Genomic DNA, 287,709 nt, shown 5'->3' with positions numbered 1-287,709 from the left:
GGTTGTGCGGTCAGCTGAGCGCACCATCCGCTCCGAGCTCCCTGACCTGCACTCAATCTACAGCAGGCGGTGCTGGACCAAGGCCAGGAAGATCGTGAAGGACCTCAGCCATCCCAACAACAGACTGTTCTCTCTGTTGAGGTCAGGAAAGCGATTCCGCTCCCTGAAGACCAACACAGAGAGACTGAGGAGGAGCTTCTTCCCGCAGGCGATACGGTCTCTCAATCACACCACCACACAGTACTGACCCACACATACAGTTCTTACACACACTGGACATTCTGGACATTGTTTTCACTTCATCACTTAAATCACGCTGCTGTTATTGTGTATATGCTGCTGTTATTGTGTATATATTTATTTATATTTCTTCATACATTCTTATATAGTTCTATATTGTGTATTTTGTTGTACAGTTATTTTATTTTCAACTTTAATTTATATATTTTATCTTATTCTCCCAGTTAAATTTACCCTTCATTCTAATTTGTGTTGTACAGTTATTTCATTTTTAACCTTAATTTATATTTTATTCCTTCCTAGTTAAATTTACCCTTTTTAATTTTTCATATTTATTTCCTATCTTATTCATAGCCTTTTCCTTTTTTGTTTTCTTTAGGTCACGAGCAGTTGTCCAAGCATTTCACTGAATATCGTACTGTGTATGACTGTGTATGTGACAAATAAAATTTGAAAACTTTGAATTTGAATTTGAACACACTCGGGAGGTGCCCCCAACTGATCGATGTATCTCGCATTGGTCTCAGTTGCATCATCCAGGCATATTCTCTTACAAATAGACTTTACGCCACTTTGAGAGACCTGATCTCATTCTGTCTCCTTCAAGTCATCAACCATGTTTCTCGATAACAAATCAGCATCTATCTGTGCTGACGGACGTGGGTTACTGACCTGGTAGCCTGGCTGCCCCTGGGTGGGTCCAGGATGGGCGTGAGGTTCTGGGGGCGCTCCGTCTCTGGGCTGGGGCCCTGGCCGGGCCTCGGGGGCTTGGGTCCTGGTTGGTGTGTTGCCGGGGTTGTGGGCGGGTGGGTGCATGGGGGCCCGGCCCTGGCGCAGGGTGCCGCCGGTGCGTCGAGCCACCTGGGGGGCTCTTCAACTGGTGGGGGAGATTGTCACATCTTGCAGGAGCTTTCCTCTCTTCAGGAACTCTCTCTGCAGGAGGGGGAGATACAGGAGAGGTGGAGGAAGATCTCAGCCTGGGCGTCTATTGTCTTATGTAGTCTGGAAGATGAGTGGATGGTGGGGTGGGTGCAGTTTTCTCTGTGGTGGGGTTGGGTGGACTGTCCCAGGCTCTGTGGGGCCGGGGGGCGCTGCTGCACTGGGCCCCGGACTGGACGGGCCTGGGCCCACTTTCCCTGGCGGGTCGCGGAGTATGGGGGTGCCTACTGGGGTCAGCGGGGGAGCAGGCCCCAGGGAGGGGTCACTTGCCCCTCCCTTCCTTCCCTCCCCATCTCCAGCTGCCTCCCTCTTCCCGCTCCACCACAACCACCCACACATGCAGGGCCTTGGAGTAGGGGTATGTCACCAGGGTGCAGAGGAGGCTACCCCCCCCCCCCCCCCCCCCCCGTCCCCTTCTGGCTGCCTCTGCCTCAATTTTATCCCACAACTTAGACATTCACATTACTCACACTCTCATTACACATACATATAGGATCTTGGGGGTGGGCACGAAAAAAAAAAGAAACACAAAAAAAACAAAAAAAAACAAAAAAAAAACAAAACAAATCAGCATCTATATTAGTCTTGCCAGACCGATACTGAAGATTAAAGTCATAACTAGCTAGAGCCGCGAGCCATCGGTGCCCTGTTGCATTTAGCTTTGCAGTGGTAAGGACATACGTCAGTGGATTGTTATCAGTGCGCACTGTAAACTTTGCGCCATACAAATAGTCATGGAATTTGTCCACGACGGCCCACTTCAAAGCCAGGAACTCTAACTGGTGCACTGGGTACCGCTGTTCAATTTCCGGCTGGCAAAAGCCACGGGTCGCAGCCCCTGGGGGTGCTCTTGGTACAACACGGCCCCAAGACCTTTCAGACTGGCATCCACATGAAGGGTGTATGGCTTGTTTACATCGGCAAAGGCTAGCACAGGGGCAGTGGTCAGACGCTGAATGATGTGGTGAAAAGCATCAACATACGACTGATCCTATCTACTCCCAAAGGGCTCTGATTCCTTCAGGTAGGTCTTTCCTTGTCCTGCCTGTCCTTTCTTACTGCGCTGCGTAGGGGCATAGCCTTTGGTGAGTTCTGTGAGTGGCCTTACAATGGAAGCATAGTTAGCTATGAAGCGGCGATAGTAGCCGCAGAACCCCAGGAAAGATCGCAAGGATTTCAAATCTGTGGGCACCGGCCATTTAGTAACCGCTTCTACTTTACTCGGATCGGGGGCAACACCCTCTGCAGACACAATGTGTCCCACATACTTCACTTTCGGCTGACAGAACTGGCACTTATCCAATGAGAGTTTTAATCCCACTTCTTCCAGTCTGTCTAGCACCTTCAAAAGTCGCTCCTCATGTTCCTCCAATGACCTGCCAAAGACTATTAAGTCATCGAGGTACACTAGTACCTGCAGGAGGTTCATATCCCCTACTGCCTTCTCCATCAATCTCTGGAAAGTGGCGGGTGCCCCTGTGATACCTTGGGGCATTCTCTCAAACTGATAGAAACCCAACGGACAAATGAACGCGGTCTTTTCTTTGTCCTCCTCCGCCATGGGTATCTGGTAATAGCCACTGCGAAGGTCCAGGACAGAGAACCACTTACTCCCTGACAAACAATCAAGTGCATCATCGATGCGGGGAGTGGTGTACTGATCAGGAATGGTTCGGCGGTTTAGTGTTCGATAGTCAATGCACATCCTGATACTGCCATTTTTCTTTCTGGCAATGACAATGGGAGAGGCATAAGGACTGCAAGATTCCTTGATAATGCCAGCTTGTAATAGGTCTTGTATGTGTCTACGCACATCGTCAATGTCAGCTGGTGCAAGACGCCGTGACCGTTCGCGGAATGGTCTGGAGTCTGATATCCGAATGTGATGCTCTACCCCTTTGCCAGACCGACATCCCACTCACTGAGGGAAAACACATTAGCCCTCTTGGACAACTTCTGTCGGAGCCGCTCTTTCCATTCATTTGGCAAAGGTGAGTCACCAAAATTTATGAGAAGGGGATCTAGCTCTCTCTGGTCTTTCCCCTTTTTTGAACAAACTTCAACTGCTGCAGTTACAGTATCAACCGTACACAACTGACCCATAACGGTCCCTTCTGGGTGAACGATATCCCGGGAGGACTGATTCTGCACTGCCACAACAAAATGGTCTACCTCCAACGCAGACCTAGGCAACACCATGGGCTACAGCAGCACGCCAGCTGGCAACGGAATGGTTGGGGACGCTTCCACCATTAATATACCTTTGCTGAGTGGTTCTTCTAGCTCCACCCGGCATATAGCATGACAGCTTTGACCGGTCGGGAGTGACAGGGAGCTGGGCCCAACCCACTTCACCCAGCCTACTCCACCCTCATCCTCTACAGGGATCTCCACAGGAGCTGGTGGGGTTAAAACTCCAGCTGTTTGGCTTACAGTCTGCACGCTACTCACGCCTACGGTGTCCTGGCACAAGGTGGCCAATCTCTGGAAAAGGGAGGCATTGGTGCCTATGATCATGGGGGTCTGGTCCGGACCTCTGGAGTTGGGACAGATCAAAGCTAAGACCGAAATGGTCTCGTGACCTCCTTTGCCTTGCTCAGGAAATTCCACATCCACAACGACATAGCCGAGATAAGGGTAACTAGAATCACTCAAACACCAGATGGCCAGACCTGAAACTGGGTAAATTGGGACACCTGACAAGTGCTCCTTATACCAGTTCTCAAAAATGATGGTTACTCTTGACCCACTGTCTAACAAAGCATTGCACGGTTCACCATTCACTCTGACTTGCTTTACATTAGATGGACCTATCAAACCTTTAGGGATCCCTCTGTCCTCTAGCATGACTACTTCACTCCTCTTAACTGAACACATGGTATCACCTGCATCAGGGGGTTTGGGATATGATTCCCATCGTTTGGGCTTTTTCCGTGACTGAATGAACCTCTGGATAACCTTGGCCTGGTTTGCGGCATTTCCACACTTACTAGCGAAATGCCCATTTTCTCCGCAGCGGTAACAAAAGTTGCTTTCTTTATCACTGGTGCTACCTGTCCGTGCAGAGTTCAGATCAGACCTGGACGGCTCCACTCTCAAAACTGGAGAGGACACAACAGACCTTTGCTCTCTGGCGTCCAGCTTCTGCTGCAACCTTTTAACCAGTTTTCTCAGCGCAACCACTTCGCCATCTGCTGAACTCTCTACACCGTCAGTCTTGCTTGTTGGAACAGGCGCGCAACTTCTCTTGGTGCGGGGCATGACTGGTTTACCACGGATGAAACCATAGACTTCAGCTCTCGAATCTCAGTTTTCAGATTCTGAATTTCAATCTGTCTGTTATCCTGTTCTGGTTGTGCTTGGACTTTGTGTGCTACCAGATGCAATTTAGCCCGGGAGGCTTCATACTCCTCCTCACTTCTGATCTCACTTAAGAGCTCTACAAAACTGGGTGGGGTTTCTTTCCTGTCTCTCAGCTTGAGTTGCACTAACATCATGTCGGAGTACACGGCACCCCTAAGGAGCTGTTCTACTCTGGCCCTATCTACACGGTGGGCTTCAATTCCACCACAACTCACTACCCTGCTCAGCGACTGCTCTAATCGCCTCAGAAAGTTGGATAGTTTTTCCTGCGGTAGTTGTTGTAGTAACCGAAAAGCAAAGTACAAATCCTCACCCATCTCAGCACTGCCAAAAGCTTTTGTAACAGCTTCTAGACATTGTTCTGGGCTAATATCAGGATCAGCTGTCCTCACAGCTTTCACCACCGCTAGTGCTGGACCTTTAAGACTCTCAATGATTCTGCGCCTCTTTTCTTTAGCAGAACTGTCACTCTCCTCCACCATTAGGTGTGCTTGTTCAACCCACTGTTCGAATGTCTCTTCTCCAACCGGTGTTGGTACTGTGCCTGAGAACATTCTGAGTCTACGATAACTACTGCCTTCACTGGAGGGTCTCTCCATCTTTGCCAACAAATCGCCCACAGCACGGATTATCGACTCTACAGAGTTACCATTCTCCTGTGCCTCTGCCCCGCGTTTCGATTTACTCTGGGAAAAATCTTCACGAGGCGAAGCTTCAGCTGTCACTATGATGGACCACGGCTCACCAGCCCCCGTAGGATACACTTCAGGTGGGATTCTTGTGGCATCTACTTTCTCTTTGGTTTCACACAGGACAGTTAGCCTATCAAGCGCTTTGTTGTATCTCCGGCCTCTCACCCGCACTCGACCCAAAGCTTTAACACTCTCCAGAGTGTGTTCTATTTGGTCTATCTCCACTCCTTTGGGAGTAAGCACCATCAGTGTGTGAGCCTCATCTAAGGTCTCTCCACGACTCCATTCCTGAAGCTCCTCAAACAACTCAGAGTGCATAGCTTGAACATCCATGACCAAACAATATCAAAGTTACTGCTTTTATCTCAAAATACACATGCTTGGGAACTTCAGACTGAAACAATAAAATATCCCAGCGGTGCCTCCATTTTATGTAGCGCCCCGGACTGTGTACTCCACTATAGCCGGGTACGCCCTGAGTTCTAGTTATCTTAAACTTACTTAGTTGCCCTCAGTGCAAGTTCCCCTGATTTACACACGTATAACACACAGATACACTTTTACCTTACTTTGAACTATAGATAAGAAACAGTACCAGACACAAAATCTTATGTTTAAACCAAGCAGGTTTACTTAATGAACTGGTAAACACCCAATAAATCAATAAAGTAAGAAGTCTCTTGCAATGACAAAATATAACAATAATAACAGTTACACAGTTCTTTACTGTAATGGGCCCCACACACACACACACTCTCACACCACCCAGTTTCCCAAGTCCCCTCGGTGCAGGCCTGGATCGATGCTAGGGTGCGTAGGAACCAACGGTCCTAAAAGAAAACAAAATGGTGCTCCTACCTGGAAAACTTAGTCTTTTGTCCACAATACACTCACGGCACGCCGAGAGGTCCGTCCCTTAGGTCGCTGAGCTGCACACTTACTCCTTTTAAACAGCAAACCTGATCAGCCCGCCTTGGCAGTCAGTAACCTCCCACTCTGTGCAGGTCAGGTGACGCCCAGCGAAGTCCGCCTTTATGGCTAACTCCGATTAGCCAAGTTAGCACGCCGCTAACTAGGGATATTTCGAGGCAACAGTGCAAACCAGTCCGGGCTGCACCACCTCACAGTGCCGTGGGCGTGGGGTGATTTATCCTCACTGTCCATTGGGAAAAGTCTCTGTAGACGCTAGCCGCATCTCGCGCACGCTTTTCTCTGTCCTCTGCTCTCTCGTGGCTGCCTCCGCTCTCTCGTCTCTCCTCCCGCTCGCTCCCTTTCAAAGTAAAAGCACCTAAACACACTTCCTTATTACTACTACCAACACAGTAAAATGAACAACAGAACTATTCAAATATATCCAACTGGAAATAAAATTTAGCCCCATAAAATATACCCGGGCTACACATGGTTAGCACTACAGGCAGAAACATGGGTGCGCCATGGGTTCCCCAGTTGACCCATTGTGTACAACTTGCACATGGAAGAAGCAGAAAAGAGTCCTCTGTTATCCTACCCTGGAACACCAGCAAGTCTTTGTTTAGGGTATGTGGATGACACCCGGGTTTAAATAAAATCTGATGATTTGATTTTGACAAGCTAGAAATAATCCAAAATATTAGTGAGAGGATATAAAAAACAAACAGATGGGTTTACATTTAGATCCCTAATATTGCGAGACAAAGACAAAATTATGAAGTTTTTCCTCTGTACACTGTCACACTGAATTTTAAGTCAAATAATTAAGATGTGATTGACGTTTTAGTTTCAACTTTAATTCAAGAGTTTGACAAGGTTTCAGAATTACAGACCTATTTATACACAGTCCCCCATTTACAGAGGCTGAATCAGACAAACTAACATACTCAATATGATTATGATGGTGATTATTGTTATTATTATTGCTGTTGTTGGTGATAATGACACGACTCATTTAGCCCATTGAAGAATGTCTCATTTCTTTGAGAAACTCAGGTTATGCATTTGCACTGAGAACCTGATCAGTTTTGCAGAATATGGCAGAATCTGAGCAGAGAGTATAGACCTGTACACTTCAGAATACATCATCACATCATCAATAAATACCAGTGGCCTGGTTCCACCAGCAGCCCTTCATTCCCATTGTGCTATGTTTTGGTTCTTTCTCCCTTTCTCCATACTTTTCTCTTCCGATCATTCTGATCCAAATTAATTTTGCTTTCATCTGTCAAAAAATGCTTTAGACCTGTGCAGGCTCGTTTAGATGTTTTCTGACAAAGTCTAGTCTGACCTTCCTGTTCCTGAGTGTAACCGATGGTTTACACCTTAATGCACTTCCATTCATGACCATGTCTCTTGTTTGTAGACAGCAGTGACTGAAGGTGCTAGATGTATCTGTAGAGTGTTCTTGATTTGCCTCTTGTGAACATGTGTGTCTTAACCAGAGAAATAATTCTGTCATCATCCACTTTGGGTTTCGTCTGTGTCCGTTTGGTGTTTCTGGGCTGGTTAATAGAAAATGTTTGTAAAACCCTTTGAGTGAAAGCTGAAATCTGCATTTCAATCACATCTGGATTGGCTGATTTAAAACCCACTGTGGTAGTGTACAGAAAAAAAATGGTTTCTTTGTCCAGCAAGTGATGGTAACTTTAAGTAAATTTATTGAGTAGATAAATATTGTCTGTTTCCATATTTTCCCTGAGAAATGGATGACGCTGGAGAACTTCCAGACTGTCAGAAATACAGCATGCAGAATGTGAGTAGCTGTAAATAACAGGCTGAGTTGTGTCATGCCCTGCCAGATGTAATAGAGGTGTGAATGTCCCACTGACAGCCAGTAGCCACCTAACCAGGGTTTCTCATGAGGATATTATTTACTTATGGTTTGAGAGAGATATTCAGCATCAGTCAAGCATAGTCATAGCGCTAACATTTACCCTGAGCAAACGGCGAGATATGTCTTATGAATGAAAGTCAATATACCTGTCTGCTAGACAGACAGACTGGCAGACACAAAGTCTGATCAAGTCAGGACTCACTCCATTGCTTCCAACAGCTTCCTGCAATGATGCACAAGATTTGCTGGCAGACACTAAAAGGTCAACTTAAAAAGCAACTAATTTTAGTGAAGAGAAGAGCTTTGACGCTTCAAATAAGGATGTGTGTTTTGAATTATGATGTCTCATGATTTAAGGGACCATAATTTGAAAAGAAAGCACTAGTCTAAAGCCCTTTGATAGGAAGCATCTTCCTTGCTGCTGTATTTCTACATTCACCAACTGTGTGCAGTCAGTGTGCACCAGGCTGAAAGTGTCTGAATGTGTCTGCCTATTTTTCCTCTGCTGTTTCACAGTCACCTTTGAATCTGATTTGTTGAACCATCATTTTAAATCTAGAAGATAGCCAAAATTAAACTATTACTCTTTTCTTAATATATTTTAAATGTAAACCTAAATAGCATCCAAAAACATGTACTTTATACATGTCAGACTTTGTTTTCCTATAGCTTACCAAATTAGCAATAAACCAGATTTTAGATATGAATTGCACTGACACGTGAATATAGGCGGAGTATTCTCTAGTGGTCAGCACAGTGTGCACGACTTAATAGAAAACCTGCAAAACAATTTCCAACCAGGAAATAAATATATGCCTAACATTTAATTGCTAGGCATGTATTTAGTTGTTGTTAGGAAATTTAATTTAGTTCATAAAATATTAAAATTATTACTGTGGGACTTACCAACAAGCCAAACAATTCTCAGATAGAACAAGAAATTCCCACAACTGCTGCATGACAAAGACTAAAGAAAGAAAAAGCAACATCAGGCTTTCTAAATTATGGCAACTGGTCTCCTGCAACTGGTCTGCTATTAGTAAATTGGTGTTAAAAGAAGTTCTGTCTCTGTGAACTTTTCTGAAATGCTCAGCTTTGATCAAATTCAAAACAGGGTTTAAATGATCATTGCTCATGACAACTTTTTTAGAAACATTTCCAACACCATTCAGCGTTGGACCAGTTCATTTTCAAAGAGTACAGGATCATATACTCTGTTCCAGTACAAGGTGTTCTGGGTGCCCACTCCTGAGGTATAAAGACACATTGAACAAAAATCTCAAATTCTGCAAGATAGACACCAACAACTGGCACACACTGGTTTAGATAGACCCAGTTGATGATTGCTGTGCTGAAAAAGGGCCCAGGTATTTGAAGAGAGGATTGCATGCAAGTTAAAGTTGGGCCTAGCATTACACATGACATGACACTGACAAAACACACAGTTGCCACAGGCACCACGTAAACGGTCATCACAAAGCGAGAGCAGGATTCAGAATGCAGTTCAAAATGCATTTATGCGAAATTCATAGAAAATCTTTGGAGGGCAGTAAGTAAATATTCAGTAATAGACACAAACTGTATTCTTTCATGTTGTGATTGTTAGATGCAAAATTTGTTAAATTCCTATTGTGTTATCTGCATCTGTCTAGTCTTTATTTGAAGCCTTTTCCTCTTCAGTGTTAAAAATTACACCAGATTTGGCGATCACAAGAAAACATAACAGTTTTTTTTTTTCAAACAAAGCCTCAGACTCTCAAGGACTCTGCATTTCCCAAAGCTTACATCATATATAGACACATATCACCCAACCCACTGGAGTTTTACCCAAGGACAATTGTTCACATGTTGACATCTGTCAAGGCAGCTGAGAACAGGGCAGGCAGTCAGGTCTCGTGGGCTTTTCCAGCATTTATACTGCTGCAGACAACACCATTTCACACAAGCAAAGGTGTCCGAGAGCAATAATAAGGAGATGGTTTATGACTTTCCCTGTGGATATCGATGACGTTAACTTTTTCTAATAAGCATTTATAGTTCCTTTGATCGTGACCCAGGGTTTCCTGTGCGTTACCTGCCAAGCATGCAAAAATTAATTAAAATGTAGCCTTTTCTCATGGGTTTAAATTACCAGCTACAGCGTGGGATGGTAGGATAATTTTCATGAAGCTGGAAAAATTGCAGCTAACTAACAGCAACAGTATTACATATATGTAGAGAGACACATCTACATACATGTAATACTGCAGCTATTTACATCCAAAATCAATACCAGATCGATGATCATTGAACATGTAAGCTAAGTTATAAATACTGTAATATGTTAAAACAGTTAAATATGTTAAAACCTTCCCCTTAGTAGTTATTTTTTCTCAGTTTATTTGCATGCAGATATTAAAGGGAATACTTTCAAGGCACAGTCAGGGAGTTTTATGTTTGCACCCTTTTCATCACCTAGGCACAAACATTAAAATCTAAGCAATCAATGATCTGTTTACTAAGGACTCGATATAAACCTCCTCTGCAGGAGCCCATTGACATTTGCTTGTTCTCTCCCACAAAACCTGAAAAAAGTCTGAGCTGTATAAACTGTGATCCATATTTCTCAGCTGAAAAAGCAACAACTAGGATAGCTTACCTGGAGTCAAGGACGACCTTGTCCACCCACGGCCTTGATTGGCGTGTCTGGCGTCTGCCTTCAGCACTGATGTCCCTCCAACATGTTGTACTAATGAACACTTCCCTCAGCCTGGCAGGGACCTCAGTGATACAACGGATGTGTAGGATCACTGACGAACATAGAGTTCTTATTTCATTCTTTTCCGTCCTCACTGCCCCAAAGAAATCCGTGAAATGTGAACATAATTGGGCAGTCTTGCTTCCTTCAACAAACCTTAAACATCTTGCTTGTCTTAGCCCTTAGGATCATTGGGTATGTTTTGCTAAGGCTAGCTTTGTTTATTGAAGTGTTTGCTGCAGTGTTTACTGGTAGCCTTGGGTAAATCTTATGAATTCCATCGGTTTTGCAAAAAAAATGTTTTAACTTGGCGCTTAATTAAACACATACAGCACACAGAGAGCTGAATGAAAGGTAAGAGAAGACACTCATGTATTCATTAATATTTCAATCCATGTTAGCGCAGATTAATGCTGAGTGCTTATGTCACTCATCACTTACATGAAATGCTAATAGATTCATTGGTAATTCTTACTGACAGCCATGCATTTCAGACTCTTTTAGACTCTTCAGAATATATTCTGATGTTAGACATCTGCATTGGCAAACTCTATTGTTCTGCTCTTACTTCTGTAGCTCCGTCATCTCTCGTTACAGAATAGCTGATTGTATCAACTAAGTAATAAGCTATTAGCTGATGAGTGTGTTCGCGGCGCTCCTTTTGTTACAGTAAGTGTATTAATTATTGCAAATGTAATTATCAGAACATTATTCCCCTGTAATTAGGCTGTCAGTAATGAAATTTAAGAACTTTGCCCCAATCCGAACCTAATTGATTCCCGTGTCTCTCTATAACCCCCTTAACTGAAAATTTTGCAATTGCCACGGCAACAAACAGTCGCTGTATCCCATCTGTTCAGCGACAACAGCCATTTGGTTATGAGCTCAGCTCTCACATTCAGTGACCCAGAAATCTTGCCAGGCAACAACAGTGTGATAGAGAGCTTTGTTTGAGCTGGCCTTGCAGTTTACCATCCTCACCTAGGAAGTTAATGCAGGATGCTCTTACTCACTCAAAGCACGCATAAACAGCAATGTCAGGAATATCGCTCAATTTTAGATTATGAAGGGTTCCTTTAAGTAATCACCATTGGTTTGCACTAATCTGCTGTGTAATTTCTCTAAAAGATTCTCACTTGGATTCTATGACTTTATAAATGGAGGTGAGCAGTGATGCAGATTTTTACAGTCTGCTACATACTCTCGTTCTTTAACTGGCTGTTTGCATGTTTCCATGAGTAGAGCCTCTCTGGATGAGCATAGTTCTTGTTAATGAGTTTGGCTGTGGCCAGTTAGGGAAATGAAGCAGATGCTTAATTTTCTCTTTCTCCTCTCCTCTGTGAATTGGCTGACTTTGGGATATTACACCCAAATTAGCACTGTGAAGTGACAGTTTTTTTTCCTCTCTCTTTAGCACAGTGTCAAGTGTGAATCAGAACCGCTACAAAATCTCCTCTTACCCAGAAGCACCCTTTTACACAAACACATACACATGACTTTGTGTCTGAGGTGTGATTTATTTATGCACAAACTGCTACCTGTGTGTATAGAGTGAGTGTGAAGCAATAGTGTTCCTAAAGGGCCATGGCTCAGATATCCTTGTCATGTAACACCTAAAGACAGTCAAAGGTCAGGTAGTGAAGGAACAGAAGGGCCACAGATGGAGCTGCACCGTCTGGCCCTGCTCCGCCCCAGCGCTGTCATATCACCCTACACCTAGCCGCAACCATCCCACGATCTCACTCCCCGGGGGCTAGACGAGTGTATTCAGCACACACAAGGACACGCAGGACCATACACAGAAACACACACAATGAGCGGATTAGTAAGTGGGGACATTTATTTGACTCTGATTCCAAGGAGTTTAAGTGCAGGTCTTCTAAGTGTGTCCATAGTGACCCGCTAGGCAGGATAGAGAACAAGGAGAGAGAGCAGGTGGTTAGGAGTCTCGATAGCACGACATCTCTCTCTCTTTCATAATGTCAAGCCTCTGGCTTTATGCCAGTGTTAAATGCATGGTCCATTTCCACACCTGTCTTAGGGACATTTCACTGTGACCAACAGAAGGATTATTTTTAGAATGATTTGACCAACAACTTATGGAGCTGTGCCATCAACTGGTGAAGAGTCCTCAGAATAAATATGTCAGGCATCACAAACAGCAAGAGATGTGTAAGATTAGTCAGTATGTTTCCTGTAGTTTGAATGTTTGAATATTTCCAGACTAATTTGTTAGCTGTCAAAATGGGGGCTACTCCAAGCAGCTCTGAGAACATGCCTCTCATGTGCACAAGGTCCAGGGTGTAAAAGTACGATACATTAGTGATGGCTGACTAACTGAAATGGGGCATGTCCCACACTGTCTTTTTCATGTGTAGTCTGGACTTACATACGTCAAGTGCATTTATCATTAGCAGAGGGCTTAAGCTGTAAACATCATTACCAAGTCTAATTACATCTGGGTCCAAGGTCTCACTGCAGACAGACACAGGCACAAGGGCGCACTAACAAACACATACACAGAGTTATCCAGTGCAAGAAATAGGGAAGGAAAAGATAGTGAGAAGGGCAGCGTGAGCGCTGACTACACAAGAATAATGGCTAAAAAGTAAAGTCTATTTTTTTAAAAATGTTTTAAACGATCTCAAAAGTAACAGTGGGACTGCAAAACAATATCTTTCGCTTGGGGTACTTAATCGTATAGTAAGAAAGTAGAGTTGTAGCAAGTAAGACATTGGAAGGAATTGTAGGAATATGAAGACGGTCAGTGTAACTGCTGAACACCTCAGCATGATGCGCCCAGTGGCAGCGCTGAATCTCTTGGCAGTAGCTGTGATCTACAGTACAAGCAGGTAACTCCAACATGACTGCCGACGGGGCTGACGGGACTGCACTGTATTATACCTCGGACTTCATCAGAGTGGAAGGTCTCAATAATGATCTGATGCACTGCAATCAGCTGCACCGTGCCCTGATTAGCGCTGACAGCTTGATGACAAGGGTGCAGTGACAGAAAAAGATGTGTTGAGAGATGTGTGAAAGGAAGACAGGGGAAAAGTGTGCAGATATACGCTGAGAGTGACGAGAAAGCGAGAAGAAGAGCAGAAAAATCTATGTAACAAGTTAGATGGATTGGTCCTATAACAAAGTCTAACAAGGGAAAATCTTACTTGGAAAAAAAAAGTGTGGGGAAGGGTGATTGGGAGAGAAGTTTAAATAGCCTGGAAACATCCATTAAAGCAGAAAACATAATCAATGTGCCCTTTTAAAGAGCCAGCTAGCAAACATGGAGACATTCCTCAGTGCTTGATAATGCCACCAAAATTATTTCCCCTTTCCATCTCCTTCTTTTTTTTAGCCCCACTCCTCCTTTTCCCATCTTATACGCCCTTGCAATGACAATATGTCATGCAATGGATATAATTGCAATAATGCAATTTGGTTTGGAGGCGGATTGAGAGAATAATTGGACTCAACCCCAACGAAGTGACAGGCTAATGATTTAGCATGGCCACTGGCTATTGTGAGAAGCGAGCGCTTTCAACGCTACTGAGCTAATTTCCTCTGATGATGGTCTTAGCGCGTTGTCTTTGTTTCGGCACTGAGGAGTGCATGGCCATGAGGCGGACAGTTAGATGATGTAACCCACCCACCCAATGCCAAACAAACACATGTCTCTTGTCTCGGAGAAGCCACCCACTGTTCTCAGTTACTTCATGCATAAAAGGGGGCCTTACTTGAACTAAAGATAAAGCAAATAAAAAGAAAATAAAAAGCAAAGGTCCTTATTTTCATACCTTCCCCATGATATATGAACTTCACAGGAAAGCTAAGACCGTTGCCAAGAGGAGGGGAAGCATTAGCATAGCCATAATAGCTAATTGCATAGAGTTTCATGAAGACTTCAAGACCGAGGACTTCAAATTACCGCAGCAATCGCAGCCATTCGAGTATGAAGACAAATGTGAATATGTTAGGACTTTGATGTATGAATTATTCCAACGTTGTAGCGCACAACATTGGAGTGCAATATTCTGATGGATTCTGATAAAAGCAGGCAATATACAGTCAAAGCAGCTGATGGTACAGCTGTGCAACTTCGTTCAAAGACAAATTTGCATTTGAAGAGTGAGTGCCCATCACTTACACAACAATAACAAGGCAGCAGCACATTTACAAGTGACCGGTGTTGTGAAATGCCACATCTTGATACCTATTCTGTTTGATGAGACAAGAATAAGACTTCAAGACATTTTCTCTTGCTGCTGCAAAGTAGAGCTCGAGCGAAACAACCACAGATAAGCTTGTTTCTCAGTCTGCGGACATGCTGTGAATGTGAAGTGTGCAAAGTCAAAAGAGGCTGTGTGTGGCTTGTGTGTGCTTCTCGTCTGCGTTCGTTGCTGCACATTTGCGTTGTGCATGCCTGTGTGTTTGTGCTTGCTGGCAGACTAAGAGCAGGGCTTGAAACCAAGCTGGTGAATTTATTTATATCAGCTCTTTTTATGAGCCCCGCAGCTGGTGAGATGTAGGGGTTACCACAGTATGTGGTGCGTGTATTTTTGATTTGGTGTGTATAAAATCTGATTATTGGGGTTTTCATCTAGGTTAACTCTCCCACATTTATATTAGTAGTGTTTGGGTTTTCTTTTTTCATATTTTATGCATTCCCTCTACCTCTTCACTGGCGCTGTTGGGCCTGGTTGTCCCATTTGTTTCCCTCTCACTTTTGTAAATCGTCCCGCATCCCTCTCATTCTATCATTTCTTTCTATTCTTTCGCTCTCACTCTTGCTCATTGCCGCCATCTGCTCTTTTGTTTGTTTCTGGCTATGCTGTTGTCAGGCACTGGCATGAGGGCCTACCCACTATTTCATACAGAAAAGCTTTACAAAAAGACAGAGGCGGACACGAAAAACTATACCTGGCAAGCGCAGAGGTGGGGTCTAAGGGAAAGAGAGAAGCATTTATACAGGTTGGCACCAGGAAAGCCTTTCACTTTCTCCCCTTCTCACTCCCTCTCAGCCAGAATCAATGCTCCAAAATCCCCCAAAGCCAGATCCTCTTACATGCTATCAATTATTCAACCTGCCTCTTTTGTACAACCACTCCTGTTTACAAGGACTGCCTGGCCAATTGTAAATGTTTGCGTGCCCGCTGAGCCCCCATCACCTCCCAGCCACACACGTTGATTACACAGTGATTTAGCTCTATTCTGCCATCCCCCACCACTTCCACACCACTCACATCTGCGCCGACAGGGCATCTGTCAGGCTGGCACAGAGGCAGCCGGAGCGGCAGAAAGCCCTGAGCTATGAGTGTGAACAGGGTAGAGCGCGATGAGAGACGCCAATCACGGCTTGTGGCGCTTGTCATCTGGGCTGAGGTCTGGCTGAGGGCACAGCATCTGGCTGCCAGTCCCAGCAGATGCGCAGCTACGCTCAGAAGACTCTGAAAATATATGTCTAAAAATCATTCTGCAGAGCACCAGGATAGCTGGTGGACAGAAAGCACCAGCATTGTTTCTCAGTGCAATTTATTATACGAAAAGAAAAAAAGAAAAAAGCGCCACCTCCTCTAGCAAGCCTGCAGCTCCTATATGTCAATGAATTTTCTCAGTTTTTTTTCTGTACACACATAACATGATAAAGTGGTGTCTACTTCTATACCGCAGCGTAAAATTTGAGCACCTATTGTTTTCAGTTATTTCTCACCTGCACACTTAACTTAGAGCTAACTTTATAATACAGGTATGCAAATTCCAAAACAGGCTGCAATTATATTGTTTTTGTTACTGTTTTTTTTTTTTTTTTTAAATCTACTACTCGTGTCTGGGCAAATCAAAAGATTTTTATTTAACATTTCATTATTATTGCGATGGCATCAGCCACACATGGGAAAAAAATCAGTCCATACCTTATATCTCATTAGTTTGGTTTGCACTTATTTCAATAATGTTATTCATTAATGTCTTTACTTAAACCTAACAGTGATATCATAAAAATGTGTTCTGTTATACTAATTATGTTTCTCTATCTTTCCTGGTTTGGGGAGGTGGCTGTTTCCTGTCTGGGTGAAAAGGCGTAGCCAAGAGCTGAGGACTTTGAAAACACAAGCCTGCTCAGCAGGACCAACCAAGTGCATTTCAGAAACTGGGGTGTTTTAGTTTACTTATGTTATTTTGTGCCTCTTGTGTCTTTGTGTTTAGGTCAGTTTGTGAGTTAAGTTGTGTTTAGTTTGTTTGGTTGAGTTTCTGGAAGTTACTTTTTGAGTAGCGTTGCGTTTAGTTGACCTCTTTTATGGCCCTGCTAATTATATTTTGAACTTTCTTTTTTGGGGGGTTAAAATTTTTAAAAAGCCCATTTTTGAAGACATTTTTCCTGTGTTATCTATGCCTTTGCTGCTTGGGCCGTAACAATTTTTCGAGGTGATTTGTTTTATTAAAAGTGCGAGCTTTATTTTGAATGAGGTTTTCTTAATGCTCGGATGCTTCCCATCTTATATCAGATTCTGTCTCCCCACCAGACCTTACAGCTAAGAGTGAAATTCCTTCTTAAATAAGCTGAGTGTAACACCAACCTCATTTTAACGCTCTGTTGGAGCTGTACTTTCTAAAAGCTGACAATGGCTACACAAGAAGCATCGGCAAAGTGCTGCTTTAAGCCTAATCGAAAATATGACATGACAAGAGAAGACATCCATTATAGTTGACAATTTGGACACAAAACCACTGTTACATAATTCAATGATGCATAAAGTTGAATGAAGGAAAAACCCACTGTTTTACACATGGTTGTAGAGCAAAGAGTGGCTAGCTGGGGGATGAGCTTGACTCCACGTTACATGACAAGTACCACAGCATGGTAGAATTTACAAGGTCTCTGCAAGGAATGACTTTAAAGTTGTAAAAATCAGCAGCGAGTCAGTGGAACTAATGGTTTTCTTTGTGTTTGATCCTCCCTTGTTCTGTCTCATCACTCTCTCCATACCCTACCTGCCAGGGAAATTTATGAGGATGCTGTTTCTCCACCCAACATGCCAGACAGGAGACATTTCTCAGGAAAACAAACCATTAATTTGGTAAATAAGGAAGGAGTATCACACTTGGATAATTAATTATGAATAATGCTTGCAAATTTAGCTTTTGTTGTCATTGGTGCAAACACTCTAGCAGTAGTAGCCCATTTCTCTGCTTAACGTAAATGCTGGCTGTTTATCAGAGAGTTCAATGCATATTTATGTGCTGTCTAAATATGGACCCTCTGTTGTTATATGGTCTGGAGCTGGCAGTCATACAGTGTGACAGTAAAGTAAATGCAATATTCACAAAATAGATGTGGGCTTTAAATAGCACTGTTACCATACCATATTCCCCAGCTAAGTGCATGGTCTCTCTATTGTTATATGCTCAGCTGAGAGAGCAAGCAGTGTTTTTACTGTCATGTGCATATCTGAGGAATTTTAAAGTGTCAGTAGGCAGAATTAAATCTGTCACTTCTACTGTATGTATGCACCTCACGCCAGCAAATACAATGGAATATTGTGCATCAGGACGCATATTGTTGAAGTCTGATATCTGCTGTGTACATTATCAGTGTTGCTTTGCATTCAGCTTCTCAATTTTTTGAATGTCATAGCATAAATGCAGAGAAAACCATATTGACTCAGATATGAGACACCTTCCTTATGTAAACAGGACTGCAGCAAACACGTGTATAGTATACATATATACAGAGTGCATATAGTAGGTATTCAGTATAAGTGCCAAAATGGTAATGGACAGTTAATATGTTAATAATAGCTCCTTAATCCTCCTGTGCACACACACACACACACCCACAGACTGCAGGGCCCCTCTTTATCAGTGCTGCTCGCACTGGCAACGACACATGCATTGCCAAGCCTGCCAGGCTACGGCCATGCTAATGTAACCCGTTAGTCTAACAAAGGCTCAGGTCAATGGAGCCTCCAGTGGCTAATTGCTTCAGAGAGATAAGTGAGTTTGACGACGCAGCAAGGGACGGCTCAGCGAAAGGAAGCAGCGAGGGAGAAGATGTTAATGTCTCCCCCCGTTCACTCCACCGTCAATATCGGGCAGTCGCAGGCCTGCCACAAAATGAATATTAAAGACGCTTTTGATTGTTTGTCCTCTTTTTTTTCCTGGTTTCATAGAATTTTAATGGGCTATGTTAGGGTGTTTTGTCACATTTTCTATGCTGGGTAAGAGACTGGAGATAATGCAATTAATCCCCATACCATCACCTGACAGCCAACCAGCTGTGGTGGCCAATAAAAACCACGTGACGGCTATTGCTGTTGCACTATTCTAACATCCTGCCCCATGATTCAAAATGAAGGCAAATTACTACATTGTGCTCTCAAGTGAGCTCAGCGATAATAAAAGGCCTGAATGCAATTAGATGTGGTGTGAATAATATGGTTTTGGGCTAAAATGATTTGCTCTCTTGAAGGAAGCACTTTGGCCCGGGTTGATTTGTTCCATCTGAAGTGACAGTGACGAGACCAGCGAGTGCCATCCAGCAACAATAAAACCAATGAGATCTTCTTCATCTGCTAATCTGCCTCTGACTTATATTAAATCAGTGTCACTTTCAGACAGCGAGGCTTTCCAGCCTCTTCCTCCTGCAACAGCGAACTCTTCTTTTCCTACAACCGAGTCAAGTTCACCTGCCTCTCACCGACTCACTTCATCTGAAGATTACAGCTCTCACGTAAAATGAATCCTGAACCCATATTTGTCAGACGTGGCTGGAGGCTAATGCAAATTGGACTTGACAAAGTATGATGAATAAGACAAAAGCTTTTCATCCATTTTTTTCTCCCTCGTTAGATAATGATTGCACAAATTTTCAACAAGTGTGACGATGGACTTTTTGGTGTTTGGTTTGATGACGTATGCATCCTCTCTGGAGCTGACCAACCAGACTTCACACATGAACAAATAAATACTTAAAAGTCTCCTCAGACTCTCCCCCACTTCTTAAAACACTACAGCTGTACCTCTTTATCTCTTGTAGGTATCTTGTCATTCTTCTGTTTTCCATTTTTACTCCAGCTATCTATCCTCTCATTAGTATGATATTCTGCAGTCTTTTCTTCCATGCTGCTTGTTTGCGTCTAAGGATCCTACCCTCTGGGTCCCACCAGTTGCTAACCCATGGAGATGAAAGCTTCCAGTCTCAACGGGGTGTTTGAGGTTAGACCCCCACTGACACACTAAGACACATCCCCTTCCAGTTAAAAACAAGATTATTTTTCACACTAGATAATGTGATGTAAGCACAGTTTATACATAGAATACATTTCTTTCATCATTTTTTAAAAGCTAGCTAGCAACAAAGGTTTTGGAAGCAGGGTTTAAGCTTTTTTTAAACACAAAGAATGGATAATGTATATAGCCTTGCATAGACATTGATGTCTGCTAAATTTGCATTCAGTGTAGCATCATTAAAGGTGAAAATGGTAATATAAATTCTTCCAAGATACCTCAAGGGTTCTTAGTGGGTTTTTTAGACTTACTTCTTATAAACTAGCACAAGTGGAGTGTTGTGCAGAGCAGTGTGTGGCTTCTCTGCTGCAGAGTTGGCTGTCCAGCACAGCAATAGTAAAAGTACATACGGTGCACTCTGCTGATTTTCTCGTTAAATACTGGTGACCTGGGACGAGGTTTGAATCTGTCCCTGGCAGCTCTTTTTTTGTCTTTCTAAACACAGTTGAAACTGAAGGTGGGGCTGGAGCGTCAAACCCCAGCCACCGGGGAGCGGCACAAATAGTCCTCAAATATTGATTCTGCTGCAGAGAGCCATGTAGGACGAAGGGGAGCAAGGCGCCAGGCTCATCTACAGAACATGAATTCTCTGAGGGAGGGAAAGAGAGAGTGGGAAGGAGGGGCGAATGGGAAACAGATCCACCATATAGTTTGATGTTGCACAGATCTCAAGACCTTTCCATTACCTTCTGGTTGCTGTAATTAAGGCTCGCCACTTTCTCTGCGAATTCCAGCTCTCCCACGCCCATGTGCATATGCATGAAACGGAAAAAAGTTTAAAAAGGATGAGCTCATGTGGACGTAGGTGTTTTTGCTTGAGCGTGAATGCAGTTACAGGATGCCATCATATTTCCCTCTCCAAAGGACCATTGTTGCTGATACGCCGCTCGTGGAAAGAGGGCAGTTTGGTGTGACTGGCCTAACTGCAGTGCTGCATCGTAAGCCTAAAAATATTCCATGTCAGTGTTCCCGAGAGAAGCCCAGTGCTATCCAGGCCTCTCAGTAATGAGAGAGTGGAACTGCCTGCAACCGGTAGCCCTGCTGTCCCCAAGCTCCCTCTGGCTCAGAGCTCGGCATTGGAGCCGGAGAGTTAGCTGCTCAGCTCCCACAAATTTATCATAGCTCACAAGGCAGCATGTCTGAAAGCAGAGGCTCTCATTCACAGAGGAGCAGCCCCCACCAGGCTCACCCTTGGGCACACTAACCCAAGACATTCACAAATCAGAGAGGCAGAATGATGCAGTTTGAAAAACACTTTCTTTTGGTTGTATGTCCACAAGAGGGGTGGGGTGGTGGGGGGGTTATGATTTGGAAAGCATCAGTGCAAAAAGCTGCAAACTACTCCGAACAGCTGAGAAATTAAGATACAGTGCGTGGGGTAGATTGCGTGAAAACTTTCATCTGTGCCATCATTTGTTTCAGAGACATTACAGTGGGAAAAAAGAGAGAAAGAGAGAGCACAAGAGAAGGAGAGAAAGATTCAAAGAAAGGGGGAGTGGAATGGGGGAGAATGGACAAAGATAATGGAGAGATTTATGATGTTTGTACAGGGCGCGATGCTACTGCACTCAAGGCTGTAATGATCGAGCCTTGTACAGAAAAAAAACATGTTTGCAAAATGTTGAACTGCCATTATCTGTGGCAATTATTTCAGTATGTCTCACCCAAGCTTTGATACGGAGGGTAATTCTGGAGAAAATCAATCCGGTCGTTAAGTGATGACGTGACGAATCCTACTTCCGGGCCTAAAGTAGTCTGCGTTTAATATGGCTTTTGTGTTGTTAACATGTTTAATGTTTTGTATTTTCTTCTATTTAGTCTCAAAAAGCTCCTAAAACAGTCAGTGATCACTGTTGACCTCCCTCGGCTTTTATTACCGCTAATCATTTATTTAAGCTCAGTTTTTAAAACCTTAGGATGTAACTACAGCCCAGCCCATGCAGCAGTATATGAATGACTAACCTCGTATTGTGGATGAATAATCTCAGTTGTTCTCCTGGCTGAAGTTTGGTCCTTTTACAGCATCCTGCCATGCGATTACATTTGTTCCTGACCACCGAGAACACTCACGTTAACTTTTATCGAGTGGAAAAAAAAGTTAGCTTGTTTATATTATGCTAACATAGCTGTGTCGCTAGCGGTCACGTAGCACATCATTATATACCAGCTAGCCAAACTTCAGTAACCCTACAAACGTCACTGCTGTTTAGTTTTCTGTCTTCATTTATGTTGGAAGTGATAACAGAGCTGTATGTTTTAATTTGTTTCCAAAACCCCGCAGTCAGGACATGCTATATTGTATTTAGATAGAAGCTAGCGAGCTAACTTCCTGCTAACTTCTAACTCCGTTAAATGTCTGTGGAACAGTTTACCTCTACAACTACGTTTGGTTGACTCTGTGGAATCCTTTAAAAAACAGTTAAAAACTTTACTGTTTAAACAAGCTTTCTGTTGACCAATGCTTTTTTACATTTTTATATTTTTAATTTACATTTAAACTCTATATTGTGTATATCGTGCATTTGCTATTTATCGTATTGTTTATTTTAATCTCTGTGTGCAGCGCTTTGTGACTGTCTATGAAAAGCGCTTAATAAATAAACTTTACTTACTTACTTTACTTATGTCATAAATTTCGTTTTCATGGATGCCTGGATGTTAAACTCAATTGTTACACCTGGTAGAGCAGAACGCTGATCATTTTATTAAAGATGAAAGACTTTAGACAGTTTTTCAACTCTCAGTAATGCCATAGTGATCATTTGATATATGGACCTGCAGCGGAGTTTAGGTCCAGACACGGCTTGTGACGTCAGACTTAACGACCGGATAGGCAACGTGCGCGCAAAAAAACTGACATGTCTAATAAAAAGAAGCTAAAAAGAAACCTCATCGTGCGGTGGGTTTGTATCTGTGGTGCTTTTAAACATTAAGAACCAGAATATTTGGAAAACATTTTCAAAAAAAAAAAGAAGGAAGAAAGAAATAACAACATTAGAACAGGTCACACTTGTTTGAGCATTTATGGTCCTCCTTTCAACAGTCAAAATAAGAGATGTCGCAGTACCGAATAAAACAGATCAAAGATATATAACTCTGAAGGCCGAGCCTGGAAAATTTCTCTGGGCAAAAAAATGAGACGGATGAATCACACTTTAATAGTTCATATTGTACCAAGCTGTACGTAAGTGAAGCTCGACAGTCTGAGCCTTTTTTTTAAACAAATAACTACTCAGAATGAGTGAGGTGTGATATACATATTTATCTACTTCAAGTGTCAGACACTTTACAAAATGCTCACCTTCAGTTTCATGTGACATCCACAGCAAAAAGATGGGAGATATCTAGAAAAACAAAACATTCCCAAACGGCTTCGACTAGTGCAAATATCTTACATGAATTTTTAATATGTTGTTATGATCCTATTGCAATTCCTAATTAGAACTGCAAAATGACTCCCGCAAAACAGTCTTTGTGGTAGTGACTTGACCCACAAGAGCCGTTTAAATCTAATTTGCTATTTGCTAGTTATAAGCTGCTAACTCTCATGTACCCATCCAGACTGCCGCCAGTGTTTCCCGTATATGTTCAACAGGTCTGAACCGTGTCCAGCAACACTCTCAGCGCCGCCTCTAGTTCACATCTTACGCTCGTCCCAGAAAGCTTTGTTGAAATATATACTTTGAAATGCTTAATTGGAGTTTGAAATCAAACGTTTCTGATTAATCCAAACTGTTCATTATTGGAAAAAAAGAGTCGCCTTATTGTCCACTGGTACCCTGATTGTAGTCCATTGGTCTCAACAACCAGCATATTACATATGCTGTACACGTGGCTCCATGTTGCCAAGTGAACATAGTTTGTGATGAGTACGTTTGATCCCATTATTTTGTGATGGATATCTTGACAGCAGTCCTTTCCTTTCCCGCATCTTACAGTAAATACAATATGTGTGAGTCATCCATCCTTTCCACATGGAAAGCTTCATGTTTCCTCATGGCTCGGTGGCTCTCTTGCTATCGGGTGACCTAAAAAGAAAAAAAAGAGAGAGAAGAGAAGAGAATCAGGGTTGCAGAGACATCTAATCACATGAAGTGCTTCACAGTGGCTGAACAAATGTTTCTATTTGAAAGAGACAATCGGATGTCAGGGGTGAATATTTAAAGTCAAACAATTTCCTTTCTATTTCAGCCTCTGTGTCCTTTTCATTGGACCAAAAGAGCTTGTTGGCAGTCTAGCCGGTGGTCTGATTGCAAGAACCAACAGTGTCTCAACTGGTTAAGCTGAATTTCACATGTCTTGGAGCTGCAATGGTTTGTTTACACTTGAACAGAGAGCTGAAGGAGTGTAATTGCAGATGTAAAGAACTTGTTTCCCAGCAAACCCAGTGCGGTGTGTGTTTATGCTGTATAATGACCAGATATGTTCATGCATAAAATATTAATTCTGCTTGTTCCACTCCTGCAAATAAAACTACATTAAGTAAGAATGAAAATACAGATCTCATGGTGTGGTGTTTTTGCTGTTTCTTGTTAAATGATGATGCCTCAGTCAGGCAATCTATGCATCTTTCTACAACACACCTACGCCGTGTGGGAGTGAAAGAAAGATTGACATATACTGATCATCATGGTGAATAATATGCTGAGGTGGTACAAGGAGGTCAGAGGAAGAAAGAGAGACCCAGTGTAAAGAGCAGAGCTGCAGAGAAAGTAAGAGAGCAAGGCCGTGTGAGCAGTTGCCAAGGAATCGATGTCTCATTGCAACTATCTATAGTGACATCTGCCACCAAGTCTCCAAGTAACTGCTCGCCAGTCCCAAAGCACCTTGCAAATTCACAATTAATGTCCACTGATGCAGTTAGCTTAAAGGCCTCATCAGACAAGGTAGGAGGGACAAAAAGGAGAGGAAGGGAGTGAAGAAGAAGAGAGACGGCAACGTGCAACAAAACAGGGATAATTGCACCTATCAGTCCCAGAGTTGGTGTTAGGCCCAGGGTCATTAATTCCACTGCCTGTGACTGAGCTCGGCAGTGCCTCTGTTCCTCAGTCTACCCCACTCACCAATTTAATTACGACTCTTAATTGTGAAGCCTCTGTGGAAGGCCCCAGCCATAATGCATTCTAATGAATGCGACAGATGTTGTTCTGTTATGCCATCTCTTGAGCAATTAGTCTTATGGCGCCTGCGCTGCTTTCCCGTCCAACTGTTTCTCTTTTTATATTTCACCTGTAAATAAACACCTGCTCCATCCCACGGCACGCACTCTGGCGCATGCACGCACACTGCCCGGTCGTCAGACCCACAAATTAACTTTCACACTTCAGCAAATTACAAAGGGCCATGAAGGGCCCTCATTTAAATCAATTTATCTCATATGAATAGCATCAGTTTACTCGACATCACATGGCGGTTGTGTGGGGTAGACTGTACAGAGGTCTCGGGTTTACTGTGACGGTTGTTTTTGTTTTTTGTTCTTTTTGATTCGTCTTACCTGAAGAGATACGGCTACAGGAGCTCCACAAACAATCACCTGGAGGCTTGCCTGTTGATTAGCGCTGTATTTTCTTTGTAATTTATAATGATCTCTGAAATAAGTGATTAAATTAGACTGCGGTCTTCTGTGGGCATTTTGAAGATCCAAACAATCTCTGTTTACAAGATCAACTTTAATTTGCTTGGGAAGCCCTTCTGAGTTCTTTCTTTTCATATACTGGCGTATACAATACGAACACTAGCAAGAGTCATCAAGTTGAAAGTTTGTTTACCCAACACTAATTAAAGCAAGATGTTTCACAGACAAAAGAAATCAATTGAATTGAAGATCAAGGTCATATCTATCTACATCAAATGTTAGTTAGGTTGGTAATACATGCATTTTTTTGTATTTTATTTTATTTTTTTGGACATCACATGATTCTCGTGGGACTTTTTGATGTGAGCACTGATAATTTTACACGCTTTGTTGTAGCACGCTGATGAAAAGATTTCAAAGGCTACGCTATAATTAGAGTTACACACTGCACGTAGGTCACGGTGCAGAAGCGCAAAAAACACAGGTAAGAAATCCATGAAAAGGAGAAGCGTTGATCAGTGATTTCACATCAGAGAGAGAAAGAGAGCAGGCAGGTGTAGACAAACAGACAAATGCATTCTTCTTACTTTGGTGGTTTTGACTTTGTTGCCAGTGCTGCAGGACCAACCGGTCAGGTCAGGAAGGACCTTACACTCCTCCCCATCCATACATGGCTGCATTTGACACCACCACTTCTGGGCTACAATGGACGCTGGAGTTGTGAGCGGATGTTCAGAGAGAAAATTAAAGACGGAGGGTTAGTAAATGGATTATATGACATGAAGAGCAAAAGGCTAGAATAAGGCAAATTTACAACACCAACGTGACCAGCACACCATGCAATAATTAACACTGATCACTGGAAACCACCAGAACCATGGACAGCACACTGTGAATAAAGATTACTGGGTTTTTTGTATTCATAAGTAGAATGAGAAGAGTTGAGAAGTTCCCTCCTGCAACACTGCTGATGTTCACTTGCTTGTGTTTTTTTGGGGGGTTTTTGCTTCTTGTGCAGATGTGTGAATTTGCATGAGGAGCTGACAGTCACTTCCTGTAATTCAAATGAAATTTCTTCTTATCATTTAATTGCCTTTTGTTACATGCAAAATCAGCAAAACACATTAAGTGAATGGAACCAGCATTATTCATATTGCATAAGACCAAGGGAAAAATAGGATTATGAAGAAGAAATTCTATCAATAAAAAAAGGCTCATTTATTTAAGACAACATGCTGATTCTGAAGTGCTGTATGATTTTTGCAGCGCAAAAAGAGCTCTTTGTACTAAAGCAAACAATTAGAAGCTGTGTTTTATTTACCGACTGCAACAACTTTTATTTTGTTCAAACTAAGAAAAACTTGGACGGCAGGATATGCATGCAGGATCACAAAAACAAAACACTTGTAGAGATTTTATATTTGTTCTAATCGTATTAAACGAAATAATTCTAATTATTATAATTACCTAAGTTTTGATTAATGGCAGCATCCAGTCAAGGACATATTTGAACCAAATCTAATAACTCAAATCATCCCAGCATGATGATGTTTCAGAGAGCTGCCGCTTTGACAGAACTGCTGTGGCATTGGGTTCTTTGTTAGCAACTCCTGGATCTGTTAAAAAGCTGTTTTTCTGTGTTTCAGTGAACAAAGCTTGATGCACCCTTCTTCTCTTATTGTAGTCTCGGATGAAAACAGATCACGTTAAGGTAAAACACTTTCCCACCGTCATTCCAGCCATGGTTTGACACTTTTATATGTAGAATAACGGTATGACATCTGACATATTCACTTAGTTCCAGTGCCATGGTTCATATTAATGCAATACTATCTCATGTGGGTGAACAATGAGGTAACATGGTCAATGCCGCACATTCGCTCATATTTGACTGCACATCTATACAGAATCTATGTTTTTGTGAATGTCATGTTATTATAGTTTTTCAAGCATGTCCTCACATGACTGAAAATGTACCTGACTTGGTAAATATGGTCTTGAGCTACTGGATCCTGTTGCACAGGTAGGAAAGTGGATGCAGTCTGGGCTGAGCTATAGTTTATCCGGTATTAAAAGCTAAAGTTTCCTCCATCTTAGCAGCTGGCACTCAAATCTCACAGATCATTTGACCCCACCTTCTAGACAAGAGACAGAATAAGAGAGAATAACTCAGTCCCCGCTCTCCTAACTCATCATCTGTCCATCCTTTAGTCTCAAAGGTGAATGCAGAAAGAAAAAAAGAATCCCATCTCCCCAACTTCATCATCATTAAGCTGCTGGACTGATGGTGTTTAGAAAGAATTTTTTTTCATATCTGCTGTTTCCAACAAATGAATGAGATAAGCTGGTATTGTGAGGAAAATTGACTTTCAACTGCATAATGCAAAAGAACATGGGCCAATTCTCTCAAGCATTCTGGGAGAAGAAAACAGTGCCACTAAGAGAAAGAGGGAGAGGAGGGCGGGAGGGAGGGAGACAAGACTAAATAATAGCTGTTCACCAAGAAAACATCTTTGTAGTGAGGAAATGAGCAGTGAGAGGAACTCGGGGAGGCAGAGTGAAGGGTGCAAAGGAAAGAGGCCGTTTGAGGATGACTATCACTGAGTGTAGTGGTGAAAGGAGCAGATTAAACAAAGAAAACACAGGAAGAGGAGAGTAGCAAATTGAGGCGGAGTGGAAATTGGCGAGAAGCAGAAAGCTAACTTGAAGCTGCCCAGTCAACACAAAAAAACCTCTCGCTGCTATGATGAGGCGTAATGTTGAACACACTGTTATGATACATGAGCTCAGTGGCAGTAAGCGGTTCTAAAAACCAATGGCTGTGTAATGATTGTTAATGTGGCCATTACAGTGTCAACGACAGTGCTTTGTACTGCTAGAGTGTTATATAGAGCTACTAGGCATGGCCTTTGAGTGCTATTATGGAGTTAGTGTTTATTGCACCTTATCTCATGCTATTACTAGGAGGGTGGGGCATGACACATAAGAACCTGCCTGTCAAGTGAGAAAATGGACACGAGTTTGTACGTGGCCTGTGATGTCATGGATAATTCAAGTACTGGACGGCATTCAGACAGAGATCTCAACAGGTCAATGGTAAAAAGATTACAGCAATACTGTGCACCAGTTAGTTCTGAAATTATCTCCACTGGAGCCGTATTTTTCCTCGCTGTACTGATGGAGGAAGTTTAGAGGCCAGTAGGAAGCTTTTCAGGTGCGCAACGGTTTGAATGACTGAAATTCAATATTTACATTTAGAAGATTTAGATAGTCATCTTGAATAGTTCACTAATCCACCTATATTAACACTACTGACCCTCGTGAGCCTCTACAGTAAATATGAAACCACAGACAGCCTCCAGCTAGTTTAACTTAGCACATAGACCAGAAACCGGCTTAAATAGCGACCTGTCCAAAAATAATCAACTTCATTCACTATCACTATCAAAACTCTTAAACTGCATGGCATATACATATGCCTTTTATGTACAAAAACAAACAAAAAAGAGCATATAAGCAATACATGATGGATTTATGGAAGACTGTGTGCTGTCTTAGCGCTCAGTCACACAGGCCTAGAGACCCGTCGGCTAGCATCTGGCAACCACCAGGAAAAATGTGCATTCCCCTGGTTGTCAATAGTAAATGATGGCTGCTGGCAGTCACTTTGAAATCAAATGCTAAAGCCCCACACAGTTGTCAGTGACCCGCCCTGGTAGCTACTGGTCATCAGAAAAAAAGGAAAAATTCAGTTGCTGGAGGTTGTTGGCATTTGCTAACCTGAAATTGGTCACATGAACTGGTGAAAGAGGTGTATATGGTGCTGAACTGAAAAGTTCCTTGGAACTGCTATTGTCACCCAGTAGTTTGCATGGGAGACGCCAACTTGTCTGCAGACACAAACTACTCACCAAGCAGTGGAGAATGTTTTCCTTCGAAGAAAATCTGTGCCTTTTGGGATGTGTTGGTTGCAGCAATAAGGACAACTTTTACTTTGAAGACAAATGGTCTCCGTTTCCAGTTTGCATCACACTGTTTCATTTTAGCTCAGAGAGGAATTGGCAAGTGTTCACAGACAAGTTAGTGTATTCCATGCAAGCTACAGACAACAAAGGTGGGAATCTGCTGCCATCCAAAGCATTTGCAACAGGCCTTTCAGTGCAGCATCATGTACATCTTTGTGATCCATTTCATGCTAGTGACTGGCAGGAAAACCCGAAGAAATGATCCACAACTAGTCAGGAGGTGCACATTTTCCCCCTCATGATCAGCGGCTGCCAGATGGTCGCCAACAGGTCTCTCGGCCTGTGTGACTGAGGCCTGAGACATAGCGAGCACATAAGGGTATCAGGAAGGACATCTGTGGCAAAATTCTGCGCCTGAGCAATAGGCAGATCCAGCCGATGTGGTGGCTCCACAGGAAATAAGGGAGCAACATTAAGTACCTACTGCTTGCTGCTTCATACCACATGACTCGTGACTCATGTAACAGTTGTTCTTTGGTCTCAGTTAAAGTCTCTCGTACAAAACAAAACAAAGTGGAAAAACAATCATCAGCTGAGTTGCTTTTAAAATTATTAAGCTAAAGTGACAATGACGACTTTCCACTGTGTCTCCACAGTCTTGCCTGTAATTTTTTCACAATAATGTTCAACAAGTACCAGTGAAAATGAATCACTGCCAAGTTCGTCAAACAGAAAGACATTTTTTCAGGGAAAAATGCATTTAACACATGAACTCCCCCTTAGCTCTACGTACTCTAATTGCATCAGTCTCATTAAGACTCTACATTTATATTCACAAAAGGTGCCCATGCTAATTAAAAAAAGGTTTGCAGCTCAGGCATACATTTCATCACAGTTACTCGCAGTCGTTATAGAAGCTGCACTCAGAATGCCTTTTAAGTTCTCCTGCAAACTTTCAGCATGGGATCAGCTGAGGGCAAACGTCTAGACAGGGCTTTGTTTAAGGTGCAGGTGATTAGGCAACAGAAGGGACTGGAGCTACAGTATGTTATTCCCCTGCCTCTCATTGAGTCTCCTGGGTTGTCTAAATAAGGTCTGCGGATGTTTTATGCTACGAGGGTGCCTACAGCTTTTGCTCGCCTGCTACTGATCACAACATGTCAATCTAGCACACACCTGGTAAATGTCACTCAGCATTCTGCCAGCTGCAGCTTCACTTTTTTCATTTTTGTGTGTGCAAACAAGCATGTCAGCCGTATGAGCATTCATCCCAGCACCGCCTCTGTTCATGCCTTCTCTGCCACTGCTTGCATTGATATTGTAATGTTTGTGACATCAAGTGGACAAAGTTGAAATTGCAGGTCTCCTTCTCCACTGCATGAAAGCAAAAAGATATTTTGTTCGCATCCCTGTGGCACAACGTTGCTCAGTTATTGTATGCAATGCCTTGATTCTTGCCAATTAGCACTTCAAGAATGCATGCTGTGCTCCAGCTTAGCAGGTGAATTAACAAGCGTTGACTGAAAAAAAACAAAAAAACACCACCTCCATTCACCTCGATGCCAAAAATATAAACCTGATTTCTAACACTGCTTTAATTTCTGATTTTTACCAGGTCAACACAATCGAACTCTCAAAAGACAAAAAAAACTGTTATGCATAATCTAAATCATTTCTCTTTCTTTTCCTCGCCACCTCCTCCAGTTTGGGGGACACCAGGCATTCATATGCTAAATGAGAGACACAACCTCAGCAGCATATCCTGGGTCTACCCTGGGGCCTCCCCACAGTTAGACATGCCCAAAACACCTCACCAAGAGGCACTCAGGCAGCATGCTGGTCAGATGCCCAAATGCCTAAACTGGCTGCTTTGAATGTAGCACCTCTACTCAGGGCCTACCCTCTAAGGGTGAGATATGGTAATGAATATAGTTTAGCTATATTATAGTACATTATTCATTATTCTCATGACCTTTACTTTTATGATGTACCACAGTAAAAAATGTACATTTTCATCCATACAGCTTTTTTTTTGATGGATTGAGCCTTTCCCACCTCGTCCTCAGTTCATCAGTGGGCAAAAAATGTATCTGTCACACTGAATCCAAAAAAGTCACCAAGTTCAAAGGGACTTCCCTGACTCCTAACCTTTTCATCTAAAGTAACCAATTAGCCTCTGATATAACAAAACTAATTTAATGACTACCTATCCAATTGTGTAACTATGCTGTAGCCTGTTTGATGTTAGCCAGGACATCCTATCACACTGTGCGCACAGCATGTGTCTGTGGGAGTGTATCCCCATTAATACTTTACAAAGGCACTGCTTGAACTCACACGATGGAGCAGCTGAATATATACACTACAGCAGAGGAGGGTTTCTTTGTGTCTGTGTCTGGGTGCTTACACATTTATATGTGCGCACATGTCTGTTGAGCACTATAGATGTAATGTGGTTTTCATGTGTCCATCTATACAGTCCCAAATGTGCAGTAAGTGTAAGCTATAATGCACAATCAGAGCATTCCTGTGCCCTTGCTCCGAGGTCATCACTATTTAAAGGGAATATGATGCACCTCCATGTACTCAAACCCATACACACCCATAGGCAGTTTGGAGGTGGACCCAGATATATGAATGCTCCCAGGCTTTGTAACAGTTCCACTCAGTGATCCTGAAGTGCAGAAGCAGTTGGAGAGCGGCATCCATCTCTTTCTACAATGATTTACTAACACACTTTATCTCCATTGCCCCAGCTCGCACATCCATGCCAGCACACCCAGGTATGTGGACAAAAAACAAGAAGAAGAAGCAAAAAAGTGAAAAACACATCGGTATAACTGTCAGACAAAGACTGCACGCGGTTTATGGTTATGCACATACACCAGAACAGATTGGCAAAATTTCAAAAGCATGACATTAAGGAGCAGATATTATTGTAAACAACAGCAGGTTGATGTGTGCTGAAACACTTAACTAAATTTCTTGGCCCAGCAATGAAACACAGTTTGGCTGTCACCATATCACACAGCGAGCAAAATTCACTCAGCCACCGTTTTTATCAGGTCGCCGTGCTCTCGTTCGTTCCCCACCGCCAAACACACTTTAATGACAGTGACTGTGAAAAGATTTAAAGTCATTTTGTCTGGTACCCAAAAAAATCACCGTAAAAAACATGCAGTTCACTTTCTGAGCAACTTTTTGCTTTTGCACTGAAGTGTACTCCAGAGAATGCAGATCAGATGGATGCAGGTGCTACTCTGATGATACAAGTGCAGAGGTTTGTTTATTTATTATGACATATTGTTAAAATTGCTGCTTACATCAATAAATTCACACTGTGTGATAGTGTTCACAATTGGGACCTTTACATCTAGTGAATCTGGTCAATCTTCAGGTTCAAGGTTCCTTTATTGGCACCTCTAGGCATATTTGTTTTGCAGTTAAAAGAGCAGACAACCCTTCTACCAGACATCAAACACAGACCCTGGACAATATTCACAAACACATGGTGAGAAAAATAAAAGAGAGAAAAGAGAGAGGGCTCCAGGCTTCACTAAAACCCCAACTGCAAACCTTCAGACTAATAAATACAATAAAAAAAAGGCCAAGAAGCTAAAAACAATATCATAATAAATCACAAATTAAAAATGAATGGAACCGATATTACTTATTCAGATAAAGAATAGGGACAAAGAATGGGACAAAGCTGTTTCTTTACAGCTTTGTCCTGCATTTAGGGACTGCTAACCTCGTCAAATAAGGGGTGGCCGTCAGCATTTACGATGGAGCTGGTCATCCTCTGCAGCTGTCTGGTATAAAGAGGCTCTGGGCTAAGCTGCTGTTACTGTTCACAATTTGCAACAGTTTGTTCCTGTCCTTCAAAGATAGATTAGCATACCGTTTTCCATAACATAACTCTGCTACTGCACTTGTTTTCTTGACATCGACCTGTGTTTTGTTTGTTTTTTGGATATATAAATATAAAATATATGTGATCCACTCAGAAGTGGACAGGGTGCATTTCTCCTACAGCGTTAGCCCGAAAACTGCTTCACCGCTTGACTTCTATTTTTTTTCCAGTTAACAATTCTACCTCTGCAAACTCTTCACGCGCAGATTTAGACTTTTCCAAATGACCTTACTTTTTGCAGGACAAACCCTTTATTCTCACACGCCACCAGCGCTAATTCCAACAGAGAAGAAAAAGAAAAGAAGCCAATACAGAAGTGGGTTTCAGGGTCTTTGTGATGAATAGAGTTCACTTGAAAAAGCGTATCCCACCATGCAGTGCAGCAGCCCAGTAATGGGACCTCTCACCATTAACTCCTCTTTCAGCCAGCATCAATAATGTAACTCCATTTACACTATGGCTTTTCTACAAAGGCTACCTGCTGAGAGGGGGTTGTCTCTTTCCATCAGTGCTACAGCCAAAAAAAAGGGGAGAGAGAAAAGCACGCGTGGATGTGTGCGCGCACTGAGGTGTGTTTGTGTGCGTAAGAAAACCCTGGATGAGGTGAGATCTTTTGGAACTGTGAACTCAGAGGTCAAGCCTGACTCATGAGATAAGTGCTGCTGAGCACTGGATTTGGAAGTGAGAGGAGGTGAGAGTCCGAGGTGAGATCTGAATAGAAAATTAGAAAGCCTCGTGACCGGTGTGACGGCAGAACCGCACAGTCTGTGCGTGCGTGTGAGTCGAAAAAAGTGATTAAGACCATCAAAAAGAATCCATCACTAACTCTCAATCACACGCAGAGTGCATTAGGTTCTCATTAGTGTCACTCCTCCTTTTAGCAAACGAGACCACGTCTTTGAAGTAAACAAATAAAAGCAAGGAATCAGTGCAGTGCCTGCTCTGAAGGGTTAGCAAAGTTTCACGTGATTCCTTGTTTATCCTGGCTTTCATTACAAAGCCAATCATCTTTGCTATGGTTGCCTGGTTTTATCATTATCAAGCAATAGTTCCCATCTTGGAACTCATCAAAGAGGTTAAAAAACAAATCTACTTTTTTATTGGGTGAAAATGGTGCTGAAATGAACCAGCAGGTATGCTTGTTACTAAAGTTATTTCAATGGGGAAAGCACCGTCTACTGGTCACGCGCAGCAATAGCAACTCAGTGCCTGGAGGTTGGCACAGACTGGCAGTGTGTGCACAGCCCTGACTAGTAAAGGTGGAAAGCGTGCGGGCATTTGCAAAGTCAGATAAAACGAAGACTCAAATGAAAATGGGAAGTTGTATTAAAGCCGATTGTATGTAGCAATAGCACAGCTGTAGGATTGGGAACCAAGTGTCAAAAATAATGTGCATTTTAATGAGAAGTTGCTATTTGCCAAACTAAATGACTGTGAGTAGTTCTTGTTTGTGTGCTGCACTGTCTGTCAATAGACGTCAACAAACAGCGAGCCGGGGTGAATGAGATTTGTTTTGGCTCGTTTTTTACCCTTCTTGATAATTACCATATCATTCATTTACAGCATTAGAGTGATAATGGGGCTAATACGCTATTTTTCATGGAAAATAAACCAAACGCTGTGAAATCTGATCTAGCTCCAAATCTGAAACAGAAAAAAAGAGACATCACTTCAAGTTTGTCCCACAGATCTCACATCAAAGACTCTATTTGTGTAGATTCATTACTTATTTGTTTGCAAGTGTGGAATCAGCTTCCAGTCCCCTTCCCGAGGTGACGTTAACAGTATGAATAACCCTCATGCTTTGGAGAGGTAGTGTCGCCGCTCACGTATTAAACAACTGTGTATTTTCTTCTGGTAGGGGGCTAATACAGTGCGATTGGATGAGGTTGGCTGACACAGTGTGTGTGTGTCTGATCTCAGCGGAGCGTCTGCGGATGATAGGGGTCAGTGACACTGCTTGTTTCTTGCTGGGCAGCAGCTCTCGATGCGGACAAACGGGTGCAACAGAGGTCTATGAAAACGACCCTCAGCTTTCGTCTGTCCATCTTTGCTACTAGCCGCACGCACACACACACCCACACACTCAGCATGTATAAACAGACACATTTGTGTATCTGAGCGAAAGTCTGTGGATGATTAATTAGCTTGAGGATATTTTTGTTGTTGTCGTTTTTAAGAATCCAACATTTTTATTTAACTGTTGACTTGAAAATCATAACCAACATAAGGGTTTGATGTCATGCTTTTATTTGTTTATAAAAACTTTCCTCTCGCTAATCACCCAAATGTTCTGTCTGAACCCATAAAAACATGCAAAGAAAATACTTTCTCTATCACCATCTGTCAAATACTCGCGCGGCCTGACTGGATATGAAACGTTAAGCTGTCCCATATACCAGCATTCCTTTAAAACCGCAGCTTAAGTATCCAATCTGATGTCATATTTTTGATTCTCCTTTCATATGGCATGGGGGAATTAGCAAGGCAAGGAGAAACATTACCGGCATTAGTGGCTTTAACTTTTCATGTTATCTCCTTGGGATGCAATGAACCCCAAACCGCTGGTGAAAGAGGACTGAGATACATCCAGGTTTACTTTAACACATTAAAAATCCTATTACTTAAGACCCACTTAAAGGTGCTTTACATTCATTTTCCAGTAAACATCCTATCTTAATTTAAGTAAAGACAATGGTGTGAATTCACTCTCAATCTCACTCCTTCTATTATAGGGAAATAAACTGAAAATACATTTTCAATCCAGCAGCAGTGTGCCATTAAAAAAAAGTCATTTTCAGACAGAATCCAACCTGGCAGCAAATTTAAACTCATCTATTTACATTTCTAATATCTCCAAAATGAATCTAGTAATGATTTGTTTTAGGTGAGAAGTTTCATGTAGAAACTTTAATGATGCAAGATAATTAAAACCATTTTTAGCCTTCGTGACCCCGCCGGATTCAGCAGCGTGTCAATTATTACAAAAACATGTTGTGCAGCGAAGCACTGTCCAAACCTGCAAAATCTTCATTTGGAATTCCAGTCACGCTCGCAAAGGTTTCCAACAGATACCAAAAAGATCTGGCAGAAATGGAGAGACTCTGCTGCAGTGTTGTGGGGGAGATGTCTGCAATATGATGCACAAAACACAGAAACCGAAAGCACACCCTACTTGTTTATGTGTTTCACAAAGCAACGATGCCCAACAAATTCAGGCCTGTGCGCTGTTAGAAGACGGGGCTGATTTTCAGCCCAAACATCCACTCAGGCTGTTGGTCGGTGATCAGCTCCACTAGAATCACTAATTCTACTTCATTTCAAGAGATTCTCACATCGGGTTTTGTTTTGTATAAATGAGGAACCACTGGAAGAGACGCTTGGCCTGATATACACACTCACACTAACACTCACACGTAGTTTTACCTTCCACACAGGAGGGTCTGGCTCTGGTCGTGCCAGCGACCTGCCCCGGGAAACAGGAACACTTGACGGTTTGAGAGCGCTCCTCAATCTTATTCTTATTACAGCAGCGATGCACCGCCACCACCTCACATGTCCCCTGCTTCACTTGGTATGATGCTGTGAGAGAGAGAGAGAGAGAGAGAGAGAGAGAGAGAGAAAGAGAGAGAGAGAAAGAGAGAGAGAGGAGGAGGGGAAAAAAGGGTGGGGGGATTATTTGCTTGAAATTCATCGACTGTAAGGGAGATTTTGTTGGTGTTTTGGCATTTGTTGTTGAAAATAATCGAGTCGAAATTCAAACACATTTGCGCCGCAAATAACAATCAAATACGCGCCAGCTTTTCTGAGGATTAAACAGATCTGCTGAATAATTTACTTTTGTTTAAACTCCTCGATTTATTCCGGTCTCAGTCTTTGATTCATAAGTAAACACTTTTTAGTGATATTTTGCTTTTATTCTCAGCCCAGCGCCCTCATTAACTCTGTCACAGAGGCGACTCTTGTTCTCGTGATGGTGTGCATGGAGGGAAATTAAAAAAAGCAAACAGCATATGAAAAAATAATCATTTCTTTTTGACTCCTTTCAGACAAAGCACTTGATCGTGTGCACTTTATTTAGTTAGAGGAAATCGCTGTCACGTTTGCATCCACATTTTTGTTTTTATCATTCCATCTCCATGCACGTCTGTCTGTGTGTTTGGTTCCTTGCATTTGTGTGTGCTTCTTAAAGTCATGATATATGTGAGGATAATTGTTTTTACCTGACACCTCCAACAAACCAGCCACCTCTAATGTCTCTTATTAGCTTCTCACTTCCCAGCAGGCATTGGTCTGGTTAATTATAAGACTCTCCGGACAGCAGACGAACCTGAGGGGTTGTAGCGCAAACCCAAAGCTTTCTGCACAGTGGCAAAATGTGGTACTATGTGTGTGAGTGTTTCAGTATTTTTTGTTGAATCCCTTCTGAACATCTTGCCACCTCACACATGATTTCTTTTCAGAGTCTTCAGGGACTAAAAGGTGACTGTATCTTCATTTTAGGAGTAAGCTCACGAGAGCAGCCATTTATACTTTAACTTGATCTGTCACATGTACAAGGCAGCAAGGATGACTTGTAAATTATGTTACATAGTAATGCATAGAAGTGTGTAATGCGCACTGTCTATGTTAATGTTACATTCCCCTCAGCACATGAATAAACCCATGAATCCCTTAGCAGAAAGGTTTTTGTGCCTACCTAAAGGAAAATGCGCCAACCAAAACTGTTGGGTACAATGTTTAGTGAATCTAAGCTTTGCTTATGGCTTCTGAATGGATTCCAGCTGCCTTATCTTCCCTCTCAAAGCTTGTTGTGCACTCTTGAGAGTCTCTGGCACCGTTTCCCGAGCACAGCAAACCCTGCTGGCGACATAACTACCTATAAGCCTCTTTACAGCCCTGGAAAAACCTTGGTTATACTGTACCATAAGCCCAGATTTCATTTATGTACGTGACTATACCCAGACTCCAAAACTTTTCATGGTAAGCTGAATGGGCTTTGCAGGCAGACACAAAAGTGTGCACAAGCACACACACTCATACAGCGCACACACTCAGCAGAGGGTTCCATTTCTGCAGGCCATGGCCCCTCTCATCCTTTCTGATTTAAAGTTTGTTTGTTCTCTTCTCCAGAGAGCCCCATCAATGATCCCTGGCTCTCTGAGGGCGCCCCTCCGCTATCATCCCTCCACTTTCATTTCCCTCACTCCTCTGTCTCGGGCTCTCCTGAGGCTGGAGCAGCTGCCGGATTACACCCGTGCACACGGCACATGCACTCACTGACACACGCAAACATATATATAGGCTCTGTGTAATGATAAAAATCAAGAAAAGATCAAACTCAGCACAAGTCAACTGGACAAGAACTACACATTAAGTCATAGTTACAACAGCAATAATCACAACTGAAGCTCAAAGTAACAGCGTAAAAATAAGAAAATCTAATTCAAGCACAATGAAGCTTGATTTTTTTTTAATCCCTTGTTTTATAGCCTGTACAAAATAAATAAGAAATTATTCTGCTGCTGTTGCAGAACTGGAACTGAGTAAGACTGCTCAATCTGCTGGCCTTATCTCAGGAAAAAGGCAGCTTGTTAGCACGAGAGAGGAAAGAGAGGAAGAGAGTCAAGCAGGAGGAGGGAAAGCAGTGTCACAGGCAGCAGAGAGAACAAAGAGCAGCTCGCCTTCCGCTGGCATAATGAGGTCAGGAGGTACACTGGCCTTCTCTCTTTATTGCCTATATCAGGACTGGGCAGAAGATGTTTACGTTTGAAAACTTTAAAGCTTTGAGGGTATGTTTGAGCAGTGGATGATAAACCCATCCTAGCTTCATTTATGCACATTCTTTTTGTCTGTCCGTGGCACGTACCCTAATTAAAATCTCAACGAAGTGTAAATGGATGCAAATGAGGCAAATTCAGGCTGATGTAAGGTATGAGAACAGCCCACATCCTTCTCTTAATGTGATTTCCATTATTTAAGGAAGACAGGAGACAGAAAGCCTCTGCTGGGTTTTCTTAGAATATACATATGCAGCTTAATGAAGAAGAAGAAGAAAAAGAGACCAAGGTGCTCTTCAAGTAAATGCTTTAAGAGGCTTTCTTTCATAGACAGTTTAAAGGACACTCTAAACAACTTCAGAGTATTTTAGATGTTGCCACTGTCGCGTTCATCGAGGAGCAACACAACACACTGCATACCGAAACATATCTTTGCTTAGACTGCCTGTGGTTTGTTCATGTGAAACTCACAAAATCTATGGTGACATTATGTGGCTAATATTTAAAAATAAAAAATAAAAAAAATAAAATACAGTTTTTATATAATGGTGAAGGGATTTGCTTCAGTAGGAGCAAAAACTGAAAAACTGTCCAGTGTTTATGTGTAAAATAGCCTTTAAATATCCATTGAACTGTAAGTAAAGTAAAAAGAATGCAATGAGCAGAAGAAAAAAAAATCTTTGTTATTTTCCTTGAATCAGTGAGAAACTACCTGCCCTTATATTGTCTTTGTTTAGTGGTTGATGAGCTGCTGGTTTTGTGTTTAATAATTTAATTTTTTTTTTTTGGGGGGGGGGGGGGGATTACTTGACTCTAACTAGGAGGAAAGGGTTAAAATAATAAACTAATTTCTGGAAAATATTATACAAGATGAGCTGATTCACTGATAAGTTTGTAAGCATGTATGGTAGCCGGCAGTTAGATCTGGCTGTGGTTCTACCATTCAGCATAAAAATGCTTCAGTCAGTAAAAGGTTTGGGAGCCATACAGCAGGCAAGTAGTACAATCCACTAATCAGAAAGCAGTTCAATCCCTGGCTCCTGCAGTCTGTATGTGAAGTGCTCTAGGTCACGACACTGAACTTTAGCACCTCTAATGAATCAATAAGTGGGGTCGTAGGAAAAGGTTCTATCAAAAAAATCTTTTTTAAACGGATGCATCCTTTTGGTGCTCTGAGTGGTCAATAGGACTAGAAAAGTGCTATATAAATCCATCAAAACTGTGCTGGAGGAATCAACTCATCGCCCACTCTTGTTGCCCAGAAACAAGAAAGTAAAGCTTTTATTTGGTATCATTGCAAACACTCTCATTTTCACTCTCTCATAGTGTAATGTTAATCATACAGTGTTCCTATATAGTCTTTGTGGTGAGTAATATAACTAAATGAGGACTGAGCATTTCACTTGGAGTGTTTATGTGCATGTGTGTGCACAGTAAGTGTGATGGTGTGGTTTAATGTGTTGATTTGGATTCAGTTTGGTGGGATTTGGGTAAAATAAAACGTTTGCTTTTTATAGACGCGAATGCAATTTTCATGCACAATGGGTCTAATCCAACCAGCGGACTGCAGCAACATGTCAAAAGAAGCCCAGTTCAACCAGAAAACAACAGGCTTGCAACCCTAGTGACAGTGAGTTTATGAGCATATGCACACGCAGTCTCTGGGTCTGAAAGGTGAGGCAGGTGCTGGTGCTTTAATCAGAATCAGAATACTTTATCAATCCCACAAGATATTACGTGATCATAGTTGCTCCAAGACAGTAATAACAGTAACAAAGTAAACAAAATTAAATAATACAACATATTAGAAAGCTGCAAAATAGTCCGTTTGGGCTACTTCACTGCTGGCAAATACTGACTGTGTATAAATGATGTCAACCGCCAAAATTCTAGACTACTGCATTTTGAAGATACGATGTTAATATGGTTAACATGTTAGCTTCAAAATGCAGTGTTAATTTTGTTGACTAATAATTTTCTCCATAGTTTTCATCAATGACCTCTTTTCCTGACGAAAACAAGACGATACCGAAACAAAAAACTAATAACTAAACTACTAGACAATATCCAATCAGAACTAATTAAGTTGTGTAAAAAGGCAGGACAAGTTTGGAAGTGAGCCAGTCAGAATTAATCTCCTTGTGCAATAAGATTAGATGCGCACACTTTGATCTCCACAGTGGGAGTTCCAATGCTCCCCGTTTCTCATAAAAACGTGACAAAATGTCAGCGATTGGGACGAAAGAAGAGTAGACACATGGACAGATTTAACATTTGATGTCAAGGAAAATATGTATAGCATACTTCAGATTTACTCCACTGTATTGCATGATATTTAGGATTTGCCTCAATAATGACTAAAACTATAGATGAAAATTTGCTGTCAAAATCAACACTGATTTTGTGTTAACCATATTTAGATCAGAGGGTGAAGTGAGAAGTTATCAAACTGCACAGATTCATGTATCTGCTAATTAGCATTTTATTTATCTTTAGTTATCTTAATTAGCGTTAAGTAACAAACTAATAAAATACTAGAATTTGATGCACCAAGACTGAAGCACAAGTTTTTTGGATGGTTTGGCAGATACTTCCATTAAAAATGCCCCAGATGGTACGAAACATGATGAAGAGGATCAGAATAGTAAGTGGGATTAGTGAAGCCTAAACAGGCTTGTGTTGGCACACCTGTCAGTCAAAATCTGCATTTGAGTCATCTGAGCACAGTCAATATGCTCAAAACCAGTGTTTAGTTTTCTGCTTCTGAACGCTATCAATTTGAGCCCTTTAATAAACCCCCACGGACTGCCATTTGGCCTTTTTCTACCTTTAAAACCCGGAGAGCAGCCAAATGGCTTTTAGCTAGGCTTTAGCTTCAGCCAAGTGGAAGCTAAATTGGCTAGTCATTCATATGTAAATTAGGTTGTTACCTTGGAATTCTGGAGGGAGGGGAGTGGGGGGGTGTGATTGAGGGCGTGGGGGAGCTGCTAAAAGCTGTGCACTTCCTTTTGTGTTTCATCTTGATGCATTCTCAATCATCCAGGGAAATAAATCTCCAAAAGTCACCAACTTGGAGTGTTTCAGTTTGCCATCTTAGGGAGAAATCAACACACATGGGTGTATGTCCTTTGTTGCTGAGATTTATTGATAAAAACAGTACAAAAAACCAACCATTTGTACACATATTTACAAATAATAATAAAAAGTGAGTGAGTACAATTCAACATTTTCAGCAATCACTCACAATCCTGGCACTGCCATGGTATCTGTAGTCTGCATTTACCACATGTGTATCTTTTGCAGTGAACACATCGCACAGTGGCATGATTGTTCTTGCAGTTGTGTTTGACCTGACACATGGCTCTTTTTCCAGGGCTAGGTGTGGAGGGTTGTGTCCAAAGCAACTGTTCTTTTCTTGCCTTCTTCGCAGCTACATGAGAGTGAGCCAACTCTGTTGCAAGCGCCACCAGGAAGTCCACCCGTCTTTCCTTCGTCCCGGTGCATGCTTGATACAGCACATGTGCATTCAGTGCTGCCATGTCAATCATGTTATAAAACACGGCGACTGGCCAGCGCCGTGTTCCTTTGCGGACAGTGTACTCCCGAACCATCTGGTCCATCACATCCACACCACACTTTGTTTTGTTGTAAAGGGAGACAGTGTTTGGCTTCCTTTTGGTGGTGTTATCAGTCTGAACCACGCTGTGCATGCTGCTAAGCATATAGACTGTCTTCTTCCGTTTGGCCGCATACGCCGTCAGCGTGGCAGCAGAGGTTGAAAACACCTAAGAAATAAGATAAATTGTTATTGTTAATTTCCCTGCGAATCCTGTTGACTGTGCCGAGGATGGTGGTTTTCCGTCTAAGAAGTTTTTGCGCAAGTGAAAGCGATGTGAAAAAATTGTCCGTGGTAACATTTCTGCCCTTGTCTAGGAATGGTTCCATCAGCCTCATTACTACATTTTCAGAAAGTCTCTCCCCAGTGGGACGATTGGGGTCCTTGCCAAGATATGGGAAGACATTGCAAATGTACTTGGATTTTAGGTCGCAAGCCACCCAAAACTTGATCCCAAACTTGTCAGGTTTACTTGCAATATACTGCAGGAAACAGCACCGAGTCTTTGATGGGAAAAGCTGTTCATCAACGGTGATATGTAGACCAGGGTTGTAGCACGTGATGCAGTTGGTGACAAATGATCCCCACACACTGGAGTGGGGACCTGTCTCCCTTTCACCCCAATAGAAGCGTACGCTGCAGATGGAGAGCCAACGGCTAAGGCCAGGAGAAGTATCTCGAGTCGCCTTCAGAGCTTCCTGTGTTTCATCACTCTTGACATGCTTCGTTTTAGTACTTCTGCAGTAGTTTTGTTTTCGCTACGGTGGCTCTGAGAGGCCAAACGGACTGCAACTTAAGAAAACACCAGCAATAAGAAAAATGCTGCAAAAGTGCTCAAAACACAACGGAAATAGGAAACAACTGATTTCCAAAAGTACAAGGGAAGTGTTTCTGGGGAGACTATAACCCGACGGACCAGTTGCAGGAACCAAAATATGCTAAGAATTGCGCTGGGAGACACTTAAAAGAAGTGGAGGATCTATCGGTTTTGTGAGGAAAGAAAAGATGAGAGGTAAGTGTGCTAGCCTAACTATTAGCCTAAAAGTCCGTCATCAGTATTATATGAATCATGAGATTAAAACACACATACCTGGCATATTTTGGTTCCTGCAACTGGTCCGTCGGGTTATTGTCTCCGCAGAAACACTTCTCTTGTGCTTTAGGAAATCTGTTTTTTCCTATTTCTGTTCTCGTTTTTCCTATTTCCGTTGTGTATTGTGTGTTTTTGCAGTGTTTTTCTTATTGCTAGTGTTTTCTTAAGTTGCAGTCCGTTTGGCCTCTCAGGGCCACTGTAGTTTTCTCACTCTGGAGAATGCAGCACAATACCATGAAAAAAATGACCCTACCAGTAATGTGATATACAGTGTTGGTCAAGTTACTTGAAAAAAGTAATCAGTAACTAATTACTGATTACTTCCCCAAAAAAGTAATCCCGTTACTTTACTGATGACTTATTTTCAAAAGTAATTAATTACTTAGTTACTTAGTTACTTTTTAAAAACACGATTTACAACCTGAAGAGGTGATAAAGCGATAGATCTTTCAGCCCAATTCTACTTTTTCTACATAATCCATCATACAAAATGTAATCAAATGGAAAAGTCTCTTTTTTTAACTTGTTTTATCAGTTTTAATCTTTTAACTTTATGCATCAAGCAAAAATTTAATTATATGCAACATTCTCTGACTTGAATAAATTAGTTTAACATTTAAACCTATTTTCTGCACATTCCTGCACATAAAATAAAATATTTTTTGTGTTTATACTCACTCTTTCAAATAGATGCAAGTAAAACACAGCAGAAAATAAATAAAGTCAAAGACTCAGCGGTCCTGTTGCTCTATTTTCACCTGTAAAGCAGGACTGGGGTAGGCGGAGGTTTACCCTGGTGCAGGTGTGCTGCAGCGGTCAGTGGAAGAATCCGCGAGTTTCTCTGTGAGTTTCCCATTACGTCGTTGCGCACTCGGTGCTTGCTTGGAAGTTTAGGGGTTTTTTTCACTGTAAAAAGAAGTTTTCTTCCCACGCACGATGGACGCTAATGTTTTTGTCACTTTTTATGGAATCAAACTCAAAGTAAGGTCAGTACTTCCACGCTTTAAACGCTGCACGCTCATACTCTCTCCCACAATCGATATATGATCCATTGTTGATCTGCACACAGCTGTTGTCACCAACGGCGCACTCGCTTACGTCACTGTCGTGAGACATTCTCGCAAAAAATCACGGTTTTAGTAACGCAGTAACGCAGCGTTCCTACGGGAAAGTAACGGTAATCTAATTACCGTTTTTGCAATAGTAATCCCTTACTTTACTCGTTACTTGAAAAAAGTAATCAGATTACAGTAACGCGTTACAAGTAACGCATTACTGCCCATCTCTGGTGATATATGATACAATTCCCATATACATTTATGTTGTCTACTTATGGTACTATTAAAAGTGAAATAGCTATTAAAGAATTGCATATTTTAGGGTATGGGTGGCAATTTGGCTTCCCATTAGGGGCGAGACCTAATGCCATATTTAAATTTTATTTAAAATGTAGCTCACATTTGGCCATTTCATGTACAGTTTCATCCACATAATGCTTCCACGTGTCACCAAAATCTTATTACAATATTTAATCTGGTTAGAGTTCAACAAAAAGTCTACCATACAGCCTGTTTTCACAAGGCTGAATCTGACCGCCACTCGTAGTGCGAGCTATTCAGTGAAACCAAATATAGTGCATCCTGATGTAAAAAGTAAAGTAAAATAATGAAACTTTAATTGTTTTATTCTTCTTTCATATATAAAAACCTAGTCTGTTTCACAGGACTCAAAGCGACAGCACAACAGTTGTGTAGGAAATCATGTAGTTCACCTGCACCCTACAGTCGAGCCTGCTGCTGTGAAACTAACTGCACAAAAAAAACTTATCGTGCTTTTAGAGCTTCATCACTTCATTTCTGTTCCCTTTGTTCCTCACCTATTGTTCCATATCACCGGTGGCATGTGGATATGTGCACAAATGTGTTTCTCTGCCTTCATTATCATCAAATTCTTTTGGTGCTGTCCTGTGTTGCCCAACTTGTTAGCTTGCATTTGCATGCTTTGAGTTTTACCACTAAAAGGAACATTTTCAGAGGATAATTTGAGAAGAAACAAAATAAAGTTGAACCAAAAAAAGGAGTCTGATCATCAGAACAGTAGCAGTAAGAGTATTAACAACTGAAGCTCAACTGTGAGCCCTCAGAGTTGAGCCCTTGCGCTTCCCATTCAGCCTCTGCTTCTCACCCTTTATCTGCTTAAAATTCATGTGGTGAACAGCCAGCTTCCAGCTATATATATACAATAACAGTGTATCTAATGTCATAGTGCTGCCTTTAAATCATTCTGTTATGGCCATCTTGGTTAAATAGAGCCTGAGATGAAAAGACTTGGCAAGGCTAAACGCTTCTATTCCTGCGAAAGGGAGAGAGCCGGGCGGCCGACAAACGGAGCTCCCTTGAACTGATGGGTTAGCGAGGCGATTGATGTATTCTGACAGACACCGGCAAGCAGCAGCACTGTACAATTTATCAAAAAAAAAACTGTGTCTATCCCTTGTCAATACCTGACAAGCATGCACATTGCTATAAAAGGCCAGGTATCTAGCAAATCTGTCAGAGGCAGCAATGCCAGTTTAGCAAAGACATACTGACTATCTCTGGTAGAGCGCACAGGTCAAGTTTTAAGTTTCAACAGAGCAAGCTCACAAGACCAGGTCTCATAACTTCTCCTTTACAAAATATACTCAAAAATTATATTTTTTAAATTTCCATATCCTCCTATTTTCTGCTTTTTGAGCCCACTCTTTAACCATATTTGCCCCATCTCCTCTCTACTCCAGGCCTGCACCACCCATCAATCCTGACAGGATCAATGTCTCACAAGTCCACACCAAGCCCAACACAGATTTATGTTAAATATCACAACAGGTGCTTCTGTGGAACAAAAGTATCCCCAATAAATCCTACTCCCTTGACCTTGCCTGCTATGTTTTTTGAGGAGTCATCTTAGAAACAGCCTAAAGGGGAGGCAAAAACAGGCAGTATTCTCAAATAGATGGACATGCAGATGTGGCGTAATGTTTGTTTAAGTCTAACAGAGACAGTTTAAAGCTAAAAGGAGGCTCCTGGCATGAACAGGGTGGGCACAGAAGAGCCATCAACATGCTATAAATTGATTTATGATGGGTTGCCAGATTAGTAACTGTTCCACGAGAACAAAATGTGTGATTTGCCAACCACCCTCTAATCTCTGTAAACAGATATCTGCATATCAGGCAATAGCTGATGGGTTCCCAGATTAAGTGTGCTATAACAAGCTGTGATAAGAGTGTATGGAAATATATCAGTTCTGCAAGGCAGTGATTGAATTTAATCTCAAATAATCTAATTTCAAGCATTCAACCGAGAAAAGAAAAGAGAATTTCAGATATTTTTGCGAAGCACTGCTGTATGAGCGCAGACAATGACTTTACCATTGAGAAAGGCTGATGTTTCAACAGTACATGACACTGGTATGTCTTGGATCACATTTGCTGCTCCTGTAATGCAGCTTATGAATTTCTCTATTTGCCTTTTTAAAAAAAGAAAGAAAGAGAGAAAAAGAAAAAATGGTGTGTGTCGAAAGGAATAGCATTAAAAAATGGAGCTGTGTTCAAGTATGTGTTGCTACACAGCTTTGTTCTGCTCATGAGGGGGCAAACTGCGAAATGAGCTGTGAAGGCAAGACTTACGCTAGATGATCTTTCTCATGTGCTGAGTGTGTCTTGCAGGTGTGCAAAGAAGACGGCTGCTAACCGCGCCAAATGAATCATCTGCACGTTGTGCTGTTAACCTGAGCTACAGGAATTATGTTCTTCCTTTCCTCTAAAAAACTCTTAGTCATGTTATGTCTGCTTGATTGGAAAAAATACCGATTGCCCGAGAGCCAACACTGGCTGAATGAGCTTAACATACACAGTATTTTTTGACCTATAGAGCCACCATGTGGAAGCAAATGGTACAACCGCAAGGAACAAGCAAGTGTCTGAATGATCAGGAAAACAAAACAGCAGTAAAACTGCCTCTGGAAAATCTTTACAGCCATCATAACACACAGCCAATTATTCCTCGGCCTCGGCATTATGAGTGTCATGTTGTATTCATCATTGAAAAGTCCTAAACTTCCAGCAATTAGAGGAAACCCTCAAATAAAAAGCACGAGTCAGTTTCAGAGGAAGACATCTTGTTTTACTGCGAGAGAGAAACTAAGAAGGGGGCAGGCACCGATGCTGACCTTCACAACACACAAGGCCTGCAATTAGTAGTGTCCCTGCCATAAGCAGGCAGCCTCCTCTCTGTCTAAAGGAAACTAATGCCATCAGCCAGTGAACAGACTGGATGCTGGTAGCATTTTCTGTGGCATATAAAGGTCACCTTGCAAAACGCGAGCAGCGATAGTGAAGAAACTGAGATAATTAAAGAAATTGTCATAATTAAGAGCGAGGAAGAGGTGACAGGGGAGGTTGCCGCCAACAAGTTGTAGCACAAGATGCTGTGACTCAGCACAACTGTCCCTGTTGTCAGCCTCAATGAAATTTTAATAAGACTGTGTTGGTCATTTTTATTTTTATTTTTTTGCTTAGGGTGGCTTGTCTCCATGACTTATGGAAATTAAAGCTAGAGTAGAGATGTAGCTCGCAGGCCTGAATTAAGTCAGCGCTTGCCATGGTCTCTATCTTCTTCTTCTAGTTAAGCGGGGGCTGCAGAGTTGTGCATATTAATGTGAACATTGACAATTATAAGCCTGAGGATTAGAAGTCATGAGCCGACGGGTCTCTTCAGCGTGAGGCATACACCCTGTTTTATGGCACTGCGAACACTAAACCACTAACAGGCCTCTTGAGAACCACAGCGTTGGCCCCGAATTGCTGCATGTCTGCACTCTGAATAGATCAGATCTCACCCACACTGATCTATTTGTGTTGACAGCCCCTGACAGCTTAAGTGCCATTTGTATCTGTACGGGCTGGATCACTCAAATAGAGACGTATTTGCATCCAAGACTAAAACGAGGTCTTGTCTAGATTACATTCTGTCATGCTGGGAAACGGAGCAAATTGTGCCCGCTCGTCCTCCTCCTCCAGGACGTGGATGGCTCAGTCAGCGACAGGCTCAGGGAACATGTGTTACACCTCTGAAGTGACAGTGTAATTAACCTCTCTTGGTGTTGGAAGGGGAGCTTGGATCGAGACCTGGTGTACCTGTCGGTCCCCGATGGTTACGGTTGCCAGCAGACACTGGGTCAACGTAGAGCATCACCAAGGCAACAAGGAAGGCCACCTGCCAAGGCCAAGCTGACCTCCCCCTCAGTTTCATCCTGAGAGAGAGAGAGGGAATGGAGCAAAAAGAGGCACAAATGGAAGAGAAGAGGAGGAAAAGGTCATCGTGAGAGGTCACAACCTGTACCCAAAACAAGAAGAGAAAAAAAAACAGGAGGCAACAGCAGAGCACACAAAAAATATTGTTTTTTCCAAGAAGCAGAAACAATGTGAGAGGTAACTGTCAAAGGTCAAAGGAAGCAATGAGAAGCTTGAGAACAGACTAGGCCTGCAAAAAATGTCCTTCCTACATACTATAGGAAGACTTAGATATAGGAACTGCAGGACCTGTGCGCTAAAAGCATCCTGTTAGTATAAAGTTTTCAAATTTTCTTCTTGCAGCTGCAAATTACAAAAGGGCTGACTTTACAAGAGTTAGAGCAGAGGAAACATGTCTAACCCAGAAACAGTAATACACGGTAAGAGGCTGAAACTAATCACTATGTTAATGATTGGACTTTTTTTTCTGCTGTTGCGTCTTGATTAGCTGGTTAATACTGTTAAACGTGTCCAAAAAGGCCAAAGGTGAATTGTTTCAATTTCTTGTTTGTTTGTTTTTTTGTGGTAATCAACCCAAATCTAAAAGATAAGCTTTTAACTTGGGCAGGTTTTCACATCTGAGCTGCTACATTGAATGAACTTTGGCATTTTTGCTGGAAAAAATAAAGTTATTCATTTATCTAATCTACTGATTAATTATTTATCAGTTAATTTAAGGGAAAAAAATGAAAGCGTCTCACCATGTTACCTTGAATTGTAGGAACTTGTCAAGTCATATAATTACTCTGTTTTATTGTTAAAACAATGACTTAGTTAACAAAAACCACAGAACAGTAATTAGTTGCAGCACGAGATGTGTTTCACTTGCCAGTACGTGATGCGGGACGCGATCTCACCTGTTGGTCATCTGTCTCCTTTGGTCTCGCTTCCACTGTGTGGCTTCTTTATGAACAGCGGCTACAGGCCATGGCTGCATTCACGCGCACCACCTCAAATCACCTCCTCCTTTTCTTCTTCCTCCTGCTTCCACCTTTTCCTCACCTCAAACAGAAGAAGGCTCTGGAGAAAGGAGGTACAAAGACATGCTCAGTCAGAGAGGCCAGGCTGCCCTGGAGTTCCTCAGTGGCCCCGGATGGCCTTGCATGAAGGTCTACACACACAAACAAGCATACACCCGCACACACAGGGGGTGGAGATGTGAAGGCCCAGATTCTGTCAGATCCATTGTTTACAATAGGTTCACCTACCCCCAGGCTGAATGTGATCCCCACTCTAGACATCACACGTCTCTCCCCTTCTCCCTCACAAACCCTCACACTCTGCCATGTGCGTAAATACACTAATCAAAAAACTCAAAACGTGTGTGTGTAACACACTAAAAATTAAACTGGGTAGAAAATAGGTCTGCCATGCCAAAAAAAAGCAGTCTAAAACATTTTCTTGCAACAAATCAGATGATCAAACAAGCCATGAACACAGGCTTTTTCTCTCTCCCTCTCTCTCTACACACACACACACACACAGAGCACATTTACACAGTATTTGCTAAGTAAATTCAAAGCCTATCTAAGGACAGCAAGAGAGACCCTTCTAATTACAGCTGAGTGACAGCTACTGATGCATGTTGCTGTCTGCACACTCTCATACCCACACACTGAGTAAATTACCATCCCGCCATAAGAGTGTGTCAACACACCTCTCTTTACAAAGGGACAAACTCTGCAATCTAAATGAAAGACAACAGATTCACATTAATAACAAAATGTTCTCTCCCTCCTCGAACCTTCATTATTCATCATAACTCATTGATATGCAGCTCAGTCCGCTAACATGCTGAGAAACTTCCCGAGTAGATAGGAGCTCCCTCCACACCTGCAGCCATCTATGTAGTACCACTGCCCCCTAGTGGGAAAGAAGCAAACAACAAAGGGCACGAATCTCAGGAAAACAGGAGGTTGCTTTGGCAAGAGTGAGAAAGTAGCTGGGCAGTGAAAGCGAGCAAAAGATCATGTGAATGAGTTATTATTATTGAATTATCATTGAAAGCAGCAGCAGCATGGGTTAGAGAGAAGAGGGCAGATACACACAAACAGATATTGTTTGTGTGTTTTAAATTTATATTTGTATCACAGTATCTATATTCCTGTCTATGTATATGTATGTGTGTGTCTTTGGGTTGTTGTTTTTTCTAGTACAGTATCCAAGTTGCATGCGCTGTGTGGAGGGATCAGGCACACTGCATGATTGTACGATTGCATGCAAGACTATTTCACATTCCTTTTTAAAGGCTGGGTTATGGCATGCATTTTTATCAGCTTTGTTCTCTGAAACACTCATTAAGAGAGCACAGTTGTGCATGTGTATATGTATGAATGTGTGTTTATGTGTGTGTGTTTGTGTGTGTGTGTGTGTGTGTGTGTGTGTGTGTGTGTGTGTGTGTGTGTGTGTGTGTGTGTGGTCTCCAGATACAGCCCACTGGGACTCAGTGAAATATGCCATCAGTAACAGCAATACTGTCACCTTTATTGTGTCTCACACAGATCACAGATTGTAGCCTTTTAACTGTGTAATAAATGTACCTTCTATATACTGTACATCTAGATCTATTTGTATCTATTTGTGCATAAGTGTGAATCAGCAAACATACACACTGCAGTAAAAGGCTAAAGTCTCTGGTGACATTATGTTAAAGCAAGATGACGTGTGCGTGGGGCTCAGCTGGTCATCATCACCGTGAAGGCTCGTTGTGTTTGGCAGGAAGGACATGCACACTTTAGCAAACAGTGCAACGACATCCTCAAGTTTATCTAAGAACATCAAGCTTCACTCTTTCTAAAATAATCGCTGCTTCTGTATCATCCCTTCCACATCCTCCCTCACCAGGCGCCTGCAAGGTCTTGAGGCCTGGGTTGTGTCACTCCTTGCAGAAAACACACACAGGACTGACACGCCGGCTTATTGTCATGCAATGAGACGATCCTACCTCTGCCACAAATACATCCTGTGTGCCCTGCATCCGAACAGCATCATCTGCCCGTGCTCTGCACGCACGCGTGCACAATCACGAACATGCACCCGTGAACTTGCAAAATTATACTTGCATGTATTATACCGCATACAGTCTCTGACCTCATCAGGAAAGATGTTTGCTGTGCATCAGAAATAAAAGGCTAAGACACTTCCCGCAGGAAGGGTTTACCGTGACACCGTGCTGTTTGTCACTCACAGATTATATCATTTGTCAGGGCAGCACAGGAAGTCGCGGCTCGGCAGAACTGCAAAAAACAGGCGCCATACCATTATTTGATAGCTTCAGTGTTTCTTGCTTTGTATGTACCAGTGATCATAGGCAGGCTTTGTGAAATTTTCTGTAATATTAAATAATGTCTTTTAAAAATGAATGAGAAACAAGAAGGAGATTTGTATCTGTTGAAGTCTGCTTCAGATTGTTGACGGGATAGTTTAGCCATCCGACTGACTGACAGGCTGATGTTTGCCTCGCCAGCCACCAAAAAGATGATGGCGATCCATTAAACATGGTGGTTTGGACGAAGGAATTCTCAGCAACTAACAACAGCTGAGCGTTCTTGCTGCTGAGCACATTTCACTAACACATAAAGTAACACAATCAAAATAAGCAGGATGAAATTAACATAAAAATTAAATGAGCATAGACTCACATTATGAACTGCACATTAAATTTTTTATGATCCCAAGGCCTTTCCTCTGACACTACCCCAAGACTGAAGATGCTGCTCGTCTGCCCAACACTACACGGCGAGAGGCAATGATAGTTGTTTAGGTTTGACTGTTTGTGTTATGTTGGCTGTATTGGGCCAATTGCGGCTTTATTTTAAATGCTAGATATTTACTGCTGTCAGATCATAAATATTTTGTCCCTGTGCAATCAATATTACAAATAAATATGCATTTTTTAACTGTGTAAGATCTGAATGGGTCTTATGGGTTTAAAATATATTTATAAAATATACATTTATATTACATGTGCATGTTTATTTGATTAGCTACATGAATAACTTGAACATACATCACTACAAGCCAAATAATGTATGGACAGATCCTCGTGATCAGTTACATAAAAACAGTATATTATTTGTCTTGTTTTTGTTTCTTTGTGATTCTTTTCAGAAATAATGCTTGCAAATTACATATTTAGCAGGAGCTTTGTGTACTGTTTCTTCAGCAAATAGATAATACAAGGACCTTGAACAGAATCTAACAAAAAAAAAAAATTCTTTTTTCTTTTTTTTTTTGTGGAATATGTTCAATTTCATGAGACTCTTTTTACTTAGGCAAGATTAGTTTTCAGTATTGGATTTTAGTGGTTTATTTGGAATTTAAAACTATTTAAATAGAATACAAAATTCAAAGAAAACAGAAAAGTAGAGCTACCGGATACATGAACGTGGTCTCTGGGTGAACTCCAATAAATGTGAACACACAAAAAAACAACACAATAAGATTGTAGACCACACAAGCATCACACCAGCATCTCAGTATGCTGATTTTCTCTGCCCAGACAAAGACCAAGCAAACAAAAAGCATATCAGTGTAAAACAAAGTGCATCTCCCTAAGGCGGAAAGATATTGAAAATGAAACGGGCAAAAGCACAAAGCCCAGTGGAATCTTACGTGAAGCGTTTCAGATTTCTGCCGATATGCACAGTATTATCATTCAGTTAGGATGTGTAATGTTCTGCTTCTATATATTTGTCTGCTTTCAGCTCTAAAACCAATACGGCATGGTGCTCCTTGCCATTTCCTCTGGGTCGCTGGGCAGATAGAGCTGGTGTGTGCCCACACACAAATGCACTTTATTACACACAGTGAGGCACAATGTACAAACTTAAATTAAGACTGCGGTATGCACTCATATGGCACAGCCTTTTGCATTTGTCTGTCCTCCTTTGCCCAGCTCACTTTCTTCCTGCTTCTTGTTTGTTCCTCCTCACCCTTGCTCGCCAAAGGATTCTTGCCTCCGTGCATGTGTGTCTATGTGTGTGTGTATGTGTGTGTGTCTATGTGTGTGTGTATGTGTGTGTGTGCGTTCGTGCCTTTTCGTTTCTCTCCTCAGTGTGCAGATAAGCATCTCTGCTTTTTTCAATACCTCCCAACTGCAAATTCTAATGACACCCCAACAATCTCTCTGCGTCAACTCATAATGAAGAAGACATCTTAAAATGTCAGACATTACGCATGTGAGTCAGACACATGAAGGGCACGCATAAAATCCAAGCCACCCTTCAGAAAATCTTCAGAACTGAGGCATGTTTTGTTTTCACATTAACAACAGCGTCTACAGAATTTTTAGTTGATGCCTAAAATCCTAAATTACTTTGTTTTAGTTTGTTTTGTACTGTTAACATATTATGAACAGGCTTTTCAGTATAGTCTTTGGTAGAATCAGTATGACAGTGTGCATAACTGCATAATAAAATCTGCACTGGGTCTCTGTGTGAGGTACACAGCAGCTGAGGATTAATACTACGTCATAGCACATGATTCTTATAAATATTTTATGGTGGGGGGGTCAGAAGGCACCTGAAAGATACAGAGCAACACTGAATCTGTTTACTGTCATCCACCCGCAACATCACACCTCCTCCACTGTATTTCTTCCTCCAATAAATCAGCAAGCAATTAAATGGAAAACCCCACATTTTCTGAAATGGCCAGGTGAGGAGACGGAGAGAGAGGAGAGACAGAGTTGCGAGCAACAGTCTGAGTTTGGGACCATTGCCTGGCACTGGTATCGACTGCAGAGTTCAGAGAATGGCCTTGGCACTGAGGTACCATTATGACTCAATTGATCGGCCTGCACTTAAGTCTAAATCCCACCTTGTTGCACAAGCTATCGTCTCAGAATCCGGCGGCCAAGAAATATACGTGTATTTAGAGCGGTATGTGCAGCAAGCTAGAGAGTGAATCTATTTTTGTGTCTCTATTCTTTGGTGTGTTTTCCAAGGTTGTTCTTTGGCTCCGCTCTCATTCTCTCTCTGCCAACTTCTACATCCCCTTCTTTTCAGCACTTATCTTACTTCCTCTCCCTCACTGTTTTCCACTCCTTCACTTCCATAGATAAAAGCCAGAAATGATCAGAGTCCCACTATACGTTTCATGTGCTGCAGCAGACGACCAGCCACTCCTGGGAGTCTGGATGCCGCTCATAAGCTGGTGTACACATGTCACCCATTCACAAACATGCCGTTTTACTGATACACCCATCTATGCAGATCACACCTGTTGTACAGTTAGATTAACTCAGCAGACGCACTTCTAAGGTTGCTAAATGTACCTGTCATGTTCCCACATTGCTAACAAGTGTCATTAAAGTGTTTTAGCATCCTCTTCCACTGAATTGGGCGGCAGGGAGAGGGAGTACGCTGTTAGTTGTTTTATAAAAGGGGATGAAGCGTAGGCACTAACAGGCTAATAAACATTAGCTCACTAATACAACAAGTCTGTGGCCAAGGCCCACTCCCTGGTTTCCTCAGTTTGTCATTTAAAACCTAGACAGCCAGCTTGAGCCAACATAGATCAGAGAAATCCTCCTCAGAGCTGCTGACAGACAGAGGCACAGTCCAGCAGTAAATCTGCCGCACCCTAATAAAGCAATAAAAGGCCATTAAAAGTCAGTGTCCCTCAGCGGTGGAAGATGGATGGAAAGGAGGAAAGAATAGGAGACACTTTTTGATGATTGTACACACCCACACCCATTTTGGCAGCTTTTCTTCCCCCCTTTCCACTCGAGACAAACTAGGTATCTGCAGTATTGATGCTTCTCTCTTGTTGTTACTCCTCTTTTATTCTTGCCATAGCTTGCTTTTGTGATAAAGAAGAAGAAGAAAACAAGTAGAGACTGTGATTTAGGGGGGTGAAGCACAATCTTTATGTACTGCTCTGCTCGCTCAGTAAGTTCTCCATTTCCGCAACTGATCTGCCTTCGTGCTAGAATGATTGCATAGCAGGCTTTCACATTTTACTCATCGTGTCGTGCACAGAAACAAATAGGAAGTAGCTTTTCACGGTCTCGGTTTTTTCAGTGCCAAATTAGTAATCGTGCACTCAGTGTGTCTGCATGGTTTTAGCATGATGTGGAAAGCAACTTTTTAGTCTTGTGTACATATTTCCTTGTTTGTTTTCTCTTCTCTTTCTTTACGCTTTCATTGTAAGTATATGTTATATACTTCTTGTTTTCCCCAAGACATAGAAGAAGCCTTATATGAAGAAGAAAACTGGTTAACCACAGTGAGGCAGGAAGGACACAGCATGACCTAGTGTAGTAATAAAGTGACAGATCCCTTCACCTTTCTGTGCAAAGAATAAGAAAATGAAAAAGTCAAGAGCAGAGTGTGCATGCTGCAGTGTATTGCTAACTCTGACTGGACCCTTCTTCTGTGGCTGCTGGTATTGAACGGCGGCCTGGAGCCAAACAAAAGGAGACCCGGGCCCTGACAGAGAGTCCCCTGAGAGCAGCAGCCATTCATTTTGTTTTGTGCCCAAATTATGATTAATGGAAAATAAACAGCCTTGATGTGGAGCTGGCTTTGATTTTCTTTGAGCTTTTGGCCTCTAGTTGTGCGTACTGCTTTGACCCAGAAAAAAGCACTGGACAAACACTCTCTGAACACTCTCTGGGCTGCTAGATTCGTTCACACAATTGTTTTAATTAAATGCCCACACAAACACACACACAGGTAAAGGAGCACATTCCCTTTCCCCTTCTTCTCCCTCACACTTGTGCAAACGCACACGTTATTTCTCACTCTCTTGCTGTCTGAGCACATCCCCACTGAAACTCAGATATGCAGACAAGTGACATCTTGATTATTTCAGTCCCCACTCCTGTTAATGACCAGCTTGTGTGTAATTATATTAATTACCATACGTGCCATGGCTGTCAATTGGCCAGTCAAATTAAAAAAGAGAGGTTGGTGCGTGTAGGAAAGAGAAAGGGGTGAAAGCAGGGGGAAGGAAGCAGCTTACAGATAAAAGAGTTGTAGACAGTGGAAATAGCAGAGTGGAAGGAATGAAAGGAGGAAAAGAAGTCAGAGAAAACAGAGAAAGGCCGAGAGTATGAGAGAGGTGTGTGTGGGGGGGGGATCAATTGTTCATTTTACAAAGTCACTGAGACGTGTCAGCAGTGTCAATAAGTGAATTAATTTGTCTGTGAGTCTTCGGGGCATGACACCATATCACTGTGCTCCCCTGAGACAGGCGGGGCCTTTAACCTCCTCACACACTCTTACAAAGCAATTCTATGTGAGGATCATACACAGATATCAGGGACAGATCTACCAACAAAGGAAATTTTTAATGCAATTACACCAGTGCCTGTGATTCCATGTGGAAGCTCGCACCACACATAAAACCCTTTAGGAGGATTTTAGATTGCACAAATGTATTAGTGTCCTTGTGCGTGAGTTAGCTGTTGTCTCTGAGTCCACAAAATGCATTTGAGGAAACACATTTTTAAATGAACCCATGGTGCTATGTTTTTTAGAGGGCCCCCAGATCTGATGGAAAAATAATATATTGTTCAATACAGGGGAATATGGGCAACAGATAGCACGCTTGCACAATTCCACTTCATGCATGATTTACAGCAAATTACGGTTAAGTTGAATTGATTTGGGGTATTTACTCTCTCTCTCCCATTACTCCCTACACACAAACACACATTCCTCTGACCGTCTCGTGACTATCATGCTCCTCCCTGTTGAACTCTTATACACTCATTCAGTTTCAGCATCCCATTCAGCTCCCGCATTAGGCCGTCTCTCTCACTTCCTCTCTTTCAACTCTGTGGGGGTTTTTTTGTTTGTTTTTTTTATCCCTTCCTCTTCTTCACAACTTCTCCCTTTTAAAGCTCCAATCCCGCAGGGGTGAAACCCTCTTTCCCCCTCACGAGCTGTTGTGTTGTTTGAGGGCTGCTGTGATGACCGCCCCAGGCTCTGCCGTCGCCACACGGCTTCTTCGCAGCGGCTTTACAGTGGACCCGGGCAGCACAGCACAGTGGGAGCTTTTCATAATCCCACGAACACACTCACACTGTCGCTCACAGTTAACAGCACATCTGCCAGCTGCCAGAGGGGCCGCGAACAGGGACACGCAGTCTCTCAAAGAGACACACACAGATGGACACAAAAAAATCCAAGCACACACACAAGTGGAAGCAGCATATTGCATCCAAGGTGATAGATAGAGCACTGTGGGTTGCAACTGTGCCTGTTCAATTACAATCATTACTATCACTTAGGGAGATTTGTCATGGTCAAAGTGAGTCGGAGCTACAGAGAATATCACCTTGAGGGCTGTAAGGTGGAGTTATTTTCAGTGTTTGCAAAGGGATGACGACATTCTCAAAACTCTCTTCCAATTGGAAGTGACTCAAATTAAAACATAAATGAATTACTCCAAAATATACTAGCAAAACAGCTGTTTTAAAAAAAATAACCCCTCAGAAGTACATGACAGATTCTTTAAAAGCTCCTGACACAAAGTGGACAATAATCCAATAACTCCTAGTCAAATTACTATTTTCAAGACAAGTGAGAAGTTTGATATACACGGCTATGTCTTTCACCATTTCTCTTGAGCTGGACAGCAGGAGTTTTCATGTGGCGGTGTGAGCTGCCAGTCTATGCAAGACCTGCTAGACTTAGTCAGAGGGCTGGTGTTATGACACCACACAGAAAAGCCAAGGCCTTGTTGTCTTCAACTGATTGACTGTCTGACAAAGGACAGGATGAAAGGTAAAGAACAACTGTGGCCCTCCAACAAGAGATCTTTACTGCCGGGACCAGCTGGAGCCTACTATGAGAAAATGATTGCTGTGTGAAAGAAAAGGTTAAAACATGAGATGCTTTAAAATGCTTTCATAATCTGATAAAATGTTTGTTTGAGGTCATTTTTATTAGAAAGTACAGTGAAGCATGTGATGCATGGCTCCTGGAGGTTTCTTTCTGTTAAAAGGGAGTTTTTCCTTCCCACTGTCACCAAGTGCTAATTCAAAGGGATTTGTTTGATTGCCCGGGTTTTCTCTGTATTGTTGTTGAGTCTTTACCTTACAATATGAAGTGCCTTGAGGTTGTGATTTGGTACTATACATACTGAATTGAATTGAATTGAATTCATGTATCGTTCATTAACCGATAGATACACTCTGGATATCATTCTACTCTAAGCCACCTTTCACAGTTAATGATGTATCAAATGTTATCCCCCTGGCCTGTAAGCACCAGCTGAACTTTACTCTTTTTTCACCACAGGTCATGACTTCTGTCCACTTGTGGTTTTGTGGTTGAAACAAAAGTGAGATGCATACCACACTCTTACTTATTGATCTAATGTCGCTCCTTCCTCCATTAAAGTCATGGATCTCATATTTTGAGAAGACACAATAGTCCTCTTAGAGCTTGTTTTCACTGAGCCTGGTTTCATGACGATGAGTGACGGCATTATTTTCCAGTGCTGTTACATGACGTCTATTCATGCTTTCTGACTCAATATCCCCAGAAGCTACCTGAAATGAAAAGCTGTCCAGGACATTGTCATTTACAAATGAGGGTCCTTTCCCCTATCCCTCTCCCGGTGACATGGACAGTGACATGCCTCTCTAGTCTTCTTCTCTGGTCTTTTTTTTCTACCACTCCTTGTCCTCCTCCTCCTCTTAGTCAGGAAGAATCCATTTATCACAGAAATCTGTTTATGCCAGTGTGTGTGTGTGCGTACATGTGGAGGTGAGCTCCAATCTGTCACGCTGCTGTCACCTCATCAGTCCTACATGTCTAATTCTTGCTTATTCACATATCACCCACAACACCTTTTACACACATGCACAGATTATCATCATCATCATCTCAAATATGCAGTGTTCACCCCTCCGTCACACATAAACAAGTACACAGATTTACAAGATGCCATTGTGCAGAGTTCCTGCTATTACAGACACACGTCATTTCACATATAGGCTTTCTGTTTCTCCCTTTCGCACATACACATCTTTCCCTTGCATCATCATTTCTGTCTCTCCAGCTCATTTCTCTCGCTTCCCCTGCTCTCCCTTTCCTCCTCCTCGCTGTCGTGGCCTCTCTGCTTGGCTGTGTCCTCATGCACAATCACAAATGCACACAATCCATCCCTCCCCACCTCATTCCCATCCAGTCATCCCAATCAGCTCTCTGTGGGGTAAGTAGATAGGAGGTTGTTGAGACATGTAGAGCAGAATAGTCTTCAGAGGATACCTGCTGTCCCATCACTGAGACCTGCTACAAGAGGAAGGGGGAGAAAAAGGGAAGGGTATGGATGATAAAATTGTGTGTGTGTGAAAACTGTGTATGTGCGTGGATCTGGAGGGGGGCTGCGGAGGAAGAGAGGCAGAGGGGGTGAAGGGTGGAAAAGGTTGACAAAGACAGAGGAGAACCCATCCACTGCAGACAGACGCACAGATATCAGAGTGCCACCCTCTTACAGGTGTTTGTCACAGCGTGTGAGTAAGTGAGCCCCTGGAGGACGGGTGGGTGACAGGGAGTCAGGTTGGAGAGAGTAATCTCCACAGGATTAAGAGTGCTGCTCCTGTGTTAATGTGACTGTCAATGAGAATTAAGTCTCCGGACCGATCCCCTCCACCAGGCTCCCCTCTCCCTCGCCTGTCGGCCCTGTCACACTAATGACACCGCTTTCTGTGGAGTGCCACTACCGGCGCACTCAAAACAATGGGGAAATAATTACACAATACAGTACAAATTGCAGAGCCGAGCCACAGGACGGGCAGGGATACAAGCGAAGGGAGGGAGAGGGAGGGAGGGCGGAGGGGATGGGATGGGATGGGAAGGGAAGGGAGAGGGAGGGTGGAGACAAGGATGACTAACAATTACAACACGATAGGGGTTGGGTCTCATTACTGCGCCCATTAACATGCACCGAGTAATTTTCCCCACTCGGGCTGTGTGTGTGTGTGTGTGTGTGTGTGTGTGTGTGTGTGTGTGTGTGTGTGTGTGTGTGTGTGTGTGTGTGCACTAGACAAAGACACACACACACACAGAAAGGGAGAGAAGAGAGAGAGAGAGAGAGAGAGAGAGAGACGCTTCTGTGCGTGTACGCCCAATAGAGTGTGGCCATTAGGTTCTGCAACACACCTCCTTGGCTCCGTGCGCAATCTGCTTGGAGAACCCGGCGGCACTTCATTTCTCTCTTGTACGTCTGAGCTGCGCGCGCCCCGCTATTCCCAGCCGATCTCAATCCATGCAAAGAGATTAGAAGGCGAGCAAAAAGAGTCTGGTCAGCGGATCAGCCTGGCGGAGCACTCAATAGGTGCTAAGCGGAACCGATCGCTTATTTAACCTCACAGTGATGAAACACTGCATCAATCTCACCTCATTTTTCCGCGATCTTTCTAACGGCACGCGCTGCACATTATCACAGGACGGACGGCCGTTTGAACGGGCTCGTCGTGTGTTCCATTCTTTTACGCAAAGCTATGAAAATGAGGAGACATGAGTGATCAGGAGATCGGCGAGGTTTTCTATGAAAATTACGCTGTTAATAACACATCGTTCCCCAGCAAAGCGTGTCCGCTGCGCTCTGAGCCAAACAGCAGCAAAGTTGCTTTCAGTTTGCCAGTCAGTCGCCACCTCTTCTCTCCCTGCTCGACATAGAAAAATGTTCCACATACAAAGTCCTCCTCCGACCCTAGCCTTTACGCTTTAGCCTACAGACCGCGCGTTATGAAGGAGACAAAGAGAACTTAAACGTGAATTATACTAATTTAATCTAAAGAGAAGGGGGTAAAACATCTTACCCAAATCTATAACCGCGATGGCATGATCTTTGGTAGCTGTACAGAGTCCAGGTGAGGCGATAGTAGAGCTTTGCCACTTTCTGTTTCAACTCCAAGGCGTTTTGTTTTCACACCAAACAGGGCAATCCTAGTAAGTCTTCCGTCCGGGTACCCGCGCACAAACACGCTAAAGAATGAGTGAGGAGATATGCTGCCACTCCGCAGAGCCAACCCTCCGAAACCGGGCTAGAAGACAGGGCTCGCGTAATAAGGACGTGCTCCAACTTGCCATGATCTCGTTGAGTCCCATCTCAGAACCAGACTGAGGAGAAAGTCATCAGAAGTGCGTAATTCCCCCAAAGCGACACCGGGTTGATGACACTCCGCACAAGTTCATCTCCTTATGTGAGTCTGTCACACAGAGGCGTTATAGTCGCCGGGGAGATGCTGATGAGAGTGATGGTATAGTGATATAGGAGTGATAGTTGCTCTCCCGTCGCTCCTCCCGAGCAGGGATCGATTGGACCTGAGAAATGCGATGCGAGCCCGTCTTCCCCATTCAGAACACGTGCAACAGCGCCCGCCCAGTTCACCAGCTCCCTAGTACACCCCTTCTTTCTCACTGATGTCATGTAGTTTACAAGTAGCCTGGACCGTACGTATAGGTCCAAGGAGAGATGAGACACACGTCAGTGGGTTGTTTTTTTGGTTTGGTTTGGTTTGTGGGGGTTTTGGATTGCCATTAGTTAATCTTAAGGTGTTCCATCTCACTTTTGATTTCCAGAATTTTTAAACGCTGAGGTTATATTAAGTCCTGAAATTTCTTCAGGACATAAGCTATATGGCACAAGTTGCAAATCATATTTGAATGAGAAATCAGAGATGTCGATCTAAAAGGATTTTAGATAATTTTTTCCCACTTTGGCTTGTTTGTTTAAGCCGATCAGTAGTTTCAGTGTCTGTTAAGGTACGAAGTACACGTACAATGCACATCAATATTTTCTATGGATTTGCCTAGTAGGGATCACAAGCTGAACATTCCAGCGAACATTCACACTTCAGTTATCGCCACTTCATTATTCGTGTACCCTTTTTGTGTGTGTGTGTGTGTGTGTGTGTGTGTGTGTGTGTGTGTGTGTGTGTGTGTGTGTGTGTGTGTGTGTGTGTGTGTGTGAGTAGGATTGTCTGCTTTTGCTCCCGAGTGACTGACAGGTGCGCGACTGTGCAAGAATCGCTGACCTGTGCTCGTCAAATAATAGCCCACCTCGCCCCAACACTTCGCTCATGTTACAAACAGTGTGTGGATATCAATACTTAGGTTCCTTGCTCGGATATGCACGCGGATGATGTAAAACTACCCACTATCACCACCTCCCTTTCACCCACCAAGATGTTAAACAGAATTTAATCACCGCAGCCTCTCCGTTACGCACCAGGAGACAGCCTATCAATTATTCCATCCCCAGAATATTCTTGTGTGTTGATGGCGATTGATTGCTTTGCGCTGCATTTGCAGTCGTTAAGACTTTGGGGATGTCGATGCCTGCTAACGACCCAAAAGTAAGGGCTATCCGACAGACTCAGATGTCTTCCTTGTCTTCTTGCCAGCATTGCTGCGCGACAAGATGGACTCAGTGTCCGCTGAGGATTTTTTCATTGTATTTTTTGAGGTTATGGCTTTTTTTTCCTTTTATTGCTTCTTTAAATTTTATACAAAAATGAACCACGCGCCGTGAACCACATCATGAGGCATAGGTAATCTCAGGCACCTTCATCTGACACTGCCCTAAGCACCTTGGGACCATTTTTGCCCCCTGTGTATAGAGTGAGAAAGTCCAGTGTGTTGCTTTGAACCGATTAATCTTTGCTTGAATCTATTACAAATCGATCTGTCTGGCTTTGAACTGAGAACAGATTAGACATTGATGTAGGTTTGCAAGGAGTGAGGTACACGCAGCACTTTTACTCGCAAGATCCAGATAAAAAACATTAAACTGAAGCAAGTATCCTAGTTTCAGCACCACGGAGAGCGCCAGACGCACTGCATACAAATTCAGCGAGTTGGACAGCTCCAGACTGTTCCGGTGTTCCGTCACCGGGCTTTTCTGTGGATTTACTTTGCTGTCAAGCGGCTAATCCACTTTGCAGATAAAAGTGGTTTAACGGTGTAAATGGTAAGTAAAGGAGGGGGCGGGAAAAAAGTTGATACTATATCCTGTTTGTAGCGGCAAGTGATTGTATCTACAGTCCTGAACCCGTGTGTCCCAGTGGGGATTGGAGGCCTTTTATCTTAAAGTGAGGCAGCTAATGGATGCAACAGCCCACAGCACTTATCTCATCTATCGTTCGTCAGAGGGTCAGATAGTATAAAAGGAAGCTGCATCATGTGGACCTGGCCACTTTTCTGGAGAGCGCCGAATGGTGTGAAATTAAATTTCCTTGCGTTTTACCTCACATTGCATTTAGAGATTTCAAAGTCACCAGATTTATTTTTCCTAAAAAACAACAACAACAACAACAACAAAACAAACCGTTTTGGCGTTCAAGCTAACATGAAATGTTAAAGGTCGCAGAAATGTCCTTCTGTGTTGTGGAAAAAGTAAGAGTATATGCTTGAAGGCCTCCTGGCATGTCATGTAAAGAGAGAGACCAGGGTTATAGGATATCGTTTGGAATTATTCCCCCCAATAACCGTCTCACAGGGGAGAAAAACATTAGGGAAATGTCTGTTCATAACTTGAGGAATATTTCTTACTACTTGATCGATATTCCTGCATTAATCCTGCTGAAATGCACTGTTTTTTCTGGTGTGGGCACGCCTGGAAAAGTGGCCATGGTAAGATGAGCGGGCTGCAATTGATTTGTCTGAGTTCGGCGTGAGAAATGTTTGTCTTTTGAGATATATTAGACTATGCTAATGATCGTGCTGCAAATTACAGCAAGAAATGGCTTTATGAAAGAATGAAGGACTGACGGCTCAGACGTGATCCAATCGCTTTGTTTGGAATTCCATCCAGTAATTAAACCTCAGTCTTTATTTGAAATCGCTCTCATCATCTTGACGCTATTATTAATTCTCACTGAAGAAAAAAAAAATCCACATTTTCATGACGGGGAAAAGCCGTAATGTGCATCCTTAGAAGTCTGAACTGAGGCCTAAGGTAGAAAGGCAAGACCTGACAGGCAAGAGAAGGAACCCTGAGCAAAAGCTGTCGTGTGCGCACGCATAGGGAACGTTTTACGTACTTCTAACTTTCTGCAGTTTATCTCATGCTGCAAATGATTTGGGTGACCGAGTGCGCCTTCTCTTCCAGGCAGACGATCCATTTTGAATGCGCTTTGGTCAGTTTTGCGCTAAAAACCATGACTTACTCATCGATTCGCAGCGGTCATGAAGGTTAATGAAAACAGACATCCTGGTTCCTCTTCTTTTGATCCCCCTCTGCATCAAGATTCTTCATTTCTTTACGAGGTCACTGGCAGTAACCCGAGCAGGGCCATAAATAGTGTCCATCCCAGACAGGCCCGGTGTCTGTCAATACTCTGAAAGTTCAGACACAACATCCGAAAAGAACACGCAGGAGAACGACTGCTGACAGCAAACTTCGGATATCGAAGCAAACGCTTTTGAACAAATATTGTCTCTTTGTGACCCACTGGGTACGTTTGTGAATAAATTATTCTCGGTGTCTACACCGTTGAACCAAGTCTGTCAGGAACGATCACACAGCGCAGGCTGGTGATTTGGCCTCATGTGTGGTGTTGTACTGCCCCCATGTGGCCACGATCCGTCACGCGGGTACTTCGGGTAGTTTTTGAGGTCATCCAGATTTATTACGGTGACAGTAAAAACTGAACAAGTGCCCTTTTGCGAGGAGCCCTTTCCCTCCTTAGACCTGAACTCAGTAAAATAATGAAACCCACAGCAAAGAGCTGTCTGGCATCAGCAAGAACTGGCAAGGCAGAGGCTTCAGTTTTTCCCTCCAAGGTCAGACTTCAAAAGATGATTGATTAAATTAAGATGAATTAAATCTCTGATGCCTAATATGGCCTACATAGACACAAAGATATGCTTCAGCATGTTTTTTTTTAAATTATTTATTTTAAAATTTAACACAGCTCCTGAATATGAAATTGCCCGCAAGTCTAGGAAAGCCCCAACCAAGTGTCTGACTCAGTCCAACACAGTCTCATGGATAAATAAAACATCAGGCTCACAGAGGCCAAGAAATATGAACATTTTCTTGTGATCGCTCAAAATACTCCCGTGGATAGCACCAGACTGCATGCAAAGTGTCATTCCAATTCAGACAAATTTATCGTAAAATACAAAACTAACAGCATTCAGAAGTCTCTGGAAAAGGTAACAGATAATAGCAGCACTCTCATTATTTGACCATAACGACACTTTCCTTTGGTAAAATGCAAAGGAATTTATAATGAAAAAGGCATTGGCATCAAAAGGTATTCAATCAAACCAGCACAACATATTTTTAAATAATAAATGTGACAAATATTAAAGAAAACCAGGTCAAATTTAAATAAAGATCCAGCAGCAAAGAGTAGAGCCGCAAAGCCAGTTAAATATTTTTGCTTTTCATCCTAAAACAGTCTTTATCAGTATGTTTGGAGTGTTAAGGTTTACATACACATACATCCTAACATACAACATACACATACGTGTATGCACCGTTACTGTTCTAAATTCTATTCCTGCATTTAAACACACAAACATTAATACTGATACAACAGAAAATACATCATGGCAGTAGGGAACACACATGCTGTATCTTACCATTTAGACTTCTATGTGTTTGGGATGAGATTGTAACTTAAAACCACGATTTCAAAATGTCAGACTACAACTGGATGTGAGAATCCAGCATGTGAATACTGTTCACCGTATTAGACTGGTTTATGCAGGATGTGCGCAGAAATTCTAGCGTGACTGTCAACAACTCTAGAGGCTCCCGTCAACGTGACACTGATCAAATGGGACAAGATGTCGCATGTGAAGGAATGTCGTAACAGCTGCTCATTTGCTAACTCTGGCGACGTGGAATGAAGCAGACGCAGGGAGGTAATGAAGAAGCATAGGACACATCTTATTGCTTTCCAGATGGTTCCACTACACACGCCTAGTCCTTTAACTGATTTGACACTAATAGAGCTAGTGAAAGCCATTCAAACTCGAGCTGTCCGCCATACTGTTTTCATTCATCCAGACCTGTCAATGCAGCAGATAGTAGGTGACAAAAAACCCGCTGCACCACTGTGATTCACTGGTAAATGTGGCAACCTTTCAAGATACCTTAACGATTACTCTGCCATTGTGAAGTTTTTTTTTCCCATCACAGAAAAAAGCAGGTTAAAGTTTAGAGTTCTTCAGCAGCCAGATGTCTGCGCCCCCCTCGGTCCACTCACAGACGCTCTAGAGTTCATCACGAAGGGCACGGCGCTGCCATTTAGGATGGTGCGTGACATAATCGGCTGCCTCCAGCACAAGGCGCATGAACTCCTCCACATCAAAGGAGTAGTTGGTAAACTTTGGATGGTCCCCAAGGGTGGGATGGTGACCCTGAGAGAAGCATTAGAGAGGATGTGTGAAACACAGAAGCACAGGAGAAAGACAACATAAGAGCATAGGCGTGTGTGTTTACACGCTAACCTCACTGTTACAGGAAGAGGACAAAGATGTTATATAAGTACGAAATGAAGTCTTTACATTTGTTCTGTTGCACCAATAACTGCACATAATTCAGTGTGCACATGTGAGGTTAAGTGTGTGTACACTTATGTTACACAGGTGAGATGAATTACGAAAGCTGCTGCTGGGGTACTGGGAAGCTAATGGCGTATACAGGAGTTTCCCCTACCTTGTCCTGTGGGAGCACTTTGTCCATTTTCTGCCAAGTCACGTATCGAATGCCCCGCAGCCGAGCCAAATCTCGATAGCAGCTCTCATCCTGACAGTTATATCTAGGAGGGACGGATGCAGACACTTTATCTCTTGCTCTCCTCGATCTGCCTCTCTTTCCCTCATTCTAGCTCAATTTCTCTCTCTCTGTCTCTCTTTCTCTATGCACACAGTGCTTCTTCCTTTGTGTCACCCTCCAAAATCTACACCCAACTCTCTCTATGCTTCTACACACACACACACACACACACACACACACACACACACACACACACACACACACACACACACACACACACACACACATATTTCAAGTAGCTCCTTTGCTGAGGATTGCCAGGTGTGATGAGGGGCTGCTTAATTAGACAGTATTTCACAGTCATATACCAAGTGGCTGAGGGGTACTTTGGACAGAGCAGGCTGCAAAACAAATTGCTCTCCCCGTGCCTGTGCTCCACCTGGCTTTTACTCACACATACACACAACTATACACACATGCATGTGTACAGCTGACACACAGATGGACAATGTCACTCACAGCTCAAAGATGACAGACCAGTCAGGGAGGAAGAGGAGGTGGGTGAGACCAGCCCCGTGCATCCCTATAAAGATGTCAGAGTTGTGGGTGATCCTCAGCTGCTCCAGGAAGGGAACATCCCTGAAAGACAGACAATGAGTTACACATCAGTCATTGTGACTGATTCCTTTATTCTTACACACAGCTGTATAACAATGTGTGGTGACCAGTGCTGAGCAGCACTGAAAGCTTCCTAGACTCGTGTAGCCAGCGCTCTATAACTCACTTGTATTTGTAGTCTACCACATTGACCTCCAGTGAAGGCACAGTCTTGAGGGCATTTACCAGCTGTAACAACAACAAAAGAACAGGTTCTGTGATCAATGAGACAGCAAACAAATACAGACAGTGACAATATAAATCACAAGCCTTGTTTTTTACTCATACTTTTTATAACAAATAAGATTTTAAATAGGCACTTAACAGAGGTGGGCAGTAAATCGATAGCTGAAGGAGGAGATGTGAGGGAGTTGTATAAAGTAAAGACAGAAATGTAAAAGAGACAGAAGACAAAGAGAAAGAAAAAGGAGGACAAGCGGTAAGAAAACAGGAGAGCTCTGTGCCGCCTGTCCTGCAGAGTGAAGAACAGGTACAAGGAAGAAAGAGACAAAGAGAAGGGCCAGTGGTGCTGGACTCACCTCCATTTGGTTTAGTATCCTTCTGTATTCTGTGCTGCGTGCAAGCAGGGTGACACGAACACGCCCCTCCTGGAAACAGCAACGCACCCAATAAACAATCAGCCAAGGACAAACAAAAGATAGACAGCTGGGAAAACATGGTGCTCATACAAATTAACGCACTTACTGCGCAGTGGATAATCTCAATAGCCTAAAATCACGTTTAGAGTCCAATTTTTAATGTGACAATGAGATTTTTTTTCCTGAAATAATCTTATTAGTCCAGACAGTCAGTTTAGGGATATTTCTTTTCACGGTCTACTACTGCCATCTTGTGATCAGAAAGAGTATTTAGACTTTTGGAGGGGTCACAATCTGTAACATACTGTTAAACAGTAAGGACCCTTCATTACCTTATCATCAAAATAAATGCAGGAAGTTCAAACCAGTGAAATAATCTAAATACAAAAAAACCAAACTATTATACCTCAGTGGTAATTATATATGCAATCAGTACAGACACAATTTCTCTTTTTCGAATTCAAATATATTTCAAAGAGTATTGGGGAAAAGCCAATTGAGCAAAACAAAAAGACAGCAAATTAAGATGAGGTGAGATAGAAGGAGTGGGATGGCAGTAGCAAATGGATAGGACACAATAAAGGAGAGCAGCGTGAGTTTCTGCCTGATGTCATTAATCTAGGGATGAAAGGAAGAGCTGGGAAGAGGGTCAGGGCTGGGAAGACCTCTCATTCAGTTGCCAGCCTGCTATCGCCCGTAGCCCCGTGTCTCACTGAAAAGCCTCTTAGCATATTTCTAGTGAAGAATATGAATACCCAATGAGCTGCTTCACAGGAAGGAAGAAGTTATCGGGCCTCGCTGGTCATAAAGATACAGTCAATCATTACAAGCATGGCACCATAAAGCACTTATGAGGAGGTCTGGAGAGTTATAGATGAAGAATATGAATAAGGAAGTGAGTGCATGGCACTGTCAGTATACAGTTATGCGTGTACTCTTTCAGAAAGTACTATATCAGGTTGGGTGGTGAGGTGGGTGTAGTGTCATTGATGCACTTAGTATCCAATAACCAATCAACTATTGTAGAAGTCAACATCGTGGTTATGTTACACTTACTGCTGATGGCAAATGATGGCAGACTCAGTGCAAAAGAGGAGGTGCCATCAAGGCAAACATTTTTAAAGGCATCGATCGTGGACTTTTGCAGAGTCTGGGCCAGATGTTTCTGAATGTTACTTACAGAATATGGAAGAGGAAATTATGTTTCTTTTCCTTATTCCTAAAGACTTCCTATTGAAGTTTATAGTGCACATCCATAATGTCGGTGTAATACTCAACTGCCAAGCATTAAAGCGTCCACGTGTGTAATTTGCTTCTACAAATTATGGGTGCAGCCGAATAGTCAGTTTTGCTTAGGAAGGTTCCCTGGAAGTATTTGTGTCCAGATACAAAGAAAATTTAGTTACCTTGTTTCTTAATTACCTCATTTAGCATAAGCTACAGTGGACTATCCTTAATGAAAGGAGAGACGATAATACCGTCCTACTACTTAGAGCAGTGATCAACAAAACACAAGAGATAGAACAGACCATGTAAATGTTAATTAAAACTGTTTTCCACCTCATGCATTAACTTGATAAATTGTTTTCAATGCTGCAGCGAAATCTGCTTCCTGTTCAGGTGTTGCCTTGAGTGAAGATTATAGGTTGTATTACACTGTATTAAAATAAACCACATTTACGGTTTGCCATAGTTCCGTTTCCATTATTGCAAGCATTTTGAATTTGAATTATCAGTAAATTAATTTTTACTTCAGGTCAGCTGGGATAGGACCCAGATGCTTACCCACCCACCCTGTGTTGGATAACTGATTAATGGAGGGAATTGCATTTCAGTCATCGAAAGCCTTTGCAGAAAGGAGGAACTGAATCACTAGGAAAGGAAAGAAAGAATAATGTATTTTCTTTTATAGGCTATATGTTCATTTTCTATAATATAATGTCATATTTTAAGAATATGACATTATATTATGTACTATATGACCCGCATGAAAAAAACATGGTGAGAACACGTTGAGATAAAGTAAAATATGCACTTTGTAGTCCATCTTTTTGAAACTCTAGTTTCAAAATGGCACAGATCTCCCATCACGCGCTTAGGGAGTTGGTAAGTACAGTTGGGATTCTTTAAGCAACATGCTTCTATTTTCCTAAGACCTTGTAAAATCTTCTTCAAACCTTTCCTTGATTTCATTACATTTTCCACCAAAGTGAGGAAAAAGCAGTTAGAAAAAGAGAGCGATATGAGAGAGACCCTCTTGTCTTACAGGGCTATAATCATACAATATGAAAAGCCTTGAGCTATCCGCTGTAGAAAAGAAGCGGAATTAGGAAAAGGAAATTTTTTAGGGTATTCAACTGCGACCTGGAAAAAAACTTGACATTCCCTATCAGAAATTGAATCCAGACTATGGCAGCAAGAGCACCAAATCTTAACCACTAGACCATTAATGAGACTCTGGCTGCAGAAGATTCAAGACACTTCTACCGGTGGGCTATTTGCTTCCACATATTCATGTTAACTGTAAAAAAAACAAGAAAAAAAATAAAATCTACAGGTTCTTAAAGTGCATTGGCCATTTGTAGGCTCTATGACGAACTTTCCAGACCCTTGTCCACAGGTTGTAGCTGTAAGCAAGTAAGTAAATAAAATAAGTAAAGTTTATTTATTAAGTGCTTTTCACAAACAAACAGTCACAAAATACTGTACACAAAAAGAGTAAAAGAAATAAGAACATTATTAAGTGCCATGAAAGCTAAGACAAAGACAAAGTAAGACACAATAAAATAAGCACTGTCACTGGGGGAAAATGTTAAAATGTACGTGCAAAATGTTCTGTTGCTATTTGTGCTTTTGTTAGTCTTTAAGCTTAGCAATTCTAACAGAAGACAAAAGTCCCATCCACCTCTCTAGAGAAGTCAAAGACAAAGACTAAACAAACAGACACCAGCCTGAACCTGTGGCAATAAATCCCTCAAAAGGAGACCATCCTTCACTCATAATGTTTTACCTGCTCTTACTGTTAAACTCATAGCCTGAAGAGGCATTACCCATTGCATCAGACCTGCTGTTTCTGAAAATGGCTTTACAGAAAAATAAACATTTTAATATAGACATTGTAAGATGAGATAAACGTGCATTAGCTAAGAAAAAAATGTAAAATACATCCAACTTATGCTTAGTCTTTATTTAGTGAATGTATTAGTCAATGTCCCACTGATTAGAATTTAGCCTTTTCCATGAATCAAACCCATGATATCAATGAGCAAACCAAATTTTACCTGAGACCACCAAAGCAGCTCAGTAAGTACTTTTACCTTACATAGTCCCACAATTTTATTGTGAATACATAGGGTAAGAGGCACTACTGCTCTCCCTAAAGTCTGCTCAAGAAACAATATCTTAATTGTTATGCAAACAGTGAGTCCACAGAAGTGGTCGCAAACGAGCTTTTAACTGAAAATTTTTTAACCAAAATAATTGTTCAAAGGCTTGATTCAGTAGCAGTATGATCTATGCACAAGAAAGAAACTTCTGAATGCTTTCACAGGTTCTCTATAGTGGTGAAGTGCAGCCATAATGTTATTTATGAGAAATTATTTGGTGTTATGTATATTATATGGTATAACTCGGACACAGGAAAAGTAATTGCTGTGTTTCCCTAGAGATATTGTTCCTACCTTTGGCTTGCCTTGTGTGATGTTGAGTCGATGCAGGATGTGCTGGGAAAATGCCCGAAACATCCCTTCACTATAGCAGTCTGAGATCTGTCATTAACACAGTACATAAAGAGTCAATTTCAATAACATTTATAATTTATATATTATATACATTTATATAACTATTTTTAACTGTTTAATATCAAATATTGTACTAGAATATGTATGCAGTCATACATAAATACTACTCTGAAATTTGAAATGAAGTAAAAACTAATTGAATCTAGCAATACCATCACATTACTGCACTGGACGGTGATAAAAAGAAATAATAAAAGAAATATATACTGTATATTACACACATAGGGAAACTGACAGCTGTATAGATATTTGCTTATCTCCCTGGAGTGAGTATCATATGAGATGAGGCATTTCTCAGGTTTTAGAATATCACATACACACCATTGTACTGCAGCTGTAAATGTGAGCACATGAATATAAACATGATGTGCAGCAGGGGCAATCAAAAGCAGCTTGAGGCTGACCTATCAATATTTCACACCTCAAGGCTGGAACCACAGGACGACACATATTTACGTGGGATCCTCTTTGTAGTAATCTCCTTGGAATTATCATTTAAATAACATAAGCACTTGCTGGGCCTTTGAATATATTACAAAAATATTTGACCTAAACTGCATGTTTACGACTACACCAGATATCTTGAATTTAGGAAAGACCTTTAAATATATGCAATGTGAGATAAAAATAGATAGAGACGCAAACAAAGCAGGTTTGAAGATGTAAGACACTGCAGTTTTCATATAGCAAATACATATATGAATCTCAGTAGTTACACTAATTTTCACACACACGCACACACACATGCGGGGGGTAACTTACAAGAGGAGTGTTGTAAAAAAGACCATATCTCATTCTTGGGAGAAGGGAGAAGAAGGCATCTTTGAAGCAAACCTATACACAAATGGGAGGAGATCAAACTTTAACTATCTGATATGACGCAGAAATGATTGTCAAGTTGTAATAATGACATCTACATGCATGCATGTATTGGGAGTCTATAACAACACTTGTACTACCATATCAGAAAAGCCAAACAATCCCCTGATGGTTTCAACTCTTTCAAAAACCGCACATTGTTTGTGACACTGGAATGATATTAGATCCTGACCAGTAAAGGATTTTTAGGATTGATACCCTTACCAATATTTGGGGATTTAAAAATAAGATATTACAATATCGAGGATGTTTTCTTTACCTTTCACACATGTTAAACATAAACAGGTTTTCCTAACATGTGTTATTCCTAGTTTTTTATTTACCTTACCCCTCATCAAACCACTGGTTGTCATGTTTGTAGCATTTCAAATATGTGTGTTGCCAACAAAGATCTTACAGAGTGCCCTCTTGTGGAAAACTATGCCATATAAACACTCAGAACATAGTTGAAGAGTATTTCCGCCATTTCTTCTTTACTTTTTACATTTTTCATTTTCAGCCATTATAAATGCAAATAGTAGTATCGTCCTAAACATGTGGAAGCTGACTTTAAAACAATGATCAACTCTAATTTTTTTCTACTCTCTAGGAAGCACTTCCTTGTGCCATTCTTAAGCAACTTGGCTTGATTTCATTAGTTTAATAAATTAATTCTTTATGAGAATTGTGAGATCAGACTTTGATCTCTGACTAATCGTTCAAAACATTCATGAGAGCATCCTTCGCACTACCAAAAGAAAAAAAGAAGAAAAAAAACACCAAACAAAAAGAGCACACACATTCAGAGCAAGTCAGGAGTCAAACCCAAGAACTTCTGAGCTCATTGTGCCACTGACCCCCTCTGAAACTGAGCAAATGTAAGGTGAGGTGACAATTTGTTATTTGAACAAATTTCAGGGCTGAATTTGCTCATAATTTTCTGATTCTGGTCTCTGCCCAGTCAATTAGTGTATCTCCGTGTTAAGCAATTAGTAAGACTATGTAAATATAGTGCAGTTCAAACACCAAAGAAAAGGTAGAACATTTATATTTTGGCCTCAGCAACAGAGAATAATGTCAAAATTATTTTCCAGGACAGCTGTGTAGGTACAGGGCATCTTCTCCTGAACCTCTAAAAATACCTGGTTTGCCAGAGTTGTGATTATACCTACTCTTTTTGAGTCAAAAGTCTTCAGATGGATGATGTCATACTCTGAGAAGGCCCTCCACGTTTCACTGAACAGATCTCCATAACCATAAAAACTCTGGGAGAAACATATAAAATGGGGAACAAATGTTGATTCAATCTCTGTCACAGCAGAAATAAAAAAAAAAACAAAGCAATAAAATCCAAATTAACTACATTATGCCTCAAGCACCACCAGAGGCAGTCATCTGTTTTTTCTTCTGAAGTTTTGCTTTTGTACAAAAATCTATTACCACACTATTATGCGGCAGCTTGCAGCACTGTGCAATTTGTGATGAAAGGTCACTGCTTTCCCTCTTCCTGCAAGTTTTCTCTAACTCTGAAAGAGGCGTTTATAAATTCATGGGGAAATAGACAACGGGAAACTCCAGCCCTGTGTCTTCTTCTGACAGACAAGTGTGGCATAAACATTTTAGGCATTAAGTGCAGCAAAACAAAGATTTGGAAGGTTATTAATTAATTTATTAGTTATTGTATTTACTTCATTATCCATTATTATTTCCCTTAAATGGAAATAATTAATTAACAAACCCATTGTAGATTAAAACCACCACTGAAACAGCAGTGGCAAGCATCAGGTACCCACCGTGTCCCACATGACAATGTTGATATCTGAGCTGAAGGAGTTATTGATGTGCTGGGAGATGTATAGGTTGATGAAGTCACAGAAATGGTGGTACATGTTCACCCCTGTTACACAAACAAATAAAATACATATATATATAAATAATAATTATTATTATATTATACTGTTACACTTTCAGACAGTTTTTTAATTCTCAGATCTCTATAATGTCATAGAAATGGGATATCACTAATATTGTCATCTCAACTGTGGCCCTGTACAACACCAAAGCTTGTGTTTCGAAGGCACATTCAGAAAGTTGGCCTAAAGAGAGCAAAAATCATGATCAAAGTAAATAACCGGTCGGTTAGTATAAGACAAATAAAGATTATTCTGAGTTGTGACTCATGCAAAGCTGCTCTAATAGAATTAAAGAATCAAATATGGATATGAGAATAGCTCACAGAGCTTTTACATTTTCACCTTCCTTTTAATCTTTTCATCTTGGCGATGGCCTATACCTGTTGCTTCTCTACGATGTCTTTGCTATGTAACAACTCCTATTCCATGTTTTCACTACCCTGAACCCCTCATACAATAGTGTTATTTTTGGTAAAGTTCCATCTCACCTTGAATTGGTTTCCTATTCAAGCTGGTAGACACAAACACAGTGTGCTTGACTGCTCAATGCAAGGTCACATTTAAGGCAGACTGCGAACTATCTATTTTGATTTCTTTAATTTTAATTTTAATTTTAATTTTTCTCTGATTTTAAACAAAAAATATCACTAGTATTCATTTGTGTGGATAAAAGCAGAAAAAATGCTGTCAATACATTGCTGCAACATTTAAATGAGGTTTTAAATGCGTCAGTTTCAAGTATAGTAAGAGTAAAAGATTCAAGCTTTCTGTTAAGGTTTCAGGGCTTTAATTTGAGTCCAGTAAATCTTTATTACTCACCAGCATCGAGTTTCATGAAAACTGTAGGTTTTTCAACTATTAGGTCACAGTAACCATCCTCTATGGGATGAAAATCCAGATTTGTGTATGTCTGCAGCTCAGCATACCTACAAAAACATCAAACAACTATTGTAAATAAAACAGAAAAATTATAAAATTATAAAAATTATATATGTAACTGGAAAGGCAGGACATGATGAAAAAAACATATGAACACACCAATAAAAAAAAACACAAAAATTAAGACATCAAAACAAATTATTCTTTTAGAAGATTTAGTGATGCAGAATAATCTTTATCAGAAAACAAAAACATAATTTTCTGAGCTGTTGTCACAAGTGTTTACTGTTAACTGCAACGACAAAATCATGTTATGCAATAAGCTTAGCTCACTTGAAGAAGCTTCACATAACACTTCATGGGCATTTATGAAGATTAATAATCAAGTGAAATGAAAAATTCATTGAGAATTATAACTATAAAACTGTAAATTTTCGCTAATTGGAGACATACATTAACTATCTATTTCTTTCAAGGATTATGTAACTGTAAATATGTAATAGCAGTTGACACATGTAGTTAGGACTTCTACGGACCTGGAACAATATTTGGTTATTATTTATATAATTATCCTACCATTGGCGCGATGAGTAAACAAACTAATCTTAAAGGGCAAGAAAAGCAAAAGGTCAGGTGAGGTCAAAGTTTGTTCTCTGACCAAATTTGTACAATATTTAAGAGCGTATCCATTCCAACACGAAAAAAAAGCACGCGCTGCGAGCCAGCCAGGAGTCGAACCTAGAATCTTCTGATCCGTAGTCAGACGCGTTATCCATTGCGCCACTGGCCCCCCTACAATGATCCCTGAAAGGTCAGGTGAGGTCAGGTCACACTTCGATCGCCTGCAGAATTCAAAGATAATCCTTCAAAATATTCCAGAAAGCAAAATCTCTTGATGCAGGCTCAAAACATCCAGCTAAGAAAAATCCCACAATGTTGATTCTGTTTATAGTGTTTCCAGGTGAGCACAATCAACTTTGTCGGATTTCCTTACGCGGTTGGTTGAACATCCATCCAGACATTTTGCCTCCCTTTGGCAAGGACTGCCTGAAGCTGCTACGTGAGTATAAGCAGGTGGCATGTAAGATGGCAGACTACAGGAACCGCTTGAGATTTAGCCTCAGACCTAAACAGGCTGGGATTACTCCTAAAAGTCTGCAAATGACATCATCTGTTTAAGGCCTCCAAGCTACTAAAATCTTCCCAAAGCCACAGAATCAGATGCTAAACAAACTGGTGAGAAACATTGATTTACCTACCATGTTTTAAAACCAAAAGAGGAGCTGGGCCCAAAAAGACTTGCAACTCTTCTAGATGACAAAAAGCTTCAAAGGTGATTGAATTCACTGAGAAGTGAATTCAGTCATACTTTTCATGCTGTCTAACACTGCATAAATAGCCTAAGACCAGGGAGTAGAGGCAGGCTCATCTACTTACTGTGCACAAGACACATTGGCATGCGACAGAGCGGGTCCTCCAAGGCCAGTTAAAGAGACAAACACCAAGGATGTGGACAAGTGAGCAAAGATTTTGTCTGGAAGCTACAGCAAGTCTCTGTTGTTTGCCTAAGTTGTATAAACAGGAGGTAATTTAAAGACCCATTGTCTGCACGATCAACTGTGCTACATACAATATCGAAAGGCTTTTGGCTTCGGTCCTCAAGCCGTCGGTAGGCAGCTGGAAACGCCATGCTCAGAACGCTATGGATTTCATGAAGAAGGTCAGCCATATCGTTATGTAGGCAGAGGACACTACGGTCACTTACAATGGTAGAACTCTCTTCAGTTGTCTTACAGCTACCGAAGAAGTGGTGCTAGTTCACAAGAGCTTACAGGATGACCCCACCCTCACCAACAGGACCACCCTCAACACCAACAAAGTGTGAGTGTGTGTGTGCTCTTGGAATTCTGGCATCGATCCATATAACTCACATAGAGGAGCCATTACCACGAGCAGAAATGTGGGTGCACCATGAATTCCCCAGTTTAACCCATTGTGGCTAACTCTTATAAGCAGGAAGTGGGAAACAAAGACTGCTAAGTCATCCTGTCCTCGAACACCACTGGTTCAGATATGTGGATGACGCCTGGGTGAAAGTCAAATTTCGGGATGTAAAACCAATCACAGATGACATTAAGGTGGTGCAAAAACACATCAGGTTCACCAGGAAGGATATGAAAAATGACACGCTAGCTTTCTTAGACTGGGAAATTGCCATCAGTAATAGGGGACATTTGAAAGTCATTGCGTAGTGTAAGCCAACGCATACAGTACTTACAGTACTTAAGGTTTGACTCTCATCATCCACAACCTAGCACGACCTAGATGTCATCAGGACGCTATAAGACAGAGGGAACACCATGAGATTGGCTGCTGTGAGTAAATGTGATCATTCTAGCTGGATATTTGTTAAACCTTGGAAGGTGCCCAAAGAACGCTACGGGGGAACTGAGCGAGACGAAGGACAAGCTCTGGCTGAAGGAAAACCTTTGGTGATCCCTTATGGTTTTAGGAGTATCAGAGGAGCTCAGATGCACTGTCTGAAAACGCTGTGCCTCGGTGGTTTTCACCCTCCGAAACTGACAGCATTGCTCCCAATTTGCACAAAAGCAAGCAGACACTTCGAGCCAGCCAGGAGTCGAACCTAGAATCTTCTGATCCGTAGTCAGACGCGTTATCCATTGCGCCACTGGCCCCGCGCCAAGAAAAGCAAAAGGTCAGGTGAGGTCAAAGTTTGTTCTCTGACCAAATTTGTACAATATTTAAGAGCGTATCCATTCCAACACGAAAAAAAAGCACGCGCTGCGAGCCAGCCAGGAGTCGAACCTAGAATCTTCTGATCCGTAGTCAGACGCGTTATCCATTGCGCCACTGGCCCCCCTACAATGATCCCTGAAAGGTCAGGTGAGGTCAGGTCACACTTCGATCGCCTGCAGAATTCAAAGATAATCCTTCAAAATATTCCAGAAAGCAAAATCTCTTGATGCAGGCTCAAAACATCCAGCTAAGAAAAATCCCACAATGTTGATTCTGTTTATAGTGTTTCCAGGTGAGCACAATCAACTTTGTCGGATTTCCTTACGCGGTTGGTTGAACATCCATCCAGACATTTTGCCTCCCTTTGGCAAGGACTGCCTGAAGCTGCTACGTGAGTATAAGCAGGTGGCATGTAAGATGGCAGACTACAGGAACCGCTTGAGATTTAGCCTCAGACCTAAACAGGCTGGGATTACTCCTAAAAGTCTGCAAATGACATCATCTGTTTAAGGCCTCCAAGCTACTAAAATCTTCCCAAAGCCACAGAATCAGATGCTAAACAAACTGGTGAGAAACATTGATTTACCTACCATGTTTTAAAACCAAAAGAGGAGCTGGGCCCAAAAAGACTTGCAACTCTTCTAGATGACAAAAAGCTTCAAAGGTGATTGAATTCACTGAGAAGTGAATTCAGTCATACTTTTCATGCTGTCTAACACTGCATAAATAGCCTAAGACCAGGGAGTAGAGGCAGGCTCATCTACTTACTGTGCACAAGACACATTGGCATGCGACAGAGCGGGTCCTCCAAGGCCAGTTAAAGAGACAAACACCAAGGATGTGGACAAGTGAGCAAAGATTTTGTCTGGAAGCTACAGCAAGTCTCTGTTGTTTGCCTAAGTTGTATAAACAGGAGGTAATTTAAAGACCCATTGTCTGCACGATCAACTGTGCTACATACAATATCGAAAGGCTTTTGGCTTCGGTCCTCAAGCCGTCGGTAGGCAGCTGGAAACGCCATGCTCAGAACGCTATGGATTTCATGAAGAAGGTCAGCCATATCGTTATGTAGGCAGAGGACACTACGGTCACTTACAATGGTAGAACTCTCTTCAGTTGTCTTACAGCTACCGAAGAAGTGGTGCTAGTTCACAAGAGCTTACAGGATGACCCCACCCTCACCAACAGGACCACCCTCAACACCAACAAAGTGTGAGTGTGTGTGTGCTCTTGGAATTCTGGCATCGATCCATATAACTCACATAGAGGAGCCATTACCACGAGCAGAAATGTGGGTGCACCATGAATTCCCCAGTTTAACCCATTGTGGCTAACTCTTATAAGCAGGAAGTGGGAAACAAAGACTGCTAAGTCATCCTGTCCTCGAACACCACTGGTTCAGATATGTGGATGACGCCTGGGTGAAAGTCAAATTTCGGGATGTAAAACCAATCACAGATGACATTAAGGTGGTGCAAAAACACATCAGGTTCACCAGGAAGGATATGAAAAATGACACGCTAGCTTTCTTAGACTGGGAAATTGCCATCAGTAATAGGGGACATTTGAAAGTCATTGCGTAGTGTAAGCCAACGCATACAGTACTTACAGTACTTAAGGTTTGACTCTCATCATCCACAACCTAGCACGACCTAGATGTCATCAGGACGCTATAAGACAGAGGGAACACCATGAGATTGGCTGCTGTGAGTAAATGTGATCATTCTAGCTGGATATTTGTTAAACCTTGGAAGGTGCCCAAAGAACGCTACGGGGGAACTGAGCGAGACGAAGGACAAGCTCTGGCTGAAGGAAAACCTTTGGTGATCCCTTATGGTTTTAGGAGTATCAGAGGAGCTCAGATGCACTGTCTGAAAACGCTGTGCCTCGGTGGTTTTCACCCTCCGAAACTGACAGCATTGCTCCCAATTTGCACAAAAGCAAGCAGACACTTCGAGCCAGCCAGGAGTCGAACCTAGAATCTTCTGATCCGTAGTCAGACGCGTTATCCATTGCGCCACTGGCCCCGCGCCAAGAAAAGCAAAAGGTCAGGTGAGGTCAAAGTTTGTTCTCTGACCAAATTTGTACAATATTTAAGAGCGTATCCATTCCAACACGAAAAAAAAGCACGCGCTGCGAGCCAGCCAGGAGTCGAACCTAGAATCTTCTGATCCGTAGTCAGACGCGTTATCCATTGCGCCACTGGCCCCCCTACAATGATCCCTGAAAGGTCAGGTGAGGTCAGGTCACACTTCGATCGCCTGCAGAATTCAAAGATAATCCTTCAAAATATTCCAGAAAGCAAAATCTCTTGATGCAGGCTCAAAACATCCAGCTAAGAAAAATCCCACAATGTTGATTCTGTTTATAGTGTTTCCAGGTGAGCACAATCAACTTTGTCGGATTTCCTTACGCGGTTGGTTGAACATCCATCCAGACATTTTGCCTCCCTTTGGCAAGGACTGCCTGAAGCTGCTACGTGAGTATAAGCAGGTGGCATGTAAGATGGCAGACTACAGGAACCGCTTGAGATTTAGCCTCAGACCTAAACAGGCTGGGATTACTCCTAAAAGTCTGCAAATGACATCATCTGTTTAAGGCCTCCAAGCTACTAAAATCTTCCCAAAGCCACAGAATCAGATGCTAAACAAACTGGTGAGAAACATTGATTTACCTACCATGTTTTAAAACCAAAAGAGGAGCTGGGCCCAAAAAGACTTGCAACTCTTCTAGATGACAAAAAGCTTCAAAGGTGATTGAATTCACTGAGAAGTGAATTCAGTCATACTTTTCATGCTGTCTAACACTGCATAAATAGCCTAAGACCAGGGAGTAGAGGCAGGCTCATCTACTTACTGTGCACAAGACACATTGGCATGCGACAGAGCGGGTCCTCCAAGGCCAGTTAAAGAGACAAACACCAAGGATGTGGACAAGTGAGCAAAGATTTTGTCTGGAAGCTACAGCAAGTCTCTGTTGTTTGCCTAAGTTGTATAAACAGGAGGTAATTTAAAGACCCATTGTCTGCACGATCAACTGTGCTACATACAATATCGAAAGGCTTTTGGCTTCGGTCCTCAAGCCGTCGGTAGGCAGCTGGAAACGCCATGCTCAGAACGCTATGGATTTCATGAAGAAGGTCAGCCATATCGTTATGTAGGCAGAGGACACTACGGTCACTTACAATGGTAGAACTCTCTTCAGTTGTCTTACAGCTACCGAAGAAGTGGTGCTAGTTCACAAGAGCTTACAGGATGACCCCACCCTCACCAACAGGACCACCCTCAACACCAACAAAGTGTGAGTGTGTGTGTGCTCTTGGAATTCTGGCATCGATCCATATAACTCACATAGAGGAGCCATTACCACGAGCAGAAATGTGGGTGCACCATGAATTCCCCAGTTTAACCCATTGTGGCTAACTCTTATAAGCAGGAAGTGGGAAACAAAGACTGCTAAGTCATCCTGTCCTCGAACACCACTGGTTCAGATATGTGGATGACGCCTGGGTGAAAGTCAAATTTCGGGATGTAAAACCAATCACAGATGACATTAAGGTGGTGCAAAAACACATCAGGTTCACCAGGAAGGATATGAAAAATGACACGCTAGCTTTCTTAGACTGGGAAATTGCCATCAGTAATAGGGGACATTTGAAAGTCATTGCATAGTGTAAGCCAACACATACAGTACTTAAGGTTTGACTCTCATCATCCACAACCTAGCACGACCTAGATGTGATCAGCACACTACTCAACTTCACTTTTCTTATTTTCCTTTCCCTTCCTCACTACACAAGAAAGAGCCACGAGGGGAACCTAGGCTATGTCCATACTAGCCCAGATAGAATTGAAAACAGCATTTTTGTCTGAAAACTCTCCGCTCTCACTTCTATTTAAATATGCTTTACATTGCCTCTTGAGCATGGCTTTGAGAAGCAGCTATGTGTTGTATAGCTGCTATGACAGGAAAAATGTACATTTTGTCACAAGTAGAGACACCTCCTCAAACTGTTTGAACAAGATTAAATTGCAATTTATTCATGGAATAATGAGCACTTGGTTTGTGTATGGTAGCTGCCTACAGAGCTGATTTCGTATTTACCTACCTTTGCTGACCTTTGTGTCAGACCAACCTTTGCTGGTCTTCCACAAAGTAATTAGCCATTATTAAAATGACTTGCACATATAGTAAAAGGCAGAGAGGCATAGAGATGTATATTACAATGATACCCATTCAGCAAAATTCTGGCATCAACTGTGAAGTGTGAAAAAATAATTAAACACTCTTGTTATAGTCTGTATAAAAACAAAAGTCTAAAACTATCACACAGTGCACTCTCACCAGTGATGTGGGAGTACAGTTTGCAACTGAAAGTTTTTTTCTCTCTCTGAAAGGTAAATTAAAAATCATTTGTGGATGTGTTTCAGTACTTGACATTGTGTTTTATATTTGTAAATCAAGGAAATCAGTGGGACAAACATCCAGCTTTCTTTTGTTAACAGTGGCTCCGGAAGATTATTAACACAAGCTCAAGATTTCAACAGAAGCCATTCATTGTAGTTTGATTGCTAAGTGTAGGATTCATGTGAATGTATCTGTCCTGCCTCACCAAGACTGCAAGGGGCTTTTGTGGTCGCCCTCTCCAACAAGTGCTTCCTTGTTGAGTTTGCAGTGTCCACCAATCTCTCCTGCCTGAATGAAGTCCTCTTTGTACCTGCAGCATAAACACAGTTGACTTTCAAAGCATACTCATTGATGTTTAAAAAAATAAAAATAAAAACTGTATTTTCAAATTGCACTGACCTCTCATGACTTCTGCGTGGCTTTCGTAAGTCCAGGTAAAGATTTGTAGCCTTGCAGAATCTAATGTGACTACAACACTTTAATGAGGAGTCCCCCTTGAAATGCAAATTCATAAATATTTAGTATTCAGGTGACCAGCAAAATGTGGAACTTAAAGGCCATGAGAGTGGTCTCTTTACTAGGTTCTCTCTATACCACTGCTTTTGAACTTGAAATTATTTTAGGCTCATTGTCTGTGGACTCCTGTTGAATACTGCGTCTATTTCTACCTGTTGTTTCTTCCTGTTGACTCACAGGCGTGTGGGAACTAAGGAAATGAGCAGACTTACTGGCCGGGTAGCCTTGCAGAGTGTTTTGAGCTCAGAGAGGCGCTCTTTGACGTAGCCGAAATCAGCCTGCTTCCAGAAAAGTTCCTGGGCGGCATCCAGTGAACGGGCCCTGACAGATTCAGACAAATCAGCAAAAGCACAACCATTACACCATCGATGACGCACACTTTGCATGAAACCACTTATACTGTGGAAAATTACATACACTGCAACTCAGTAAATCCAAAATTTCTTAATTTAAAAATCACGACAATAACTTTGGTAATTTCACTGAATATGATGTGAGGGACAGTACCATCCAGAGTCAGCTTTGGTGCACATAGGATAGCTGAAGCGTTTCTCTGGATCACAGTTTTTCTCATAACCCCAACAAAAAGACAGATCCTGGAGTTCATCCTGTTGTCAAAATACAAATTAATATAAGCAGTGTTGTGTGTGTATGTAGGAGAGAGAGGGTGTGAGAGAGAAAGAAATAAAGAAAAGTTACATTAAATCTTATCTTTCTTTTAGAAAATCCATTAGAAACAGAATGTAATATGCAATGTGAAAGACACAGCAGTGGTGATGGATTATCTGCTAATCCATTTACCTAACTAACCTAACTAAGCTGATGCAAAGTCTGTCTAGAAGCAATGGCCCCAGGCACTTAGTTGTGTAGTTATTTTGAATTAACAGAATTAACTTTATTCACTTAAGTCTTGCAAAAACCACGTGGAAAGTTTGCAGTTTCACCAAAATAAGATTTTAACAAGCTTTTAATTCAGCTGCTTCTATTTAGAGGAGTCTCTCTCTTGTAAAGAAGCACAGACAAAGCAAAATAAACTGTTAAGTTTCTTCTTTCTGAGTTCAGGAAAACAATATCCATTAAACCAATGCACAGAAATCCAGTATTTCAAAATTACTACTGTGTGGATCACAAGGAAATAGCTCGCATGATGCCTATACTCACAGGCAAAATAATTAATTAACTATTTTCATGTGAGTCATAAGTTAACAAGGTTACCTGTTATATTTTTTTTATTCTGAAAGTAAAGTAAAGAACAAACATTAACTCCAACCAAGTTCATATCTTACTTTAAAAGGGCAGAGCGGGTCCAGGCGGCATCGCTTGGCGACCCTCTTGTTGTTGTTCAGGAAATAGGGTACGTGCTCTGGTGGCAGGGAGATCCTGCTGTAGTTGAGAGTTGGTGTTGGTGGTTTGTGGTGTGGGTTTTCAGGCGTCTCAGTGATTACCACAAAGGGTGAAAAAACTATGCTCAGTGCTACCAGGAGCAGCATAGTCAGAATTACACAGACATGCGAAATAGATGCTTCCCTTCACCGCACACTGTGAAAAGGCAAGAGGCAGAGAAACAGACTCAGACTTGCAATGGGTAAAACTTAACACTGGAGTATACAAGCATGTGGGTACAAGCAAGTGCATGGGAGTGTAGCTCTGGGCAGATCTAAGCTTCACAAAAGGAAACGTTTTTTGTTTTTTTGTTTTTCGTTAGTGTTACTGACCTTTTTCCGTTAGTAAGCACAACTGAGGCTGCAGGGCCAAATGAGAAATATTCACTGGTAATAACGTGACCTAATATGCAGGTAGCCAGTGCAGTACCTGGTATTTACACAACAGCCAAATTTGCATGATCAATGCTATTTTGTCAAAAGTATGCATGTTCTTGCACAGCCTGGAGCCTTCGTCCCAATACCATTGACTGATGATTGAATATTACAGTGTGACCTTTCTTAAAGCAGATACCACATTGTGCTGTATAACAAATGGCTCCCACACAGTTTCACATTCAAAGGAAGGGAAGGAAACGAGGAAACTGCCTTATGCTGCACATCTGGTAACAATAGGTGGTGAAGGTTAACGTTATCGGTCATTAATTGCATATTCTCCTGGTGGTAACGTTGACACAGTTAGGTAAAGCTTAAATGTGTGTGACGTTAAGGCGGTGGTACTGATGTAACTGGAGACACGAAATTAAGAGCGCTACATCAAAGCACCGGCTAAGCATATATTGATCAAACTCAGTAATACCTGTGGAACACAAGTAAGCCTAAAACACGTCACCGACGAATTGTATCTATTTTTTACGATTACGATTATGGTTAGGTATATTTTAAATCTTTAAAAGGAGTATTTTTTTAAAAAGCCCTTGAGAAATCTGGCTTCATTTCCTCGAGTTTCTGACGTGCAGGAGCTCTCCGAGCGCATTAAAACTTCGTTTTTAGAGCGTTTAATTAATTCTTAAGTTTTAGCTAGCTTCCGGTCAATTAGCAAGTTAACTAAACTTTACCTCTACGTCGCGACCGTCAATAGTGACCTAACAGGCACGTGAGATGAGATTGAGGAGCTGTTGTGATTATAACGCATTACTTAAACGTTTCTTCGTCTGCGGATAAAAAAAAGGAAAATACGAACTGAGGCTAACCGGTAACTGAAGTATACTATGCAGAGGCTAACATCTAGCCTATAAGTTCTTGACAAAGACAAGGAGCCCCCTTAACGTTAATTTTAAGATAGACTAAAGAGGCAGTACAAGAAAAGGAGCAAGAAAAAATGTTTTTACATTTCCGAGAAACAAAACCTTTAAAAGAAACGAGACCCTTATCAGTGGTTGCCTATAAAAGATTGCTATAAGTTTATATGAGAGACAGTTTACCTGAATGCAGTCTGCTTTCCCCAGATTGAAGCGATGCAGTGACCGGCGGTCGCCATAACACCGGAAACCTTACACCGGCATGTAATACGAACATTCGGCCGTAGGGTGGCGCTGTCCACCGCAGTTTTCTGATAGTAAACGGCACTATAACGCTCTCCACACTCCACATTATTACAAAATACATCATTCAGTTTAATAATAAAAACACAAATATTTAGTGCAAACTTGTTAATGTGCTTTGGCTCTTACAGAATATTATTCAAATGTAACTAAGACCACTCAGTTTCAGAATATCATCTCACATTCTAGGTGTTGCAATATGGCATTAGTAATTTGTATCAGTCATTTTTTTAAGTTTTAGTCTTGCCAAAAAGTGAAAGAGACACATAGAATTGTTCAGAACAGATTTATTGTTGTGTTGCACTGAGATGTAGTGTTTTATTTGAATGCAATGAAAATTCAATCTTCTGTGTGATTTAACAATAAAGAACCAACTTACTTTTTACTAACCTAATAAATGTATATTAATTTACATATGTATAAAGTTTGAAATCCAATCTTCAGGATTTCACTCAAAGACTACTCAGGCCTACACCACACTTTGTGATCTGTAAGGTGTTAAGAACAATACATAAGTTTCTCTGTACAATACATTTTATATATATCTTAAACCTTTCTGATTATGAAGAAATGTTGGATGAATTCATATAGTGAAAAAACCTTCACCAGCTCATACAATTTAAACTATACAATACTATGTTAAAGGTTCAATCACAAGAAATTTTGAAAGCAAACTCCCAAAGATTCCAGATGGACGAGTCAAGTCAACGTCGACAATTCTTCACATACTGATTCTGTATTCATTGTATGCTTTGCACAATTCCAATATTGACACTTAAATAAAGCATACGATAATCAATTAAAACAAAATAACATAAATATGAATGAATTTCCTTCTTACACAGTGATTCAACTTAAAAGTTCTGCCTCATTGTTTCTTGTGAATGCATTTATTGTTGATATTGTCAGTTGATTCGTGCCCCAAAATAACACGTACAGGAAACTGGTTTATTTCTGGTTCTTCAGCAATTCGTCGATTTGGGTTTTGTACATATTCTTTACATCTTCAAGGTCCAGTCTCAGTTCCTCTGCTTCTTCAGCCTTTTCTCCATACATCTGCAGAATGGTGTTATGCCTCTGCTCCAGATCCTGAAATGCAAAGCCACAATAATCAGAAGACACTCTGCAAATAAGCCCTCTCAAGAGGAAATATGATTCAATTCAAGTTTTGACATCTGGCAGCATGGAAAATGTATAACATTAATTCCCTGCACTGTACAGCCTTGTACCTTCAGCTGAACTTTCAACTTGGGGATCTCTTTCACCTTCTCCTCCATCTCATCGTTTTGATTTGTGAGTCGAACCAGCTCCTGTGCCATCACAGATCGTCTCCTCTCCAGATTAGCGATCTCAAGCTAAAAAGGGGAGAAAAAGAAAAGGGAAAAAAAGGTGAGGTGCAGTACAAATAACTGCGTGCATTTGCTGATAGCAGAAGTAACAGCCTAATCACTAAAATTTTAATTCGACATTACCTGCAGCTGTGCCATCTCTCCTTCTCTCAGTTTGAGTTGAGACTGGAGGTTTTCTATGATGCTGGAGCCTCCAGACAGTCTGGCCGCCTCATACAGGTTGGTCCCACTCATCGACATGGACATAGTCATAGTGCCCAGCGAATGGTCTAAAGAGTCATCCTGCAGATGGATTAAGAAGAAGGAGAAAAATAATGTACAAAAGGACATCACAGCATTTAAAAACTCATCTTCAGTTTACAGATCTTAACCTTTTTTATCATATTCCTAACTACCTCTATGAGAAAAGTAGAATGCACCTGTGAAAGAACAGAAGTGTGCAGCCCATTGTCTGCCCCACTCATCGAGCTGGAGCGAGACAAGGAGGGTGTAGATGATGCTAGGGCCTCTCCAACTGATTGTGTGGTGGCCTTTCGCTCCTGATAGGACACAATTGAAATAATGAAGTCATGACTGAATGAAGAAAAGTCAAAACAGAAAAGAAAAGAAAAAGAACAACGTATAAGAGATTCTCTCAAACCTTTTCCTTGAGTGCTTCCTGTGCCAAATAGCATTTCTTCTTTTCTTGCTCTACCTTCATCTTCTCCATCTCTAACTGATTAGTCAGCAGTAACTGGTAGAAGGAGCAAAAAAAGATGCCCATGAGAAATCATTTTCATACAGGACAACATCATAAGTAGAAAATAGCTTTTTTGGTACCTTTTCTTTCTTTGTTTCCTCTAACGTTCGATTGTGTTCTCCTTGCAGGTTTTCCAATTCAACACGATCCCTACATTGATAAAACGAGCATGAAGTCACCAAAAAAATTAAACAGCAATAAAAACAGTGCAATACATCTGTGAAATGCTACAAATGAAAGCCTAACTGTGTGATATAAAGGATTACTTTTCTACTCAAGGAGAAGATACATGGTTCCTCAGGGAGAAAAAAAAAGGTTTATATCTAATGTATTTATATTTCCAACAACTTGTTTTTTGTTAAAAGACCAAAAACAGTGACGAGCCAGCCAGGAGTCGAACCTAGAATCTTCTGATCCGTAGTCAGACGCGTTATCCATTGCGCCACTGGCCCCACCACACCCTCTGCTTTCCTCATCAAAGAAAACAGTCTGCCACTGAAACCACGTGCTGACACATGAGTGGGTGTTGAGGGGCCTCAGCTTCACAGTCACAAATGGCTTTGTTGAAAAACAAAAGCACTCCAGGAAGGATTAGCATTACAAGCAAGACTACTGTGACTCAGTTTTCCTGTCTCACTGAGAAAAACCCGAGCTACTCATTTCTTTTCACATACATATGAAAGAACAAAACCAAACTGCAATCTACAAACAAAGCCTAGCAGAGACTGTAAGATGTTTTTCACCATTAATCTTGACACAGAATATTTTTCTATCGGCACAACATAAAACCACAACCAAAGAGATTTCATTTCATTCAGAGCAACTAATGCAATAAATGCAGCATTTCATTGTGCTGCTCAAACTCTTTGTGTTGTTAACTGATGTTTCAAAGCAGGTTTTTGGAACCAATAAGAAAAACCACAGCGAAAAAAGACAAATGAAATTCAAAGTCAGGCTCTAAGTTCTACACAAAGCCTCTCTGACAACGTGGAGAACAATCCCATTTTTGACAGTCACACTAACACTTTTTTTTGTGCAAAGCAAAGAAAAGCCACCAACAACCAAACGGCAAAAATTGATAATTATCAAACAAACTAACCACACATATGTTTACTTTAACTCCACATATAAGCCACATACAGTAAACGCGGTATACATGATGATGGGGATGATCTACATGAGCACTTAACCCTGTAGACTCCAGTTTGTTTGGTTGGTTTTTTTAAATTTATTACCTGCTGCTCTCATCTTCCAATTTCTCCCTCTTGTTTTTCTCAGCATCCAGCTGTGCCAGAAGCCTGGCTTTCTCCTGCCGAAGCAAGGAATTCTGGGATTCCAGAGAGGCTAACTGGGACTTAATGGACAACAGTTCTTCTGTTGCTGATCGCTCTTTCTCCACAGCAATGGCTAGCTGCGCCTGGGCATCCGCTGTTTAGAGGGGGTGCAAAAACAAATCAAGCTTTTATTCCCCGCTTTCTACGATACTGTAATTTGCTGTTTGTTTTACACAGACATGGTGTACAAGCTTAAATCCCCAAGTCTCACCAAGCCTGTCAGAGATATTCTTCTCAAGTTTTTCCCACGAGGCCGTTTGACCACCCAGTGAGGCCTGTAGGTTCTCAATTTGTCGCAGTAAAGGTCGCGTGGCAGAGGTAACGCTCTGGCTGAGCTCCTGGTTCCTAGTTTCTGCATCCTGAAGTCTCTGACAGAAGACAAGAAATGATGGCATGCATTAAAAAAAGAATTCTGTTGCTATATTTAAAAAAAGATGAGCCCTTTACGGTCATTGTACATGTACCACGAAATTGTTGTAAAATTATTTTCTTCTATCAAAATGTATTTTTCGTCTATTGAGATAATTTAGTTGGAAATAGTATGTTACCTGTTGAAGTTCACTGATCTCCTCTCTCAAATAATCTTCTTTCCTGGCCTGCTGTTGCTCTGCTCTCTGCAGTGCCAGCCTCAGGTCAGCCACCTGTACACAGCATTAGACAACAATATAATGCTGAGTTAACTATTTTTTAAATTGCACCAGTATCTTATATTTGATGTTTATCACAGGTGTTTTATATATTTAGTGTGTGGCCCAGTGTTACCTGGTTTGCTAGGGCTTCCTGTTGTATCTTGGCCTCCTCCTGAGCCTTCTCCAGAGCCAGACTCAGCTGTTCTCTGGCCTGCGTCTCCCTGCTCAGAGCCACCTCTTCAGCCTCACTGGCTCTGCTGGCATTTACCTTGTGTAGTTCTGCTAGCTCCCTAACAGAGATATTGAAGAAGACCATCATCACTGTGACTTTCCATAAATATTACAATCAGCACATGTATCTATGTATACTTATTTAGAGTGGTCCCGGCTCTAAGGTAATATAATAATGAGATGCCTTCGGCTACGTTCACACTGCAGGCGAAAGCGCATCAAATCCGATTTTTTTGACCCTATGTGACCCATATCCGATCATGGTATGACAGTGTGAACGGCACAAATCTGATATTTTCAAATCCGATCTGGGTCACTTTCGTATGTGGTGCTGAATCCGATACATATCCGATGTTTCAGAAAGCAACTGCTGTGTGAATGGTCAACTCGCATTAAATCCGTCTTTTGCGTCACTGACACAAGACAGACGCCAATTATCAGCTCCGGAGAAGACATTGCAAACGCTTCCCGGCCATCCAGTGTAGATGTCAGTGAAACTGTTGGGAAGACAACGTTGGAGAAACGTGAGCATGTTATTTGTACTGTATAATCTGCAGATTCTAACAGAAATCTGCAACTTTCCTTTGAAGCACCGCTCCTCTCTAAAACAACAATATTGATCATTATTAGGTTATTTACATTATTATGTAAATAAAATAACTTAAAGCAAAAATTGGGAAACGTAAAGTCTGAAGTCTTTATATTAAGGGCCATCAGTCAAACAATACTGTTTGCTCTGGGTCTAAACAGAGCGCGTTGTGTGTGACGTCTTCTTTTGCGCATGCGGGCCACTTTGAGCGTTCACACTAGAGAGCGTTTGCTGTCGCATTTTATTTGTAGTGTGAACAAGCAGACAAAAAATCGGATTTGATCAAAAAATCGGAATTGAGCATTAAGACCTGCAGTGTGAACGTAGCCTTAGTGTACATGGAACGAGCATGGCCATGAATTGTCACTTTAAATGAAAGGCATGTGGAAAAACAACCACATGGCTTGTTCTGTTTTAAAATACATATCAAAGTTCAACTCGTGGTTGTAAAAGATTTAATCAGCCTGACTCACACAAATTAGTTTTTGGCTTTTGGCCAAAATTTGTGTCTTCACAGTATAAATATGGCAATGAGGAAATAGTATCAAGGGAAACATAGGGAGAGAAAAAACTTTGCAAAAAGAAAACAACATGGATGAGTGCACTCTAATAGCTCTGGTTAACATATGAATATCTATACAGTGACCGTTTAGGATCTGCAAAGAATTTGTCATGTTGCAAGCTTATGAGGTTAGTTTGCTTACTTATAAGAGTTGTCCAGAGCAGCCTCGAGGCTCCTGTTTTTCTCCTGCAGCTCCTCAGTGTCTGACTGCAGCCTGCTCAGTTCCTTCTCCTGGCGCTCCACCACACCATTCAGCTTCTTGATGTTCTCTCTGTGCTGTTTCTCCACCTCCTCCTTTCCATCTAGAACCTGCACATAACAGGAAACCATGATCATTTTATAGTTGAAGTGAATATCAATAATTGTCTACACTGGATGGGCAAATGAGATACAAATGTGTTTGAGAAAAAAAAACAACTGAGAAAAAGTGACTTTATCATGTTACATTTACCAGTAATAAATGACTAGTAAATGCCATGATTTACAACATTGTTTTCTTGCAGGAGATCTAAAGAAAACAAAGTATAAGACTTTGGCTTGACATACCCTACGTTACACGTGACCATGTTGAAGCCATAATCTACACTACCATAACAAACTGAGAAAACTAGTATGAGCAGCATTGTTCAACAGTGTAAGCAAATGTAACAGTGTTCTTAAGGTGTGCATTTACTCATCATTTTGGAAAGTGACATTTTTATTTTCCACAGTCTCAAGAGTATGATTCAAGGGGCTTTTTCATTTAAAACAGGGCGGAGGAGGTGACAGCTGTTGAGAGCTTGAAAGCATTTTGGAATTACTTTCATTTTTAAAACAAGCCCGTCTAGTACCATTACTGAAAGGACATGCCAAAACATGCAATAAAAGTAAACCCCTCTTGTAATAAAACCAAATGAATTCCCATAAAATGACAGCTGAAGAATAAAAACGCTCCCAATCAGCACAATTACGAGCAAGTTCAGCTTAATTATAAACTAATTAACAGGTACCTTTTGATTTTTCCAACATAAGATTTAACCACTAAACACTGAAAACAAAGAATTAATAATATTAATATTATGTTTTTAATTAAAAATTATGATAACATTTTCTTAAAAATTATTGTAAATTAAATTAAATTGCATATATAAACCCCCAAATCACAACAGTAACCTCAAGGCACTTTACATTGTAAGGTAAATACTAGAGATGGCACGATACCACTTTTTTATGTCCGATACCGATATCATAAATTTGGATATCTGCTGATACCGATATGAATCTGATGTAGTGTGTTTTTTAATCAATAAAACTGTTTTTTTAATATCTTGCTGCATTTTGTATAAGTTCATACTCAACTTTAAATAAACAACAACACTAAAGCTATTCTGTTATACGTATGTAAAAAATACACTGCACCCAAAATATTTCATAGTTCAGCAAAACTGATCAATCTAATAACCTTAAACCTACTCCATCCTTCCTATTCTGGTATTTTAAAGAGTACTTAGCAGAAATATTAAGCAACCTAACTAATAGGGTTGCAAACTCCCAGCAAAAAAAAAAAATAGGGAACCACCCCCCACCCTCCACCCCGTGATGCTTAATCGACATAATCAACTTTAATTTGATGCAGTGTGAAGAAAAAAAATGCACAGAAATAAAAACATTTTCTACAATAATTAAATAGATTCAACATCTTTCTTCAACAGAATTGCAGACTGCACAGATGGTACCTTCCCAAAGGAAAAAGTACTATAGCTTACTAGGGTATATATATTAGACTTAACAGTTACTATATACAGTAATGGACTTCTATATATTCTACATCAGATTAAAACTTTGGGTGTAAGATTCGGATAAGTATTTATTAAAAGCTAGACATTTTAAATGAGAATAAGAAAGAAAAGTATGTCTTTGTGCCCCCCTTTTAATGCCCTATCGGCCCCCCTGGCTAAACTTTGCTAGATCCGCCCCTGCACAGTTACCAGCCGTCAGCTACATAGAAAAAGATCCTGGTGTAGAAAGTAATATTAAATAAATTCTAACAACAGATTATCGAGCTGAAATGTGCTGCTGTTGTTCAGCTGCTGGTTTCCTCTTTCTGGTGCAAAGTGGGCCAAAAACAAACAAGAGAGACGGACTCACGACAGAAAAGCCGATCAGCTGATCATTAAGCAGTTTCATGATTGAAGTAGCAGCAGGAGAGGGAGAGAGAGAGAAGAGGCAGTCGCTCCATATATTGGTTGTTAAACTTAACGCGGGAATGCTTTACAAACATTCAGAGATGAACTTACACATTTGCTTTACTTCTCTCTGGGATAACTTCCTCGGAGATGAAATGCCGGTTTGGCTACAAATACACACAGCAGCTCTATCACGTGACGCACACTGCTTCGACGTGCTACGGTTATGAGCAGAGTTACACCGTGTCGCAAGTTTTGTGAGGTGCTTTTTTGATATTTAATGGATCGGATTACATTTTTTATTTCTCTCCAATATCCGATCCAGTAATTTAGGTCAGTATTGGACCGATACCGATACGTAATATCGGATCGGTCCATCTCTAGTAAATACCCTAAAATAATAGTGACTATCAGATGAACCCCATATGAACACGCACTTGGCGACAGTGGAAAGAAAAAACTCCCTCTTAACAGGAAGAACTGGAAGCCGTGATCGGTTAAAGGTGAGGGAAGGAAGAGAGAACAAAATAAGTTGATCCAAGAAAATGAAATTAAACACAAAAACTCAAACTAAACTGCCTTAAAACTAAAATGCTTTAAATAACAGTCGGGTATGAACTTTTATTCAAGTGCAGTGTTGAACACATCCCAAATCCCTACCTGCTGGAGCTGTCTCAGCTCTTCCTCTTGATCCTTGATTTTCTTTTGTTGTTTGGTGATCTTTGTGTCACTCTCCTTCTCCTTCACACGCAGTTTCTTGATGATGTTGCTGTGCTGTAGCTGCTGTTTGGACAGCTTTTCACCTAAAAGTGAGAAAAATAAAAACCTACTCAGACACTTTAACAAAGCCGATATGTGATGCTAAGTAATCAGTAATAACCTAACCTGTAACAAGTAAGAGCTACTGTCTGACCAAGTGTTGATTATGCCATCTGTTGGTTGCGGTGAAAAAAAACATGTTCCGTAAACAAGTCTTACCCTCTTCCAGCAGACCTCTGATCTGCTCCTCCTTCTCCTTGATGATCTCCATTGTATCACTGGCATTTAGTCTTGTGGAAAGCTCCTCTCGCAAACCCTTTATCTCCTACAGCACCAAAAGAATAAAATAAAATCTTTGCCACAAAAATTTTGGAGATGTAAAATTTTAATTGTCCATCTAGAAGTAATTGTGGTAGGAGAAATACATGAAAAGGTCAGCACAGCCCTTGGAGAACTTTATTTATTTTGTTAATCATAAGTTAACAAGTCACAGACTAAGAGCTCTTAGCATTACCTTCTTAGCTATGTCTCTCTCTTTGCAGGCCAGCTGAGCCTTCCTTTCTGCCTCTGCTATACGCTGGGTGAACTCTTCCTTCAGGGACTGAACAGTGGAGCTCTCCTCCTTCAGACCTATCACTTCACTGGAGGACGAAAGACCTCATTAGTTTAAAAGCTCATTTTGAAAGACAACCTCAAGACCAAGCCAGCGTTTAAAAATCCATACTAGTAGATTAGTAATGACAATTCAGAGTCACTTAATTTTTAAGTAAAGGATTTGAAATTCTTAGCAGACTCTTACAGTACTGTCATGACAATTTAGAAATCCATTTCATTAAATCAGATTGACTTATTCTCCCCTTGCTTGCTCAGTGTTTGCACAGTGGCATTATACTGGTGACATTTCATCTCACCTACATATCAGGAAGACCAGCACTCCTGGCAAGACTGTTTACACTTCCTTTGTGAACCAGGTGTCTGCCTCATACTCACTCTTTCAGATTGTCACACTCCTCCTCCAGTGTGGCCTTGTCTTTGCTAACTGCCAGCAGCTGAGACTCTCTCTTCTCAAGGCGCCCTGATAGCTCATCAATAACCTATAACGTGACCACAACATGCTCTGTATTTACAGAAGATTCTAAAAATGTCGCAAAAGAAATCATTTGGTTCTGTTTGAACAAGAAGCAAAATTCTTAAAGTTTATCAATAAAGATTCCAATTTGTCAGGTAAATACATATTTATGGATAAAGAGAAACATTACTTAGATTATAAGCACTGTTACTCAATTCACTGAAAATAAATCCATGACTACTTTTAATACAACCAAGTAAACGATTTAGTCCTTTCTTAAGCAAATATTCAATAAAATTGCTGATTAAAAAGAAGCTTTAAAATAATCTTAAACAGAAAAAACAAAGTACCTAAAGTCACACTAAATGCGCTGAAGATCAAGCGCTGTACAGTTCACAATCTGTCATGATGCTGTGACGTGACAATCTAACAAAGCAATTTCTTCCTTTCTTGCATATGGAGGAGAAAAACTATGCTAAAAATGTTTTTTGTAAATTTATTATTTTTAAATGCGACTCATTTGCGACTTCATCAGTTATACATTACTTTTCAGTTACAGATAAAAACCTACCCTTCTTTGAGCAGTAACCATTTTGCAGGTTGTATTCAATGGATTTTAGAAGCAATGTGGACTTTTTCAACTAGATCTGGCAGTATGTGCATTGCATAAACAATCTTTTCAAATGACAGGACCAGATGCAGATAGGATTTGGTTACCTTTTGAAGCTCCAGTATCTGGACAGTTGAGGCACTTTTCATTTCTGCAGTGATTGGTGGAGTGATCTGTTCTTCAGCTGCAGCGGTGGCATCAGACAGTGAGAGATTAGCCTCCTGCTCTGTCAAGTCTTCGGGCTGCTCGCTATTCACAGGTGTCGCACTTCGTCCGCTTTCCTCCATCTCATCCAGCGACTGCTCCCGCATTGTTTCAGTGAATCCCTCCTCGTCATCTTCTTCCTTCTCATCTACCTTTGCTGCCTCTCCACCTTCCTGCTTCTGACATTCAGCTTGTTGCACTGTTAAAGGGGCAGGACCCGCAGTGACGGATGCTAGAGTCCGACTGCCAGGGATTTCGTCATCCGAGTTGACCTCACTGACGCTCCGGCTATCCAGTGACTGCACGCTAAAGGAATCAATACGCTCAAATGCATCTGAGGAGGAACCACAGCTCTCTGTGAGTTTTGGGTAGTCTTCTAGTCGAGGAAAATCTCCACATGTGGAGGCAGTGAGAAGCTGGAAGGAGCCCTGCATTAGGTGAAGGCCAGTCTTTCCTTCACCGGTTTCTTGTCTAGAGCTGGCTGAGCTCTCGCTCAGCACACTCTCATGGTCAAGCACTTCAATGTCACTGGTGGTTGAGGTTCCTGAGGAGAAAGCACTAACTGGAGGAGAGGGTGTATCATTCTGACGATCCTCTGTCTTTGAGTCTTTATGCTCTAGGAGTACTTCCTTAGTGGATACGGGAGGTGACGGATCAGAAGGGGCAGCACTCTTAGGTTGAGGGGAATCTGTGGTATCCTTCTCTGGTTGGTGTTCTATTGAAGTGTGTGACTGCTCTGCTTTTGAGTCAACAGAAACTACTGAGTCAGCATCTGTTTTCACACTGCTTGCTTTACTGTCAGAGTCACAAGGAAGATCACTGGAAGAGGAAACAGGAGAAACTGGCTGCAGGAGGACAGTGTCTGCTGGTGAGGGCTTGATCTCCACCACGTGGATCTCAGCAGCTTTCTGACTCTCATGGATCTTATCAGCAGGTCCAGATTGAGGACCCTCAACCACGAATGACATTTGACTCTCCACATCTTTTTGGACAACAGCCTCTTTGATTTGCTTTTCTTTCTCTTGAGGCCGCCTTTGAGACTTAGTAGGGGGTACCGACACAACCTGAGTTTTGGTGACAGCCTGTGAATCTCCAGGTGACAAAAAGGCACTGAAAAAATTTTCGGATTCATCCACAACAGTACGAGTGACGGGAGTAGTGATGGCTTCCGATGAAGGGGGTGGTGTGATGGTCTTTTCCTCGGCGGGTGCTTCCCACTGTGTCAGCCCCCAGCCTCCACTTAATGAAAGCTTTCCAGGTAATGTGACATCTGCTGAGAAAGATTATTTATGTCAAGTCTTTCGATAGCTTTAGCTTCTAATGTTACATTTGCATATCATTTACATACATCAACATTAGCTGTTAACACGCTATATTACATTAATTACTTACCGTCGTGGGGCATTACAGTTGTACCATCCCACTGGTCCTCCTCTTTGATGTCCAGAACTCGGTCGATTGACTTCTGAGCTGATGTTAAAGCTTGTTTAGCGAAGCTGGACAGGTGAGATGCGTTGAACCAACTCATTTTGCTTATAAGGCAAGACAGCAAACAAACTCCAAGTTCAGGATTTGTAACACGGATGTTAGAGCGAATTCAGCGTCAGCAGAAGAATACGTTTATTTTTTCCGTTTTTCCATTTTTTTATATAGATATATAATCAACGCCGACTGGTTGGGAATAATCTGCACTGTCAAAAAACGGACTGTCCACTCCAAGCTTTGATGACAGCAAGTTACCAAACAGCTAGTTAGCAATGCATACCTCTGGTGTATATGGACAGTACCAATGCACTATAGTTTCGGATCGAAAACTGACAAGCTGGCCCTCAAAATCGCTTTCACGCCAAAGGTCAGTCATGCAGGAATACAGTTATCCCCAGAACTCTGCAACCATCGCAAATTCAGACCATTCTCACGTTTAATCCCAAATTTCACGGCTACTTTCCTTGGTTGTCATCGTTTGTTTTGGTCGCTCTCAACTTGTAGCAATGCTAGCATTAGCTTGCTCGCTGCTTCCTTTTCCACGTAGCACAGTGACGTCATTATCCGGTCTGAGCCGTAACCCAGCGAGGAAGCGCGTCCGTGCCCCTCCCCCTCCGTAAATATTAGCACTACAGACAGCTATCAGCCAGTAAACGGTATTATTGGTTATTAAACTGTCTCTTAAATCTATTTTTGTGTTTTATTTATTAACACAGGATACGAGTAAAATAAGGAGTAAAAGAGAGTTTGACTTTGAAACCATTTGTCATTCGTTTCATCAGTGTTTATTAACCAAAATGTTTGTTTGATTGATGCAAAGAACTTTCTTAGAAGGAAAACCAAAACCAAAAATTCAGCTTTAGAGAAAGGACATTGCAATATGGTCTGAAAATAAGAACATGAACAAAATATATATATTTTGTTTTTTTGTTGTTGTGATATAACCCTGGCATTCAAAGGCTGTATGTAAATATGTTAATCTTCTGAAGTTTACCCTGGCTCTTGAGCAATCCTTTTGGGAACCAGATCCACATAGGACGTAGTGCCAACTCCTGCTAAGAATAATCTCATTATAACACATTTAATTGGAAATATCTATATTTAAAAATATGTGAATGTGCTTGAATATGTGAGGAAAAATATTTGGTTATTTAAAGGTGGATTTTGATGTAATTTGTTTGCTAAAACAGTATTTTCTGGTTTGTTGCCTCAGGGACACTATGCAGTTAAATCACCTTTCTTAGGGCAATACTGATAAAGTAGTGCCTCTAAACTTTGGTATTTGAGACTGCTTGTTTTAGGTTTTAGGTGCTTAACTGCTCTAAAACACCTGATTCTGATCCATTTATCAAGCACCTGCCATGTTTAATACCCAGCTGATCATCTGAACTGTTGGAGCAGGGATTGGGGTCATGGTTTTGAGTTTGGTTAAGTGGTGCAAACCATACATTAATATTAACTAACTTCTAGGAAATGAGCAACAACAGTGTGCATCTATATAACACATTTTCTAGTTGTTTCCACCTCATCCAAAAAAAGAAAATTACAAAGATGTTTAATATCAAGTGTAAATTGGCTTCGCACCACAAATACAGGTGATCTAATTAGAGATGGAACCATATAACAAAACATTAACAGCTTTTGTGTTAACATTTATATATATATATATATATATATATATATATATATATATATATATATATATATATATATATATATATAAACAACATAAAAATGATTAGATTAAAAAAAATGAATAGAACGCCTGCTGGCCTGCTCCTCTGGTAGATTTTGGATGTGAGGGGGACCTCAGTAAGTAACTGCTGTTGATGGCTTTTTGAGTTGGGTGGAGATGTTGACATTGCAGGAGAGGTTTTCGAAGATTTAGACACCTAGGCTCCACCTGTTTGATAGAAGCAAATCTAGTAGAATTTATACATTTTCTTTGTTTTGTTTCGGTTTATCTGTCATTTTCTTTTTTTTTAATTGAGCAGCTAACACAGCTAACACAGCTAACGCCTAACAGGAAGAAGGTGCATGGTTTTGTTGAGCCTGATCCCTGCAGTTTAGGAAAAGAGATTTACTGTCATGCTACGGGATACATTTGGTTACGTATAGGTTCATAGTCAGACGGAGGACGCGTCAGCATGCCAGAAAAAGAGGACAGGAGAATTTAGATAGTAACAAAACCCCTAACATTAGTGCTTCTCCAATTTTTCCTCTTGGTTTTGAAGTATTTCTTTTTTCATCGTATCACTGGAGATGCTACCACACCAAAACATTGACACCAGTGTTATATTCAGACCTGGACAAGTAAAGACATGGCAAATTGTATAATCAGTCAAATGAACAGGTTATAATCCAAAATCAAGAAAATGAATCAGAAAGGTGACTCAAAATAGTCAGTCCTCAACTGAATATTTGGTTGATTTGGTAGCATCTTATTTATTTTAATGTGCTGTATGTCTGTTGGATTAGACAACTGAAGTTCGGTTACAACCCATATGGAAAAGAAATAGTAAAAACATATATGATTTACTCATGAAAGTGGCCACTTTCATGAGTAAATCATATATAAATCATATAAGGCTTACATGATTTACTCATGAAAGTGGCCACTTTCTCATTACTTTCATATATTTTTTTAGTAAGTATCCAAAACATACAAGTTTCATTATATAATTTTTCAAGGGATCTTATATGTGTTTTCACTCTTGTATGCTTTTCATACAAATTTCATACAAGACAGATACAAACTTTATAAGATTTATATATATCTTTTCCATATGGGAAGTTATGTTCAAATTAACTTAAATTTTATTCAGTTTTTTATATAAACCACATATAGCCAATAATTTCCAACTACAGTTCTCAAGACAAAAACTCCAACAATCAAATGATCCCCTGTGAGCAAGCAATTAGCAAGACCAGGGAAGAAAAACCTCAGTTTAACAGGAAGAAACCTCCTGCACAACCAGGCTCAGGGAGGGGCAGCCTTCTGCTAGGTCCAACTGGGGCTGTTAATGGAACAAGATGTGAAAAAGGAAAACATACAGAGACAGGACAAACCACACCCTATTAGTTATAGAAGAGAAAGGTTAATGACGTATAGTAGTTGTCATGATATGAAGTAATAAGACATGGGGTATCTTCAACACCACTTGCTTTATTGAACCGTAGCAGGAGCATACATGGCTATAGCAATACTCAGTAGCATAGCCTGTCCTAAAGAGTCCTCCCATGGCCGCCCCCTCTGGTAGCCTTACTAGGACAATATAGATGAGATTTGAGTTGCGAGATTTCAAAACAGTAGTGGAATATAAATACAACCTCCATGCTCTGTAAGGGTTAACTGACCAAGAAGGAGAGTGATGGAGTGCTCTGCTAGATGGGCTGGCCTCCACAGTCCCGTGACCTAAACCCAATTGAGATGGTTTGGGATGAGATGGACAGCAGAGTGAAGGCAAAAGGGCTGACAAGTGCTCAGCACCTTGAGACTCCTTCAAGACTGTTGGAAAACCATTTCAGGTGACTGCCTCATGAAGCTCAGTGAGAGAATGCCAAGAGTGTCTGTGAAGGTTCTCAGTCATGCCAAGAGTGTGCAAAGCAGTAATCAAAGCAAAAGGTGGCTGTTCTGAACAATCTAAAATACAAAGAATGTTTTGGGTTATATCACATTTTTTTGTTTATTACATAATTTTGATGCCTTTAAAGAGAATCTACAATGTAAATGCCCCCCTCCCCTCTTTTGGGGTTCTTGCTCCAACAATTAATTTTAGTAGTTAAGAAATACAGAAAAATAACTCTAAATAATACAAAAAAAAGCCTTCACATTCATTTATGACCTTGTACTGGATTTTTGTTGTTGTTGTTTTTTATAGTGTGGTAACAATAGTTCTATCCTATCAGCAGAGTGGTCTTACCTCTAGGGGGTTGAGGTCAACCTCTGAGATCAGTTTTAATCTCTAGCAGATATGCTGCTGTCCCATTATAAAGTTATAGTAGTCACTGAGATCAGAATTACAAAATTCTAAGGGAGCATTGTTTTATTGGGGCGACCGTGGCTCAGGGGGTTGGGAAGCGTATCTGTAACCGGAAGGTCGCGGGTTCGATCCCCGGGCTCTCTGTCCTGGTTGTTGTGTCCTTGGGCAAGACACTTTACCCTACCGCCTACTGGTGTTGGCCAGAGGAGCCGATGGCGCGATATGGCAGCCTCGCTTCTGTCAGTCTGCCCCAGGGCAGCTGTGGCTACAACCGTAGCTTGCCTCCACCAGTGTGTGAACGTGAGAGTGAATGAATAGTGGCATTGTAAAGTGCTTTGGGTGCCTTGAAAAGTGCTATATAAATCCAATCCATTATTATTATTTTATTTTTGAAACAGTCACTCACTGACCCTACAGCAATGTCACAGCAGGGAATTTATGTGTTTTGAGCACTTTTGTTCCCATTTCAGAGGTACTGGTACCTGATAATGTTCTCACTGATCATTTGTGTTCTCTCCAATATGACTACCTCCACACACACACAGTCAAACTGGTGAACCACTGAAAATACCAATGAATTATATTTGTAATTGTGAAAGGCAATCACTACTGTTAAAAATATATGTTAATATGAATAAAAGAACCTTTGGCAGCGACTGACCTTGATCCTAGAACGAAAAGGACACTAAATCAAAAAAGTGGAGGAAAGGTGGTTTTATATGGTTTTACCAATTCAAATTTTGAATCCATTATTTTCCCTTTTTTTTCTCAAGATTTTGAAAATCAGTTTTTCTTTAAAAAAAAAAAAAAGATTTTTATTTAATAGATTAATAGTTCATTTACAAATATTTGTTTATAATTATTCTTTTCATTTTCCTTTTAAGTTATCAAACAAGAGTCAAATTTAATGTCTAAATGAATAGAAGATATTAAAATGAATGTATAAAATGTATTTCCTCAGGAACATAGATGTGTGAATTACTGCATAATTAATTAATAAATCACAAAAAAAAAACCACTTGTCTTTCCTCTTCCTGCCACACATTAAGTGCACACAAACTTAATAAAACAAACAAAAAAAAGATTATTTTATTCCAGTTCACACATCATCATTGTCGATGTGTTTTACCACTTCAGTGGCTAAACATCTAAAAAATGAGTTGAAATAAATAAATATTCATTTGTAAAACAAGTACAAAGTAATCTTAAAACAATAACCCTTGCATCTGTCATTGCACAGAACATGCTATAGGCTCCAGCAAAATATTAATGCAGAAATCTGACATCAATTATTCACCAAAACATAACCAAGTTTGAACTAAGATTTGGCTTTTCAGTGGAAAATGTTAACTTTAGTCAATACTTGTACTGGAACAGTTAAACAGGTTATAATGGTTGACATTTTGACTGAATAAGCAGTAAACTGTTGTAGCTTTTAGATGAGTTGCAGAGGTGTTTGATTCTGTCTCATGAGGTAAAGCAGAGTTTGAACAACACAGTCTGAGGTGTGGTGACATCAGCTACAGCCAGCTCTTGTCCGTCAGCCAGCCCCAGCTCTGGAAAACATGTTCATAACATAAGTGAGTCAGCACATTCACAGTGAACTCATCTGACCAATGTGGAAACATTTTCAGTAAATAAACCAACACACCCTTCAGGGTTTTGGCCAGATTTGGCCGCGTCCTCTGTTCAATGGAAGCAACCGACTGTAAAACAAAATACTTCAGCTACAACCAAAACTTGAACTTCTCCAGAAAACACCTCAAATTGCTCAAAGATTGAACTAGAATACAAAACTGTACTAAATGGGAGGTTAATTACCTGTAAATATAAAGTCTTATTCTTTCCATCCATCGTTGTTGTTATGGCAGGTGATTTCATTTGTCTGAAAAAAATCCATTGTATTTGGTTGTTGGAGGCATTGCAACATAAAGTAAATTGAATATAGCTGGTAGTGTGATACAAACAAGGTGGGAACTAATATTAGGGCATCACAGTAAGTGAGGTAAACGTACAGGGAGGTGCTCTCGGTCAGGTAGTCCAACACCTCCTGGAGTTTGGAAGATGGCGAAAAGTGTAGGTCCGAAGGTACTTGGCTGCAAGCTGAACAGTTTTCCTGTAATAAGAGTAATAACCACAAACATGCACGCATTATCCAAACAGGCAAGTCTGTCATGAACTAACAGATGCGAGTCAGACACAAACCTTCCTTTCGGCTTCAAAGGTGTAGGTGTACAGGCCGTCAACATCATTGAAGACCATGTAATTATTCAGAGGTAAATATGCACTGCATGCAAAAAGGTAATAGCAATGTTGTTAGAAACTGTGAAATATGCATTCAGTTTTTAAACACATTTTGACATGTGGCAAACAACCTGCAAACTCACCTTGATGCTATTTTGAAAACCTCAGTTGCACAAGCAGCTGCATCGAATAAAGCAGAGAAAAAACGAATGCTATTTACAGAGCACTACGAGTGAATGATTAACTTTTATAATCGTTCATAGAGGAATCAGGTCCACAGGTCTTACATTTATTCAGTGTTAGCTACTTACCAGCAATGGCAGCATTTGTGGATGCTACAGCAGGGATTATCCTCTTAACAACCCCTGAAACATTTAAAGCCAATTAGTTTTTTATATCTCTAATCATGAAAGAAAACAAAGAGGAAAATGCAGTTTGGGCAAAAGAAAGAAAAGCTGTACAAATCATCTGATCTGAATGAACTTTAGGGAGTGTTTTAATGTTTTACTGACACAAAATAAGATAAGAGTTTGAAAGCACCATCAACTTGCTGTGTTTTATATTACTTGGCTCATCTTCCACAGGAGTAGCTAGAAAAGTAACAGTCACCTCATGGCCACAGAAATGCTATTTATGCAAGCTCACCCTGTGTTAGTCTATATGTGACTCCTGTTATGCTGAACTCTGCTGCCCTCTCCAGAGATTTCTGGTACACCCACTGGATGTGTTCTGGGTCATCTCCATCCAGAGACACGTCATCTAATCCACATTAAAACAAACAAAAAATAATAATAAAATAAACAAAAATTGAAACATACTTTCTGTTCAAAGGTTTGACTACCTCATAATTGTAATTATTATTGAAAAAAAAAAATACCGGTAATATGGTATGACTTCCTACCTCCAAAGGGCATCTCTTTTGGCCATAGTAATATTCGCACGTACTCAATGCAATGTTCTGGCAGACGAGGCATTGAGGCTATTGTACACATGGGGAAGTTGATCTACAGACACAGATTGGGGTTAGCACTGAAAAACTGACTGGGATCTGGTTCTGAAAGATAATTAACTCATGGCTATGATCATTATTTTAGACAAACATCTGCTACCTTACCTGGGGAGGGTAAAGCTCAAGGGTGCAGTCAATGCAGGCTGTCATGCCAGGGAAAATGACTCTGGCATTGCCTTTAAAGCCTTCAGTCCCACCATCAATCAGAGGGATGATGGATGATGGATCTAAGACACCATCTTCATACACCAGCAAAGATAGCTACAAAAAAAACAGAAACACGGAGTTTACATTTAAAATATGTTCCTTTTAGCTAGCATTATCTTACAGATAGAAATCCAGTCATTTTTCAACTGTGCAGAGCTAAACAGATCATGTTAAAGATCACAATAAAGAGATTTAACTTACCAGCATACCATTCATCCACCTCCTCGCCACAATAGAGTCCAATCCACACACAATTATATGGAATTCTAGGTAAAGATAGAAAGAGGGACAAAGTCAAATCCAATTTTCTATGTTTTCTAATCTAATTGTTTTTTTTAATTCAAATTTTGTGAAGAAAATGTCAAAAAAGTGGAGGTATCAAAAAGTGGTGTATCAAGTTTATGGATTCTATAGAGTTTTGTGAAAAACTAACTACTCTGCACTACCCGACTCACTGGACCATCTACAATTTGCATACCGCCACAACAGGTCCACTGATGATGCCATAGCCCTGATACTACACACTGCCCTCTCACACCTGGAGAAGAGAGACACGTATGTGAGAATGCTGTTTGTAGATTACAGCTCAGCATTCAACACCATCGTTCCCTCGAAGCTGGACAGGAAACTCCAACATCATTGTGAAATTTGCAGACGACACTACAGTGGTGGGTCTTATCACCAAAGGTGATGAGACGGCCTACAGGGAGGAGGTCAGCGCCCTGACCCACTGGTGTCAAGACAACCATCTCACCCTCAACGTCGCAAAGACAAAGGAGTTGATAGTGGACTTCCGGAGGTGCAGAGAAGTACACCACCCCCATCACCAGCGCTGCTGTGGAGAGAGTGAGCAGCTTCCGCTTCCTTGGTGTACATCTGGCTGAGGATCTTACGTGGTCAGTACACATAAACAAAACAGTGAAGAAGGCGCAACAGCAGCCTCTTCTTTCTCAGGAGACTGAAAAGATTCGGCATGAGCCCCCGCATCCTCAGGACCTTCTATCGCTGTGCCACTGAGAGCATCCTCGCTGGATGCATCACCACCTGGTATGGCAACAGCACCGCTTACAACCGCAAAGCTCTCCAGAGAGTAGTGCGGTGTTCTGAACGGATAATTGGAGGTGAGCTTCCCTCCCTCCAGAACATCTACAGGAAGCGGTGCCTGAGGAAAGCGGGGAGGATCATCAAGGACTCCAGTCACCCCAGCCATAAACTGTTCAGACTGCTTCCATCAGGAAGGAGGTTCTGCAGTATCTGGTCCCGTACCAGCAGACTGAGAGACAGCTTTTTCCACCAGGCCATCAGACTGCTGAACACTTAATAGACACCTCACCTCCACTACTGGAACTTCAACATTATGCACTCCATACTGTACAGTAATGCCACTTGTTTTGCACAATATCCAACTACCAACCTCTGTATATTTTATATATTTTATTTTATTGTTTACTCTATTTAATTTTTAAAATATGTATACACACACATATATACACAAGTAGATATACATATTAGTATACACATTCAGTAATATGCATACACTCTTATATTGTAAGCCATTCTTATATTTTGCTTGTTCTTATGTTATTGTATTTTTGCAGACCTCTGTTGCTTGTGAAGCTCGCACAAAAGAATTTCACTCACATGTACTGTACCAGTGTACCTGCACATGTGATGTGACAATAAAAAGTGATTTGATTTGATTACATCCTGTGATTCAGTGGCTTTCAGAACCACCGTTAGCAGCACTAAGATGCTCAGCTCTCTTGACGTCTTGTCACAGCATTTCAACTAGGTTCAGATCTGGACTGGGCCATAGTAACACTCCTTCCTTTTCTTTTTTAACCTTTCTGTTATAGATTCGCTGCTGTGAACTTTAGCTATCAGACAGATGGCCTCACAGAATAGCTTGGTACACTGAGGAGTTCATGGTTGAATCAAAGACAGCAAAGTGCCCAGTGTCCTGTGGCTGCAAAAAGATCCAAAATCATCACCCACTTTTTAGAGCAAAGAGGTTTCCTCCTGGCAACCCTTCAAAACAAACTGTACTTCTTCAGTCTTTTTCTAACTGTGCTGTCATGAACTTTAGCATCTGACCGGTTAACTGAGACTTGTAGAGGATGTAGCCCAATGTTCCCTCTAAGCTGCGCGCGTGCGCAATTGCGCACTGCTGGCACGCTCTCTGCGCACAGAAAATCTGCGTTGCGCACAAAAAAAATCTAACCTGAATTGAAATTAAAATGAATACTTTAACAATTCTGTTTTGCAGTGTTAGTCAGTAAGTGACTGGCTGCTCCCGTATGGGATTAGAACGATGCCACCTAATCCCATAGTCCAGCCAATGATGCGATTCACATTCATATATACGCAGCTAATCAACGTCGTTGACAGGCTATGACAGCGTCCTTATGTTATGTGCCGACACCGGTGTTTTAGCTAGCAAAGCGGCGTGGCTGATGTGGAGTGAAGCCACGTTAATGACAACGTGTACAACCATTGGAGATGTGAGCAGGACAGACGGAACAATTGACGGAAAAAGTGTGGACTTTATAACAGTTTTTAAATTGTGTTGATAGGACACGTAAAACCACAGTTATGATAAAACTATCTGCAATGTTTGGTTTTCTTCCTGAATACTGTCGTTGTTTATATTTACTGCGGGAGAAACGGTAAAAACTGTGTTTTATAAGGAAAACGCTCGAAAGCGCTCTCTGCCTGTGAGAAAAAACAAAACCAAAAAAAACCCACCCTTTCCTATTGGTCGAAAAATGTACCATGTTGACCAATCAAAAATGATATGGCAACATGGCATTTAGATGTTTAGGAAGGGGGGAGTTTTAGGAGTGACGGCGGTGTTTTGAGATGAGAGAGATTTGCGACATTTAGCGCAAATCTTGTGTAGTTAGTGTGTAGTGTAGTCAATAGTTTTGTTGTGTGTGTCAGAACAATGAGGCGACTGCTGAATGTTAAAGGTGTTACAGGAGTGATACATCTCCTGTTGTCAGGCCTGCAGGTATCAGGCTGTTGTTCTCCTTTATCTCATAGTGGACAGAAATTATTTTTTGGAGTGGCACAAATAATTTGTGTGGCATCAAATTTGATGCAGAACAGCTGATTGTTCTGTAAATCAGCGGTCCCCAACCTTTTTCGCGCCACGGACCGGTTCATGCCCCACAATATTTTCACGGACCGGCCTTTAAGGTGTCGCGGATAAATACAACAAAATAAAACTAGTATCGGTACCGAAAAAAAGAAGATTTATTCATAACACACGTGAAAAGACCCAGGAAAACCGAGTTAACGATAAAAACGATAACAAAATAACGCTGAAAACCGATAAAAATCCTGACAACCATACATTTCACACCTGAGCCTCAACTCTCGCGGCCCGGTACCAAACGACTCACGGACTGGTACCGGTCCGAGGCCCGGGGGTTGGGGACCGCTGCTGTAAATAGTTTGAAATGTTTATTTTAAAAAAACACCCTGGCTGCATTTTTAGGTAAACAGCTGTAAAAAACTTTGTTTGCAAAACTCAGTTACTTTTTTGAAGAAGTAACTATATAATTAATTGCCCAACATTGGTGATTATATACTGTATTCTACAGACAGAGTTACAGGACTCTCTCCCAGACCACAGACTCATACTCATAATACATGTCAGAGCTCTATAAAAAAAGAAGAAAGTTTTGTTTTCATAATTGGAGTTCAAGTTATTTTTACTTCCAATAGTGTTAACATACTGCACAGGTCATGAACAAGACTTTTTTTTTTTTTCTTCATTGTATGTGGGCTAAAGCACTTAATTAAAAGTAGTCTAACATAAATGCTGTAATTTGATTATATTAATAAACCATGTAACTCGGATGGATTCGATGCTGGCGTGACCACAGTGCACACGTCTGCTGTCGCTCACAGTGGTCCAAGGGAGTTTGTGTGTTTGCTCAGACACATGAAAAATTAGAGGAAACATTGCTGTAGCCCTTGGGTTTTTAAGAATATCACAAAGGACTTTTATAGGATTTCGTGGGGTCCTGTGAAAACTTTCTTTTTCAAGTAACTATAGTTAACATGTAAATTGCTAATGGCAAGTGAGATCATTAAGAAGCAGGTTTAAATCACAGGAAAGTGGACATGTGAATTATGTTTCTCTATTCTATTAAGGGGTGCAATGGCTTTTCATTTAGAGTAAGTTGCACACACTTAAAAAAATAAATTAAACTGCAGTGAGATATTTAATGTGAAACAAAATTAATCTCAAGTGAGCAAATCCATTCAGACATTACAAAAGCCAGTAATGGATTGCCCTGTTGATACTTACGTCTGTAGAATGTTTCATCTAAGTCTTGAATCTTTTTAAAATAGCTGCACAAAACATTTAGGAAAGGTTTGGGTTTTAACACAATATTCACTTCATATTGTTCGCATCACAGAAAAGTAGTATGTTGTCTTTGCATTCTTAAACTGTAATATCTGAACATTCTTCACATTTTGTCCACAATGACTGTACATTCAAATTTTAGCCATGTGAACGTGATAAAGCATTTGAACTCTCAGAATAGATGCTCAATCAAAAGGATACGGGATTACACAGCATCCAGGCACACGGCTGTTTATAAAGTCAGCAGCAACATCCGCCTTGGGTCGACCTACATCTTTAGCTCTAGTGAAAATTACAGACACATGAAAATCAAAGATAAAACGTAACACAGTAAGGATCAGCCTTTACACAGAACTGACTGATTCTACTCACCTGAAGAGGAACTGTCGATTTAGGTTGGAAACATCAATGGTGTCCATGTCAACAACATGAATGTTGCGAAAGCCTGATAAGGCCTGAGCCACAAGATGAACAAAAAGATGAAAATTAAATACGAACTATTCACTGAAATTATAATTATACCATTTAAATGATGATAATAATAATAATAATAATAATAATAATAATAATACCAGGTTTTTTAGCAGCTCACATCCCAAACCACCAGCACCAATGACCAAGATTTTGCAGGTTTCTAACATAAACTGCAAGGACTAAAATAGGAGAATACATTTCATATCAGAGATATCAAATATGCCACAGGACAGAAAAAAATGACATATATGTATCAGATTCCTCACTGCAAATATTACCTCTGTGCTGGGTTCAAAGTCAGGATGCATGAATGGACCTGATCTTTCCAAAAACTTCTTGATATGGTTCCAACGGTCATCCCAGTCAGAGGTGCTTCCAGTGTCTCCATCCACCAACATCCTAAGGATGACATTCGTGTTTAGGATGCATTATCAACAGTATCTCTGACAAAAATGTTAAATAGTGTATGCATGGCAACATAAGGCCCCATAACATAAAAATGTTTATCGCAACTTAAATTGTACAGCATGGAAAAGAACCAAATCCTATGCTCAATGTTGTGATTAATGTTAACGGGAAGAGTGCTATTTACAGCAGAAAATTAAATAACTTTTAGGAAACTAAGTAGGCATCATTACCTTATGTTTGATGTCTACTCTACTCTACATCAACCTTGGTTCTCTCACATATATGACTCTTTTAAAGCGGCTCTATTATGCAGTTTCATAGTTGTTGCAACAGCGGATGTTCACATTAAACATGGCCAAATCTTTGAGCCAAAAGCTTTCAGTTTCAAAAGCTTGTTTCTACTTATATGGTCATCTCAGGCACACAACTTTGGCCGTGACCACAAAAGCCCCACCGACCTCATGTTAAAACTTTCTAGTTGTGAAGAGCAGCCAATCAGATGAAAGCTCCCTTAAAGGGCGCTAGCTGAAAGTGATCATAGGGCTTTGGACAGAATGCCTGGGCTACACCAAGGTCCAATATAAGATGAAAAAAATATGAACTTCTTGAAAAGAGTCCAAGATTAAAAAGAGTTAGCAAAGAGTTGGAAGTGAGCATAATTTGTCCCCTTTAAAGATCTTAGTAAAACTGCCTGTCTCACGGGTGGGCGTTTCTGACCCACTGAATTTTGGGTAATATCTCTTGCCTGAATAGCTCCCAGCCTGCCGGCAGCTAAGCTAAGTGAATAGCTAACATGTCAACAGTGAGGAGGTACAACAGACCTCAGACTTCGCACAGAGATTAATAATACCACTACTAATTCACTATACAGACGTGTTAGTTATTCACTGTCAACTAGGCAGGATATTTCTGTCAACTAGCTACTCACAAGTTTCATTTACAACCAGCATTAGCTTAGCTCTTCGTCTAGCTAATGTTAACCTTCCTCCTAATGTTAACCTCAAACCTTGCGCCAGTTCTACCAATTGATCACTAACTTCTCAGTCAGCTCCACTACTCTCCTTCTTTTCTTCTCCCTAAAAAGAGAGAATAAAAGAAGGTTGATTCATGCTGTGCTTTCGCAGATTAAGGTGACTTGAAAGCATCTTTCGGGGTTTCTTGCTTGTTTCTTCGGCAGCTACTTACGGCTCGTCCGTCTCCGCCATCTTTGAGTAACTTCAAATGTCCAATTTAGCAGTAGTAAACAAGAAATCTGTCAGCCAACAATAGCGTTACTGTCGGATAAAAGTCTCTGTTGACATTGTTCTGGTTTACAGTTTTAGAATGAATGTGTCCCGCAGCTAGAGGCTGTAGAGCATATAATCTATATAAGCTAAATTAGTTGTAATTTTATTATTTAGGTGGAATTTCAATATTCCCATTATCATGAAGGTTGCATTGTCAACAGTCGGTCATAAAGGCGGAAATTACATCGAAGCTCCAACAGATGGTAGCATTTACCTTACGGCTTTACAAGTCACCAGTTTTCAAGCGCAAACTTGTATTGCTGGGCAATACTGCACATTTTAGTATTGATCCAGTACCAAGTAAATCAAGGGCCAGTGTTTGCAATACCGATGCTTAAGTAGAGCGGGTCGGGGGGCAGTGTGCCATGATTTATGAGATGAATTATTCATTTTCAAATTCTGAACACATTTTAATGACCATCAACCACTGTAATGTTTTTACTGTCCACAATAATTAGTAAATGTAACATCATCTGTTGTTTACATGTGCAATAGGCTATAAATAAAATAGATGTGACAGTCAACACAAAACGATTCAGACGTTTTTAATTGTGCATGTTTATATATTTTCACCCCCCTCCCAAAAAATAATTTGACATCATTCATTCATTCATTCATACATACTGATAAAAACAAAGTATCGATCCTATCACCTAGCATCGATTTGAAACCAATGCCAGTACTGGTATCAATACTGTCCATATTGGTTCAATACAGTACCCTTACACCGTATACCTTACTGAAGTGGTCCTCAGTTCATCCTGATAAGTGTTGAAATTAAAACATCTGTGCTAAACACTATCATACTGTCAACTGGGCATGCAAGGAAACAACAAAAAACTGTTAGCATTAAATGCTTAAGGGTATTCCACAAATATGTCGTGAAATGTGACATTTCACGCAGGTTATTGCCTTTGCTTTGTAATACAGGGATTCTCAATCTTGTGTTGTGTCATTCAGGCTATTTAAAATGAAGAAAAAAAATGTTTGTGCTCTTGTGTTCACCAGAGTGAACAGAGACAAGAAACAAAACAAGAGAAAAGGAAGAAAATAATTGCCATGCATGGTCTTGGTAAAGGCTGCAATTTCTTCTGCTAACATCTGATCTCTGTATGACATTGAAGTTTATGGGACCATATTTAAACTCCTTAGATGTGGCTGTAGCCTATTTGACACAGGAAAAAAATACAACAAAAACTTCAAAACATACACTACTTGACCTCCAAGATCAAAACACCCTGACTGTACTGTGCGCCCCTTTCTGAATACAACAGGAAAAGCCCACTTTTGAAAGGGAGACATTACAAAAACTCTACTTTTCTAAAATCCTTACTGAGCAGCTGCTTTTCAAACAGAAGAAACAAAAAGTAAGTGTCATCATGTTCACAGGAGAGAATTAAGCTTTTAAGGAGCATCACGCCCTGCCCTCTGTGATCTATGAGGCGGCTCAGTTGTCTTATGGGGATGCTTTGCTGTGTGTGCCATAGGGCACCTTGCAGGATAAAATCAGGAGATTATTGAGACACATATGGGGAGAAACATACAGCTAGAGGGCTCTATCGCTTAACAGGATAATGATTTAAAGCTTTTATAACACCGGACCACAGTGAAGTATCCAGTATGAATCTTTTTTCATTCATTCATAAAACAAGTTATTTTTGTTAGTGCCAAATGATTAAAGAAGTATATTTGTGCACACTTACTTTAGACTCTCGTCGCTGTATATCACTGAAATCAATTTTTAGCGATTGTATTTAGCACAGTTGTTCGAATGCTGATACTTTTCATGCAATCTTAGTGTAACTTTTCTAAATCACCGCGGGGCACTGGAGTTTAACAATGGCACTGAGAGTTAAATAAAGTCTATACTAGTAATTACCTGATAATTGCTCTGGTTTATGTGCTTTAGCCCCGCAACTAGCAATCATCTATAAAAACCAGTTAATGAGCATTAAAGAGCGAAATGGCCTGCTCGAATGGAATAAAACTATCTGATGAATTAATCTTATCGTCCGCAGTGGATGCAAAGTAACTGAATGAGAAATAAAGTCCTAAAATATACAGCACCCTTTCTTCTGCATTTCTACTACCCTACATAAAAAGTAATTAATTTGTTGCTTTGCGTTGTTTTCCACTCTGCAGTGATGAGACAGGAAATTTAAATCTTGGTATTATGTTACTTAAGGGCATCTACCTTAAGCATCTGATTTAATGTATCCAAATCGTGTTAATGAATCTCTTATTATCGAATGATTAATAAACCTTGGATTGGCCTCTTTGCATTTTAAGAGTGGTGCCTGTGGGTTTGTGGACATAATTAATCCACCTGTCTACACCGCCTCTAAAATTAAAGCAAATGTGGAAAAGGTGTCTTCTACAGAGGTCACCAGCAGTCTGCTAATGTATGCGCTGATAGCTGATAACCTTATGAGGTCAAATTTATTTTATGCTGGGGTGTGTGCTCATATGTGCGCAGGACACGAGCCTCAGAGTTTCTTTGATTTGAATGTGGTGGTGTTTTTTGGAGGGTTTTTTAACAAACTGATTTTTAATGAGGTGTTCCGAATGACAGCCTCTGAAAACTGATTACTAAAAATAACTGCTGTGGCCATGTCCTTCATAGCTGACTGCCCACCATCTCAACCCTTCTCTCTCTCTCGATTTGTGCTATCCGCCTTGTCCTCTTTCATTTAACCTCGGACATGCTCTCATGTTAAACAGCAGAATGATGTGATAACATTTCATCAAAAAAAGGAAATACAATCCCAGAAGACACTTGAAAACCAGTTTGGTTATGACTGAAACCCATTGCCGTGGGTCTCAATCACACTCTTGCTCCTGGGCACTTTATTAAGGTGTTAGGTATGCTCCAGACTGCAGCAGTGTCAGCTCTGTTGGCTTTCCCTGTATTGTTATTTTAGATGTACACTAGTTGAAAAGTAGGGCAAAGTCAAAATCTTCTGGTGCTGACACATTTTTATAGATTCCATTGAAATGCCATCTGTCACTCCCCCACCTTAAGCTGGGACATTTTGAATGTCACTACTGTGCTTTTGAGGTGACCCTACTCTTGGCGATCCATCACAGCCAACTGCAGTTAAGGTTCATGCAAAGACCGAAGAGATCAGAATTAAGCAGGCCTTCACTAGATCGTGGCGGGCTATCAAAACAATGACACCTTGCTCGGAAGAAGAACCTCAGAGGAGCTGCGTGCACTCCCCGGAAAACAGGGAAAGAGATCTTTTGCTTTCTCCTCTGCATGCAGTGACATGGGAATCAGAGTTTGTCAGCTTTATAGCTCCATATATCTCATATCCATTTGCCATCTGATTGCTTTCTGTCAGGACATCCAAAGTAGAGTTGATTGTGCTAATGATAATGTGTCACAGCGATATGGCCCTAGTTAGGCGCAAAGCAGGGCTGCCAGCCAAGAAGACAAGGAGAGGCTTCAGGCTGATGTTGTGTTGTGCTGTTGTAGGTGATTGATGACTCTCTCTGTTCTAGTGCTTTGATTAAGACTCCAGTGATTTATCGCCACTGCTCACAATATAATTAGACTCTATATACACTCAACAAAACAGTGTTGTCCTGCTATACTGTGGGATGCCAGCAAGTGTGGGTGTGTTTTTGTGCCTGTGGGTGCTATGAGTTATCTTCATAGCCATACATCTAGTACAGTATATTTTGCTGATGTGCATCTAAATGGTTGCCAAGTGTGAATACATTCACATTAAAGAAAATTCACCCTGCACACTTTTCTGTTTTAAAGTAGGAAATGTAGCCAGGAAATGTGCTGCACGTGATACAAGATTTATTCAGCGTATGATGGATTACCTTTGACTGAAGCTGTCTGGAGTGTTTTCACTTGGCTATTACCAGGATGCTCTGCGAGTAGATATTTGCTGTGAAAATGAACCCTTGCTGTTTTTATGGTTGGGTCAATGGATTTTTGGTCTGTCGAGATGTCCTTAGTGTGGCAGGAGAAGTGGAAAGATACAGAGCTCATCTAAAATTTGCCTTATAATGACAATTTAGAAGATTAAAAGCCCACTAAATGTATACTTTAAAAGTAATTACAGGATCCTACTCCTTTTTTGAACAGTATGGAAACAGCTCTTAATTTTAGGCTAGCATTGTTGCCACCATTGTGAAGTGAAATAGAAAGTTCAGGGTGGCTGTACCGTCTCCAAGGTGTTCAAATAAAATAATCCATCATCCTATGATGTGAGGAGTGTGGCGTCATTGCTGGTTTGCACTTTGTTCTTCCTGTTGCTGATGGGCAGCGCCCACAGACAATTTGTGCTTGACACTTCCTGCCTACGTGGGAGGGGGACTCGCTCTGACCTTGCAGCACATGGTGTTTTGTTGTTGTTGTGATTTTGCTTTCTTTTTTTTCTTCTTTCTTTTCGTTTAACCTCCCATTTTTATCCAATAGAGTTATTTCTGCACTGGAGGGAGAGCTAAACATTGAAAGCAACAACTATAAGGTGACTTTAAAGCAAAAGGCATACAGCTGTGCTCAGTGAAATGTAACTCAACTCATTAAACACAGCCACTCCACTGGTTTGGGAGTATTTAGCACTATGTTATTATTTATTTACTGTTGTTTTGTTAGATTTTAAAGGGACTGTTACTTTTCATTATATATAGTATACCACACTCCTCCTTACACTAAATTTAAAGCTTCAGTCAGTAGATGATTAGTTTCATTATCTTGTCTTTACAGAAAACTGGAAGTACACAGGAAATGAATCACATGAAATATATTATGCTAGTGAGTTTTTGATGTCACTGCTTCTCCAGTTTATCTTAAGCTAAGAAACTAACAATGTACAAACATGGGAGAGGTGTCTCTCTTTCTCTGTAATTCTTTTACTTTCATTTCGACTCTTGCTTGCTTGAGTTGAGACATCTATACCTTAGTAGACTTTACCTTGTGGATAGGTTTGGAACAAGTAGCTTATTGCTATTTGTTCTAGCATCTGGAAAATCTGTCATCTTTCTTGGTGTGCATCTGTGTAGTGTTGATAGCAACGCTGATATATTCCTTTTAACGGATATTTGGGAGAGGCTAATTCTAGGTTTCTTTCAAGGACTCCAGAGGAATTACGGGAATCCTTAAGACCATGAGACAGAATTTCCCTCTGACTACTTCAACTGCTTTTATTCCTGCTTGTACTTCCTATTTCCTGGCCTCCTCGGTATGCTTCCTGCTCTGCCATTTCTACTGTTCCTCCATCCCCGTTGTCCTTTGCATGCCTGAAGGAGACACTGTACATAGTAATGACAACATCCAGTCCTTTAGCAGTTACTGTTTCCTCTCAGAAGTGAATTAAGTGACAAACAACTCTTGCAAAACATAAAACTAAACATAAAATAGAAGAAAATGCAGAACAGAGAACATACATTTTTTTCCTTAAATCTATTGACCAGCAGTCCATAAACGACAAGAAAGAGGTGCGCTTCACCACTTTGTCACGTGTTACTCTTATGTCACTGTAGGGCAGAAAATATATCACAACCCCAAAGAAGTCTCATTGATTTCCCATTCAAATGCCTTCAACAGATGTTTGTGATACAGGAAATGTAGTTTTCTTTCTGCTTTAACATCCTTAATGCTCCTAGTATTCTAGTTTTTGACAGAACAAGTTAAGGCCCAGAGTTACTACAGAAGTCATTTAGTCAACAAATGAAAACTGCATCAGTGATTTCCTGACCTCTTTATTTGTGGCAAGTTTTGTTTGAATGAGGACTTGGACCCCTCTGAGGTCCAAGTCATCATCTGTGATGACCCCAACCCTAAAAGTAACCTTCAATTCAATCCAGATATGTATTGTTTAATTGTTCTCCCAAGTCTTGGCAACAAGAAGACAAGAAAATAATCATTCTAAATGACATTTCAAAAACTATTTTTTCCCCCCAAAAAAGTACATTTTGTCTTCTCCAAAATAGAGGGTTAGGGTCATGCTAGTTCCCACCCTAAGGTTTCACTAGGAGTTCTTTGGCCCTTCATTTTATTTTCTCCCTCTTCCTCTACAGAGCATGGGCCAGGGTGGAGCTTTAGGAAGTGGGGTATATCCTTCCTCTCCAATGAGAACATGACTGAGGGGAGAGGCCGCAGGTTTGGATGGCTGTGTCTCTGCAACACTGGCAAGAATTCAGAAACCACAAGCAACTTAAAGCATATCTCCTCCATCACTGCACTGAGATGTATTCCGGTAATATTCACACAAAGCAGTCACAGAAGATTGCAATACTGAAATACTCAGCAGCCTAGCTGGCAGCATAACTGCACTAAAGTGATAACGCTCACGAGATTTGCATTGTAAAAGTAAAACAGGCTCTTCTATTGTACCAGCTTCACTGCATCTCTAATAAAATCTATTTAGCTTTTTAATATTTCCCTTCTATCTGGTCATATCAGTGATATTTACTGAAGCAATAATTGATTTTTAAATGCATTCATAACAACTGTCTATGTCACCTAATGAAAAGAGTAGTAACATTTTATTCCATTTTATTAGAGTACTTCAAGGGATGTAAAATATTAAATTGATGGCCAAGACAATTTAATCCATAAACACATTTTACTAATAAGGTTACAGTCTCCTTACCTAACATTTGCTTTGTAATCACACTGAAAAGAGAACTCCCCTAATTTATAGGCATATTACTGTGTAACTACACAGTAAGCAGAGAGAAAATAAAAGAATGAAAACGGAGTTTCATTTTACAGCCCACATAACCTTTAAATGATGTCTACCTTTAAATGATGTCTAACTATGCAAGGAATATAACCCATAATTACAATAAATGAGAGGTGAACTTTGCAGCATGTGAAGCACTTAAAAAAATCACTTGTGGGGGGAAAAAAGTGTAAAAGAAGATGAAATTAACTAACAGGGTAAACAGAAAGCTTCCTACCCCATCCTCTCACCTGTAGAAACTATTATACCTGTACGTTCACTTCACTCATTCAGCTGTAATGGCATATTTGTGTTTCTCCTTGTGCAGATGCAAGCAGAGTGCCAGCTAGTGTCTAGCTCACATTCTCCCCTCCCACCATAACAAATGCACAAATAAAAGGAGAATGTTTATTAAAGCAATTTGGATGCTAACTTATTTATTAGGATGATGGGCAAACAGTGTCATCTGCTCCTGTGGGCCTCTCAGTGAAGTAATAGCTGTCTCTTTATCCATTAGTGAATGTATCTTACATTACACAGAAACAAAGGGACACCCACACATTTATATTTAACAGCTACAAGTGTACATTGCACACATCCCGTTTCTCAACCCAGGGCAGCTGTGGTTCAACATAACAAACAAAGGCTCTCTCTCTCTCTCTCTCTCTCTCTCTCTCTGTGTCTCTCTCTCTCTCTCTCTCTGTCTCTCTCTCTCTCTCTCTCTCTCTCTGTATCTCTCTCTCTCTCTCTCTCTCTCTGTATCTCTCAGTATGTCACTGTCTCCCAGCATCACCCTGAGTGATTGCCAGTCATGACACCCGCCTGCTTGTACCACAAACCCACCCAAATGCCCAGGAAATTAAATGCTCTACCGAGGTAATAAAGAGAGTAAATCCTGCTTGTATTTTCTGCCCATGGCCAGGGCATTGTGGGGGCAGGTATTACCATATTAAGCCCAGACAGAGGGGATCAGCTCAGCATTCCCTCATTACACCTCATCTAGTGGGGATTTACAGCTTTTCCAAAAACAGCATGCCCACAGCTGTAGTCTTCGCCTGTGGGTGAGAGGGGTGTGCCAGGCAGTTTGATCTCAAATTATCCATTATAAGTATGTTTTCATGCACACGGTAACTTTTTGAATTTAGTGGAAGAGCTAGAATGCTAGATTAACCCTCAACACACATGTTTGTCTTTGTGCATATGGACACTAAGACTTCGCAGCTGCTTATTTACACAATTAAAGCTCATCTGAATCAGCATATTGCTATTCTTTTCCTAGGATCTCATGTCTTTCACTGCAAGATCAAAAAGTATAAGTTAAGGTTTCTTCTTGTTTCATAACACTAATATATTTTTCACAGACGATATCATACCTTTTTTTGTTCATTATTAGCTAGTGAGACGCGACGAACACCCTGCACCGTGACTGCAACAAGCATGATATAGCCATTCATTTTGAACAGATTTCCCCTCCTGATAACAGCTGCAGAGGAACAGATTAATAATGTTGTGGAAAATGAGATTATGCTGACTCATTAAGTTTATATCTCTCTGTAGAAGTAGATAATGGTTCTGCCAGTGATCACAACAGTCGGCACAAAGTCACCAGAATGCTTGATTATAAATGAAGCCCTTGAAATCTTCTGCCACTGGGGGAGTTGGATAACTTTTTTTTATTGAAAACCTGGTTTATGAGTTGCCAACAGTTGTTTGTCTCTTGTAAAGAGAAAGTAATAAACAACGGGCATAAAATGTAAGGATAGAAAAAGGTAAGTAAGTGCTACCCTGAAGAGAAGACAATAAGACGTATACAAAATTTATGGTTTAAAAACATCATCCCACATTTGTTTTTGTTCCTAAAATGTCCTGGTGGGTGCATTTCTGGAGCAACTACTATTGCAAAACCAGCATTACTTAAAAGTGTACATGCAAGCTCACTGAATCAGATACTAGGAAAAGACTCCTGCTGGGAAATCATTTACACAACAAACAGCTTGTGCACACAGGTATGTAGAAAAAAAATGGCAATTGACTCAAGTGCACAGATTTCACTGCAAACAATTTATGAGCAGCCTAGAGCAGGCCCTTTAGTTTTTAATGTATCTGTTTGCTTTTTGTGTTTCTTATTTTGCCTCCCTACAGTTAATTTACTTGTTTTCAAAGTGAAGTAATCTATTAACACAGCAGGGGACAGACGGTTGTCGTTAGTACTATGCAATATTTTGGAGACCGTAACATGCACATTATTAGCTTGTTTGATAAGCACTAGCAATCTAAAATGAAAGCTTCTCACTGAAATACCAATCTGGAAAAACATATCAACACTAATTAATGGTTCAGGACACTACAGTATTCAACTGAACATGACTGTAGTACCTGGTTTGGCTTCCAGTTTGAGTCCATCAGTAAAAAAAATCAGTCTTCTTCACAAGGCCAAGACTTCACAATATCAGACATGCAATGGCAGTCAGACTGAGACAACAATATCACATTTGCACTAAGATGGAGGCCACACAACCTCCTCTCAGGCCCTAAGACCTGGACTACAAATGCAGAAGTGCTGTAGTCAATTTGTACTTCTAACGTAGAACTGTCACACACAACCCACAGGCAAATATCTGTAAAGTGTTCAATCAGAGCTGTCAAGATGAGGATTTAGCATGTGGGATGTTGACGGAGGATCGATAGGACTCCATCAGGACTAAGCCATTCCCTCAGTTCTAATAAATGCAAACCATCACCCACTTGAAGACCACTTGAGCAAACCAAAACCACAACACACTGATCATCCTGCGGGATTAGTAAATTTTGTTCTCTTCTGATGTGGTCGCACACATCACATATTGTGTGTGTGTGGGGGGGGGGGTATCTTCAGATAATACAGTGGTGATAGGCCTTCGCTGAAATACAGATACTGTTGTTTGATAAGAGCCATATGTGTCTTGGTTGCACATCCCCCATGGCAGTATTGAGGTTGAAGTATTACACCATGTGCTATGAGGAAAGTGACAGAAACATAAATGAAGCTAAAGGAAAAAGATTACTGTTTAGTGTGGTTTTAGAGTTTTCAATAACTTGGAACCAGCAAGATAAACAGAAACATCCCTCAAGTTATTTAGGGTACTTTATATGAAACATATATATATATAAAATCCTCTTAGATGCCAATCTTGCCCTTAGGTGCAGCTTCAGGTAGAAAAGCACAAGATAGGCTTTATCACTAAATTCAAAGCCTGCAGCCACATACTACAACAGCTTTATTGTAACCTTACAAATAGCTCTTTCTTCTATTATTTCCTACCCAAAAGCCTAAAGAGAAAGTGGTGACAGACTAAAATACTGTGGCAATTAAAAAGAAAGGGGGTGAAAAGAGAAAGTTGCTAATGGGTGGAGAACATAAATCAAAGCCATGTATTTTTTTATTTTTTTTTTTAAAGAAAAAGGGGGGGGGGGGGATTGGGAGAGAAAGGGGGTGTGAAAAAGAGACAGCACCATCTGTCTCTGTGGACAAAGTACTGAACACTTGCATTGAAGCATATGTTCGACTGATCACACAGATCACCAAGCGTATGTGCTGAGGTGGGATGTTCCCGTGAAAGAAAAAAAAGGTGGCATTTTACACCCAATGCAGGTAACTGCTGCTCTAGTGAGCAGTGGAAGACCCAATCAGAAGGATGGCATGCCAGGAAAGTGTTGCTTTAATAAGCTTTATACTTGACTCAGATAAGCCTAGTTTTAGGATAAAAGCTCCTTGTGTACAAGACATTTTTATAATGCTATATTAATAACATCAGCATTCGTGTCCTCCTTTAAATGGAATGTATTTTCTTTGCTCATTCTCTAACCTTTAATACCATCATCAAGATTTCTTTGGTTTCTCACTGAGCATCCATCATCTTCCACTTAAACCTGTCACCCCTTTTGAGATACTCCTGGGGGACCACAAGGCTTTTCTAGGCAAGATGCGATCTATAATCTCCAAACCTTCAAAGGAAGGTGGGCAGCAGGCATCCTGACCATATTCCCAAACCACCTCAACTGTCTCCTTTGAGCAATGTGTAACACCTGTACAGGGAGCTTTGTCTGGATGTCCAAGTGCCTCACTCTATTTCTAATGCTGACTCTAAAGTTGACTCTGCCACAGAGTCAACTGTAGAGTCTAATGCAAAGTCTAATGCTGACTCTGCCACATCTCTGTAACCCTACATTTTCAATCATTACTCGAATCTTATGGTTGTAGGTGAGGGCTGAAATTTAGATTGGTAAATTGAAAGCTTCACCTTTTGACTCAGCTCTTGTTCAGAAGACGAGTACATGCCTGCATTACTGCTGACACTGGTCCATTTCACTTCACTTGATCCCAAGGTCATTACCAAAGAGACATTGACATTGCCTTGGCTGTATTTTGTGTTCAGCAAATTGTCATTTAAGCAAGTGTGTGGCAACCAAGAATGTAGGACTCAGCTAAACAGAACAAAACTCAAAATCACAGTTTCATTGCTGGTAAAAATGGTAAAAAAAATTTAAAAAAAATTTAAAAAAAAATGCAAAAGTAAACAGTAACAGGACATGATGTACTGACTGGAAGGAAAACAGATGAACATCACCTACAACCAGGGAGAACACGACTAAGAGCCAAGGGAGAGGCAGACAATAAATACACAAGAGGAGATTGGGGCAGAGTGGACACACCTGGAGAACACAGCTGAACAAAATCAGACTGATGAGACTGGAGAAAGAAAACTGAACATCACACACATAAGACAGGAGACGCAGAATGAGACTTAGACTAAGGACTGGACATAGAAAGAAACTAAAATCATAAGGAACCAAGGACTAGAAGCAAAGATCAACCTAGAAGCACAAACGAAGAAGACAAATTTTTATTTTTATCCATCCTTAGCCTCCTCTTCTGTCACACCAACCCTCTGCATGTCCTCCGTCACTACATCCAATCTTTTCCATGGTCTTCCACTTTTCCTCCTGCCTGGTAGCTCCATCTTCAACTTTCTTTGTCCATATATCCACAATCTCTCAACTCAGCATGTCTAAACCTTCTCATCTTTGCCTCTCTTACTAATCTATTTCTAATAATTTCCATCCCTTCTGGTCATTCTAAACTAAGATAAACAACATGTGGACAGATTACCTTTGCTGCCATGTTAGCATTTAGCTAAAAGCTTAGCTGTGCATGTGCAACTTCACAGTGCTGCTAGCATGACTGAAAGTCAAGCGTTAGTTCTCAGAACTGAAAAATTAAACCACTGCTTAAGTGGCAAAGCTGCAGGTCCTTGGTCACATGGAACTGGCTCTAAAAATAAGTCAGTCCCCAGAAATTCCGATGTTAAAATATCCAAGCTAACAGCATTAATAGCAAGTTTACCAAGTGATATAAAAAGGTCTGAACCTCAGTGAATAGTTTCCTCTTTAATAATTAATAACTCCTGAGGAGATGCTTAAAGAACTCATCCATTTGAATTTTTGCTAAGGCCTAAAGTTGGGCTTTGATTGACCGGTGTGCTGACAAAGGTATCTGTAGCCAACAGTTGCACGCTAGGCCTCACTTCTGGACAAAGAGGTGTAGTGCAGGAATTAGTGGGTGATTTCATGGTGGCTTCATTCATCTTTCATATACACTATATAGGTAGCTCTCACAGAGCTGTTAGCATAGCTGAGGACTCAAGTTTATTTAGCCTCTATTTCTTCGCTGTCAAAACTTCTCGCTGCCCTCCTGCTTTACACGGTTAAAAGCATCATTTTCAGCAGTTTTCCACATCACATTAGAGGAAAACTGCAGTTTGTCATCACAGCAGGAACACCTTCGGTCAGTTAAATCCGAAATGCAACCAACCATTTTACATGCAAGAGACCTGAGAAACTGTGATACTGGCTAATTACATTTGCTTACAAAGTGTAAGGTAAATGTTGACATGATGTATCATAGCCTGCCAAATTCCTCCACCTCCAACCACCTGCATCACAGTGATTGAATAGCTTTAGAGGTATCAACAATATTCACCAATCACTTGTCTGCCAAGAGTGAAAGTCAATGACATTATGTCTACTTATGTGTTTTGATTAATTGTTAGGAATTGGCTTTTTCAGTGCCATCTCCCTTGCGCTTGGGGGAGTAGCTGTTGGCAGTCATTACCATAATCATGTTAGTGTTTGACTCTGCCCTTGTGGTGACTCTGTCCCATTATAATTCCACACAGTAATGGATGCACATCTGAGATGAGATTGGGACATCCTTGTCCTCCGCAGGTTAGGACGGTGGTCACAGCTGCGTAAAAGAAAATGTGTTTTAGAAGTTTGCTTTAATATCATCAAATTTGATATCTCAAATGTTCAAAGCACGTCTCTGATGAAAATTTCTGTTCGCCTGTCTGGTCATCACGTTGCCTACAAGTGTAAATGTGTCCGTCTTGTGATTTATGTTTCGCTCCGCTGACGGTCTCTGCAGGGATCAGCGGCTCTGCTGTTTGCTGTTATCTATCTGACTGAGACATCTCTTGCTCCATCTCAGCTGTCACCTAAAGCTTCATTTCCCTGCCTGTCACCATCTGCTCGGCTCAGTGTCTGCCACAAAGCCACTTTTATATATATATATAAAAACTACTCTGCCACATATTACATCTCATTTCACTGACAATACTTGTGCACCCACGCTGTAAGACCTGACCCTTTGACCTCACCTTATGAGAGTAATGAAAAGTGCCGCTGTAGATTAAATGTGGGCCGCTTCCCCGCATGTACACACACAAATACACATATCCCAAAGGCATGAAGGGGAAAAGCGCTGAAAGGTGTTAAAGAGAGCAAGGTTTGGTTTAGCACAATAAGCATGTGTCCATCCTGAGAAAACAGGAATCCAATAGCGAGGGTTGCCCCAAGGATGATATCGTGCATTTTATGGCCTCTTTATGTCGGTGTTAGCACAAACTTTTTAATGGAGCTCATAAAATGTGCATACTGCTTGAAGACACAGATTTTCTCACAGTGGGGACCTATGGCTGCTACAATGGAAAGAGCACTGATGCTTGTACTTTTCTAAATGTTACTTTTTTTTATCACTTTCATTTTAATGTAAAAACAATTGATAAGTAATTTAATTTTTTTGATAGTGATACTCTTGAAGCTACATTTTGAAATGATACATATGATAGGAGTATTCAAATATTATGACTTACAACACTGACGTCTTACACAACTCACTCCAAGGTTGAATCGTTTTAATGTAGGATACAAGCTATACACAAATAGCTTTTTCACTCAGTCTCTGATGATGATAACGACAGCTTTGTGCCCCGAAAAAGAGCTATATCTAATGTGATCGCCCACATTTCATTCAGTCGTTTTAGTTTGGTCTGGGTGTCACTTCCATTATAAAATGTATTTCAGTTAGATACAGTGCTGTGCAAAAGTCTTGAGCCACTCGTGACTTCTTTTTGCAAGGATAATGGGAAATAGGTGATGGATGATTGAAAAATGTGCAAATACACATAGAAACAATTGTAACAGCCTTCAGGTTTTTGGATATTGCCTTCCATTTGTTCTATTGTCTGCCAAGAAGATCCCGCACTGCTTGAGTAAAGTTAAGGTCTGAGGTCAGGGGAGGCCAATCCTTGACTAATTGTGTGCTCCGTGGTGTCTTTTTCTCTCCAGATATGCTTTTACTGCACTGGCAGTGTGTTTGGGATCATTGTAATGCCAAACATATGCTTTCCAGATGGTATTACATGGCGGTTTAAAGTCTGATGGCACTTTTCTGTGTTCATAATTCCTCAGTTTTGACAAGATCCTCAACACCACTGACTGAAATACAGTCCCAAAACATGACAGAGCCTCCACTGTGTTTTACAGTTGGCTGTAGACACTCACTATTGAACCTCCCATGGACATACTGGCAACAGCTGATGACTTTGAACCCAAAATTTTACCCCATAAGATGTGTTTCCACTGATTTTCAGTCCAGTTCTTGTGTAATTTGGCATACCTCAGCCTTTTATCCCCATTTCCCTTACTTAACAATGGCTCTGCTGCAGACCATGCCAAGACATGCCAAGAGTTTGGCTAATGGCTGTTTGTTAATCGTTTGCCTGTCGAACTGTGTTATCTTTGGCATTTTTCATAGATTCAAAAAATTGGGAACAAATGATGTGTTTTTGCAACAGGCCACCCAAATATACAATTTGAAAATTGGTTATTTGCTAAGTTGTCTGTTATGTGTAGAGTGGTTCATCCCTTGAGTTAGGTTTCTTTTTTAATATTTGAATGGTTCATAGGTCAGTGTTAAACAATGAAAAAAAAAACATTCCTCTAAAAACGGTCTGGTATAGGCACTGGACTGAAAATTACAAAGCACCCAATGTTAAAAGAAGAACTTTGGAAGACCTTCATGAAGCCTTGAGGCCTTTTGATGGAGCCCACTTCAAAAAAATTCAAGAATGTATGGCTCCTTGGAACCAAAATTTTAAAGGAATAAGGGTTTGCACATTTAGTACTTTGGGTTGAATTTGGCTTCTTAAGGACGCAAGCTCGACTGAATTAAAAAAGTGACATATACGAATGCTCCGAATTATTTTGTCTGGCTGTCTGGCTATGACCTCAGCTGTGCTCTGCATCAAGGTGCCGCTTAACCTCATTAGAGGACAATGAAACAATAGATAAAATATCTGTTTGCCTACGCACACACACAGACACATGAATTATAAACAGATATTTCAGCCTTTACGTTCTTGACACGGAGACACTTTTTTTTCACAGCGATACATCTTTATTACCTACTTAAGCCTAAAGTGGCTCCATCACCTGACATCTAAATCTTTGTTATTGCTCTGGCGCCACAATGTTGGATTCATAAGGCGATACAACACAGCAGAGCTTAGACCACGCTCAAGTGTGTGGGCATTGCAGACAATGGCCACTGGGTCAATGAGGGGTGAGGAGAGAAGTGAGTCCCAGGAGAGCGTGCAAGAAGGATTTTCATTGCTCCAAATAATGACAGCACAATATCACCAAGCCAATGCGATGTGACGACAGTAACGATCGAATGTGGTTCTTTGTATCAAAGTTCACCCTTTTGACCTCCATGTTGCTATGGAAATACTATATAGTAGCAATACCTGCTGACTGACACCTGTCACCTGGGGCAGATATCACTTTCAGATAATGTTCTTTTAAGTGCACTCTCCTTCCTCTGTTTGTCACCAACAGTCGCCCTATAGCCAAAATTTACAGTCTTTTAAGCTGTACTTCCAATTATGCTTAGATGGCAACATAGTCAGTGACTGGATTGTGGTCTGTGGTTTGATTTTGGCACACAAATGTTTGTTTGTTTTATAGATAAAGGCTAATGCATATGGAAAGAATCACAACTTGTTTAAGATTAATGCAAATCAACAGTGTGTCCGGTTGCTGTGGATGTTTTCAGAATTAAGCCAAGCCACAATCTTTATGATTCATAAAACACTGCAGAGTGCTGTGGTCTCACCAGTTATTTATAGTTTCAAAAGTTTGTCATTGAGCGTTATATCTGTATTTTCAGTACTGATATTTTTGCAACTTGTGAAATGCATAAATTAACAACATTTTCTGTTCCAGCTAAAAAAATTATCAAATTATACTAACGTTGTAATTAAAAGGATTTTTGCTGCTGCAAATTAGTTTTAGACACAATTTGCAAAAGATTCTTTTTTCATAATCATTAGTTTAACCAAACTGCTGAGCCGATGTTGTGACCTATGCGCTGCTATTATGATTTTAACATGATCACATATATATGCTCCTGCATATTCTACACTTTACTGGTTTTGTGGTGTTCCATAATTGAAAATTGAGCGTGCTTTGTTTGTGCTGATGTCGTCGAAAACCCTCCAGTTTGTATATGAAGCATCCTGTGCACCCCCCTCCAACAACACTCGTCCCCCGAGGCTCTCTCTGTGTGTGAGACTACACAGAAAGCCCCAGCTGGAACCACCTCAGCAAAATTTTTGACCAGAGACAGGACAGCTAAACCGCTCTTGCCCCTTGGGTGTTTGTTCATGAGAAAGAGATAAAACGAAGAACAAAGAAAAAGTAAAAAACAGCATAAAAGAGGACGTTATTAGGATTGAAAAACAAAGAAGACTCAAAGTCAAGTTTTTTCTCAATTCAAGTCTACATGGTAACAGGCTCTGGTGTAGTCACCTTGTGTTTCCAGATAAATGCCAGTGCTCCAGGGAAGTAATGCCCTGCCAATGGGAGCGTCACGGTGATATGAAGGGAAGTTGTGCATAAGTTTGCAGTGAAAAAAGGGCAAAATAACCCTCACGAAATTCCTTTAGAGAGCAAAAGTTGCCTGATGCAAACTATGATGAGTAGATTTGGAGTAATTGCATAAATAAATCTGATCAACTATAATATCTCCATCAACTAATGTTTGGTAAAAGATGGTAAATGAGAAAACTGTTGCTCAGTTTTCATGTTGAAGTGAGCAAAATCCTGGACCCTGAATTGTCACAGATGCATCCATGGCAGTGTGAGTGTGTGTGAGAGAAAGTGCTTAAAGTGATTTATGAATCTATGGATAAATGTAGCTTATAGTGTTAATAGTGTTAATTAGAATAAAGTGATATTTAAGTGCCAGTTCTTTTTAAAAACTACAAATTATAAGAGGAAAAGTGCAATGCAACTTTTATAAAACAATCTTATATCAGTTTCAGGCTCTTAAGCTTACTGCAGTGCACTGCAGTGATGAGAACAGTGTGTCTAATGCCAGTGAAAAATGTATGTATATATGACCAGATAGTTTAAATGTATCTTACATCATTACCTGAACCTAATCTTATTTTAATGTACTCTAGATCTCTCATATCCTGTCAGTTAGGGACCCATCGTGATTAGAAAGGACTTAATTATTCCAAAACAAAAGCCTACTGGAGACACAAAAGGAAGGTTGTGGCGCTGGCTGTTGATATTGTTCTATCAGACAGCTCGAAGGGAGGAAGTCCTCTGTCTGAGCTGCCAGGCCTCGCTGTTTTTGGGGGGGCTCGGGGGAAGAGGGGGAGGGGTCGTGGGGATAAGAGACCACCCTGTTATCTTTGTGTAAAAGGTCACACAAGAAGCAAAAGCAACAGCCATCTGTGTTTTCCACACACTCTGATGCAGCTATCTGGATAATGGAGGGCTGAGCGCACACACGCATGCACGCAGACATCGGTCACTCGTATCTGCACCCGAGGACAATATCTTGAAAGGTGCATTGTCAGAAGAAAGTGGAAAGCCCCGCTGATATGTTATATGTTGTTGCTGCAACGTGCGTGTGTGGCTACCATTGTTGTTGAAACAAAAAGTTTATATGCAGGCGTTTGCTTGGAATGAATAGTGCTCATTTATATTTATCAGAGATTTGACGTATGTTTTAGTGCTGCCATTGAACAGGATGTGTCTCCTTATTTATGCGACAGCTTCAAGCAGCCTAAAGCATGATATTTTCATTTGCAGCTTTGACGTATTGTCAAAAATAAACTGGAGTGGTGGCACTCTAGCTAATGACGGCCGTTCTAATACATCTGACTCCTGTCCATGGGGATAAATGAAATCCTTTCTTGTGTTCCACGTTGTTGCATAACTCAATGCACAATGTGCTTGCACCTTCATCCAGACTTGCGTGAGACTATATAAAAGCTCTGCCAAAGACGTGTGTTTCACTAGCAGGAGTATCTGCATCCTCCCAGTCTCCTTTGGCTGAGAAATGTGAAAACACTCACAGGAAGAGTAAATTCTGGCTCGGGACTTTTTTTCACGATCCTATTGTTTTCTCTCCAGTTCCTTTAGTGGCATACACAAGCAGACTGGTCACAGTGGATAGCACACAACACATGTGTGCTCGTGTGGAGACATGTACGCCACATAATTGCATGAACACGCACAGCACATGCACACACGCGCCTTAAATGCTCAGAGCGGATCCCGTCCAGGGAATTCATGTTATTATTGCCACATGGGACCTCAGTGTTGAGCGCTATTAAAGCGATAAACAAAAGCACGCTGCACAGATTACGGAAATATATAATTCGGTAAGAACCTGCAGAGATAAAGACAATAACTCATCAGTCTGTCACAATGAAAGGCCTCTGAGGACACAGATGCTCCTTTTTATAGAACTCCTTGAGTGGTGCACTGTTTTTGCCTCCACTGCAATATAGAGAAAAGAATAACAAATTCATCCATTATCAGGGTCTGGCCTAGTCTCTGGGCTTCAGGCTAATTAACGACAATATGACAGCTATTGTTCCAGAGCCATGGCCTTTTACTACAGAGCAATAATACTTTGTTTTTTTTGGGAATGCAACAGTGCTTTCACTTTATCTTTGAGTAGCCTAGACTTAACACAAACAGACCTTCTGAAAGATAGCATGACCTAATTCGCCACTGACGCACCACTCAATCATGATTTGGAAAACTTATGTGGCATTTTTACAAAGTGCTTACGAGAGCATGAAATTTACAGTGTGGCAGGGACAGATCCGAAACAGTAACTGAGCTTGAATATTCCTAAATTTGATATAATGTATTTTATTGTTCAGATGTCAGCGGTGATACGAGGTAGTCTGATTGATGTGCTGTAGACTCCTAAAGGCCCTTTGGGGAATGAAACCTGTATTTGCTGCTTATTTGTGCTGATGCCCAGGGTCTGTCTGCTTATTGTAAAGCTCAGCTGCATTTATACATGCAGTATAGCCATATATATATATATATATATGTATCTGTGTGTGCAAGCAAAATTAGTGGAGGGAGTTTGGAGATGGGGTCTGCCTTGTTGGAAGAGTTGGAGGAAACACTGCTGACAGCAGGGTTTTCTTTCAGATTGCAAAAAATGTTTTTTGTGTGTATTTTAGGCATAAGAATTTCGAGATGGCTTCAAGAGACATTGATGTGCTCATTTTTAATAATGAATCATGATTTTTTTTCTTTGTCTTGCCACAGTTGTTGGAAAAAGAAAAATAATCCTGAAGTAATCTCCCCTCGCATTTTGTAATGAAGTCTGTTGTCCTGTCATATTCACCTCGCCTGCTGTGAAGTCTCAAAATCAGAGTCTATTCAAAAGTCTCTGAAGAGCACTGTTGTCCTTACTGGTTCACAGTTGGGGATCAATAAAACACGTCGATGATTGTTCGATCCGCTGCAGGAGTCAAACGCTTTGCCTTCCAATTATAAAGGTGTTAGAGGTCGCTTTAAAGGGTGAAAGACCTCTGCCTGATTGTTCTCAAGCATTACATTAATCAATAATGCACTGCAGTTTGACTGCATGGCTGCTTAATTCACTGCTCTGCTTTCTTGGAAAATTATTCAGTGCAAAAGTTTCTCTTTCGTTGACACACATATCTGTGTCACACATGTGCTTTCTAGCAACCAGCTGCATTAAACTGTGATATCTCGCAGCTCTCTCAGAGGAATAAATACATTCAAACCATCCACTGAGTCTAGTGATTTGCTTGTAAAGCAGGTGTTATGGATTGTGTCAGCTCTGGGAACAAGTTGCTGACCCCTTTGCCCAATCCCTTTCCTGTTTGGTGTTGGGTGTGCTGGCGAGTGCGGGGTGAGATCAAGTCAGTTTGTTTTTCTGCTACTACAGCGTGTTTTTCTCAATAATATCACCGTTGCCCCCTTCTCTCTTCCAGTCAAGCCATGTTCCAGGTGGGGTGACAGAGCGCAGTGCACAGCCACAGGCTGTCCAGGAAATTTGTGTCCTCTATCCAAAAACATGTTTTGACCGTCTGTGCCACATCTGGTGGAGATATTTACTACTGAAGCCATTCTTTTCTGCAAGAGCATGACACAATACTCTTGACAGGTTCTATTTGCACACCCAGCAAAAGCAAAACACATTTTGCACAAATGAAAGCACAAAAAAAAAAAAGGTCATGCGCACCAATTGTGAATAAAATACTCTTGAGAGTGGCACATTGGCACTGCCAAAAGACCAGACTGGAGCTATCTTTAGTCATCCAATTGAAAAACAAAAGGTTGCTTTATGGCAGCTATAAATGTGCTACTACTGACAAAAAAAAACCCACTTGGCTTCAGCATACCACAATAGTTTTATTTATGTTTTTTTTACAGCATCACAATCTAACAATTGGATGCGGAACAACTGAGTCACAGTGATCAAATTGTTTTGCTGTACCGTATTGAAAAATACATTAGTCAGCATCATACACAAATAAAGAGTTTAATTACTGCAGCAAATGCTGCGGTCACATTTCCAAGTGAAATAATCTCATATTTAACATCCTCTATGGTGATACAGTTAATAATTCAGGAATTGTATAATAGCAAACAGTAATTTTATTTTATATTTCTTAATTAGACGACACACAGAAGAGCAAAGATAACATGGAGTCATTATGACATGAACACTCTCTTTGCACCTGCAGCAAAGTCTGGTCCCTTCTGCACCAAACCATCTGGAATGGGAATTTTCCAGTGTGTATAATGTATGGGTCTGTACGCCAGCGCAGCAGTGAAGACCAGAGCCCTGTGGTGATACACTAGATGATTCTTTCATTGTGCTTCTCTGCTCTATCACTATCCACTTCAACTGCGCTGTAGAAATCCCTGAGGTATGCCGCTTTGTTTGACCTTCAAGTGGGTAGAAAAGCAGGAAGAAAGAGGTGAGCTACTCCTATTCTAAGTGTGGGCATTTAACCAGCATTGGGAGCTGTCAAATCAGAGACCCCTAAGTGGGCTACGGTCCCAGTCCCCCCATGTTGCACAAGGTGTCCTTGGAATCCCACCATGAGCCCCACTTTTAAGCTGTTTGAAGTTTTTCTATTCCTCGAACCATCGTGCTCTGCAGAGCACCAGTCAATCATCTTTGTTGGAGGTTACCTAAGGGGTTAACATTACCAACCTTTCCCATCTGTTGCTAAGGAAGTGGTGCCTGTTGTGCAGGAAACTGGGAGAGCAGTTTCCTGTTATGAAGAGAGGTTTTTAAAGGGTTGCATTCATTCAATCATGCCACAGATGCCGGGCCAGGAAGCCCAGCCAATAGCAAAAGCTTTGGTGTCCTAGAGAAACTGTTTTTGGAAACTGCTTTTAGGAGCCTTTCTATGCACTGTTCTAGTTCAGGAAATGCTCCATGAGCAAAACACACTGGAGAAAAACTGCTTCATTTCTGATTAGATAATCCAGTGATGCTCCAAGCACGACAAGTATGCAGCGACACAGCTGAACAGCTTATCTAACTTTGTGGATCTTCCAACTGTCATCAGTTACATGTCAATGAAAAGACACCTCACACGCACACACACAAAGAACAGATGTTGTTTTCCATGCAAAAAACAATAAAAATGTAGCTGCAGATTTAAAGATGTCCATCGGGACGATACGGTGCTGAAGATGAATTGTGGCTTATAGTTTCATATTTACTGAACAAATCTCTCTCAACTCCATCTGACCCTGCTGGTCTGTATGGCAACATTTACACGCATATGTGGAGCAAAGGACGGCCACTCGTGTGGTGAAGTACACGGATTCGTCAGTGCCAAAACTTCCACAGTAGCTGAGAGAAATTGGTGTGCAGTGCATTTTGAGTGGGGCTGAATTGCGCCTCGAGTCCGCGCTGCGCTCTGTAATCCTGCCTCAGGAAGCGCCAGGAAGCACCTCCCGTTTCCACACAGCAGCGTCCGCTGTAGCATCAGCACTCGAGCTCAAAGCTCAGCTGCTCATTCTGCGAGAAGAGGCACCTTGCACAAGTCGACCACCACTGGAGAAGATAAAGATGACATGTTCTGCTCCTCTTCCTCCACAACTTGATTCTCCGGCGATGCGTTTGGATTAAGTTTCCGCGTCATTTGGAGAGGCACGATCGGCGTGTGGGCAAAAATGAGGATAACTTTCGCTTACCGTGTATGATGATGTCCAAGAATGAACGCAGGTTGGTTGTGAAATATATAAGCTTTGCGTGAACACACCAGAAAGGCAACTTTTGGTTTTACACGATGAAAAGTGTGTTAATGCAAGAGTGTTAAACTGTGAATCTGGTTAATGGTGCCTGGAGTTATATTGCACCTACTTGCTTTGCACGTTACAGGATGATTTTCATTGTAGGACTGGAAATGATCTGGTCCGTTACATTTTAGTTAGTTTGATAGTTTGGTCACACGTCTACTGATCTTTTTTCATGTGAATTATCTGTTTATAACACTTTTTGAGTGGTTTAAATCACAGACCCGTTATGGCCAGTTCCCAGTGGAGGGCTCCACTAGGAAAAATGTCCTGTTATAGTATTAGATTTGGAATTAGGATTATAATCCATCTTTATGAAAGTGCACAAAGCAATTGTTCTGGATAAAAGGTCACCTGTCCTGAAAGGTTTAGCCTTCAAGAAAGAAAGAAAGAAAAAAAGAAAGTTAGTAACCGGGTGCAGTTTAAGTGAAAAATTTCAAACAGAATCTCAGCAGTAATTATCAGTTTCTGTATGACAGCCTCCTCGCTTTAGATTTTAGGCTGGTTCGGTGTGATTTTTATGGTTGGTATTCATAATAAGGACTCAGTCTGAAATCATATCCTGAGAGTTTGGCACTGTCAAGGTCCCAGTGTCTATCTCTTCCTTTGTTTTTCAAGCATTTGTTCTAATTGAATTCTTGTTGCGTAATCCATATCCTGTTGTTTGCAGTCGGTTGCTTTGTCAGACTGGGATCCTTGTTTTTTTCTCTTCCTCTTTTATTGTTCTTTGACACACTCTTTCAGGAAAAAAAGAAAAGAAAAACTGTGTGTGCTTACATATGCGCTTGTGTTTCTGGGTGTTTGGGAAGAATGGCGAGAAGGAAGTGCATTTGTGTTGTGAAAATATGTACTCCTAAAGAGGTTTATGGAGGAATGATGGGGGGTGTAGTTGATGTCCTTTCCCTAACCTGCGTGGAGTCCTTCATGTTGTCTCGGCTGGCCTGATTAATGAACCTGGAATTCTTTTTTTTTTTTTCATTACTGAAAAAAAGTCAAAGTGTTGGAAGAATATGCTATAAACGAGACGGAGAGTGCACTGGCACACACAGAGAGAGAGGGAACACTAAGAGATAACCAGGGTGCACACAGGGTTTAATAGGATGTGCGTCAGGGCAGGTACTAAATAACAGGAAGAGACCAGGGGTGTATACACACTTTGTTAAGTATGGGTGTGTTTCATTAGAATTATAAATTTCACAAGCATTGCTCTTCACTGACTTAACACAATTTAACACCTACTTCATTTTAATAGTAAAAAAAATAAAGTTATTATAGGTATAACCACCTTAATCATATCTTATGAGATTGTTTAAATACACATATGGCAGTGTGAAGAATTCTTATGAATTTAGTTGAAAAGTTTTCACCGTAATCAGCCCATCATTATCTAATCCTGCTTTAACTGGCCAATCTGCATGTGTCATTTCCTAGATGGGAAATGTTATTGTTCCTTCTCTAAGTACCCTGTGGCTCTGTTATTTTTCCTGCTGATTGTGTCCCCTGCAGCTTTCTGCATGTCACTGACTACTACAGTGTACAAGGTTTCCTCTTAGCAGTGTACACAGCAGCAGAAGCCACATGTTTTATCTTAGCGCAAGCTTGCAAAGTATGGCAAATATTATTTGCGTCACTAATTTCTTTAAATTTTCTCACTTTCTTCAGATTTTCAAAATCCGCTGCAAGTCCCTCGACCAAAGGTCCGCAGTCATCTCACCATCAAAGTGCAGTCCAAGCTAATGTCGAGGCCTTGTCCCACTGTCCAAGGTCCAAAACCTCCTGTTGCCCCCAAGCCCAGACCCCTGTATGAGCCTTACCCACAGGGGGAGCCCTGTGCTCAGCAGAGTCTCAGTAATGGAGATGTGGCTCACTCTGATGGAGAGACTGAAGAGCTCCATGAAATGGAGAATCAGGACCAAGAGGAGAAAAGTGAGGCACAGGAAGGGGATAATGACAAAGGGGACACAATAGAGACAGAAACTAAAAAGGAATCAGAAAATGAAGAAGAAATATTAGATAATAACGGTGATGTAGACAGCATCGGCTCTGATGACACAGTCAAAGCAGATGATATTTCCACTGTTGACACTACTGAGAATGAAAATGATGACACTGACTTGAACTCCCCTGAAGATGGCAGTCGCACTGATGATGATGAGAATACACCAGCACCTTCTCAAACTGAAACAGAAGAAGAAGCAGGAGAGGAGGATGAAGAAGTAGAGGAGAAGAGATTAACTGAAAAGACTGAAATACTTTGTGAGCCTGCAGAACACTCAGATGAAGCTTTAGAGGAATCAGACGCTGATCAAACCCAGTCACTCAACAACAGTGAACCGAAGGAGGAAGTCAGTGAAGAAAGTGACGAGCATCTGCACCATGACTCACTTATAAATGAGAATGAACTGACAGGTGGAGGGTTTGCCTTTGGATTCAGCATGCTTCCAACTGTAACTGAGGAATATCCCTACGATGTGATTGGTCCCACAGACGATGCTAGTGATACATGTGAGTCATGCGACCCAGCTGAAACAGGGGACACCGAGGTCTGGCAACCAGAACGGGCAACCAAGGATCCTTCCGGCTGTTTCCGATTCACATCCAGCACAGAGGATGTGTTTGGGCCTTACTCTGTCATACAAGCTGTCCCGGGAGATGTGACTGACACTGCTGACCCTGAGTGGAATCAGGATGATACTGATGGGAAGCCTTCTACCACAGATGAAGAGCACACAACAGGCTATGCTTCTAACCAGGAACCTTACTATGTGTCATCAGATGATGTGGACAAGTTGGAGGATAAGCAGGCGCTTTCAGAACTGGGGCACATCGATGAGGCCACTGAACAGTCAAACGAGCACACAGAAAAGACAAAGGACAGCGAGTCAGCAGATGAGTATGCAAACATTGATGATTCACTCTGCCCTAAAGACGATGACCTTGAGCAGGTAGAGTGTGTCTCATCAGAGGATTACATCGAGATAGGTGATGACGATGAAGAGGAAGCAGAGGAAAAGAAGCATTTCCGAGTAAAAAGTGCAAAAGAAAGAAACGCCAAAAGAGAGCAGGCTCTGCGCAGCCAAAGAAAAAGCTGCCAGCCTCGGCTCAGGTTGTGTAATATCACAGTGCCAGCTGACCTAGACCTGGGCCGAACCCCAGAGCTAACCAACAGGGTGGTGTTTGCCCACACGACCGAGGCCTTTGAAGAAGACATAGAGGAACTGGACTGCCATATTGTGCCTTATTATGAAGACACAGACTCCGATAGTGAAGAGCATATTTATGAAGAGGCAGGGTTTGACTCAGAAGGGGAGAATTTTGTGACACTTGATCGAAAGACAATAGTCACTCGATCACGATCCTATTCTGGGAAAGTTCCTGGTTATGTCCCAGAAACGGTACCAGAGGAGACAGGGACGGAATACCAGACCCATGACTACTACACGGTGTCCTTGGACAAGAACAGTGAGTCTACCAGCCACCCCCAGCAAGCAGGTATAAACTGTGTGATTCCATCTATGAAGTCTCGCCGCTTCTTGTTATACTCACGGTCTGCAGATGGCCCAGACGTGTCCTTCAGCAGCCCACTTGAGATGGGTCAATCATTGAAAGATGAAATCAGGATGAAGAGAAAGGATGACACCCTTTCCCTTCCATGTATGATAACTTCTTCTGGAAGTTTCTCCCAGCGTAGCCATCAGTCCTCCAGTGGTGTTTCCACACCAACTTCTCTAGTGGACATCCCTCCACCATTTGAGCTGGCTTACATCACTAAAAGACCAGTTACCAAGAGTTCCCCATCCCTCCTCATCCAACACGAACCCAGTGACCTACCGAAGAAGAAGAAGTCCTCCTTTAAGCGCTTTTTAGCTCTGAAGTTCAAGAAAAAGACAGATTCAAAGGGATTCAGTGATGGAAGTGTCCGCTCTTCGCGTTCTTCCTCTGAGTCAAGCCACCACGGTCCAGTGAGAGTCATCGAGCTTGATCGCAGAAGCACTGGGAGCTCTCCTCAGCCCCAGTCCCGCATGGTGAAACCTCAGCAGCGTCCTTCAGACCTCCCATCCACCTTTCTCCTTTATAAAGACCAGCACAGGAGGAAAGGAGACCCCAAAGCTTATGGCAGGAGCGTCTCTAGAGTGGAATCCTTCGAGGAGCGCTCTCGCCGCTCTGCCATGCCGCTGCCTTTGACCAAACCCCGCTCTATCTCGTTCCCCAGTGCAGATACCTCAGACTACGAAAACATCCCAGCCATGAGCTCAGACTATGAGAACATCCAGATCCCAGGCAGACCCACTAGATCCCACACTGTTACTGAGTTTTTTGAGGATCCAAACCGTTCAACAGTCCCCTGCAATGAGAATGATGGCTATGTGGATATGAACAGTTTCCCTGGGATTGACAGCAAACCTCAGCCATCGAAATCGGACAATGAAAGGTAAGATTAGCTGCTCTTCAAATGATTTAGTTTCAAAACCAAGATTTTGAAAAGCTTGTTTCATCTGAGCTCTAAAAAAGATGTTACCTCACACCCTACCATCTATAGTGGCATCTTATTAAATGCATTAAATGCATACAGTCATAAAAAGATGAACACGCAAGTGCTACACAATATAGACCAAAGTTATTAAAGGTTCGGTAACTGAGTGCCTAGTTTATACAGCCAGAAAAATTCAAACATTAAAAATATTTGGTTATTATATGAAACCTATTTGGTCAGGTCTGGTTCCTCTGTTGGTATTTGCTGATTTATAGGTTTTTAACCATTTTAGAGTTGTCATGACCCCAGCTTTATTTGTGTACACTGGAAATGTTTAATCTGATGGCTGAACGAGGCTTAAAGAAATTCAATCAAAAAGCTTCCTTTGTCATTTTCTGCCAATAACGATAAATGAAATGTACCTTAGTGTATGTTACCGAGGACCGCTACCTGCCTGGTGGGTGTATCTTTAGAATCCCAGATATAGACCAATACAAACAACTATCAGTGTTTTTTTTTTATGGCTGTGAGCACCACAAAGGATATCACATCTTTCTGTACTGCACTGGGGCTAAAGCTGCATCCCAACATCTGGGCTAAAGAAAATGTAATCTCCATATGCTATGAATTGGAGTGCACTGGCCTTTATACACTACAAAAAACTACTAACAGCCAACGACAGAGGATTAGTGCTTACTCATTTAGTCAAATTAATTAGCTAATCCATTAGCTGTCCAACAGCTTGACTTGGATTGCAGCCATATCTTGTATGTCTTTATTATAATACCCCTTTAATGGATGTTGTTTATGATCAGCTGTTGATTTCCAGCCAGTCGTTTTATACTTGGACATTTTAAACTCTAGAAACAAAGCTTATTCTGCCTGTTCATTTTGCAGTCTGCAGAACAAGAGAGCGCATCTGTCACTGGAATCAGTTTTAAAGTGAGTAAAGCTTGAGTTGTTAGGGGCAGCGCAATACACGCAAGAGTCCAGGCTTAACCCTAGAACAGCTGACAGACATTGTGTGTGAGAGATGAGCAGCCTGCTATGTCAGGCATCACTGGCTTCGGGAAGAAAGACAATGCTTATGGGAGAGCTTACTCCTGATTTTCCATTTGGTGGATTTAGAGGTCACATCTGGTGGTGGTGCTGCTTCTTCTGCAAGTCTGAGCAGATAGAACAGGTAATGGCAATTGCGTAGCTGGCAGAGTGCAGGTTACACACATTAGAGAAAGTCATTATGGATGCAATTAAAAGTGCAAAAATTGAGAGGAGGTTTTTTTTCACATGTAAGAAGTGGCGAACACTAAAGAAAGTGTGAGAGCGTGAGGGGAGGGGAGGTGTGACTAAAAGGAGCTGATCAGTAAGAAAACAAAGAGAATAGCGATCAAGTGAGGTGGTGGGTGGGGGCAGTAGGAACAGGAAAAAGAGAGCGAGAACAGTTGTGGTATAATTGCTCTCCTGTACCTGACACTGATAGTTAAGTTCAGGAGGGCTTTTATTAAAGTAGCTCTCTCCTGAGTGCTCCTCTTTCATTGGACCCTTGAGGGGCAGCAGGGTTTACTGCAGTGCGTGATAGAGTGAGGAATCACCGAGATCAGACTGGGCCAAATTACCCCAGCCTGTGGCACAGCTTCAGCCACTGCAGGCCTCAGTGTTTCCCCAGTCTTAATAAAAGAGTCGTGTTTGATGACTTCTGTGTGGTCAAAGAGATGGGTCATTACCGAGAGCGCTGTGAAATGTTTAAGATGATCCTGGGACAGAATGCTTCCTCCTTAATTTGCCCTTATTTCTGGCAGTGTCCTTTGTTTTGTTTTTTTATTTAATGATCTAATCTACAGTTTGTTTTATAGGTTTATTAGCAAATTTTGTCCTTCGTAACACTTAGCCACACAAAGCTTCTTCTCCAGGTATGCAGCTGTTCATTTTCACCATACCAACATACATATTTATATACATATTTCAACATCATTTTAAATCATTTGCGTTTCAAGCCCTTTCCCGTGGCTTTTTGTCTCCTGATGATGCTATCAATGTGGCTCATTGTGTGCCAGAGGTCTCACAGCGCTCACAAGGATGCAAAAAGCCTATCTGTCCAGTCACCTTGCCTATTCTTCGTTCCCCCGGAGAGGCATCTATTGCCAGGGTCACTCTTTAGTGTATCCATACATGTCAGAGTGTATATACCGCATGAGTGTACCTGTGTTTTACTGCCCACAGTAATCAAGTCCTGTATAGTTGGTGTAGGTGCTTTTGTCTGCGTGTATGTGTACATCTTGCCCAAAACTCTTTTCAAATCTTGACACTTGCCACTGTCCCAGGCCACCAAGCCGACGGAGGCAGTGATTTATTGAGGAAAGATTCAACAGTCAATGTGGTTGTAGACCCACAGAGGAAAAAGTGTGTTTTTGTGGTGAGGAAAATGGCCAAGTGGCCCCAGAGCAGTGCACACAAAAGGACCATGCCTGCAGTCGCAGACATGCATTTTAAGGAGAACTTACAGGCTTGGCTTGTTTCCACGCATGTGATTAATGTCCAGCAGCATTCAGACACTACTTTAACACAGGCATTCAGGCAAAGCAAAGAGACATGTTCATTAGCAAGCTACCATAGTGTACAATGGATAAGGAAAAGGTGCACTAATGATTTATTCCAAGCCCTATACAAGATGTTTGTTTGTAAGTGGTGTGTATATGCATATGTGCACGCATACTAAGTTACAGCTCTGTGTGCTTTATCAAAGATGAGTCTCATGCTGAGTGTGCAGCCTCAGCAGAATAATGTTTGCCAAGTAGCCCTTGCAGTAACAAATGAGAGCTGGCAAACAAGCATTTTAGCAAGGAAAGTCCAGGATTTAGGACTGTGCTCAAATTACGAAGCATAAAGTGTCCCTTCAGGTACCTCAAAGCACTTCCAGGTAGGTTTACAGCAATAATGCAAATATGTTGCCCACACTATGCACACAGTAAAAGGTTTCCACTGTGCTGAGCTCAGTGACACATGCATCTGTGGTTTATCTTTTGGCATCATTTTCACTTCAAACGGTTCAACGTGAACCTCCTCAGAGTGATGACAAAGCCTTGGCATGGCCTCTGAAACAGCTCCTCCACCCACTGTTATGTTAGTGTTAGTAGTGATGAGGGAGACATCTTAAGTACATTGTTGTACTGGGTGGTGGCTGTGTAGCGAGGTGGTGGACAGGGTGTGTCACTGGTTTGGCCAGGCCTGGTGCCAGTCACTCTGAGGTCATTGCCAGGTCATCCCCGGGGAGGAAGCGTCCAGCCTAGGAGCTTCCCACCAGCCTGTTTACAGGAAATGCAGGACGAGGGCTGGGCTCTGGTGGGAGGCAGCAAGGTGGAGAGAGGGGAGGACAGATAGAACGAAGTGGGAAGAAGGGGGTCACCGAGGTGGGGTGGAGGCTCGCAGACTTTCCCTTGAATAGCAGAATGAGGTGTGGTGCAGTCAGGAATGTCAGGTCCGATGTTATTGTTGTTCCAGTTTATCAAGACCATCCCCAGACTCTCGGCATCTTGGCCCAAAGTATAGCAGCATTAAGGATGAATCAACCAGAAGTGAACAGGAGTTATAATGCTGTTCTATATGCGGATGGAATGAATTGCAAACAATCACGATGTGGAAATATTAATAACCTCAACCTATTGATCACATCACAGGGAAGACAGCAGCAATACAGCAAGTGTTCTTCTCACAGTTTCAGCTACACAACAGCCACAGGCTATATGTAATCGTCCTCTCTAAAAACAGAAAAACAGCTATTTAGCACTGCTCCCACACTCTTAATCCTCCCATTAGTATCCCAGTCTTCAATAGTTAGCAAGCTAATGAAGCTTTTCCTTTGGTCCTGTTTCTTGTAATAGTGCCATTAGGAGAGGGAAAAGGCCTGTCTCATTGGTCCAAATATATACTTTAACACTCAGCGTTTAGCTCAATTGAATTACATATTACAAGCATCGCCAAATTCGCAGCAGATTGGTGGAATATCGGCCGTTTAGCAGAGAGCCATTGTGTCTTCCTCGGAATTTGACACAGTAGATTTAACTTTGTCGCATTAACAGGGGACATTGCAGTCGGCTGGCGTAATAGCATTGCCTTAATGGTCTTGTGAAAGGCCTAATGAATTAGTATATTACAAAACTCATATTTGCTGATTTAAATATGGTAATGGAATTTATGTATTTAGTTGGTTGAAGTTTAAATTTGGCATGCCACCGTTTAGAGTAAAAATAGGGCAAAATGGGCTGTTTTTAAAGTGTCAGTATATTTTAAATCAGCAGTCATTGTGTGTGTGTGTGTGTGTGTGCCTTTCACATTTTCTTGTTTGGGAAACAGCTCTTGAATTTGGCCAGTGTAAAGTATCCATAACGCACACAGAGGGTTTGTTTACAAAGATTGTTCTGCCGTTCAAGGTTGAAGGTGAAAAGGTGAAGGTGAGAGTTTGTCTTGGATGTTTGAAGTAATTGATCTCACTTTGAGCTTAGGAGCTACACATTCCCCCACCATTTCTCTTTCTTCACAGCGTCACCCACGCAATCCAGGCTGACCTGTCTTCTCTAAGGTCACCAGGCTGGAGGTGCTTTCACCAGCCAAACCAGTGAGGTCAATTGGTGTCTGTGTGTGCACGTGTGTGTGTGAGTGACTGCGTATGTGTAAGTGAACGGAGTCCAGGGGGATACCTCTTTTAACCTTAGGTCTACTCTCAGTTTGCGCTGAGGGCTGTTTGAGGCATCAATAAAAACACTGATTAAAGGAATGCATGTGAGAATCTATCTCACATGCTTTCCTCCTTCACTGTGTCACTGAAGGAGGATCGTGCTTGAATTTGGTGGGGTGAAGAAAACAGTAGTGTGAGTGGAGACCTGAGTGAGGCAGGCAGACAAACAGCGAGGTCAAGAACCGGATGCACAGAGACACAAGGTCAGCTAGCGATAACTATTAACACTTGTGAATGTCTACTTGGACTTAACTTTAGTAGCACATAAGTGTGGCAGAGACTGGAGGGAACAGCCTGGCTAGAAATATTGCAGACTAATGAACCTCAGGTCTGTGGGAGGATTGGCAGCAGGCCGTGTAAATGGCATGCCACACCAAGAACAAACAGCAGACCAAACAAAAGCATTACACACAGCAGCAAATGCAAGTAATGAGGAAAAGGTACAAGGAAAGATCAGGTCATTTACATTTTCTCCAACAGGTCCAATTCAAGGTCACACAGGGTCAGACAATGATTCACACTCAATGTCATTTAAGAATCACAGATTAAATATTACTTGATAGTTAGATTAAAGTGTGTGTTTTTCCAGCTCACAGCAGTATTTTGAACTGCGTGTTTCACAGTGTATCTAGTCAGGTCAGGTAAATGTGGCCAATCACACAATGCTAGGGGGAGACATTTGTCTCCAGAGCTTTGTGGCTGATGTGACAGGAGGCAGGTCTGCGATCCCTCCCAGTCAGCTACTGTCTTGAAGCAACATTGGTGCAGTAAGACAGCATTAAAATGGCAATAAGACAGAAAATAGATCGATCTGAAACTTCCTCCACAGATAGTGATGTAGTTGCTTCACAACAACGATTTAACAGCAACTCAGCAATCTTGTTCTTACATGGGAATATAACCAGAATACAAGCAGTTGGCAACCAGTGGAGTCGAGTCCTCCAGTGTAAAGAGGCAAGTTTTCACACCTGTAGTTCATTTACTCTGGTCCCAGTAGTCTTTTCATTTCATGCATAGTTGCTATCCTGTACAGACCTGTGCACACCTATAGTGCCTTGCTGCATCCCAGAATACAAAGTATTCATGGCTATGGGAAGTTTTTTAGCTATGCTTGCAGCGCATACCTGGTAGTTGGTTCGACTGAAGGTCCGATCATGTTCACATCATAAACAAAGCGCTCTGGAGTTCGTTTAGAACCGCACCAAGACCACCTCCACCAAAGGGTCTCAGTGCCATTGTTTTGTTCCGCACCCAAGTGCGACTACCGTGTTCACATCTGCACAAACAGACTGCACCAATGAGGAAACTAAACCAGAGTTTGATTTAAACTGACTGAATACTTACTCAACCAGGCAACCAGTGCATTCGCCTTGTGATTACACCCAGAGGTTCACCATGCCTCAACCTCTGGGTCAGCAGTTGGTCCTTGTAACTGCTTTCATCTATCTCAAACAACAAAATAATTCAATGTGATCACCAGGCAACCACCAATTTTTCCTAGTCACAAGGAGGTTGCCATCCCACTTTTACTCTGAGGTCAAGTGAGGTAATAAAGAGCAAAAAGGTTGTGGTGTGAGAAATGTTCAGACACACCATTTTCAAACTTTTAGGTCTAAGAAATGAAAATATTTGAAGATGTTTACCAGTGCTAAGCTTCTGTCACAAAGTTCTGAAGGTAAACTTTACCCCAGTTATGATTTTTTTTTTCAGCATAATGGTTAAAATAATAAAATGCAACCTAAATGCAAAACAGCTCTTACTTATATTCCACCTTGAGTCATTACCAGTAATTATCAGGAGTAAAAACTGATCATGTTGATCAGTTTTTACTCCTGGGTTAAAATTCTGAACTTTGCTATGCTGTAATTGTTGAGTAATGTAATGTGATTTCCAGTGTCTGCCAAGAACAGCACTGAGGTTTGTTTAGGCCACCATGACTGAGACTCCTGTAGCTATTAGTGAGTGCGAGCGAGTGTTCACATTCAGGGTCATTTTTTTAATGCTAATTAAAGCTGTGTTCTTGTAGTCATGTATGAGGCTCAGTGACTGTGACAAAAATGAGATCTTGGCTCTACTAATAGTGTGAGAGTATATTTTGTGAACTGATGTATTTTCTAGTCACTTAAACTCATGTATATTGAGGTGCTTTTTATTTAATATTAAGTAGAGCTCACTAACATGAGTTAGAATTTAAAGTGTAGTAACGTGTGTTTCATCAGAGCACAGGCAGTGCTCCCAGCACCTATTATACCTGTCCTATACATGTCATACTGCTGCTCTGCCAGTAACTGTTACTCAGGTATCTTACTGACAGTGTGACTGTTAGGATACTGAATGGGTCTTAATGGGCCAGAGGGCATTAATAATTAGCACAGATTGCATTTAAAGGGATTAAATGTGAAGTGACCTACAACGTGCCCCTCTCAGGTGTAGAAGCTCACTAAAGGATTACCGGCGCACATACACAAACGTGCCATCTGTGAAGAGCACAAATCAGGAAAGGGATTACAGTATGCCTCTGGAGGGCTCCATATGAGGACAGAAATGCTTAGAGATGCACACAGGAAAAAGAAAAACCCACAATTACAGGGAGTTTGCAGTAATCCTTAGTGTTTTAAAGGAAGCCCCATTAGAATACGGTGGCTTTTTACAGTAAATGTGCTAAATGCGTCCTCTGTGCTACCTTGAAATCCCAGTTGAATATATTCAGCATCTTCCTGGTTAAGATTTGCTCTTATGATAAAGCCTCTCATCAAACTAGATATTTCATATGTCATATTTCATTACCAGTGCTGTTTTGCTGCTTTCATACTTTTTTCTCCCCCTGGCAGTGCCTACACAGAGCCTTTCCCAATGAACCCCGTCTCTGCTGGGCTGTCAGCGGATGAGGACCACGGGCGTACCTCTGAGGAGGAAGAGGGGGCAGTAGAGCAGGGTTATGAACGGCAGGTGAGTCGTGGTGGGATGTGAAAACGAGTGAAAGCGAGAGAGAAAGTGGTTTATTTAGCCCCATGACCTGCTAATTGGTTTAGTAACTCTAGATGAACAGCTGAAGTCCTGCTTTATTTTGTTGACAGTGCTAGATTTGAATTATCAGACCTTTGACAAAAGTAAAAACGAAAAATGAGGGGTAAACAATTTCTGTATAGTAGAAAACAGACATTTTACAGTAGCTCAAAGATGGACCCCACCCATCCTGCTGCTATCACAATTGCATCAGCCCCCTGCTCTCGTTATGTGACACTCATTTCCTTGTTCTCCCTTTCTTCAAAGAAAAGCCACAATAAATGAGAAGAGAATGCAACGAGGAAAAAAGTGAGGTTTTAGTTGTTGGCCCCAGGAACAGATTCATTTAACTGCATTTTGTTTTGGTTTTATTTCAAGGAAACGAGGATCGTGTGACTTTAATGCAGTATTTGTGAAATGCAGCACATAGGAACAAAAATAAGGCCGACAAGCACAGGAGCTGTACCGGTAAATCCCTAAAAGGCTCCGATGTTATGCTTTGGCTTGGATGTTTTGTAGCCCTTTGATTAGCTTCTAAATCAATGGGCAGCACTGTTGTCACCACACACACGCACACACACACACACACACACACACACACACACACACACAGGCTCTCATACATAATGCATCTCAATTTAAAAGTTACGTATTTTCAGGAAACCTTCACGTCTGCGCTGCAGCGTAATGAAATAATCAGTCTTATTTTGACAGCAGGAATCTACAAAAAAGTGGATTTGAGTTTTTGTCGGGCTCCTCGGCTGCCGCGTGGCTTGGCTGCGCATTAGCGTTCGAGAGCAGTAAGTGTCCACAGAGAGCCTTTAAACATGCACTGTGTTCATTCGTCTCCCGCCGTTCTCCCTCCCTGTCACGCAGATTGATGGCCGATCCCGAGCGTTCTACATCGCCAAAGAGCTCGTCGACTCAGAGAGACTGTGAGTTGCCCGCACTTGTGGATTCCTCCAATTTGAGCCACATCTCTTCCACGTCATCACAAGCATCGTCCTCTATCGACATCTAATTTATTTTTTAATACAATATTGTTATTTTTATGCCCCCGTCCCCCGTTTTGCTCTCCATTTCCATCCAACTGCATCCCCGCCTTCTTCTCCCTCGTTCATCAAGCTGCATGCAGAGTAACTGACAGCCAATTACACAAGTGTCTTTCACCAGTCTCGCTCCCGCCCTGCTGCCCACTTAACCATTCCACTGATGTAGTTTTTCCATCATGCATAATTTAAATAATTAAATGAGTCCCATGGAAAAAAAAGAACTTAGTTGTGTAGAAGGTTGTAAATTCCTCCCCACAGTTTAATTAGATCTAATGCTCCTCTTCTCTTCTTGTTTTCAGACACATCAGCGGCCTGAAGCACCTTCAGGAGGTAAGAGGACATTCACCGGCACACGCCACAAAAGTGTCACACAGGCTTGAAATCTCTCCTGCTTGAAGGCCTATTAAACTGTCTTGATAACATCATATCCTGTGTGTCTGCTCCCCAGTCTCTGTCTCCTTTTTCTCACCCCCTCACCCCCCTCCACCTTTGTATGGGTCTGTTCAGGTTTATCACTGTTGTTGCAGCAAGATCTACTTCCTGGTTCTGACAAAGTTGACATGTAGTACTCTGGCGTGGTCAGCTGTAAGATGACGCAGCGTTCCTAATGATGCCGTTCTCGTGTCCTTACTCATCTGACACTGTGTGCATGCGCACGCCCACCCTCGAATGGCAATCTGCCACCCGAAGGTCACCAAAAAAACCAAAAAAACAAAGCAGGAGGGTCCTTTTTTATATTTTGCGTGCACCTCAAGTTCCTCGTGACCGTGTTGTGTCATCCAGTGGAGAATTTCCCTCTCATTAGAGGAACAAGTAAAGTTATTGTTGGACAGAGGATTTGAAAGTGAGCCGTGATGAGCCAGAGGGCGGCCACGCATCACAGCCAACTGTTGTCACCTCTTCCCATCGTTTCTCACTCACTGCCTGTCATAACAAGAGCACATCCCCGCAGAGGTACAAACAAAGAAGGATATTTGACACCTAAAATGACCTTTAGTGACAACTTTTATTTAATTCACCTTTTTTTTTTAAAAGAACTCGCGCATTAGAAGTGAAAACACGGTGTGGAGAAGTGGCTATTAAGGTGATGGTTGCCAGTACAAATCTGACAGGTAGAGTCATTGAAGCCGGGGAAGCCCATCAGTCAGCCTGTACCTTCTAACCTTGAATAAGGTCATAACCTGAATTTCTTATGTGTGGCCCTTCACCATGATTTATGAACGCCTGCCGTGAGTGCACCGTAGCAGCTCTGCGTAATGGCTAATTTGATGCCATTAAACAGCAACTAATATAAATATTATGCAATGGGCCCAACTCATTATCATATATCTGCAGTCTCATCATGATCTTCAGTCATACTAATTAGCTGATGTGTGGCAAAGTGCAGGCAGAGACATATGCTGGACATCAGTGCATCAGCGATGAGACGTTTCAGCAAGTAATTAATGAACATTTTTCTTCTATGTAAATTATTATTATGTTACCAGAAATTGCCATTTAATAGACACCGAGTAACCTCGCATTCCTCCTCAGTGTCACCACACCACCTTTTCTGACACCTTTCAGAGGTGACATTGAGGCTTTTCAGGTTTTTATTCATGCATTTGCATAATGCATGGGGGTCTTGTTATTCTTCAGACTTCAGAAATGTGGTCTTTTGAGATATCAGTCACTGTTTTTATGCAGGCTGATCTCATAATTAGAATGAAACAGAGATATTCCAGCCGCGGAACGCTCCAGCGGCACAACATGTACAAACACACAGTCTGGGAAAAAAAACAAGGCGCAGCGTAAAGTGAGAGGCACATGAGCTATTGTTCCATTGTTTGATAAGGAATAACAAGAACACAAAGAATTTCCAGGACCGTGCCTCCACATAGGAAGGGAGGCTGTGCTCCTCTTCTATGACTTTCCCCCATAACTGCTTCAGCATATGAAGCCCGGGCTTATTATTATTGTCATTATTTTTATTTATTTTTTTCTCATTTATGACCTGCTGACCTCTGAACAGATTCTCTGTGCCGAATTATCACCGAGCATGACTGGCTGCTCAGCCGAGTGCTTAACGTGGTGCTTGTTGACCTACTTTACGTGAGGAAAATTGGGAGAAGGTTGCAAGTTAATGGGCAAAAAAACAAACAAAAAAAAAAGCTGGGTAAAGCTCATTCATCCATGGATCTGTGTTTGTGTGCGTGTAGAGGAATTTGACCTGAACCGTAAAAGCAGGTGTGAGAAGTGATGAATGTTAACTCGCACCAAGATCGATTGTGTGTGATGGACGGCGTGAAGCGAAGCGCCCGGTGTCACCACGTTATCTCACGGGTCTGTGGGACATCTCTGTTTGTTTTATGGCTGCGCTTTACCCAGAACAGGAATTGATGCACTTCTACCTCACAGACTCACCTCACCTTTATAGACAGTAGTTTCACACAAAGCTTTGCTTATGAAGGAAACTGATATTTTTTAACCAGTGTTGGCAGCTCCAAATGATCCACCTACTTATTCGCTGAGTAGATAAATTACCTCTGATCTTGGTTTTCCCTGCCATAACTCCTCATATTCATCCTTTTAGTCACTGACGCCGCAGCTATAACTACATATTGCACATTATTTATGTGAGCGAATGGATTTAAGGGACCCTAATTCACTGTATATTAGTGTACACTTAGAAATTAAAAGCTATGAGCTATGTACAGAATAAGAGTGTATCATTAAGTAAGGTCATTACGCAACAGCACCTGGATCACAGCTCTTGTGCAAGCAAGGCCACTTTTCCTGAATGCCTGGACAAAGACCAAAGTAATGAGATGATACGAGGGGAGGGCAGCAGGAAGGATGTTAAGGAGGATCTGACCTTCCTTCCATTTTTCTCCTGGTTCCTCATTCCTCTGTACCTTTCATTTCTCCTGCCTACTCACACCCCTTCCCCCCAACCACCTACTTCCTTCTTCAAGCCTCTCGACAAATTCCTCCATTCCTTTTTTCCCCTTTTGCTCCATACATTTGTCTTCTTAAATAAAAGAACAACAACTAAAAAACGCTCTTCTCACTAATCCTGTTTTCCCTCTCTTATGCAGGACTTTAGGTCAGCAGTGACTGAGGCGGTGGATGAGGAAGGAGAGCCAGTGCTGGAGGAGCAGAGGCTGGGGGAAATACTGGGAGTGCTGCCTGAGGTGTACACCCTGCACAGCAGCATCTTTACTGAGCTGGAAGAGCGTATTAGTCAATGGTAAGAAGAGAGAAACTGTAGAAACTTTTACAGTCGTGTTAATTTACTGTCCACTGAGACTCTAATAATCACTCTGAAACATTCAAACACCACTCTAAAAGGCCAGTTATAATCGTTTCATTACAGAGGGGTTCTTCCTCAACCAAAGGTAGCACCTGTTACCTGCTGCTAAGCATAGATCTATGCTCTTCTACAGTCTGCTGCGTCCTGATTTCTGGAAAAAAAAAACTACATTAATTTCTTTAGCCAAGATGGAAAGAGCGATGATGGGCTCATGTTGATACACTAAGTTTAAGTTGCAACTACAACGTATATTAATTGCTCATTAAAGGTTCTCAAACATCCCGATGAGAAATGTGTGGCTTGAGTAACTGAAGTGCTGCTGGAATAAAGTTCATGTCGAGTTTGAGCTCAGCTGACAGACTTTGGATGTTTGTGTGGGACTCTTTCTTTAACAAGAAAATGACTTGGAGTGATTAAAGAGCATGCACTTAATCGCTGATTTTATCCACTGTGAAGGGAGGAGAGTCCAAAAGTTGCAGATGTGATCTTGTCACGTCGGGACAACTTCAGTGCGTTTGACACCTACATCTCCGAGTACGACCGCAGCATGTCTTTGCTCGAGGAGAGCTGCAGGAAAAACCCGGCTTTCGCCAAAATCGTCAAGACGTTTGAGGTAAGACACCGAACAGACTGACTAAAATGCATACACATAGTAAAGACAGCTCTTTGTCGTGCTTCCTGCCAACTTTCTCTTTCTGTTGCAATTTTTCCTTTGTTTTCTTGTTTCTGCAAGCTTGGGTTCAGAAACATGATAAAAATGATCCCATCCATCCATTCGCTTCCACTTATCCTTTTCAGGGTCGCGGGGGGGCTGGAGCCTATCCCAGCTGTCTTAGGGTGAGAAGCAGGGTACACCCTGGACAGGTCTCCAGTCTGTCGCAGGGCTAACACATAGACAACCATTCGCGCTCACATTCACACCTATGGGCAATTTAGCGTTTTTCAATTAACCTATCCCCACTAAGTGCATGTCTATGGACTGTGGGAGGAAGCCGGAGCACCCAGGGAGAACCCACGCAAACACGGGGAGAACATGCAAACTCCACACAGAAAGACCCCGGCCTGATGGTGGAATTGAACTCACTGAACTTCTTGCTGTGAGGCAACAGTGCTAACCACCTTGTCACCGTGCTGCCTTCACTAAAAATGATCCAGTATTTTTTTTTAAAACATAAACAAAAAGTAAAATCTCAGGTTTACTTTAAATATTCATGGAGGGAAAGTAAATCAGGGTGCAGAAATCAAACCTAGTGTTTCCCCTGGTGCTTACTTTACAGCTCTCTGCTTTTATTTTTGTCACCCAGCTTCCACAGGGAGACGCTGGCCTTTCTAAACCCCCTCTATCCCCTCTCTTTTTCATCTAACTGACCTTTCTGCTGCCATGCTCGCATATTCTATACCCACTCCACAGCAAATACTCATTGTTTTGCCAGCGTGTCTCTTCATCCAGGAGGTTGGATTTGGGTGAAGGGATCAGCAAAGGCTCAGTCTAATAGGATCTGTGGTCTAATTTCATCACTGTGTTCAAAAAATTGTACGCATGGTCCGCTTAATAATCCTTACTTTGTGCTCCTGCTGAATATGAACATGTACAGCTTGAGCGGGTAACAACCACGACTGACATATTTTGAGTAAGACGCAGTATATTAAGAAAGCATATAGATAAACCCACATACACAGCATTCAAATGATTGAGTCTTTATATAAGCCTCATCTGCCTCTGGTTTCATCAGAGTACAGATCATTAGAAAGCACTGCCTCGTGTCACCTATTCAGCTCAGCTCCTCTGTAACCAAATCCACGGGTCACCAGCTCCATGCCGTGTGCTGATTCGCCGTGAGTGCCTGACACAATGCTTCCGAGCATTTGTGGTTTGATAAGAAAAATGAATGGACAAGGCACCAACTGTCTTCGCTCATGAATATTCAACAGCAGCTGCCTCTTCCCAGAAAGAAAAACTTTGGCTCTGTCCGATCAAATATAAATAGGGGGGAGCGGAGGTGAGAAATGACTCGCAGCCACGGACAGTAAACACCGACCTTTCGTAATCTTGCGACATGTTTCCACACTTGGACAAGCTCGGCTCTAAATATCCTTGATCAAAGTCAATTACGTGCCTCAACATGAAGGGGCTATAAGCTCCTTTTCTCACATCGTAAACTGCTGCTTACCCGGAATATATGCCGTGAATGGCTTGATTGGTCTGAATGATTTGTGTGGGGTTGGACTTACATCTCCAAAAGTATCACCCGGAGTGGCAGTCGCTATTAAATTCTCCTGGGAGGATCGCTCCAGCTGTCACTGTATATTCAACCTGCATTTACTTTTCCCTTATTACATATAAGCATGTAACCTGGAGTCTGTCCTTCCCACAGTCCCACACCAGGGCATTATGTGTGGGTGATGAATGCTGTGCTGTACCAAAGGACTGCTTTGGGAGTTACATGGTGATTGTGACCCCACTGTAATCAGGAGGAAAGAGGGCTGAGGGAGAGCAAAGACAATCATACAGGCACACTGTACCTGCTCCTGCTCCTGAGAGATGCTGTGTTGTTGTTTAATACTGGTTGTGTGGCACATCTCAAGTCATTATACCTACAAAAAAGCGCAAGCATTGACTTGGGTAATTGTACTCACAGCTTGCTGTTCTTTTTTCTGCATTTAAAAATAGTCAATCTTCATTAGATCTGGCTATTTTCAGTGCTTACCTCCCCTCAACACCTCCGTTTCCTTTTTTCCACTCTCCCGGCCAATTGCTTTTTTAATGCCACAAGCCAAAGTGCTGCAGCATAAGTGCTAGCAATTTCATTGTGGATGTGGTGATGACAGTGATAAAGTAGCCACAGACCCTGATCAGATCACTGCTCGACCCTTACAGGATTACAGTCTCCTCTGGGTGGCCAGTGTTGCTCGTTTACCACGTGAGCCAACACAGCGTGGTGTGCTTGTGTGTTACCCATTACCTCTGTTACCAATTAATTTGTGTCCCTGCATGTGTGTGTCTGATTGTCTTTGCAGGGCGATTGTCATTCACAAATTGCATGGATGTCATTCAACTGCAAACACTTCAGAAATCTCCTTCCACAGCACTTCGGGTTGGATTAGTATTCATGCGGTAGCGTAGATGTGTGTAAACGCTGCGTGTTTCCTCCTGTGCCAGAAGCCTAGGGGGACAGTGGGAGGCTGTGCAGCAGGTGGACAGAGAGCGATAGGGGGAAGAGAGAGCGATGGAGTGAAATCCTTGTAAAGGCAGCTGGGCAATGAGGCAGACAGAAGCTAATTAGAGCCACAGCCTCCTTTACAACTCCCCAATTAGATCAGTTCTGTGTGCAGGCAGCAAATCAGCTGGCCGTGACAGAGTGTGAGAGGTGTGGGGCTTCTTTTTTTTATCTCTGCGTTTCTGTGGAGGTGTTTATTTGCCAGCACAATGCATCGCACATTCGCTCCTCTCTCCCCCTTCGTTTGGTCTCACCCAAACAAACTGCAGGCTAATTACCATCTCTCGAAAGCTACTTCCTCTTTACAAGTGTCAATTGGATGACAATTTACAAGCAACACTTGAGTGGAGCGGATGCTCTGAAAACAGAATGGAGAGCTAGTTATTATTGTTCTCAATGCATCATGCAGTGATCAGTGAGAGAGGAGGAAAGAAGGAAGGCAGAAAAGTAAAGGCTGAAGCTGAGGGGTAAAAAAAAACAACCACACCTTCATACACGGAAACCTTAGGAGTAGGTGAGTGGACGTCACTAGAAGAGGCCTCAGCTTTCTGTTACTTTTTGACTCCTGCAATTCAGATAATGAAGACAAAGCGGTGTGTTTAAGTCATATCGCATCCCTCCCCTTTTAGAGCCCCAATCAGCGTTATCTCATCACCAACCACGGCCTGGGTGTACGTGGGAAGGGATCCATCATTTGCACACTGCACGCACGTGTGAATGCGTCTGAAATTGGATGATAGAGCTGGTGTTTGTGTCTGCGTGGGCTCCTGTGTGTGCACGAGTGTGTATGCGTTTGTGTGGTGTAAATAAGATGAAGATGCTGTTTCCCGCAGGGTGCTATCTGTGCCTCGCTAATGAAGGATGGGACTTCATTGGATTAGAAAAAAAACTCTGTGTGTGTGTGTGTGTGTGTGTGTACACAGACAGTACACAGACCCCCACTGCTTCTCCACCGCTTAGGGCATAAATACCTGTCAGAGACAATTAGATCCTGATTGATTTTCTAAAGCTCTCTCTGATTGTGCCACTTTTTGTCCCCTTTCACCTGCAAATGACTGCACCGAGCAGAAGAATGGGAGTCGCTTCAGGTTTTTATACACTGGTGAAAAAGATGTTTTAAGGTCATCCTGTCCCATAGGTTTCCTTTGGTCACTTGTGCCCTTGACTTGCAACACTGACTAATAGTGGTTAACCTTATTTGGGAGCCAGAGAAGCGGCTCTTTGTGTGTAGCTCAGGGGCACCGTTGCAGTCTTTTGTGGGTGAAATCTTTTGTGGGAGAAGGTATTTAATTTCACAATAATTTTGTTCTGCGGAAATAATATGTCTGCAGTGTACAATTCAACAAATGACCCCTAATAAAAACCTTTCCATGTAGACTAGTCATGGATGATCTTTTACAAGCCTCTAAAATTTCCAATATGTGTGTGTGTGTCTGTGCAGACAAGAAGCCCAGAAGAAGCAGAAGTCCCACTGAAACACCAGCTGCTGCAGGTTATAGTGAGAGTGCTTCAATACCGCATGCTACTCACAGGTAACACATAAACACACATATGCACATATTTAATTGTAAGACAAAGTGTTATTTATGCTTAACATGAGCTGTTGTTTCCACTTGGAGCAATTATGTGGCAGCTTAACCAGCCAGGTTTGCTGACATCAGCTAACAGTAGCCACTCAGCATAGTGTTGTGCATCCCAGGAGTTATACTGGGCTGGGGCTGTCTGGGGTCCACCACTCATTTTCAACAGTGTGTATTTTGTGTGTAAGTTGGACTTAAAGATACAATTTCATTTGTACCACTAGTTATGACCAGACAACTGTAGATGCTTCACACCTGCAAATTCAGATTTAACCTTGTTTTACCTTGTCTTGTTTTCATATCTTCTCTCTGATTTCTCCAGATTACCTGAACAACCTCTCTCCTGATTCCAAAGAATACGAGGACACTCAGGGTAAATCTGCATGCTTTGTGCTGACACACGCGTGCACACTTGCACGCAGCTGTATCGGTGCTTGGCTGTTGTGTCAGAGCCAATGAGACGGTTCCAAGTTCCAACACTCTCTCTTTTTCTTTCTCTGTTTGTGTTGCAGCTGCCTTGGTGATTGTGTCCGAGGTAGCCGACCAGGCCAACGACAATCTGAAACAGGGGGTGAGTCTCTGAGTCAGGATACACCCCGCGAGTTTACATTCAGACTGTGTAGCCCCTGTTGAGTTTGACATATTCACAGCCCACCGTTGCAGTTGCTGCGTCTTTATTCTGCGTGGCTATGAAAGAACAATTTTCAAGCGTGACAAGATTAGACAGCTGAGGTTTTTCTCCCACGTGAATCCTTCTTCCAAACGACTTGCAGGAGTGAAGGGGAGCTCTGTTCCTCTTTTTTTGGCATTTAGCTTGTTGATTTACGCAAGAGGCAAGGAAAGATGATGTCATCAGAAAGTCCCAGGTGTTTATTACAAAGGGAGCAGTGTAAAGGGTGAATATGACCCCCCCCACCCTCACACACACACACACACACACAAATTATCTCTTCATGGAGATAATTATAAGGGAGGGAATGGTTTGTGAATGAACTGGCAACCCCACCTCACTGCTGAGCTCCCATGTGGATCTTTGGCTTACCTCCTCTGTTTATCACACTTTTTTTCTCATTTGTGCACAAGCCCTGACACACACACATACACACAGAGACTGACAGACGGTGGTAGCACATCTCTCTTTGGGCATGAAAGGGAGGGAGTCGGAAAGGGATGTGATACTAAAAATGTGAGGGATGGCAGACACAGAGAAACAGGGATGGTTCAGTTCTTTGTCTTCTCTTCCATCAATCACTAGATAATCTCTCTCTCGCTAACTTCCTGCTTCTCTTCTTCTGCAGGAAAACTTGTTGCGTCTGGTCCACATTGAATACAGTGTGAAAGGGAAGAGGGACCTTCTGAAACCTGGAAGGGTGAGCATCATGTAGTTCTGTCTGACAGTGTTACTGCTGCACTGTCAAAAACAAAGCAACACCAAAATCTGAATGCCAGATCTCTGAGGTCACTTTGAAAGCATAAAAAGACTGGTCATGTGTTTACGTAATGTTGTAAGGATTAGTTAACAACATTACATCAACCTAACATGCAAAGCTTTTATACTGTTTCTTTTGGCAGATGTTTGTCAAAGAGGGCACACTCATGAAGGTCTCCAGGAAAAGTAGGCAACCTCGGCACCTGTTTCTGGTAATGGCATTACATCGGACACTACTGGTGTTAAAGCTTAAAAGTATTTCACTATTTTGTTTCTTCAGTAGTTTGAAATGGTCTAATATTAGCTGTGATTAGCCTAGCTTATCTTTAAAAAAGGCTAATCATAGGAAAGATTAAAGGAAATGTGGTGGACAAACTGTGCAATGTAAACACTCGTAACATGGTGGAAGGTTGTTTCTCCCATCTCTTCTTTTTATGTATTAGCCTTATTAACCTTTGCTGAAAGACTGGTAAATATCTAATATCAGCCAATAGTTTTACCTCACCAATAAATCAGTTGGGTGCCAATCTTTGTTCAAAGTAGCATATTTAATATTTATCCTGAGTGACTTAATCAAACATTTGGCTATAGCTTGACCTTTCTTTCAAGTGCTTTTTGCATTATTTCACACACGTTTACCAAAACAAAGCCTCGTGTATTCAGTATCTTTGGAAAGTGCCATCTCAGTTAGAGTTCAAAAGAAACTCGTGTGGTTTTAAGCAAGGTATGGATGGACAGCACGAGGACAGAAAACACCTGCAGTGTTATTTAGGTAATGTTAAAATGAATGCTGGCATGGTCTGCAGAAAATGTGGAGGAATGTTGGACAGGGTTGTGCCGCAAGTTAGGTGAGGTTTTGGGGAAGGGTGGGGGGCACAAGGCCAAGGCTGTAAGACCTCGACTAAACACCACACCCATCTAGCCAAGGGCCTCCCTCTCCACTCTCCTCCTCTCCCCTCCTCCCCTCCCAGGACTTGTTTTCCAGGGCCCCACTTCCTTACAGGATGTTTGGTGTGGGTCACTGGATGCCGACTTCCTGTGTATTGGGAGGGGACTGACAGCGAAGTGAAGGCCAGACACCCTGTAGAATGCAGGGAGGAGGGGTGGTGGTGCTACACAAACACATAATGTGAAATAGAGAAGTCCCATCTATTGTTTCATGTGCAATCAGTGCTGTCTCATGTTATGAATTTCCATGGGCAGCATATTTGCCATAGGGTTTTCCAGGTAGCATGTAACATTTGAGACCCTCGGGATTCATTTTGTTCTCTTCCATCAGTCTCTTGCTGTTTTTAAACTGATAAGCTCTAGCTTGAAAATGTTAGTGGTTGATACTTGTAGGCTATTAGGACTATAAAGCTATTTGCTCCCTTGAAGCCGACAGCTCCAGAGGTTCAGGCGTTATTAATGGGAAACTGAAATACAAACGGCGCCGATGAAAGCAATCAACCACCTCTGTGACAGAGAGAAGCTGCACCCATGTCACAAGCCAGGGCTCACAAAAGAAAGAAAAGCAGGCTGAGTGAGTGAGAGGAGGGATTAAGAGGGAGGATGGAGATCTAGAGAGATGTCAGAGGGAAACGAGTAAAAGGGGCAGGTAAAGGAGGTGACGCTTTTAGGGAAGGAGATGAAATGCCACTGTCGAAAAAAGTAAATGTCTTGGTTGCTCAAGTGGATATAATTTGCGTCTCGTGGGTCATGTCTGTGAAATCTGTTAACTTGGCGCTTGCTTGGATTTCTGTGGAATGAGTAAATGAGCAGTGCAGGGTGGAGCAGAAGAGCTGCGGCGGCTCGAGCACAGAGGTCGTAGGCAGGGCTCGGGCTTGGCTATCATGCAGTGTTTTGTCTCCAGCCAGTCGTCCAATGAAATGCGTTACTGCTGCTGTTTGTGTTGTTGTTGTGGTGAAGGAGGCCAGTTCCACCCAGCTCTGGTTCTCAGCGTAGCCTAAGAAGGCTGTGAAGGCGAGGGGAGGCCCGGAGTCCAGAGCAGGGTGGAGAATTCCTGGATGCTGCTTATAAGGCCCCAGCGGATGTTTAGAGCACACATAAGGTGTGACCGATGATGTCATTTCTTTTGTCTGTGTTGTGAGAACACAATAGACTCTTGGTGAATTCAGGGGATTCAAATACCTCAGGTTTGACAGGAAAATAAACATTTTCCTTACAGTAATGCCTGATTTTGTCGTGTGCATACATGGGAATTCTGTGCTGACAGGATGCACAGAGGTGAGTGTGCTGTGAAAACACAGCCTAGTACTTAACCAGCTCTACCCTCGGTGCTGTTTTGGGCAGCTGTGGTGCTTAAGTTTATATAACACTACCACCTTGTGTTAGCAGGTGATATTACATCCCGAGTAAATAATTTTCTCATCAGGAGGAGAAACTGTAAAAATCTACAACGAATCAAAAGCTTAGTCAACAAATAAATCAGTTAATAAAAAATTCTATGAATTAATTTATTGTTTCTGTTTTTTTTGGGTTTTTTTTAAATGTTGGCAGTTTCAGTAAATGTTGTGAGAATAAGCCATTATATCTCAAATAGTGAAATCGTTCTATACCTCTTATATTTTCTTTCCCTTTTCTCCTTCAGATGAACGACATAATGCTGTACACCTACCCTCAGCAGGATGGGAAATACAGGCTCAAGAACACACTGTCTCTGTCAGGGATGAAGGTACATGAACTTTTCCAAGTTTCATAAACACGTTTTGCTTTTTTGCTTTTTACTGCACTGTGATCTGGTCTTGTTTGTCACACACAGGTGAGCAAACCCACGCTGGGCAATGTGCTGAACTGTCTTAAGATTGAGGTGTCCGACATCACTATTACACTCTCTGCCAGGTGAGCCGCTGACATTCAGAACTCTGATGTGAACAATGGCTGTCATTTCCAAAGAAATCTACACATTCAGTCAGGCACATCAGGGGCATCAGGTGTGTTGTATTTCTGTATTTCTCTTCAGTTCTGTTGGAGAAAGGGAGGACTGGTTCCACACGCTAAGTCGAGCCATAGCGGACCACGCGGCGGGACTCTGCACATTTGGCGGGCCCTGCAGTGAGGTAGGAAAAATAACTTCAGTGTAACACAATACGATTTGTCATAGAAGAGAACTTTCATCTGAGTCATAGTAAGAAAGGGTGCAGAATTAGCTAAGAGAAGGGTTTGATGATTCACTTTTTAAATAAATTACCATTTATAAGCCCTGTCTACTTATTATTGCTGGCAATAACTTGCAGTTCAACTCCTATGATATGTATTTGTCAGAAGATTCAATAAACTCTCTCAGCTTTGAAAACAAAAAGACTTTTCTGGCAATTATTTTGTGGTTCGGGCTTTACAGGGTTAAGAGTTGAATTCTGAAAAAGCGAGCTTTATTCATGCTGTAACATCTCAACATCGCTGTTCAATCAGGCCCGTGAGAAATTGTGGATGGCGCTGGGCGAGGCTGCACCTGTCCTCGTGCCAGTTTCTCATGTGATGATGTGCATGAACTGCACCTCCGACTTCAGCCTCACTCTCAGACGACACCACTGCAATGCGTGTGGCAAGGTCAGACCCAAAGTTTGCTCTCACTCGAACGTGGTTGGCGTTTAGCTGTAAACTTGTTTGGGGATATTGGGGACATAATCTTACCATACTTTACCGTTACTTTGGAGATTTTCACTGTAGATGTATTACGATGTCACTGATGTGTCCGCACAGGTGGTGTGCCGGGCTTGTTCCAGAAACAGATATCCTCTGAAGTACCTCAAAGACAGACTGGCTAAAGTGTGCGATCACTGTTATGCCGAGCTCAGGAAAAGAGGTGAAGCTTAGCTTTCCTGGTGCCTGTTTCAAAACTCACTGTACAATGTAAACCTTATTATTTCCAGTTGTTTACCTCGATAAGGAAATGAGTTTGCATTTGCCTGCAGGTGGAAGTGTGTCAGCTGCCTGTGATAACTCCAGCCCTCGGACTCACCGGGCCAGTCGTCCCCTCTCTGCTGTCTTCCAGAGTCTGCAGCCCCCTAGTCTGTGGAAGTCCCGGAAGAGCATATCCCCTCTGACCCAGGTGAACTACTCGCTGCCTGTTATCTCTACCCTTTTTTTAAACCCTGATAACTATTTTATAAGCAAGAGAGTATTGCTTATTATTACCAAAGTAATAAACTGTGATATTTAAACTTTTTAAGAACATTAATTTCCCACATACATTGGGGAAAGTAAAGGTTATTCCCTGACCGGGAATCGAACCCGGGCCGCGGCGGTGAGAGCGCCGAATCCTAACCACTAGACTACCAGGGAACTGTGTGAATGGAGGATGTCTGTGTGTACTGGCATGACTGGAATCTAGTCCAGCTGCTTCCTGCAGTGCACACAAATTGCCACTAGGGTTCACACTACTTTGTACCCTTTCATTTGTCTTTACAGCTGCAACAAACAGCTGACTCATCATCCCTGTTATTAGAGTTTCTGAATGTCTAATAAATTACAATCATCTGCAGGTGTCACTTGGTGTGGAGGGCTCCACCATGAGTGGGAGTTTGCAGCGCAGGAAGAAGAGCAAAAGGAAGTGGAAGCGACTGTGGTTCCTCCTCAAAGACAAGGTGCTCTACACCTTCACAGCCAGTGAGGTGAGGGGGCACAGAGTCTCCCACACCAGCCCCAAACACATTCACACATTATCGCCACTCAAGCAAAGAAATATTCTTACTGCCTTTATCCAGCTCTTCTCGAGTGCATGACAGCTATTTAACTACATATCCACTTCTTTAACTTTTTCAGCCTCATGAGCAGAACACTTATTGACTAATAAAGGGAATCTCTGTGCTCTCTCTCTCTCCCTCTCCCTCTCTCTGTTTCTTTTGTCTTTTGTTTTCTTCAAAGCACGAGCAACTTATTAAGTTGTTGTTGCTGCTGACGGCCAGATTGGCATTTTTAACTTGTGCCTGCTTCCTTCAGGATAAAGTGGCTTCAGAGAGTCTGCCTCTGCAGGGCTTCACCGTCAAGCTGACTGAGAGGCCAGAGGGAGAAGAAAGCAGTAACGTATTCCATTTGTACCACAAGAAAACACTCTACTACACCTTCAAAGCAGATGATCAAAACACTGCTCGCAGGTCAGTGCAAATGCTTTTACAAGCACATTCATGGAGTGTCTTTTAAAAGCACATTCTCTGACTAGCAATCATAGCCAGACTACAGCAACAAGAGCTCTAAATCTTAATCACTGGACCACCAGGGAGCTGTAGCAAGGCATGTGTGGTATGTTAGACAGCAGGCAGTGAGCAGCTGATCTCCTGCAGTGCAGCATAATGTACTCTCCATGCATTCTCGCTTTCTCGTGTAAGATTGCTGCACTGACCGTTAACAAGTCTCCTGTCTTCTCTTAATGTTTGCACTCGTTTATCTGCATTTATGTCCTCTATTGCTGATCTGTTTTGGTAGAATGTGTGACTCAGTGAAGGCTGACAGCAAGCTTATTAATGCACTTTTTGTTTTAATAAATACGTGGCAGTTTGCAGCATCCCCATTTTACTGGCAAAGAGTGGAGGTGGCAGGCTGTGTTTGTTAAAGTGGATTCGTTTCTCTTCCAACTGACTTTGAGATTTACAAAAGGCATCAATTATTATAATGGGCCATGACAATTTATTTGAATTCACTTGTTACTTACTGTCAGCCCTGTTTTGTAGGTTGCTGGGTTTTTTTGCTTGTAAAAACAGTTCACAAGAGTGCATATATATTTATTTTTTAAAAAGTATTTGAGCAGGAAGTCTTACAAGATTTAAACTGGATTCCTTTGAGGGGCTCCTGGGATGGGATGACATAAAAAGAAAAATAACTCCAAGGCACTTTCTTTTAAATAGCAAATAAAATGGATTTATTCTCACGGCGCTCCGTGAAATCTGTTCTGACTCCCTGACGAAGATTTGCATCCCTTTTTTTTTCTGCTTAAAGTTAAATATAAGCGTGTCACAACAATAAAAGAGAGCCTTTTTTAACATTTAAAGTTGATATTCTTATTGAACAAAGCGTGAATGTTATTTGGAGCGCCGCTGGATTTATATGGTCATGTAAAATAGTAAGCTTACCCTTATTAAGAGGGTAAGTAGCTATTGGGGACGGTGCTTGTCAAATGTGCTTGATTAACGGATCATCAGCGCACGTGAGCACCTCTGTGAAAGCAGAAGTTTTGTCCTGGGAGTAACAGGCAAACCTTAATTGAGATTGGGTCATGCAATAGGACAATGATCTCAAGCACAGTTACAAATCTACAGCAGAATGACTGAAAAAGGAAAGAATCCGATCCGTGTCTTGCAAGAGCACAGACCTCAACCTGATTGAAATGCTCTGGTGGGACCTTAAGAGAGCTGTGCATATATGAATGCCAGTAAATCTCGATGAACTGAAGAAACTCTGTAAAGAAAAGTGGGCAAAATTCCTCCACAATGATGTGGAGAGGGATAAAGTCATACATGATTACTTCAAGTTTTTGCTGATAAAAATGGCACTAAAAGTACTACTAAACTACTAATCATGTTTTTTTAGTGTTTCACAGTAAAATAGTCTATTGAAATCAAAACAAGCTGATAAAGAGAATGAGCAGAAGGTGTACACGAGTGCAAATCATACAAACCTGTTAAATAAAAAAGACAAAGAAAGCCGCTGAGTTTTATGATCTAGTTTGTAAGATTTAATTTGTTGATTATATTCCACGAAAAACAAAGTGGTTAATATTCATATTAACAATTTAGTATCATAATTATGAGAAAACAGAAAAACACTGGGAAAAACACACCTTGACCTCTGATCTGTGACATAAGCTGACTTTCAAATCCAGTCAAAAAAAAGACAATGAGTTCGAAGGTCTAATGCTCCACTTCTTTGTGTTTCAGATGGGTCAATGCCATGGAGGAGGCCACTATTTTATAGCATCTGCTAAGTTAAATAAATGACGCATCCACTCCGTGACTGCAACAAAGCTACCTGCTGCATGTGAACTCAGTCCATCAGTAAGGATTCATCACATCAGGCCTTTTGTGGGATATTGAGTGACAATTCAAACACCTGGGAGATTTTTCCTCAAAGGAATTCTGCTGTATGGAAAAGAGCAGCAGAATCCTCGAGTCGGATTTCACAAGAGCCTTCAGGAGCAGCTCAGATACCTTAAATACGTCACCTGAGAGAAAAAAATTTATTTCTTCTGTTTTCACCTTTTTTTTCAGATGTCTGCACTTTTTCCATTTTTTTTTTGCTTTTCTGGTGTATTTTACCCAACTTTCCACTGGACTGTTAAACCACTCTTTGTCTTCTGCAGGAGACGTCCTTTCATATCAGTTTCGTTGCAGTTATGCATGACACAGTTTTGAGGTAACTGCAAAGACATGAAAAATAACCTTTGCTTCAGGGTAGTATGCATATCTTGTAAAGGGGGAACGGAGAGATACTTGGTATTCTGAATATATATTGTGAAGTATACGCTGCAGATACTGAAGTGAGTTAGATGATTTATCTGTATAAAAATTGTGATTCACGATGTCCCCAATAAGGGTTCGTTTTAATCATCATAGTATGTGTACATTATTGTTCTTGTGGAGTTTTACACAGTTTTACTCTTGTGTTGAATCTGCAAAGTGAAGAAATGACCCTCGGCATGCCGTCCGCTCTAAAGCATTTGTCAAAGGATGAACAATTTTGAAGATACTTTGTATTTTTTAAAAGTCTTTTAGAAATTTTTCACACAGCTCTGAAGTGCCAGTTGCTTTCTTCCTGTTGAATGCAGTGCATTTTGCAAGTGATGATGAATGTGCCTCACTCTTTATGTTATCACAGTACTGTACGGAGGGACCTTGCTTTTTAATCTATTCTTACATATACTTTAACCTTATAGTATTTTTGAACAGGTCAGTTACTGTGCACTCACATAAGAACATGTTATTGTGCCATTTTTATGAGGGCCTTTTTTAATGCTGTATATATATGCCGCTAGATATAATCATACTTTGGCTGCTTTATTATACAAAAGCTTCTTAAAAATGCTGTCAAACTACCTTCATCCTCACAGTATTAGAGTGATCTCAGCCACTCGTGCCACAGGATTTCACTCAGATGCAGTTTCTCTTAAATAACCCATCCGATGGCATTATCTGTTCCTTTCAGAATGAAGATCCATCATCAGACAAGCAGCATGATATCAAAAGCACATGTTTGAGTACTGTTCAGCTTTTCTACCCGTTTCCTATAGCTCACACCTACAGTGTTACTATCGTTGTACCTCTATAGCATATACTGCATTGTAAATGTTTATGTATATAGATGCATATAAAAAATAAACTACATTAAAAATGCTTACTTAGTGGGCGTTCGCTGTGCCGTGCTGTGCTGCAGGCTTGTTTCTTTTTTGCATTATAATTCAGTATCAACAATAACGAGCGACTGTAAAATGATACCCACTGCAACAGCATAGTAACTTTTTGTATGTGTGTGTGGTTCTGGCTTTGCTGAGGATAGTTACAAGCACAACAGCACTGGATGCTCAGAAATGGCTGTGCACTTCATCCTCTTCTCTCCGACAGAATCGTCTGTTGTATTATTAGGATTTATTCACGTCTTGTTGCTATGCATTGTGTGTTTTTTGTACTGATGTTCACGCTGTGCTTATCTCCTCCTGGTGATAAATACCGGGGTGATGGAGAAATGAGAACACAATGTACCTATCCTTCTCTATTGCCTGTGGTGCTGGAAAAATACAGCTTGGTTAAGTGACCCTTTAATCCAGAAGGGGGCAGCACTACATCGTGTCAAACTGGTCTAATATGAACTTTAGCCAGCCTAAATCCTGTTTGTCTGTGTGAGCATGTGGAAATAACTGGTGTTAAGTTTAAAAGGAGAGAAGTGAAAATAAGATTTAATAATCAATGAAAAAGTGGACTTACATAGTAATGTTAATGAAGTTGTCAGCCCACTGATATGGATGGAAATATTTTGCTTTTAATATAAGGTTTTAAAAGAGAAAGAAAGAAAGTGGATTCATTTTGTTGTTTTATTGTGTGTCAGTATAAGCGTGTGCCAGAAACACACCACTGAATTTATAGTCTTAGCTTATTTGCAAAGGCCCGTGGCCTTTAAAATACATGAAACTCAACCACAAACACAGCAGAGGTAGTACAACACACAGTCTGCACAATACAGCTCACAACTGAACAACAGCAAAGTTGGCAAGTCACAAGAAAACCCATGAATAGAGAGCAGCAGATCATCCATAATTGCATTACTCAGAGTTTCAGGTGTAAATAATCTCAGTCAAAATCCAGACAAAAAGCGGTTTGCCGAAATGGGGATTTACATAGAGCCCTTTATACTCCTCACTGGTTGCTCATCATGTTTCTGAGTACAGTCATCTTAAGGGTGACTAAGCACCTGAGGAGCCTGATCATGTGATAATTTGCATACCCTGCATCCTATTTAAAGCATTAAATTTTGGCTTCTGAGCTTAGCTGTGCAGTATGATTCTCAATGGCATAGATGAAGTTGCTCGAAACATTCCTTAGAGATTTTGCTCCATATTAACATCATAGCAACCACTAATGCAAATCTCCCATTTCACACCATCCCGAGGGTGCTCAGTGGATTGCGATGGTTACTGTGGAGACCACTTGAGTACAATGAGCTCGCTGTCATGTTAAAAAAAAATAGTTGCAAATGATCTCACCTTTATGACATAGTGTAATCCTGGTGGAAGCAGCCATCAGACAGTACACAGTACTTTATGACCACAGTGCACTGTCGTCTGTAACAATACTCAGGCGGGCTGTGGTGCTTAAATGATGCTCAGTTGGTATGAAGAGGCCCAAAGTGTTCCCCAACACCATTACATCACCATCAACAAGCTGAACTGTTGATACGAGTTGTTTACACCAAATTCTGACTCTCTTCTGCTGCTGTAGCCCACCTGCTTCAAGGTTCAGTGTGATGTGCATTTAGAGATGCTCTTCTGCATACCTTGGTTATAACAAGTGGTTATTTGAGCTACTGTTGTATTCCTATGAGGTCAAAGCCGTCCGTAAAAACCTATTCTAAGATTGATATGTGAGGAAAATCCCAGTAGATCAGCAGTTTCTGTAATATTCAGACCAGCTGGTCTGGCAGCAACAACTATTCCATGTTCAGAGTCACTTAAATCACCTTTTTTTTGCCTATTCTGATGCTCAATTTGAACTGCAACATGCCTAAATGCAGCTCTGTGGCTAATGTTAGAGTCCTAATCTATGCTTTTTTTAAACATGACCTTTGAATTTTCTTTATTTCCAGATAAAGAGTGGGGTAATGACAGATTAAAATCAAGATAAAGGCTGATCGATCAGGAAATAAGTGACTAATCATCCAAGATTTAATTTGAAGAAGTTTAACATAAGTTTTAATATAAGAATGAGCGTTATCAAAAAATAAAGGAAAAAGAGGCTATGGTTAGAACTGGAGGATCAATTGCTGGAGTAAAATAAAAAAAAGTATATGAACATATAAGTAAAAGGACATGGGTACAGTGTCCATTTATCCAACATCAAATACATATGTAGTTTCCTTCTCTGCAAGGAAAGTTTACATACCCTGTGGCACTACTTTAAAGTTTGTGGATTCACTCCTGAATGAGAAAAAAACGTTACTCTGTCAAACACTCATTTACAGTTATGTTGTCCATTGAAGCAGCTGTACCAACATATGTTTAAACGAGCAGCTACAGCACAGTTTTGTGTGCAAGTCTTAGCTGTAGATCCTCGTGTTTTCATGTTCACCATGTTGCCTTTCGGTTTTCCAGTGTCTTCAAAGGCATGCGAGTTAACTCAACTATGCATTTCTCTATTACTGTATCAAAGTGACATTTTGTCCAGAGAGGACTTTTATCCCACCCCTCCAGCTGGTCAGCCACTAGTTTGAGAGATCTGAAATTACTCAAGAACAGATACTAGAAAAATTAGTAATGCAGTAATGTTGCATGAGTTTTCTAAACGAAATCACAATAAGAAGGCACACCGCGTTGTAAGCACGTGGATGATTTTATTTACAATATTTTCTTGTGCAGCTGCCTTGTCCCATTACAGCACACTGCTCTCCTGTTAGACCCCAGCATCCTACTGAAGCAGGGAAGGCGTGACCAGATAATGGAGAACAGCTGTGTGGGTCAGCCTGCTCTAACACCACACCCTGAACTCACTGCTCCACCCCTTCCCCTGCAGCTGAGCTACAAACCACACCCCACCACAGTGGGTCCATATAGTAGAATAAACAACCATGACAAATATACCAGTTAAGGTTAATTTACCCATAAGTTCCATTCCAAACAGTTCAACAGGCTCAGTTGCCTATTTGGGGGAAGAGGACAGTGTTGCATTACTATTAATGTATTTGAAAACTGTTCCAAGTGTTTAAGTGTTTGATTTCCTTCTATTGGAATAGATCTTTTCTCCTCAATACAGGCCCACTAATGTTGACACTGAGCTCTCAGCTTATCTCTTGATTGCAAACCTTTCCCTGCTGGCTGTCTGGTCAGAATAGCAGATTTGTTTAAACTCAAGAAGATCCCACAAAGTTTCTGGAGAACCCCTAGCCACTTATCTAAGAGTTAGTGCAACGTGACTGTATCATCAAATGTCTGGAAATCTAATTGTACTTTGCAAAACTTCACTTGTCCTCACTTTTACATTTTAGAGATGCCTTTTTGAGTGAGAGTGGTTGCTGATCAATGGGCATGAGAATTTGCATAATTGTGATGAATAAACTGACCTCTCAGCCCATTGTTCCTTCAGTGGGCTGGTTTCAGTCATTATGCAAATCTCCAAAAGTTGATTCTGTTCATCTGGACGTAGCGTTTTGTGGGAGAAACGTTTCGTCACTCATCCAAGTGACTTCTTCGGTCTCAGCTGACTGCAGGTTTCCCCAATCTTATAAACAGTACATTTGCATAATGACTGAAACCAGCCCACTGAAGGAACAAAGGGCTGGAAGGTCCGTCTTGCGTCCCATTTAAACAAGTGCGTGTTCTCACTGCCCCTGGATGTCCTGGCCTCTGAGGTTAAGGTGTACGGCTCCTGGTTGTCAACTGACCAATTTATCATGGCAAAGCCTGTGGTGGACAAAAGATAAGAGGCTGATTATAAAAATGATCCATGCACGCCTTATGACCTACAGCATGTACAGTTAACACAGCTAAATGGCTGTGAAATTGTAAAATTACTTTTGAAATAAAGCTATTCAAAGTCAATTAACTGTGACTATAATAATAGCAATGTTAGCCAGCAAACAAAACGTTAGCACTAATTAAAATAAGCTGCTAGGTGATGTTACTGTTTCAAGTTCTCTCATTGTTTGACATGTAGGGCAGATATTTTGGTGACACTGAGATTAGCCAGACACTAAACAGCAGTGTAATATCAACGCTAGATTAGATGTTTTCTAATCCGATAAAATGACATTATTCCTGTTTATAGAAGATGTTTGTCGTCTGTTTGTTTGACTGACAGGAACAGGAAATAGTGGTTGGAAATTACTGTTGGTGTTACATGAGGGTAAAGAAGGGCTTTAAGCACCTGGGTAAAAACTGGACCCATGATGAAACACTACAACAAGTACAACATACTCTTCAGTTTTAATATGTGACCATACTGTGCAGACTGCTGATGAGTTACACGGTTACATTTCATTAATCATTGTTAAACTAAAGTGGTAAGCAGTTACTTTATCCTTTCACTTAAAATTTCCAGGAAAAACACTACCTTGGCTACTTTTGTGCTTACATTTGATCTATGCTGGGTCACTACTTTTGCACTATAAAGCTGCTGCTGACACCTTGGTTCACACTGACAATTAGAAAAAAGCTGATAGGAAAAGAAGGATGGAAAATGCCTGGAATTTAGTTACACTTGCAAATACTGCTTCCTCCAAACTGCAAGCATCAATAAAATGTTACAGTATTGTTTTCTATATCTGTGCATATATCCTTATTGGTAGTTTTCTCGAAATAGAAGATCTTCATTTAAAAAAAAAAAACTCTGATAACATTGCTGAAGCTAGCGCCCACCCCTACTGCGCGTACTGCAAATATAAAACTGATATATACTTACATCATGAAGCAGTTGATGTCTGGTTTCTGACAAATACAGTAAAGAGGTGCGTTCTCCCCCTCCATACCAGTGTTCTCAGGCACTGGTACATGGTCAGTGTCAGACACTTCACTGTCCTACAACATACCACATAGGACCACATTAGAAATGACATGTATGTAGACATGCTAATTATACCTGGCTAAATGGATGCAGTAACAAAATGTTACTTAACTACTCTAGTTATTAGTTTCCAGTTGTGTGCAGTTGCTCCAGTCTTACTGACAGTATACTGTTTCAAACACCAGTGCCAACATTTTATTTTTTAAATCTTAGTATGATTCTGCACCAAGACTTCTGGCCTGTTGCTCGGTAACTTATTGTCTGACTACATTAACTACAGTTCATAAACATCATTCATTTTCTCCTACTTATTTTATTCAGGTTGTATTCCAGCTGTCATAGGGCAAAAGTACATCCTGGACAGGTCGCCAGTCTGTTGGAGGGTTATTAGAGAGACTCAGACAACCACTCACACCAACAGCCAACTAACCTAACCCCGCGCATGTCTTTGGAGTTCAACACCAGTCTGGCCGAATCACAGATAAGCAGGGTGTCTGTGCTGCAGAGCACAGCTGTGTCAGAGACTCTCGACATCAATGTAGCGTTAAGGATGCGGAGCGATGGGTGCACTAACACAATGTAAATATTAAAGTTCTCGCCATTGTCAATATGCTGTTGCGCCCTTGTTCGTATTCTTGCAACCATATCTCTAGTCTAGCTTACCCTAAAAGTTTGGAGAGAATTGGTCTGTTAATAAACGCGATCGATTGTTTGGGACTGCTCTAGCAATCACGTCGCATAAACAACTCTACTTCCGGTGGGAAAACTAATTAAGGGTAAAGTCGCACTAATAACACCTACCACTCGCGTTCATAAGCATACACTATGATCACTTCCACGCAGTAACGTTGTAATAAATATAATCCCCGGTAAAGTCAATTAGCGAACACTACTGGCATGTAATGCCAATGGCGACCATTTCACAAACTGTAGAAAATGCTCAAAATGTTGTCGGCACCAAAAGTGAAGGGCTGACAGTTGTGTTTATATACGAACCGTAAGCGCTAATGTTGGTTAGCATCAGCTAAAGCGAGGAAGTTTGACACTTGCAGAGGCAGTGAACGCAGAGAGAGCTTAAAAACGCATTGTGGGGGTTTTTTTTGTTTAGTCTTTGCTTCGTTGCTTTGCTTCGGGATTTTTTTTGCATTAAGACGTTGCACACAAAATTACAGATATAACGGTGACTTAGCTGCTCGTTGGATAAACCCATGGACCTTAGAAAAGATCAACACTACTCGGATGTAAGCACCCGTGTATAACACAATAGGCAAAATTACGCTTGCTAACCTTTCAACATCACAGGCTTCACATTAAATAAACATTTTTTCAAATACTCACCATGATCTGAGACCGTTTAAATATTTTGTTACTCTGAAAATATGGCAGTGTGAAGCTAAACCTTTAGCTTGACGGCTAAAGCAATGCTAAGATTTACACGGAAACGATCAGCGGACATCGTTAAAGTACTATTGGTCTATAGCTTGAATTTTAATTTTATTTGGAGGAATAAGTGCCATTATATATCTAAAGATGATTTGGTTAAACCATACATTGAAGGCGGTGGAAACGCAATTGATTTTGATATAATGAATGGTGTTTTGAAACTTAAATGGTTAAAATCCTTCCAAAATAATCCACACTCCATTTGGTTTTTTATACCAAGTAAGGTCTTTAACACACTGGGGGGTATCGACTTTCTCCTAAAGTGTGACTTTGAAATTACTAAGCTACCTGCTAAACTCTCTGAATTCCATAAACAGGTCCTTCTTTATTGGAAAATGTTATTTAAACATAATTTCACTCCACATAATAGCCCAATTTGGAACAATAGATATATACTGATGAACAGGAAATCTATTTTTATTCAAGATTGGTTATCAAAAGGTGTTTGGGCAATTGCCCATTTTGTAGATGAGGAAGGACATGTTCTAGGACATCAAGATTTTTGCCAAAAGTTTAATATCCAATGTTCTAAAAGTAAATTTAATCGGGTTATAAAATCCATTCCATTGTCACTTAAAAACATAGTTGTAAATGATATAATATATTCTGACATCTCCCCCAAGTTAAGGCAATTATATATAGATGGTATTTGATTTTGTGATGTTAAATGCAACAATAAGTTTCTTAGATCTTCATTAAGGAGTCTTTATTCTCCAAATTTACTTAGACGTAATTACATATTAAAAGATTTCCAAAGGGAAGAAATTGAAAAAATAAGAACTGATTATATCACCTTCCCTATCCCTCCTAAAGGGAAAGAAGTCCAATTTAAAATTTTGAATAAAATTTACCCGACAAATAGACTCCTTAATGATAGATTCAAAATAGAAACGGGTAATTGTGTATTTTGTGAAACAGAAGAGGAGGATTTGGACCATCTATTCTTTTTGTGTAATTTTATACAAATATTTTGGTTGGATTTTCATACCTGGCTTTATTCCAGTGGGATTCAAATTACCCCATTTACCTTAAATATGATAATGTTTGGAGTGTTTTTGAAAGAAAAGAAAGCTAATTATGGTGTTAATGTGTTATTAATCTTGTGCAAGTATTTTATACATAAATGTCGCTTTTTTAAGATTAAACCAACACTGGCTCACTGGAAAAACGACTTAAACCTGTTGGTTAAATCTTTGACTTTAGTTAAAAAGAAAAAGGCTGCTTTTTTTGTTTCCTTTGTGGAAGATTTTGATTTAGTGAGTTAATAATCTGTTAATTTATGTGACCCCATCTTTATATTTTATTTTCACTATGTATGAAAGTTGCTAATATGTAAGAAATGTCTATTCTCTGAATCTGTAATATATGGTGCATTTTGTTTGTATGTTTATATTACTAAAAAAAAAAAAAAAAAAAAAAAGTACTATTGGTCTACATTCTTCTTCTATGGTAGCAGCCTGGGCAGAGTAACAGCCAACTTTAAACTGCGCCATCTGTTGGCAGCAATTACAGTAGAAAACATTATTGCGACAACACGTTTTTTGGGGAAAATAACAGAGATTGAAACTTTATTGATAATTTGTCCAAGTTGAAAAATGCCCTCCTCCAAAAATATCACGTGACAACCTCATTGCCTTACAGAATTATGACGTCACACATGTAGAATCTTACCACCATTCTTTCCTTTGATCCTTTGACCCTTAAAACCTATAAATAGGGGTGAAGAGCAACGACTTTTAGTCCGTTTCTCGCAGCGTTGATGTGTGCAGCATTGAACCGTTCGCCAGAAAAGCCTTTTGAAATATTTGGATCCTTTGCAATTGTAACTGTATCCAGACCCAACATGTCTCAAGCAAATCCAAAGGGACAAGAAGTTGACCCATACGCTCTTCCTTGGGATGAGCCACTAGACTCTTCCATTTCCTCTCTTCCTTGGTGTGACCAAGTGGAACTAGAGGAAAAGCGTTTGGAAGAAATGGAGGATGAAGCGCTCAGAAACACAGAGAAGATTAAGTTCTTGATGGAGGAAAATGAGCAAAAGAGCGCTCAACTAAAAAAGTTGTCATACCAGCTTCAAGAAAAGGAAGCTATTATTGAGGAGAAACAACAAGATCTCCATGACATGGACAAAAAGAACCAGGAGCTCCAAGGAAAGCTTGATGAAGCCCTGCAACAAAATAAAAAACTTGTCCAAGAGAAGAAACAAGACGGCATGAAGGAGAGAGGGCTGCACAGCAATCTCCAAGAAATGGAGCTAATGTACAGTGTATACAAAAAAAGGCTTGATCGCACACTGCAAGAAAATGAAAAGCTTCTCCATGAGAAAAGGCAACAGGAGTTAAAAGAAAAAGAAATGCATTCCAAGCTTCAGAGCATCAAGCAACACAATGAAAGCTTGCACGGAAGGCTTGATCAAGCTCTGCGCCAAAATAAAAAACTCGTCCAAGAAAAGAAAGAAGATGGCATGAAGAAGAGAGGGCTGCACAGCAATCTCCGAGACATGGAGCTAATGTACAATGTTGACAAAAAAAGGCTTGATCGCACAGAGCAAGCAAATGAGAAGCTTCTCCAAGAGAAAAGGGAACAAGAAATCAAACAAAAAGAAATGGATTCCAATCTTCAGAGCATCAAGCAACAAAATGAAAGCTTGCAAGGAAAGCTTGATCAAGCTCTGCGACAAAATAAAGAAATCCTTCAAGAGAAAGAGCAGCTGGATAGAAAGCAGGGAGACATGGAGTGCCAACTCCAGCTCATGGAGGGAAACGACAGGATGCTGCAGGTAAAGTTCGATGAGACACTGCACAAATATCAAGACCTGCTTCAAGAGAGAGAACAGCTGGTCAGTAAGCAGAGAGAAGAAAAACTTCTTCTCCAGGAGTTTGAGAAGAAAAACCAGAATTTGCAAGAACTTTACAACAAAATGAAGTTCAAAGCATCTGAGCTGGAAGGTGAAAATGAAAAACTGCAAAAACAGGAGGCAACATCTAAAGTGCTGAAAGAAAGGTTGGAAGAAAAACAAGCAGAAAAAGAAGAAGTGGTGAATAAGTGCAACAAGCTGCAGAAGCAAAACACAGAAAAAATCGAGGAGCTAAAAATCCTCATCCTCGAGAAAAAGCAGAAAAAGAAAAAACGCTTCTGCTTCTTCTGGAGGAAGAACACTCCTTCTTCCACTACTGCCAATGTCACCTCTTCTTCCCCCACCTCTACTCCAGCTTAATCCCCCCCCCCCGCCTAACCACCAACACCCCTCCCATCTCCCTCCCCTCTTTTCACAGTCACCCCCCAACCAGTCCCGACAGTTGACTGCCCCCTCTAGAGCCTGGTTCTGTCATAGGTTTCTTCCTTTAAAGGGAGTTTTTCCTATCCACTGTCGCCTAGTGCTTGCTCAGAGGGGATTGTTGGGGTTTTCTCTCCTCTCTCCCTTTACTTTACATCCCACCCACCCCCACCTTTTCTTTTTTCTTAATAATTGAACAATAAAAACAATTGGTCACTAATTAAATGTGTCAAATCAATGTCTTTATTCAAGAATACAAGAAATGGGTAATAGCTGCATGTGTGTTTGTGCATAATATGCATACTTTACATGTTGGATCCAAATCCCACAAGGAATTAAATAAAACAAGAAGACAAACAAAAACAAATATTTCTCTCCCTTCCCAGGTCAGGAATCAGGATGAGGAAGAAATGAGGTCAGATCAGTGCAGGTTTTTGCACTACTGACATAAAGTTTCTGCTGATTAAAAAAAGTATGTCGATATTTCTGAAATACATTTGCAAACAAATAACTTTGACAACTTGTGTTTTTTCATAAAAGAAAAAAGAAAAATCAGAGAGCAGAGCTGGTAAAACAGCTTAGCTCCGCAGGTTACAGGAGATCAGATGCCAAATACTTTTCATGACAGTCTTCGTTATTGCATAAATCTCCCCTTTTATCATTGATCAGTAAATCACCGCATATACATTCATCTAACCGTTATAATTTCATGAGTAAAGATTCTCAGATGACTGAATGGCGGTTTTAGTAAAAGTTGAACTTTATTGTGATTTCTATTTTTAGAATCAATAGCACACATTTTGATTTAGTTTTGCAAGCTGCTGATTTCACACAGATCCACTGCCCAAACGTGCCTTTGAGTTTTTCATCATTTAACAAGAATAGGCTCAGGCAATCATTGTGTAATTAGGCTTTGGGAAGGTCTGGGGACAGGTATGATGGTGGTGGTTTTAAAGCACTGTGGCACAACAGCTTGACTCAGGGAGATGTTAAAGATGCCCGCTAGGACATCAGTCAGCTGGTCAGCACGGGCTCCGAGCACGCGTCCAGGTATATTGTCTGGTCCAGCAGCTTTGTGTGGGTTGACTTTAGTGAGAGTCCTTCTCACACTGGCCGTGGACAGGGACAGCACTTGGTTGTCTGGCAAGGGGGTGGCCCTCTATAGTCCGTCTTGCGTCCCATTTAAGCAAGTGCGTGTTCACACTGCCCCTGGATGTCCTGGCCTCTGAGGTTAAGGTGTACGGCTCCTGGTTGTCAACTGACCAATTTATCATGGCAAAGCCTGTGGTGGACAAAAGATAAGAGGCTGATTATAAAAATGATCCATGCACGCCTTATGACCTACAGCATGTACAGTTAACACAGCTAAATGGCTGTGAAATTGTAAAATTACTTTTGAAATAAAGCTATTCAAAGTCAATTAACTGTGACTATAATAATAGCAATGTTAGCCAGCAAACAAAACGTTAGCACTAATTAAAATAAGCTGCTAGGTGATGTTACTGTTTCAAGTTCTCTCATTGTTTGACATGTAGGGCAGATATTTTGGTGACACTGAGATTAGCCAGACACTAAACAGCAGTGTAATATCAACGCTAGATTAGATGTTTTCTAATCCGATAAAATGACATTATTCCTGTTTATAGAAGATGTTTGTCGTCTGTTTGTTTGACTGACAGGAACAGGAAATAGTGGTTGGAAATTACTGTTGGTGTTACATGAGGGTAAAGAAGGGCTTTAAGCACCTGGGTAAAAACTGGACCCATGATGAAACACTACAACAAGTACAACATATTCTTCAGTTTTAATATGTGACCATACTGTGCAGACTGCTGACGAGTTACACGGTTACATTTCATTAATCGTTGTTAAACTAAAGTGGTAAGCAGTTACTTTATCCTTTCACTTAAAATTTCCAGGAAAAACACTACCTTGGCTACTTTTGTGCTTACATTTGATCTATGCTGGGTCACTACTTTTGCACTATAATGCTGCTGCTGACACCTTGGTTCACACTGACAATTAGAAAAAAGCTGATAGGAAAAGAAGGATAGAAAATGCCTGGAATTTAGTTACACTTGCAAATACTGCTTCCTCCAAACTGCAAGCATCAATAAAATGTTACAGTATTGTTTTCTAGATCTGTGCATATATCCTTATTGGTAGTTTTCTCGAAATAGAAGATCTTCATTTTAAAAAAAAAACTCTGATAACATTGCTGAAGCTAGCGCCCACCCCTACTGCGCGTACTGCAAATATAAAACTGATATATACTTACATCATGAAGCAGTTGATGTCTGGTTTCTGACAAATACAGTAAAGAGGTGCGTTCTCCCCCTCCATACCAGTGTTCTCAGGCACTGGTACATGGTCAGTGTCAGACACTTCACTGTCCTACAACATACCACATAGGACCACATTAGAAATGACATGTATGTAGACATGCTAATTATACCTGGCTAAATGGATGCAGTAACAAAATGTTACTTAACTACTCTAGTTATTAGTTTCCAGTTGTGTGCAGTTGCTCCAGTCTTACTGACAGTATACTGTTTCAAACACCAGTGCCAACATTTTATTTTTTAAATCTTAGTATGATTCTGCACCAAGACTTGTGGCCTGTTGCTCGGTAACTTATTGTCTGACTACATTAACTACAGTTCATAAACATCATTCATTTTCTCCTACTTATTTTATTCAGGTTGTATTCCAGCTGTCATAGGGCAAAAGTACACCCTGGACAGGTCGCCAGTCTGTTGGAGGGTTATTAGAGAGACTCAGACAACCACTCACACCAACAGCCAACTAACCTAACCCCGCGCATGTCTTTGGAGTTCAACACCAGTCTGGCCGAATCACAGATAAGCAGGGTGTCTGTGCTGCAGAGCACAGCTGTGTCAGAGACTCTCGACATCAATGTAGCGTTAAGGATGCGGAGCGATGGGTGCACTAACGTAATGAAATTATGAGAGTGATCGTCATTGTCTCTATGCTGTTGCGCTCTTATTCGTATTACTGAAACCATATATGTATTCTAGCTCACCCTAAAACTGTGGAGAAAATTGATCTGTTATTAAACGTGGTCAATTATTTGGGAATGTTCTGGCAAGAACGTCGCATTCTTCCAGTGGGGAAACTAATCATTATACATAATAATTATAATAATAATAATAAATATAATCCCCGGTAAAGTCAGTTAGCGAACACTACTGGCATGTAATGCCAATGACGACCATTTCACAAACTGTCGAAAATGCTCAAAATGTTGTCGGCACCAAAAGTGAAGGGCTGACAGTTGTGTTTATATGAAAAACTGCAAAAACAGGAGGCAACATCTAAAGCGCTGAAAGAAAGGTTGGAAGAAAAACAAGCCGAAATAGAAGAAGTGGAGAAAAAAATGCAACAAGCTGCAGAAGCAAAACACAGAAACAATCGAGGAGTTGAAAATCCTCATCCTCGAGAAAAGGGTGCTCGTGGAAAAGCAGCTGGAGAAAAAGAAAAAACGCTTCTGCTTCTTCTGGAGGAAGAACACTCCTTCTTTCACTACTGCCGATGTGTCAGATCAATGGCTTTATTCAAGAATACAAGTAATGGGTAATAGCTGCATGTGTGTTTGTGTGTGTGCATAATATGCATACTTTACTTGTTGGATCCATATCCTACAAGGAATTAAATAAAACAAGAAGACAAACAAAAACAAAACAAAAATATTTTTCTCTCCCTTCCAAGGTCAGGAATCAGGATGAGGAAGAAATTAGGTCAGATCAGTGCAGGTTTTCGCACTGCTGACATTGAAAAATGTATGGCGAGATTTCCAAAATACATTTGCAATCAAGTAACTTTGACAACATAAAGTTTTTTAAATCAAAGAGTGGAGCTGGAAAGACAGCTTAGCTCAACAGGTTACAGGAGATCCAAAGCCACCTACTTTTCATGACAATCTTCTTTGTGGCATAAATCTCCCCTTTGATCATTGATCAGTAAATCACTGCATATAAATTCATCTAACTGTTATAATTTAATGAGTAAAGATTCTCAGATGATTGAATTGCTGTTTTAGTAAATGTTGAACCTTGTTGCGATTTCTGTTTTTAGAATCAATAGCCCACATTTTCATCCACTGCTGAAACGTGCCTTTGAGTTTTTCATCATTTAACAAGAATAGGTTCAGGGAACCATTGTGTAATTAGGCTTTGTGTATGTTGGAGATGGCATTTGGCCAAATAGAGAACATGCTACTACCAGCATCAACCCCCTTTTTTCTCAAGCTTTTCACTGGTATCCATTACAGTTCATTTGTTATACCAAGGACTTCCACAAACCCAACACAACTGACTTCAGCGTCCAACGAAATAGAAAAACTATGACTGCTTAAGAAAACAGCGCAAAACATTTCAGCCTGTTTCAATTTCAGCATCTGCAGTATTAATGAGCATGAGTTAAAACAGATCAGCTTTCTGAACTAAAAGGTTTTAATAAATTTGCACAAAAGGTAAGGAAACGTGTGTTTGGTTGATAATTTCTTTTTGTCAGTTAACCTTATACCATTCCCCCCCCTTAAATGGTGTCACATTTGTAAGGAAAATTCATTTTTGGTCACACCCATGAGAAACTTGCCAAATGTTCTCTGGAAATCGGTGTTTTCTGCTACTGACTCTTATTTTGAGCCTCTTGTATTCCACATGCTGACAGTCAGGTGCCTGAATGGAGCTTGATCGTCAGCAATTGTTAGCTTAGACTGTTCCACAACAGTCAGTTGCTGTTTACTCCAAACATACCACATTTCTCTGTAGGGCTGCTCGATTATGGCAAAAATGATAATCACGATTATTTTCACTGAAATTGAGATCTCGATTATTTGACGATATTTATTTAACCCTTTAAGACCTACCATAGAACCAAGTCCGCCAGAGCTTATATTATATTTTTACATGCTGTAGTGCCATTTTTGGGAGCATTTCGAGTTGCTATACAACTGTTATAGCCCATATTTTAATAATATGTATGCATTAAGTCCATAGTAACTACATTAATTGCAAAAAAGTGCAATAAACTACAAAAATTTTTTAAATCGTTTTTGTTTGTTTTTTTTTTACATATATTTCTACTTGGAGAAATTTAAGAGGCTTATCCCTCAAAACTTTAAATACAAAAAAAGTTGCAAAAAATAGTTTGCACCAACAGGAAATTTATTTTGAGTGTCTTCATAGTTTTATTTTGGAGATACAGCAATTTTTATATACTGCAGGAAAAACAAAACACAATCCTATGATGCAAATTTGCAAATAAAACAGCATGTTCATCAAAATAAACTATTTCCAGCAGTGCAATTCGAGTTCCAAGCATCCCAGAAACTATTCAGAAAAGTCAAACATGACTTATAAAAACACCAGTATAGGCTTTTAAGGCCTACGAGTAAAAAACTACATCTTCCGCAAAAATGATGTCACTTCCGGTTTCGGACAGGAAATGGCGGACATGAGATAGTTCGTGTTGACGTCTTTTTCAATGTGGGAAGTGTTATGAACAGCTGATCGGATCGGCAAAGCGTGTTTCTGGAATATTATGTTTTTGTTCCTGCAAGTGCTTTTTATGCAATTTTTGCAAAGCTTTATGTGGAAGGAAACCGTGACCGAGGACAAGCTGATGGCATAAGATGTAAGTACAACTCCTCCGGTTTCATATGCAAAGCAAATTATTGGGCTAGCTTACACGGTTCAGGTTCTACAGGGATTTAAAGGGTTAACAATAACAATGTATTGAATAATGACTTTAAAAAAATACTATAAAATAGTGTGCAAATGTTTGCAATATAAGAAATAAATGAAAAATGTAAACATCTATGTTTAGTGAACTTTGCAGTGTTGCTCTGTGGTGCAGCTATGACACTGTAGCAAAGTTTACACACTGTGTCTACTTGATCCACGTCTGACTGTGTTTCCACACCACTGAAGTTTTTTTTTTTTACCTCTCTTTTCAACCAATGGCAGTCACTGTCCTCTCCAAATAACTTCTGCTTAGCTTTCCGAGCTTTCCTCAGGTCCTCTCAATTGTTGTGACACATGTTCGAAATGCAGAGAGGTGCGCTCGATTTGCCACACGGAGCAGCGCGAGAGTAAAGCACGAGGGAGGTAATCAGTTCAGTCATTTTTAATGATCGTTGAAAGCCCAGATCGTAATCGTGATTAAAATTCGATTAATTGAGCAGCCCTATTTCTCTGATCTGGATAGTGCCCATCCCATAAGGTATCTATAAGATGGTAGTCTACAAAACCAAGTTACAGCATTGGAGTGCACAGTAGTACCATCTCCAAATTTCCATATAATGGGAGATCTCAGAGACACACCATGAATTGGGAGTTCCAAAAAGATGACTGTTTCCTCACCCTGTCAGCACATAGGAAGGATAGGCAGTCCTCCACAGATTTGCAGTCAGAGTTTGCAGGACTTGTCCCTTGTCCTAGGCCTGCCCTTTACCATTGTGCTGGGGTCAGCAAAGTGTGCACTGGAACCTGAAAATGTTGAGGAATGTTATGTTCAGTGATGAGTCAGATTCTGTCTGTGACAGTCTAATTGTGGACAAGATGTGGAGAACACTAAGCTGATTGCTGCACTTACAGGGTAACAACTTTTGGTGAAGGGAATGTGGTGGTGTGGGATGGCATCTTGCTCACTGGAAAAACAAGGTCGACATTAAAGGAAATCTCAATTCAGAGTAAATTGAGATGAGATCTGCAATCAGTGGCAATCCTGTATCTCCACAGTCTGAGACTGAACTCTATCCTCCAAGATGACATCCCAGAGACTGGAGTTTATCGGGGAATACCTCCAGAATTTGGGAGTGAAGATGGAATGACCTGCCCTCAGTCCTGGACTCAAACCCACTGAACACTTGTGGGATCAGCTTAGGCATGCCGGAGTAACCAACACAACCACACTGGGGCTACTGTTGTGCCTGTGTATGGTGCTGCCACATGCAACTGAGGCTTTCTGATAAATGAATAAATTCTTAAATGTATTGTCTTGTATTTCTTGATTCTTTAGACTTCAACCATCCAATCCAATGAACACAACAAACAAGAGTCAAGCAGAGAATAAGCTGTTTGGCAGAGAAGATTTAGTACGTTTTTTTATTGGCACACTCCACAACTCTGCTGCTCAACCTACACGTGCATTTTCCTTACAGATGTGACACCATTTAAGGGGAAATACACAAGCTTTCAACAGTATAAGGTTTAATGCCGAGAAACATTGTTACAACAAAGAAATAATCAATTTCCTTACTTTTTGGTCTAATTTCATATCAGCTGGAAATGGATCATTTAATGACTCAAAGCAGTCATTTGATTTGCTGTTTAATAATTTTATAAGGTTGTCAATATTGATAATAAGGAAGTAAGAGAACAGAGGACAGTGTTTGCTGAGGACTGGATATAGAGATCAAGAGTGAAAGGTTAATTTCAATCAAATGACTAAAGCTGAAGAGTCAGGAAATAGGCAGAACAGAAAGTAGGAAGATTGGGGTTGCTCTAGATACACGATCCCAGGAGCCTCAATGACCCAATACTTAACTTGAAGTAACAAAAGAAAGAGAGAAGTGAGAGCAGCAATGAAAGCGATGACAGTTGTTCATTCCCCTTAAACATCTGATAGTAAAAGTCACCTTGTTCCCACCTCTCGGACCCAAACTCACATCCTGCAGCTTCTGTCGCACAGAAACTCATTCAGCAGACCTTTCCTCAAGTAACTGCTGGTGCATTTTAATCAATATGTTTCAATTTCTGGAGTCTCTCCAAAATTTTAAGAAAAAAAGCTCTAAAAATAGTAAAAGAACACAAAAATCAGATCAATGCAGTGCTGCTATTAGAGCTGTATGTAGAATGTCAATAGGAAGAGTTGTTTGTCTCGGAAGAGTACACTGACATCATTGGAAGCATTGTAGGCAGATTAGCAACTTTCCATGCCGGCATCTGAAATTCCTGTCTTGGTGCAATACTGTAGGCACAGTGGAAAAAAACACTGAGGTTTTTTTTTTCGAAGGGCAGGTGCTCTGTCTACATTTTTTCCTTGTCTATTAGTCACGTTAGAGCATAGAATCTGTTACACAACAGAGGATGGGCATAAATGACAGGGGCAGCCGAGTACACTAATGGATGCAACACACCAAAACCTCACTGATCTTCAAGCAATCTTTCACAACTGGCACATTTTAACCACAGACAAGATAAAACACTTGTAGATGTGCTTCTGTTTTTTTGGTTTTTTTTCACACAGTGATGATAAAAAAAAACTTCATTGCAACAGTGGCACTGCTAGATAACCCAAACCCTAACGTGATGTTTTTGACGACTTCATGTTGCCATGTCTGGCCCCGTTTACATCAAGGTCAATTAAATTAAGCAACAGTTGACAGCTCTTTGTGTTAACAAGCACACACTTTTCAGTCTTGAAATCTGAAAAAAGGCAAAAGAGCATGCAGAGAACAGAGAGAGAAAAAATAAGGAGAGAAAAAGGTGATGGAAATGAGGACAGTTAGAAAAAGGCAGATTTAGTCTGTGGCATGTCTCTTGATGAAAGGACCATTTCTCTCCTTTTTTAGGGATTGTTTTTTCGTCCCTCCCTTCACTCCCACCGCCCCTCTTGTCTGTTCCTCTCATTACTCACTGGAGTGTTTGCACTGGCTCAGCTGGGATTGCAGAAATGGCCACCACAACAGGAACCGTCTGGGTCCCCAGCCTGCTTATATGGCTAATTCACACATAAAATCTGAAGCCTTCGTAGGCAAACATTTGCTGTGTCATAACATGCTTCTACTGTTTCTTTTTTTGTTTTTCTGTGAACTTGCATAACCCACACAGACTGTAGCCGAAGTGGAATTCCCACAGTCAATAATGCTGTTTCTGATTTCAACTTTAAATCACTTGTTGATTTTTTTTTTCACCTTTTCCAGTGTACTGGGCAGACCTTCACAAACATCACTTGACTTGTAATATATCAGAAAACCGTGCAGCACTCTGACCTACATTGCCTCTCTCTGAGGGTGGTGATGGTGACATTGTTTTTTAATTATTGCTTGTTCATGTCGAGAAGAAAATCTTGCTTCCCCATTTTGATGTAGTTCCTGTTAAACCTGAATTCTGTCTGTTACAAAACAGAGGGAGGTGTGACTTAAGTACATATTCACTATTATGACTAAGAGGCAGGTTAACGTAATTGGAAGGGCAGGTAGGAATGACTGATCAAAAGTCCATAATAGTTTTGTTGGGAGATTTTTTTTCTTTCTTTCTTTTTATTACAGCACTGGTGCAGCATGAGGTCATTGGTGAATATAAACAGTTTTCCAGGAAGTAAGAGTAGTGGAAAGAAGTCGTCTTTTCCTGTCACAATCTGAAGAAGTTCTTTTTCTTTTATAAGAGATTTGAGTGTCTGTTTTGACTGATGACCAGCGTGATAAAACTTTCTTTGATATTAAAATCCTATCACACAGTTGAATTTAAATCACTCTAAGCTACATAACATATCCTATAAGTTTATAATAGAGTGATTTAAATCCAACCATATTATAATGTGGTGTCCTGCCCACCCCCTCGCCCCTTAAAAAAATCATAATATCCCTCATCTCTTTTTTAACTGACATGTTTTTCATAAGGATTGAGTGCTGAATAGCTGTTTGGTCTTCTCAGTAATCTGTCATTCAACAGTAGGTATACCAGCACGGCACTGCTATACCTATTGTCGTGGCTATAAATAGCCCTTTTGGAGACTTACTGAATTTACCAACCCATTCTCTCTTATAGCAATGTAGTTTTGGTAGGTGGGGCTAATGACTCAACACCACGTGGATCAACAGGCTTTGTGTAGGCCGAGAGAGAAATGGGATCGTGGAGATGCTGTGGGAAGACCTGATGTGGAAACGCATGGCTGTTTGACTTGACCTGAATACTGAGAGCCCACAGTGCCCTAATATCCGGTTCCCTTGATCTACCAAATTCATATTTTTCACATAAAGAGGTTTAATCAGTACCTGTTCAAAAGCTCCCTTGCTTCCGTGTTTTGCCTTTCCGCTTTTATCGATACCGTGCGTCAGGTTCAGGTCAAGGTGTTGTTAAATACAAAGTGAATTATGGGAAGACGCAGGCGCTGAGAAAAGCTGGTTTCCCCGTGAGGGAGGTCAGATTTTAAATGTTGCCGGTCCAGTCTTGCAAAGCAACCGCGCTCGGTTTGTAAATGAATATGTGAACACGCCTAAATGGGTTTGTGGCAATCACAGAGTCGCTCGTGCTCGTGTCTCCGGGAATGCACCTGTTTGACGTCACGCAGTCGCCGCGCGCACCGCTAGGAGCCGCGACACACAAAAGCTGGCAGACAAACAGAGAGGGAGAGCCTCGAGTAACAGCAGCGGACTTGAACACTTCCTTAAAACCACTCAAGCGTTTAAAGTCGAAGCTCCGGGAAAAGAAAAAAACTTAAAAAAGAAACTTAGAGTCAGGCTAACGAGGTAAGTCGCATTTTTTTTTTTATAAAGCAACAAAAACTTAATTGCGTTAAAAAGAAGAAGAAGAAGAAGTTTGAGCTCGGTATTTGACAACACCGAGACAACAGTCCTTCCTCGCTTGCAGTGTAGTGGGAGTCAGGAGTCCCCAGCGTTTGCCTTGGCACGACTCTGGCTGGTGTTTAGTCTCACTTGGTGACTACAAACCTCGATTGTTTAGCCGTAAACTGATGGTTAGGGCTGTGTGGTTTCTAGAAAGAGGAATGCTGCTGTCGCAGAAAGCCTTTCTGTGTGTTTTATCGTGTTTTTGTCACTTAGACCGGGAAACTTTAAGCCATGTATCGTTGCTGCAGGTTCGCGTACTGTGGCAAGAGCTTGTATCAGTGAGCTAGGTAATAACCCGGGAAACAAGCTTATAGGTCCTGCGAGTAACTACTACAAGTTGGCACAAAAGTTAACCCGTATAATAGTGAAAATCAGGGACAGGGCGTTTTCTCGTTATATCAAATCCACCTGCCGCAGAAGCTAAAGGGACGGTTTAAATGGGGTACACGCGTGATCTTTAGTATAGGCCTAATTCATGTGTGTAAAAGTGTCATAAACGCCATATTTCCATAGCTATTATTACCACTGTTTATATGCAAGTGCTGTTAATTATTATTTTAAACGTCATAAAACTGAGTTCTGCAGCTATCATAGTGACATAAGCGGTACAGTACTGGGTGAGTGTTTAGTAGATTTCCATTAAATCGCAGGTTTTTGGTGTGGCTGGACAGAGTGCTGACAGTCTCACCGTCATTACAAACAGCAGCCGTCTGCCGAAGCGGTTTAACTTGTACCGAAGCCGGATTGTATTATTCAGCTGAGGCTAAAGTCCACCAGCTCGAAATATCAAAGGTCCTCCCTCACGTTAGGCGGCTGTCATTGCTGTTAGTCATCCTGCGGTAATGTAACTTCTTTCTTGTTGCCAGAATCACATGTGGCTTTGACATGACAGCACAACCCAGAGTACATATGATGGCTCACTTTGGTTTGTGGGGATGTGTCTGTGTGAGGATTACCCTTCGTTCCTGCGGCTGTAAAAACTCTGCCTTCTCAGTAGGAAATGGTTAACACAACTTCTTATCTGACCGGCAACACTAAACCCATTATCCCATGTTGAAATATTCCATCCATTGCTTGCAAAAGTCTTGTGTCACTCACTGCAAAACAAGCCTCTTGTGTTGCGGAGGCTGCAGGTAACATTATCTGACTGCATCTGCCTGCAGTTACTGGTTTGTCAATATTGGCTTGTGGCATCATGAGCTGCTTGGAGGACGCGGTTGGGACATCTGCTCAGTGAGGAACAGCACTGATCCCGCCAATTGCACGAAACTCACAAACATTACAGATTCACGTAAGCCTTACAATGTGCAGGGCGTATTCATTGTGTATGAATAACTAAAACATTGTTTAAAGACAGTACCTAAGAGCTGGTTACATTTAAACAGCTTAAACCTTTTAATTACCAACCCAGCTATGTTTGAGAATTAACTAGAGAAATACTAAAGACAAATCATTATTCTTTATTTCTCCAATTTAAATAATATGGCACACTTGGAAAGTGTGTTCTGATTAGTGTGTCCCATCACACTCACATATGATGTGGACCTTTGTAATAGGACACATGCAGTCCCCCCCCCCCCACACACACACACACACACACACACAAGTAAACAATGAAAGAGCAAGAATCGCGGGCATTCGGCTCAAATTTTGCTAATTCATCTGCGGGTGATGATAGTTTGGCTCATTACTTGCCCTTGGCCTTGTCCCTCTTGTCTCTCACACACACATCACAATCCTGCTTGGCTCCCCTTGCTCTGATGCTATTTTGCTCGACTTAACTAAGGTTTTGTAAACTGTGAGAGGGGCAGAAATGGACACCGCTTTTAATGCATGTGGAGAGAGGACTCTCGCACACGTATGCAGACAGGGGCAGGATTCTGTCCTCGCTGTGGTAGCAGGTTTGAAACTGTGCCAAAGAGCTCAGTGTTCCTCTTAAATAACAAAAAGCCCCCCTCCCATTTAACAGTTGCACTAAAATTTCAAGTTCAAGTGTACTGTTCCTCAAGCATTTAATACCAGCTTGTACTGGTTTGATTGACGCAGTTCCCAGATCCAGAATGATCAGAGGCATGGGTGCTTCACTGTAGCGATTTGTGTCTCTGACCTTGCAGCGGTAGCATCAGTTCATCTCTCCAAATCTTTCTCACTTTTCTCCCCTGTCCTAATTTAACCATATTGGTGGTGCATGTGTGTCTCGTGAGTTTGTGATAGAGGGGAAAGTCGGGCAGAATTTAACATCACAGTATAACTTCTCTGTTAGTATTACCTGTGTGTGTGTGAGAGAGAGAGACAGTGTTTGGGAAAGGGGTGTTAGCTATTAACCCAGGTTAGTAAAGAAAGGAAGGCTTTGATTTTTCTTCAAGCCACACTCTGCTGAAATTCATTAAAGGCCCCTTTGTTCAAGGTTATTAGTATGTGCTTATGCGAGCACACTTGTGTGCTTTCCAGAAGGTAATGCGGTAATAATGCACACCACCGTGCCTCAATGAAAGACTTGCGGATTTAAGTGAGGTATGTGGAATTGATGAAGTTTTCTGTCAAAACTGAGGTTGAGAAAGGAAATCAAGCGATTGATTAGGTTCAGAGGTTTACCTATGTCATGTTATTACCTCCACCAAGGAAGGTCTTGGTTTTGGTTCTGCCTGTCCCTTTATATTTGTATCAACCACTCACCTTTCCTCAGCTGCAGATTTTGAAACTTTGCGCTACTAGTCCTGCCTAGTTTTTTGGCATACCGTTGTTTTGATGTACCGTGGCATTCATTTGTAACTAGTTGCTAAATTTGTACGTGGACAGTAAGCTGTCAATACTGCCATCATAATGAATGACCAAAAGTCAGCAATCCCTGTCTGACTCTCCTGAAAGTTTACTCAGTTTATCCACAGAAAATGCTGCATGGTTTTCTTTGTGCATGCAGGATGCAGAGCTGGATCTACAATTTGACTTTAAACATCTGACGGGTTGTAATTTAAACAGAAAATAGGAATTAGTTTTTGCTGAGCAGTTCAAAGTTTCCTGCTCTTAAATCAAATGTGGTGTAGGAGCTAGGAACAGCACTTTTCCATGATCACAGTTTGACTTCCAGTGTGGAGAGGGTTTTTTCTCTCTCTCTTTCAGCCAGCATTAAGTGCCATTTTGTGATTAATAATGGATGTTTACATACACAGCCACACACATATGCACACACCAGGTTATTTGCTCTAGGACTGACTCTGACTATGAAGTTAGCGGCTCATAATAATTTGTGTTTGTTCAGCTCTCACTGGCTCGACCAACTCCATTAGCAAGACTGTTCTGGGTCTGTCCGTAGTCTTATTCATACATGATCTCTGGAAAATGTTAGGAATCGGGTCACGCATTGAGTGTAAATGATAATGTGAATAAACACAACAGGAGATCGTTCACATCAGCCACATTCTCGCTACTGGACATATGCCATTTGGTTTAGGATATTTAATGTCTCGCTTGGCTGCTTAGGACATTAGTGTTCAACCATACAGCTTTGCTGGGTAATGCCTAGAGAAGTTCAGGTCTGCAGTGCATGTGTGCAGACTGCATTCCCATTCAGTCTTGCATCCCCCTCTCTTTCTCTTTCAGTGCATGTTGTGCATTGAAGTAATAAGGACACAAGAACCAAAGTTTCTCACAGGGCAGATTTTCTTCCATTTCATTTTTTTTTTTTTTTTTTTAACGCTGTGGTCAATTTCCCAATAATTCTAACTGAATATGTTGCATGCAGTATGGGAACGTGCCAAATCTACTTCATGTAAGCATCATCTGCCCTGAAATAGAACCAGCAACTAAACCTGACGTCCTCTCACTGTGGTTTTAGTGATATTATCTGTCAGCTGTTTGAGTTACCTTCATTAATGTTGGGATTCTTTTGAAATGCACTGGCTGACTGATCATTTCCATTTCTGTTGCCTGCATCCACATTCTTCACTGGTTTGTATATAGAATCCTGTTAGACTAGTTTTCATTGCTCTGAGTCATCTTTTGGCACAAAGGCAGACAAAGTGTCTGCGAGAAACAGCCACGTTTTAGTCTTGTTTTTAATTTTAAGTAAGCAAACGTATGAAACTCAAAGGCATACTGAATATACTGCAGATGCATTTTCAGCATTTCTTACACATCAATCTTGTAGCTCAGCTGTCAGTGGTTGTTAATGATGACTCAACTCTAAATTAGTCTAAGTAAACAGTGACAGTGAGCAGGCCTGCACAGTGCAGAACCATGAAACCAAAGCAGCACGAAGGAAACTGAAGAATGAAATAATTTTTGGTCAAAGGTCAAGGTCACGGGTTATCTCCCATCCTTCCCAGTCTCGTTAACATGATGTAAATCTGGAATGTATTGAGGAAGTTTCTTAACATATGCCGAAAATCTCGTTGTTTTCCGTGATGAACTGATTAGAACCTGGAGGTCAGAGGTCATTGTCATCGTGATCTCACAGGAGATGTGGTCTTCTTCTTTTTTCTTTTTCTTTTCTGAGCTCAAACTCAAGAAATCATGATCAAAATATTGCGCTGTACATAGGATACTGTGCTGCTGGGTTAAAATGTTATTCTTCAGTTCACTTCTTCTCCTTTAACTGTTGTCTACTCCCACGTCTAAGATATGTCCTCACAGATTTGTTTTCTTGGCTGAGCATTAAAGCACTTAAAACAAATTGTTCCAGATCCCTGTTTTCTGTATAAGTCTGTGCAGATGTAGATGTCAGCTGCAAATTGACTTGTTGGCAGCGTCGTACAACCAAGAGCCAGTAATTCTAGTTCTCCACCTGTGCTTTTCCACCTGTGACATGTTCAAACATCTTCTGTGGAAATAAAAAAAAGCCCTCAGTATGTAAGCAGAGAATGCTGGTGTATTTAAATCTGCGCAGATCTTTTGTTTTGTGGACATTGTGATGTGTCAGTGGCGATAAGGTGATGTAATGTCAGCATTAACAATGGTTACATTCCATTTAAGTGATGTAGTTCAGGGTCTTTACCGTAGCCATGCCGGCTTACAGGGGTTATTTTTGGATCGCTTCAGCTGAGTCATGTTTATTTATGTTAGTTACACCTGCCCATTTTTCACCCATTTGAAATTCAAAAGTACCGTAAGTGTGGAAAGTCTTCTAAAGTAAAACATAAAAACTTACACAGCTGTTTTGGGATCATCCCATTCCCATACTTTATATATGTATGTATAAAATATGGGCATAAAGTGCACTCAAAGTATCTCGAGAGTTCCAATTTTCTAGCATTTGCACAGAGACTTTAAAATTAAACTTTGTCTGTGGCAACAATTAAAATGGTCTCTAAATTAACATCTCAAGAGAATTTTTATTGACTACCAAATGAAGTGCCTTTGGCTTCTTGCAGTCAGTGATTGTCTGAAGTCTACAACCTTTAGATATCAACAGACCCTTATTGATGCTAGAGGCTCTAATTGCCTTTTATTCGTCCAGCATGCTCATGCTTTGTCGGAGGGGATGGAGCCAACTGGGCTAAGATCAGGTCACTAACTTTACTAAATTAAACTCTCTTCCCATTTAAAAAATGAGTTGGCTGGCTTTTCGAGCCTGCTAAAATATTCTAATATTGAGAGACAGTTTATATTAGTCTACAAGTTCTAAACTGCTAACCTTATGTGGACAACATCACATGCTGTTTGTTTTTTTTGTTTGTTTGTTTTTTTAAACAAACAAATCTTCCTTGTAATTATGAAGCAAGAGGGAAGCAGGACAAGGATTTAAAGCAATGCCAGTAATATCTTAGACCATATTTCTGATTCTTGTATGTTGTTCAACTTTTGTTTATTTCTCAAATTACCCGTCTTTGTTCCGACCTGCCAATTAAAGGTTACTCCCCAGCCTGCTAGACCGGCTTGATCATTTCTTCCCCATCTCCACAAATTCACTTCATACCAAGCCTTTGACTTGTCCGTGGTGCATCGCTGAGCATGAACTCAATGATGGCCTAGCTTTTGTAGGCAGTCACGCACGTCCCTCTCCAGGACTATGTCACGTTAACTCAGTGCACAAAATTAGAATATTTGTTTTACGTCATTTCAAGTAAGGGCTATTGTGCCACTGGTTTTCTTGTACTGTTTAATACCGAAATGTGTGTTTTTTGCTGTTGTGCGTATTACAGGGTTTGCGGTTTCTGTATTTGTTCCTATTAAACACTGACTTTGACATGAATCACCTTGTGTGATTATTGGAAGAGAAATCCTTCCCAATTCCCAAGCCAAGTGGCAGCTAAAGCCCTAGTTACCAGCATCTTTTTGTTCTCTTGTTTTCCTCATACTGGTGATCCTTCTAATTAGTTCTGAAGAGCATTTTGAAGTTAAGAGAGACAGTACAGGTATGCAGCCCAGCCTTACATGTTCTGGCTCTCCAAAAGTACTAAAGACTTATTTAAGAGTAACTTCGTATCTCTTCAAAGACGCACACTGACAGATGTATGTACAGTATCTGTTTCACTGGAGTTTGATTCTATTGTATGAGTCAGTCTAGTGAGGGCGACTCTGGTTTCCCCCTCATGTCCAGTGGCATGTCTGTCAGTGTGTTGTCTGTTTTGTTTTCTTTCTTCCTCTTTCTCTCTCTTGCTCTTTTCCCCTACCCACCCCTTCCCCAATTGCATATGCTCACTTTTTCCACTTTCTCTGGGGAAACAAGGCCTTCTTTTGCACATAATGTCTGTGCATGTGTACATTGGAAAAAGTGTGTGTGTAAAGTCCTGATAAAACTGGAAAAGTATATATTCCCAGTAAGTGTTTATGTGTTTTTCTTCCTATTCCTGTATGCCTGCCTGTGTGAGTACATGTATAGGAACTTTCAAGAGCTCTCCTCTTGTTTAAGAGCAGTCTTGACCGCAGTCAGAAACAGTCATTTGTTTAGCAATCTTCAGTTCAGCGTCTGCCCGATGGTATTATTTCATAACTATATAAACATTTAAGGTGCCCGAGGCTGTGAAAGGGGCATATATGTGCTGGTTACTGAATAATTTCTGTCTGTTGAAGAAGTTGGCAATGAAAGAGCACATTGGAGACGATTTCTGAGACATCACAGTTAGTTATTCATTTCCTCACCCAGACTGTTTGTTTTGGATTTCAAGCCTTGACCTCCAAATCACAAGGCCTGTCTGTGTAGGACATCACTGCCTCCCAAACACTACACATCCCTTTATTATAGTTAAAAAAAAAAAAAAAAAACTCTCCTGCTTTCTCTCTCTGAAATTCTGAGTGTCACCCCAGCGAGCACAAGATGTGATCTTACTTCCAGCCTGAGCTCAAAATAGCATCTAGTCTACCTTTTAGCAGGCTGAGCAGCATGCTTATGCATACATTAAAAACACATACCAGGTTCTTCAGTTGGCACCTCAGAGCATGTTTCATTCAGCAAAGTGAAAGGAACGTGAACACGAACAAACCTTGTCTTCTTATGAGTGACCGATAATGTAGACGCACAAAGGCGGCATGTCATTTCTGTGAATCTCATGTACAGAAAATGAAGTGAGGAATTACTCTTCCACTATGACACAACATCCGAAGAATGGTTTAGCACAAGAAATGGAGTTTTAATAAGTAGATGACTTGTCTTGTTACAACAACAGTTTTAGGAACTTAGGAAATGTAAAATTTAGATGGAAGCATTCATTTTATTAGACTACACTAGATAGAAGTATTAGACAGAAGAGATGAGATTACTGAAAAAGGAGACATGCATTTGTTTGAACATTTTGCTATGCCACTCACCTACAGGCCCCAGAACTTCAGCCAGTAGCGCTAACATGCTGGATAAACACAAGCCCCCCCCAATAAAACATTAAAAGCGCTCCAGATTTGTCCGCTCACAAATAGCAGGGCTGTTGTTGGTGTTGACAGTTATGGAGCCTTTTAAAGAATGGTCAGAGCAACAGATGGTAACACCTGCTGAAAAGAATTCACAACAGGGTTGAAATTATATATTTGTGTTTTGAAAAATGTTCTCTCGCTGTCTGTCTCTCTAGAGTACAGTTTAGGATTGACATTCTGTTCCTTCTTCCCTCGTTACTGGCAGGTAGTTTCCAAACTTATGTATGAAGTAGAAAACCACTACTTCCTCTGCAGGATGCTGCTAGCCGCTGTTACCCTCTTCCTTCTTGTTTTACGCACAGAACTTGAGCAATGTGTGAGTGTGTGTGAGAGCAAGAGACAAAGATCTCTCTCTAGAAAGTCTAGACAGAGTGGCTTAAATCACAGTCTTCTTTTCCCCCCCCCAGGAGCCTTTGGTGAGTGGTCACCATGCCACCCTTCCTGCGTATCACCCTCAGTAATTACGATGTGGGCGCGCTGTCTCCTCTTTCTGATGCTCCCATCTGTGCCATCAGGATAAAAGAGTCTATCGACACAGGTATGTACAGTTGCACGTGTTTGTGCAAGAAGTGCAACAGTTGACAAAGAGACCTTACAACATCAGTTTGACTGTCACTATCTACTGCCCTCAAAAGTCCACAAGGAAACTGATTCTTAACAAACATCTTTGAACTATAACCACTCCTTAATGCAGCGATGATGATGATGATGTCATTGTTCTTTTACAGAGAGAGGGAAGACCCTGGTTCAGAGGAAGCCCACCATGTACCCCCCCTGGAAGTCCAATTTTGATGCTCATATCAAGGAGGGGCGTGTCCTAGAAGTTGTTCTTATGCAGAGTAATGAGGAGCCATTGGCCAAGGCCACAATGGGCGTGTCTGTGCTGGCAGAGCGCTGCAAATCCAAGTCTAGAGGCAGCGGACATGCTGAGTTCTGGGTGGACCTGCAGCCTTCTGGGAAGATTCAGATTGCTGTGCAGTTTTTTTTGGAGGATGGTGATGCAGGTAATGTGATTCAAGTTTAGTTTACAATCACTAGTTTTCTATTCTTCTTGGGGGAGAGAAAACATGCAAGGTCTTTTGATCATTATCAGTGGATTTGTGGAAACATAAACACATGACCAAACAGGTGTCACCTTCAGATTCAGATAGTGATATTGGTGCATGGAAACATGTGACATCGCCTTTACGCCAGTTGAGTCCAGCCCATTTCAGGCATGATTATAAAGCACATAGAGTTCTACATGCTGTTGTCTAATGTGAAATAGCTGAAAATGGTTCCAACTTGATCAAAGTGTCTGTTACTTGAAATAGGTTTACATTTAAAATATATATATTACAGGTTGTAGAAAACAGTTTTTAATTCAAAATATTTTTATTGAGTATTTCTGGATATAGTTTACAAAGGAAAAAAAGAAGACGGAAAACACAAACTGTTTAAAATGAATGAATACAAAACAGAACTTCTCATGTTGGAACATTGTTTTCCTCTCCTATTATTTACCAAACAAGCAGAAACCCAGAAGAAAAACAAAAAGAGAGAAAACAAAAACAAGAAACCCCCCCCCCAACAAAATAACAAAAGCCACAAAAGATTATGATATTAACTAACCCTTTCCATAAGAACCACACAGAAGTTAGCTACGACATCACTGAGCTTCACGTTCCCGTTAACACAGACAAACATCAGATCAGCAAATCCGTTACTCAGCTGGAACATCCTTAAGTTGAAGTTTAGAGAAGTTTTCCAGAAAGACACCCCAAATTTTATCATATGTGCCCTTTTGGTTCTGGATGGAGCAGTGGATCTTTTCCAGACTGAGACACGACATGAGATCAGCAAGCCACTGAACATGGGAGGGCGGGGCAGCAGCCTTCCACCTCATCAAAATGGCACGCCTAGCCAGGAGGGAACCAAAAGACAGCACCCTACGCTTTGCTCTGGGAATATACTTATCATCCTCTCCCGCTGTACCAAAGCGAGCAAGTAGGGGGTTAAGAGCTAGTTTCAGGCCAGTAGCCTTGTTCAAAGTGCAGGAAACCTCCTCCCAAAAATGTTGCTAGGCCAGGGCAGGTCCAAAACATGTGGAATTGTAACAGGGAACGACGGGTGCAGAGTGATGTAGAGTTTACCAGAGAAAGGACTGAGTCCCAGACGTCATGTGACATAGATATGTTTAACTGCTTCTCCCATGTGGACTTGAGGCCCACAACGGGAGCTGGTGTTACACTGCACAGTTTATTATAGAGACATTACAGCTTTGCCTGATAGTTGCAAATTAAGGAGCTTGTCCAGTAAGTTAGCAGCTGAAGCTTCTGGAAAATTGAATAGGTGGGATTGCAAAAAATGTCTCAGTTGTAAGTATCTAAAAAAGTGAGTTTTGGGAAGACTGTATTTTTTTTTTTTTTTTTTTTTGACAGCTGGTCAAATGATGCTAGTTTATTGTGTATAAAGAGATCTTTAAAGCAAATAATACCTGCTCTAAACCAAACCTGGAACAAGTTGTCCAACGTTGGGGGGAGGAATAGGTGGTTTGAAAGGATTGGGCTTTGAAGTGAAAAATTATTATTATTATTATTATTATTGCCGAATTATCGGATTAGATCCAAAGTTGTCAATGAATAAAGGAAGATAAGAAACCAGGAAGGAGGCAAGACAAATACCCTGAGTTGAGTCTGATTCCAGTGCCAGCCAGCTGGTGGGGCCCACACCCTCCCCAGACTGTAACCAGTAGGTCAGAGATCGAATATTGGCAGCCCAATAGTAAAAGCGGAAGTTGGGGAGTGCCACCTTCAATATTAGGTTTCTGTAAATGCACCTTAGCTACTCGACGTCATTTACCCTTCCAAATATAAGAGGAGATTATAGAATCTAGAGTTGTAAGGAAAGACTTGGGGATGAAGACTGGTGAAGATTGAAATAAGTATAAGAATTTAGGAAGGATATTCATTTTAATTGAATTAATTCGTCCGACCAGAGTTGTGTTCAGGGGTGACCACTGTTGAAGGCTTTGTTTGACATTCTTCAATAGCGTAAAAAAGGTGGCTTTGAGAAGTTGTTTATACTTTCTTGTAATTGTAATACCCAGGTAGGCGAACTGCTCTTTGACCACTTTAAAGGGGAAACCCGACAAATCTATTGGAAACGCGTCTTCATTTAATAGACAAAGTTTGCTCTTGGACAGATTTAATTTATAACCAGAGACTTGACTGAAACACGCGAGTAGTGACAATATATGAAAACAGTTTTCCCTGACTGGGAATCGAACCCGGGCCACGTCGGTGAGAGCGCCGAATCCTAACCACTAGACCACCAGGGAGAGCTGCGCTCAGTGAAAGTTGAGATCTTTTCCGGCAACAGTCACCCACGTCCCTCACCACCATTTTCCCATCTGTCTACTCTGTTTGCTATACATCACCCTCTACTGGTAGAAATGCTTCATTTTTCCTTATTTTTCTACAACCAGCCACAGTTTACATGTGTTTATGAGGTTTGTGGAGCAGCCACGCTTCTAAAGTGCCTTGAAATAATCTGTCTGCCTCAGGCTGTTGATGATTAATCTGCATGCTGGTTTCACACCTCACACTGGTCTGGTCAGCTGACTAGGTGTGCCATGAAACCATTGCGGAATAAAACTAATCCTCTGGTGTCATTACAAATTTAGCCTGTGGCTTGGGCTGCAGTTCAATTATTTCTGACAAGGACTGTGAATGTTTGTTTTTCTTAATACACCGCACTAGTGAGTTTACTAAGAACTGGGGTAAACAAACACCTACACTGTATTAATTGTTTTTGTTGATGTCTGTGGCCTAAATTAAAATGAAAAAACACTGCAGCATTGTCAGTCTGTGAAGCCCATTTAAGTACATTGAATAACATTCTTAATAATAATAATATTATTAATAATAGCAGAGCATTAGCTGGCTTCATGCTGCATTTAGGGTACCAAGTTGGTCCAGATGGCAAGGCCAGCCCGCATAGTCACTGTTAACACAACAAACATTTCGTTGTATTTCCAAACTGCGTTCTGTGTAATGAGAGTTTCAGTGTGGGAGTGGCACAGTCTGGGTTTGCTGTTACTGGGTCATGAAAACTCCATACTCTGCATCTTGTCTCCTTCCAACACCCTCCGTAAGTTTCCTGAAAAGCAGCCCGGAGTATTTTTAGGCACGTGTGAACAGTCCTCAGCAGTATCTGCCCCCTCTGTCATTCTCTTTTCCTCTCACTCGCTCCCACTTTCTTGGCTCAACTTACCAAAGTGCTGTCCAAACAAACATCTGTCAGTAGACTGGCAGATAAGAAAAAAGTTTGTCCCTCACCTCATCACTCTTCCCACTTTCCCCCGTCTTTAAGGCGGCTTCTTTTTTTTGAATTGTCCCAAAATGCCACCTCCCATCCACCCACATACCCCCCCTTGTCTCTTCCATAGTTTCTGTTATGTCTTTGTTTACCACTCTCACGCCTCTTTCACTGTCTTCTCTGATTGACTTTTGACCCCCACCCATTTGATTTGCATCAGTTAGAGCAGCTAATCCAGGGAGGCATTTTGCAGTGTTTAGCCTCCATTCAGCAGTGGCAGTAGCTCATGTCTCCCCTTTCCTTAGCTCATAAGGTATTCTTAACAAATAGTTTTTTGTTACAGTTGACAGTTACTGATCTGTGATAAAATACACAGCGGCAACATTCAAGGTTTATCAGCCAAACTGTTTGTGAATTTAGGTAACGTTTGATAGAAATTATGTTTCTAAAATTTAATGGACATGCAATTATTTGATTGGTAACTCTATCTCTCCCCACAGTGGCTGCTAGGCCGACCCTGAAGGCTCCTACTGAAGACGGGTTGATGACCCTGAACAGGAGGAGGGGCGCAGTCAAGCAGCCCAAGATTCTTGTCATCAAGAACCATGAGTTCACCTCCACCTTCTTCCACCAGCCCACCTTCTGCTCTGTCTGTAGAGACTTTCTCTGGTGAGATGCAAAAGTCCCTCTTTGTTAGATGGCAGCTGCCACTATTATTATTAAATCTTAGTTTTTCACTGGTGTATTTTTTTTTTTTTTTTTAAATCTCAGTAGAGTTTCAGAGTGAGGCTATGAATGTTTTTCCTTCCACTTTGTTTGAACGTGACTAATCCAGAGGCAGCTAGTTTGCCTGTCTGTTTGCTTGCTTTTCTGCTTTGCTTTGTGTGTGTGTGTGTGTGCATGCGTGTTTTATTTCACTGGTACAAGTAGTCCATACTTTCAAATGTCTTTCTTAAAAGATTGGTTATTTTGTTTTGCTTAATGGAGCAGTTTAAGGGAATTAAAGGGGGGAAAAACCTGTAAGAGTGCTATTGTGAGAATGAGCCACCTCCTAGGGAAATCCCACAAGGCTGTTAAATCAGTGTCAGCAGCACTCATCTGTGAACCAAACTCCTCCTTGTACTCAAACTTCAGTATTATCTATATCTTGTAAAACAGGGAGGAGGAAGTCTGAAGTTTATTGAGTCTGTTGTATGACGCTGGTATTTTTACTAGAGATGGCACGATACCACTTTTTTATGTCCGATACCGATACCGATATCATAAATTTGGATATCTGCCGATACCGATATGAATCCGATATAGTGTTTTTTAATCAACAAAACTGTTTTTTAAATATCTTGCTGCATTTTGTATAAGTTCATACTCAAGTTTAAAACAACAACTACACTAAAGCTATTCTGTTATACCTGTATGCAAAAAAAAAAAAATTTCATAGTTCAGCAATACTGATCAATCTGATAAACTTAAACCTACACCATCCTCCCTATTCTGGTATTTTAAAGAGTACTTAGCATAAATATTAAGCAACCTAACTAATAGGGTTCCAACTCCCAGCAACAACAAAAATAAATAAATAAAAAATAGGGAACCACCCCTCACGCTCCACCTCATGATGCTTAATCGACGTAATCAACCTTAATTTGATGCAGTGTGAAAAAAAATGCACAGAAATCAATTCTTTTTCAAGAAATATTAAATAGATTCAACATCTTTCTTCAACAAAATTGCAGACTGCACAGATGGTACCTTCCCAAAGGAAAAAGTACTATAGCTTACTAGGGTATATTAGACTTAACAGTTACTATATGCAGTAATGGACTTCTATACATTTTACATCAGATTAAAACTTTGGGTGTAAGATTCAGATAAATATTAAATAATTAAAAGCGAGACATTTTAAATGAGAATAAGAAAGAAAAGTATGTCTTTGTGCCCCCTTTTCCCTGTTAATGCCCTATCGGCCCCCCTGGCTAAACTTTGCTAGATCCGCCCCTGCACAGTTACCAGCGTCAGCTACGTAGAAAAAGATCCTCGAGTAGAAAGTAATATTAAATAAATTCTAACAACAGCTTATCAAGCTTAAACGTGCTGCTGTTGTTCAGCCGCTGGTTTCCTCTTTCTGGTGCAAAGTGGGCCAAAAGCAAACAAGAGAGACGGAGTCGCGACAGAAAAGCCGATCAGCTGATCGTTAAGCAGTTTCATGATTGAAGTAGCAGCCGGAGAACGAGAGGCAGTCGCTCGTTAAGCTTAACGCAGGAATGCTTTACAAACATTCAGAGATGGACTTACACACTTGCTTTACTTCTCTCGGGGATAACTTTGTCGGAGATGAAATGCCGGGTTGCTAGCAAAGCTCCAAATGCTATCCAGACCACCGACAGGTCCCGCATGCCACAGCCGCTCTATCACGTGATGCATACTGCTCCGACGTGCTAACGTGAGTTACGGTGTGTTGCAAGTTTTGTGAGGTGCTTTCGTGATATTTAATGGATCGGATTACATTTTTTTATTTTTCTCCGATATCCGATCCAGTAATTTAGGTCAGTATCGGACCGATACCGATACGTAATATCGGATCGGTCCATCTCTAATTTTTACACCCATAGTTTCAATCTTATGACCTAAGATGGGAGGAGAATCTAGTTATCTCCACACGATCTAAAGTATATCACTATCATCAGCAGTCCTACAATTAAAATCATCCCGTGTACATTACTCTTTTACAGTATTAGCAGAGAATATTAGAATATATTCTCTAAATTGGATATAGCTCAGACATTTACCTTCTCCCTTTTTTCCCCATGCAGGGGGCTCAACAAGCAAGGATACAAATGCAAACGTGAGTGTTTCTTTGACTGTTACCAATTCATGTGGTGTCAGACTTACACATAAACACCTTTCACCTCCAGGAAAAGGGGAACCATCAAAGTTGCAATTGAATGGACTGCTAATATTTCAGTCTCACAGTTACCACAATATTTATCGATTTATTTATTTCACACAGAATGCAATGCAGCAATCCACAGGAAGTGCAGCGACAAAATCATTGGCAAGTGCACTAGAACAGCGACCAACAGTCGTGAGACTATGGTGAGCGGAGTTGTGTATGGACGAGTACAGTCACTCTGCTGGTTTCTTTTTATCATGAAATTGAGGATGATTTTGTATTTTATCTTGTAGTAATATATCAGTGATACACTATTATGTCAACTAAACAGTCATTTTAACACTATACTTTTTTTTGTTTGTCTTTACACGACCACATATCTTTGATTCAAATGAATACTGATCCAAACACATCCACCCAAACCTACAAACATCATCAGTATTGGATTCAGTGTTCAAATCAGTTGAAACGTGTGATTGCTTATTGTCTGTAGAAGTTCTGTGTGACTTTAGCTTAGACAGGCGAAACATATAATCTTGCGTGTTTTAATCGTCAGGTACCAGCATTCTCTGGGTTTAATGCTCTTCTATGTGTCTGTAGTTCCAGAAAGAACGTTTCAATATTGACATGCCACATCGCTTTAAAACTTACAACTACAAGAGCCCCACCTTCTGTGACCACTGTGGAAGTCTACTGTGGGGTCTGTACAAGCAGGGCCTTAAATGTGAAGGTAAGTCTGGTGTGTTGAGTTTCTTTGTTTGTTTTGTTGTTTTTTTTATTTTTGTTTTTATTAATATATTTTCTCTCTGAATCTTTTCCTTTGCTTGGGCCGTTCCATTGTTGACTCCACTGACCAGACTGTGGCATGAATGTACATAGTGGCTGCACAAGCAAAGTGGGCAATCTTTGTGGAATCAACCAGAAACTACTAGCAGAGGCTTTGTCTCAAGTCTCCCAGGTTTGCACAGTCATTGGGTGAACATTGTATTAAAAAGCTAAGAAAAACTAATTAAAAATATGAAAGAATCTGTTGCCAAACTTATTTTTTTCTCCATAGAAATCTGTGAAGAAATCTGATGACTCCCCTGCACCAGATATTGGAATCTACCAAGATGTCAGAAATGCAACAGTGGACCCTAGTGGTGAGAAGCTTTCATTGTAGCACTGACTGTAATACAAAGTTTTTCTAAAATGGTGTATCAGCTTTAGGGGACCTATTACTAGACCTGAGTGACTCTTTGTCTGCGGCATGCAGTTTTACCTCCTCTGCTTTTAAGGCCAGATGCTGTTTAAGCAAACTTTTGCAAACAGAAGGTTTGAACAGCAGGTGGGAGAAGCTGCTGTGCCTGAGATGGCCATATTAACAATACACCCTCTAAATAACATAATTAAGAAATAAGAGTAAGAAAACACGGTGTAAAGCAAATCTGAAACTGTAGGTTTTGGATCAAAGCAATTGCTTGCAAATATAATAATGTCATTATCTGAATGCTGGGCATATTTAAAAATGCAGTGTTGAAACAGTCATTCCCAACATCATTCTTTCCTTATTAATTATGTCTTTATTATCAACCTTAAAATGACCTTTTTGCTGTTTCAGTTTGCGTGCATGTTTGTTTACAGGTTTGCATACTCATTTACTTAAAGTTTGCAAATTTTACAGCAGGTGGCAATGGGAAGGGCCCTAGCCCTAGCCCTGCCCCAGCCCCAACTACAGTTTCCCAGGCACGCCTCTCCCTCAACCAGCTAATATTCCACAAGGTTCTGGGAAAAGGCAGCTTTGGCAAGGTATGCTCCATGTTGCTGTCTTTAAATCTTTAAGTCTTTATCATGAACTGTAAGGCACCATAATGTTACTCAGACTTGCATGTGAAAAGAATGTTTGCTTAAGAAAATAAACTCAAAATAGTCCTTCAATTGTCCACATGGGAATTTTTGCTGATGCTAACCATGAACTATTATGTTGGTAATGGGAGTAAAATATTTTGAAAAAACTGTATACAAAGTAAACTAACATGTTTTAGAAGACAAAACCATTAAAAGTAACATTACTAAGGAAAAGTGAAGATGTTTAAATTCAGATGAAGGGAATCTCTGAAAGGAAGAAACATCTGAAGGGAAAAAAATCTCATGTGCTAATTTTTTTTTTTTTTTTTTTGTTAATTTAAGTCTATAACTAAAGCACATTTTGATTTACATGGCAGATGTAGTTTACCCCACTTTTGATCTTTAGTCTAGCTTATAAGATCTGTACAACCCCCCGCTGCTTCTGAAATGACTTCCTTCACTATGCAATGGGAGCATTTGACTGCTTTCAAGCGCAATAACAAGTTGTTCATCTGTCACCACAGATGCCAGACATCATTTAACACACAGAATGATTTACAAGAAAAGGAGAAGGCAAATTTATTTATATCCAGTCCCAGTGTGGGCATTGTGGGCTCTGCATTGAAGTGAAACATCTACACAGAAATGCAAAAACATAGCTCAGTTTGTTTTGTTATACTCTAGTTATGAAGCAGGTTTGATTAACCTGATGATGTTACTGACAGTAATGTGGTTCTGACACCCCAGGTGTTGCTTGCAGAGCTGAAGGGACAGAGCCTGTACTTTGCTGTGAAAGTCCTGAAGAAGGACGTTGTTCTCATGGATGACGATGTGGAGTGCACCATGGTGGAGAAAAGAGTCCTTTCCCTCGCCTGGAACAACCATTTTCTCACTCATCTCTATGCCACATTCCAGTCAAAAGTAAGTGCACACATGCTAAACACCTCTGCTAGTAAAGTTCATAGAACATGTTCTCTGATGGGGAGTCTTCCAGGCTGCAGCAATAAGAGTCACAGTTCCAAGCTGTCATTAAAGGCTGCATCCTCAACAATTCAATTCTATCAGTTTGTTTTAAAATAAACACTGTTTTAACAGCGTTTCAGTTCAAAGGAACACACAGCAGTGGTAAAATATTGAATTTATCTGGACAACAGCTACGGGCATAGAAAACAACACCTGTAATGCCTGTAATTCATTATCTATATTAAATTTAGTGCCATGCAATAGTAAGTAAGTAAGTAAGTAAGTAATAACTGATGAGAGCCAGTCAGGCAGCGAGCCTTGGCATCTATATAGTTATTTTAAAAAGTTACTTTTTCTGCCTTTCAAGACTTAATGACCCTGTGTTAATATAAAACTCTTTTAAGGTTTTTGGAACTTCTTAACTGTCAGATTAGTGTGGACTCGCTGCATACCGAGAAAATGGATTAGTGTGAGCAACTTAACCCGCTCTCCATATCTCCTTTACGTCTGCTGGTTAACTTACAATAATGTATTATTTGCACAGGAGCACCTCTTCTTTGTAATGGAGTACTTGAATGGAGGTGACTTGATGTTTCACATCCAAGACAAGGGACGATTTGATCTCAACAGAGCTACGTGAGTACATGGGGATAGAGTGTTTTAAAAAAGGAAGAAAAGAAAAAAAGCTACAAGTGTTGTATGAGTTATCATTTTCAGCGTCATTGGGTCTTAAATCGTACTAAAACTGTTATTTCCTCAACTTTTAGATTCTATGCTGCTGAGATTATAGTGGGACTGCAATTCCTCCACTCAAAGGGAATTATCTACAGGTAAAATCCCACAGGCTCTCTGTACTACTTCCTGCATTCTCTGCATTCAGTCTGCTACTGCAGCTGAGTAAACTGAAATTTTGTTTTAGATTACATGGCTTCAAACTGAATTTACTGTGACAGTCCTACATTGTTTAAATATCATCCTATATCTGTTTACAGAGACCTGAAGCTGGACAATGTGATGCTGGACAAGGACGGACACATAAAGATAGCAGACTTTGGCATGTGCAAAGAGAATGTCTTTGGAGATATCAAAGCGAGCACATTCTGTGGGACACCAGATTATATCGCACCGGAGGTTAGTTTGCCCGGCTAAGGGTTCAATACCTTACTTTTCCATCAAAATCTTTCACCTTTTTATAAAAGCCACAATCTGTATGTCATTCAGGTGGCAACCTGAATTGTTTGTTTGCAGTCTCTTTGTAATACTATGTAACAAGAACAGAACACTCCAGACATCACATTTCTTCATTCTTCTTCCATGCTTCTGATCAATTTGTCTCTTATCTCAGATCCTGTGTGGACAGAAGTACACATTCTCAGTGGACTGGTGGTCTTTTGGTGTCCTGGTGTATGAGATGCTAATTGGTCAGTCGCCTTTCCAAGGCGACGATGAGGATGAGCTCTTTGAATCCATCAGGTCGGACATTCCTCACTACCCTCGGTGGATCTCCAAGGAGTCCAAGAGCCTGCTTGACCTGGTAAAAATATAAATGAATAAATTATTAGGCAAACATGTGTATTGTGGAATTATAGTTACATAATGAGATCTATTGTGTTCTGTTATTATTTCAGTTGTTTGAGCGAGATCCCACTCGCAGATTGGGTGTTGTGGGGGACATCCGAGGACACCCATTCTTCAAAAACATTAACTGGACAGCACTGGAGAGGAGACAAGTGGAGCCTCCTTTCAAGCCTAAAGTGGTATGGGCCTAAAATTTTGGTTTTAATTAACATTTGTTCACAGCTATTAATTAGAGCTGTCATTAAATATAATTGCTTGCCTCTAGGATATCAGATACCTCATCTTATTTTTTTCTTTTTTACTTTAACCTGACTAAATGCCTAACCTCCCACCAACAGAAATCCCCCAGTGACCACAGCAACTTTGATCGTGAGTTCCTGAATGAGAAGCCGCGTCTCTCCCATGCTGATAAAAACCTCATTGATTCTATGGACCAGACAGCTTTCGCTGGCTTTTCCTTCATCAACCCCAAACTGGAACCCATAATAACCAAATAAGAAAGTAAAAACGGCATCCTCAGATGGCTCATCACTTCCAGCAAGCTTCTTACCCAATTCCCTTTGTCTTCGTGTGGTGGAGGGCCTGAGCTTGACAATGAAGTTTTCTTTTGTTTTGTTTTTTCAGTTCCCCAAAAGAGGAAAAGATCAAATAAAACCAAGATGTTGTTGGAAGCTAAGTGTAATAATATCTCAGCTATCAAACTTGTACAGGTGTATAAAATAGTGTCTGGAAATTAAGGGAGTTTCATCAGAAACCAGTGTTACCATTATCAGTCTGGGGACAGGTGTGTATAGTAGAATATATTCAATCTTTGGGCACTTTTCTTTCCCTTTTCCACGTGATCACACTTTGAATCTGTATGTATCATTTAGTGTACTGTATCATAAATTTTTATTCACAGACAGAAATGCAGCACCTTTGTTTAGTCATAGAAATTAATACACCTAGCATTGCTTAGTCAAGCCGTGTTTGTGTTTGTGTGAAAGACAGAGTGTGTGTGGTGCATGCATAAGAGCCTGTGGGTGCGTGCAGGTATTTTTGTATGTAAATGGTGCCTCTGTAGCCAGTAACATTAACTGTTGGTGTACGAATTCTCAGCTGGTTCAGGTAAAGGTGCCGTGAATTTAAGTCTAGCTGAAATAAAGTTGTTTTTTGTTTTGTTTTGTTTTGTTTTTAAATGCTAGAATTGACATTTTCCCTCACTGACTGCACTCTTGTTTAGAAACTAGACATGCATTACCCACAGTGTCACATTCACTTTAAAAAAAATGCCCATGATACCCACTTTTCTTGTGTTATTTATCCAACACTGGTGGTAAAACTCATTCTTTACCTCAGACTCAAGCACAGTGCAAACACTTGTTCCACACATAGCATTATGTTTTTCTTTGGGTTTGCAAAAGATTTCATGAAAGACTTGCAGCAGCCGTTCGGCACCATGCCTGTATGTGCTGAAGGATGTGCTTTTATGGGGGGGTCACTGTAAGGACAGATCTTTAATATGTCTTATATTACTTGAATGCAGGAATTTTAACATGGAAATAATATTGCTGTATATGGAAGATTAAAATGTATGAGCTTTCTGTAAGTTATGGGTGGATTTATTTTTTACTCTCCTCATCTTTTACATTTGATTCTGAATAAATATACTGTAAACTCCTGAGAAGTCATGCCCTTTCTTCTGCTTTAAATCCATTTTGCATCCCAGTTATTTTTGGTACAGGTTAAGAAAACGTTTACTTGGTTCACGTGCACCTCTGTACTACTGGCATTATGTTAGGAAAAGACCTGTGGTAATTTACCGACACCTAGCGATCAGGTGTTTTTATTGCAGCTTAACGTGCCTTAGAGGGTGGAAAAAAAAAAAAAAAAAAAAAAGGCGAGGAAACGTTCATGCAGCGCGCTCGCCTTTTTATGACCTGTCCTCGTCCTCTGTCCCCCACCCCGCCCCGACGCATTTCGGTGTTTTAAGTCTTAGTGCAGACTGTGGACAAATAGCAAACAAGAGACAGGAAACTGAAAGCTGCACTGGGAGGCAAACGTGTTCAACTTGTTCGGAGATTTACCTCTCTATGCAAACAGCCTTAAGCCTAATGCAGCGTTAAAGTTGCAGGCCATTTTAAAAAGAAAAAACGACCCAACCCAGATGACAAATTAAAAATAACACGATCAAAAAGATAAATTGAAAAATGCGGCACGGTTAACAAATACTTTCTCATTCAGCAGCAGATTTATTTGGGGAAACCCAAATTCCTTCTCGTCTAGTCGAAAGCTTTTAGTGCAAGGCAGCTCCACACTGGAATAAAAATCACCAGATAAATTTTGAAAATAAATGCGTGCCCCCCTCCCCCAGTCCCTGTCACTTAAATTTATTCACGGCTCTGCGATTGTTTCGACTGTTTGTGCAAGATCCGATCGCCTCTCTGTGGCCAACATTTACTGTATTGTTTCCACCTGAAAAAGAAAAAAATAAACGCTTTTAAAAATATTTGTAGGCATCCGTAAGGCTGGGGTATTGTGGGGGATTATATGAGGCAGTTGCCTTTATATGTTCCAAGTGAGCGGCAAAATGTGTTTTAGATACCGGGTGAGGCTTGAAGAGCTGAAGACGGGTTTATCGAAACGAGGTGTACACTTGTTTCATAAGGAAAGCGCCTTTCTTGCACAAAATAGGTAGACTTTGTGCGCCGCACTCAGTGTCAGCGCATATTTCCAGCAGTTTCTCCCGCCCTCTCCCCCACAACAAAAAAAGAACCCCAAAAAAACCCCACAAAAAAATAAACAGCTTGGCATCCTTGCGCAGCTTGAGTACCCTGATAGCAAAGACGCGTAGAATTGTATCCTTCAGTGTGATTGTGCATTTTAAAAGTACGGGACGTATGTCAGGCATTGTCTGTGAGCTTATTTTATTTACTTAACAGATATTACAGTGAATGGAAATAAACCAACTCGAGGTCATCTTCAATAACACAGCCGATAGCCTACTTCAATACAGAATGAATTGCTTTTCTTTTGTAGCAGAAAAAGAAGCCTATTCCACTTATCGAAATTGTGTCGATTATACGTGCAATTAATTCCGGCTCAGCCATTAACTAAGTGTTGATTCCGCTGGGTATAAAAGAAGCCCTTTAACGGCTGGTGAGGCTGACCCTCCCCTTCTGCACGAACACGGCAAACATTTAGCTTTTTTTCTTTTATTTTTGTGTTATAGATTTGAGTCTTCACTCCTGTTGTGTGTCATTTTTATTGTGTGTGTGAAGATGGAAGTCAGTGTGATGTAGCCAGGCTCAGAGGCATATAGGCGGCAGAACATGCGCAGTGGCCGCTCGTGCCATATTGGAATGAGGTCGTGAACGAGAACTGCGTTAAGCTAACGGCACGCTGCCGAAACAAAGCCGGAAGTCTCTGCGGATTAATCCTCGTCACAGCAAAAGCCCCGCTCGTTGCTCGGGCAACGGCTGTAAAGCGGTGGCTCGTGAAGGCGGTTTTATTGTGAAACGTCCCACCGGGGCCTCGGCTTTTTATTCGCGCTACGCTAACGCTGCTGAGAGCAAGCAGGCAGAGAGGAACGGCATCTAAAAAGCGACTTGGAAAAACTACTTAGCGGTAAGGGGCCGATTTTGCGACTAAATATTCACTTGGTACGTGTTGTTGCGCACAAATTCCTAGCGATGTTTTGTGCTGGGGTGGCGCATTCGCCTTTTTTCCCGTCTCTCAAAAAGATGAGTCGGGTTCGGTCGAGTGTAAGCGCCCTTATTGCTCGTCAGCCTGCTCTTATTGCTCAAGCCGTGACGTTCAGTAACTTGACTCGGACACAGGCGGTTTTAAACCATGTGTCCGAGGAGTCCCGCACGGCTGTTACACGCTTACCCTCGTGTTTTTTAATTTATTACACGGAAATTGAGCACATTTCTCCGGCTGTCTGTGTCATGTTCCGCTCAGTGTGAAAGTTAGACCGTTGGCGCTGTAGTCTCTCTCTCTCTCTCTCTCTCTCTGCAAAACCATTGCGTTGATGGCCCATCTCTCTCTCCCTCTCTGAATGCTGCGGTTAGTCGGAAAAAGCGGCGCAATCTTAAGCTAGTTACAGTTCAAGGACCGTGTGGAAGTGTCCATGGATGTGCCCTCGTGTAACTCCGTATATTTGTACCGTGTTTAAGTCTTGCATAATGAAGGTTGCACGACCTCATCCGATTTGTGTTGCTACCACCAAGCAGGCTGCATAAACTAACTGCCCCCCCCCCCCCAAATCCCTCTTTCTCTCTCTCTCTTTTTTTTAAATTCCTCCAGCTTTTTAACGCGGATAAACGAGATGATGCTCGAAATGTCCGCGTTTTCCCGTCAGATTCACCGTTCACTTAATGCACCCTATTATTCATCAGCCCCCTTAACTTCCCTATTGTGCAACTTGAGTGATCCGCTGGCTGGCAGCGCTTGCTCGGCTTGACGTGCCGCTGTGCAACGAGCAGCCTTTACTGAAACTAAACGGAGCACCTGAAGGAAATAGGTGTTATTTAAGCGTGCTGTATTGAGGAAATTGGTCTTTTCCATTTTTAGCCTCCTCCCCCTTCTTCTTTTTCTTCTTCTTTATTTTTCTGCTTCTTTGGATGAGAAGTTGTCGCAGGTTTCGCTGGGATGTCGCAGTGATTTACAGGAGCAGGCCAACTCTTATTTGTTGGGCTTTTGTTTACAACCATTACCTCCACATTGAATATGTCAGGGTGTCTGAAGTTATTTAAATCGCCTCGGAGGGTGAGAGGTGTGTGTTTGGTGATGGGGGGTGGTGTCTGAGGAACAACCAAAAAGGCTGCTGTTGTGAATTTAATGGTATCGTTTTAAGATGCGTTATCAAGAATGACATAGAGTTTCAACCTTATGTGCTAGCCCTTTAAAGGGGGTTTCGCCTAAAACCAAAACTATTCTCGCTTTCCTATTGTGCTATTATTATTGACCTATAAACCGTGTGGCTTTCGTGTCATGAACCAAGAGGTATCAGTCAGACAGTTCTGCTTCTGTAGACTCAATAGAGGATCATTCTGTTTGTGATGTGAAATTATTCTACTGCAACACCTCCTGGCATTTAACATAACCTCATATTTCATTGTACACAGTTTATTTTTTTACCACATAAAATGCTCCTATTAACACATTGGGTTATTTAGAGCATGGTGGGCTGTCACAGTTTCCAGATGGCTTTGTTGCTGGTGATTTTTTTTATTATTATTATTTTATTTGTCACATTTCATTGCTTTGAACACCACCAACAGAACTCTGTTTGGTTTGCAAGAAACCATGAAAGATTTGATAGCATTACAGGTGTAAATTTATACCAAATGCAACAGATACGTTTTAGGTTTTGTGAAGGTCAGAGTGTGGGCTGCTAACTGTAGAAATACATTTTCAGTCACTGGTGGATGACATTTAATAGTGCTTGGGGAAGTGACTAATTTAATTGTATCGAAAGCAGATTGTGTTCTAGAAAAGCCACACAATGTGTAAAGACTTATTTAGTTGGTTTGCATTTCCCTCCCCTAGACGTCAGAGGCCCTGAAAGGCATTATTGAGAACGCTCAGTGGCATGCTAAGTGCTGATGAGAGTATGATTCGGTGAGTGCTTGTAAAGGGATGTAGTGTGGATGTCAGTTGTGGGTGTGTGTGCATTTGGCTCTTTCTCTTTCAGGTTCAGTCAGAGTCTTGGCTGTAGAAAGATTCAGGCAGAGCTGTGGTCCACACAGACCACTTTACTTTATATGAAACAGGGGAAGTTGCTTTTCTTCCTGTCTGCTGTGGCAGTTACACAGCAAAAGTGCTGCACCTCATGGACTCAACAATTCCCTGTGAAATAACCAACTGCATGGGAAATGTATCCATGTTCCACTCATAGTGATTCTCAAATGCTGACGTCCTCCTATTTGTTCAAGAAAACATGATTCAGTTTTATGTTGTTTGATTTTTGTCAAATGTATTTATTTAATCTGAAAATCCCATTGAGACCAAATCTGGCCAAGGTAGCAGCCATACAAACTCCAAAATATCAAAAAAAAAATGCAACAAGTACCATAAAATACAAGATCTACATAATTATATACAGTATAATTTAAAACTAGTGGTCTCAAGAAAAACATCCATACGTCTCCTTCACTGCATTCCCTATGATGCTTTTAAAATCAGCACTAGACATAACTGTATTTAGGTTTGGGTCTTTCATGTAGGCACAAAAGAGAATGGGAATGACATGAATTTGGATGTCTCTGCCTTGCTTGTGGGTGTAGTTTTACACAGCTCAAGTAAGATTCCATGTAGATGCTTCTATTTCTAGCAAACAAGATGGAAAGATAGGAAAGGCAATATAGAAACCTCACAAATCTCAGCAGCGTTAGGGGCTAAAGGAAACAAGTTGTGCCAAGAAGGTAATAGGGAAGTTGTTCAGACTACAGTACAGAGTAGCGGTTCTTAGAAAAACCATAGCCCTTAGTTTGCAAAATATTTTAGCAACTGATGTGACAAGACTTTAAAATATATCGTGTCTTTGGGTGCTAGCGAATAAAGCCATGAAAACAGCCAAGGTGAGCTTTAATCCTGTCAGGCTGACTTTTAACTGCAGTTTGAGCAAAATGGCTATAATGTGAAAAAAAATGTAAGTGGTAAAACATGGTTACATTGAAAATTTAAATTTGCAAGTCATTACATTGAACAGTTTTAAAACAAAATAGTTCCTGTGGCTTTTAGGGTATAATTAGTGGTACGTACTTGCATAATCAGGGTTAGGATTCTGAGCGAGTGCTTTAAAAATTTATCCTCTAAGGGGTCCCAGTGACCAGGAAGCATGAGGAACTTTTGATGCAAACTAACGTCGTCAGAACGTAAATGTTACCTGAAAATCCTCCATGTGTGAACAAAATTATCAAGGTATTGTGCTCGCGTGCTTGGAGGGAAAAATGAAGCAATCGAAGAGAGAATTTCAATTAGAAAACACAGACTTCTTCATATATGAACAATAAAATAAGACAGATCTGAGAAGAGCGCTGCACTCGCTGTTTGACTGAAGGGTGTAAAAGTCATCAAGAAAACAGTTTTCAAACTATGACAGGGTGTTCAGAACCAGAAAGGGAAAATACCTCACGTGTTTAAGCAAAATGAGGAAAAGAAGCACCAGCAGACTCCTCACAGGAGGACTCATTGTTGAGCACACATCATTAATCACTGAACTTGAAGAAACTGAGAAAAACGTAATTTCTTTATTGCAGAAATGCTAGAAATGCTGCAGCCACAATAATGTCAATCATTCCCTTAGCTTTGGGAGTATCAGAATCCAAAAATTCTGATATTTAAAAAAATAACAATAATCAAATAATTAAAGGAAAAATAAAGCGGTCTAAAAGATATTTGGATATGAAGTGTCTAATGAGTCACAGGTCTGACAGTGTTTCTGTGTAATAAGTGAAAGCGTAGTTGTTAGAACAGCCTGGGATCTGTGTAAAATTGTGCTTATTTCTGGTTACAAAGAAATACAAAGAAATCTGAGGCTCCAGTCCCTAAGCACTGGATGGACATAGAAATCTTTGTGATGGAAAGGGTGCACTAGAGATGCAGGTTTCTCAAGAAAAGGAGAAAAACAGACTGTTTACATAAAGTGGGTGCTACATTTGTGTGATGTCATTATGGGTGGTGATGGACATAATGCATTATCATTGTTTGAGTTTGTGAGACCCTTTTTAGGGTTCTGTTTTTCTTTATCTGTTGTATCAAACTGTTAATTTTAATTAAGTACAGAATAAAAAAAGAGATATCAGTTTAGAATGAGGCCCCTAGGACCCCTTGGAATATAGCTTTTTTACTAAAGGCCTGTAGCTCTGCTCCTATTTCTACTGCTCTTTTTCCACTCTGGTGTAAGGAGTGTGCAACCCCCTGGCCCCCCCAGGACAATGAGGTCCTCTGCTGCGTGTTTGTGTATGTGGTGGAGGGAGGGGGGGAAAAGGCAGATCGAGTAAGGGACAGGGTCGCGGGTGAAAGGCGGCACTGGTCCCGGCGGAGCACGGGGGTCGCAGTGGTAGTCCCGCGGTCGGGAGGGGGTGGCTTCTGATGGCGGCCTTGGTTTTAATAGAGACATCAGATGTGACAAAGACGGGCTGACAGGGCGCCTGAATGGAGCTGCAGTGACAGACAAGCTCTACTCAGCATCCCATACAGCGTGCTCTCCACCATCGTCACGCCCAGCGCTCCGCTCTTTCTCATTCATGCCACTTCTCTTGTTGTATTAACTTATTTCATCTGGCTCTCACAATGCCCTGGGTTGGGTTTCATGTGTCCGAGATTGACATGCGAGTCCGCATTCATGCATTTGTGTTTTCACATTGGGCAGGAAAAGGCATATGACCGTGGTTTTAAAAAGAAGAACCCAAATGAGTTTCACAAGTAGAGAGGTGAGGTTGGCTGAGATTAGCATAGCTACATATATTTTCCAGCTATTGTACCATCTGGTGCGTTACTTAGGTGGTAAGTCCGGGACCAGATAGAAGCACTTTGAATATTAATGTTAGATCTTCTCTAAAGACACTGGCAGCCTTATTATCAAGAGGCAGCAGTCCTTGATTTTCAAATGGCTCAGGGATTCAAACTAATGCAAATTCATTTTTTTTTGTTTTGAAGCACAGTTTGCAAATTAATGCTGTTGAATTTTCTTTGTCTTCTGTCTGCTGTTTGACCCAGTAATGCAGGTTACTCTGCCTGCCATTGTGATGCTTTCTATTCTCTATGGCGAGTGGCTTACATGCTGTTAACTGATACCGATGTTTATATATTATAATGATATAGATGGTGTTAAAATAAAGGTATAGGCATAATAGTGGTGTGCCACAGATGACTATTAGGAGCCTGGATGAGTGCACTGTTTTCATTTCTGTGTTTCATTCTCTCTTCTGCCAGAGTTTTGGAGTCCTAGTTGGCCGCGAGGGCACCAGCATGAGCCAGGAGACACTGGTGTCTGGTAAGAACAATTCTGTGAACAAATGTGTGAAAGGCAAAAAGTTTAGGGAGGTTTTGATTATGAAATTCAAAACCATCATTGACATTTAAAATAACAGTTTGGCTACACAAAAGTCTGGAGTGACCCCTCATTGCTTTATATTGAGCTAGATAAGTGTTAATAGATGCAGCGATTCATTTAAACATGGACAAAAATTAATGTAAATATAGTATATGAGGAAATATTAGAGGTGGAAAAGGGGCACATTTTAATTAACTAAAAAAATAGACATTTGTAGAACAGAAAACTAACCGAACCAATTGTGTGAATTTGGAAAACAAACTAAATTCAAATTCAAATATAGAAATATCCTTAGTTTTAGTCTTTGTCAGTAGGCAATATTTGTCATGGAAATGTTTATTGAGACTTGTCTGCGAGTCAATTGCTTTTAAAAAGTTCTGTATTAGTTTTTGATTTTACTTATGCCTGACATGTGCCTTCCATACATAATACGTCAAAACACTGAAACTAATGAAAATGAAACAGCAAACCGATAATTTTCCAACAATAAAAACTAAGTGACACAAATAAGCCCACTCTGGAAACGTACTTGAACTGAATTGAAAACAGAAAGTCAAAACGAAATAGAAACAGAAACTAGTTAGAAAATACAAAAGCTTTAATAACTGTGCTTCTTGAAGGGGATTCAAAGCTCTTTGGATGTTGGCTGACTTTTAATCTTTCGTGATGATCCCACGCTCAGGTCCGGGCCAATCCATGACTGATATGGTTTTTCTGCCCAGGTGCTATCCAGTTTACTGCACTGGCAGTGTGTTTGGGATCTTTGTCATTGCTGAAAAATGAAGCTTTTGCCAGTAATTCAATTCAATTCAATTTTATTTATATAGCGCCAAATCACAACAAAAGTCGCCTCAAGGCGAGTAAGAGGTTTTTCAGCAATTTTGATAGTTGCCCAACACCAGTGGTTAAAATGCAGTCCCACACTATGACAGAACCTCCATCATGTTTTACAGATGGATGCAGACATTCACTGTTGGACCTCCTTTCCTGTATGCATTTTTGCAACAGGCTACTAGTAACAAAGGCCCCATTTAAATTGGTTCCTTGCTAGTACGTAGACACAGCACTACTTTATCCCTTGAGTTCCAGTTGTTATCTTTAATGCTTGCTGTTAAGTGACTCAACAAACAACAAAAAAAACATTCCTACAAGAAATGGTTAGCTACAAGGACTGTGCTCAAAATAAATATGAAAAAACCAAAAAAAAAACCAAAAATGTATATAAAACTGCAAGTGACCCGTGGATATTTGTGCATTCCTGTGTAGGACAAAATGCTGGAAAGCAGGTTCATGAAGAAAAATGCGTTTGCATTCCAGATGGAGACTCTGCTCAGGATGCTCCTGACTTTAACTGGGATGATTACCTGGAGGAGACTGAAGCCGTGGCTGTGCCCCATCACAGCTTCAAACATGTGGGTGTCGACAACCTTGACAGCTTACACACATTTCTGGATAAACTTGTGCTAGCTATTTATGATGAATTACATAGCTTCTGTGTAAAGTCTTCAGAGAGACTGGTGGGGTCAAACTTCATATTAAAATTTAAATTGAAGTTTTTAAACTTATTAGCATGCCCATATGGTGTTTCATTAATGTGCTAGAAGGCATAGAATGAGGAAAACAAGCAGTCAGCACCATGTCTGAATGTTCTTTTTGTAGTAACAACGGAGTCACCACTGTCACCATTTTTTTTCTTTCCCGACTAGTGTAAAGTTGGCTCTAGCTGTTACATTGTTACAAGTTACTTCCTGTATAGGCGCAACTTAAGTTATTCTGTTGTCAGATAACCAAAGCAAGTAAATGTGAGTGAAAATTAAACCCTTTTTCATAGTAATTCTTGTTAATTCTATTAACTAATTACAAACATGTGCCTCACATACGGGCAGTCAATACTGCGGCGCCTTTTTTCTGAGGTCGTTTTGATTTGACCAGCTGTAATATGCAAAATGCATTGAAAAGGTTTGGAGATGTTGAGGAAAACTGTGGGTCAGGTTTTGAAGTAATCCAAAGAAATCTGACCACATGTTCTTTGCAATCCAGTGGATTATATGACTAAATATTTCCATGTGCTTTGTGCTCATTTTAAAGAAACTTAATCCAACCCTGTGTTCTCTGGATACGTTACTTGTAGCAAACAATTGGAGAGTCCTTGTGTTCTCTCATAAAACTAGTGTTTTAACCCATGTTACTTAAGCTGAAAGCTGGTAGGTAGATTTATTTAGGATGAAAACCAATAGAATAAAAGTTTTTTCTCTTATGTTGATTTGATCTCCTGTTTTCCGTTCTCCCCTCAGGTGGACCAGGGCCTGCAGACAGGGCTGACTCCAGGCATGAAGCTGGAGGTATGTGTGCGCTCTGAGGCTGACAGCCCTTATTGGGTGGCAAACATCATCACCACATGTGGACAGCTGCTGCTTTTACGTTACGAGGGATACCAGGATGACCGCCGTGCAGACTTCTGGTGTGACATCATGACGGCAGACCTCCACCCTTTGGGTTGGAGCCGGCAGCACGACAAGACAATGAGGCCCCCTGAAGGTGAGGCGCTGCTGGGGTTGGCATCGTGATTTTTGAATTGTGGGACGCATAGTTAGAGCTGACTGATCTCATAAATCGCAGTCAAGTAACCTTTCTGTCTTTTAAATGGAGAGAGCTCTGCAGAGACAATGCAAGATTTTGGGGGGTTTTCTTTCATGCCAAAATGTAATTTAATGTTGGAACTCAACTAGGCAATTGGACTTGTGTTCATCAGTTAGATTTAAGTAATGAATATTTCTGTTCCCCTGATGTGCTTCTGGCACAGTTGCCCACAGGTGAAACACTGGGGTTTCCCTTCTGACGTTCTCGCTTCATGAAAAATAGATTTCCCACAAAATGGGTAGGCGAAACACTGAAGGAAATTAACTTTTTTCTTGTGCATTTTTTTTACATTAATGGAGATTTAAAAAAACAAACAAAACCTTGATACTTGTGTGTATAAACAGAAAACATAACAAAACAAAACAAAATACTTGATTTACCATTATGGGATGTGGTAGATGACACAGATGAAAGTTTGATTAAGATAACATCTCACCTTCAGTATATGATCCCTCTAGTATTTTTTTTTTCTGTTTTATAATTGATGTGATGCTTCAAAGCAGCTGTGTGAGGGGAAAAATTAGAATTGGGATGTGTGTAATGCTAAAGACCACCAGCTTTTTTGGTTAATAAACTAAATGGTGTGTGTGAATCATCCACCTCAGGTGTGCGTGAGAAGCATCAGGACTGGGAGGCTTTGCTGGAAAAGGCCTTGGCTGAGGAGTGCAGCGCGCCTGCCAGCCTGCTGGAATTGGTAAGGCAGGGGAAGGAAGCAGCTGTCCTTCCAAAAGGCTACTCACACCCAGGGTGGGGCGTTAGCTTTTGGCATTTCGGTACCCACCCGTGCCAACAACAGTCTCCTCTATCAGGGCAAATTTACGGCACACACTGTGCACTCCCATGTGTCATATCACTTAAATGTCAGATAATTACAAGTTGCATCCTCTCACAATAGACGGGCAGTTGAGGAATTGTGGATATATTAGGGAAGGGATGTTGAAGATAGAGCTGCCAGGGATGTGGAGAGACGGAGGCAGGTGATCAGCTGTGACAACCGATAAAGGGAGCAGCCGAGAGGAGATCCTCTCTCAATATTTGACTTACCTTTGAAAGTAATGGGGTAATATTAGAGCTTATTCCAAATTACAAAGTAACAAATTAGATTTGCTATATTAAAATTCAGGCCCAGCAGAAGGAATTTAAAGCAGCAGAAGTCAGTGTCTTTCTTCCTTTTTCTCTTTTTTTTCCCCACTTCTTAGCTTTTCTGTCTTCATTTCTGATGCCAGACTCCCTCAACATGGACAATTCCAGTTTTTGTGGAGAAATGCCATCCTTCAGAGACTTTTTTTTTTTTAGCTGTGCTTTGCTAGCAGAGTTTCTCTGCTACCTTTGTGACATCCACATTTTCCTCTTCTGTCAACTCTTTCTGTGATTATTTTATTTGTTACATTTTGGCCAGTTTGCCTTTGATTGTTGTCAAGCTAGAAAATGTCTCTCCTGCAAATATTATGTAAAACCTATCAACCAGTGTTGCAGTGTATCCACAGGCATTCATCTATAAATGTCATCCCAAACAGACTTTGCCTCACGCAGCCCCATATCACACTCTCACCTCCCTTGCTTCAAACTTTGGTTTCACTGTGGTACTCTTGGCCAGGATCATGCCAGCCATGCTGGAAACCATCTGAACAAATTTATCTTGTGTCTCATCTGATCAAAGAATGCGCTTCTATTATTAATAAGGCTTTTTTCGTGCACTTTAGCACAGTTTAATCTTTTAATTTTGTGCCAAAGAGCAAACAGGGGAATTTTTTTTTTCTTGGCTGGTATCCATAAAAGCTGACATCAGCACAGCATCCTTCACACTGTCTGAGCTGTTGCAGAGCATCTCATTTCTACTCAAAAACTCTGTGCCAAGTCTTCTTTTAAAGTTCTTTTTGTACAAGTGGTTCTTGGCTTATTCTGTAACTTCTGATTACTGTGGAAATGTGTTCCACTAATTTTCCCCCTGATCTTCCTCTATCCTTTTGCGTCTTTGTGAACTCTCAGTATCAGATTGCTGCATTGATTTTCTACTTTGGGGCCTGTATTCACAATATAGTATCTCTGAATATTTTGAGTGTTTATGATAGGAAACGGACACAGAAATAAGGCAGTTGTTAGAGATGAATTGCTTTAAATTTTAATGATATTGCCCTCATCACTGTTGCTACTTAGTTATTTGTATTTTCCTATCTGTATTTTAAGTTTAGATTTATATCTCTAAGAGCTATAATAAAAAAATCAACATTAGAATACATCTCAGCTTGAACTAAATAAGATTTTATCTGCTGAAGTCTGAAGTATACAAAACACAAGGCTCTGAGCTTTTGTTTACACCATGAATGATGTGCTGCTGGAAGCAAATACACTGTAGGAGCAGCCTGTGAAATTCTTCACATCCATTAGTTAGCTTTCAGTCACCATGCTTCAGTTCTGCCACTTAGCCATGCAGTGCATTCTCTCCACTGCAAATTCCTCTCCTTGTCTAGGCGTGTGTTCATGTGTGTTTGTGTTAGTGTGCTATGGGCTTTCCATTTACCACTCCTGGCCCCTTTCCAGCCCCAGCGTGGCAGAGACCCAGTGGAGCTCCTGTGTGCGGGCTGCTACGTGGAGCTCCAGGATAGCGTTGACCCGGGGCTGGCCTGGGCTGCTGAGGTGGAGGAAAATGTCGGAGGAAGGTTGAAACTGCGGCTTATAGGCACAGAGGGTCTCCCAGACACACCCGCAACTCTCTGGCTCTTTTATCTCCACCCACGCCTACACCCACCCGGCTGGGCCAAAGAGCACGGCTGCACCCTCAGGCCTCCTTCAGGTCAGTGGCATCGACATGGGACAGGTTTTATTTCCAGAAGTAAAGGAAGTTCCTTTCTTCTTCATCTATAGGTTTCTGAGCAAAGTGCCATTGCATGCATTAGTGACAGTTTAGAAGAAAGGACACGTGGACGAACTATATGAATGCATTTTAATTATCAAGTGTAATTCTATTATTTTTCTATACACTGGCCCAGCAACAAAACTTCTCAGTACTTCCTGCTAGAGCTTGAAATTAATTTTCCATGCAGGATTTGATAGATCACTGCTAATACTTTTGAAGTGGATACAGTTTGTTGGCACTGGAGGCTGTAGCTCTATCCTTACTGATCTGTCTTCTAGTACCACCAAAAGTCTTCATTTATTTTAATACCACCCTTTTTATAGCTCAGATACAGAACAATGTTAGTAAAAGGAGTTAATTAGATCTTTTTAGATTACTTTTTCTTCTTCGTAAGATGTTTTTATTGTATTTTTTTTTTTCAAAAGCAGTAATTTGATTTCAGCCATTTAATTTCTGTCTGGAGTCCAATATCCTGTGATAAGAAGTTTCTGTTTTGTGGTTGCAACATTGTGGAGAGTGACATTGATTTTTTTTTTTTTCTTCCCTTGTTTAATTAACTGGGAGCAACTTTTTAAAGGTCCAGCTACAGACCAAGCTGACATACAGGCTGTGTTTTACCAAGTACTGCTTTATACTTTGTGTTTATTTAGTCAAATTCAAAAGCATGCCCTTGATAATCAAACATTACCACAGTTATCTTTAACAGTTATTTGGTCTTTGTTTCAGATCTGTTAGGTCTGCGGACGGAGGAGGAGTGGGAGGACGTGAGACAGAGGATCAGTGACCTGCCTCAGGATGAAGCTCTGACTGCAGAGTTAACTAAAGTACGGTCAACTGCGCTCTTTATTTGTTCTTCCCGACCAGAACATTCCTCTGTTTATTCACGAGTTAACATTTGATATTTATGCTTAACTGAAAGCGACATTCTCCAAATCGGGTGCTGAAAGATTTTTAAGACCAAGGCTTTTGGAAATGGCTCTTCATACAAGCGTTTGTTTGTCTCAGGATCAACCTGCCATCTCTGCTCATTGTTTCAAAGAAGGGATGAAACTAGAAGCTGTTGACCCTGCTGCTCCCATTTCCATCAGGCCTGCAACTGTCACCAGGGTAACGGAATTTCCCATTAAATCTGTGTCTTCTGTGCTCAGTTTTGCTTCTGTTTACTGAGAATTTATTTGCTATCATACTGCAGTGAAACTCAACTTACAGCGAGTTATTGGCTTGCCATCCACTTTCTATTTCAGAGCACGAAATAGAAAACGCTTTAAACTATGTACTATTCTTAATCATTATTTTCTTTATATGTTACAACAATATATGTAACACAATCAGTAATCAATCATTTTTTCATCAGCTCAGCGCTACTTTTATCTTTTTATTGTTATATGTGCAGTGTGAAAACAATTCAATACACTGTTATTATTATTATTATTGCACTATTCTCAGTCTTTCCTCTTCAGACACCGGGGATGCAGCCAAATGTAACAACAGTTTCATATGCCAGAATGAAAGCTTCCTTGTAGTTAGCTTGAGTTGGGCAGCGATGCCATTTTACTTTAATATTTGTATGTGAAATAATCTCAAATTTTAACAGCACAAAATGCTGTCATTTAAAAAATGCTAAATATTTCTCTACAGTAGATTCCTAAGAAAACGGTCTGCTTTGATGATGGGCTTTCCCTGCTTTTCTGCTAAGCACAGCTAATGGCCCCTCGTTTACTCACGTCTGCAAACCTGCGTACAGGGAAGAAACTTAAATTTTATCAGATCGAGTTCCAGTGTTTAAATTATATGTGAAAGTGACTCATCACTGCAACGTGTTCTGCAGCATCTTGGGCAGCAGGTTCTAACTTGTGAAAAGGTTGATCTTTTTACACAGAAGTGTGGCTGCTCTGCTCTATCAGCCAATCATAGCAGCTGTAACATCACTCGCAAGCCAACAAACTGCGCATAATTTCTTTGCACTTTATAAATGCAGGATGTTGCATACAGCAGTCCCGGTGCAGAGCTGCAATTTAACAAGCCACACAGCTCCCCTTTGTAGGAAACTGATGTCTGACGAAGTCTGGTCAGACAAACAGCAGCAACATTTCTAGGGTTTGTTTTTTTTTTGTGTGTGAGTCTTCTGACACTTGGAATCCAGTTGATTTACCCATTTATTTAGTTAACAGTAGTGCAGTTTATGAAAAGTTGAAATACAACAGGATCCGGTTCATCCCCCCAAGCAATCATGCTGTTGACTGTTTCAAGGCGACGAGCTAAAAATCTGAGTGTTTCTGTTTGTTTTTTTTGTTTTTTTTAAAATAAGCCCACTGGAATAAAATAATATAAGCAGAGGGAAGGACATGTAAACCAGAGGACTTTGGGGGAGCCTCACAAAGCACCCAGAGTGTCCATGCTGTCTTTATTCAGTTAAAAATGTCTTTATTCCGTTAAAAAATGTTTATCCAACATGCTTACATATGCCTGAAACAATAGATCATATTAGAAATGCTAAATTGCTAAAAACTCAACCAGCTCAGTGTGACTACAAGATAAAACATCTGACAGTCTCTGGGTCCGGTGTTGTATATTCCAGGTGTATAATGAGCAGTACTTCCTGGTGACAATGGACAACCTTTGTGATATTGAGGAGTCAGAGAGTGCTGGGCGATCCTTCCTGTGTCACAGAGACAGTCCGGGGATCTTCCCTGCTCAGTGGAGCCTCAAAAACGGGCTCCCACTCAGCCCCCCACCAGGTTTGTTCTGTCACTTATCACTTTTTGACAACTTGAAATCAGACAGTTCATGATAACAGTGGTGAGATTGCTTGTGCTGTCTTGCTTTCTCTCTAAATTGCCTTATTTCCTTCTCTTGTTGGTGTTTATTGTATCATGCACAGGATACCAGGGTCCAGACTTTGACTGGGCAGACTACCTGAAACAGTGTGAAGCTGAAGCTGCTCCTCAACATTGCTTCCCAACTGTAAGTAAACCTTTTTTTCTTTTTTTCTTTTTTTTTTTTTTAGCCATCTGTCTTGCAGATTACTGACCAGAAAAATAATGATTAAAAGAAAAAAGAAAAACTTGGGTCTCACTATTTATTCATGCTTCTGAATTGAGGGTTATTTGTTTGTTTGTTAGTTATTTTTTTATATGAATTGAGTTTAAATAAAATAATGTTGTTTATTTACATGATGGTGCATCTAAAAACTAGGCTAAGTTAAAAATTTGAGGAAAGGGGAGAAAATAGTTCAATAAAACATTTTTCTGATATAGTTTTGAGAGAGACTGCAGGAAGCGAAGATAACAAATAGTGGAAATATTGGTTTTCCTTGATTGTGTCATTGCTTATTCTGTTTTTTCCCCTTTTGCCTGTCATAAATGACCAAATATGAGAAATTACACTTTTCAGTTTAGCCATGTGACTGACGGCATAATCGGATACCAGTGATGAAATGTATCCCAACTAGGGATGGGTATCGTTTAGGTTTTATCCGATACCAGTACCAAACCGGTACTTTTGAAACGGTGCCGGTGCTTAAACGGTGCTCGAACCGGTGCTTAAAGAATGGAGAACACAAAATTGGTCCAAAAACCTCTCATGTTCAGCTGTTTTTTGTAAAAAGATAACAATGTTAGCCTTTTCTGCAGCTATGGGGCATATATGGTATCACTCTTGGCTGGAAGCAGTGCTTAAACAATGGAAAAAAACACAAACTTTGTCCAAAAACCTCTCATGTTTAGCTGTTTTCCACTTTTTCTTTGGTCATTTTAGCCTTTTTGGCCAGGGTGAAGGGAGTATCTGCCATCAAACAAGAAGACAGCCGCATGTAGCGATGATGATGTTTGCTAGTTCACCTTACATGCATTAATGTAATAACGTGGTTAGCCTACTCAACGTAAATTACACCATCAACATTAAGCTACTCACGCAGAGAAGAACGGCTGCTGCTGCCGTCATCATCATCATCATTTCTGCTACACTGGCAGGGCTAGGGGCCAGGACTCTCCTCTTCGGGTTTTTGGGTATGTTGCTAACTCCGGGTCCGATAACAGGCACCACACCCGCAGTAGATGTGCTCGGTGTGAGGTCTCGCAGCAAGCTTCAAATACAGCGCATTTCTTGGTTTTTGAAAAAAAAAAAAAAAAAAAAACGCTATGCGTCGCCAGGTGTTTCATCTGATTTGAGGTGTTACCTCCTTTGACAGTATCACAGTATCAGGTTAAAGCACTTGTTGCAGGGTGCTGAGTTTGCATCTTTTGCTGTGAAGTACAGCCAGACTTTTAACCGCTTCGCCTTGGGCATTTTTAATCTGTAGCTCTGCATAAAAGAACGTACGTACCTGGCCCCGCCTACTATCCTCGGAAACGTAAAATGATTGGCTAGAAGTGTCACAGCTCAGGAAAAAAAAGCACCGAAATAAAGCACCGAAATGTGCGCTGCTTTTCGGTCTGGTTACTACCGTTTATGTCAGAACCGGTGCCATCATGGCACCGGACACCGGTACCCATCCCTAATCCCAACTGTGTAATGGGGTTGTAGAGCAGGTGACCCACTGTGACTTCTCTTGCTTTTTACGGGAGACTCAGCATGTTGTTTTCCTAATGGACAAATTTCACAAAAACGAACCATCAGCCATCCTCCCTCGCCGTGAAACAGCTCTCTCTGTTTACCTCCCAGGAGCAGTGTGAGCACAGCTTCAAAGAGGCCATGAAACTAGAGGCTGTCAACCCACTGTCACCTGAGAACATTCACGTGGCCACAGTCACCCGGGTCAAAGGGCAATACATTTGGCTGAGCCTTGAAGGTGAGATGACTACTGAAACTTTAGTAGATGGATTCAAATGAACAATTACAATATGCACAGTTTTTTTTCTGCTGTTTTAAGAAGAAAATGCTGACATAGTATTTGAATGGCAGCAAAAAACAAATTTGCAGCTAATTGCGCAAAAGGCAAAGTTCATTTGTGCCTTCCTCCTGTTTTGTATGTACTCCTCTTGTCTATTATTTATTTTTGTTGTCCTACTATTTATATTTTTATTCCATGTACAGTTGGTGTGGAGCACCCACACTTTAGTTGTACATGTGCAATGACAACAAAAGCCTATTCTATTCTATTCTTCTATTTTGAAAATAATCTTTCATTTTAAAAGAAGCAGTTTCATGTCTGATTTTTATTTTTTTGACATTGGAAGGGATTTCTTTAAAGAGTTTAAAGAGTGTGTGTGTGTGTGTGTCCATGTCTGTATTCTTGCAGGTCTAAAGCAGCCCATGCCAGAGCTGATAGTTCATGTGGACTCACTCGATATATTTCCTGTCAGCTGGTGTGAGACAAATGGCTATCCACTTGTCTACCCTATTAAGCCCTCAGGTATACAACATGACTCATCATTGTAGAGTTTCATGGTAGTGGTGATTACCCAGCAGCTTGAATAAGCCTGTTACTAAGAACACAAATAGAAACAAAATACGATCTTCATTTTATCCTGACGTTGGAATAAATAGCAATGAAAATCAGTGCATCCGGGCACACGTTAATCTCTCCTTGTTTTTCAGTTGAGAAAGAAAAGAAGATTGCTGTGGTGCAGCCAGAGAAACAGTAAGTATGAGAGGAGGGGTGGGGTGTGTGATTGGTGGTAAAGTGGACTAAGCTCAACAGCCTTTCAACATCTCATTTAATTTTCATCCTTTTACAGCAGAACTCCCCCCAAGTCTTCATCACCTGACACTGTCAAGCAGCAGATAACAAACCAGTCGGAGACAGGTCAGTTTGTCTGATCAGTTTTTAAGACCCTATATATTATGTTCGGTCTGCTGCTTATCTACTGTGGTGGTTCCATCATATATATGTTCTTGTGTGAACGTGTGCAGGGCAGGGCAACGGGAAATACTGTTGTCCCAAGATCTACTTCAACCACCGCTGTTTCTCAGGGCCCTACCTTAACAAGGGACGCATCGCTGAGCTGCCTCAGTTCATCGGCCCTGGAAACTGCGTCCTCGTGCTCAAAGAGGTGAGAAGGCTTGGTCAGCTGGTGACATGTCAGATATTTTAGCCGTTTTGATATCCAAAACATTGTTATATGACCAAATATCAACAAAGCGAATGCGTTCCAGAAGTAAAAATCCCATCCATATTTTCCATAGAGATTTTTATTATGAGCCATAAAGTTGTAAACATCCAAAGCAGATTTAGGACAAGCTACAGCATTATGGAATGCCGGAAAGTGTTTCAATGGAAACCACAAGTCTGCATGTATATCCGCCTTGTTTTAACAGAAACATCTTTTATTGTGATACTGTGGAACTACTTAACCCACAATCCTCAATCAAAACAGTGATGACTCTGATTGGTGGAGGTTGCTCTTACCATAGCAATGTTTAAACCCCACCAAATGCCAGAACACCAAACTTCAGAAACTGTGAGAGCGTTGATTACAGTCAGGAATAAATCACTCTACCAATAACCATGCAACTATGCTGTACTTTACTACATATACACAACACAGACTACTAAATGTCCAGCCATATAAAAAATGGACACTTAGCACTCAAGGGTCAGGAAGTAATTTGCTGTGGAATCTGGGATTTTCAGTGGGTTATGGGATTAGTAATTCTTTCACCAGTAAAAGTAATTATCTGCACAGTCTTGTGCCTGGCCTCTTTTCTATTTTTATTTTATTTTTTTAATTTTTATTGTCATGTTTCACCTCGTAGCTGGTTGGATTGGTTCAAGGCTTGAAACTCTTGGTACAAGGATTTTTTCATTTTTTATTTTTTGTTTAATGGAGAAAATGAATAAGGAATTCACTTCCAGAAATAGAGTCCTTCAAAACGTGTGCAGTAGCCATTGTTCTGTGTTACATCTTTCTTTTGTGCAAATTAGTCAGTGTTAGCAATGTCCTAAACTGTCATACTGAACACTGCAAATGTAAATGCCAAATTAAAGGTGGCAGCTTTGTCACTGTGAGTATAATCAAGTTAGGATTTCACCCAAAGCACTGTATAGCACAGCTAGACCCAGGTTCTGAAATTGTTCAGCTCGTTGTGTTTCCTCAGAAACTAGTGAAATTATGGCTATTAGTTAACAACACAATGTTATACTGTACAGCAAAAATCTTGTCTCAGGCTGATTAGGGATTTTTGATGTTAAGAGAAAACACATAGTGCTACTAAAGTATAAAATAACTAATTCTTTTCATCGTTTTCATCTCGTCTCCAGGTATTGACTCTGCTGATAAACTCAGCCTACAAGCCCAGCCGTGTGCTGAGAGAGCTGCAGCTGGACCAGGAGAGCCGCTGGCAGGGCCATGGAGAGACACTCAAAGCAAAGTGAGGAGACGCGTCATTTAATTCTTCACTCAAAATACTCAGTTCTTCAGAAGAACCTGTAGGAATAGAACAAGTGCTTCCAGCTGGCATATTTGACAGAACAAGCTGGTTTAAAAGTGTACTTAAAGCACAAATAGGTACAGACATGGGTGTATTCACACCGGAATCAGGGGCAACCCACTAATACTTCAGTAAAGTGGTGAATAAGATGATAGCATCTAGGTTTCTGTAAGGAGAGATCTTGTTAGATTACATATCGAAGCGGTTTTGGTTTTGAGTAACTGAAATTTTTTTCCAGCCCAGCACTTTGTGGAAAATTAATCACATTTACCATTGCTTTTCTTTAAACATCAGGTACAAGGGAAAGAGCTACCGGGCCACCGTGGAAATAGTCCGTACTGCAGACCGTGTGGCAGACTTCTGCAGGAAAACCTGCATTAAGTTAGAGTGCTGCCCGAACCTGTTTGGACCTCGCATGGTTCTGGAGCACTGCTCAGAGAACTGCTCTGTCCTCACCAAGACCAAATACAGTAGGTGGCAAACAGGTCATTGAGACTTAAAATTATTTCTCATTTCATCTGAAGTGTTTGTTTAAATAGCTAGAGAGGCAATATAAACAACCTCTGATATTCATGTATAATATCTTAGAAATCTTTGTATTTGTTGATCAGCTGTTATAAACTCTTTGAGATGCAATTAGAAAACTCAACAGATTTCTAATTGAATTAGAAAGTATATGTGCAATCTGGACGTTACCCGGCTAATAAAAGACTCAGATCATGCAGTGATACAGTGGAAATCCAGTAGAACGTGTTTCTGTAACTGACAGCATTTGGCATTTGAAAGACTGTGAATACAGTGGCGTTCATCAGGAAAAGGAATTTGATTGCAGACGTGATACGGAATGTCTAACATTTCCAACCAGTATTTGTAATACATGCTCAGCATTGTGGTGGCACGTGTAAACCTTTAAAGCCCCAACCGTGAAATAATTGCTAGAAATTAATGTTTTGAAAATTGTAGAAGTCTCAGAACGCATATATTAAATTTAATAGGATTAATGTTACTTTTCATTATCTGTTTGTTATGTGTGGAGCTCCATAGTTGTCTACTAAAGAGGTTTTGCACTCCAAAATAATATTATTGTGTGTTCTGTGCATGTCTCCTCCTCTTTTGTCTGCCATCTTTTGGGGCAGTTTGTTTTTGCAAATGTGTTTTGTTTGTTTTTTTTAATATAAAAACTTGTATATGGAAATGTAGGTATTTAGAGATTTTAATTAAGTTATATATTTTTATATTTTTGTGAATATATATATATATATATATATGTGTGTGTGTGTGTGTGTGTGTGTGTGTGTGTGTGTGTGTGTGTGTGTGTGTAATTTTTTTTTTTTTTTTTTTTTTTTTTGTAAATTTTGAATTTTTTTTTTTTTTTTTCCTTTTGCAATTTTCTTTTTTTATGGCGCTCTCATGGCTCCATAACTTGTTCTCATTTTGCCCAAAGCTTATTCACCTTCAGTTCATTTGTGTAGCTCGTGAATAGAAACGATCTGTGCGTATGTAAACACTGCCTTGAATGTGAATATTCTGAGATATTTATTTATTTATTTTGCAATAACCTTTTGGCTTAGTGGGTATTCAGTGAGCACACAGAGTTGGTAGAAAATTGGTGTCAGGGTTGGCCTCTTTGATTTTGTGTAAAACTTTTTTCTTTTTCTTTTTTTTGAAGCACAAAGCCACAGATTTGCTGATATGTTTACTGCAGCTGCATCACAGTGTTGTGGTTAACTGATGCAATTCAATAGCAACAGACAAATGATTATGCTTTCTCTTTTTTCATCTCATTCAGACCTACTGAACAGCCTGTTTATCAGTGCTTTTCTTATAGAGAGCGTTTAAGAATACAAGCATTAGAGTCAGATTAATATCCATCTGTTTCAGTGGTGTATTCAAGTCTATAAGACATGCCAGATGCAACATGATAATGACACAACAGGTTTGTTGTTTTACCATCAGCATATTACTATGGAAAGAAGAAGAGTAAACGTGTTGGTCGTCCACCTGGAGGCCAAACTAATCTGGATGCTGGAGTGAAAAGAAGGGGGCGGAGGAGGAAGAGGAGGAAGCAGCTCTTTGTCCATAAAAAGAGACGCTCATCAGCTTCTGTTGACAACACACCTGCCGGCTCTCCACAGGTACCCCAGAACTCATGTTACTTCTGCATTAAGCTTTAGGTTAAACGAACTGTGTGAAGTGACCGCTTGTCATCCTTTTGCTCACAGGGCAGTGGGGAGGAGGAAGATTTAGATGAGGATGACTCCCTGAGTGAAGACTCTGGCTCTGAGATGCAGGACGATCTCCAGGATGATTCAGAGCAGTCAGTCGGGAAATCTCAGCCCACCACACCGTCCCCTTCCCCGCCGGCGACTCCCAGGCCGACACGCAGACGCCGGAAACCCCGCTCCCCCTCGTTCTCTGATGATGAGAACCGCCCCCCTTCACCAAAGGTGATGAAAATTACAGAGAGGAGCTTTGCAATATTTCTAATTATGTTTCCAAGCAGTGTATCTGTAATTAATACTCAGCGGGTTCACAAAGATTTTCCACTTGTTCTGCGATCTGCCCCTCCAGTTGCACTCTAAATAAATGTCTTGTGCTTTCTAACATTTCCATTTTAGTAACATTTTAAAAGGTGTTTCTGCCGCATTACGGTCTGTCCCATTATGCTGCTTGAAAGAAACAAAAATGTCTCCAATGGCTGTTTGACTGTGACCTTTTACTGCTTTTACACAGCTATTATTTCTTTAATGAAATGTTTAGGTCTGCTACCCGTCTCAGCATCAATTGCAAGGGTTAAAATGAGCTGCGAGCCTTTCGTCTTTGGCAGGGAAATCTCAGTCTGTCTGACTCACACTGTCTGTGTGTTTGTAGACGCCAAAAGCTGAGCCTCCTCAGAAACTGTGTTTGGATACCAGCCCCCTGGAGTGGAGCGTTACTGATGTGGTTCGCTTTATCAGGACCACTGACTGTGCGCCTCTTGCGAGGATTTTCTTGGATCAGGTATGAAAAATACTCAGACTTAATGGCCGTGGCCATTAGGGATAAGAGCTCACTCTGCTTCAGTGCAATAAGTGCATTATACACTTGTACTTTATCCATGGTTAGAAATGGAAACATTTTAACATTTCTCGTGTGTTAACCCAAAAACAAGCTATATATAGAATGCATCTCACATGAACTCGTGTGTTGGCAGGAGATTGACGGACAGGCGCTGCTGCTGCTGAACCTCCCGACAGTGCAAGAGTGTATGGACCTGAAGCTGGGACCGGCCATCAAGCTGTGCCACCACATCGAGCGGGTCAAGCTGGCATTTTATCAGCAGTTTGCTACGTAGCTGACGGGGGACCAGATGTGGGATGTGACTGCACCCTGTTCTGTGTGTTAATCCATTCAAAATCAATGGGTTGTTTTTTTTTTTTGGGGGGGGGGGGTTCCCCCCTAACATTGGACCTCACTTAGAATCCTTCCTATTCCACAACCTGTGTGGACATGATAGATGAAGCAACATTTCTTGATCCTTGGGGAGGGGGAAAGACAGCTGAGAAAGTAGAAGACCCAAAGGAAGGAAGTTGTGGCTCTTTGATGGCACAAATAAATGTAAAGCCACATAAGTATAAATTCCTTAAATTCAACATATTTTGACATCAAAATAAACCATCACCAAGGACTTGCTTTAGCTTTAAAAAAGAAAAGAGCTTGGTTTCTGTATCTATTTTAATTAATGCTGTTTGACTAATTTGTATCTTCAGAGTGTTGTGAACCTGTTTTTTGTTTTTTTTTTTCCCCTTTTCTTACCCACTTAAAAAGTGACTTAGCGCCACTTCTAGAACTCTTGTTCTATTTAATCATACTTTGCAGTCCGCTTAGGGCAATACCACAGGATCAAAGCTTTTAAATTGTAATACTATGGGATAAGTAAGTAATAATCTCACTAAGTAATAAGTGAGATTAACTGCCTTCTGATCTGGTGACTTCTGTGGAGAATATTTAAAGTGTCTTCAAAAATGTATTTCGGTGTATTAGTTAAAGGAAAAGAGTAATCGTTTCTTCAGAAATCAAACTAGACGATGCAAAGAGTCTGCTGCCCAATTGTGAAGCGATAGTTTGCGTCATTGCAGGGACTGCATTAGATTTTATTTTAAACATGCAACATGTATATCAAGATCCGTTGCTAGTTTTAAGATGGAATACTTTATGCCAAATTTGTATGCTTAATGTAAAATGGGGTCTTGATCTTAAGAGACTATGGCTCTCTGGTTTAAGTCTCAATATGTGAAATGATTTTGTACTGCAAGCACAAGCAAAACCATGCACTACATGGTGGTATGCAATTATGACACGTGCATGTCTGTATATAGTGTACATATTCAAATATCTTCTAGTGCAACAGGGTGATTTGAAAGGGGGAAAAAAATCGTCTTTGTGCATATGTGTAAATGCCCAAACAACACAATATATTTGCACAGAATAGGTCTAAACTTTGCAATATTGGGTATATGATGCGAGTCAGTTTAGCTACAGTTGATAAAAACATTTTTAACAGCAATGGGTTATTTTAATTGCTAATGCTAAATTAAATTGGCAGTTTTAAAGCAAGATGATACTCTTAACATGCTTTTGTAAGTCGTTTCTCCCCTCGTTTTTTTTCAGTCCGTGTCGTGCGATTTGATGTAACGTTCTTCAGTTTGTGTGATGTTTATGTGTTTACTAATTTTCTCGTAGTTCCCTTGTGCTCAGAACAATAGCACAGGCCTCGTTTGAAGATTATTATCACTGCTATTTAAAGACAACACTGCAATAAAAAGCTGAACAACACTTTTTACGCGACTGGTGTTTGTTCCTCCTTTCCCGGCATGCACTTTGTGGCTACGTGCGCGCCACGTGACCCAGCGTCTGTCAACATGAGTGGGCATTGCTGGGCAGGGGAAGCAGCTGGATAACAGACGGGAGCTGTGACCTGCAGTTCTTCACATTTATTTTTGTTCTTTTTAAACAGACGAGCTGGTATTGTGCGCGACTGTCACGAGACGCCGGTGGATGCGCCGTTTTAAACCTTACAGGAAGTATAACTTTGCCTGAAAGCTTTTTCTTAACTGAACTCAGTAGTTCGCTTCGAGGCTAGCTAGGTAGATAACGATAGCAGCACCTCAGTCGCTAGACGGTGGACGGTTTCCCCATCAATTGAAATTTACTTCAGAGTGGCTGACATGTCCGTATAACGCGTTAAACACTTGCTGTTTAGCCGGGCGTATGTTTGTTGCTGATGTTAGTTCCCAGATTAGAAGATTCCAGGTCGATCTAGGAAGTGTTTGCTCCACTGTGTGTGTGTGTGTGTACCTTTAAACTAGCTTTTTTTTGTGTTGCATTGCCGTTTTAAACTGTGTACACGGCTCAGTTGGGACCACGCTATACGTCGTTGCAACTTCCAGCGCCGACGGCTTCACTTGTCCAGTGACAAAGAAGCTATGGCTGCATGGATGCCTGAAGCAGGAGAATGAGTGCGAGCTTTCAATGGAGAGGATGTCACCATCTTTCACCGAAGACTGTCCTGCTTAGCGTATCGATTAGCTGACCGGCAACTTCGCAACAGAACTGGGTCCGAGCGGCTGCTGCTGCTTTTCTTCACTTTATTAATTAGTCACGTCCAGATCTTCTGTCCCATGGCTGCAGCAAGCGGGGTCAACATGCTGTCCCAGCACGGAGAGGTGGCACTGGCTGGTCCAGGAGGAGCAGGGATGCCCGCGGTGTCTCTTACCAATACATCGGTGTCTTCTACACCGACACCAGATCCCAATAACCGGGGGTGCGAGAACGGCGCCTTGATGGACTCCTTTGGGATCTTCCTGCAAGGTCTTCTCGCTGTGATGGCTTTCAGCACGCTCATGTGTAAGTATGGCTAATGCTCTGCTGTGTCAGATATCTGACACCAGCTGCTGATGTAAGGGGGTATCATCCAATAGCAACACTCCGATAATCAAATGCGATATTGATTTCAGCTGGGAGGGTTGAGGTAAATCTATACAGAGCCAGACAAACGATATTAATACGTGTAAATCTAAATGCAGGGGTTTCACTTCACTGTAACTGCATACCAATTGGAGTCACTTGTTGGGGCTTTTTTGGCTGTGTTGATCATTTAAAAAAAAAAAAAAAGATACTTCCTCTCTGCATTTCCTGGCACATTTGACCTCTCGTGCTGCATGTACTCCATATACTGCTGAACTTTGCAAAAAATAAATGAAAATGACTTTGTTTGGATGTTGCTGTAGTTTTCACATACATTTCTGCTTGGCAGTCAGTTGAGGAAGCAATCGCAGTGGGGAAGAAATATATAAAATGTTGCTTTCTTTTGATTGGGTGATGTGCAGATAGAAAACTGTCCTGAGTAGATTCAGAATATGTTTTTTAAATAAAGTGCTGTATCTCAAGTGATGGTCACTCTATATATCCTGTAGGTGCTTCACAGTAACAGCCACTAATGAGGTTTCTTTGTGTCAACTAGCATATATGGATTTCAGAAGTAGAAATCATCTTATTATTATTATTATTATTATTTTTATTTATTTATTTATTTAAATAAACTATTTAGAGAGACCATCTTAAATAGGATTTGAAAACTGAAGTAACAAAACACTTCTTCTTTCAGTTGTTTAGGGGTTGCCACACTGGATCACCTGCCTCTGTCTCACCCTTTCCCTCGCCTCTGTGCATGTCCCTCTTCTCTACATCTGTAAACATTCTCTGTTCTTCTCACGACCTCAGAATCACAATCAGAATTAGCTTTATTCACATAAGCTCTCAATGTAAACAGAACAGACACACAATTGCAACATGACACAGACAATAATATGTGCAATGGTGCAGAGTCCAACAACATTCCTCTCCCCTCTCCTCCTCATTTGTCTTCAGCAGTAGCATAGTTTCCAACAGCACCTTCCTGGTCAACACAAACCGGTGGCAGTCATCATTAACCCAGACCTGAATCAATCTTGTTTCAAGGTTGCATTTATAATGAGCATTGTATTTAATTTGATGAAGATTTCATGATGAGGGTCTTTCCTAATGGGTGTGACGTTAACAGCGCACCGAAGTATAAATCTCTTTATAACTCTGAGAGCTCTCATACTGGGAGTTAGAAATACTGAAATAATACTTACAGTAATTTAATACTTAAAATGTGGGGCATGGGTGTGAAATGGCAGGACAACCCCATTGATTGCCTTCTTTTAGTGTCCTTTACTGAGCACTCATGGTTCACTTCATCTCTTCAGACTGGACGTTTAGTTTGATCTCAGCTACACACCTGAAAAGTTTTATAAATGCATCTCTCTCACACACACACACACACACACACACACACACACACACACACACACACACACACACACACACACACACCATGTAGTAAACCTTATCAAACATGCTGTCTTATGTAGTCAACATAGATTGTAGTGCAACACTATATCTAGTTTTTCTTTTTTCTTTGGCTGTCCTTGTCTCGTGATGGCTAAATGTCATCTTGGTGACACCTACTGCAGCATGAGACTATTCGCTAGATTGTCTCTAGTTGCTTGTTGTCATTAAGCTCATCTTCTTTTACTTCTCCATGTGGACAGACTGTAAAACTTTTCTTTTTACACCTCAGGCTAAGGTAGCTTTACATTAGAAATTGGCAGGCAAATGTCCATAAACACAGACAAGGAAACGCTGGCACAGAAGATTGGGTTCAGCCAGTGTCTGGCACCAAACTGGCAGCTGCGTGACCTAATGAGAAAAGCCTCAGCAGCCTCACAGCAGTGAGTAGTTTTTTTTTTTTTTTTCTGGGCAGAAGGAGGAAGCAGAGGCCTCTGTCTGCCTTCACATCACACCCAGCTGTAAGTGGGGTGTGTTGGTTATGAAGTCACACTCGTTCGGAGCACAAACTGAGCTCATAGTTTTCCGTAAAAAGCAGCCCTCAGTATATATTTGGACAGAGCAAAAAGAACATTTAGTTTAAGTTTACAAAAGTGAGGTAGTTTGATGTCCACTTTCCATGATGGAGCCATAAAGCAAAGACTCAAGTGAAGCAGATTGCTTCCCAGAATAACAGTCACACCGATGCACACATACAGTGGCTTTAGTGTTTGTTACCCAGCAGGAGTGCTTAGCAAACAGTTCACTAATAGCTTAATTTGTACCACTTTATTTCATGTATCTTTAAATTGGGCAGACTAGATGAACAGTTTTCCTTCTAACACTGATTTATTGATTCTCTCCCTTTGCGTCATTTTGAAAGAAGCATCCATTCCCTTTCACTTAAACTCTCATAGCTGGTAGTTTCATGTCAGCTTGATTAGAAACTCTTTGACTTCTCGCTTGTTCACTTAATTGACTGATATCAGGGCAACGACGGCAAGAGTCTTAGAATAAACCGGTATTCATATACGAAAGCAATAAAATGCTCACTGGAGGTTTGATGGCTCAGAGGAGGGTTGTAACTTTGTTTAATGAAAACAAGAGAGAATGTTTGAATGTGTGCAACTCTGTTTGCAAAATCCCACTATCTGTGTGGCACTCTCTTTCCTCTACAGTGAAGCGCTTCAGGGAGCCCAAACATGAGAGGAGACCCTGGAAGATCTGGTAAGGGAATCAAGCCAGCGCTAAATTAATTTCTATGCAAAGAAACCGCATGAGACCCACTGGAGTGCCTTGGAAGTAACATAAGCGTGTATCTGCAGGTTTCTGGACACCTCAAAACAGGCAATTGGGATGCTCTTCATCCACTTTGCTAATGTCTATTTGTCGGACCTCACAGAGGAGGATCCCTGCTCATTGTGAGTATTTGGATGTCTCTGATAAATCAGAGTAATCTTTTTAAAATGAAGTTAATTTAACTTTGTAGACACTCAGTTCACATTAATTTTCCATTTTCCCTCCAGATACCTCATTAATTTCTTGTTAGATGCTTCTCTGGGCATGTTGCTGATCTATGCAGGGGTAAGAGCCGTCAGTGCTATTGTAGAATGGAGGCAATGGGACTCTCTGCGTTTTGGAGAATACGGTGAGGACAGTGCCTGTGATGTCCAGTGGAGGGCAGTAGCTGCCCTTGCTATTATAGCGCTGCAGTGCCATTTCCTACCCTTTCAATGCTTTACTTTGTTCTGTTGGCAATTATGTAACACCAAAGCAGTGACATCTAATATTTTTGGTGTGTGTGTGTGTGTGTGTGTGTGTGTGTGTGTGTGTGTGTGTGTACAGGGAGCGCAGAATTATTAGGCCAGTTGTATTTCTGAGGAATAATTTTATTATTGAACAACAACCATGTTCTCAATGAACCCAAAAAACTCATTAATATCAAAGCTGAATGTTTTTGGAAGTAGTTTTTAGTTTGTTTTTAGTTTTAGCTATTTTAGGGGGATATCTGTGTGTGCAGGTGACTATTACTGTGCATAATTATTAGGCAACTTAACAAAAAACAAATATATAGCCATTTCAATTATTTATTTTTACCAGTGAAACCAATATAACATCTCCACATTCACAAATATACATTTCTGACATTCAAAAACAAAACAAAAACAAATCAGCGACCAATATAGCCACCTTTCTTTGCAAGGACACTCAAAAGCCTGCCATCCATGGATTCTGTCAGTGTTTTGATCTGTTCACCATCAACATTGCGTGCAGCAGCAACCACAGCCTCCCAGACACTGTTCAGAGAGGTGTACTGTTTTCCCTCCTTGTAAATCTCACATTTGATGATGGACCACAGGTTCTCAATGGGGTTCAGGTGAACAAGGTGGCCATGTCATTAGTTTTTCTTCTTTTATACCCTTTCTTGCCAGCCACGCTGTGGAGTACTTGGACGCGTGTGATGGAGCATTGTCCTGCATGAAAATCATGTTTTTCTTGAAGGATGCAGACTTCTTCCTGTACCACTGCTTGAAGAAGGTGTCTTCCAGAAACTGGCAGTAGGACTGGGAGTTGAGCTTGACTCCATCCTCAACCCGAAAAGGCCCCACAAGCTCATCTTTGATGATACCAGCCCAAACCAGTACTCCACCTCCACCTTGCTGGCGTCTGAGTCGGACTGGAGCTCTCTGACCTTTACCAATCCAGCCACGGGCCCATCCATCTGGCCCATCAAGACTCACTCTCATTTCATCAGTCCATAAAACCTTAGAAAAACCAGTCTTGAGATATTTCTTGGCCCAGTCTTGACGTTTCAGCTTGTGTGTCTTGTTCAGTGGTGGTCGTCTTTCAGCCTTTCTTACCTTGGCCATGTCTCTGAGTATTGCACACCTTGTGCTTTTGGGCACTCCAGTGATGTTGCAGCTCTGAAATATGGCCAAACTGGTGGCAAGTGGCATCTTGGCAGCTGCACGCTTGACTTTTCTCAGTTCATGGGCAGTTATTTTGCGCCTTGGTTTTTCCACACGCTTCTTGCGACCCTGTTGACTATTTTGAATGAAACGCTTGATTGTTCGATGATCACGCTTCAGAAGCTTTGCAATTTTGAGACTGCTGCATCCCTCTGCAAGATATCTCACTATTTTTGACTTTTCTGAGCCTGTCAAGTCCTTCTTTTGACCCATTTTGCCAAAGGAAAGGACGTTGCCTAATAATTATGCACACCTGATATAGGGTGTTGATGTCATTAGACCACACCCCTTCTCATTACAGAGTTGCACATCACCTAATATGCTTAATTGGTAGTAGGCTTTCGAGCCTATACAGCTTGGAGTAAGACAACATGCATGAAGAGGATGATGTGGACAAAATACTCATTTGCCTAATAATTCTGCACTCCGTGTGTGTGTGTGTGTGTGTGTGTGTGTGTGTGTGTGTGTGTGTGTGTGTGTGTGTGTGTGTGTGTGTATATATATGTATGAAATACATAATCATGGTTTTAGACAATCATCTGTCTCCCCAGGAGAGCCAGTGCAGTGCACAGCGTGGCTGGGGCAGTGTATCCTCTACATTCTCATCATGATGTTTGAGAAAGTCCTTATCATGTTGGTCCTCCTCATCCCCCAGTGGAAGCAGGTCAGTAGAAGAGTGTGTTTTTCGTACATGATCATACTATACATGCGAGGTAAATTGACTTTAAACGGGTCAGCCCTGCCTCTCACCCGGCATGCTGCTCTGGTCTTGTTTTCTACACCTGAACGTTTTGGTGGGTGTTGTGCTAGTTTGTTTAGGAGTAATTTGGGAAGTTTAGTACACAAAGATGATGCCCAGATAACTTGTGTAAATACAGTAAAGCATGGTTATAGAGAGTTATTATATTTTTGTAATTTCTACAATTTAGTTTCGGTTCAGCTAGTTTCCAGAGTGAGTTTGCTTGTTTCAGTTTAAGTTTTTTGGAAATGTTTTAGTTTAATTAATGTTAATTTCAGTCTTAGTCTTTATTAATCATTGTTTGGAGGGCATATGTCAGTGGTAAGATCTAGGAAAATCAGTACAGATATTAAAAAAAACAAAAAACTTTTTGAAAGCAGTTGACTCACAGTGTTGTCGACATCAAGTCTCAGTAAATAATATATTAAACCTCATGAAGCAACTTTTAATTTCTTTTTTTTTTTACCAATCTAAGAAATACAAATTTTGTGCTATATTTTAGTTTAGTTTTTTCAAATGTGTAGTTTTTATATTTATTTAAATTAACTAAAATGTTTGGGGGGGGGGGTTTCCGATCTAGTTTCAGGTTTTATTTAGTTATATTTAACAATAATAACCTTGGTCCTACATCACTGTGTATACAATAAGGCACACTTAAACAGCATTTTCTGAGTCATTACTCAAAAGCATTTGTAAGTAATGATTTATATTTTTAAGTACTCCCTGGAGAAGGTATTTTGTTATGCTACTAACAGTTTTACTTTCACATTGAGAAATACACTTACATAATTACCATTTAATAATTAAATTAATCTCACAAATGATGAGGACACAGCATCTTTCTTTGGGTGTTTCAGTATGAGCACAAAGCTGACAGCCAAGCAAGTTGTCCAAAGAGCACTTAACTGTGATTTTAATATTGCAGCATTAGAAAAAGAGTCTGTAATCCATCACTGTGTTTGTTACCTGCTGAAGGTCAGCCTCTGGCAGCTTGACTGGGGTTAGTGTACACTCGGGTTTAACTTCACTCTGGGTTCTTCAGTACTACCTTTGTTGGCTCTGCAGATGTTTTCAGAGTCTGTGTGGTGTGAGCAGCAGTTGTTCCTGGCCCAGGGTGTAGCTTGCATTTAATTGAGAAACTATTGCATTCATTCCCCTGCTGGACTTGATCCAGGGGCACTGAAAGCATTAATTCCTAACCACTGGGCCTCCAGAGACAGTTTTTTCATGCCCAAAACAGTTTGTTGTGCTGTACTTTAGCAATTGTGGCGGGATGAACGCACCTCAGGCCATGCGGTGACTACGTAAGCTACGCAAATTACGTGCGGGATCCGCCTTTCCCTCGTCTCACTATGAGCGTCGGTCGTTGACAACTTCTATACATGGGTAGAAAAGTTCTTCTTGTCGGGAAAGAAAAAAAAAAAGCCTTCAGAGTGAAGTGTCGTTACGGCAGTGAGGTAAAAATGTGGCCTCTCCTCCAGTTTTCACCGAATAACAGCAGCGTTAACGTGCTAGCTAGCAGAGCACATCCAAGGTGGGAGAGCATCTTTTGGCGTCTTCGCCTCTTTTATTTTAAAAAAAATTTAGTAGTTCTGTGGTTTTGTGTCCGGTTAAAGTAACAGTAATTTTCATTTTAGTCTGTGCGTGAAATAATGGTCTAAAACCACGGGATTACAGCTAAAAAAAAATAGAAATAAAAGGTTGTTTATCTGCAACACGTTAATTTAACGGTAATACTGCTGTAATTGTAGTAACCGCGATTTACAGCACAAGGATGATGCCTCATTGATGCCTATCTATGCATACTATACAGTCTGCAGATTTGCCAGCTTTCCTCTTTCTTTCCTTTGTATTTGCAGCAGCTGTTTTCCATTCAGCTTGTTTTCTTAAATGCTGCACATTTGCTTATATTTGCTTCTATTTCGCTTGAATATGACAGACCCGTCCCGACCCCATTTAAGACTATAATATTGTCAGTGTACAATAATATTATGGGCTGCATGTTTAACCATCAAAAGTTAATGCTGTCACTAAGTGCAACATTATATTTGTGCTTGTTGTGTTTGTTTGTGTGGCAGCTGGCACTCCTCAAGCCTATACACAATCCTGCCCTGGAACTGGCCATCGTTATGCTCATCGTTCCGTTCTTCGTAAATGTAAGTCTGCCCTTATCTTATCTTTCTTTTCTTTCTTTTTTTTGTCTGAATTTTACATCTCCTGCAAAACCAATATTACATGTCTAGCAGGGGTGGGAGAAAAATTGTTTAATTTGAGGACCTAGTTTGTAGTTGAAACAATGTGATAAATCACAATGTACAGTGGGGCAAAAAAGTATTTAGTCAGCCACCGATTGTGCAAGTTCCCCCACCTAAAATGATGACAGAGGTCAGTAATTTGCACCAGAGGTACACTTCAACTGTGAGAGACAGAATGTGAAAAAAAAAAATCCATGAATTCACATGGTAGGATTTGTAAAGAATTTATTCGTAACTCAGGGTGGAAAATAAGTATTTGGTCAATAACAAAAATACAACTCAATACTTTGTAACATAACCTTTGTTGGCAATAACAGAGATCAAACGTTTACTATAGGTCTTTACCAGGTTTGCACACACAGTAGCTGGTATTTTGGCCCATTCCTCCATGCAGATCTTCTCAAGAGCAGTGATGTTTTGGGGCTGTCGCTGAGCAACACGGACTTTCAACTCCCGCCACAGATTTTCTATGGGGTTGAGGTCTGGAGACTGGCTCGGCCACTCCAGGACTTTCAAATGCTTCTTACGGAGCCACTCCTTTGTTGCCCGGGCGGTGTGTTTTGGATCATTGTCATGTTGGAAGACCCAGCCTCGTTTCATCTTCAAAGTTCTCACTGATGGAAGGAGGTTTTGGCTCAAAATCTCACGATACATGGCCCCATTCATTCTGTCCTTAACACGGATCAGTCGTCCTGTCCCCTTGGCAGAAAAACAGCCCCATAGCATGATGTTTCCACCCCCATGCTTCACAGTAGGTATGGTGTTCTTGGGATGCAACTCAGTATTCTTCTTCCTCCAAACACGACGAGTTGAGTTTATACCAAAAAGTTCTACTTTGGTTTCATCTGACCACATGACATTCTCCCAATCCTCTGCTGTATCATCCATGTGCTCTCTGGCAAACTTCAGACGGGCCTGGACATGCACTGGCTTCAGCAGCGGAACACGTCTGGCACTGCGGGATTTGATTCCCTGCCGTTGTAGTGTGTTACTGATGGTGACCTTTGTTACTTTGGTCCCAGCTCTCTGCAGGTCATTCACCAGGTCCCCCCGTGTGGTTCTGGGATCTTTGCTCACCGTTCTCATGATCATTTTGACCCCACGGGGTGAGATCTTGCGTGGAGCCCCAGATTGAGGGAGATTATCAGTGGTCTTGTATGTCTTCCATTTTCTGATGATTGCTCCCACAGTTGATTTTTTCACACCAAGCTGCTTGCCTATTGTAGATTCACTCTTCCCAGTCTGGTGCAGGTCTACAATACTTTTCCTGGTGTCCTTCGAAAGCTCTTTGGTCTTGGCCATGGCGGAGTTTGGAGTCTGACTGTTTGAGGCTGTGGACAGATGTCTTTTATACAGATGATGAGTTCAAACAGGTGCCATTCATACAGGTAACGAGTGGGGGACAGAAAAGCGTCTTACAGAAGACGTTACAGGTCTGTGAGAGCCAGAGATTTTCCATGTTTGAGGTGACCAAATACTTATTTTCCACCCTAATTTACGAATAAATTCTTTACAAATCCTACCATGTGAATTCATGGATTTTTTTTTTTTCACATTCTGTCTCTCACAGTTGAAGTGTACCTCTGGTGCAGATTACTGACCTCTGTCATCATTTTAAGTGGGGGAACTTGCACAATCGGTGGCTGACTAAATACTTTTTTGCCCCACTGTATGTTACTCAACAAATCAAAAAATGTTACAAGTCACAATTACATGAATGAAGTGAGTGAAGTACTGCGATAATATTGTGTCACTAACGTGCAGTGAGACATTGTCATTGGTTACCAAAATCATCAGTGCCCATTGTATTGCATGCACACAAAGGTAAAAGCTGTTTCTCTAGTTTTGGTGGATTTTTAAAAACCGCTTGAATCAGTTCTGTAGAAAAATCATCCACCTGTATTTTCTGTGTCACATAGGCCCTAATGTTCTGGGTAGTAGATAATTTCCTAATGAAGAAGCACAGGACAAAAGCAAAGCTTGAAGAGAGGGAAGAGGACTCACGGGGGAACGGCAAGGTGCGATACAGAAGAGCTCTTTCCCATGATGACTCGGAGTCAGAGGTAAGTTTAACTGGAAAGCTAATGCTAAAGGAGACAGATTCAACTGACACATACCATTTTCATTTCTTCAGTCTCTCTCTCTCTCTCTCTCTCACTCACTCACTCACTCACTCACTCACTCACTCACTCAAACCTACATCGCATTTTTTGATTGATTTGATTTTTATTGATTAGCATTCAAATATCTCAGTGAAGACAGAAAAAAGATTACCACAAAGCAAGAAAGCACGAGACAAGGCTAATCAAAAGGTATTGGCTGAAGCATTTGCTTATTACCCCAACCCTTTTAACAAAAGATCTTTTTGCATGCAGCTCCTGTACACAGCCCATACGGAAAAGAAATAGTAAAAACTTATATGTGATTACTCATGAAAGTGGCCACTTTCATGAGTAAATCATATAAGGCTTACATGATTTACTCATGAAAGTGGCCACTTTCGCATTACTTTCATACATTGTTTTAGTAAGTATCCAAAACACAAGTTTCATTATATAATTTTTCAAGGGATCTTATATCTGTTTTCACACTTATATGCTTTTCATACAAGTTTCACACAAGACAGATACAAACTTTATAAGATTTATATATATCTTTTCCATATGGGAGGGCTCGAAGCAAAGAATAAAACAAAGCAAAAACAAAACAAACAAACAAGATAAATAACTACATCAAAGCAAAAGAATCAAGAGTTTGGTTTTTTTTTTGCTCTTTTCATTCTTGATATATATATTTTTCTAATACTCTATTTTTAAACAAGGAAAATGAACTACACCTTTTTAAAATCACTGTCATAACTATTCCACAGGTTAACTCCTCTAACAGAAACACATCTCTGCTTTATATTTGTCCTTATCTTGTTTTTTTTTAAAGAAATCTGTTCCCCTTAAGTCATATTGACTCTCTCTGACTTTGAACAGCTTCTGAGTACTGGGGCAAAGCAAGTTATTTTGTGCTTTATACATTATCTGTGCCATTTTATATTCAACTAAATCATAAAATTTCTGGGTATTCAGATTAATAAACAAAATGTTAGTTGGTTCTATATAGTTTGATTGGTTTATAATTCTTATAGCTCTTTTTTGTAACTTGAAAATAGGAAGAGTGTTCGTTTTATATGTATTACCCCATATCTCTAGACAATAAGTCATATATGGAAGCAACAGAGTACAATAAAGTGTGTGTATAATGATTTTTTTGTTCAGGACATTTACACAGTAAATGTTTCAGTGCTACTGTGGTCCTCTAACTAGTGGTTTACTTTATAGCTGGTAAACTAGTGTTTACATATCTCTTCTCCACACACACAGTATTCATTCACCATTCATTCAATAACATTTTTCAAATGTTAGGACAGATAGGATGGCATCTCCATAAAACCTCTCTTGACATGTCTAGATGACATTAAAGCTTGGTTGGCTCTAAACTTTTTAAATTTTAATGAAAAGAAAACAGAAGTGTTGGTGTTTGGACCCAGTTGTCCCTGTGAGTCCTCCTCTGTTGTTTTAGGATCCCTGGAAGTCTATTTTAAATCTATTGTTACTGACCTTGGTTTTAAGTTGGACAGTGATTTTAAATTGGACAACCAAATCAGAGCAGTGGTGAAGTCCAGTTTTTATCATTTAAGGCGACTGGCAAGAGTAAAATCTTTTCTTTCGAGGCAGCACCTTGAAACAGTGATCCATGCTTTTATTTCTTCCCGCCTGGACTACTGTAACTCACTTTATGTGGGGGTCAGTCAGTCATTGCTCTCACGTCTGCAGCTGGTTCAAAATGCCGCTGCACGACTCCTAAGAGGAACTCGAAAAAGAGAGCATATAACCCCTGTGCTGGCCTCTCTGCACTGGCTGCCTGTGTCTTTTAGAGTTAATTTTAAAATTCTTATGTTTGTTTTTAAATGCCTTCACAGTCTTGCCCCGCCTTACCTCTCTGAGCTTCTTCATCCCCACATACCCACAATACCCTGTCGGTCTCTCAGGTCAGCTGACCAGCTACTCCTGGAGGTACCGAGATCCAGGAGGAAGCTCAGAGGGGACGGGGCCTTCTCTATTGTGGCTCCAAAATTATGGAATAATTTGCCCATGCATGTTAGAGAGGCCCCTTCACTGTCCACTTTTAAATCACGTCTTAAAACCCACTTTTATTCCTTGGCTTTTAACCTCAGTGAGACTTAATTAAATAACTACTTCAATTAAAAGAGAAACTAACGATTTCACTCTTCTTTTATTTGTTTTTTATTTATATCTCTTGTAATTTTATTTTACAGTTCCAATGTACAGCACTTTGTGTCAGCTGTGGTTGTTTTAAAGTGCTTTATAAATAAAGTTGATGAGATAGTCCCTAGATTTTCTGGAATTTTATACTGTTATGCTGATCACACTTAACTATTCTGTTATATATACATCGTGTTTGTGTGCTGCTGTCTTTGGAGCACATGCTGTTACTATACCACAGAATTGTGGGGGATGGGTTAACCGTTTTGGACACACACATATTTGTGTAGGCGGCTCCTTCATTCTGCAGCGGGCCAGTGGCGCAATGGATAACGCGTCTGACTACGGATCAGAAGATTCTAGGTTCGACTCCTGGCTGGCTCGTAGGTTTTTTTTTCTTTTTTTTTTTTTTTTTCTTCTCTTTCTCTTTTCTTTTTGGTGTTAGATTGACAGTAGTACTCAGTGACTGTTGTCCCTTGCTGGAAGTTTTTTTTTTTTTTTTTTTTTTTGAGGGGGGGGCGGCAGTGTTCTTGTTTCCTTAGCAGGTGTTGATTAGGAAAATGAAATGATCCAGACAGGGTGTAGCATTTTAAACAGTTGTTAAATTAAAATTTAAAAAGTAAAGTAAAGGATACATGGGAGAAATAGTCTTTGCAATGTTTGTTCATCAGAGGGCACTCAGCAACTTTGCTGTTAGAAACATGCCACAAAGTCAACAACCAGCTGGTCCAAGTAGAGTAGGGCAGAGTATAAATGCGTATTATTATTTTCATGTTATCTTAGCAAGGACTCAGAAATCAATACACATATTATTATCCTTTGATTGAAATGATTTTTGGCCTGTAAAATTGGTGGTTGTTTATAAGTTCATGTGCAGTGTTACAGATTTGTATATATTTGATGTATGTATGTTCAATCTCAAAGCAATATCAGGCTTACTTTTGAGGCATTTGAACACTGTAGCAGTCATGCAGCGTTGACAAACGCAAGCTTTGTGTTACTTCCTTCTTCTTGTGTGTTGCTGTTGAATACCACATGCAGTCAGCAGAGCAATAGACTGTGGGGGATGGGCTGAGCTGTAGTAAGACGCATGTATTCCTGTAGGGGGGCACTGCATTCCACTGCGGGCCAGTGGCGCAATGGATAACGCGTCTGACTACGGATCAGAAGATTCTAGGTTCGACTCCTGGCTGGCTCGTATATGTTTTATTTTCTGGGTTGCTTTGATTTGGTTGAAATAATAGAAGCAATTATTGTTATTCTTGCATAAGATGAGAACAGTCATACTATGAATACATTTTCTCTGACCTACTTAACGCTATAGTAAAATTACAGCATAACTTCATTAAATAAAGCTACAATAACTAGCTTTTAGGATTCAGGAGTTTGTAACCTTTTCTGTGGAGAGATTTTAGGGCATTTTGTGACCACAATATTGAGCATAAACCGACATGAACAAATGTGGGCAGTTACTACATGGTGTGCAAATGAGCAACAGTGCAGTTCAGTTAACAGTCACAGATGTAATTATTAATAACTATAGTTATATTAATGAGGTTGCACAGACCTCCACAAGTCCAGTATTTAATCACTCTCCAAATTCCTCTTTATGAAAAATACAACAACTCTCCTTAAAGGGGACCTGAAACACTGCACATATAAAGGCTAATTTACACAATAGAGCACTGCTCTCAACCACTGACATGGATGTAACAGAATCAATAACTCAGAGGAAAATAAAGACACTAAAACCAAAAATCAGTTTAAGGGGATCACATTTGTGCTGTCTTTGCTGCAACAATGAGTTTTAATTAATTGGCTGTTAATGTCTAGCGTTTCTTGTCCCCTTTAACGCAGTCATCTTTTCCCTCCTATTTATTTGTGAAGTAGTGTTTACTCCAGCTTCTGTTAGGATGTGTTTACATTGTGAAACAACATCAAATGGATTTTGAAAGCATGAAAGGTCACAGCAGTGCAGTTTAGCTTCCCTTTCTGAGAAAGTGTTGCTGCTACACGTGGACCTTGCACCCAGGGCACAACTGTGGGGGATGGGCCACAGTGGTTGAACCATGGGGCCAGTGGCGCAATGGATAACGCGTCTGACTACGGATCAGAAGATTCTAGGTTCGACTCCTGGCTGGCTCGTAACTTTTCTTTTTTCTTTCTGGGGTTACATTGACAGTAGTACTCAGTAAAGTCTTTCTTTTTTTTTATTTCCTTTTCCACATGTTAAAATACAAAATTAGCAGGGGTTGATTATGAAATGATGCAGACATGTATTGGCTTTTTACACAGTTGTTAAGTGAAACTTTAATTCGACTCCTCGCTGGCTTGTGATCTTTTCATGTATTAAGTTATGCTATTACTTTAGATTTTGTTAGTTTGTAAAATAAAACAGTCATTCCCACTTTTTTTTTTTTTTAGTGAGAATATTAGACAATATAAAATTATGCTATCATGCTTTCATATTATGCTCATTTGGGAGCTCGAGTTTTATGTGGGAGGTCTTCTTTGTTAGGTTTATGTGCTTTACTCTGCCCCCCCCACCCCCACAGACTTTCTTTTCATGTAATTTTTTGAGCAAGGTTAAAAACAAAAAAAGCTACATCAGCAATGAGGTTGTGAGGCTAGATTGGAATGTGATTGTGCTTTTATGGGAACGGGCTCTAAAACATCTGGAGGGCAAATATAAAAATAAATATTTCTGTGTTTATCTCCATTGTGTGATCAAGCACTTTAGAGTAAACAGTGCACCTGGGAGTCAACATGATAATGATGATGGCAGTCATCGTGGATCTTTTTTTTTTCTTGTTTTTGTTTGTTTGTTTGTTTTTTAAATGTAACCGTTAACCTCGTCTAACCTTTGAGGTCTGATATATCTCTGTCTCTCCTTCGTTTTCCTCAGATCCTTTTCTCTGCAGATGACGAAATGGATGAGTCTGATGAAGACGATGTCCGTCGACTCACTGGTGTGAAGATGGTGAAAAAGAAGAAGCTTCGCATGGGGATCCCTGTCTGACCTGCGTGCCTAGCTTTACTGTTAGGATCAAAAAGTCTGCATACATTTCCCCATTCCCCTACAGATTGTGTGATATTGCCTTCAATCAGTGACCTTCAATTACAAAATAATACACTGTATCTGAAGCTCCTTTACCATTGGCTCCTGGAGGACAGCTATATGAACTTTTTTTTTTTTTTAGCAGTCGACCATTTTTCTTTCTTTTGTTTTTTTTTTTTTTTTTTTTTTTTTTATCATTGTTTATTTTAAACATGGCTCTCATGATGTGAGTGTTGTGTTTCAGGACACTGGGAAAAACAATGAGTGAAGTTACTGTTAAATCCTTAATGTAATGGGAAAACTGAACTGGCTCCAGCAGAGCCAAATACGATGTACTAGGTTACATTTGATATCCTTCCGAAGTGCACCCCCCTCCCCCCAAAACAAACAAACTAAAATGAGCAAACAAAAAAAAAGATGTATTCCTTGTGTTCATTCCACGTTAACGTCTGTCCTGTTGTCGTCACATGTAGATGCCCCACCATGGCCCGTGTTATACGTGTGTCTGTGACGGTGTGTACAATTGCACACCCTTTAACTTTAAGAGGAGCGTTACGTCAGGTTTTGAATCACTGTATTGACTCTACCGTATATCTTGTACGTGATGTTACATTAGTTGAATGGAGCACATTAATCCTTGCAGCAATCTTCCATTTCTTTTAACAAAGACATCTGAAGTCTCTTTTGAACTGTTGAACCTGTAAGACTGCAAGCGCTGCACTGCAGCATCCTTCTAATGTCAGCTCAGCCACTGTTTTTTCTGTAAGCAAACGACTGCAACATGTCTGACTCTTTTACTGATGTGCTCTGACTGTATGTTTTAGTCCTTGAATGTACTTTTTTTTTTTTTTTTTTCTTTTTTTTTAAGTTTTGAGTGTTTTACTTTCGGGCCAAAAAAGGTGAGTATGCTCATCCCAAAAGTGTTTTTTCAGTAAATATGGGAACAGGTTCTTGCACAATTTCCCATTTTCCTCAGCTTTTGCCTTTCCCTGTTCTAATGTGTGGGTTTTTTTGTTTTGTTTTTTTCCTTTGTTATTGTTGTGTTTTTGTTTTGTAGTTCCAACAATGTGCCTGAGTTAAATTACCAGCAGTCTTTTTATTTTTGGTTTTGGTTCGGTTTTGTTTTCTTTGACTGTTTTAAGCAGAGCTCGAGATCTCCAGAGGGGTATACTACGAAGACAGTTTTAACACAGCCAGGCTTTCTTTGTGTTAGTATCATCTTATTAGTACATGCACATTCCAGTAAAAATGTGGAACTTCATTCAGTGGTTTATTAAGATACAGCTTAACAACTTGCACAAATGAAATACATTCCCCTAGCATAGAATCTACATTGCGCTTAACACATGCTGTAAGTGAAAATGTGAGACTTCTGCTCATTTTTAAACTGAAACTCAGAACATAACCTGCTCCTGTCCAGTAATGGAGTCACATTAGTGACACAAAACTCTGAGTTTAAGCTCAACATAGTTTTCTAAACCACTAATCTCACTTTGTAGTACACCCCTCAGGCATGAAGCACCATCCAGCAGGCTCTAATCTTAAGAATGTGACGTACATAGACCTCTAAACTGTAAACAGTAAGTGCAGACCAGGCAGCTGAGAGAAAGGGTGTGCTTGTGTGTGTGATTTAACACGCACACACTAGTGTGTATATAAACTGGCATGTGCTGAATATATGTGTGACTGCTGGTCCTGTTTAAAGTAAAAGGCGTGACTTAAACTACAATGATTACGGTGCTGCTGATGATTTCATTCTGATGTTTTTGGCATGTTGGTAAAGAAGGAAAGACTGTGTGCATTTTTAAAAAGGGGAAAGTACGGGACAGTGCAGAAGTCATGGTAACTGTCAGCTGAACTAGGACAAAGAGGGCTTTAGTATTTTGCGGAGCTTAATCTACTTCATGAACAACATCTGATGGAAATAAGTTATCATATAAATGCTTTTCAAATAAACGGTATGATACAGAATGAAAGTAGTGGATTACCTTTCTGTTGTGGCAGAGAAAAGGTGTTCCCTGACCGGGAATCGAACCCGGGCCGCGGCGGTGAGAGCGCCGAATCCTAACCACTAGACCACCAGGGATTGAAAGGGACCACGGTGTGACCTCATAAAATGTGTAAACGCATTTATGTTAAAAAAACAAAGGGGGGGATGATGTTCATCCCAAAACTGTTTTTCATACCTTGACTTTTAAACTTTGTATTTATTTTATAAAAGTGAGATTCAAAGATATTCATTGATATCTGCATTTGTTTTGTTTTGTTTTTTTAATGCCATGTTTATACAACAAAATTACAACACGGTGATGATTTCAGCATCTCTTTAATTGTGGGGATTGCTTGCTGTTTACCACTAGGGGTAACGCTTTCCTTATCAGAGTCGACCGGTAATGATTGTGTTCCCAGAAATAGATCTGCTTTCAGCAAATACACATGCAGTAATTAAGCATCAGGAGCCATTCTTAGGGGCTCTTTAAAGTTCACGACATGTTGGATCAACAGCTTAATTTAAAAGGCACCTTTTGTCTCTTTGTCTAAGACTTTTTGTCTATTTATTACTTTTACTGTAAGTACCATGTTCTGCTCAAAAACATATAATTTGTTGTGTTTGATATTTTAAGTGTTGTGGTTTTAAATGCTGATGATGGAGCTCCAAGCCAGTTGTTTAAGGGTGAAGGATATATTTAACGGGCCAGCATAAACATACATGCGTAATGAGATGCTCTAAACATCGCACTGGGAAAAGTCTTAATAATCCTCATAATCATCATCTGCACAAACGGGTAATCCAAATGATGGCTAAAAGTCCTATAACTGCTTTGACTGCTCTAAATGGGTAACAATCACATACAAACAGTAACGAGTCTTACTGTGTGTCACTGAGTTAAAACAGTGATGAGTCTGTGTTTCCATGATCCCACAGCTCACACCTTGAATTTAAACACTGATGCCAAGTCTAATGAGTAATAGTGCCTGAACTGTTTGCTTACTTGTTCCAGGCTAAAAAGAAAAGTGTAAACGCATTTAAAACAATCCGGATCGAGTGCATAAAGTAACATGATATTAAGTCCTAATGGTCCATACGGACAGATTTGGCAGAGAATGCGTACTGAAAACACAACTGGTCCAGATTGACATTTGGGCGGCTCTTACTGGTCCAGCCCTTATTTTGATGGTTAACTAGCTGAAAATGCTTTTTATGACATCCCAACAAGAAACATCCTCTTGCCTAAATCAAGTTATAGAACTGAGTAAGCAGATTCCCAAGAACTGGCTCTACAAGGCGGTACTGCTGGGTGGTGATCACTAGTTTAATGTGGTGCAAAGTGCAAAGCCCTACAGAGACATTTTCAAAAGAGGATGTGAGTGCAGGGTTAACCGGAGGAGGAGGTGTAGCCTTCTGCCACTCCTGTTGTGTCTTGAAATTGTCAGCTGTTGGCCTGTAAGCTTATCGTTAACGATGGGAGCCCCATTCCAGCTGTACTATCCTTCACGTCACACCTAATAATACACTGTGACAACAGGCAGTGGAACCGATGGCAGGGGGGGCCTGACTGACTCACTGCAGGCTGACACAGGACTATATATAATGTCTGGGGGACAGACACACACACACAACAGAATAACAACCAACAAATCAATTACACTGTCTGCGGGATCAGAGCACCAACTCTAACAGCCATGTCACAGGTACGTTACATCACCTCACATACAGCAAATGAATACACAATGAATCCACGCTTAACCAGAGAGTCACATACGTTTTATTTGCCCTTATTTTCTTTACTGTAGCCAGGCGAGGTAAAAAAGAAGAAGCGCCCACCGATGAAGGAGGAGGACCTCAAAGGAGCCCGCAGTAAACTGGGACTGAAGGGCGAGGTTAAGAGTAAGACCTATGAGGTCATGGTGGAGTGTGGTGAGTAAAGTCTTTGCTGTCTGCAAAGGCATTATGTCTTCCTGGAATAACAAGTATGAACTCATGGGCGCATAGACCGTAAACATGACTGTATATCTCGTAAAAACAGCCTAGCTGACTTTGTGTTGTATTCGTGTCCGATTTATATTTTATATAAAAAAAAAAAAAAAAAAAAAACAAGTTCCCTGACCGGGAATCGAACCCGGGCCGCGGCGGTGAGAGCGCCGAATCCTAACCACTAGACCACCAGGGAGAGCTACAGCTACACAAACATGTATCACTTTTAAAGGACACACTGACGACGAGTTCCCCGTGTTTCGGGTAGTTTTCTTGATAATAAATCACCAATGGTTTCTGTCGGAGTGAGTGGAGGGACATTTTATAGCTTCTTCAAACATTGACATTGGACTCTATGAAGAAGTAAATACAGAAAAAAAAACCAAGTCCTACGACAGCACTATCTCACGAACATTGCACACATTCACATCCATATAAGTGTACTAGATGTCCACACTCCAAACACCTCATAGTCTGATATAGTTTTAATAGCAGCTTACTTGGACATGACGTTGAATGATTAGTATTCCTTTGGGGTTGTTGCCTGGTACTAAGAAGTGCCTGATTAAAATTTTGAATGTCAAATTCTCAACTATGAATCGAGGAAGTGCCACAAATAGAGAGTGTTTTTCTGACGTGTCTTGTGTCTCTGTCTCGTTCTGTGATCAGAACGCGCGGGCAAAGTTGCTCCATCTGTGTTCAGTGGTGTGAGGACAGGAAAGGAGACCGTGCTTGACCAGCCCACATCTGCCAAAGCTCCTGGAGCCAGTGTGTTCAGCAAGTGAAGCACACTGCAACCTAAAACCAAACAAATAGCACAGGATGAACATGCACACTGTTAGCTTTGTGCTTCAGACTCAGAGACTTTTAAGTGTGTGCTTCTTCCTGCTTTAATGAAAAATTTAAGAAGGATTAATTGAAGACAGATGAATGTGGTTCATTGCTATGATTATATATTGTGAAAAAAATGTTTGTTTTTTTTACTTGTGTTCAGCATTTTCCTAAATAAACTCTCACTGTGACAAGCAACCTTAAGACTTTTATTTCAACATATTATAATCTGCTTATTGTAACCCAATTATTGTAAAAGTAAAAAAAAACAAACACTTTTGAACAAATGTTTTTTAATGCAAATGTGCACATCTGCACCAAAATACAAATGTGTGATAAATCCTGATGTTCTATTATTGTACAGGACTGTAAAGCTCTTTCTTTTAAAGTTATGTGTTAACAAATCTCTAGATTTTCAGAGGCCTTCCCTAAGTATCAAAAAAATAAATGTTCATTTCTTGTATTTTAAACGCTGATCCCTAACTAGTGAACAAATAGAAATGTGGGGGTTGGTCAACATAGTGCCACAAAATGAGTTACCAGATCTGGCTAGGTCTGGAGTAGAGAAGAGCCAACATCAATAGTTGTTTGCCAAAATTGCAACACAACAAATAAGCAGACAAAAATCTAGTTTACTGTCTGCGGAGATTATGTCTACTTATGTTTCTGGGCTTAATGACAAACACATCTTTACATAAATGCTGATGATGAGAAATGATAAAAAGCCTCTTGTAGTTTCTGACAGGTCTTCACTTTTTAATTCCAAGAGCATAAAAAGACTGTAAAGTAAAGTCCCACACAAGAACCTCCTTCCTTCAGCCAAAACACTGAAGACGAGATGTGGAAGATCTTGGAGTGACCTAGCCAGTCTCCAGACCTCAGGCCTGTAAAAAATAAAGTTTCGAGTTTCCAGGCAGCAGCCAAGAAAGCTAAAGGATTTAGAGAGATTTAGAGACATCTTTCCCCATCTCACAATGCTGTGATTGCAGCCATTCTCCAGCTTTCTGTGAATGGTACTCTTGCCCGTTAATCTGTAGTCTTTGATCAATGGTCTTTGAAAAGTGTTTGTTGATCAATGGTCATGACAATTTGCATATTAATAATCAAGGAACTGACCTCACAGCCCATTGTTCATTTAGTGGCCTCGTTTCAGTCATTGTGTAAAGGTACTGTTTATATGGTTGGACAAACCTGCAGTCAGCTGTGACTGAAGAAGTCACTTGAATGAGTGATGAAACGTTTCTCCCACTGAAAACGTTACGTCCAGATGAACAGAATCAACTTTTTCGGATTACTTTCTTGAAACCGTTGGTGTCGATTTTATTGTCACTTTGCTAAGTGTTTAAATAAGTGTCGATTGGATTCACTCTCTCAAACTTCCACAAACTAGCAAATATTATCTTTGTGGTTCACAGCCACCTCACAGCCTCCTGGACATTGAGCTCAGGGCAGTTGACCAATATAGGAAAACACACAGATACGTGTCCCTCCCACAGGACACTGAGAGTTTTGCTCTGCACTGAAGTCAGCCAGTGTTCAGTCAGAGTTTGGTCATGTCTGGACTGTTGGGTGTTCGCCTGCTGCTGCTGTGGGGCTGCGCCTGCCTCTGGCTGAGCAGCTCAGCCTCAGGAGCTCTGGTCATCTCCAGGCACGATGAAGCCATACAGGTAACGTCAAACACTTTTGTGATATGAAACTGAAATAACTTTGTGGCATGATTTTGACAGCGCTGACTTCAGAAAGTAGTTCTATGATTTTATTTTTTTTTAACCCAAAACCCTTAAACACAAACCGTGTCTGAGCTTTTTGTAAACTTTTTCTTACAACTTACTTCGTGTAATCTCCGTAATATCCTGTGTGTGTATTTCAGGAAAGAAGAGGAGCTGCCAGATCACTGCAGGTACTTGGAAAACTATTCACACATAGTCTCTTTGTATTAGTGAAAACATCTCATTAGTTTTTAATCACTGCTAAACTTCAGTTTCTGATACTGCGTCATAACAGCTCAACTTCAACATAACACAGATCACACTATTTTTAAAGATATATCTGCTGGTAAACCAATAACTACATAAACATGCAGTGGAAATTAAGAGCTTAGTGCAGCCTTATTATTTTTTAATGTAAATGTATCGCCCTTTTTTCTTACAGAAAAGAAGTACAAATGAAGCAATGGTAAGAAATGTATCCATTCATATTCCTGGTGATGATAATGGTGATGAGAGATAATTGATTTAATTCAGATTAAAAAATCAGATTCATAGAGAGAAACCCATTTTTATCTTCTTACATTTTCTTCTGTCTCTCTGTCTCAGGTGGAGGTGCACAGTGTGACAGTGGACTGCACTGTGACCTCTCGTTTTGCCCACACTGTCATGACCTCCAAGGCGTTCAACAAAGCAAACTCGTCACAGGAAATCTTTTTTGAAGTGGAGCTGCCCAAGACTGCTTTCATCACAAACTTCAGCATGTTAGTCTGTTTCTTCTCTAATCATTCTGACAGTTTTTATAGGCCAGTCCATCATTTCACAACTGTGCTCCAAAGCTGAATTTCTCACTATCTTGGTGTCAATTTATGTGCTTTAACATCCCTCATGTCTATCTCCATCTTTGTGCCTCATCCACAGGGAAATTGAGGGTCAGGTGTATGTTGGAGAGGTGAAGGAGAAAGAGAAAGCTAAGAAACAGTACGAGAAGGCTGTTTCCTCTGGACAGACTGCTGGACTCGTCAAGTGAGTCGTCCAAATGAACCAGAAACACAGATCGTGTAAATTCACTGCAGAAGCTGTCAGATGTCTGTGTGCTGTTTTCTTGTTGTTGTTTTTTCCAGGGCTTCTGGGAGAAAGATGGAGAAGTTTTCAGTCTCTGTCAATATTGCAGCTGAAAGCAACGTGACCTTTGTCCTGACATATGAGGAGCTCCTTCAGAGGAAACTGGGCCGATATGAGTTTTTGACCAGAGTCAAACCCAAAACACTGGTTCAGGACTTTCAGGTGAATCCATGTTTGATTAGATTTTCTACTTTTTTCTACTTAGGGTGTCCCAAAAAACGTATTCTTTGTATCTGGCTGTAGTGCTTTCAGTGGGAGAAACGTTTTGTTATTGTGCAAAGATACATTTTGATGATTGACAAAACATTTCTCCCACTGAAAGCACTACAGCCAGATACTGTTTATAAGGTTGGACAAACATGCAGTCAGCTGAGACTGATGAAGTGACTTGGATGAGTGACAAAATGTTTCTTGCACTGACAACAGTTACATCCACAAGAACAGAATCCACAAATCAACTTTTTGGGATTTCCTTACCTGGATGATTGAGCATGCATTAAGACATTTTAACCCTCATAAGGTGATTTCCTGATTTACATTAGAAATGAACTCCTGTCTCCATGTTTGCCTTTGTGGAAACAGATTGTGACAAACATCTATGAGCCTCAGGGCATTTCTTATGTTGACGCCCATGCAACCTTCCTCTCGAATGAGCTGCTCCCTCTGGTGGAGAAAACTGTCACAGACAGAAAGGTACCTTCATACAATAATAAACCTTCTGATTATTGTGCTGCATTTTATTGCATGGTTGAATCTCAGTTGGGATCACAATTGTGTATGTATTATTCCCTTTTCAGGCGCATATCTCCTTCTCACCAACCATGGAGCAGCAGAGGAAGTGTCCAGGTTGTGATGGAACACTTATTGATGGAGATTTTATTGTCAGCTATGATGTGAAGCGAGAGAAGAACCTTGGGGACATACAGGTCAGTGAAAGCTTCAAGTACTGAATAAGATCAAATTGAAAAAGTGATTTTTTACACCATTGTTTTAAAATTCATTACTTTTTGGAATCTGTCTCTTCTTCAGATTGTAAATGGATACTTTGTGCACTTCTTTGCTCCTGAATTACCTAAACTCCCAAAGAATGTGGTCTTTGTAATTGACATAAGTGGATCAATGAGTGGAAGAAAGATGGAGCAGGTAAGAAGTTGTTCTGACCCCTGATGTGCTTCTAATATGTCAAAGTTCACGTGGACACACGTCATTCTCTGACTCTTTGTAGACAAAAGAAGCTATGCTGGCCATTCTTCAACAAGTCCATGAAGATGACCACTTTGCCATCATCCTGTTTGATTCTGTTATTGAAACCTGGAAGGATTCACTTACCAAAGCAACAAAGGAAAACATAACTGAAGCCATGGATTACATCAGAAGAATGCGTAGCAGAGGAGGTAAGAAATACAAAAACCAAGCAAACAAAACAAAAAAACAAACAACTAACAGCACAAAAACATTAATAGTTTATGCATTTTAAAACATGAATTGTGTTTTTCTTTTAGCAACCAATATTAATGATGCAGTGTTGACCGCTGTAAACATGCTGGTCAAAGACAGACAGATGGAGAGGCTACCAGAGAGAAGTGCAGATATGATTATATTACTGACTGATGGAATGCCAAGTGCGGGTAAGTATGTAGAGTGCAAACATACCGTAGGCTAGATTATGTTTGTTCAGCATTTAACATTTAACATTACATTGCGTTTAGCATTTTTTTTCTTTATGTTTTGCATGCATGCATTTGTAGGAGAGGGCAACACTGGCAAGATCCAGGAGAATATGCGTACAGCTATTGGGGGAAACATGTCTCTGTACTGCCTTGGATTTGGAAATGATGTGGATTACTCCTTCCTGGATGTGATGAGCAGACAAAACAAAGGCCTGGCCCGCAGAATCTTTGAAGCTTCAGATGCTGTTGCTCAGCTCCAGGTGCGAGTTCCTCTTCCACACTAATCTGTGTAGCTCCCTTATTTAGAAACCTTTAGATAATAACTTCTTCCACAGTGTAACCTCGTGTGCTTTATCCAAGCATACTTTCTGCTAAATCACCTGCAAATTATAATTATAATAAATGCAGCCTGTTTGTAGCTTTGGAAACCAGGATCACTGAATTGGAGTCCCAGCTCCAGACCCTTGAAAATCCTGCAGCTAACCAGAGCCCTGTAGTCCATGTGGGTTTAGCCATCGTTAACTGCCTCCCCGGGCGGTTTGTACAGAGTAGCCAATAAATCAGGCCAGCTGGGTAACAGTAAGCAGGAAGTCCATATTGTCCCATTCACCAACCAACCATAGTTTGAATTCTTTTGCCTCATGTGGTGAGGAAAATATTCTCGTTATTGGCAACTGTTTTGAGATGTGTGAAACTAGAGACACCAGCGACCATTGTCTTCCAGTTAGAGTTGGGTGGACTGATCCAAATATTGATAATATCGATAACAACACTAACAGTGTTATCAGAGTGATATTTGAATTTGTTTCTTCATTAAAAGGTTGAGTGTTTTGCATCTGAAAACCAACAAATCTACACAAAAACCTCTCCTCTCCTGCGGCGCACTTTGCCCTACCCCCCTCTCCCCTTAGTTGTCCCATTCAGATAATATATACAGCCCACAACAACCCAGACAGTTTGAATTCATTTGAAAGCCCGACTCTTAGCCAACACAATGCAGAGCCGCTACCTAAACTCTCACAGAGGTTGATTATCTGATAGATTCTCACTGGATATGACTCTGAATACTCTGGCTCCCCTGAAGTGTTGGGCAAGTTACTTTCAAAAAGTAATTAGTTATAGTTACTAGTTACTTCTTCAAAAAAGTAACTGAGTTAGTAACTGAGTTTCAATATTATAGAAGTAACTAATTACTGGGAAAAGTAACTATTGTGTAAATAAAAAAAAAAGTCTAACCCCCTTGGGGCGAGAGTATAATTGCTGTTATTTTACCTCTACAGTTCACCTTTAAAAACTATTTATCTTGCCTTGTTTGGTGTGATTCTTTTCAGCACAAATTATTTGTGCCACTCCAAAAAATAATCATATCCACTATAAGATAAAGGAGCACTTCACAAGCCTGATACATCAATGCATGACAGCAGGAGATGTATCACTCCACCTGGAGACTACACTAAACACTAAACATTAACTACACAACACACTAACTACACACTCCAGACACGCTAAACATCACAAATCTCTCACATCTCAAAGCTCTCTCTCTCTCTTTCGTTCTCTCACCGCCTTCACTCCTAAAACATCCCCCTCTCCCTAAAGAACCAAATGCCATGTGACCATACCAGTTTTTTTATTGGTCGACATGGTACATTTTTCCACCAATAGGTAGGGAATGGGGGGGAGGGTGGATCATAAGCAGAGAGTGCTTGCAAGCGCTGTCCTTAGACAGTAAACGTGACGATAGTATTCTGGAGAAAACACCACATATATTTTATTTTATCATGACTTTTATGATTTTTTTTAATCCCGGCTCTGGTTTTACTTGGCCTATCAACACAATTTATATAGCATTATCCTCAGATCCACTAGCCACTGGCAATGCTCAGTGGCTAGTGGATCTGAGGGCAGACCACAGCGACCTCCCTGAACAGGGTCCAGTAACCATCACAGTGGCAGATATCCAAGAAAGGGTCTCCAGTATGAAGACTTGGACAGCACCAGGGCCCGACATGGTTCACGCCTACTGGCTAAAGAAGCTGACTGCACTCCACGAGCGTCTGGCAGCACAAATGAACCAGCTGCTAGTTAACGAGAGACACCCGGAATGGCTAACCGAAGGTCGGACGGTCCTGATCCCCAAGGACCCCAAGAAGGGACCGGTCCCCTCCAACTACCGACCAATAACCTGCCTCAGTACTACATGGAAGCTCCTGTCAGGCATCATATCGGCTAAGATGAACAGGCACATGGGTCAATACATGAGCGGGACACAGAAAGGAATTGGCAAGAATACCAGAGGCGCAAAACACCAGCTACTGGTAGACAGAACAGTCAGCCGAGACTGCAAGACCAGACTGACCAACCTGTGCACGGCCTGGATTGATTACAAGAAGGCCTATGACTCAATGCCCCACAGCTGGATACTGGAATGCCTAGAATTGTACAAGATCAATGGGACCCTAAGAGCCTTCATCAGGAACTCAATGGGGATGTGGCGTACAACACTAGAGGCCAACTCCAAGCCCATAGCACAAGTCACCATCAAGTGCGGGATCTACCAAGGAGATGCTCTGTCCCCACTGCTGTTCTGCATAGGCCTGAACCCCCTCAGTGAGATCATTAACAAGACTGGCTACGGATACCGACTACGGAACGGAGCAGTTGTCAGCCACCTCCTGTACATGGATGACATCAAGCTGTATGCCAAGAGTGAACGAGACATCGATTCACTGATCCACACTACCAGGCTATACAGCAATGACATTGGAATGTCGTTCGGACTGGAGAAGTGTAGTCGGATGGTAACAAAGAGAGGGAAGGTAGTCAGAACTGAGGGGATTGAACTACCAGAAGGCAACATTGCAGACATAGAGGACAGTTACAAGTACCTGGGGATCCCGCAGGCAAATGGGAACCATGAAGAGGCCGCTAGAAAGGCTGCAACCACCAAGTACCTGCAGAGGGTCAGGCAAGTCCTGAGGAGTCAGCTGAATGGTAAGAACAAGATCCGGGCCATCAACACGTACGCCTTGCCCGTGATCAGGTACCCTGCTGGGGTAATAGGCTGGCCAAAGGAGGAGATAGAAGCCACTGACATAAAGACAAGAAAGCTCCTTACCATGCATGGAGGGTTTCACCCCAAGTCCAGCACCCTGAGGCTGTACGCTAAGCGGAAGGAAGGGGGCCGGGGACTGGTGAGTGTCAGCACCACAGTCCAGGATGAGACAACGAACATCCAAGAATACATTGGGAAGATGGCCCCAACTGACCGAGTGCTCAGTGAATACCTCAGGCAGCAGAAACCCAATAAAGAGGAGGGAGACGAGGAACCATCATGGAGGGACAGGCCCCTGCACGGTATGTACCACCGGCAGATAGAGGAGGTGGCTGATATCCAGAAATCCTACCAGTGGCTGAACAAAGCTGGACTGAAAGACAGCACAGAGGCACTAATCATGGCAGCACAAGAACAAGCTCTGAGTACAAGATCCATAGAGGCTGGGGTCTATCACACCAGGCAAGACCCCAGGTGCAGGCTGTGTAAAGATGCCCCAGAGACAATCCAACACATAACAGCAGGGTGCAAGATGCTAGCAGGCAAGGCATACATGGAACGCCATAACCAGGTGGCTGGCATAGTGTACAGGAACATCTGTGCTGAGTATAACCTGGAAGTCCCGAGGTCAAAATGGGAGATGCCCCCAAGGGTGGTGGAGAATGACCGAGCTAAGATCCTGTGGGACTTCCAGATACAGACGGACAAAATGGTGGTGGCTAACCAACTGGACATAGTGGTGGTAGACAAACAGAAGAAGACGGCCGTAGTGATCGATGTAGCGGTTCCGAATGACAGCAATATCAGGAAGAAGGAACACGAGAAGCTGGAGAAATACCAAGGGCTCAGAGAAGAGCTCGAGAGGATGTGGAGGGTGAAGGTAACGGTGGTCCCCGTGGTAATCGGAGCACTAGGTGCGGTGACTCCCAAGCTAGGCGAGTGGCTCCAGCAGATCCCGGGAATAACATCGGAGATCTCTGTCCAGAAGAGCGCAGTCCTGGGAACAGCTAAGATACTGCGCAGGACCCTCAAGCTCCCAGGCCTCTGGTAGAGGACCCGAGCTTGAAGGATAAACCGCCCGCAGGGGCGTGCTGGGTGTTATATATATATTAGGGGTGCAACGATACACAAAATTCACGGTTCGGTTCGGTTCGATACTTTGGTGTCACGGTTCGATATTTTTTCGATACAAAAAAATTTTCATGCCTTTTTAATTTGTCATTTATTAAAATTATAAATATATATTTTAACTCAAAAGTACAGTTTTTAAATTTAACCCTAACCCTTGTGCGTGTTTTTTATTTTGACAGCGAATGCGCACCTGTGGACCACTTATGTGCAGCCCTGGTTATTTAGCTTGTCATATTGCAGCCACAGAAATGATTTTGTCCATGAAACCATAAAGCTGCACTTTCTTTTTGCCTTATAGTCTGATTTGTCATAACTTTTCCGTTTTGTGGTAAGCTTTTCTTTGGCTGTCACTTCTTCACCCTGACCTGTCTTATTTGGCTCAGCAGAACTGAAATATATATCCTGCTGCTTTTACACACGCACTCACATAACGGTCAGCGATTCTCTGCGCGATCAACCTCTCACATGTTTAAGCTTGCTGTGGGAGATTTCACTTGTCATGTTTGTGTAGTAAGCTAACGATTAATAAGACGATGTCAGAGGAATTGGTGCACAAATTATCATCACTCACCAATCAGTGCTGTCCGAGCGATTGCAAAGTGAAAGCAAAAAAACAAGCGCAAATTCAAACGCGATTTCAATATGTCACATATTGACAGTGGCTCACCGATGCCAATGACATAATTACCCAGCTACATTTCCGAAAGAATGCAAAAGCATTGACATATATTTTTCCTTCCTACAATAGCCCGACGGGCAGGGCAGAGATAGATTTTGGTAGCCCGACTGGAAAAATCGCTAGCGCCGGGAGGTCGGGCTAGCGATATTGCGAGCCCTGTATCTGATTGAGGAATCATGCATCTTTGGAAAAGAGAGTTTATTACAGAGAAATGGCTCTTTCCAAAATAAAAGCTATACTATACGCTTCTTCTGGGCTATATTCTCAGCAGCATATTAAACATATCAGGTCCCCATAAGGAGACTCATGTGCTAACGGCTGTCTAAATGACTCGGCTAAAGTTTGTAGCATGCATGCTTGTTGTTTTTGCACTAGGATGATGTAAATGTGCAGTCATATTCGTTGTGTTCCCACTAGTGCTTTCAGGTTAATCTCGTTGAAATGACGTTAACGTCACAACAAGGCAATTCTCCGTTAACGAGCTACCCCTGATCGCCCCGTGCATGGGGCTAGACGGCCAACACGTTAACGAGCTAACTGCGCTAACACACTAGTTCCCACCCATGTAATTGAGCATTGCGTGGCACATCCAACATACTGTTTTACTTTAGTCCATGACGCGCTTACCTTCAGGGTCATACGTCACATGAAAACCAAAATAATTCCAAACGCCAGATCTGAATGAGGGTGGGGGAGGTCCATGTTGCAAGGAGAGCTTAACTTCTGTCTCGCTAGCTTGCCCTGCGCTCTTCCTTCTGACGATGCTGTCTGTGTTGAGCGCTCAGTGGATCTGCGCTCGACAGTGTAGCCTAGGCGGAGTAGTCGAACGCAGATTCACTGAGCGCTCAACACAGACAGCATCATCAGAAGGAAAGTTGATGAAATAAATTACAAAGTTTGTATTGTTCGATACATATGCGCACCGAACCGAAAGCACTGTATCGAGCGGTTCAATATCGATACGAGTATCGTTGCACCCCTAATATATATATATGTATATATATATATATATATATATATATGTATATATATATTACAGCAGTGAGCTTGAACTCTGGGTCAAAGACTTAAGTTGCAGTTATTTATATTTCCTATCACCTTAAATCTTCACTCAAAGACAAGTATCTCTGACAGTGTATATACAGATGTATCATATATAAGAGACAAATATTGTTCGTTTAATATGTTGGCATTACTAAATTTGGCTTAATGCTTGCATATATGTGTAAAAAGAAAATGTACGAGCTGTGATAACTGTTTCTGATAAAATGAAGAGTAGACTGATATATTAAATATGCCTTTATTGGGTGAGAAAATCATACCATGTCATAACTGCTTTAAGTCATACAGAATAGATATCAGAGCCTTAAACAGGCTGACTTCTGCTAAATTGGTCAAACTGGGCAGAAAGTATACAAACACATAACATCCTTATAGAATATGATGTAACACTATAGATCAACTTACCTCAGAATATATAAAGCATATAAACAATTACAGCATTATAATGCAACAAACACAGCAGTGCTACTAATCCAAAATACTCAAAGCTTCATAGAACTGAAACACACAGTTATTTTTAGATCCATTCTGCTGCTGATACATACTTTAGGTTTCTGAATATTAAACTTGTTGCTGCCTTTCATAGTGTGTAACTTTTTTTTTCTTTTTTTTTTTGCGCCTGTCCCGTTTGGCTCTTTTGCCATCAGAATTGTTGTCTAAAGGCAAAGAAAGATGCCCAACGGATTTACTTTACCAAATTGACCATCCCAGCCTTGCTGTAATGGTCCATTTGATTCACCTTTTATTGTTTATTTTATTTTCACTTACTGAATACGGGACAGACTTGACTGGGGGAAAGAAGGGGAGAAAGAAAGAGGGAAAGAGAAACAGCTGAGAAGAGGGACGGGGGAGAAGGGCAAAAGACAAAAACCAACAGAATGAGCAGAAAAAAAAAATGCATATATCAATCACCTGGATCACCTGCTGAGAAAGAAAAAAGAAAACAAGCAGAAGAGAACAAGAGTAATAGAATAAACAACATCACAATGATATATGGGAATATGACAGTAAATACTAAATATTAAACATTATTGTGCAGCACATAAGATCAACAGAACACAGTGTGCTTTGAGGTAGGAGCCAAAAAGGGTGTAGTTTGTGGGTGTGATCACCCGTGTGTACACCTGTGAGCATGGACGCGCTTGTTTTTTTTTTAAAAAGGTTCCTTCATGTAATGATCTGCTAGAGGGTGTGGGGGGGCCACAGCCCCGTCCTCTAGGGCATGAAGCAGGTATGGAGGAGATCAAAACTCCAGACATCCAGAGGCCCCCAGAACACAAGAGACCAAGGAAGACCAACAGAGGGGCAGCCGCGCCACTGTCCCAGAAAGAGCTGAGGAGAGTCCCAGATGAGGGCTCACTCAGCAGCCGCGGAGCAGAAGCCAGGGGGAGTTGCAGTGACGCGCCCGTGAGCTCCGCCGGCAGCCAGCCGTGCCTGAGTGACCGAGCCCCAGGCCGAGAGGCCGGGGGCACCCCACCTCCGAAGTGGCCCGAGCGAGCCCCAGGCTCCAGGCCCCGATAAGCGGCCGCCAAGGAGTGAGCCGGTGTGTACCTGGACGCCCATCCCCGGACACAAAGAACCACCAACGCACCGATGTCTGAGGGAGTCCGCCACTGGCAGGGGAAGTGGTGGTAGGGGGAGATAGGCCTCCAAACCTTGGAGGCCTAAGATGTCCCCAGAGAGGTGGCGCCTGACACCCAACCTGACATATAGACACAGAAATACAGGCACACACATATACAAACATCCATTCCCACCCTCATGCTCTCATATGCACTTACTCCACACTCAACCAACGTGGAGACAGACATAAAGAGACGCTGTACACACGATCACACTCCCCAAGCGTACTCTACAAACCGGGTCTAGGTACCCTTGCCCCTGGAGGGGCGAACTGCACCCAGACCCAGGTGGTGTTACCCTTTTCCCTGCGGTGGGGGGAGGCAGACCGCCCCGACTCCGCAGCAGCAGAGAGGCCCCACACTCCAGACCGCAGTCGGACGGCCAACTCCTCCTCCTAGCCCCCCCGCTCCAGCAGGTCGCAGAGAATGGGGGTGAGAGAAGACTGCAAACCTCCCTCCACCCGCTCATTGTAGTGTTGATGCATGTGTGTTCTAAGGTGCATTTAAAACCCAGGAGGGCATGGAGCTACCTGCCAGAGAGCAGCAGGTAAGCGCATAGTCCCTCCTGATAGCCCTCGATGTCTACATGTATTTAATATTGAGAGGTGGGCAACGACGCCAGGGGTGGGGTGTACACCCTGATGGTACTTTGGATTCCGTGTATCGTGCCCACCCCCAAGATCCTATATGTATGTGTAATGAGAGTGTGAGTAATGTGAATGTCTAAGTTGTGGGATAAAATTGAGGCAGAGGCAGCCAGAAGGGGAGGGGGGGGGGGGGGTAGCCTCCTCTGCACCCTGGTGACATACCCCTACTCCAAGGTCCTGCATGTGTGGGTGGTTGTGGTGGAGCGGGAAGAGGGAGGCAGCTGGAGATAGGGAGGGAAGGAAGGGAGGGGCAAGTGACCCCTCCCTGGGGCCAGCTCCCCCGCTGACCCCAGTAGGCACCCCCATACTCCGCGACCCGCCAGGGAAAGGGGGCCCAGGCCCATCCAGACCGGGGCCCAGCGCAGCAGCGCCTCCCGGCCCCACAGAGCCCGGGACAGTCCACCCAACCCCACCACAGAGAAAACTGCACCCACCCCACCATCCACTCATCTTCCAGACTACATAAGACAATAAACACCCAGGCTGAGATCTTCCTCCACCTCTCCTGTGTCTCCCCCTCCTGCAGAGAGAGCCCCTGAGGAGAGGAAAGCTCCTGCGAGATGTGACAATCTTCCCCACCTGTTGAAGAAAAGAGTGAAAAAAGTTTGGACACCCCTGCCTTACAGGTTAGGGAGTATTTGTGATCCGCACAGTCTGCATCAATGATTCTTTCTTAGCCTGGGAGCAGAACACGGCTCTTTATTTTCATTTCATTTCAATTTATCTAGCAAAGATCGATAGGGTCTGGCTTAAAGGTGTCAAGGAGGCGCCTCAGTCTGGCTGGTTGAGCCTTGTCGAATTAGCGCGAACAATTTAGCTGAACTTCGTTCATAGCACCGAGTTCGACCAGTGTGTAATGTTAGGCTGAATCAGGCGATGCGTTTTTCCACAAGCCTTGACTTGTAGAGCTCGCTTAGTGGAATACCCCTCTAAACTGTTAAAAGGATTTCGAGATTATCTCACAACCACACATTTGAGACTACGAAAAAATACAAACATGTGTCTAATTACCATCATGATAACACACATGTTGTTTATTATTGTTCGCTTCATGCTAGCACACACACACACAGCTAAACAGCGTAAACTACTGACTGTGTAACACGGACACTTATTGAAATGAGTATACTCACAATACGCACGTGCATTACCGGCGAATACGACAACCAGTAGAAACGGACAATAGAAAGTTCAAGCGCATGGAGCTAGAACTGCCACCGTCAACTTCCCGGGCAAGAATACAATGCATTATGGGAAATGTTGTCCCCCACGGAAAACCGCCAAAACGTTACACCATTCTAATTTGAAATAACATTACGTATTTGTCACATTCGAAAACTTCTAAAATTACAATTACTTGGATTCGAATTCATTTATAACAAACATTCACTGTGCACAAAGTACGAATATATTTCCAGTAAAAAATAAAAAAAGAATGTTTATCGAAATTAAATTTAAACAAAACAAAAACACGTTAGACTTACCAAATTTAGGGCAATTGATGAAAAAAAAATAAGGTGGTGGTCGTGGTGGGTTGAAGTTGGGGACCCTTAATCCACACGGTCTGGCCAAACCTTCCCCGCATCAAGGTAAATTCAAGATGGCTGACTCAGCTTTCCTGAAGGAGCGACAAGACTCCACCCACCAGAACGTCACTAATATATGCTTCTTAAACTTTTTGAGCGTTCCAAAAAAATTAGCTAAAAAATATTGAGCCCTATTCAATTAAAGCTGCATAAAAGCCAACAGAGCTCAATACTTTATAGTTTGCTCAACTACAAAACGACATTTGAGTGTTATGAGCTTATTAGTTATGAGCTAGAACAACTGTTAGGGATTACAGTGCAGCAGTGCTACTAATCCAAAATACTCAAAGCTTCATAGAACTGAAACAAACAGTTATTTTTAGATCCATTCTGCTGCTGATACATACTTTAGGTTTCTGAATATTAAACTTGTTGCTGCCTTTCATAGTGTGTAACTTGACGGCCTTGAGTACTTTCTCCCACACTGAAAACACTGGAATGATAAAATTATTTGAACATTACCTAATAAGACTGATTCAGGACAGACAATTAGTTATAACTTTCCTAGCAGTCCTTCACAAACAGGGAACAGTGTCTATTCTCTCCATCTGTCAGCTGCTGCTGGCTCTTCCTCCTCCTCTTCCTCACACACTGCTGAGTTTGTCCTGGTGGATCATCAGGGGTGCAAAGCCTCACAGATGATGTGCAGTGGTGGGTCCTTCAGTCTGTCCTCACTCTGGACACTTGCAGTTGTCACACATGGAAATCAAATGTGTGATAAGCTGCAGGATTCAAACACAAGTGTAACTTATAAACACATGTTCATACTTTTATTACACAATCAGAGAGAAAGAAAAAGAGAGAGAGTGCAGGACAGACAGGTGACAGTCTCAGGTGTATACACTGCTACAAAACAGCACAAGAGAAGGAGGATTTAGTGTTTGTGTTATTACGAGTGCTAAACAAGAAGAGTTCCCAGATGGTACAGTGGACACATGTGTGACTGCTGTGATTAAAGCATCTTTCTTTCAGCTTAAAGAGTGAACCGTCAGCTCGTTCAAACACACGTTAAAGTCCATTTGGCTCGACACCACCGAACAGAGGCAGCAATATAACATAGCTAACATTAACAGTGCAGTGAATCCTGCTTGTGCCGTGATATTCAGGACTGCAATCCGAGCAGCATCACTGACTTTCAGCCTGTTGTGTTTGTGGATATTTGACTGACTTTAATTATCCACAAAATCGTCAGATTCTCTGTAAGATTATGGTCGACTATCAAACGGCGTATAAAGTAAAGGCTTTAAAACAAAGTAAACGCTGAAAGTACAAACATCGCTAATGTCACGTAACTTTGCCGGCATGTGGCCAACAGTAATGTTTTAATGTTCTTCATTATTAAACATTTGCACATAAATAAGTGACATAATATTCAGAACTTACTTTTGAAAGTTTACTCTTTGTTCTTCCACTTCTTTGAAGTGTCTCCCAGTCCCAGTGCACTTGTTAGCATGTTTTGGTTCGTGCAACTGGTCTGTCGGGTTATTGTCTCCCCAGAAACATTTCCGTTGTGTCTTGTGTGCTTTTGCAGCGTTTTTCTTTTTGCAGCGTTTTTCTTTTTGCAGCATTTTTCTTTTTGCAAGTGTTTTTCTTTTTGCAGGTGTTTTTCTTTTTGCAGCATTTTTCTTTTTGCAAGTGTTTTTCTTTTTGCAGGTGTTTTTCTTTTTGCAGCATTTTTCTTTTTGCAGCGTTTTTCTTTTTGCAAGTGTTTTTCTTTTTGCAAGTGTTTTTCTTTTTGCAGGCATTTTTCTTTTTGCAGCATTTTTCTTTTTGCAAGTGTTTTCTGAAGTTGCAGTCCGTTTGGCCTCTCAGGGCCACCGTAGCTTCAGCCTTCTTCTGTGTGTTGAAAAATAGTAAGGCGTCTGCACTGCATTTTCTTCTTAGTAACAGTAACAACATTGTAATGACAGAAATAGTAATTAGTTAGATTACTAATTGCTGAAAAAAGTAACACCGTTACTTTTAATGGCGTTATTACCATCACTGCTTCCTGGGGCAGTCCTAGCCTGTTTGGTGCTCTGGGCAAACACTCCCTCTGCCACCCCCTGACACACACACACACATAAAACATATTAAGGATTATACATTAACATATCTTATTGTGAAAACTGATGATGGAAACGTACTGAAATTAACAAGATAAATATTTTATATAGTGAGAGAGAGAGAGACTATGCAAATGGCTAACAAGCAGTCATTATAATTCGTCATGCATTGAGAATAGCAGACAAATCAACATTACAGCTCTTCCAATTAATGGCTAATTAATATTGTGCTGAAAACAGTCCAAAAGAGTCAATAAACCACATCAGTGTCTACTGTCTGCCTACTGCTTACTATCATAGCCAAGTGGCTAAGAAAGGTAAACAGAAGTTGTCCCAATCCCTACTAATGAATGCTATCTTGTTTCAGGATACATGTCATACATAATACCTGCTATTACCCAAAGACACATCTGCTTGCCTGTATCTTTTGCTCGTTTCTCTCTTCTTTTCTCTTTTTTTTCTAAGCTGAGGACCTGATGGCTTTGAACTTTTCTTTTCCATCTTCCATCAGTAATTTTGCACTCCAGTATCAACACCCAACCCTACAACATAAACTAACAGACCTACCTATCTGGAGCGCAGAATGGACAAACTTTGGACAAACTACCCGAAATGCGTTGACAGAGACATGCCAGCAATTTTGAGTCATTCTGCGCTCCAGATGGATTAATTGCGTTAAAATTTTTAAATGTGTTAATCGTGATGAGGGCGTTAACGTTGACAGCCCTAATTTGTTTGGTTTTCAATTTAGTTTTATTTTGCAAGCTGGTTTTAGGTGCCGTATTAGCCAGCCAGAGAGTAACCTGCCATTCCACCCCTCTCCTCCCTGTGCAGCAAGGAGCAGGCACCTCATAAATGGAGGGCGCCCTTACTCCTTGCAAATAGACATGTGCCTGTGCAATCTCCAAAATGTGCTGGCATGATGTCAAGGCAGGATGGGTGCAAGCAACTTTTTCTTTGCAGATGCCATGATGCCGTCCTAACCACGATACCGCCCTGGTCAACAGCCCAAGTCGCCCATATCAAAACCTGCCACTGACTGCGTCCCTGAAAATAGCCTCAAATCAGAAGTACCTCACACCCTATTATAACTCACAAATGCATACCTTACTGAAGAGGAGACACTAATTACTTCAGCACAGAAAAAAAAAAACCTAAAGCCATAGCTGTTTTTAACCAAGATATGTCCTTAAATGTGCATAATCAACAAAGGTTGTGCATCTTTTCTTTCTATCGTTAAGCATTTTCAACAAAATACTCATTTCTTGCTCTTGCGCCCACACTCTATTCTTCCTGTCCACTCCTTACAGACCTATATCACCTCGTACCACTTCCCGCCTTAACGGCCCCAGTTGGTAATATAACAATCTGTAGCTCCTTTAATCTCTGCATTTCTTATCTCCATATCCCTCTATTCTGATTTCACTTCCCACTCTAATACAATATCTCATCGCATAATGCTATATCCACGTTGATTTCCCCCTCCAATCACTCTTCTTTTCAATATTGCAGTGATGAGCTATTGACTACTCCCATAGTAATGTCATTACCCCTGTTCATTATTTTTCTCCAACTCTTACTTGGATTTTACTTTATATTGCCCCGCCTTCCCTGCTATCAATCATTCACACTTATTCCCAACACTACTATCTATATATTTTGCCTTACTGGCCTCCTATCATTCTTATGTTGACTATCACTTTACCACCTATTAATCAGCGATCACCTCCTCCTCTTATCTTATACACTACGTATCTTCCTACTCCCTTATTCCCCACACTTTTATTCTAAAGTTATTGTTATTTGTAGCCGTAGTGACTACTGAGCAGCCAGAAGGTGCTGACTCTTGTCTCTCTCTTCCACCTCCTACTTTTTCGTGCTTCCGTCTTTCGCTTTTGTCCTTCTATTTACTGTTTCGTCCCTATCCTCCCCTTTTTTTACACTCACCCGTCCCGCCTAAGACGTTTGTTTGTGACGTCGCCCCACATACTTTCAGTTTTTGCTTCCACCGGCCCTCCCCCTCTTCTGCCCTGGCCGTTTTCAGGGGTGCCATCTTCTGTGAGTTTCAGATTCAGGACCAGACGACCCTTGTCATGATTTCTTAGATTTTCATTTAAAGCACTGCAGTTATGCCATATTCCTATGAATTATATGCCGTCACTATTTCATGCTGAGTTTACGATAGAAAATTGGAACATGCAAATGTGATAAAGTGTGTGTATTTATTTCAGGGTTTCTACGATGAAGTGGCCAGCCCTCTACTTTTAGAGGTGGACATGCACTATCCTGACAATGCAATGGATTCTCTGACCACCAGCCACTTTAGCCAGTTGTTTAATGGAACAGAGATTGTTGTGGCTGGTCATTTAATGGACAACGACCTTGACAACTTCCTGGTGGAAGTGGTTGGACAGGGGGTGAGGAAAAAAAGAAAAACACAAAAAATGGCAGAAACATTGAGACATTGAGTAGACATAGCCTATATTTATTTGTTTTACTCTGGTTTATATGGATTTTATCTTTTGTTTCTCCTGAAGCTCGAAGAAGACTTCAGAGTCCAGGGTCAGGTGAGTGCCGCAGACTGGGATGTTTTTTACCCAGACGAGGAGTACATCTTTGGAGATTTTACCGAGCGGTTGTGGGCCTACCTCACTATCCAGCAGTTACTGGACAAGAGGTCAGTTTAAATCAGTTCAGTTTGGCTGCTAAGGCACATTGTTCTCATAAGAAATATGGTATGATATATAGTCTTTGATGACACTTGTTCTTTTACCAGGACGCTCATTTTAATCATTTGATGTTCTTTTATAGATTTCCCTGTAGTAATACATATATTTTCCTTCTGGCAGCAAGAGCGGTACACCAGATGAGAAAGCCAACACAACAGCCAAGGCCCTGGATATGTCCCTGCAGTACAGCTTTGTCACCCCTCTCACATCCATGGTTGTTACCAAGCCCGAAACCGAAGACTCGACAAGCAGCCCTCTTATTGCTGACAAGCTGACTGAAGGTACCTGGAGAAAACAGAGTTTAAAAATGTAAAACACTGGACTGGCTTTTCTTAAAGAGACAAAAACTATATTGACTGATGAATCGGAGGGGTGTGTGTGTGTGTGTGGTTGTGTGTGTTTGTCAAGTGTCACTTTGAAATGGCTGCAGTCAAGCTTTACCACAAAAGCAAAGCATGGCTGCAGCTCATTCATAAAGAGAACTGATGACTGAGTTTACATTTTCCACATATTATTCCTCTTTAGTGAAGTATACCAGCAGAAGCTGGAGCTCCAGTTTAAAACTGTTATCTGTCTGTTTTTTCTCACAGAGCAAAGACAGCAGGCTGAAAAAATGAGTAAGTGATTTTTTTTTAAACGATAAATCACAAAAAAGATTTATGGGACAAAGTCAATTTGTTGTATTCGTGTTGATTTGGATTTTATTCTCCCTGTTCAAAGCATATAATTATATATATGCGCAGTCGTATCCACGGCATTACCAGCCAGCACCCACATATTTTGGTAAGTACATCATATACAGTTCAGATAGGATAGATTGTGCTCCAGCTATGACATCTGACTTTGCTGATATTTACAGATCTGCATTAAGAGGCACAGTTAACTAGATAAAATGCCATGGCATCTTTCACAAACATAGGAGGACTTGGTGACTGCTTGAGTTTAAATTTGGTGCCACTTTAAATTATTGCTAATTATTATTTCAAGTCCTACTGCACTAACTGGTCCAAAGATGTGTGGAAATGCTCTTCATTGCTCTCAGATAATGACTAATTTTGGCTTCATCTAAATTTTAGCTTTGTTGGCATGTTTTCAACAGTATGCCAGAAAGATGCCATTTCTTTGAATGTAAGGACATGTTTAGACTCTGGTTAAAATGGATAGATGCAGATGAAACATTAAGGAGAGCAATCTTTTTGGCTCTGAGTAAGGAAAGGCTCACTTGTAGTCCTTTCTTAATATGCTGCTTTTGAATTCTTTTTTATTCTAATGGGGACAGTTTACAAAATGAACTCCATGTTTATAAATTAGTCAGGAAATAGATCACTGAAACCGTGTGCCATTTCCCAAAGATATTGATAAATATAATTTTTTTTTTTGAAACCCTGACAAGCCTCCCCCTGCTGGCCATAAGAATGACAGCAGATTTAAGACATCTCCATATTTGCTTCTCTTTTTGGATCCAGAAACTATCTCCATCTTTAATATAGAGCCTGTGATGGACAGATTTTCTTTGAAAACAGTATCAGTGTTTCAAAACACTGACAACAACACTTAAGATTATGTAGCTGGAACTAAAATGAAGTATATGGACGTGGTTCCACCCATGAGTGTGGACTTCTCATGGGTGGAACGTCATGACCGTCATGTTGCTTGTGTGTTTTTCTGCAATATGTATTTATTCCTGTCACACTATTCTGGGGCCCCTGCAGTGGATGGAGATCCTCACTTCATGATAGAGCTACCAGACCGAGGTGATGCTTTGTGTTTCAACATCAACGACAAACCAGGAACCATTTTCAACCTGGTCAGAGACTCAAATTCAGGTCAGCCCCATGTACACAGCTGTCTTAAGACTTAGGAAATGCAGTCTTAGTGTCGTCGTTGTTTTTCTTCATGTATAATTTTATAGATCGAAAACTTGTACTGATATTTTTTCCTCAGTTCCTACATGAGTTATGCAATATGTGCCAGAAAGTCCAAACATCATGTGACTGACTGGATCCCACTGTCTCCAGGTATTTTGGTGAATGGTGAGATTATTGGAGACAAGAAAACTCCCCCTGATGGGAAAATAAACACCTATTTTTGGCGTTTTGGCATTGTCCACCAGACCCTTGGGGTCAGGCTAGAGGTGAGCACTGAGGACATCTCGCTGTTCCAGGATGGCAAATGGGTCAAACTGCTTTGGTCTGATGAGGCCTCCATTAAAGGATCCAAGTGAGTGATTACATTGTTAAAGTCACAGCAAAAAAAAAAAAAAAAGGTCTACATAGTTTCTCCATCATCCAGGGAGTCTTACGAGTATGCCACATGACAGGTGAGGCAAGGTCTCACAGTGGTTTATCTCAAAAGGTCTGGTGGTAACGATCCACTGCTTTTTTTCCACACTTTGGCTCATGTGATTTTCTGCATGATTAATCATGAGTCAATGATCACCTCCTAAGGCACAACCCTCACTGTGGTTTAAATACCTGGGACTCTCCACCTTTTGGTTTTTGAATCAAAGACATTTCTTAGATGTGAGATGAAACATTTCCATGAAACTGAAAGAAGTCAGGCTGCCTTCTTTTCAAGCTCTTATGATTTATTTTTATTCTTTCTCCTACAGTGTGGATCTTCTTGTGACCAAGGATCGCAGCCTAACTGTAACACTAAGAGATTCAGTTAAGTTTGTGATTTTGCTTCACAAAGTGTGGAAGAAGCACCCATACCACCGGGACTACTTGGGTTTCTACACCCTGGACAGTCACCTCCTGTCCCCTGGTGTTCATGGCCTGCTAGGTACAACATGACACATTTCTTCTCTAAATTTGTGGTTTATCACTGATGATTTCGAAGATGTTTCCATGTTCTATGTTAATGCAATTATTAATAAATAATATTTAACAACAATATAGGACCACTAATCTCTTGTATCAGTAAAACAAATACAGCAAAACTCAAATTATTTAGGTATAATTTACAATTACCAGTGTTGGAAAGGGTCCAAATTCAAATATTTTTATAATTTAAATGGTTTACCATCCTCCAGGTCAGTTCTATCATGGGATTAACTATGAGGTGGCACACTTGCATCCAGGAAAAGTCCCAGAGAAACCAGATGCCACCATGTATGTGAAAGGACAGGAGCTCAATGTAACCAGGTACACTAAAGACTTCAGTCTGGAAGTGTTTGCATGCAAAATAAATTGTAAATGTGTTGTTGCTGTGTTTGTGCTCTCGCAGTGTGAATCTTCTAAATGAAACATCTCTCTCTGTCAACAGAGGCTGGCAGAGGGATTTCAGGAACGATGTGAAGAACGGGGAAAATGTTCCGTGCTGGTTCATTCACAATAATGGGACTGGCCTCATTGACGGACATGTGACAGACTACATTGTTTCCGGCCTTTTTAAATCTGTTTAAGAAGAGGCCACACGGCCGTACCAGCTACTGAAATCATCAAAATGCAATTCTTTTAAATAAATATTCAAATCCGCAGGCACTTACAGCACCAATAACCAGCAACCAACACAAGACAGCTTTCATTCATAGTGCTGTATACATAATAATCTCAACAGTGTCAAGTACTTGGAGACTGTCTCAGTGTTTCCTTGTATTAAAATATGTGCAAAACAGTCATTAAAGATGTGCTCAAGATTGGTCAATATGTGTCCCTTTTTCATGGTTTCAAACACTGTTCGTGTTTCCTCCTATTTACTGGAAAATGTATTTAACTTAGACACTTTCAAAACAGGGCTGGACAATTAATTTTCCCAACGGGGTACATGAAAAACTGGGACTGTTGTTGAGGGCCGCACCAATAAGATGAAATCAGTTCTCTTTATAACTGTAATCTTTATAACAGCTACTGGTAAGAGTGGGTGTTATAACTGGGCAATGAAAATGTGAAACAGGCATCGTAAACATGCCAACATTTTATTATTATCTAATCAATGTTTCCCAAAACAATGCTGATGCATGATGTAAAAAACTAAAATGTAAAAATCTAGTGTGTTTTGGGCTTGAACGAGCACATCGAAACAAACCAAAACAAGAGCACCAAGAGGGCCAAAAAACAAAACGAGTCCAAAACAACAACAACAAAAAACCCAACAACAACAACAACAACAGAAACACACCGGAACCCAAGAAAACAGAGTCCAAAACAGAACGGTTCAGGGGGCCGGCCCGGGGGCCAACAGCACAGGAGCCCGAACAGTTCAGGGGGCCGACCGTGCGGACGGCGCCGTTTCCTTCGGGACAAGGAAACAGGAACCGGTGAAGAAATGGAGACCTCCTCCTGATCTTCCGACCACATAGCTGCCAGGAAAGAGGCTGGTGAATGGACAGGTGAACAAGGTCCCGGCTGGCGTGTGGAAGGAGAGGAAGTCCGTGGCAGCATAGAGGCAGGTGGAGAGTGTGTGTCTTGCTGAAGATTTAGTGAGTGAGAGAGCAAGCTCACCAACCCTGACTTGCTCTCTCCAGGCAGTAATGGTGCCATCCAACTTAGTGTCCTTAGCAAACTGAGAAAGCTGAGGGTTATGCCAAATGATGGCATCTACTGCGCTTAGCCCGACTGCCATAGTCCGTAAATCCTGTGACTGGGCAATGCGGTCGAGCAGACTCACCATCCGCATCATCTCAGCGTTGAACCCCGAGGAAAAAAAGAGTCTGCGGGGTCCATGTTCTGGTCACGATCTTCTGTTATGTGAAGGCTGTGTGCAGGCAGAAGTGGTAGTAGGAGGACCCAATGTGCAGACACTCAGAGGCGGAACATGAACTCAAAAGTAGTGATGTGACATTCTGTATCGAGGCTTCAAAGCTTGTGTCGAGTAATTGAGGGGGCGTTTCTGCGATGAGCGTATCGAAGCTTGCTTGATTTATGGGAGGAGCTGAAAATGATGACGTCCGAAGCCTCGCTGCCCGGCTTTACCACGTGACTGGTTCATGAAGTGGTTCGAACTTTGCCGCGAGCTATGACAGCGATATAAACCCCTCAGACTTAATTGAAAATGTGGGTGTTTGATGGAGAGTTGCGGTTAGTGAGAGTTTGGAGACAGTTTGGAGAGAGTTTGGAGGTTTAGGAGAGTGAGGAGAGAAAGTCAGAAGAGAATGGAGCCAGCTAAGAAGAGGAGGATGTCCTCCCCTGTGTGGGAACATTTTGATTTTATTCCTCCCAACAAGGTATGTAAATTTCTACAGAAGATATATTTTCATAATACTGATGGTGCAATACAATTTATGTTAAGCGGGTTTACTTTTGTACAAGGTGAAGTGTTTGCTATGTGCCAGGGGGCTGGGATATAACAACAACACCTCAGCCATGCTTAGGCACTACAGAGCTTTGCATGAGAATAAGGGGAACACCGATTGTGGAGCAAGACCAGGTGAGCCATCAAATGCCATGATAATATAGCATGCCGTAATGTTACTAAATGATATAACAATATTATACAGCTGTAATAAGTTATGTGTGTGATATTTATATTTGTGCTTTTTTTTTGTTGTCTTTCCTCAGGAGAACAATCTCAAATAGATGAAGACCTGGTTAGCATGGTGATGGAGGACTCCCAGCCATTTAGCATTGTGGAGGACAAAGGATTTAAAAGATTTGTTAAATCATTAAATCCTAGCTATGTTCTCCCCACTAAAAAGGTCATAAAAGCAGTGAAAATTTAGTTTTTACAGAATAAAATGTGGGCAGGACTGAGGCTCAAAGCCTCAGTGTGTAGCTGTCAATACCTCAACGTTACAAAAGCACAACCACTGTCGACACCCCAACCACACCTCACCTCACTGTAAATGATCATTTCCATTTTAAGCATTTCCAAATGATCATTTTCCATACTGCCAGTATAAATATACACAGTATACTGCCATCACTACAATATAGATGTTTTACACACTCCTTTTGTTGTTGACATTTACAGGCTGTGTGCAAAAGGCCAGTCTTCAAATTCATGCCAACTAATATTTTTACATCCAGTAGATGTCCTACTAGAGCAAATGAAGCTTCAAGACACTTTGCGCTGGGGTGAACCAATTGGATGAAAAGCTTCAGTGCTTCATGAAGCTTCATCTGCCCATCACTACTCAAAAGTGTAACAAAACTAGGAATACAAAATACACTTACACAGCCAGAACACACAGCTAGATAAGGGTAGATTGCGACACGGAGACAGAGAAACACAGGGCTTAAATACACAGAGGGAGCAATCAGGAAATGGGTAACAGGAGGGAAACATAGCTGGGGCAAATCAGGACTAACGAGACAAAGGAAGCAAAATCAGATGCATTTACATGAGACACGGACTTAGAAAGTAAAACAGGAAACATAACACAGAGACGCGAACTTGACAAGGGGATACAGCTGACAGGGGAGACAGAACAACTAGAGAACACAGAGACATAAACCATAAGACAGAACTCAAAGAAATCAAAGACTAGAAATGATAAATAATATAATAAACTCAAAACGTTGACCCAGGCATCCTAACAACTGTGGATGTTTGTTCACACACACTCCCTCCACAATGTTTGGAACCTTTGTCAGTGAATACAAAGGTTTAGCTTGGTGTTTGTAGAGTTTGATTTTTTACTCTCATAATCTTCATTTGACAAGTGGTAAAACTGTAGTTGAAAAGAAATACAAAATAGAAAAACTAATCTGATTTACATAAATCCTGCATTATGAAATAACTCAAAATATGATTTTGCATCTTTGTATTAACTTGAGCAGCAGTAATGATCATCAAAGCAAATGCTTTTTAATACGTACAAATCGACCTTTATGAGCTAAATAAAATAGCTCAATAAAATAAATAAAATGTATTTTTTTTAACAACTACTGTTATTTATGCTTTTTTAACATCTTTGTCATGCAATATATACAGTTATGCCTGAACAATGTTTCAAAGATGGCTGTGGGCAGGGGCGATTCTAGGATTAGAGCTTTGGGGGTGCTGAGCACCCAGAGAGCTGCCCAACTATGGACTGGTTCTTATATAGCGCTTTTCTACTCTTCTGAGCACTCAAAGCACTTTACACAACTTGTGCATTCACCCATTCACACCCATTCGCACAAGCACATTGTTCTAGGTGCTTTCTAAGTAACATTCACACATTGCATCAGAGAGCAATTTGGGGTTAATATTTTGCCCAAGGATATTTGGCATGCAGACTGGGGGAAGCCAGGAATCGAACCACCAACCTTCCAATCTGTAGATGACCTGCTCTATCGCCTGAGCTACAGCCACCCTACAGCCAACTAGGCAAGATAAACTTTACACGTCACGATGAGACTTCTTCCCTGTCAATCCCTGCATCCTTAAATGTCTCCAGTTGTCCCAAGTTCTCTATGACTGTCTCCTTGGTGCATTTAAACCCGTTCCTCCCTGTCCTCGTCGTCTGTTGTCTTCTTCTCCGTTATCAGTCATCATAATTTTACCATCTCTGTGCAAGTCTGCAAATTTCTTTATTAAATCATAAGATAAATTCATCAAGTCTCTCTGTGCCTGGGTCCTCGTCACAAAACATGACATCACTGTTTTGTACATTTTAACAATTTAATCCCACATTTGTGAAAGAAAAACAAAACACCTTTTTGAAAAGTCTGTAACAAAACCATCAAATCTGATAAAGGTTATTTAAATGCTGCAAAAGAAGAATGGATTGGAATAAAAAAAAATACATATCCTAACCTTAATTACTGCGGGAGAATAATAAATGATGCTCATAGTGAGTAAAAAGTAAACTGAGTGCATTTTTTGGACAGAGATTCACTTTTAATGTGTATGTATAATATAATACAGATACATAAAAAACACTCCCAAAACAGAATAAATTATTACAAATAAATTATTACAAAATATTAATTAAAAAAACTATAAAAATGGAGGCAACTTTGCCTGTGTTACAATGTATACAATGTATGAAAAAATCTTTACTGCAGATACTAATTTTACTAATTTAATAATACTAATTTGTACCAATTTGAACTAATGCTGTACCAATGTACCTGCACATGTGATGTGACAATAAAAGTGATTTGATTTGATTTTGTGTTGTAAGATTTATGAGTTTCATGCTTTCATAGTGGTACTTGGGAGAGCTTGACATTTTTATCAGGTAGTACACACTGTAAAAAGTTTGAGAAACACTGATAAGTGTATGTGTCCTTTTGGAAAACATTTAAAGCTGCTGTACAGAATCTTTTGAAACAAGCTTAAAACATTTTTAGAATATAAACAGAGCACTCTGCTTCTCTTTACAGCTCCTCACTCCACCAGGGCACTATTTGGCACTTTCTGATAGTGTGCAAATGTGATGTACGTACTGCGTAGGGCTGGGTATCGTCACTGATTTCTAGAATTGATTCGATTCACAAGGTCCTGAATCGATTCGATCAACAATTCGATTCGATACAATTCAATTCGATTCGATTCAATTCAATTTGAATCTGGGAAATGTTGCCTCAGACAGTCAGAAATATTATAATTCAAATCAGTACATTTACATATTTTTGTATCTATAAAAAGGAAGCTGACACTTGCGAGACTTTATCAAAGGTGTGAGCATCACAGCAGATGCCTTTGTGTCAAAGTAGCTGAAGATAAAACACAGAAAAACATGAAGGTGATTTTCCTGGCCTGGGATTTTATAAAAATATTCTGCAGTACATCAAAAACGAAAGAAAAACATTAATCAACATATGAACGTTACCTCTGAAGTTACAGCGGTTTTATTAGAGACACAGCTAAACATTTTGTATTTTGCATAATTTTAAAAAGTTTAAATTTGTTCAGTATTGAACGGCAGAAATTAGGTTTTCTTTTCGGAAGTAAGTAAAAGGAAAAAAAAAAACATCGGCCGACAGCGCTGTAAATAACGGTAGTCTTGTGCTTAACAAGCAAATGAATAATGCAGAAAACAAATTTCGGGGATAGACGGGAAACTGTTCTTGAAGTACACTGAGAGAGAGAGAGAGAGCTGTGCATGAAGTGTGATCTTATTGTGGTGGAAGCAAAACAGCAAAAGTATGACAATGTTTATGTGAAGCTTAGTTTGGATCTTCTTTTGCTGCTGGTTCAGTCAATATTGTTTGGAGAGACATCAAACTAACAGCTTTAGAATCAGCGCAAAAAGGGCGTAAACACAAAGCGCGGATCCGCCGAAACATCTGAATCAGCGAGCTGTCAGCTTTCAGCCCCGACCGTGTCCGTGCCGTCGGGTGAGAAAGGCGACATCTCACTGATTCTGATCCGTGGTCCGCTCTTTGTGTTTACGTCTTTGTGCAGAAGCCGTGTACCTGCTCTCATTTACTGTTTTAAATGTTTGGTGGTTGTCAGAATTTTGTGACGTTTCACCTGAGATTCTGGAATTTTGGGCAAAATACATTTATATAAAAAAAAAAAATCGATTCAGGATTTTAATGAATCGATATCACATTATCCAAGCCAGAATCAATTTTAATCGATGAATTGATTATTAAAATCCACCCCTAGTACTGCGGCAGTCATACAGACAACTGGACGGTCCAAAAGTTGGCCCACCACAAACCTGGCTGAGGTTTTAGTAGAGTTGTGGCTGAACTACATAAAAATATATCATTAATTTTAATCTCCCCAATCAATGATAATGTTATGTTGGAATGTTGTTAAAGAGGGTCAAAAATGTTTCAACCCAGTTTTTTTTATTTAGCAGATTCTGTATAGCACCTTTAATATAGGGGGAACACAGCTTCCAGGTTTTTTCTCTTTGTCAGTTTAACAGTTTCTGTTTTGCCTGTCACTGTTCCCCTGTCTGTTTTCTTACCTGGTTCTTACTTTCCCCTCACATTCCCCTCTTTCTTCTCTCCCTCTTTGGACTGACAATCATACACAAATATATTGTATACAATTAGATGAAAAATTACATTAATATAAAAAAATACTATTAAGATCACTAATGAAAAAGTCCTCTCTCAGTGTACTTTCAACCAAAAGGCAAATAACCAAACCACATCCAATAAAAGATATAATTATTCAAACACTGATCCAACATTATTCCTGATTCACAGATCATTTGATTTTACACTTTTACCTGAATGTGGCTCCTGTTTTTGAAAAAAACTTCCTTATATCCCTTATAAACCTGGCTGTCTCTCTGTACACACACACACACACACACACACACACACACACAACAGGAGTTATAAGGTTAATGGGCATTCAGTCAGTTAGCTAGTTAGTATCCATTTCTAACAGGACAGTGGTAACAACTTTAGGCTACGGACAATTTTAAGTTTTAGATTTTAAATAGGCTGTATACATTTGAATGGGAGCAACAGGACGGTCAAATGTCGCTGATTTTACTACAGAGCAAACATTGTCGGAAAACACGTTTTCAACACTGCAGGTTACCTGGTGTAATGTTTTTCAGCTAAAAAGAAACATGGTCTGACTCCTACCTAACTATATAAAGAGTAACTGAAGGTTAAATGTAGCTAGTTTTAAGCCAGGCACTTACATATCCGCTCAGCTGCGTCTCAGCCACCATCACTCTGGCAAAAAGGACGCTAGAGCCAGAGTAGGGGAGAGCTGGAACAAACCATTTTGGGAGGGAGGGGGGTTATCTATACTTTTGTTGTTAAAATGTTACGTCTCAACCAAGTACTGTATGCTTGTAAGAAATCTTTGGGGGTGCTTTGATTCATGCCCCAAAAATGGGCTAAAATCGCCCCTGGGTGGAGCTCCAGGGCAACGGAAAGCCACGTGACCGTCACAGCGGAGTGGTACAAAGCCCTGCACTGCCCTATAGATTACATTAGATTAGATGAAACTTTATTTATCCCTCGGGTGGGTTCCTCCGGGAAATTCAGTTTCCAGTAGCACAGCACCAACAGAAGTTGCAGAATGTGAGCAGAAATATACCATATATACACATTTATAAATACAGAGAATGCAAAAGGGATAAATAGAATAAATAGGAATAAGAATACAAGGGAACGGCACATTTTAAGTATTGTGAGTCTATTACACCGTTGGATATTAACAAAAACTATTGCACAGTGAAAAGGCACTACAGCTACTTGTTCCCCCCTCCTCTGTCCCCGTTTCCCCTCCAGTGAGGAGTTAAACAGTTTGTTGGCGTGTGGGACAAAGGACTTGCTGGTCCTTGACTTTGGGAGAAGCAACCTGTCACTGAACAGACTCCTCTGGTCAGTAGCGGTTTTTGATACGGGCGACACGTTTGCGAGGTGCGCCTGCTGCTTGCGGCACTGGGAGGAGAGGGCGGGGCGGCGGGGGATTCTCTAGCTGGCTGGAGCGGCATCTAATAACCAACTCGCAAAATAAAACAAAATAAAAACAAAACAACAAACACGAAAACACCAGACATTATGATACAGACTTATAATTTGCACCGATGTTTTTCAAAATTCTTTAGCGAAAAGTGAGCGCGAGAGCCCTCGGTGCGCCTGCTCGCTGCTGAAGTCAAAGTAAACTTTATTGTCATCTCCGCTACATACAGTCCAGTATATAGAGAGACGAGACGAGGCTCCAGTTACAGCAGTGCAAGTAAACAAACAATAAATATAAGAAGAGTAAGAAAATAAATATACACATCCTGGGTTGTGTGAAATCCCAGAAATAAACCTTAGACAAAGCAAATCTGTGAACTAAGGTGTAGGTCTATTAGGTTATGTTGTGGTGATCGTGTTGGGGGATTTGTGTTCATACTGGAGTGCAAAATTTAAACCAATGGAAGATGGACAAGAAAAGTTCAAAGCCATCAGGTCCTCAGTTTAGAAAAAAGGGAAAACAAGAGGAGGAGAAACAAGCAAAAGATACAGGTAAGCAGATGTGTCATTGGATAATGGCAGGTCATCCTGAAACAATCAGAATCAGAATACTTTATTAATCCCTAAGGAAATTATGTGGGTTACAGTTGCTCCAAAAAGAAATGGTAAAAATACTAACAGTAACAGACTCAATTCCAATCAATACATTATGTTACAGATTTTAATATTAATTAGTCCTTGTTAATTGTTGATTCGTCCTGTTCTCATTGTATGATGAATTATGATGGCTGTTTGGTAGCCGTTTGCATACAATGCATACTCTCCCTCTCTTCATATGTGTGTGTGTGTGTGTCTCTGGCGAAATTCAGTATGGTTCCGACAACAGTTTTATGTTAATGTATAATCCTTGATATGTTTTATGTGTGTGTGTGTGTGTGTGTGTGGGGGGGGGGGGGGAGGGAGTGTTCGCCCGGGGCGCGAAACAGGCTAGGACCGCCACTGCCTCTGGTTGCTTATGGCTCTGTGCAGAGGATGCAGAGGCTGCCCAGCATGGTCCATAATGTCCATATTGCACCTTAATTTGTTTTTATATAAGTGCGTGGAATGAGTCTTCAGTTGAATGTTTTTTAATAGGCAAAAAATACTTAAATAAGTAAACGGCGAGTAGAATTTTTGTCTTTTTTTATTTTTGCTGATCCGAAAATTGATCCGATCCGTGACTTTAAAACCGTGATCCGATCCGAACCGTGAGATTTTTGATCCGTTGCACCACTATGGATAAGTGTAAAAAAGTTTTGAACATTTTGAGGTGTTTGGTTGGGAAGGATTGGGGCGCGGATAGGGAGTCCCTGAGGGCTATATACACTGGATTGATAAGGTCAACGTTAGATTATGGTTGTGTGGCATATAATTCGGCAGCAGACACTTCTCTTAGCAAGCTAGATTTGATTCAGTATCAGGTGTTGAGACTTTGTACAGGGGCATTTAGGATGACTCCCACTGTAGCCTTGCAGGTGGAGATGGGGGAAATGCCACTAGGGTTGAGGAGGGAACAGTTTACATTGACATATTGGGCAAACTTACAGGGTCAGGGGACGGGTCACCCTACATTAGATGTACTTAGACCTTGCTGTGAGATGGGCAGTAGGGAGTTAAAGAGCTTTGGATAGGTGGTGGGGGGAAGAGCTAGGGAACTTAAATTGGACCACTTAGACATATGTCGGCGAGTGCCTGCAATCCCTCCATGGATACTTCCTGAAGCAGCTGTAGATTTTTCTTTGTTGCGCCAGAAGAGTAAGGACGGGGCAGGTGGTCTAGACTCAATTCAGGGTTTCATAGATCAGTATTATGGGTATGTGCAGGTATATACGGATGCTTCAAAGAATCCAGCTAGTCAAGTGAGGGTTGCAGTAGTAATTCCGGACTTTGTGGTAAAAATTGGGAAGAGGATTAATAATGGATTGTCTGTGTTTACAGGAGAAATGATAGCGATTCTATTAGCAGTGCAGTGGGTGGAAGATTTTAGGCCATTGAAAACAATTATTTGTTCAAATTCCAGTGCAGCCTTGGTTAGCCTACAGAATGGTCATTCGAAAGGTAGGTCAGATATTTTATTAGAGGTTCAGCAAACTCTTTACAGGATACATATGATGGGTCTATCGGTAGTGTTTGTATGGGTCCCGGCTCACTATGGGGTAAGGGGGAATGAAGCAGCGGACAGGTTAGCAAAGGAAGCCACTAATCATGAGATAGTTGATCTGGCGGTGAATTTTGGTCAGGAGGAAGTAAAGAGTATTATTAAGCTAGAAATGAGGGGTAGATGGCAGAAACAGTGGGAAGAATACAGGAGGGGAAGGTGGTTATATAAAATTCAAAGGGGGGTGGGAGTGAGGAGATCCACAAGAAGGAGTAGGCGAGAGGAGGTGGTGGTGTCAAGACTGAGATTTGGGCATACGGGTTTGAATTCCACATTGTTCTTGATAGGGAAACATGCCTCAGGGAAATGTGATTATTGTGGAGCGGATGAAACTTTGGAGCGTGTTATTTTGCAGTGTCGGAATTATACGGTAGAGAGGAGACGGTTGTGTCCAAAATCTCAGTAGCATTGCTATGAAACTTGATCTTGAAAGCTGAGCGCAGATGGAGAAAAACAAACCTCCAGGTTCATTATGACATCTATAAAGAGAAACTTCACAATTATAATTTACAACTGAGGAGTGCAAGGAGGTCCTACTTCTCTGACATCATCACTAAAAACAGCCATAATGCTCGGGTCTTATTTTCTACAGTTGACAGGCTAACAAACCCTCCTGTGTCAGTGGCAGCTGAACTTCATTCGACCATGGCCTGCAATGACTTTGCCAAATTCTTCACAGAAAAAATCCAAAAAATTAGACAAGCAATTGGTACATCAACAGCAGATCCAGGATATGTACTGTGTCCACCGAAAAACTGTTTAAACACCATGAAACAGTTTGACCCGATTAACAGCAAAGAGCTGGAGGACATCTTAGGTCAACTGAACTCCTCCTCCTGCTGTTTAGATGTCCTGCCAACAAGTTTTTTCAAAAAGGTCTCAAAGACTTTGGAGTCAGACCTGTTACAGATCGTCAACTTTTCTTTAATATCAGGCGTGTTTCCAGAACCACTAAAAACTGCTGTAATAAAACCTATACTGAAAAAGGACAATCTTGACAAGACACAAATGAACAACTACAGGCCGATCTCAAATCTCCCATTTTTAAGTAAGATCATTGAAAAAGCAGTTTCTCAACAGCTCAATTACTTCTTAACACAGAATAACTGCTATGATGCCTTCCAGTCAGGTTTTAGACAGAATCACAGCACTGAAACCGCTCTGACCAAAGTGTTCAATGACATATGTCTGAATACAGACAGTGGAAAAATGTCAGTCTTAGTTTTACTGGATCTCAGTGCAGCATTTGATACAGTTGACCACAACATATTACTCAAACGACTGA

At 41.2% G+C, this 287,709-nt stretch overlaps 10 protein-coding genes, 2 long non-coding RNA genes and 13 other non-coding genes across 37 annotated transcripts; 9 read left to right on the top strand and 16 right to left on the bottom strand.

Annotated features, from left to right (window-relative positions):
- Nucleotides 1-22,929: 22,929 nt before the first annotated feature.
- On the bottom strand, nt 22,930-63,165 carry tafa4b (TAFA chemokine like family member 4b). Its single transcript, XM_040003317.1, has 6 exons — nt 62,127-63,165; nt 50,200-50,362; nt 49,187-49,302; nt 36,945-37,100; nt 26,228-26,352; nt 22,930-24,093 (listed from the first exon to the last, which is right to left on the bottom strand). Exons 2-6 carry the CDS (start codon nt 50,277-50,279, stop codon nt 24,082-24,084), a joined length of 489 nt encoding a protein of 162 aa, XP_039859251.1. The 5' UTR covers nt 50,280-50,362; nt 62,127-63,165; the 3' UTR covers nt 22,930-24,081.
- Nucleotides 63,166-66,188: 3,023 nt separating this feature from the next.
- On the bottom strand, nt 66,189-87,399 carry eogt (EGF domain-specific O-linked N-acetylglucosamine (GlcNAc) transferase). Of its 2 annotated transcripts, XM_040003039.1 has the most exons (16): nt 87,294-87,399; nt 85,714-85,966; nt 84,935-85,035; nt 84,640-84,748; nt 84,311-84,405; nt 84,117-84,221; nt 76,688-76,794; nt 75,749-75,852; nt 75,128-75,220; nt 73,860-73,931; nt 72,978-73,064; nt 69,238-69,306; nt 68,826-68,887; nt 68,561-68,680; nt 67,982-68,084; nt 66,189-67,683 (listed from the first exon to the last, which is right to left on the bottom strand). In XM_040003039.1, exons 2-16 carry the CDS (start codon nt 85,915-85,917, stop codon nt 67,537-67,539), a joined length of 1,578 nt encoding a protein of 525 aa, XP_039858973.1. In that variant the 5' UTR covers nt 85,918-85,966; nt 87,294-87,399; the 3' UTR covers nt 66,189-67,536. The 2 variants fall into 2 exon arrangements, with proteins under 2 accessions (XP_039858973.1, XP_039858974.1); XM_040003040.1 differs by lacking the exon at nt 87,294-87,399 and having other exon boundaries at nt 85,714-86,646.
- trnar-acg lies at nt 77,465-77,537 on the bottom strand. Its single transcript has one exon. It is a non-coding gene; the product is annotated as a tRNA-Arg (tRNA).
- Nucleotides 79,371-79,443, bottom strand: trnar-acg. The gene has a single exon. It is a non-coding gene; the product is annotated as a tRNA-Arg (tRNA).
- On the bottom strand, nt 79,553-79,625 carry trnar-acg. Its single transcript has one exon. It is a non-coding gene; the product is annotated as a tRNA-Arg (tRNA).
- Nucleotides 81,459-81,531, bottom strand: trnar-acg. Its single transcript has one exon. It is a non-coding gene; the product is annotated as a tRNA-Arg (tRNA).
- trnar-acg lies at nt 81,641-81,713 on the bottom strand. The gene has a single exon. It is a non-coding gene; the product is annotated as a tRNA-Arg (tRNA).
- A 281-nt stretch (nt 87,400-87,680) lies between the features above and the next one.
- tmf1 (TATA element modulatory factor 1) lies at nt 87,681-99,704 on the bottom strand. Of its 2 annotated transcripts, none has more exons than XM_040003037.1 (17): nt 99,046-99,704; nt 97,557-98,926; nt 96,761-96,864; nt 96,285-96,411; nt 95,990-96,095; nt 95,672-95,814; nt 92,989-93,155; nt 91,598-91,754; nt 91,384-91,476; nt 91,047-91,203; nt 90,737-90,929; nt 89,582-89,651; nt 89,403-89,495; nt 89,182-89,301; nt 88,886-89,044; nt 88,643-88,768; nt 87,681-88,502 (listed from the first exon to the last, which is right to left on the bottom strand). In XM_040003037.1, the coding sequence occupies exons 1-17, from the start codon at nt 99,179-99,181 to the stop codon at nt 88,362-88,364; spliced, it is 3,462 nt and encodes a 1,153-aa protein (XP_039858971.1). In that variant the 5' UTR covers nt 99,182-99,704; the 3' UTR covers nt 87,681-88,361. The 2 variants fall into 2 exon arrangements, with proteins under 2 accessions (XP_039858971.1, XP_039858972.1); XM_040003038.1 differs by having other exon boundaries at nt 97,557-98,923.
- Nucleotides 89,881-89,953, bottom strand: trnar-acg. Its single transcript has one exon. It is a non-coding gene; the product is annotated as a tRNA-Arg (tRNA).
- A 4,477-nt stretch (nt 99,705-104,181) lies between the features above and the next one.
- Nucleotides 104,182-113,148, bottom strand: uba3 (ubiquitin-like modifier activating enzyme 3). 2 transcript variants are annotated; one of them, XM_040003042.1, is made up of 18 exons: nt 113,027-113,112; nt 112,879-112,917; nt 111,712-111,832; nt 111,532-111,612; nt 111,332-111,414; nt 111,161-111,241; nt 110,900-110,943; nt 106,783-106,847; nt 106,480-106,635; nt 106,267-106,369; nt 106,011-106,124; nt 105,677-105,730; nt 105,509-105,545; nt 105,327-105,408; nt 105,137-105,237; nt 104,943-105,006; nt 104,773-104,827; nt 104,182-104,677 (listed from the first exon to the last, which is right to left on the bottom strand). In XM_040003042.1, exons 1-18 carry the CDS (start codon nt 113,044-113,046, stop codon nt 104,589-104,591), a joined length of 1,389 nt encoding a protein of 462 aa, XP_039858976.1. In that variant the 5' UTR covers nt 113,047-113,112; the 3' UTR covers nt 104,182-104,588. The 2 variants fall into 2 exon arrangements, with proteins under 2 accessions (XP_039858976.1, XP_039858977.1); XM_040003043.1 differs by lacking the exon at nt 112,879-112,917 and having other exon boundaries at nt 113,027-113,148.
- A 22,301-nt stretch (nt 113,149-135,449) lies between these two features.
- On the top strand, nt 135,450-168,258 carry fgd5a (FYVE, RhoGEF and PH domain containing 5a). 3 transcript variants are annotated; one of them, XM_040002992.1, is made up of 21 exons: nt 135,450-135,660; nt 137,469-140,238; nt 147,844-147,961; nt 148,895-148,953; nt 149,370-149,400; nt 152,148-152,299; nt 152,819-152,975; nt 157,022-157,112; nt 157,483-157,533; nt 157,673-157,731; nt 158,459-158,530; nt 158,733-158,801; nt 161,180-161,263; nt 161,351-161,430; nt 161,552-161,648; nt 162,001-162,138; nt 162,292-162,394; nt 162,504-162,640; nt 163,074-163,202; nt 163,531-163,685; nt 165,462-168,258. In XM_040002992.1, exons 2-21 carry the CDS (start codon nt 137,543-137,545, stop codon nt 165,496-165,498), a joined length of 4,515 nt encoding a protein of 1,504 aa, XP_039858926.1. In that variant the 5' UTR covers nt 135,450-135,660; nt 137,469-137,542; the 3' UTR covers nt 165,499-168,258. The 3 variants fall into 3 exon arrangements, with proteins under 3 accessions (XP_039858926.1, XP_039858925.1, XP_039858924.1); XM_040002991.1 differs by having other exon boundaries at nt 135,451-135,735; nt 163,074-163,175; XM_040002990.1 differs by having other exon boundaries at nt 135,451-135,735.
- On the bottom strand, nt 162,802-162,873 carry trnae-cuc. Its single transcript has one exon. It is a non-coding gene; the product is annotated as a tRNA-Glu (tRNA).
- Nucleotides 168,259-170,460: 2,202 nt separating the features above from the next.
- LOC120715883 lies at nt 170,461-173,256 on the bottom strand. Its single transcript, XR_005691759.1, has 3 exons — nt 173,124-173,256; nt 171,684-171,799; nt 170,461-170,686 (listed from the first exon to the last, which is right to left on the bottom strand). It is a non-coding gene; the product is annotated as an uncharacterized LOC120715883 (long non-coding RNA).
- Nucleotides 173,257-174,758: 1,502 nt separating this feature from the next.
- LOC120715880 (trichohyalin-like) lies at nt 174,759-176,645 on the top strand. The gene has a single exon (XM_040003126.1). It carries the CDS (start codon nt 174,988-174,990, stop codon nt 176,443-176,445), a length of 1,458 nt encoding a protein of 485 aa, XP_039859060.1. The 5' UTR covers nt 174,759-174,987; the 3' UTR covers nt 176,446-176,645.
- A 402-nt stretch (nt 176,646-177,047) lies between these two features.
- LOC120715882 lies at nt 177,048-186,744 on the bottom strand. Of its 5 annotated transcripts, XR_005691755.1 has the most exons (5): nt 186,530-186,744; nt 183,124-183,178; nt 182,892-183,017; nt 178,784-178,899; nt 177,048-177,787 (listed from the first exon to the last, which is right to left on the bottom strand). It is a non-coding gene; the product is annotated as an uncharacterized LOC120715882 (long non-coding RNA). The 5 variants fall into 5 exon arrangements; XR_005691756.1 differs by lacking the exon at nt 183,124-183,178; XR_005691757.1 differs by lacking the exons at nt 182,892-183,017; nt 183,124-183,178 and having other exon boundaries at nt 186,530-186,723.
- Nucleotides 186,745-186,856: 112 nt separating this feature from the next.
- Nucleotides 186,857-208,167, top strand: LOC120715879 (protein kinase C delta type-like). Its single transcript, XM_040003125.1, has 17 exons — nt 186,857-187,003; nt 195,355-195,485; nt 195,676-195,951; nt 199,747-199,915; nt 202,057-202,088; nt 202,254-202,339; nt 202,737-202,866; nt 202,994-203,094; nt 203,194-203,278; nt 203,800-203,924; nt 204,711-204,884; nt 205,471-205,562; nt 205,694-205,756; nt 205,919-206,057; nt 206,272-206,460; nt 206,555-206,683; nt 206,843-208,167. Exons 2-17 carry the CDS (start codon nt 195,377-195,379, stop codon nt 206,999-207,001), a joined length of 2,058 nt encoding a protein of 685 aa, XP_039859059.1. The 5' UTR covers nt 186,857-187,003; nt 195,355-195,376; the 3' UTR covers nt 207,002-208,167.
- trnae-cuc lies at nt 198,195-198,266 on the bottom strand. Its single transcript has one exon. It is a non-coding gene; the product is annotated as a tRNA-Glu (tRNA).
- Nucleotides 208,168-209,941: 1,774 nt separating the features above from the next.
- On the top strand, nt 209,942-233,235 carry sfmbt1 (Scm like with four mbt domains 1). 3 transcript variants are annotated; one of them, XM_040003123.1, is made up of 21 exons: nt 209,942-210,110; nt 215,427-215,487; nt 216,865-216,959; nt 217,842-218,085; nt 218,793-218,881; nt 220,729-220,981; nt 221,771-221,868; nt 222,050-222,151; nt 223,623-223,782; nt 223,926-224,008; nt 225,707-225,833; nt 226,284-226,397; nt 226,583-226,625; nt 226,723-226,790; nt 226,898-227,037; nt 228,246-228,355; nt 228,710-228,900; nt 230,372-230,550; nt 230,638-230,862; nt 231,287-231,415; nt 231,609-233,235. In XM_040003123.1, the coding sequence occupies exons 2-21, from the start codon at nt 215,463-215,465 to the stop codon at nt 231,747-231,749; spliced, it is 2,616 nt and encodes an 871-aa protein (XP_039859057.1). In that variant the 5' UTR covers nt 209,942-210,110; nt 215,427-215,462; the 3' UTR covers nt 231,750-233,235. The 3 variants fall into 3 exon arrangements, with proteins under 3 accessions (XP_039859057.1, XP_039859055.1, XP_039859056.1); XM_040003121.1 differs by having other exon boundaries at nt 216,814-216,959; XM_040003122.1 differs by having other exon boundaries at nt 209,943-210,110; nt 216,814-216,959; nt 228,710-228,885.
- On the top strand, nt 232,372-254,107 carry LOC120715881 (store-operated calcium entry regulator STIMATE-like). 2 transcript variants are annotated; one of them, XM_040003128.1, is made up of 11 exons: nt 232,372-232,382; nt 233,339-234,301; nt 236,986-237,034; nt 237,133-237,228; nt 237,334-237,455; nt 239,328-239,440; nt 241,594-241,671; nt 243,690-243,833; nt 248,950-249,057; nt 252,898-253,021; nt 253,748-254,107. In XM_040003128.1, the coding sequence occupies exons 2-11, from the start codon at nt 234,076-234,078 to the stop codon at nt 253,861-253,863; spliced, it is 1,176 nt and encodes a 391-aa protein (XP_039859062.1). In that variant the 5' UTR covers nt 232,372-232,382; nt 233,339-234,075; the 3' UTR covers nt 253,864-254,107. The 2 variants fall into 2 exon arrangements, with proteins under 2 accessions (XP_039859062.1, XP_039859061.1); XM_040003127.1 differs by lacking the exons at nt 232,372-232,382; nt 233,339-234,301; nt 236,986-237,034; ... (4 more) ...; nt 243,690-243,833; nt 248,950-249,057 and adding an exon at nt 252,633-252,795.
- trnar-acg lies at nt 246,356-246,428 on the top strand. Its single transcript has one exon. It is a non-coding gene; the product is annotated as a tRNA-Arg (tRNA).
- trnar-acg lies at nt 247,170-247,242 on the top strand. Its single transcript has one exon. It is a non-coding gene; the product is annotated as a tRNA-Arg (tRNA).
- Nucleotides 248,117-248,189, top strand: trnar-acg. The gene has a single exon. It is a non-coding gene; the product is annotated as a tRNA-Arg (tRNA).
- trnae-cuc lies at nt 251,117-251,188 on the bottom strand. The gene has a single exon. It is a non-coding gene; the product is annotated as a tRNA-Glu (tRNA).
- trnae-cuc lies at nt 253,203-253,274 on the bottom strand. Its single transcript has one exon. It is a non-coding gene; the product is annotated as a tRNA-Glu (tRNA).
- A 1,033-nt stretch (nt 254,108-255,140) lies between the features above and the next one.
- LOC120715877 (inter-alpha-trypsin inhibitor heavy chain H3-like) lies at nt 255,141-276,614 on the top strand. Its single transcript, XM_040003120.1, has 22 exons — nt 255,141-255,576; nt 255,780-255,809; nt 256,061-256,084; nt 256,225-256,379; nt 256,537-256,641; nt 256,740-256,902; nt 257,323-257,433; nt 257,538-257,666; nt 257,770-257,883; nt 257,966-258,134; nt 258,243-258,368; nt 258,489-258,670; nt 272,469-272,654; nt 272,775-272,914; nt 273,087-273,247; nt 273,557-273,583; nt 273,687-273,749; nt 274,679-274,792; nt 274,985-275,186; nt 275,578-275,750; nt 276,001-276,112; nt 276,234-276,614. Exons 1-22 carry the CDS (start codon nt 255,463-255,465, stop codon nt 276,370-276,372), a joined length of 2,739 nt encoding a protein of 912 aa, XP_039859054.1. The 5' UTR covers nt 255,141-255,462; the 3' UTR covers nt 276,373-276,614.
- The last annotated feature ends 11,095 nt before the right edge of the window (nt 276,615-287,709 follow it).

The sequence above is a fragment of the Simochromis diagramma genome, unplaced genomic scaffold, assembly GCF_900408965.1.
Source record: "Simochromis diagramma unplaced genomic scaffold, fSimDia1.1 OVJJ01000646.1, whole genome shotgun sequence".
NCBI classification, from domain to species: domain Eukaryota; kingdom Metazoa; phylum Chordata; class Actinopteri; order Cichliformes; family Cichlidae; genus Simochromis; species Simochromis diagramma.
The sequence above is the reverse complement of the archived record's forward strand: the minus strand, read 5'-3'. Positions and strand labels throughout refer to the sequence as shown.

Bases quoted from the DNA above. Each gene is read 5' to 3' on its own strand.
- tafa4b (XM_040003317.1), bottom strand. From the start codon at position 50,279: ATGCAGCCATGGCCTGTAGCCGCTGTTCATAAAGAAGCCACACAGTGG. The intron at 49,303-50,199 runs GTGAGATCGCGT...TCTCTCTCTCAG, and splicing joins AGGAGACAGATGACCAACAG to GATGAAACTGAGGGGGAGGT. The intron at 26,353-36,944 runs GTAAAACTACGT...TCACAACTCCAG, and splicing joins CAGACCCTCCTGTGTGGAAG to CGTCCATTGTAGCCCAGAAG.
- eogt (XM_040003039.1), bottom strand. From the start codon at position 85,917: ATGCTGCTCCTGGTAGCACTGAGCATAGTTTTTTCACCCTTTGTGGTA. The intron at 84,406-84,639 runs GTAAGTCTGCTC...TTGCATTTCAAG, and splicing joins TCTGCAAGGCTACCCGGCCA to GGGGACTCCTCATTAAAGTG. The intron at 69,307-72,977 runs GTAGGAACAATA...TGCTGTTTCCAG, and splicing joins TCACACAAGGCAAGCCAAAG to GAGGGGCGTGTTCGTGTCAC.
- LOC120715877 (XM_040003120.1), top strand. From the start codon at position 255,463: ATGTCTGGACTGTTGGGTGTTCGCCTGCTGCTGCTGTGGGGCTGCGCC. The intron at 255,810-256,060 runs GTACTTGGAAAA...TTTTTCTTACAG, and splicing joins GAGCTGCCAGATCACTGCAG to AAAAGAAGTACAAATGAAGC. The intron at 272,655-272,774 runs GTGAGGAAAAAA...TTTCTCCTGAAG, and splicing joins TGGAAGTGGTTGGACAGGGG to CTCGAAGAAGACTTCAGAGT.
- LOC120715881 (XM_040003128.1), top strand. From the start codon at position 234,076: ATGGCTGCAGCAAGCGGGGTCAACATGCTGTCCCAGCACGGAGAGGTG. The intron at 243,834-248,949 runs GTAAGTTTAACT...CGTTTTCCTCAG, and splicing joins ATGATGACTCGGAGTCAGAG to ATCCTTTTCTCTGCAGATGA. The intron at 249,058-252,897 runs GTCTGACCTGCG...TCTTTACTGTAG, and splicing joins AGCTTCGCATGGGGATCCCT to CCAGGCGAGGTAAAAAAGAA.
- LOC120715879 (XM_040003125.1), top strand. From the start codon at position 195,377: ATGCCACCCTTCCTGCGTATCACCCTCAGTAATTACGATGTGGGCGCG. The intron at 203,095-203,193 runs GTTTGCACAGTC...TTTTCTCCATAG, and splicing joins CTTTGTCTCAAGTCTCCCAG to AAATCTGTGAAGAAATCTGA. The intron at 205,563-205,693 runs GTGAGTACATGG...CTCAACTTTTAG, and splicing joins TTTGATCTCAACAGAGCTAC to ATTCTATGCTGCTGAGATTA.
- fgd5a (XM_040002990.1), top strand. The intron at 161,264-161,350 runs GTACATGAACTT...TGTCACACACAG, and splicing joins TGTCTCTGTCAGGGATGAAG to GTGAGCAAACCCACGCTGGG. The intron at 162,395-162,503 runs GTGAAGCTTAGC...ATTTGCCTGCAG, and splicing joins TGCCGAGCTCAGGAAAAGAG to GTGGAAGTGTGTCAGCTGCC.
- LOC120715880 (XM_040003126.1), top strand. From the start codon at position 174,988: ATGTGTGCAGCATTGAACCGTTCGCCAGAAAAGCCTTTTGAAATATTT.
- tmf1 (XM_040003037.1), bottom strand. From the start codon at position 99,181: ATGAGTTGGTTCAACGCATCTCACCTGTCCAGCTTCGCTAAACAAGCT. The intron at 93,156-95,671 runs GTAGGGATTTGG...TGTTATGTGCAG, and splicing joins AGCTGAGACAGCTCCAGCAG to GTTCTAGATGGAAAGGAGGA. The intron at 91,477-91,597 runs GTAACACTGGGC...TGCTGTGTACAG, and splicing joins AGGAAGCCCTAGCAAACCAG to GTGGCTGACCTGAGGCTGGC.
- uba3 (XM_040003042.1), bottom strand. From the start codon at position 113,046: ATGGCGGAGACGGACGAGCC. The intron at 106,125-106,266 runs GTAGGAAGTCAT...AATGTGGATTAG, and splicing joins AAAAGAGATGCCCTTTGGAG to ATGACGTGTCTCTGGATGGA. The intron at 105,409-105,508 runs GTGAGTTTGCAG...TTTTGCATGCAG, and splicing joins GTTTTCAAAATAGCATCAAG to TGCATATTTACCTCTGAATA.
- sfmbt1 (XM_040003121.1), top strand. From the start codon at position 215,463: ATGAGCCAGGAGACACTGGTGTCTG. The intron at 218,086-218,792 runs GTGAGGCGCTGC...CATCCACCTCAG, and splicing joins GACAATGAGGCCCCCTGAAG to GTGTGCGTGAGAAGCATCAG. The intron at 225,834-226,283 runs GTGAGATGACTA...GTATTCTTGCAG, and splicing joins CATTTGGCTGAGCCTTGAAG to GTCTAAAGCAGCCCATGCCA.